Source organism: Pelobates fuscus, chromosome 2, assembly GCF_036172605.1.
Source record: "Pelobates fuscus isolate aPelFus1 chromosome 2, aPelFus1.pri, whole genome shotgun sequence".
NCBI classification, from domain to species: Eukaryota; Metazoa; Chordata; class Amphibia; order Anura; family Pelobatidae; genus Pelobates; species Pelobates fuscus.
In genome coordinates this window covers 251193748-251482105 of record NC_086318.1, presented here as the reverse complement: position 1 = coordinate 251482105, position 288358 = coordinate 251193748, and the positions used below count along the sequence as shown (strand labels likewise).

General features: G+C 43.3%; 1 protein-coding gene across 1 annotated transcript; it reads left to right on the top strand.

Moving 5' to 3' along the window:
• The first annotated feature begins 112589 nt into the window (after window positions 1–112589).
• On the top strand, window positions 112590–286239 carry AGPAT4 (1-acylglycerol-3-phosphate O-acyltransferase 4). Its single transcript, XM_063441221.1, has 9 exons — window positions 112590–112684; window positions 156432–156668; window positions 172649–172818; window positions 198790–198951; window positions 221250–221403; window positions 249058–249160; window positions 265633–265708; window positions 280684–280882; window positions 285815–286239. Exons 2-9 carry the CDS (start codon window positions 156491–156493, stop codon window positions 285904–285906), a joined length of 1134 nt encoding a protein of 377 aa, XP_063297291.1. The 5' UTR covers window positions 112590–112684; window positions 156432–156490; the 3' UTR covers window positions 285907–286239.
• The last annotated feature ends 2119 nt before the right edge of the window (window positions 286240–288358 follow it).

Sequence of the window (288358 nt, the reverse complement as noted above, 5' to 3'; positions counted from 1 at the left end):
CAAGTTCGTTTAAACTTTAAATACATGCAGAATTTTAACTAGCTCACTGCTGTTTCACAGAGTAATTAATTATGATTAATTAATCCATTCAGTAACCAAAATCTTATGCAGGTTTTTAGTTAGAACTATTCTTTATCTGATAAATATTTCCTAGGTCTGTTAACTAAACAGTCATTGGATTAATATTAATCTGAAAACTTGCAATATTCTATCTTTATTTCATGATATCAATTTGTCTCCTAGTCTGCAGTTTGAGATACAAATTGTAATCATGGACTATCACAAAGCCAAGTCTGGATTCTGATCAGCTTTTACCCAGAAAAATAATAATTTTTATATATATTTTTTATAATTGATAATTGACTTATATTTACCAATAGATGTTCTGGATGTCTCTGGAGTAGATTGATTCAGAGTTAGGGAGTTATAGTAATAGTTCTGGAATTTGAAGTATTTCCAAAAGTAGTGTATAGAAAAATTCTAGGGGGCGTGGCTGAACCGTCGATGCTCATAGACGTGTTTCAGTAGGGCTCCGCACTCACAGCGCCCTAAAAGCTTACAAAAGCGACCTACCTGCACAGTATTCTGCCCCACTACGGGTCCCCAATCATGGAGAGGAGGATGCTGAAAAAGCAGGGGAAAAAAACGCAGAGTCCGGGGCCTCCGTCCTCGATCACTTCGCCATGCAATGGCCTGGTCGGGCGGAGAGCCAAGATGGCGACGGAGGATCTCCGCGCACCCCGACCCGGGCCGGTACTGAAGCGTCGGCCGCAGAACAGGACACCGTCCTGGCCAAGCTGGCTGAAGTAAGGGCGTTCCTGGCGGGTGAAATAGCCAGGTCCACGGCCGTGCTCCAGGCGGATATAGGGGCCTTGGGCGAGCGCACTGCAGCCCTGGAGGACCGCGTGGACACCACAGCTCGAGCCCACAACGATGTGGTCGAACGGGTGAACCGGATGGCGGCCCGCATGGTCTAGACTGACCTGGCACTGGAGGATATGGCGAATAGGTCCCGGAGAAACAACCTCCGCCTTAGGGGGCTCCCTGAGGCGCGGGACGAAAACCTGCGGGAGACCTTGCTTTCCCTCTTGCGGCCTCTCCTTCCGGGCCTCCCTGAAGAACAGTGGCACATCGAGCGGGTGCACAGAGCCCTGCGAGCCCAGAGGGCGGACAGCAACACCCCGCGGGACGTCATTGTACGTTTCCTTTATTTCGGCACCAAGGAGGCCCTCATGAGAAAAGGCCGTGATGGGCCCATCCAGCATGAGGGGGCTGCTGTCTCCTTATACCACGACCTGGCGCCTTCGACACTGCAACGCCGGAGGGAGTGGCGGCCGATCACTGAGGCCTTATGAGGAGCAGGCCTGAAGTATGCCTGGGGCTTCCCCTTCAAATTGCTGGTGTTCCGGGGAGATCGGGCACACGTTCTGCTACCTGGCGGTGACCCCCAGCGATTCCTGCAGAGCCTTGGCGTGCAGCCACCCCCAGGGATCCCGGACGTCTCCCTGTACATGGATGACCTTCCTCAGCTGCCGAACGACTGGAGTGCCGCCGGAACCGGGAGCCATCGCTGATGACCGCGGGGTATGGTATGTGCCCTTCTTACACCGTGCCCGACGGGTCCCGGTCTTCCTGGGACCGTCCCCAGTGGGGTGCCCCTATTTTCTTTTGCTTTCCCCCTTGGGGAGGGGGTCTGATGGGGGGTCTGCACGGTTGGGGGTTGCTGTCACCCTCCCGTTTGGGTGGGGGAGCGGGCTGAGGGGCTGGGGCCACTGCAGGGTGTTTTTTAAAGCCATGTCCGGATCCTGCCGGCGGTGCTTCTCTTGCCCCCCTCCTACCTTGTATTTAAGGCTTTCGTTGCGGGTTTCCTCTGCAACAAAACTGTAATGCCCCGGGTTAACGGTTTTCCCTTATTTTGTATTTGCCGCTATTGACACGGATGGAGGGTTTTTTGGCCGCCCGGGTGCCCCTCAATTGGTTTGGGGGGGTTCGGGGCTGGGAGTCTACCAATGTGGGGGCCTTATTGAAAGACTTGGTGTGCTGACCCGAGGACATGGGCATACGGTTATTGCCCTGTTTATGCCTGGGTTATGCTGCACCAGGAAGGATCTGCATCAGCCACTTCTATTGTAACTAGCACATAATTGTATTGATATGCCGTTTATGTTTTTTGAGGTTAGTGTGCCTTTTCCCTTTCCCCTCGATCCCCCCTTCCCCTTCAACCCCCCCCCCTCTCCTCCCCCACCCCCCCTCCCTCCTCCACCCCCCCTCCCTCCTCCACCCCCCCTCCTCTCCCCCCTCCCTCTCCCCCCCCTCCTCCCCCCCCCTCCCTCCTCCTACTTCCCGTAGGAGGCAGCGTATAGACGTCTTAGTACAGGGTTCAGGCACACCGAAATGTTTAAGGCACTGGTACCTAATCACAGAAAGCACTAATCACAACGATTAAAAAAGAAAAAAAAAAAAAACATGGCACAAAACAATTCAGGTGTATATATATATCTCGATTTTTGTTTCTAATGTAAATAACCCCCTCAAAAAAAAAAAAATTAATAAAAAAGGGAAAACACTAAATGTATAAAATGTATAAAAATATATATGTATAAACTGTATAGAAATATATCTGTATATATATGTATAAAATGTTTATAAAAAAAAAAAAAGGATAGGGTAAATACAACATTTGTAGTCGGGGACAAAAGCCGTATACATGATAAGTTAGATATATGAGCAAGTCGGTTGTACTGTGCCGAAACCGACGTATCGGGTAGGCCTGTAATAAAAGAGGGCCCACCTGTAATAGTAATATGTATAAGGGGAGAGGTGGGAGGGATGAACCAGGCAGCATCAGCCCTGTGGTGTAGGGGGCTTGAGTTTAAATAGCCGGGTAACCCCTCCCACAACTTCAGGCTACGCCTTCCAATTTGTAGTCGGGGACAAAAGCCGTATACATGATAAGTTAGATATATGAGCAAGTCGGTTGTACTGTGCCGAAACCGACGTATCGGGTAGGCCTGTAATAAAAGAGGGCAAAAAGTTGAATAAGATACCTTATTACACATCTTTACGTTGCAAGATTCATAACGGCTTGTCCTGCTCAAATCTAGCTCTGGTTGTGGTATGTATCTAGTATTATACTGTGGATTTCCAGCGTCCTAATGTTTATGGTGTGAGCAGGGACATTTTTCTGGAAGCAGCTGATGCTGCCCTGATTCTGGAGGAATGTCCCGAAAAGGCATTGGGGTTGAGTCCCCACCTAGTTAAGAGGGTTCTGAGGTACATTATGAATGTGAGTGGTTTGCCCTGCAGTTAAATAGGGGCATATTGAGATTTGGTCCTGTGAGTGATAACCTGTAAAGGTCTGACATTTAGACCGGCACCTTATTGCCCGTAGGATTGTCCCTACGTATTACATATGGCAAGAGGATGTGAACTGTTTGGTACTAGGATGGGCACTTAAGACATGGTGTAGCCAGCCAGGTAAGTTTTGTAGTGTTAAGAGAGATTTTATAAATTGTGTGGGCAAAAAGGAGAGGAGTGTCGCAATGGTGACTAGTGAACGAATATCGGTTTTATGGTAATCGGTGGTAAACTTGTTGTAAAGGTGAAATCTCTATAGTATGCTTGTGATGTATAATCAGAGAGGGCAGCTCAATCCAGAAATCTGCCAAATGCCATGAGGCGAGTTAGTGCAGTATTAAGCCATGGAATGTGGGTATAGCCAGCTGCTTTATTGTCAGAAAATCACTTGACTTCCCCTATCCGATCATACCTCCCCAGGCCTTGTAGGCGGCCACTATGGGGCAGATTCCAAAGAAATGTTGAAGAGGAATAGAAATTCTTTTTTTTTTTTTTTTTTTTTGAGTCTCAACTGGCCAGGCAACTCAGAACCAAAAGTCACCAAATTGGCTGTGAAATCAGTGTGTGCGGACGCATTGGTCCATGTAACTGGGAAATGATGAGAAATGGCGGGAATAACCTGGCCCCCAATGCAATGTGGTATGAACCTGAGCCATATGTGTAGGTCTGCTTACAACTAGTGCCAGAATGCAACTGTCGGTGGGAAGAAGACTCAGCAGTCGGGAAATAAATGTGCAGAATAATTCTCATGGCAAACCTCAATGTGCCCAGTAGGACTGTAGATCCATTCTCCCCCCACCCTCCCCGCTTGTTCTTCAGAAGGAAAGGTTCCCAGGACTCCGATGCGCTGTACCTTCTCTGTAGGTGGACATGTTCTATAGCTTATTAGTGTCAAGATGAATGCCTAAGAAGGTCAGTTTGTGAAAGTGGAACCCATAGTGAGGAAAAGTGCCATCGTCTTGTGAATACTAACCAGAGCGGAGTGAGGGCGTTCTATCATGAGGAAGTTATCTAAGATAACCGGTGACTGCAGGACATTCGCTAATATTGAGTGTTAGTCAACATAGTGTGTTAGAAAATAAGATAAACAGCTTGGGGTTACTCTTTGCTCTAAAAGTTACACGTGTGGGAAATTCATGACAATCCCTCCATAAAATGCCATGAACATGCCCTTGGGATGGCTGAATAGGTAGAAGCTTGGAGGCATAGGAAATGTCTGTCTTGCCCACCCAAGCTCTGGTCAACCCCTTTGGCATAGTGCTGGGAGAATTCCTTAGAGGAAATCAATGAGTTGAGGCTAGGGGTGGGTAATTAATATGGTTGAATACCTTCTTAAGCAACGTGATTGAGTTGCGGGGTCTATTAATGCAGACAGAAGGTTTTGACACTCGTGAATACCGGACAGGAGTGTGACCAGACCTGTGTGGAACTGGTGTGTGGAAACCTTGATGTAGAAGTCGACTGAGTGACAGAAAGGCTGTGCTTAGAGGTAAAACTCCAGGTTGTCGATGCAAACCTTCTCTATGGTGAGGAGAAGTAGAGCCACTTACATCACAAAAGTCTGAAGGCTAGGATGAATTCTGGGATAGTGAGTTTCTGATTGAGTCTGGGATTCTGGTGTATAGAACGACGTACAGATCATCGTAGTAGTAAGACTTGTACTCTAAGACATCGTGGGAGGCAATCAGTAAGGAGACTAAATTAACCTTTCCAGATGTCTTTGCGTATGGTCAGGGACACAAAGTATGAGGGAGTAATAATGTAAACCGATGTGCTAAGGGAGGGATTTGAAAGGATAACATAACCATGAGAGGGATTTGGGAGTCCTGTGGCTGGGGATGTGCATCAGTGCCTGTGGAGATTCCAGTCTCTGTAGTCCATCGTTGATGTTATGTATGGAGGCAAGTAGAGTGGATATCAACGGTTTGACTTCATGTGATTTGGACTAGTGGGCAGGGGCCACTGAAAGGTGTGGCAAGAACGTTGGCCTCTTGGGGACTGTAAAAAGAGTCAATATAAGAGGCCATGCTGGGTGAGGCCCTAACTCGTAACCTGGAGAGGTTGATGTGAGGCGTTAGCTATGTGTTGGGCCGAGGGGCGTGTACCTCCATATGCGGATGTAGATGGGTGTTGGCCTCACGGAACTGATAATGATGAGGCTAGTTACTGGCATAGCTGGGTACCAGGCCGATAGCTGACATAGTGGATCCGAGAATGGGACGGGTAATGGGTAGTAGCAAGGTGGGTAAACATACCTTGCTTGGGGTAGAATGTGGTTTCCTTGCCAGAGGAATGAGATATTGGAGAACCTAAAGGGAAATGATGGTGGGAGGCAAGTTGGAACTGGAATTGGGCTTGACTTACTGTGAACGAAATACGCCTGTATAAATCGGGGTGGTTGTTCTTGAGGCTGGTCTATGAATAGGTAACCTGAGGACATAGTTGTTAGAATCCTGACCCTACGATGGTGGGTACAAGATTCATAGGACATAAATCAAATATCCCTATAAGTGAGTAGGGTGAGGATCCTAGGCCATTACCAGAGACCATGGGGAGTGTTTAACCAATACTGCGACAATAATGGGGGATAGGCAGAGTCATGAGTGACCGCTAATTGGTCCTGTGACTTCTTAAGCTAAAATACATATAGGGGGATATGGAATACCAAGCTATGATGGCAGTTTTGAGCTATCCCGGTAGGACTTAGAATATTTAATTATGGTCGTGCCAGCATGGGAAGGAGGGTGTATGTGTGGGGAATTAAGGATCCCCGGGCGTGGGCCTGTGTACGGCCTGGCAAAGGAATTGCGTGCCAGCGTTGGCTGATGTAACATAGAACAGTTAGAGTGGAGTTGCTGTAGGTTTAGTGATACAAGGGTCGGTTAGGATGATGAACTTGCTTGAGTAGAATATAGCAGCAATGAGTAAATAACCTTTGCATAATACGTGAATATTTTGACGTAGAGTCAGGGGGAACATATGATGGTATGGTAAAGCCTGGTACACTAGGGTTTGTCCCAGGGAACATGACGATACATATGAACATAGGAGTGTGGCGTGTTACAAAAAAGGTTTAGCGAATAGGTGATCGTCCTCCAAATAAGTAATATACCTATCGTGGGAGCAAGTATACAGATTGGCCATAACACATGGTAACAAATGTTACCAGCGAGAACGAACAGCCAGTTCTGGAGAGGAGGTGAGTAGTCTCTGACTGCGTGTGGCTGGAACAGCGTGATGGGAGTTGTTGGAGCAGGGAAAACTTGGTCCGATCAGCGTGGGAGTCAATGACCGCATGTGGCTGGAACAGCGTGATGGGAGTTGTTGGAGCTGGGAGAACTTGGTCCGATCGGCGTGGGAGTCTGACCGCATGTGGCTGGAACAGCATGATGGGAGTTGTTGGAGCTGGGAGAACTTGGTCCGATCGGCGTGGGAGTCTGACCGCATGTGGCTGGAACAGCGTGATGGGAGTTGTTGGAGCAGGGAGAACTTGTCCAATCGGCTTGGGAGACTTTGACCGCATGTGGCTGGAACAGCGTGATGGGAGTTGTTGGACCAGGGAGAACTTGGTCCAATCATCGTGGGAGTCTCTTACTGCATGTGGCTGGAACAGCATGATGGGAGTTGTTGGAGCAGAGAGAACTTGGTACGATCGTCCTGGGAGTCTCTGACCGCATGCGGCTGGAACAGCGTGATGGGAGTTGTTGGAGCAGGGAGAACTTGGACCAATCAGCGTGGGAGTCTCTGACCGCATGTGGCTGGAACAGCAGGATGGGAGTTGTTGGAGCAGGGAAAAACTTGGTCCGATCGGCATGGGAGCCACAGTAGGCCCAGACCAGCTTGTTTGGAGTTTTAGGCAGTCTGTGTTGATGACCTTTGAACCGGAAGTAGTCATGAACCAGGCAGCATCAGCCCTGTGGTGTAGGGGGCTTGAGTTTAAATAGCCGGGTAACCCCTCCCACAACTTCAGGCTACGCCTTCCAATATACGGTATATATATTTAGACGTCCTATTCACAAAAACGGGGACATCTAGTTCACATGGGACAAGTTGCAGTGCCCTCAAGTTTATAAGCGCCCTTCCGTCACTGTACCCTCCTCTGCCCATTTGTTACTGGCAAAACTAATATTTTGTTATTTAGGGAAAAAACAGAACAGGAAAAATGTAAAAACCGAAGGGAACTGATAAACATAGAACGTTAGCTTTTATAGACGGGCATCAAGTTACCCACTGTTAAATTTCTTGCACATAGTCCCTTGCGTTGTATTTGGTTCCAGGCTCCACCTCATTACAGGGATTGGGGGAGGTCCTAGGACCCCCCTGACTCACGACTTACAACTTATAATTTATTGCTGCATGCCTATATATCGCTTCATGGTGCCGAGTGTTATTTGGCCTGTATCACCCCGGTTGCCGGACATAGTGGAGGAGCAGTTGGCAAGTGGGGGGATGGGTGCCCTGCCACCCCCCCCTGTTTTTTCCTTTTTTCGTTTTCGCTTTATACTCCTCCGCATCGCGGGGCTCCCCTTATGGGGGGCGCGGCGACCCACGGGAAGCGGGTGGCGCCTCATCCATACTCGGGCCCCATACTGTGGCTGACCTTGCAGCTTTATTACTGCACTTACACTTCATGCTTGGTACCCATGACTTGACGTATACGTCTCTCACTGTTTAGCGCTCCGTCCTACTGGGGTTCACATTTGCTTGTATGTATTATTTGTGGTGGGATCCCTGTACATGCAGTTCCACTGTGGACGCTACGGGGTCGCAGACAGGTGGAGGAGCGTGGTGGATCTCCCTAGGGGAGATAATTTTGGCCTTTAGTTTAGGGGCTCACCACTTAAGATCTGACCCGTCCTGACTTACCCTAGGCACCAAACGGACGGAGGGCTGATACCGCTCCGGGGACCTCACTGACGAGACGTAGAACGGTGACCGATCGGAGACACACAGTGGTAGACTTCCCATTTCTCACGGACCTATAACTGGTGGGGGCCCCACTTAGGTCTACTCGGGTCTATGTAGGTCTTAGCGGGCGCGCTAGAGTGGGAGCTCAGGGATCCTCGCCCCCTTATCGCGTTGATCGTGGTGGGAGACGAGGGAACACGCTACCCACAAAACACTGGCTACTGGTGAGTTTAGTGCTTCTTTGCATCCAAATGGGCTTGGATGCCTTGGTTCTCTACTCCCTTTTCTTCTTTCCTTTTTCTTTTACTTTGTTCTTTCCTCGAGAGGTGCGGGGCTGGGGGGCTGGGGGCGCGGGGGGATCTTGGCGGGACTGCGGGATTCGGGGGGGGGCGGGCTTCCGAAGGTCCCAGAGTTCAGCAGCAGGGATGTCTGTGATCCGTTATGACACTTAAAATCACTACTTTGAACGTCAAGGGGCTCAACTCTCCCAGGAAGCGTCGCCTATTGTTTAAGGAACTCAAGCGGCTACATACGGTCGTAGCATTTATTCAGGAAACACACCTCCCCAGGCAGGCCAAGTTCGGACTGAAGGACCATGTCTTCAAAGGTTCCTATGAAGCCAGGTCACTCCGTAAACGTAATGGGGTGGCCATCCTTGTCAGAGCCAGCTGCTCCTTCCGGAAAACGGCCCAAGAATCAGACCCGGAAGGGCGGTATATTATAGTCTCGGGCATTTTGCACTCACATACGATTCACCTCATCAATGTGTATGCCCCAAACCAACCGGACTTGACCTACTGGCAGAACCTCCAGAGGAAAATTGCGGCGTTGCCCCACGGTATGGTTTATGTTGGAGGGGATTTCAATGCCACTCCGAATCCGGCAGTAGACAGGAGCACGAAAGGATGGTACCCCAAGATCCCAGGGCCGAGGGGGTCAAGACCGGTTGCTCAATCGTTTTTTGATGGACTCGGGCCTAGTGGATGTCTGGCGCGCCCATCACCCGGGGGCCAGGGATTACACGTTTTACTCAGCGCCACATGGCACGTATTCACGGATCGATCTTTTCTTAGCCAACGCAGTGGGTATGCCCCGGATAATCGACTCGAAAGTCGGTAGTATCTCCTGGTCGGACCACGCCGACGTGACCATCACTTTGGGCAGCCTCTGCGTGGCCTCTCCGTGGAACTGGAGGTTAAACACGTCCTTGTTACAGGACCCTGCCTTGAAGGAACAGATCCGCCTGGAAATCCTCGAATACTTTGATACGAACGATACCCCAGATGTCACTGCGTGCACAATCTGGGCGGCCCACAAAGCAGTCATCAGGGGATCCCTCATAAAGCTGGCAACCAGGCGAAAGAAACTGAAACACCTTCGATTGGAAAATCTGCTGGAACGGCTGAGGACCCTAGAACTAAAACACCAATCGGCCCCTGATACGGTGACATACGAACGATTGGAGGTGGTTAGGAGAGATATCAGGACTCTGCTGTTAGACGATGCGGCACGCTCCATGGTATGGTCGCGGCGGTCTTTTTACGAAAAGTCCAACAAAATGGACTCGCTCCTTGCCAGGATGCTACGCCCCAGACAGGAACGCTCTCATATAACAGCCATAAGACACCCAGATGGCACGACCAGGACGAGGCCCGATGAGATCGCTCGGGTGTTTGAAAACTTCTATAAGCAATTATATAACCATACGCCGGATCAGCAGACGAATGCAGAGAGTGAGGAAAGGGCCATACTCGAATACCTCGATAAACTCGGAATGACTAAACTCAGGAGGGAGGCGGTGGGCACTTTGGCGGCTGATATCTCCGAGGAGGAAGTTAGTAAAGCCATTTCTACCCTGAAAGGCAAAAAGGCACCGGGACCTGATGGTTTCGATGGCTCTTACTATAAAATATTTAAGGAAGAATTGGTACCTCCACTGACCAGGCTCTTTACAGATCTCAGGCAGGGAGGTAGGCTGGATCCAACCATGGCCCTCGCGACAATAGTACTGATACCTAAACCCGATAAGGACACACTCGCACCGGAAAATTACAGGCCTATCTCGCTGATCAACCACGACCTTAAGATCTTGGCGAAAGTACTAGCAGACTGAATCCATTACTGACCTCCCTGGTACACGCCGACCAAGTGGGCTTCATCCCGGATAGGCAACTGTTCGAGAACACGCGGAGAAATATCGACCTGATCTGGCAGCAAGTGACCTCGAAAACGCCAACGCTGGTGGTCGCTATCGACGCAGAAAAGGCTTTTGATAGGGTGCGATGGCAATTTCTGTTTACGGTGCTGAAACACCTGGGATTCCCGGACGAATTCATACTAACCACGAGGGCCATGTACTACAGCGCTCAGGCACAAGTGCGGATCGCAGGAGCCCCTATGACGCCATTTCGACTGTTTAATGGGACAAGACAGGGTTGCCCACTCTCCCCCCTCCTGTTTGTACTAGCACTCGAACCACTGCTCCAAGCCATAAGGCAACACCCGGATATACAGGGAGTGAGGGTGGGAGACAGCGCATTCACCGTTTCGATGTCCTCCTTACCGTTACCAATCCTCTGGATTCAATGGCCGCTTTACAAGACGTCATTAGAGAGTACAGCGCGACGTCGGGTTACAAGGCCAACATGGGCAAGACCAGTGCGATGCCAATCCATTTGCCAGATGCCACCGTTCGCCGCATTCGAGAGACCTACGGCCTCAAAATAGAAAGAGACGCCCTGAAGTACTTGGGGATACAACTTACGGCCGATCCCTTACGCCTTTACCCAGCTAATTACGACCCCATGATTCGCGTACTGACCGGTGACCTGGAGAAGTGGACAGACAAGCCTATCTCTTGGATTGGACGGATCAACTCGGTTAAAACACCCTCCCTCGCATCCTGTTCCTATTCCAAGCTCTGCCAATCAGAGTAACGAGAACCCAACTGATACCGCTACAGAGATCAATCGGCACTTTTATATGGCAGAATAGGAGACACAGGATATCTCGTCAAGTCCTCTTCAGACGTAAGGATCGAGGGGGATTGGGCCTACCAAACGTCTACTTTTACTACCTGGCAGCCCAGCTGACACAGGTTGCGATGTGGCACTCGTCGACAGGGGAGAGGAGGTGGGTGGAGTTAGAACCCAAGATGACGGGGAGAGACGTCCCCCACCTTACCATGTGGGTCCCGAAGAAATACAGACCCCCGACATGGGCACTTTGCCCGTCCATACAGAATTCGCTCCGCAATTGGGACGAGAATAACTGCAAATACGGGCTGTCATTTTCCCCCTCCCCCTTGACCCCGATTCTCCGGAATAGGGAATTTCCACCGGGAATGGCTCCTCGAGATTTTCGGAACTGGAGGGATTAGGGCTAAGGCGGATTTACCAACTTTACCACAACGGGCAAATAATCCTGTTTGACGACCTTCGACGGGACTCCCATTTGACACCAGCAGACTTCTTTCGCTATCTTCAGATCCGGGACTTCGCCAAAAAACCCCACATAAAGGGAGCTGCGCAAACAGGGATGACTTTCTACGAGAAACTGTGCCGAGAAGGATCCGTCCCTAAGGGGATGATAACACTCTTGTATGCCCACCTTAGCACGGAGAACAAAGAATGGGGCCGTCTGGCCTACGCCGACCAATGGGAGGCAGACCTGGGAGAGGTTCTGGAGGGAGTGGAATGGCAGGACATATGGGAGGCTAACAAGAACTCCTCCGTCTGCGTCACTCTCCAAGAACAAACATGGAAGACTATGTTCCGTTGGTATACCACCCCTGTCAAATTATTTAAGATGCACAAAATGGATACCGATGATTGCTGGAGGGGATGTGGTAACCGAGGTACATGTGGTGGGATTGTCCCAAACTACGTAGCTTCTGGAAGGCAGTAGAAGACCTATTGACGCAGACCTTTAACAAACCCTTACTATTGGATCCATGGGTATACTTACTGAACAGATCCCTTGACGGATGGACCAAACGGGAGCAGACATTGGTACATAAACTAACCCTCGGGGCTAGACGTACTATTGCTACAGCTTGGCTCTCTCCGGAAGGCCCGGAGTTCTCAGGCGTGATATCTCGGATCCGAGACTGCCGATTGATGGATGACCTGACTGCACGGGTGAAGGGTACGACAGAGAAGTTCCTGAAACTTTGGGAGCCCTGGGATAATAGTGTAGCAGGATTGGCGTAAATGGAACGCGTCCACCAGGAAAATGGGGTATTGAGGGCCCATGGGCTTTTCTTTTGTCGATCCCGCGATGTCCCGGGCTGATCGCCCCGCTCTCGCTTCGGCCCGGCTCCAGCGCCTCACCTCTTCTTCTCTTTCCTTTCTCTGCACCTTTTACTCCTTTCTTTTCCACAACTACTCCCTGGTTTCTCGGCAACGGGGCTCAGGGGTAGATCTCTTTTTCTTTTACTCGAAGGTATTATTCTCCTTGGTTCCTCACTTTGCCTGTCTCACCGACATCTCTCCAGGTACGATCAGTGCGATAAGGGTAGACGGAGATATCGTATTCTCCAGATGCCTTTTTCCTGACGGGACCCTTATAGGATAGAGGGTAATTGACCGAGTCCTATACACCACTTTGAACTAGAGTTAGTTGACCGTGTCGACCTGTATAGGGAAGCTCGGGGTGGTTTAGCTATTGCTATTAGGCGACCTCTTTTATCACCACTGTTGGTCACTGCTAACCGGACACGTTACCTTGTGCTCCTGGTCCTCTAATCGAATAGAAATCGGAAGACAATAACCAAATCGTATAGCATATTACCAAATCCCTGAAGGGGATCAGGCGCTACCGAAACTAGGGACAAGCGTGTATGGGGGGCGGTGGTCAATTATGATTGTTTTCCTCAGTTCGACCTCTTCCACTGAGGCTCCTAAACAGGACACACGATAGTACCGCTCCAGTTATGACACCCTCGGGCAAAAGTGAGGAATATTATTACTGTTGCTGTATAAACCATATAAAACCCTCGATGGGGGGCAAGTTGTATAGAATTTCTAAGGTGGCTTGTCCTATATGCTGTTGTTACATTGTTACATTTACAAAACTGTTCGTATGTATTTCGGCTTCTGCGCAAGCCTTCAAGTTATATGATTCTTGCCTTAACCATCGTGTGCAAAAATAAAGAATTTAAAAAAAAAAAAAGAAAAATTCTAAAGAACTTTTCCCTGGTAAAGAGATAGCTGTGGTTAAGTTTAAAGCAACACATAGGAAGATAGGTGTTATTTTCAAGATTGTTTCAAGATGTCTTCAAGATTGTCAGATGTCAAGAGATTGTTGTTTTCTCTTCTTATGTCATGGGGTTATATGTAATTCCTTATCTGTTAACCTTCTGACCTGGTCCAATGGAAATCTTGGGGCAAGTCGTATGTTAATGGCTGTTGACATCATTTTGACATATATATCTATATGTTTCAAATAGCAGGTGGAGCTGTTAACCTACGTCAGGAATATTACCAGCTATTATCATATGTAAGATTAACTCTTGTTCATGACAAACAATTAGGAATGTGTAGTCAGCATTTCAAGACTTTTGCATTTCAAATGTTTTAAGTTGTCTTACTAAAATCTATGTATAGGTAAATACATATCTGTACTATTTTGTATATAACTAAACTTAATTATATACCCGATAGGAATATATATGTGTGTGTGCTGGATACTTTTAATTAACAGATACTGGCCTTGCTCTTATCTTTGTGTGGTGAAACCAACTTCGCCACTGTGAACTGGAGAAGCCTGGTTGCTAGCCTCCTGCCCTGCGATTATGGCCCTGAGAGATTGGGCCCTTTAAGAACAGTGTTCGCCCATGTAATGACTATGGGAGAAGGATTGGCACTTACTAGAGGGCACTTCGGATGCAGCCGAAGTTGCCGAAGTGTCGAAGTTACCGAAGGTGTCGAAGTCGTCGAAGTGACCGGCATCGGACAAAGGACCACGTGGCGGCGGCCATTTTAACTCGAACACCGCCGACCCGTACCATCGTTTTTATGTGGATGTGATGTATGGTTTCAAAGTTATGAAAGTTGTGTAAAAGTATATTTTAAACTGTATGCATAATGGGATTATGTGTCACACTAAGGGGAGGGGATGTGTGGGAGGTAACATCTGTGTCATTGGTTCTTTTATGCCTCCCCCTGGGTGTGGCCTGTATGTGTGAGTTGGAAATAAAAGCCAGGCTGGATGAGCCAGTCTGTTGTTGCTGCTTAACCCTGAAGCTGGAGTGTGTCTCTTTCTTGGGGGGAAAGGGGACTGTATGCCGACTGCCAGGAGTGTAAGCTGTTCGTATTGCTTTTCCTGTTCGGCTGCTTCCAGGGTTCGTGTGCCTGCTGTTCGAGAGTTGGTGAATTCGTGCAGTTTGGGAGTTCGGGAAGTTGGTGCTTATAGTAGCTGCTGGTCTATGGAAAAGGGGATTATCGCCTAAACTGGGTTTTATCCTCTTGTAAGCAAAACGGTCCGTTACAATTGGTGGCAAGCGGCGGGATCGTTCCTACAACCAGAGGGACAGCTACAGACAACACCATTCCTGGATTACAAATTGAGGGCAACGCTAGTACCCGTACAGCGACCCTATCTACAAGGAACCAACTGCAGCAGAGCAAGCATGGCACCCAGCTACACGCAGGAGGAGTTTGACAAAGAGCTGAGATCACGGCTGATTTTCCTCGGACCCAAACCCCCGGAGAAATACGTGCAGCTTGTGAGTAGACAAGTAGAAGAGTACCTGCAGGTCGGAGCAGGGCGGGCACGGAAGTTGGCAGGTTGGGAGAGACCCCAGTGGCCAAGCAAGTTGAAGGGAGAGGAGAGCAGCGTCCTCCCTCCCCAGCGGCAGTGTGTACCCCAGGGAGCTGATGGTGTCGTCCATCCTCCCCAGCGGCAGTGTGTAACCCAGGGAGCCGAAGGTGCCGTCCTTCCTCCCCAGCGGCAGGCTGAGTTACAGGGGGCAGAGGTAGTTGTTCCTGCCCCCCAGCAGCAAAGTGATATGCCAAGAAGGCAGTGTGAAGTGAAGGGAGAGGAGAGCAGCGTCCTCCCTCCCCAGCGGCAGTGTGTACCCCAGGGAGCTGATGGTGTCGTCCATCCTCCCCAGCGGCAGTGTGTGTCCCAGGGAGCCGAAGGTGCAGTCCTTCCTCCCCAGCGGCAGGCTGAGTTACAGGGGCCAGAGGTAGTTGTTCCTGCCCCCCAGCAGCAAAGTGATATGCCAAGAAGGCAGTGTGAAGTGAAGGGAGAGGAGAGCAGCGTCCTCCCTCCCCAGCGGCAGTGTGTACCCCAGGGAGCTGATGGTGTCGTCCATCCTCCCCAGCGGCAGTGTGTAACCCAGGGAGCCGAAGGTGCAGTCCTTCCTCCCCAGCGGCAGGCTGAGTTACAGGGGGCAGATGTAGTTGTTCCTGCCCCCCAGCAGCAAAGTGATATGCCAAGAAGGCAGTGTGAAGTGAAGGGAGAGGAGAGCAGCGTCCTCCCTCCCCAGCGGCAGTGTGTACCCCAGGGAACTGATGGTGTCGTCCATCCTCCCCAGCGGCAGTGTGTCCTGCAGGGAGCAGAGACAGTCAGTCTCGCACCCCAGCAGCCGGACAAGAGAATGAAAGGGGAGACAGCCGGTCCCCCTTTCCACCAGCAGAGAGAGTGGCAGGGAGAGGAGCCTGCTAACCCCTCTCCCCAGCAGCAGTTTACCATCCAGAGAGAGGAGCTTGTGACACCCTCTCTCCAGCGGCAGCCTAACCCACCAAGGGGAGATGTTAAGCCCCACATCTGTGCAGATGGGACCGTAGTCTCTGCACTTACAGCACAAGGGGTAGGGACGGTCGGTCCTGTCCCCCAACCACAGAGCGGTGTATCCAAAGGGGAGACAGTCAGTCTCCAGCAACCAGGCTCCAACCAGACTACTCCCGTGGTAGTGCTGGCACCGGGACAGAATACCGCTGGTCTCTGCCCACTCAGCAACCCACCAAGGCAGCCTACCAGTCCCCCACACAGCCGTGGTGAGGCACCTGAACCGGGACAAGATCCCTCCCCCAGGTGTAGTAAACGTTTATTATGGGTGGGCTGCTCTGTTGTTTCTGTTTTGTGGGTGGGTTGCTGGACTAACCAGGGCACTGACCGGCAGGAGGTCAGGTACCCTGTTAGTCTAATTGGTAAAGGGGAGAATTGTGGCGAACCCAACTTCGCCACTGTGAACTGGAGAAGCCTGGTTGCTAGCCTCCTGCCCTGCGATTATGGCCATGAGAGATTGGGCCCTTTAAGAACAGTGTTCGCCCATGTAATGACTATGGGAGAAGGATTGGCACTTACTAGAGGGCACTTCGGATGCAGCCGAAGTTGCCGAAGTGTCGAAGTTACCGAAGGTGTCGAAGTCGTCGAAGTGACCGGCTTCGGACAAAGGACCACGTGGCGGCGGCCATTTTAACTCGAACACCGCCGACCCGTACCATCGACTGCACTTCGACACCGACTAAAGTCGAAGTACCGAACACACTTCGAACGGGACTTAGTCGTTTTTATACCAGGAAGGGACCGACCGCACAGCCCAAATCCATGGAACTATTTTGGGCAAGAAAAGGTGCTTGCGGTCGGTCATAAAAGGACTTCCGTGTAACTTTTTATTTACTGAAGGGATTGGTATGATTTTTGAGAATGTTTATGTTTAAAGTATGCTGAGTCTGAATATGTGTTTTTTATGTGGATGTGATGTATGGTTTCAAAGTTATGAAAGTTGTGTAAAAGTATATTTTAAACTGTATGCATAATGGGATTATGTGTCACACTAAGGGGAGGGGATGTGTGGGAGGTAACATCTGTGTCATTGGTTCTTTTATGCCTCCCCCTGGGTGTGGCCTGTATGTGTGAGTTGGAAATAAAAGCCAGGCTGGATGAGCCAGTCTGTTGTTGCTGCTTAACCCTGAAGCTGGAGTGTGTCTCTTTCTTGGGGGGAAAGGGGACTGTATGCCGACTGCCAGGAGTGTAAGCTGTTCGTATTGCTTTTCCTGTTCGGCTGCTTCCAGGGTTCGTGTGCCTGCTGTTCGAGAGTTGGTGAATTCGTGCAGTTTGGGAGTTCGGGAAGTTGGTGCTTATAGTAGCTGCTGGTCTATGGAAAAGGGGATTATCGCCTAAACTGGGTTTTATCCTCTTGTAAGCAAAACGGTCCGTTACACTTTGTTTACACAGTTGTATTTACTCACTGTCTGTTTTTTTTTTTTTAAGCCAACCTGCTGACAAGGCAGAACATTGAGAAAAACATCGTTTTTTTTTTCATTTTAGGTACCTCATGGAATATTAGCTAAATTCCGTTTTTACCATTATTCAAGTATTTGTTTTATCCCACAATATATATGTATTTCCTTTCCTACACAATATATCTTACAGACAGGACCGAAAATTGGGATTGTCCTGCCGAAATCGCGACATTGGGAGGTATCTTCTTTAAAGTGCTGTCACTCTGTAGCTGAAACTTTAGACACTAATGCTGTGCATTATAAAAAAAAATGTATACAAGCAAAAGGAAGGCGCTATGTGATTATAGTGATCATAAAATATTTATCTATAACTAGTGAAACAGTATTTAAAACTCAAGAGCTGCACCTTAGAGTGAGACATAGCTCTAAACACCACTAAATATACAATCCAAAAATAAGGTGCGCTATACCTTTAAAACACTTAGTATGTGTAAAACCTAAAATATCATTACATATGATATACCAATATTATAAAGTGCATGTGCAATATCCAACACGTGAAAATATAAGTCCAAAAAGGAGATACACACTTACAGATAGTAGCTGTAAAACGCAACAATGGCGCTGGTTACCCCTCGGGGTGATATACAAAGCAAACACAAGAAAAGAAACATAGGGTAGTATGCAATAAATATATAAAGTAAAATAAGGAAAAATAGCACTCACAATGGTAGAGCAGTGAAAGTCTGCTCTAACTATGCTGGTATAAGTCCTCTTATCTCAGGACTTAGAGACCTTTTAGAATCAGGACAGCAACTGGATCCTTCAGGAATACTTTATTTGTAAGTATACATATAAAAATCACTCAAAGTGATACAGCTCTTGTTGCCCGTGCAGAAGATATCCCCAAAACAAAACGGTCGCCAGAAATACAGCTGAAACTCGCCGGTTTTCAAACTGAGCCACCGCAGCTCGGGTTTCGGAGCGATCACGTGGTGACGTTGTGCGTGATGACGCGTTTCGCCCAATCGGCTTCCTCAGATCACGTACTGGATCCTGCTGTCCTATCGTTTTTATGCCTGCCTCTCTGGGCGTGTTTTATTCAAAGTCAAAGTTCATTGGACATGATTTCAAACCTTCTAATGAATAAATCAGTTCAAAGTCCAATCATTATACAAGGGTATATCACCTAAACATATTTCTCAAATGGAGGGAAAACAATATAAATTACCAGTAATACTATACTATAAACATCATTAAAAACATATTTTTTGCAATTAGACCTTTGTCATATACCAAAATTCCTCAAATAAATTTTTGTAAAAATGTTAATTATTGCACATATTTTATGATCACTATGATCACATAGCGCCTTACTTTTGCTTGTATACATTTTTTTTTATATTGTACTCTTTGTATAGCTCTTGACAAGCAAGGCTGCTCTAAATAATGCAACTTTTTGAATATAGAGACAGAATGAAATGCGGGTTTGATGAGGTTAATAATGCACAATATGACAATATACACATCTCTAATAATGATGATATTGAAATTACTTTCAGTGACTTAGAAAAGATTTTGGCGAAAGAAATTAAATATAAATGGGAGGTAGCCACTATTTACAAGATAAAATTACTCCAAGAGGTTTGAGATTTTCAAAAACTCTGACCTTCGAGAATGGAAAAAATCAGAAATATGTAAAGATGTGGAATGAAGCATTGGAAAGATTGTCTATAGAGATGATGAATATTGTGATACTATGTAGGAGTGAAGCACTGACTTATATAGACAAAGAGGTTAAAGATATACAAAAAATATTGGAACCCACTGTGGAAACTAGGGACTATGAGGAATTAACTAAACAAACCAAAGAAAATTTAAATAGATTAGAAGAACAGGTTAAACAAAGTAAATATAAGAAGTATAGAAGGGATATGGATGACTACAAACATAATAAAGTTAGAAACTTTCAAAGACCAACAGGGGAACATCGATATGTCAAAAAAGACTATCCCAGTTATCGTAGAAACATTTACGAAAGTAAAAGACCTATTATGATAACCATAATCAATTTAACACAGACCTTAACACTCCCAAATGGAAAACACCAGGTAGTAACAAAAGAAAAGAGTGGACAAGAGTTGAACCCTATAACAAACGGGGTTATAGACCCTATAGGAATAGGAACTCTCCTATTATAAATAAAACAGAGAGATAGAGCTACGCAATAGGTATGACCCATTAGCCCAGGCTCAAAGACAGGACAATTTTTTAGAGAAACCGAGAGGGAAAGTTTATTTTTCTCCCCTGAAGAGGAGACGAGACAGAGAGGATGCAGAGGAGGAATTAGACCACAACGACGGAAAAAGTGGAAGGACGTCAAACTGGAGGGAGTAATTAACCTATCGAAATTTGTACCTAATAGAGATGAAATTCAAATTTTAAATAAGGGTTTAAAATTTGCCCCCAGTGAAGATGGACGTGTCCTCCTGAAGCTCCGTTAGGACCACGATGCCATAAGCTTACAATAGCGCTAAAAACACTGACCTGGACGAGAAAATAACCGGGGGAGCCATTATGGACAGGCGGGCACCGAAGAAACAGTCCAAAAAGCCATCGGAACACGGAGCCACGGTGATTGATCTGTTTGCGGCCTCCCGCGCCATGCGATCGCAAGCCCAAGATGGCGGACGGGAAAGCCCGATGGCTCCGAGATCACCCTCTAGCCCGGGAGCGGCGGCGGCCTCGGAAGTGTCGGAAGCTAATACTGCGCAAATCCTAGCAAAACTGGCGGAGGTTCGCGGTTACTTAGCTGCGGAAATCACCAGAAACACACACGAGGTCAAGGCCGAAATTCAGGCCTTGGGAGCGAGGACGGCGGTGCTGGAGCAGCGTGTGGAGTCCACGGTCGTGGCCCACAATGCCGCTACGGCTCAGATTAACCAGCTGTCTTCCAGATTGACCGCGGCGGAATCTGCCCTGGACGACCTGGGGAACAGGTCCAGGCGGAACAACATCAGGCTTCGGGGTCTACCCGAACAGGAAGGTGAGGGCCCGCTGCTGGAAGTGGTCACTAAGATCCTGAAGCCTTTGCTGCCGGACATGCCGGATAATCAGTGGCATATCGAGAGAGCGCACAGAGCTCTCAGGGCAAGAAGAGCGAAAAGAAGCCCTGCTGAAGAGGAGTAGAGAGGGCCCAATCAGGTATGGCGGGGTAGAACTCACCCTGTTTCAAGACCTGACACCGGCCACACTCCAAAAAAGAAGGCTGTGGCGCCCTGTGACGGGGCTCCTACAGAGGCATGGAGTGAAATACGCTTGGGGCTTTCCATTCCGTTTGTTGGCGTTCCGGGATGGTCGCACCAAAACCTTGTACGCGGACGGAGACCCGGCGGCGTTTCTGAGGAGCCTGGATATCCGAGACCAGATCGAGCTGTCGGAGCTTCCTCCTGCCGTAGAGGAGCTGCGTCCCCTCCCCGGTGAGTGGGACACGGCGGGTGAGTGAGTCCCGGTGTGGTAGGCCGACCCGGATCCGGCGGTGGTTGGCGGAGAGGAGATCGGGTTTTTTGTCTCTCCACTCCGGAGGGGGGGCTCTTAAGATGCGGATGGTATGGCGGGTTTTTGGAGCCTAATTTCCATTGGGGCTCACCCAGTGGGGGCATGGTTGGGGAGCTCCCGTGAGGGTCCCTGAGAAGGCCCTCGGGCCCGGGTGGGTTCGTGGAGCACCTATTCCCCTTATTGGGTGGGTTAGGGTTGCTGAGACATGACGCCCCTTCATTGATTATGCGTGCCCCCTATGTTTTTTCTTTATGGGCTGCACGCCGGGGTGGTCAGATTCACCGTTTATTTTTATATTTCTGTTTTCTCATGTTGGGGTGCGGGGTTCGGAGAGGATCGGGACTGGGGGTCATTTGCCTCCTAGCCAGCATCTCAAAGTAGACTACGGAACTATCATGCCTTTAGACGATGTTGTCCCCCCCCCCCCCCCTCCCCTCCCTTTTTCTTTTTTTTTCTCTCTCCCGGGCTACTGTTTTTATATAACCCACGGCCGCAAGGAGGGAGGTGGGGGGATGATGTCTGGCTACTGTTATGTATGTCGCTATGTACTTTTTTGCGCAATTGTATTGCGTTGTATTATGTTTGCACGGGTGGGGGACGGAACCGTGGGGAGCCGGGTAGGCAATAGGGCCCTAGTTTTTTGAGGTGTAATTGCTATGGTTGGCTTAGATGGTTAGGCCCTACAGGGGGCATGGAAGCGTGGGCTCGCTCTCTCGTCCCCGTATGGGTGGGGGAGGGTGGTGTCTGGGCCGGAGCCACGAGATGGCGCCGGGATCCCCCTAGGTAGTATGGGGTAGAGTGACCTTCCCCTCCCTGCTCCTGGCCCCTCCTATCCCTGGCTTGGGAACGTAGTCTCACCTTGGGGGACGCCCCTCCGCACCGGCGGCCATCCGCCCGAGTTTATTCTTGCACTATACCTATGTACTCATTCGTTTATTTCTTTTGCAGCACTCTCTCAGCACCGGGTTATTCGTTTATTCATTGCCTTATATTAGGCTTGCTTTATTGGTGTGTACGACTTCTACTTAGCAAAAAAAAAAAAAAAACTATATATCTTATATTAGAAAAAAAAAAAAACAAGAATAATAGTTAAAAAAAAAAAAAAAAAAGGGGAAAAAAAAAAAAAAAAATACAAAATAAAACAACAAAAAGAAATACATTTGTTCAATTACGATTAATACCTTCTCAACTATGTCTCCTCTGGTTATGCATATTGGAGCATAAGATATTAGATACTCTGGCTCATTTACTCGGTTTTGTTTGCCCTCCCTGCCGTTAAGGGTTATGCAGGGTCTGCAGTGTTTTTTCCTATATTTAACTTCAGTTGGCACTCAAGTAGTGCCATTATTGGCTGGTCCATGTCCCGAGCATCCCAGAACCTTTTCTTAGTTATGGGGATGACGGGACATATACCCCGGATAAGCCTGGCTTTAGGTAAGACCAGGCGACTTTTGTACAATATGTTATGTTGTTCTTCCTTCTTCTTCTCTTTACTTTTTCTATTCCCTCTCCACTCTGCCCTTTCCCATCATATCTCTCCTCTGGGGGGGGAATCGAGGAACGCCCTCAGTATCGTGGCCACAGATGGTAGTGTCGGTAGGCTCCACAATAGCGATATTCCACAAGATGAGTTATGCCTGTGAAACTAATGTCCCTTAATGTTAAGGGTCTAAATGCCCCTAAAAAGCGACGTCTCATGTTTCGGGAACTGAAGCGCATGAACCCGGATATAGCCTTCCTGCAGGAGACGCACCTGCCGAAATCAGCTAAGTTTGCCCTTAAAGATCATACATTTCGAACCTCGTTTGAGGCCAGAGCACTCAATAAGAGGAACGGGGTAGCTATTCTTATACATCATAGATGCCCGCTCAGGGTTAGCAAGGTCAGTACGGATCCGAGCGGACGCTATGTTTTAGTATCAGGGTCCTTACACTCTCACACTATCCATGTTCTCAATCTCTACGCCCCTAACGAGCAGTCCAGGGAATTCTGGACAGAGATGACCCGCGTGGTCAACTCGCTGCCACATGGTATGGTCATCGTAGGGGGGGATTTTAACGCGGCTCCATCCCCAGCAATGGACAGGGGGCCCTGTAGGGGAGCTCCGAGATCGCATAAACGGGGAGGGCAAGATAAATTGTTACACACTTTTATACAACACACTGATTTGCTGGATATATGGAGGGCTCAACATCCAGACGATACTGACTATACGTTCTACTCGCCACCTCACGACACGTATTCAAGGATAGACCTGTTTCTTGTAAACTCACTAACTGTTCCCAGGGTATCAGAGTCCAGGGTGGGGTCCATAACCTGGTCGGATCACGCAGATATCTCCCTAACCCTAGACAGGCTAAGCGCGGCGTCCCCTTGGTCGTGGCGGTTGAATACGTCTCTACTCCAAGATCCAGCTATTGTAGAGATTATTCGTTCGGAACTCAGGGACTACTTTGAAAGGGAAGCGGAGTCAGGAGTTACGAAGGCTACGGTGTGGGCAGCCCATAAGACGGTCATTAGGGGTGTACTGATCAGAGAAGCGACGTTGAGGAAGCGACGTAAATTTCAACGATTGGCCACATTACTGGAAGCATTGAGAACGGCGGAAAACAGACACAAATCGGACCCTACGCCTGCCAATTTGACATCATTGCAGAACATAAGGATCTCGATTAGAGAAACGCTCCTGGATGATACCGCAAGGGCTATGATATGGGCCAAGCGCACCTTCTATGAGAAGGCGAACAAGATGGATACCTTGCTAGCTAGATCCCTTCGACCACGGCAAAGGAGCACACACATTACGAGGATCAAGAATGAAGCGGGTATCTACCAGACAAACCCCACAGACATAGCCACGGTGTTCTCAGATTTTTACGCTAAACTTTATAACCACTCTTCGGAAGGCGCCACGGACACGGGCCGGGAACTAGAAGGGATTCAGAATTTCCTATCTGGATTACGACTCCCTAAACTAGAAGCAGCGGTTTCGAATGTACTGGGAAGCCGTATCACGGGAGAGGAGATAGACGCGGCAATATCCGCCTTGAAAAGCAACAAAGCACCTGGACCTGATGGCTTTTCGGGGAGCTACTATAAAACCTTCCGGGAAGAACTCCTCCCTCACTTGGAACCCTGGTTTAATGAGTTGATGGATGGGGGGACGCCTGATAGAGATATGTCCTTGGCGAATATCGTTCTATTGCCCAAACCTGGAAGGGACGACTCGGTCCCGGAGAACTTTCGCCCTATTTCCTTGATCAACCACGACTCAAAGATCTTGGCAAAGGTGCTTGCGGGCAGATTAGGCCCACTCCTTACGGGTATGATTCACCCGGATCAGGTGGGCTTTATACCTGGGAGACAACTTTTCGAGAACACGAGACGCAATATAGATCTCATAGGGAGGCAGGTCACGAAGGGCACCCCGACACTACTGTTGTCCCTAGATGCCGAAAAGGCATTCGATAGAGTGAAATGGCCTTACTTATTTGAGGTGTTGCGACACTATGGCGTGCCGGCCCCGTTTATTACAACTATTCAAGCTATGTACTCCAACGTTAGGGCACAGATTCCAATTTCGGGAGCGCGAGTCGAACCGTTCCACCTGAGCAATGGTACGAGGCAGGGTTGCCCTCTTTCACCGCTGCTATTCGTGCTCTCGCTGGAGCCCCTCATGCAGGCCATACGAGAAGCTCCTGATGTTAAGGGTATCTTGGTGGGAGACACACAATACGTTGTTTCGGGTTTCGCAGATGACGTCTTGTTGACGTTAACAGAACCGGAGGCCTCCATGGAGGCACTGACTAGGATGCTGGAAGCATACGGGGAGGTGTCGGGATATAAGGTCAACCTGCATAAATCGAGCGCGATCCCCTTAGGTATGACGGACGAAGACGCAGCGTCTATAGGGAGGACCTATCACCTACGGATAGAGAAGGACCAGATTAAATACCTGGGCATTTGGTTGACAGCGGACCCCTCTCAACTCCATAGGCAAAATTATATCCCACTGATTAGACAGTTGATAGCTGACATGGAGACATGGGTAGACAAGCCGATCTCGTGGATCGGAAGATTGCATTCAGTAAAAATGAATGTGCTGCCTAGGATACTTTTTTTGTTCCAGGCTCTGCCAGTCCACTTGAGTAAATCCGCCTTGGGACCGCTTCAACAGGCCATAGGAAGGTTTATCTGGCAGAATAAAAGGCAAAGGGTTTCCCGCAACGTCCTGTATAGGGCAAAAGACAGGGGAGGCCTTGGTCTCCCGAACTTATATTTTTATTATGTGGCGGCTCAATTGACTCAGATTGCACTGTGGCACTCCCCCCCAGGGAAGCGGAGGTGGGTGGATCTGGAATCCACCATGATGGGCCCAGATAGACCACAATTTCTTATGTGGATTCCTAAGGAACATAGACCAGCAGATCGAGTGGATTGCGCAGCGATTCACACTTCCCTTAGGGTCTGGGACGCTGCAGTACTTAAATACAGACTGGCTTCTGTACCATCACCCATGACCCCATTTTTGCGAAATAAAAAGTTTATACCGGGCATGTGCCCTCGAGATTTCAAGGGTATAGAAAACTCAGGATTACAGCGGTTGTGCGACCTCTTTGAAAACGGCACCTTCATCACATTCGATGCACTACAGAGCAGAGCTCCTCTGCGTCCCTTTGATTACTTCCGGTACTTGCAGCTCAGAGATTTTGCCCGGGGTTTCAGGATCAAGGCGGCTGCAACGATGCAATTAACATTCTTTGAAAAAATGTGTAAGAGGGAACAGTTCCCTACGGGCCTGATCTCGTGCTTGTATTCCCACTTGAGCACAAGTACGCTAGAATGGGGTGACATCACATACATACATAGGTGGGAGGCAGATCTTAACGAGGTATTGGAAGGAATAGAATGGCAAGAGATATGGGAGGCCGCGGCAAAATCGTCGGTGTGCGTCTCGCTGCAGGAACAATCCTATAAGACGTTATTCAGGTGGTACACAACCCCAGTAACGCTGCACCGGATGGGCAAAAACCCGACGGACCTCTGTTGGAGAGGTTGCGGTCACAAGGGCACGTATATCCACATGTGGTGGGAGTGCCTGGAGGCGCAAGCCTATTGGAAACGAGTAGCTGCTTTACTGAGGGAAATTTTAGGCAGGGAAGTGAGGCTAGACCCGTGGGTGTTCCTACTGTCTAGATCCATGGATGGTTGGACGAAAATGGAACAGGCCCTTGTCCAAAAGATAAATCTGTCGGCTAGGAGAGCTCTGGCGCAGGTATGGCTACAGGGGGAGACCCCTACGATAGCGACGGTGATACAAAAAATAAAAGACACCTTTCTGATGGACAAGTTGACAGCTCGGGTGAGGGGGACAACGAAGAAATTTGACAAACTTTGGGGCCCCTGGATAGATTGCACTGTCAGCGATTAAGACGGTAGGGACTGATTGGGGCGTCTAGATGTTACTAGGGGACCTCTGTGTTAGGCGGTTTTTTAGGCGGACTAGATACGACCTACAGGGAGAAGAACTAATTAATCCTGTATGAGATAGTGGTGAGCGGGCATCATACCCCTCACGAGGCTTCGTGAGGGGCTTCACTCCTCGGATACCCCCCCCCCCCCCCTCCTCCTTCTCTCTCTCTCCCATTCTCTAAGGCCCCGACCTCTCGGGCTCTACCTTTCATCTTTCTCTTTTCTCCTGTCTCTTAATCTTCTTACGGCTGAGCCGCACGTAGCGGAACTATTTTTGAGTGACGCTAATGCTACAGGAAAGGTAGTACGCTGGGGTGCTAAACTCTATCGAGATGCTTCTTTCCTCAAATTTGCGATGGAGGTGCGGCCGACCTTATTCATCGGTTAACCGATTACTGTTTTATATAATAACAAAAAAGCCAGGCGGAACATCCAAGCTCCTGTGGGGTTTTTGATTTCTGTGGTGAACGGGAGTTGGGCATGCTTATGGGGATACGAGACAGGGTGACCTGGAAATTCATGCTAGTTCACTCCTCTTGTTGGTATTTCATGTAACGGTATCAATATACTTGCTTTATGTTTGGAATTTCTGTATTACTGTGCATGTATTGCTTGTGATGTTTTGCACTGGAATAAATAAAGAATTTAAAAAAAAAAAAAATTTGCCCCCAGTAAGAATTTTAACTCATTTTCTGCATATGTAGACATACTAAAATATTCTAGAACTCTTACCATAAAAAGATTTTTTGAAATTAATAAATTCGCTGATACCAGGAAATGCGATACCCACACCATTTTAAAAAACAAGTCAAATTTTTACCCGAGAAATTATAGAACTAGTACCATTGATATGTTCGAGAAATCTGTAATTGAAGATTTTGAAAAATTAGATAATGACAATCGCAAGAGAAAATTTCAAGGTATCCTAAATCCCAGTGAATATAGGGCCTTACAACAATTGAGAAGTAATAGAGAAATTATTATAAAACCAGCGGATAAAAGTGGTAGCATAGTAATCCAAATTACATCAGATTATTTAAAAGAATGCTACTGCCAATTAGAAGATAAGAAAATATATGTGGAACTAAAGAGAGATCCCACCCCAGATATAAAATTGTCTCTTGATATCTTATTGGTGTAAGGACATGAAGGGGTGCTGCCCTGCAACAGCACTGTCCCTTTAAGTGTGGGAACCAACTTAGCAGAGAAATAATGCTAGGACACGATAAATGGAGTAATAAAGAAAATGTATTAAGGAAAACCAAAAGGAGATATATATATATATATATATATACACACACAAAACAAAATATGACAATGCCACAAATGTATAAATATATACAAAACAAAATATGACTGTAACGGATCGCCTGGCACCCCGACTGGGTACCTCCGTTAATGGATGCTCCTAGCGCTTCCTGAGGCCTCCAAGCACTCTAGCCGACACCACAATCACCGAACCGATTCAGCATATGAATCTTCTCAAGCCTCTGAATGCTGTAGACCATTGAATAGGAACCATACGAATAGGCTTGTACTCCTAGCAGTCAACTGGAACAGCATACAATAAATCCTTCCCCCCAATAATGAGACGACACATCACTTTGAGGGTAAAACAGGAACTCCCGACTGGCTCACCCAGCCTGGCTTTTATTTCCAACTCACACATACAGGCCACACCCAGGGGGAGGCATAAAAGAACCAATGACATAGATGTTACATCCCACACATCCCCTCCCCTTAGTGTGACACATAATCCCATTATGCATACAGTTCAAAATATACTTTTACACAACTTTCATAACTTTAAAACCATACATCACATTCACATAAAAATACATATCCACAATCAATCCATTCAGGGGAACAACATATTAAAAAATGGCATGAATCCGAACAGGGGTTCAAAAGTTACTAAAAGTATCTTTTGTTCCTTTCTGTCTGGCAGAAAAACATCCCCACAATGCACCCTGGTTTCCTCCCTTCTGCCCTGGAGTTAATTGGAGAAGTAATCCAATTATCCAGGACTAGAGGCAGACTCCATTGACCACATGGTTGCAAAACGACATAAAACATTTTAAAATACATAAAGTCACATTTACACATAACACACAGACATTTCACCTATCCCCAGATAGCTGGGATCTGCACGCACAAAACTACCGAATAGCGCGCAGATCCTACTCACACAGTACAATTGCCATGGAGCTAAAGTCTTTCCCATAGTCTTTCATTATATGAATAGGCTCCATGGTATGGCTATCTGGGGTATCACGTTCCCATAAAGTCTGGTCCATAGTCCAAAGGCAAGAGGCGGGCAATCAGCCCCCTCCAAGGACACGTGGCGAGGTCGGTTTCGCCACAATGACAATGCCACAAATATATAAATATATACAAAACAAAATATGACAATGCCACAAATATATAAATATATACAATAGAGCAGGCAGAGTCCACGATAGTCCTAGGCAAAGGTAAAGGCTTAGTCAGGGTAGTGCAGCCAACAAGTACTAAATGAACATCAAGGGGCAAAGCCCTAAGCAGGTCACACAGAAATAATGCAGCAAGGTCAGAATCACTGGAGAAGGAGTCTAGGCAGGAACACTGCAGGCGAACACTGGAACAGGAGGCACAGGACACAGGACCAGGCAGAGACAAGAACACAGGACCATAAGGACATCGGAACACCGGATCAGGAAACACAGGATACTCAGGATACACAGGATACACAGGAAACAAGACACAGGAGCAAGGAGCAAGGAGCCAGAATCACGGGAACCAGGAAACAGCAGGTACAGGGTCAAGGATAGAGGATAATGATCTGACAGGGAGTGAGGGGAGAAACCAGAATATATAGGTGCTAAACAAGGGCCAGGTGTAGTGCCTAACGAAAGGAAATGAGAAACAGTGCCAAACAGAAAGAGTGGTGAGTGCGAGTACTGCACGAGGGCATATTGACTAAGGAGTGTCGTGACAGTACCCCCCCCTTAAGGAGCGACTCCCGACGCTCCAAAACCCAAAGATTCCCCACGGGTGACAGAAGAAAATCAGGGCCACCCAACCAGTAGAGGAAAACAAGGAGGAGGCTTAGGAGGAATGAGAGGTGGACAATCCCATGGGAGAAACCAACGAGGCAGAATAGAAAGATACAAAAGCAAGGACTGTAGAGTAACAGTTAGCAATAGAAGGGCAGACACAGAAACAGAAGGTAAAGGCACATAAGACAAGAAACACTCCTTACCAGTGACCGACAAATGTGCTAATCCACTAGATCTGGGACTATTGCTAGTAACAGGTTCGTCACTCAGAAGTCCTGGGTCTGACTTGGTTTCTGGCTTGTGGGATCCTCGGAACAAAGACTGCGATGCAACTTCAGTCGAAGGAGGAACAGTCTCTGCGAAATCTTGGGTAGGTACCACTGAAACCAAACGAGGAGAATCCCCTAAATTAATAGGTACAGGATCAAGAACATTCTGCGAGCCTTCCTCCACAGACCGCAGATATGCATCAAGGAACGGTTCCCCAAATATCTCCGAGCACGGGGCCAACCGAAGCAGAGACGACTCTCTCTCAAATTGACATTTTTCTGTAGCGGCTAGAGATACCTGGTTACTGAAATCATTCTTTTCTTCCCTTGTGAACTCAGCTTGAGGTAGTTCTTTATTTGTCGTAGAGAGACTTTCAACTGAAGGCAAGTCTTCATTTAATACTTGCTGGAGTTTAGGTGGAGTGACAGACATCATGGTAACTGAAATGTCATAGAAGGAGCTTCCTTCATCATGGGAACAGGTACCTCCTTGTTCGGTTTCACTCCCTTCCTTTGGCGTTTGGTTAAGCGGCTGATTAGAATAATCTTCGGCGCTTGGTTCAGGTACAAGCTTGGTAGTTGGGGTTTCCTCTTGCAGCAGAGAAATTGTTCTACCAGAGCATGTAACTTGAAGAACTGTAGAGTCTTCGTCAGACTGTGGGTTTAGAACAAGCCTGGTCTCATTTAGATTCTTCTCTTGGGCTTGATCCATCACGGGTTTGTCACGTTGCACCCAGTCTGAGTCTTTGTCTTCTATTTGAAGATAACAGTCTTTTTTACTTGGCGACAACTCATTTTCCACAGTTGCGGTTGTGAGAGGGGTGCCAATCTTCAAACCCCCAGAGGTAGAAGGTTTAAAATTGGAATCATCAAGCCTCCCCACATCAAAGTCATGAGCTGCCTTTGGCACAATAGCCTCTTCTTCCACTGGTTGTTCTGAAGTTTTCACCTTTGGTTCTTCAGCCTTCTCAGCCAGTGTCTTGAAAGAAGTAGGTCGTTTACCACGTCTCCTACGTAGTGACTTTTTGACAGGAGGATCACCTTCAACGAGATTGGTCCCCAATTTCAATGGTCCAGCCTTGTCGTCACTTGCATCACCCGGAGCACATTTTATAGGTGACTCTTCTAGTTCGGATGCATTGTCCTTTGTGGGACAGGCCTTCAGATCAGATCCCGTTACCTGGTTAAGGTCAATTGGCACGGTGAGGTAGGAATTCGTATCTCTGGTTGCAGACTCAGGGGAGTCTGTTTCTGCTTCGTGGTTGGGCAGACTTTGCTTGAGACTGACCAGACTTGTACCCTCTTGAACGGCGTTGAGATCGTTCATCTTGGTAGCCGGTAGCTTCACCTTGGGAATAGGCGAGTGGATCTTGCAGAAAAGAGACGGTGATATAAGGGTACTATGGGTCTCTGGTACTGAGACAACATTAGGAAACTGCGTACTGGTACTACCTTCCCATTCAGACTGCTCGTCCTCTAAAGCTGCTATGCAACGAGCACCCAGTTCATCAAAGACTTGGTCCATGAGGGGATCGCCAGTGCTGTATAACCCCTCAACATCTTCGTCTTTTGTTTGGGCAGGAAGGCATTCAGCTTTAATTTCCAGAGGGACTTCGGTTTTGCAGTCGGGAGGACCAACAAGCCATTTTCCCAAGTCAGAGTCAGGAGGATTTGTTATGCTATGTACATCAGAAAAGGGAATACCATCATTATTATCAGGCATAAAGACAGTCATTCTTTCTTGTACAAGATCAATAATAAATTGCACTTCAGGTAACAAGGCAACAAAATTATTGTGCATTACTCTTACTTGTCTCTGCAAATATGATAAAGATTTTTTATGTGATATCTCTTTAAGAGACATACGGATAAGTGTATACACCCTACTTATCACAGGAGGCTCTCTCAACCATATATCGCAATTAGGTAACTGAGAAAGCAATGAGTCACATATGTTTTTGTGAAAAGTTTGAAGTTCATAGATAAATCCACATAATACTGATTTCTGGATTTGACAGGAGACATCTATAGTAGATAAGCATAAATTAGAGGCCTTTCCAATCTGCCTCTGAATTTGTCTTAACTGATTACAACAAGTCTCAATGAGAGCACACACTTGCTGTGAATCAGCGTGAATACCAACAAGGTTATCCATCGTGATCCTAGACATTATACTCTGCCGGTTCCAAGTGGTCAGATCATTCTGTAAGGACATGAAGGGGTGCTGCCCTGCAACAGCACTGTCCCTTTAAGTGTGGGAACCAACTTAGCAGAGAAATAATGCTAGGACACGATAAATGGAGTAATAAAGAAAATGTATTAAGGAAAACCAAAAGGATAGATATATATATATATATATATATATATATATATATATATATATATATACACACAAAACAAAATATGACAATGCCACAAATATATAAATATATACAAAACAAAATATGACAATGCCACAAATATATAAATATATACAAAACAAAATATGACAATGCCACAAATATATAAATATATACAATAACCCAATATATACAATAGAGCAGGCAGAGTCCACGATAGTCCTAGGCAAAGGTAAAGGCTTAGTCAGGGTAGTGCAGCCACCAAGTACTAAATGAACATCAAGGGGCAAAGCCCTAAGCAGGTCACACAGAAATAATGCAGCAAGGTCAGAATCACTGGAGAAGGAGTCTAGGCAGGAACACTGCAGGCGAACACTGGAACAGGAGGCACAGGACACAGGACCAGGCAGAGACAAGAACACAGGACCATAAGGACATCGGAACACCGGATCAGGAAACACAGGATACTCAGGATACACAGGATACACAGGATACACAGGATACACAGGATACACAGGAAACAAGACACAGGAGCAAGGAGCAAGGAGCCAGAATCACGGGAACCAGGAAACAGCAGGTACAGGGTCAAGGATAGAGGATAATGATCTGACAGGGAGTGAGGGGAGAAACCAGAATATATAGGTGCTAAACAAGGGCCAGGTGTAGTGCCTAACGAAAGGAAATGAGAAACAGTGCCAAACAGAAAGAGTGGTGAGTGCGAGTACTGCACGAGGGCATATTGACTAAGGAGTGTAGTGACAATTGGATAGAGGTAAGGAAGAGGGTATTTTAAATGAAAAAGAATATACATTTCTTAAAATAGAGTCTCATAGAACACCTGTTTTTTATATATTGCCGAAAGTGCATAAAAATCTGAGCCATCCCCCTGGAAGACCTATTGTGTCTGGGATAGGCTCGATCTCATGTAATCTTTCTAAATATGTAGATGTATAGTGTAACGGACCGTTTCACTTACAAGAGGATAAAAACCGTTTAGGCGATAATCTCCTTTTCCATAAACCAGCAGCTACTGCAAGCACCAATCTCCCGAACTGGAATAGCTGAACAGGAAAAGCATACAATTCGCTTACACTCCTGGCAGTCAGCATACAATCCAATTCCCCCAAGAACGAGACGACACTTCGTTTTGAGGGTCAAGCAGAATCTGAGGTGCTGGCACACCCAGCCTGGTTTTTATTACAGTTGTTGCAAATACAGGTCCGCCCACAGGGAGGTATAAAACAACCAATCACATCACAGTTACATCCCACATATTCCCTCCCCTTATCCTGAGAGGAAACTCAATTACACATACAGTTAAAACATACTTTCTACCCAACTTTCATAACTCTAAAACCATACATCACATTCACATAAAAATGCATATCCACAATCAATCCATTCAGGGGAACAACATATTAAAAAATGGCATGAATCAGACCAGGGGTTCAAAAGTTAGTAAAGTATCTTTTAAAAACCCCTGCCAGCATGGCTTTCCGTCTCAGACCGGTTTTACGGAGCCCTCTCTCCTGGAGACAATGGAGAAGTAATCCAATTACCTCCCAGGACACAGACAAGACTCCATTATGCACATGGGGACACAAAGACAGTAAAACACTTTAAAATACATAAAGTCACATTTTACACATAACACACAGACATTTCACATATCCCCAGATAGCTGGGATCTGAGCGCACAAAACTACCGAATAGCGCTCAGATCCTATTCACACAGTTCAATTGCCATGGAGCTAAAGTCTTTCCCATAGTCTTTCATTATATGAATAGTCTCCATGGCATAGCTATCTGGGGTATCACCGCTCACACAGAGCCGAAGTAGTACCGAATGACCCCACTGTATTTAAAGGGCCAGAATGAGTGACATGCTGTTAGGGCCGAATACGTTTTTTAAAGGGCCCAATCTCCCAGGGCTATAGTCCAAAGGCAGCAGGCGGGCAACCTGGCTTCTCCAGTTCATAGTGGCGAGGTTGGTTTCGCCACATATGGCTACAGAACATAGTGAAAAATATGCCTTCATATCTAAAAGACACCACAGATATGATAAAGGCTCTTAAAAATGTACATTGGACAGATGGGTATTTCTTGGTTACCTCAGATGTATCTGCTCTCTATACATCTATCCCTCATATATTAGGTTGCAATACAGTACCTAAATGCTTACTAAAATCTGAAACATTGACAAGTAAACATATCGATTTTATTATAGACAGTATTAAATGGATTTTATAGAATAATTATTTCATGTTCAATTCCAAATTTTATTTACAAAAACAAGGTACAGCTATGGGGACCAGGTTCGCCCCTAGCTATGCAAATTTGTTTATGTCCGGTTGGGAAGAAGAAGTTATTTATGGTCATAGAGCGTGGGGGACGAACCTGGTCTCCTATAGAAGGTACATCGACAATTTGTTTTTTAAATGGAGAGGCTCCCAAAAAGATTTGGAAACCTTTTTAAAATATATAAATCATAATACCTGGGGAATACAGCTAACTAGTAATTTCAGTATGTCTAATATTAATTTTTTAGATTTGGAAATTTATGTTGAGGATGGTTTTTTAAAAACAATTTTTTTTTTTTTTTTTAAAGTAGATGAAAATAGTTACGTACTGTATAATAGTGGACACTACATCCCGTGGCTTAATAATATTCCCAAAGGACAATTACAACGGATAAGAAGGAATTGTACAGATAGGGATAAATTTGAGGAGCAAGCAAAAATTGTAATGGAAAAATTCTCTCAAAAAGAATACCCCAGTGAATTGCTACAAAAAGCTTATGAGGAAGTAAATAAATTAGACCAAGAAACTTTACTCCTTAAAAATAGCAATGCAAAAGATAGTGACAATACACTTCAACCTTTGGTTTTAGATTTTAATAGGGACTCACAGAAAATCAAATCCATTATAAATAAGCATTGGCACCTTTTAAAAAAAGATACAGAATTGAATAATATTATTCCACAAAAACCGTATACTACATTCAGAGGTGCTACTAACTTAAAACAAATCCTTACGTTTAATCATCCCAAAAGGGAAATACCAGATACGTTTTTAAATATCAATAAAAAAGGTTTTTATTCATGCGGGACATGTGTAGGATGTAAATGTAGTAAAAACAGGACCCTTAAAGGTATCGATAAATTTAAAAGCAAACATTCCGACTATGAATTAAGTGTTAAGGATTTTATTACTTGTTTCAGCAAGAATATTATCTACTTGCTAATCTGTCCATGCGGACTTCAGTATGTAGGAAGAACGATTCGTCCGCTACATAAAAGGATCTATGAGCATGTCAACAATATACGAAAAGGATTTGAGTTACATAGTGTTTCTGCTCATTTTAAAAAGTATCACCATAAAGATCCGAGTGGACTAACCTTTGTAGGGATACAAGAGGTTAAAAAATCCTGGCGAGGTGGAGACCATATACAGCATATAGGTAGAGAAGAGATGAAATGGGTCCATAAGCTGGGAACTCTGGAACCAAAGGGTATATTGAATTTGATCTTTTTAATTTTATGTAAATAATTGTACGAATTTTTATGTATTTTTCATATATCATTATTATGCACTAACTGTTATGTTTTATTTTATTAAGTAGGATGTGGGTTTTTCATATTGCTGACATTATAGATGGTAAGAGGATGTTTAGTAAAATAATCTTTATTTGAGAAGATATGTGCAATAATTAACATTTTTACAAAAATGTATTTGAGGAATTTTGGTATATGATAAAGGTCTAATTGCAAAAAAATATGTTTTAATAATGTTTATAGTATAGTATTACTGGTAATTTATATTGTTTTCCCTCCATTTGAGAAATATGTTTAGGTGATATACCCTTGTATAATGATCGGACTTTGAACTGATTTATTCATTAGAAGGTTTGAAATCATGTCCAATGAACTCATGTCATCATCACGCACGACATCACCACGTGATTGCTCCGAAACCCGAAAGTGTTTGGCTGCGGTGGCTCAGTTTGAAAACCGGCGAGTTTCAGCTGTATTTCTGGCGACCGTTTTGTGTTGGGGATATCTCCTGCACGGGCAACAAGAGCTGTATCACTTTGAGTGATTTTTATATGTATACTTACAAATAAAGTATTCCTGAAGGATCCAGTTGCTGTCCTGATTCTAAAAGGTCTCTAAGTCTTGAGATAAGAGGACTTGTGCCAGCATAGTTAGAGCAGACTTTCACTGCTGTACCATTGTGAGTGCTATTTTTCCTTATTTTACTTTATATATTTATTGCATACAACCCTGTTTCTTTTCTTGTGTTTGCTTTGTATATCACCCCGAGGGGTAACCAGCGCTATTGTTGCGTTCTACAGCTACTATCTGTAAGTGTGTATCTCCTTTTTGGACTTATATTTTCACGTGTTGGATATTGCACATGCACTTTATAATATTGGTATATCATATGTAATGATATTTTAGGTTTTACACATACTAAGTGTTTTAAAGGTATAGCGCACCTTAATAATGCTGTGCATAATTAAACAGATCCACATTACAGGACATGGGCTGTGACTTTGAGGACTGAGCTGATTTTGAATTTTAAATCTGTAATAATTGGTGCTTCTGTTAACCATGTCAGCAATTTATTGGCTCCTGCTTATCATGCAGATTAGTCATATTTCCAGCTCTAAAGGCAATAAAGAGTATATCAGAATCCTGCTATTTTAACCCTGTGTAAACTGTGTGCTGAGAGCTAATAGTGAGTCAGGAGTAGCTGACATGTTTCATAACAGCAGCAACATTTACTAGAAAGCCTACCTAGGTTAATACTACTTAAGATGTGATCAGGAACGGTAATGGGAGATGAGATCATGAAAGTGAGAGCTAAGAGAGGACTAGAAAGATAGATGTTAGACAAAGTGAAAGAGCCGGATCATTATGCAGAGACATTGTAATGTGTGGGTTAATCTGTATTGATGTGTAGACCATCACAATGATCCTAGCCAGAGGTGTAACTAGGAACCACAAGGCCCCAGTGCAAAAGTTGCCCTGGGTCCCCCATGTGTCTCATCCCCCACCCAGTCCCTCCATGTGCTCATTATTATCCACAGTTGGTCCATGTATCTCATTCTACCTGCAGACCCTTCATGTGTCTCAATCTCCCTCCCCAGGCCCTCCATGTGTCTCATTCTCCCCAGCCCCTTCATGTATCTTATTCTCCCCTAGCCCCTCCATGTGTCTCAACCCACTCCATGCGTCTCATTTCCCCCAGCTACTCCATTTGTCTCATCCCCCTCAATGTGTCTTATTCTCCCCCCAGCTCCTCTGCGTGTCTCATTTCCTCCCCGGCTCCTCATCATGCTCCATGTGTCTCATTCTCTCACCCAGCTCCTCCATGTGTCTCATCCCCCTCAGCCTCTCCAAGAGTCTCTTTTCCCCCAGACCCCACCAAGTGTCTCATTCCCACCAGCCCCTTCATGTGTCTCATTCCCTCCACCCTGCCCTTTCATGTGTCTCATCCCCCTCCATGTGTCTCATTCCCTCCTCTCTAGTCCCTCCATGTGTCTGATTTCCCCTCCCACTACTTGTGCCTCTCCTCCTCCCCTCCTGTATCTGCTCACCTCCAAGTGGACCACTGTATCCATTCTGACAGGAAGCGCTCTCTCAGTGAGCACTTCCTGTCAGGCCACAGTCCGTTCGGCCATGTTACCTGCAGTGACTGGGAGGAGTGGAGCGCTGTGAGGGGCCCCTACATGTGTCTCATCCAACTTCATGCGTCTCATTATATATAATGTACCCTTGAGTGACTACTTGTTTAAATGGTTGGCTTTTATAGGGTAATTTAAACTGTTTAAATAGCAAAAATATCCTGAAGTGAGACATAAACCCATTAAATCCATCTATGCAAATTCACACTTAAAAGATTAAATGGTCCTATCTATCTTATGGGATTAAAACTTCACAAAATAGTGTCTAGGTCATGGTAGGCACTCCAGATGTTGTGAACTGTGCTTTTCCAGAACTTTGGCTGTAAGAGCATTATTAAAGATGTAGTCCACAATGTAAAGGAATACCCCATCACTTTCGGCTCCTTTCGTACATACCAATTCGTATTTAATTTTACTTTGTTTGTTTTGTTTGGCCACCCCAGAGACCCATTAGAACGTGGAACTTTGAGTATCCTGTACGAAAACTGCAAAGGAAATAATTAATAGAATGCTCCACTGGGTGGCCGTCATTTTGTGCATGCAAATGCACGTGGTTAGGACAATGGATGGTGGCCATCTTGTCTCCCAAACACTGGCAGCGAGACTTGGCCATCGAGTGAATGGAACTCATTTCAGCCAGGCACTCCCACGAACACCGGTCACCATTGACTTACTGCCCGTTCTCGTTCCAGTTCACCTATACGAATGGCGTTCGGGAGTTACAGATTACCGAACATGGGGAGCATTCTACACGAATCAGCTAAAATCTGCCTTGTATGGTTTTCATACAAAACCCCACGAATGGAGACCGGCTCTTGCCACAATTTCCATGGAACTATTTTGGGCTTCAACCTCTTGGCAGACCGGTCAGAACTTCCCCGCGATGGCAATCCAAAACTTCCAAACGGACCTTGGTGATTTTTGGATATATTGTTCGCTCAGATCGAGGCTATCCATGGCTTCTGTGGGGTTTCAATGCATTTTGGGGGTACTTTTGGGGTGGTTAAGAAATGTATGATTTTTCTGTCCCTGAGAGATAATATAATTAGCAACGTGTATTCTGATAATTATCTCTCAGGTACAGAGGATCATGGGAGGGATTTCCCTGTTTTTCTGTATTAGAAACCCAGTGTTGGGGCTTTTGCAGACAAATTCATGTGGCTCCAAATAAACCAGTGTTCTCCCAGCATTAAGCCTTGGCTCATGTGTGGGGGGCTATGGAACAGCTGTGGTATTTTTGCCTTTGGGATTATTCATGTTTGTGTATTGGGAAAAGGGCTTCTGTTGCAGTGATATTTTGACAGACCACCACACACAACATCTGGAGTGCTGAAGGTTGCCTACCTCTAGTCTAGAGCTTAGATTGGGAGTAAAATTCATCATAGTGACACAGATCAGATTTACAAAGTATTCAACAAAAAATGCAATATGCATGTGAAAAATACAAAACAAATTACCAAAAATCTTGACATAAACTGGTGGAAAAATGGCAATGTGATAAGGCGCAATATACACTGTGTCTACCTTCACATATGGCAGACCATGGGGAAATCTGAACAGCCAAACTGCTACAATGCTGCTAAATGAGACATAGTCCCGTCAAATCCATCTTTAAATTTTTTTAAATACTGAAATAGTCATGTCTCTGATACAGTACTTTAAAGAGAGATTCTTGTTTTATTCACTATTTCACTAGAACATTTTTGCAGATTTGCAGTTAGATGGCTAATCAAACGGTGGTCATATAGGTTTTCTTTGATGGCTATTAAACTTAAACAAACCAAATTCTAAAATTGTTCCACATTGAATTTGTATTATTTTGTATTTTTTATTATAAATGAGAATATATGTATGTATATGTCACATAAAGTTAAAACACCTTCATTCCTTTTAAACATAAAATGTAATATGTGTTGGTGCAAAAAGTTAGAAAGAAATTGAAAGTTCAACACATGCATTGCAAAACTGCAACAAATTGTCCTTAACCCCTTAAGGACCAAACTTCTGGAATAAAAGGGAATCATGACATTTCACACATGTCATGTGTCCTTAAGGGGTTAAAGGGACACTATAGTCACCAGAACAATTACAGCTTAATGCAGTTGTTCTAGTGAGTATAAACAGCTGATGCAGGCATTTTTATGTAAACACTGCCTTTTCAGATGGCTACTAGAAGGTTTTTTCCTGGTGCAATGCTACACAGTGTGCAGCACTGCTGTTCAGCGTCTCCACGCTCTGCATAGTGACTCTGAACTTTCCTGATAGAGATACATTGATTCAATGCATCTCTATGAGGAGGTGCTGATGGGCGAAGCTGGCGTGTGGCCCCATCCTCGTCCCTCCTCCTCGCCATTTCAGCCAATCCCATGCTTTCCTCTCTAGCATGCTTGCTGTAAGTGAATTACAGGCATCACAGTTAATAGAAGTTATTCAAACTTTTGCTAGCAAACTCTGACAATCAAATGAAGTTCTTTAATGTAAGAAAATTATGCAATTTGGGAAGTTATATTAAATTATCCCTGCTTGAAATGCTATAACAGAAATACATACACTTATAATGTAAATGTTTAAGACTTTTAAAAAAGTATTAACTGGTGTAAAAACGCACACACACTGATCCAGACACACACACACTGACTCAAGCAGACACACACTGACCCAAGCACACACAAACATACTAACTGAAACAGGCTGACACACACACACACACACACCACGAATTCCCCCACTTGCCTTCCTTTCATGTTTGCTCTTCGTGGATCCCAGTCCAGGTCTGGCTGCCTTCACGCTCTCTTAGCTCTGGCCCCCGCGATCCTCCCGCCCACTTGACCCCCAGTGCGCTGTCGGCATGGGAGGTGTGTAAAGGAGGAGCGGCTCTCCGTGCTCTTTGCGTGCTGAGGTTGATGGCACCGGGTGCTAGTATGCTCCCTAGTGCCTGGTGCCATGACCTCAACGCAATACAGAATGTGTCCCACATAGAGGGGAATGTCCCAAGTCAGCAGCAAAGCTGCTGCCGGCCCTGCTTCTGGTTGCCACAGGCATTGTAATATTGATCTTGAGATTGTGTGATTTAAGACTGAAGTTAAGTCAGTTTAATGGTGCCATTACCAGTAGAAAACATTTAAGGCAATTTTGGATTGTGGCCATGTTTAAAACAAATGTGAAATACCATCTTAATTGATTTAAAGCAAAAACAAGAAAGAGGTTGTGGTCGATGTCTTTTGTCCAAAGTGATATTTCTGCTCCTTCAATTGAGTGTAAAAGCTCTGATTGGATGATTTCTTCAGCCTGAAATTGCAGTATTGTGAAATACAAAAAGAACAGAGATCCAGCTTGTATCACTAAAACACAAACATAAAATACAACATGATATTGTTATATCATAATTATTAATTGCCCAATGCTTCAAGGTTACACTCACAGATTGGTTGTGTAAGGTAAGCCTTCAGGGTGCCTCCCCTATGATTAGGGGGGTATGTCTGCTGTTGGTAGTAACGCCAATCTGGAAACCAGGAAGTTCACACTCTCCAAATGGTTGGATGTAGAAAAAGATCAATTTCTTGGCATGTAGTAAAATTAATAATATAAAAAAACGGTCCTACGCGTTTCGTTCCCTTTAGGAAACTTCCTCAGGAACCAGAATTAAAATACATACAATAAAATACACTGCAAAATACTAACAAGTTTATCAATAAGCCTTCTTCTTCCCTCACTTCCCTCCCCTTAAATATGGTGGATACTGGAAGTCCATTAGTGGTGTGGTGGGCATTCTCTCATGTTCCTCTCCAATTGGACTCCTTGTCCGTCTGTGATTTACCTCAATATGTTGTCCCAGCTGTTCCAATTTGCCAATCTGTTTTTTGCGGCAAAGCGCAAATGTCCCTCTTTGGTGACTCACTTCCAGTGTGGGTGGACGTCCCCTTTCTATGACGCACTTCCGTGCGTTCCACCAGTTCTTTGGATTAAATATGGCCATGCGTTCCATTTTACACCATTGGCAATGTTCTTTTTGTTGCCATCTGGTGGTCACCGATACTGCAATAGTTTTTAGCACTTAGTGCAATTTAATCAATGGTTTCAATTCATGTAGGGAAATAGAAAACACACAATAGTTGGTTCAGCAATTTTATAATGAGACTATATATTCAAATTTCATTCCCATTATATTCACCAACATGCAATTATCCATTTTGGCTCTCATATAGCCATTTTAATATTTTAGATGACCTTATATTTTATTCAGTTTTTTTTAATTTTTTTAATTATATATATATTTTTTTATGTTTTTTGGGGTATCTTTTTTGTATATATTTAGTGTTGTCGCGAACCCGGAATTTTCGGTTCGCGAACGGCGAACGTGAACTTCCGCAAATGTTCGCGAACCGGCGAACCGCGCGAACCGCCATTGACTTCAATGGGCAGGCGAATTTTAAAAACAACAGGGACTCTTTCTGGCCACAATAGTGATGGAAAAGTTGTTTCAAGGGGACTAACACCTGGACTGTGGCATGCCAGAGGGGGATCCATGGCAAAACTCCCATGGAAAATTGCACAGTTGATGCAGAGTCTGCTTTTAATCCATAAAGGGCAGAAATCACCTAACATTGACACCTGTCCTCAAAGCCCAGCCCTGATACACACTGACACAGAGCAGAATAGAGACTGTTCCCCCTACATAGGGTCACTTGGCAGATATGGATTGACACCTGTCCTCAAAACCCCTGATACACACTGACACAGAGCAGAATAGGGACTGTTCCCCCTACATAGGGTCACTTGGCAGATATGGATTGACACCTGTCCTCAAAACCCCTGATACACACTGACACAGAGCAGAATAGAGACTGTTCCCTGTCCACAGAGACCATGATACACACTGACACAGAGCAGAATAGGGACTGTTCCCCCTACATAGGGTCACTTGGCAGATATGGATTGACACCTGTCCTCAAAACCCCTGATACACACTGACACAGAGCAGAATAGGGACTGTTCCCCCTACATAGGGTCACTTGGCAGATATGGATTGACACCTGTCCTCAAAACCCCTGATACACGCTGACACAGAGCAGAATAGAGACTGTTCCCTGTCCACAGAGACCATGATACACACTGACACAGAGCAGAATAGGGACTGTTCCCCCTACATAGGGTCACTTGGCAGATATGGATTGACACCTGTCCTCAAAACCCCTGATACACACTGACACAGAGCAGAATAGAGACTGTTCCCTGTCCACAGAGACCATGATACACACTGACACAGAGCAGAATAGGGACACGTCCCCCTACATAGGGTCACTTGGCAGATATGGATTGACACCTGTCCTCAAAACCCCTGATACACACTGACACAGAGCAGAATAGAGACTGTTCCCTGTCCACAGAGACCATGATACACACTGACACAGAGTGTCCGCGTGAAATAGAGCCGTGAGTAATGACGTCACGGGTAGCCTGCCCATAGTATCGCATAGGGTGGAAGAGCTGATAGGACATCTGAAACGTATTGGGATGGAGATGCTTAATTGTTCTCCAAAATGCTTGACACCACCCCATAGTGAATCTCTGCAAACTTTAATACCATCAGAGGAGGAAGAATGTGGCAGCCCACTGGGATTATTCGAAAAATTTCAAATTGATGATTTTCCAGACCCTGGGGTTGACATTAGTCCAGATTTACATCTTGTGACCCATGAGGATGTTCCAGGCACTACTTGTGAAATAAAGACAGATAATAAAGTGAATGATCCTTCTCCTTGGGACTTGCACCCTGTCGTTGAAGGTGGAGTAGGCAATGGCAAGAGCATGCTGTGGGTAGTCAGTGCAAACACTCTCTTCCCGGTGAATAATGAGGAGACTAACTATGATGACGTTATTTGCGTTGAAAGTAATGATGCCAGAGATCTTTTGAAACCACATGGAAGGAACGAATTGGTTAAAAGAAAGGCAAGAGACCACCTGCATGGGGGGCGTGGCCTGGGCTCGGAACGAGATGGCAGCACAGTGAGTGAGCTCCGACCCGCCGGCGTAAAACACAGCCTTTAATCCGACCCCATCAGCATACATGGGACGCCACCGACGAACCGACACCCCCCAGACCCTGAGGGGCTCCCAATCCGGGCACACTCACGGCCCGATGGATGGATTTCTCCAAAGCTCGGCCGACATGTGCGAGGAGGCGAGCGGATCCAAGATGGCGCCGACGGAGCCGTCCTCCAGGGAACCTTGTGGCACTACACTGGAGCAGATCGGAGAGGAAATCAGATCTATGGCTGCTGCTATGGTCACGAAAGCTGACCTCCTAGTGCACACCACGTCCATCCAAGATGCACTACGGGCTGAAATAGCAGGTGTCCGGGCAGAGGTAAATGCACACACGGGCCAAATACAAAACCTAGAGCACTCCCAAGACACACAAGCCACGAGGCTGCAGGCGACTGATATGGCCCTAGCACGCCAAGGGGAGCTACTATTACACATGAGGAGGACAATGGAAGACCTAGACAATAGAGGGAGGAGATGTAACATCAGGGTCCGCGGGGTCCCTGAACCTGAGGGTGAGGAAAACCCTGAAACTACCCTTAATGACCTCTTCCATATGATTCTGGGAGAGGGCGCTCCGCTCACATTCAGATACGAACGAGCACACAGAGCACTACGCCCCAAGTTAGCGGCCGGCACCCCTAGAGACATTATATGCTGCCTCAGCTCCTTCCGGGACAAGGATACCATCATGCAGGCGGCCAGATCCCGCCGTGCCTGGGACTATAGGGGCGCGCAAGTTTCCCTCTTTAATGACCTCTCGCCCATCACGCTAGAGGCCAGGCGAGCACTGAAGCCTATAACAGCAGCCCTGCAGGAACGCAACATCCAATATAAGTGGGGCTACCCCTTTGCCTTACTGGCCCGTCACCAGAATGGCTGGGCCTCAGTCCGTTGGCCCGAGGAGATCCCGAGATTCCTGGAAGAAATGAACTTGCCGCATATCCCGACTCCTGACTGGGTCCTGGGCCCACTAGGAGGGAGACCTCAACAACACAGGGCACATAGGAGGCGAGACAGAGAACCACCGCAAGGCCCAGCACAACGCAGGCGCAACAACCCGGAGGCGCTGGAGTAAGGGGTATACCCACTACCCCTGGATGTGTCCCCCTGACTCTCACTCCTGCCTGGGGACCCTCCGCGCTCCTTATCCTTCACGACACCTACTTAGACCACTTGCACCTTCCTACTGCTGAACCTGGGGAATTATCCGGCCTGGCAACGAGGAGGTACCTATTGGGTTATTTCTTCTATTGTGATCCGGGACCTGAACACCCGTTTACCAAACGTTAAGTATATGTAAAGAATTTGGGAGGGGGGATAACGGGGGGCACACACTCTATGACACGGACAACATCCTGCGGGTTAATTTGTTCACTGCGATACAGCGAGATACTTGAATAGGTTTAATGGGGAAAATACTTACCCTGGGGTATGTAACTGCCCGCACGCTGCAACCCCCTTTTTGTTTGGGACACATACGCTCTCCCTGATTGCAGCCCTGGACTCCCCACTCCACACCATCACCTATTCAGATGCTCAACGTGGACATACGGTACGGGGCAATGCCCCTCCATACAGGACATTGGATATACTCGGTCCCGTTTGCATACTTATTTGATACTCCACCTATATGGCCACAGGGCCCGCATGACACTCAGGGACCAGATTACACCCGTAGCTCTACACATTGCCCCTCCATATGTTCCAACAGGCACTCACCGGATAGGTCACAATACCCCACCACACGTTACTCTCGCTCTACCACATGGGAACGGGGGGGGGATGGTACACATCATACCCCACGCTGGCTAGTGGACAACCAATCTACCACACACAGGGATGGGAGGGTCACGCTCTACCACTTCCACTGACATAGGTATGAGTGCGTGTCCTGGATAACCATGCAGGTGAATGAGGCCGAGACGTAGAAAAGACACACTCAAGACATACTTCGGGGACACATGCTACCTCCCAGTAACCTAGAGAGGGTTAGTTGGGAAACATATTGATATTGTTATATGTGTTATCGCTACATCTATGTGTACACCATTGCAATAATCACATTACCCCCTGCATATATGTATACTAAGTGTGTTGCAAATGCTTAACCATTATTTTCTTTTGCTTAGCTGCCGTGGGGGCTATCCCCGGGTTGGGGGAGGCGAGGGGCTGGGCCCCATCTGGGGCAAGTTGGATGGGCTCTGACCATGGTTCCTTGGGTTATCTTGTTACCCTATTTATACGCAGTTATATTTCCATGTATGGCATTTCATGTATAGTTTACGGATCACGCTCTACCACTTCCACTGACGTGGACAGGAATGCATGACCTAGATATTTGTGTAGGTTCATATGGCCGAGACGTAGAGGAGACACGCCCTAGCCATGCTTTAGAGACTCATGTCACCCCCCAGTAACCTAGAGAGGGTTAGCTAGGAATTATGTTGATGTCGATCTATGTGCTATCGCCACAGCTATGTGTATTCCATTGTACCAATCACATTATCCCCTGCATATATGTATGATATGTGTGCTGCAAATGCCTAACCATTATTTCCTTTTGCTTAGCTGCCGTGAGGGCTCTTCCCGGGTTGGGGGAGGCGGGGGGACGGGACTCCTTCTGGAGAAGGTCGGATGGGCTCTGACTAATGTTTCTTGGGTTATTCTGTTACCCTATTTATATGTATTTATGTTTCCATGTTTGGCATTCCATGTATAGATTAAGGCACCAGGCTGTGGGGCCGGCGGAGAGGAGTTATCTGACCTTACACAGACACTACACTATTGCTTCTGGTCCATTACGGGCCGAGGTAGGGCCACTGACCCCCATTACGGGCCGTGCATAGGTCTGGACGAGGGAGCTCCCCGTTGGCTCACCTCCTTGTTCTGGTTACCTGGGTGATCTTCTCGTCGCACGGCTACTCCCTCCTCTTCTCGGAGGAGGACTGAGGTGAACACCTCTCTTACCCCACCTCTCGGGGTCACCTCTACTTGGGGACTCATTTAACCCCCCACTTTTTTAATCTATTCACCCTCTGCTCTCTATACTCTGTACCTTTACCTCGGCGTCCCTGTGTCGCCCTCTCCTTGGCTCTAGGGGTGCACCCCTCGCGCTGAGAAGCTCGCCATATTCGCTATCTTACCCACCCTGACCTCACTAGACACCGACGACGTACATTGCCCCACGTCCCTACACGCCTACCGACTCCACGCAACATTCCCCCTGCATAACCGAGACTTACACACCGTTTAGCCTACTGCCCCCTTAATTACACAATAGCCTGACCACCAGGGACCAGCTAGATAGTGTACGGAGACCTCTGGATGACTGGTATGGGAACTAGGGCAGAAACCTCCACGTGCCTTGGCCCAAAAACCGACAGGACACGGGCGTACCTCAGTGCTCCGCTCCGTGTGGTGACCCTCAACTGTCGAGGCCTTAACGTACCTGAACGCCGCACTCACCTGCTTCGGGAATTGAGGAAACAACGGATCTCCATAGCAATGCTCCAGGAAACCCACTTCCTCGAAGGATCTGCACCTAAACTCCGAAACCGGCAATACCCCGACAACTTCTTCAACTACCACCCCACGGCCCGCAAAGCAGGAGTTGCCATTATCCTTGCAGCCAACCTGGACTTCCAAGAACTAGACAAAGTAACCGACAAACTGGGGAGGTTTCTCTTCCTAAAAGGCACGATAGCAACAAGAATCAGGCGCGTTTTATGCGCAGAACAATGAGCAAACTGAGCGAATTCTCGGAAGGCACGCTGGTTGTGGGGGGTGATCTTAACACTCCACTGGACCCTCAGATGGTCACGTCGACGGGACATAGTTCCTTACCGATATCTAGCATTCGTGCGATACGTAAGTCGATGAGGGATTTGGGACTGGTGGACTGTTGGAGAGCACTCAACCCAGATGTCAAGGACTACACCCACTACTCTGCGCTCCACAGTCGCTATGCGCGGATCGATTACATCCTGCTTCAACAGGAAGGATTGCCACGACTGAGGTCGGCCGAGATCGGCCCCGCCACATGGTCAGACCACGGCCCGGTTACGGTGGAGCTGGACTCCCCGCTGTTCAAACCGGCACAGTGGACCTGGCGTCTGAATGAAACCTTACTCCAGGACCCTGCGGTGGAAACTGAGATCAAACAGGCCCTTGACCTTTACTTCCAGGAAAACGACGTGACGGATACCTCTCCAATCACACTTTGGGAGGCACACAAGAGTACCATACGTGGCATCCTTATAAAAATAGCCTCCCGCCGACGCAAGGCGACCATGCAGGAAATGACGGATGTATATAAAACCATCTCGAGGCTAGAACTTCAACATAAACAAACTCCACTAGCCTCGATTCGACAGGACCTGACGGAAGCCCGACGCCGCCTGGAGGAACTCCTTACGAAACGATACCACCGCTCGCTACAACATTCCAAGAATTTCTTCTATATCCACGCCAACAAAGGCGGCAAATATCTCGCCCGCATCCTGAAAGGAGACACCCCTCGCACACGGATACATAAAATCCGTTTACAGTCCGGAAAACTGTCCCAATTCCCCGAGGACATAGCCAACGAATTCCGACGTTACTATGGCGCCCTCTACAACATCCCGGGCCCTGACAACACAACATTGGGACGCCAACCCACCGCGCTCATTCAAGACTACCTAAACGACAACGTAGACATACGAGTGACTCCAGAAGCGGCGAATATGCTGGACGAACCAATTAGCACCGAAGAAATGGCCGCAGCCCTGAAGTCCACCAAAACAGGCAAAGCACCGGGCCCTGACGGATTTTCTGTAGGGTATTACAAGCTCTTCTCCTCAATCCTCCTGCCTCGGCTGACTACTGCTGTTAACACCGTCACGGATGGGAGACGCTTTGGAGCGGAATCTCTGGCTGCTACTATCACGGTCCTCCTCAAACCGGGAAAAGACCCAGAGCAATGTGGCAGCTATCGACCCATATCCCTGCTGAATGTGGATACAAAACTGCTTACAAAGATCCTGGCCACTAGATTGCAACGGGTACTGCCGAGCCTGATCCACGCAGACCAGACGGGATTTATCCCGGGGAGGGAGGCACGAGATAGTACGCTGCGCCTATTCTCCGTCCAGCACAGGGCACGGGAGACACAGGATAAAATCCTACTTCTTTCCACGGACGCCGAAAAGGCTTTCGACCGTGTCAACTGGTCGTACATGATGGAAACCCTACGGGTCATGGGATTGGGACACAATATGATGGCGTGGATCACAGCCATATACGATAAACCGCATGCTGCCGTCCGAGTGAACGGGGCCCTAACTTCCAGCTTCGAAATTCGGAACGGGACTAGACAGGGATGCCCCCTGTCGCCGCTTCTATTTGCAATGACCCTGGAACCACTGCTGCACGCGATCCGCCACCACCCGGACATCTCGGGATATACCTGGATGGGGACAGAACATAAGGTGGCCGCATATGCGGATGACCTTCTTTTTTTTGTCTCTCGTCCACGAGTCACGTTGCCCTGCTTACTCCTAGAATTCGAAAAATTTGGGAAGATCTCGGGTTTCAAACTTAACCTTTCCAAATGTGAAGTGCTTAATCTGACTTTTCGACCGGAAGAATACGAGGAACTGGGAACTATCTTCCCATTTCGTTGGTGCACGGAGAGGATGAAATATCTTGGCATATGGATCACCACGAACCCCCAGGAGCTTTATCGCCATAATTTTGCCACTATCCTGCGAAGGGTTATCTCAGGTTTGGATAAATGGGCGTACCCACACGTCACCTGGCACGAAAGAGTCGCAGTGCTAAAGATGAATGTGCTCCCGAGACTTCTCTACCTGTTCCAGACAATACCCCTGACGCCACCGAATAATTTCTTTTCCACCTTAAAATCCACAGTTATCCGGTACGTCTGGAGAGGGGAGAGATCTAGAATACGCTACGACACTCTCTGCCTACCTAGACTTAGTGGTGGCCTGGCACTCCCGGACTTCAAACGCTATCATCAAGCCGCCACTCTGCAACGAATTCTAGAGTGGCATGTAGCTGACTCTCCGAAGCAATGGGTTACTCTGAACAATGGGGAATCACCTGCCACACTTAAAGCGGCAGTATGGCAAGGAGGAACAGGTAGTCGCACTGGAGAAGGAATAGAGACTCCGACGACACAGACTTTGAAGGCGTGGGACTCGCTGCGCAAAACTACGCACGTGTCCCCGATCCCTAGTCCCCTTCTCCCAATAGTTCCCAACTCAAACCTAGCTGGTGGCATCCCAGCCAAGGCCTGGATATTCCTGGAAGAACAAGACTACGTTCCGATTAGAACGGTCCTCCATGGGGGCACTGTTCGGCCCCTCTGCGCATTACTGGCCGATAGACCTAATTCGCCTATGGCATCTTTTCGCTATTTACAATTGACACACTATTACGGGTCTCTCCTGCATAAGGAACGCCTTCACAGGGATCTTACGTGGTTTGAAGACCTATGTCACCGGGGAGACACGCTTGGCAAGGCAGTATCACTACTCTATCAACACCTGCTGGCAGGAAGCATCACGTCAAATAACACGTTCAGGAGACTATGGGAACAACAACTGGAGAGCCCGATCTCGCAACCACAGTGGGACACGGCACTCCTCTGGCAATACAAGAGCTCCTCCAGCTCCCATTATCAGGAAGTCAACTATAAGTTAATATCCATGTGGTATAGAACACCAGTAGCATTACACAGGATATTCCCGACGACACCCCCTACATGCTGGAGATGTCAAGAGGAGAGGGGCACGATCGTGCACATCTGGTGGGACTGTCGACTCATCACCCCATATTGGACCAGTATCAAGTCTGAAATCAAAACGATGCTGGGAGACGACACGGAATGGTCCAGGGAACTGGCCCTCTTACATATCACCACTCGGTCTATCTCTGGCTATAAGAAGTCCATCCTACGTCACCTACTGAACGCAGCTAAAGCCCTCATACCTGCGTACTGGAAGCGGACTGAGGTCCCCACGGTTGAGGAATGGCTACACAGGATCGGAGACATACAACTGGCGGAAGCACTACAGGCGTCCCTAGCGGGTAGGGGAACCAGGCACGCGGAAAGGTGGCAGCCGTGGTTCGCATACCAAGCTACTGGGCGATAGACCTCCTGTAAGAGGGGGAAGACTGTGACCCAAATGACAATTAACACTCCACACCTCTGACTATATGGGTGACAGGACATCCACAGCAATAGGGGCACCGCCCAGGACTGGCAGACTCAACATTGTCCCGACGACCTGATACACACGCACACACCCCATGGGGCTTAGAACACAATACCCATTCAAAGGTCCCTCACTTTCACCGAGTCCATGGCGCCGACATGGGCGCGGGGTGCGCTCCGGGGAACTGGGGGGAGGGCCCACTACGATGACCACCCTAACTCACCCTATCTCTACCTTTCTACTTTCCTATCTCACAATACATAATTGTACTGAAATAATCGACAACAAAGTAATGTAACGGGAACACAGGATAGCAACATCACTTCGGACACCTTGAGCCGAGAGACATGGGTACTCGCTCAAGGGATAACCGGCTATATTGTCCCGACCGAGAACGTGGGCATGCACACTCACCTACCCACTTAATACTCCCTCTGGCACATATGCAACGCCTCATCATTATACCCAAACTGCCGCCCAGCCTGGTACTGGCACTATGTACAGTGTTGTTTTGTAATCACCAAGGAATATGTAGGTCCAGGTGCTTGACACCCCTCGATCAGCATATTCAGAAACCTATTTAAATCTTACTATGCTTCTGCCTAAAGTTATATGTAAACATGAAAAGTTGTACTGTTATTCAACTCTAATAGATGCAATGTTACTCTTGATACAACTAATCTTGAACCACACCTCCTCAGCACCATAGTGGTGTAATTGTACTCTTCGATGGCCTGCGAGCCGATCCTTTCTGTAATCTCTCTCTTTCCCTATCTTAAATAAACAGATTTTCAAAAAAAAGAGACCACCTGCATATAGACAAGAATACGCATAAGAGAAAGAAGAGAACAGGTGAAAAAGAGAAGCTGCAGACTGCCTATCTGCAAATAGTTGAGTTATGTCCTGAAGATGTCCGTGTTACCACAGTGCAGACTCTGTTTGATACACTACTGAGGAGAGTCAGAGAAACCCCAGATCTTCACGTATTGGATGAGTAGGTGCGTGGAGTTGCAGAGAACGTAGAACAAGAAATATTTAAACTTTTCCTGTGTACTGACAGCAGATATAAGAATAAATACCGGATCCTCCTTTTCAATTTGAAGGACCCTAAAAATCAGATCCTGTTCCGTCGTGTGGTCCTTAGTGAAATCACCCCACAGTGTTTGGTTTTAATGAGTGCAACGTAAATTGGCAATGTGCACTGGAACAGTTCTGCAGAGCACACGCTGAAGGAAGGACTGACAGAGCCGCTTGAAGACAAGTAACTGCTATTCAATCTATAACAGTGAAAAACAAATTTTGGTTTTAAAAGCACGCTATAGAGACACCAGATATGATTGGCAATGTGCACTGGAACAGTTCTGCAGAGCACACACTGTAGGCCTGAGACACCCGCTTGAAGACAAGTAACTGCTATTCAATCTATAACAGTGAAAAACTAATTTTGGTTTTAAAAGCACGCTATAGAGACACCAGATATGATTGGCAATGTGCACTGGAACAGTTCTGCAGAGCACACACTGTAGGCCTGAGACACCCGCTTGAAGACAAGTAACTGCTATTCAATCTATAACAGTGAAAAACAAATTTTGGTTTTAAAAGCACGCTATAGAGACACCAGATATGATTGGCAACTGTCAAAGCACGCTGGAACAGGTCTACAGAGCACTCGCTGAAGTAGGCCTGACACCCAGACGCTTGCAGACAACTAACTGATCTTCTATTACAGTGAAAAAAAAATGATTTCTTTAAAATCTAAAGCTTAAGCTATTGTTAAAACAGATATGAGTGGTGGCACTGACTGTGCAAATGGGCAAGGTATCCAACCTGACACAGAAGCTGGCAGGCAGGCAACTGCTCTTCTATTACAGTGAAAACAAATTATTTATTTTAAATGTAAAGCTTAACCAATTGTTAAAACAGATATGAGTGGGGGCACTGGGCAAGTAGGCACAGTATCCAATGTGAACCTCACACAGAAGCTGGCAGGCAGGCAACTGCTCTTCTATTACAGTGAAAAGAATTATTTATTTAAAATCTAAAGCTTAACCAATTGTTAAAACAGATATGAGTGGTGGCACTGAGCAAGTAGGCACAGTATCCAATGTGAACCTCACACAGAAGCTGGCAGGCAGGCAACTGCTCTTCTATTACAGTGGAAACAAAATTTTGGTTGTAAAAGCACGCTATAGAGACACCAGATATGAGTGGCAACTGTCAAAGCACGCTGGCACAGGTCTGCAGAGCACACGCTGAAGTAGGCCTGACACCCAGACGCTTGCAGACAACTAACTGCTCTTCTATTACAGTGAAAAAAAATATTTATTTTAAATGTAAAGCTTAACCAATTGTTAAAACAGATATGAGTGGTGGCACTGGGCAAGTAGGCACAGTATCCAATGTGAACCTCACACAGAAGCTGGCAGGCAGGCAACTGCTCTTCTATTACAGTGGAAACAAAATTTTGGTTGTAAAAGCACGCTATAGAGACACAAGATATGAGTGGCAACTGTCAAAGCACGCTGGCACAGGTCTGCAGAGCACACGCTGAAGTAGGCCTGACACCCAGACGCTTGCAGACAACTAACTGCTCTTCTATTACAGTGCAAAAAAAATATTTATTTTAAATGTAAAGCTTAACCAATTGTTAAAACAGATATGAGTGGTGGCACTGGGCAAGTAGGCACAGTATCCAATGTGAACCTCACACAGAAGCTGGCAGGCAGGCAACTGCTCTTCTATTACAGTGGAAACAAAATTTTGGTTGTAAAAGCACGCTATAGAGACACAAGATATGAGTGGCAACTGTCAAAGCACGCTGGCACAGGTCTGCAGAGCAAACGCTGAAGTAGGCCTGACACCCAGATGCTTGCAGACAACTAACTGATCTTCTATTACAGTGAAAAAAAATGATTTCTTTAAAATCTAAAGCTTAAGCTATTGTTAAAACAGATATGAGTGGTGGCACTGACTGTGCAAATGGGCAAGGCATCCAACCGGACACAGAAGCTGGCAGGCAGGCAACTGCTCTTCTATTACAGTGAAAAAAAATTATTTATTTTAAATGTAAAGCTTAACCAATTGTTAAAACAGATATGAGTGGTGGCACTGGGCAAGTAGGCACAGTATCCAATGTGAACCTCACACAGAAGCTGGCAGGCAGGCAACTGCTCTTCTATTACAGTGGAAACAAAATTTTGGTTGTAAAAGCACGCTATAGAGACACAAGATATGAGTGGCAACTGTCAAAGCACGCTGGCACAGGTCTGCAGAGCAAACGCTGAAGTAGGCCTGACACCCAGATGCTTGCAGACAACTAACTGATCTTCTATTACAGTGAAAAAAAATGATTTCTTTAAAATCTAAAGCTTAAGCTATTGTTAAAACAGATATGAGTGGTGGCACTGACTGTGCAAATGGGCAAGGAATCCAACCGGACACAGAAGCTGGCAGGCAGGCAACTGCTCTTCTATTACAGTGAAAAAAAATTATTTATTTTAAATCTAAAGCTTAACCAATTGTTAAAACAGATATGAGTGGTGGCACTGGGCAAGTGGGCACAGTATCCAATGTGAACCTCACACAGAAGCTGGCAGGCAGGCAACTGCTCTTCTATTACAGTGAAAAAAATTATTTATTTGAAATCTAAAGCTTAACCAATTGTTAAAACAGATATGAGTGGTGGCACTGACTGTGCAAATGGGCAAGGCATCCAACCTGACACAGAAGCTGGCAGGCAGGCAACTGCTCTTCTATTACAGTGAAAAAAAATTATTTATTTTAAATCTAAAGCTTAACCAATTGTTAAAACAGATATGAGTGGGGGCACTGGGCAAGTAGGCACAGTATCCAATGTGAACCTCACACAGAAGCTGGCAGGCAGGCAACTGCTCTTCTATTACAGTGAAAAAAATTATTTATTTAAAATCTAAAGCTTAACCAATTGTTAAAACAGATATGAGTGGTGGCACTGGGCAAGTAGGCACAGTATCCAATGTGAACCTCACACAGAAGCTGGCAGGCAGGCAACTGCTCTTCTATTACAGTGGAAACAAAATTTTGGTTGTAAAAGCACGCTATAGAGACACCAGATATGAGTGGCAACTGTCAAAGCACGCTGGCACAGGTCTGCAGAGCACACGCTGAAGTAGGCCTGACACCCAGACGCTTGCAGACAACTAACTGCTCTTCTATTACAGTGAAAAAAAATATTTATTTTAAATGTAAAGCTTAACCAATTGTTAAAACAGATATGAGTGGTGGCACTGGGCAAGTAGGCACAGTATCCAATGTGAACCTCACACAGAAGCTGGCAGGCAGGCAACTGCTCTTCTATTACAGTGGAAACAAAATTTTGGTTGTAAAAGCACGCTATAGAGACACAAGATATGAGTGGCAACTGTCAAAGCACGCTGGCACAGGTCTGCAGAGCACACGCTGAAGTAGGCCTGACACCCAGACGCTTGCAGACAACTAACTGCTCTTCTATTACAGTGCAAAAAAAATATTTATTTTAAATGTAAAGCTTAACCAATTGTTAAAACAGATATGAGTGGTGGCACTGGGCAAGTAGGCACAGTATCCAATGTGAACCTCACACAGAAGCTGGCAGGCAGGCAACTGCTCTTCTATTACAGTGGAAACAAAATTTTGGTTGTAAAAGCACGCTATAGAGACACAAGATATGAGTGGCAACTGTCAAAGCACGCTGGCACAGGTCTGCAGAGCAAACGCTGAAGTAGGCCTGACACCCAGATGCTTGCAGACAACTAACTGATCTTCTATTACAGTGAAAAAAAATGATTTCTTTAAAATCTAAAGCTTAAGCTATTGTTAAAACAGATATGAGTGGTGGCACTGACTGTGCAAATGGGCAAGGCATCCAACCGGACACAGAAGCTGGCAGGCAGGCAACTGCTCTTCTATTACAGTGAAAAAAAAATATTTAGTTTAAATCTAAAGCTTAACCAATTGTTAAAACAGATATGAGTGCTGGCACTGGGCAAGTGGGCACAGTATCCAATGTGAACCTCACACAGAAGCTGGCAGGCAGGCAACTGCTCTTCTATTACAGTGAAAAAAATATTTATTTAAAATCTAAAGCTTAACCAATTATTAAAACAGATATGAGTGGTGGCACTGACTGTGCAAATGGGCAAGGCATCCAACCTGACACAGAAGCTGGCAGGCAGGCAACTGCTCTTCTATTACAGTGAAAAAAAAATATTTATTTTAAATCTAAAGCTTAACCAATTGTTAAAACAGATATGAGTGGTGGCACTGGGCAAGTGGGCACAGTATCCAATGTGAACCTCACACAGAAGCTGGCAGGCAGGCAACTGCTCTTCTATTACAGTGAAAAAAAAATATTTATTTTAAATGTAAAGCTTAACCTATTGTTAAAACAGATATGAGTGGTGGCACTGGGCAAGTAGGCACAGTATCCAATGTGAACCTCACACAGAAGCTGGCGGGCAGGCACCTGCAATTACATTACACAGGGAAAAAAAAAAAAAAGCAGCCTGATGTTATAGCCCTAAAAAGGGCTTTTTGGGGTGCTGTCCTTACAGCAGAGATCAGATGAGTCCTTCAGGATTGTAGTGGACACTGAATACCCTAGCCTAGCTATCAATTTCCATATCTAATCAGCAGCAGCTAAACTTTCCCTCCTCTCACTAAGCATGCATCTTCCGAATGAATCGAAAATGGATGCTGGGAGGGAGGTTGGAGGGTGTGGAAGGGAGGGAGTGCTGCTGATTGGCTGGAATGTGTCTGCTGACCGAGAGGCACAGGGTCAAAGTTTGCCCAATGATGACGAATAGGGGGCGGATCGAACTGCGCATGTGTCCGCCCGCCGCGGTGGCACTGGGCAAGTAGGCACAGTATCCAATGTGAACCTCACACAGAAGCTGGCAGGCAGGCAACTGCTCTTCTATTACAGTGGAAACAAAATTTTGGTTGTAAAAGCACGCTATAGAGACACAAGATATGAGTGGCAACTGTCAAAGCACGCTGGCACAGGTCTGCAGAGCACACGCTGAAGTAGGCCTGACACCCAGACGCTTGCAGACAACTAACTGCTCTTCTATTACAGTGCAAAAAAAATATTTATTTTAAATGTAAAGCTTAACCAATTGTTAAAACAGATATGAGTGGTGGCACTGGGCAAGTAGGCACAGTATCCAATGTGAACCTCACACAGAAGCTGGCAGGCAGGCAACTGCTCTTCTATTACAGTGGAAACAAAATTTTGGTTGTAAAAGCACGCTATAGAGACACAAGATATGAGTGGCAACTGTCAAAGCACGCTGGCACAGGTCTGCAGAGCAAACGCTGAAGTAGGCCTGACACCCAGATGCTTGCAGACAACTAACTGATCTTCTATTACAGTGAAAAAAAATGATTTCTTTAAAATCTAAAGCTTAAGCTATTGTTAAAACAGATATGAGTGGTGGCACTGACTGTGCAAATGGGCAAGGCATCCAACCGGACACAGAAGCTGGCAGGCAGGCAACTGCTCTTCTATTACAGTGAAAAAAAAATATTTAGTTTAAATCTAAAGCTTAACCAATTGTTAAAACAGATATGAGTGCTGGCACTGGGCAAGTGGGCACAGTATCCAATGTGAACCTCACACAGAAGCTGGCAGGCAGGCAACTGCTCTTCTATTACAGTGAAAAAATTATTTATTTAAAATCTAAAGCTTAACCAATTATTAAAACAGATATGAGTGGTGGCACTGACTGTGCAAATGGGCAAGGCATCCAACCTGACACAGAAGCTGGCAGGCAGGCAACTGCTCTTCTATTACAGTGAAAAAAAAATATTTATTTTAAATCTAAAGCTTAACCAATTGTTAAAACAGATATGAGTGGTGGCACTGGGCAAGTGGGCACAGTATCCAATGTGAACCTCACACAGAAGCTGGCAGGCAGGCAACTGCTCTTCTATTACAGTGAAAAAAAAATATTTATTTTAAATGTAAAGCTTAACCTATTGTTAAAACAGATATGAGTGGTGGCACTGGGCAAGTAGGCACAGTATCCAATGTGAACCTCACACAGAAGCTGGCGGGCAGGCACCTGCAATTACATTACACAGGAAAAAAAAAAAAGCAGCCTGATGTTATAGCCCTAAAAAGGGCTTTTTGGGGTGCTGTCCTTACAGCAGAGATCAGATGAGTCCTTCAGGATTGTAGTGGACACTGAATACCCTAGCCTAGCTATCAATTTCCATATCTAATCAGCAGCAGCTAAACTTTCCCTCCTCTCACTAAGCATGCATCTTCCGAATGAATCGAAAATGGATGCTGGGAGGGAGGTTGGAGGGTGTGGAAGGGAGGGAGTGCTGCTGATTGGCTGGAATGTGTCTGCTGACCGAGAGGCACAGGGTCAAAGTTTGCCCAATGATGACGAATAGGGGGCGGATCGAACTGCGCATGTGTCCGCCCGCCGCGGCGAACGCGAACACGCTAATTTCGCCGGGAACTGTTCGCCGGCGGACAGTTCGGTACATCACTATATATATTATATGGACATTGGATGTTGATGTATATTTTAGGGCATCACATTAGACATATATTACCTTGGCTTTATAAATAAGGCTAAACTCATTTTATTCTAATTATTTGAAAAAGAGGGGGGATTTTTTCTTCTATAAATTCTTTCCTAGTGTTTTTAGTTTCTCATTTAAATAAATGTGCTACATATTTTCTTTAATATTTTATTTAGTTGTATGTGAAGACAAAACATTTTAAATCTTATCACCCTAATTATGTTTTTATTTTTACCTCCATTTCATCAAAATTGAAAGCATAAATAAAAAATCAAACAATTGGTTAAGACTTTATAGTGCGGCCAAATGAAGCTGATGGAATATGGCAGAAATGGTTGATTGATGAATAATGCTATATTTTTATATTGGACATTGCATACAGTTCTAGGAATTTTTTATTTCTTTAAACTCTCACTCTGCCTATCTCATTCAACGCCATGGCCACATGTACTCTTTTTTTCCCCAAGAGAGCTCATCCCATTGGTAGTTTTAAATCGTTTTTGTTTGTCATCTTACTGTCTACCCTATGTCCATCTTGGGTTGTATTAGAGAAACCTGAATTGCAGCAAATTTAAGCCCAAATTGCAAAATGTTTGCAAAACTTGCAGATCTGTAAATAATATCCAATTTAGCTATCATTATCTCTTGGCTATTTTGCCTACATTTTGCAATGCAGATTTCTAATTTATATTCTGATTAAAGTGAGTAAACTACATTTGTATTTGTTTCTCATAGGCATATGCTTTGATCTTGTTGCTATCTTAAACCACGCTTACTATGATCACAGAAGTAGATCCATCACAGACCAATAAGTATAACTAAAGTTTGACAATTGTTTGACAATTGTATTAATAGTTTAATGTAAATGTTGATGCATGCTGTGAGCCACCAGATGGCAGTGAAGTATCATACTAATGCTTGTCTAGATAAAAAACAATGTATATGAATGGATACTCGAACTAAAAAACATTTTTTCATTAAATACTTTGATTGTAGTAACCCTTGCTCTGTTGGTTTGCCTATCAAGCTAAAGAGAAAACCGTTAAAACTCACCTTATCATTTCACTTTCCAATGCTCACGCCAAGATCTCTCTTAGCCTACTGTTTCTCTTTTAACATCACACTCTGCACAAGTGGGGAAGGATGGCCAGTGAGGGTGGGCTGTGCTGCCATTGGGTGTCTGGAATCAACATGTAGTTGGAATCAGATGCCAAATCAGATGTCAAATGTATCCTCAATTCACTTGAATTATTCCTTATTTGTGTCAAATAGCTAAAGAGGTTCACAATAGTGATGTACCGAACTGTTCGCCAGCGAATAGTTCCTGGCGAACATAGCATGTTCGCGTTCGCCGCGGCGGGCGAACACATGCGCGGTTCGATCCGCCCCCTATTCGTCCTCATTGAGCAAACTTTGACCCTGTGCCTCACGGTCAGCAGACACATTCCAGCAAATTAGCAGCAGACCCTCCCTTCCAGACCCTCCCACCTCCTGTACAGCATCCATTTTAGATTCATTCTGAAGCTGCATTCTTAGATAGAGGAGGGAAAGTGTAGCTGCTGCTCATTAGATAGGGAAAATGATAGCTAGGCTAGGGTATTCAGTGTCCACTACAGTCCTGAAGGACTCATCTGATCTCTGCTGTAAGAACAGCACCCCAAAAAGCCATTTTTAGGGCTAGAACATCAGTCTGCTTTTTTTTTTTTTTTTGTGTAATGTAATTGCAGTTACCTGCCTGCCAGCTTCTGTGTCAGGCTCACAGTGGATACTGTGCCCACTTGCCCAGTGCCACCACTCATATCTGGTGTCACAATAGCTTAAGCTTGACATTTAAAAACAAAAAAAATGTTTTCACTGTAATAGATTGAATAGCAGTTAGTTGTCTGCCAGCTTCTGTGTCAGGCTCACAGTGGATACTGTGCCCACTTGCCCAGTGCCACCACTCATATCTGGTGTCACAATAGCTTAAAGGGACACTCCAGGCACCCAGACCACTTCTGCTCATTGGAGTGGTCTGGGTGCCAACTCCCACTACCCTTAACCCTGCAAGTGTAATTATTGCAGTTTTTCATAAACTGCAATAATTACATTGCAGGGTTAACTCCACCTCTAGTGGCTGTCTACTAGACAGCCACTAGAGGTCACTCCATGTTTCTAGCACAGGTTTCCTGTGCTAGAGCGTTACTGGACGTCCTCACGCTGTGTGAGGACCTCCAGCGTCGCTCAAAACCCCATAGGAAAGCATTGAAATGATTTTTCAATGCTTTCCTATGGGGAGACGTAATGCGCATGCGCGGCATTTCCGCGCATGCGCATTAGGTCTCCTCGGCCGGTGGGCAAGATTAGTCTCGCCCACCGGCCGACGTAATCACAAGGAGAAGCGTCGCGGAGGCGGAGACAGCGGCGAGGGACATCGCCGCTGTCCCAGGTAAGTTACTGAAGGGGTTTTCACCCCTTCAGTAACCGGGGATTGGGGGGGTGGGAGGGAGAGGGACCCTCCAGTGCCAGAAAAACTGATCATTTTTCTGGCACTGGAGTTTCCCTTTAAGCTTGACATTTAAAAACAAAAAATGTTTTCACTGTTATAGATTGAATAGCAGTTAGTTGTCTTCAAGCAGGTGTCAGGCCTTCAGCGTGTACTCAGCCAACCTTAGCAAGTGCACTTTGCCACTCATATCTGGTGTGACTATAGCGTGCCTTTAAAAAGAAAAACGTTTTTCACTGTAAGCTAATAGCAGTTAGTTGTCTGCAAGCGTCTGGGTGTCAGGCCTTCAGCGTGTACTCTGCCAACCTCAGCATGTGCACTTTGCCACTCATATCTGGTGTGACTATAGCGTGCCTTTAAAAACAAAAAAGTTTTTCACTGTAAGCTAATAGCAGTTAGTTGTCTGCCAGCATCTGGGTGTCAGGCCTTCAGCGTGTACTCTGCCAACCTCAGCAAGTGCACTTTGCCACTCATATCTGGTGTGACTATAGCGTGCCTTTAAAAAGAAAAAAAGTTTTTCACTGTAAGCTAATAGCAGTTAGTTGTCTGCAAGCGTCTGGGTGTCAGGCCTTCAGCGTGTACTCTGCCAACCTCAGCAAGTGCACTTTGCCACTCATATCTGGTGTGACTATAGCATGCCTTTAAAAAGAAAAAAAGATTTTCCCTGTAAGCTAATAGCAGTTAGTTGTCTGCAAGCGTCTGGGTGTCAGGCCTTCAGCGTGTACTCTGCCAACCTCAGCAAGTGCACTTTGCCACTCATATCTGGTGTGACTATAGCGTGCCTTTAAAAACAAAAAAACTTTTTTCACTGTTATAGATTGAATAGCAGTTAGTTGTCTGCCAGCTTCTGTGTCAGGCTCAAGGTGGATACTGTGCCCACTTTCCCAGTGCCACCACTCATATCTGGTGTCACAATAGCTTAAGCTTGACATTTAAAAACAAAAAACTTTTTTCACTGTTTTAGATTGAATAGCAGTTAGTTGTCTGCAAGCGTCTGGGTGTCAGGCCTTCAGCGTGTACTCTGCCAACCTCAGCAAGTGCACTTTGCCACTCATATCTGGTGTGACTATAGCGTGCCTTTAAAAACAAAAAAACTTTTTTCACTGTTATAGATTGAATAGCAGTTAGTTGTCTGCCAGCTTCTGTGTCAGGCTCACAGTGGATACTGTGCCCACTTTCCCAGTGCCACCACTCATATCTGGTGTCACAATAGCTTAAGCTTGACATTTAAAAACAAAAAACTTTTTTCACTGTTTTAGATTGAATAGCAGTTAGTTGTCTGCAAGCGTCTGGGTGTCAGACCTTCAGCGTGTACTCTGCCAACCTCAGCAAGTGCACTTTGCCACTCATATCTTGTGTGACTATAGCGTGCCTTTAAAAACAAAACAAGTTTTTCAATGTCAGCTAATAGCAGTTAGTTGTCTACAAGCGTCTGGGTGTCAGGCCTTAAGCGTGTACTCTGCCAACCTCAGCAAGTGCACTTTGCCACTCATATTTGGTGTGACTATAGCGTGCCTTTAAAAAGAAAAAAGTTTTTCACTGTAAGCTAATAGCAGTTAGTTGTCTGCAAGCGTCTGGGTGTCAGGCCTTCAGCGTGTACTCTGCCAACCTCAGCAAGTGCACTTTGCCACTCATATCTGGTTTGACTATAGCGTTCCTTTAAAAACAAAAAAAGTTTTTCACTGTAAGCTAATAGCAGTCAGGCCTTCAGCATGTACTCTGCCAACCTCTGCCAGTCCACTTTGCTACTCATATCTGGTGTGACAATAGCGTGCCTTTAAAAACAAAAAACTTTTTTCACTGTTATAGATTGAATAGCAGTTAGTTGTCCTCAAGCGTGTGTCAGGCCTTCAGCGTGTACTCTGCCAGTGCACATTGTCACTCATATCTGGTGTCACAATAGCGTGCATTTAAAAACAAAAAACTGTTTTCACTGTTATAGATTGAATAGCAGTTAGTTGTCTTCAAGCGGGTGTGTCAGGCCAACAGCGTGTACTCTGCCAACCTCTGCCAGTGCACATTGCTACTCATATCTGGTGTCACAATAGCGTGCATTTAAAAACAAAAATAAATTTTCACTGTTATAGATTGAATAGCAGTTAGTTGTCTTCAAGCGAGTGTCAGGCCTTCAGCGTATACTCTGCCAACCTCTGCCACTGCACAGTGCCACTCATTTCTGGTCTCACAGTAGCTTGCACGCATAGTACCACTAATCCAAAAAAAAATGACAGGCAGAGGCAGGCCACCCCGCAGGGGCCATCGTGGTCGTGGTGCTGTGATTCTCTTTGGCCCTAGAATAATGCCCAGTTTTCAGAGGCCACGTACCCTGAACTTAAAAAGTTCTGAGGACATAGTTTACTGGCTAACACAGGACACCCAATCTTCTACAGCTTCCGCTCGGAACCTTGACGCACCATCCTCCTCCAGCTTAGCTTCAGGCACCTCTCAAGATACCACTCACCCGCCTGCCGCCACCACCAACACTAGCACCACAGCCGCTTCACTTGGTATGTCAGAGGAGTTATTCACACATCCGTTTGAAGAAATGAGTGATGCGCAACCATTATTGCCAGAGGATGTAGATAACAGGGATATGTCTCAGGCAGGCAGCATTACACACATGGACGTACGGTGTGATGATGATGATGTTGTTGTACCCGCTGCTGCTTCCTTTGCTGAGTTGTCAGATACAAGTGAAGCGGTTGATGATGACGATGCGTCCATGGATGTCACGTGGGTGCCCGCTCGGCAAGAAGAAGCACAGGATGAAAGTTCAGATGGGAAGACAGAGAGGAGGAGGAGGAGACGAGTTGGAAGCAGGGGGAGGTTGTCGCAAGGAGCTAGTGGCACAGTCAGACAGCATGCATCGGCACCCGGGGTCAGCCTGACAGCACGCCAATCAACGCATGCTGTGTCCACCACCAGAATGCCGTCATTCCAGAGCTCAGCAGTGTGGCATTTTTTGTGTGTGTCTGCCTCTGACAACAGTGATGCCATTTGCAACCTGTGCCAAAAGAAACTGAATCGTGGGAAGTCCAACACCCACCTAGGTACAACTGCTTTGCGTAGGCACATGATCGCACATCACAAACGCTTATGGGATCAACACATGAGTACAAGCAGCATGGAAACTCAAAGCCGCCATCCTCCTCCTGGTCCAGCATCTTCAGCCACGTCAACCACTGCTGTCCTCCTTGCCCCCTCTCAACCATCCGCCACTCCGTCTCCCGCCTTGAGCAGTTCCCGCTCATCTGCCCACAGTCAGGTGTCTGTCAAAGACATGTTTGAGCGTAAGAAGCCAATGTCAGAAAGTCACCTCCTTGCCCAGCGTCTGACAGCTGGCTTGTCCGAAACTATTAGCCCGCCAGCTTTTACCATACAAGCTGGTGGAGTCTGAGGCGTTCAAAAATTTTTTAGCTATTGGGACATCGCAGTGGAAGGTACCCAGCCGAAATTTCTTTTCACAAAAGGCAATCCCCAACCTGTACACGATTGTGCAAAAGGAAGTAATGGCATGTCTGGCACACAGTGTTGGGGCAAGGGTCCATCTGACCACTGATACCTGGTCTGCAAAGCATGGTCAGGGCAGGTATATCACCTACACTGCGCATTGGGTAAACCTGCTGACGGCTGCCAAGCATGGAATGCGTGGCTCTGCAGAGGAGTTGGTGACACCGCCACGAATTGCAGGCAGGCCTGCTGCCACCTCCTCTACTCCTCCTACTCCATCCTCTTCCATAACCTCCTCAGCTGAGTCCTCTTCTACTGCTGCGTCTTGCTCCACATCAACGGCACCCCCCCAGCTCCCCAGGTGCTATTCCACATCCCTATTCTGCTGTGTGTCAGTGTGTATCATGGGCTCTGAGGACAGGTGTGAATCCATATCTGCCAAGTGACCCTATGTAGGGGTAACAGTCTCTATTCTGCTCTGTGTCAGTGTGTATCATGGTCTCTGAGGACGGGGAACAGTCTCTATTCTGCTCTTTGTCAGTGTGTATCAGGGGCTTTGAGGACAGATGTCAATCCATATCTGCCAAGTGACCCTATGTAGGGGGAACAGTCTCTATTCTGCTCTGTGTCAGTGTGTATCATGGGCTCTGAGGACGGGGAACAGTCTCTATTCTGCTCTGTGTCAGTGTGTATCAGGGGCTTTGAGGACAGGTGTCAACCCATACCTGCCAAGTGACCCTATGTAGGGGGAACAGTCTCTATTCTGCTCTGTGTCAGTGTGTATCATGGTCTCTGAGGACGGGGAACAGTCTCTATTCTGCTCTGTGTAAATGTGTATCAGGGGCTTTGAGGACAGGTATCAATCCATATCTGCCAAGTGACCCTATGTAGGGGGAACAGTCTCTATTCTGCTCTGTGTCAGTGTGTATCATGGGCTCTGAGGATGGGGAACAGTCTCTATTCTGCTCTGTGTCAGTGTGTATCATGGGCTTTGAGGACAGGGGTCAATCCATACCTGCCAAGTGACCCTATGTAGGGGGAACAGTCTCTATTCTGTTCTGTGTCAGTGTGTATCATGGTCTCTGAGGACGGGGAACAGTCTTTATTCTGCTCTGTGTCAGTGTGTATCATGGGCTTTGAGGACAGGTGTCAATCCATACCTGCCAAGTGGCCCTATGTAAGGGGAACAGTCTATATTCTGCTCTGTGTCAGTGTGTATCATGGGCTTTGAGGACAGGTGTCAATCCATATCTGCCAAGTGGCCCTATGTAAGGGGAACAGTCTATATTCTGCTCTGTGTCAGTGTGTATCATGGGCTCTGTGGATGGGGAACAGTCTCTATTCTGCTCTGTGTCAGTGTGTATCATGGGCTTTGAGGACAGGTGTCAATCCATATCTGCCAAGTGACCACATGTAGGGGGAACAGTCTCTATTCTGCTCTGTGTCAGTGTGTATCATGGGCTCTGAGGACAGGTGTCAATCCATACCTGCCAAGTGACCCTATGTAGGGGGAACAATCTCTATTCTGCTCTGTGTCAGTGTGTATCATGGGCTCTGAGGACGGGGAACAGTCTCTATTCTGCTCTGTGTCAGTGTGTATCATGGGCTTTGAGGAAAGGTGTCAATCCATATCTGCCAAGTGACCCTATGTAGGGGGAACAGTCTCTATTCTGCTCTGTGTCAGTGTGTATCATGGTCTCTGAGGACGGGGAACAGTCTCTATTCTGCTCTGTGTCAGTGTGCATCAGGGGCTTTGAGGACAGGTGTCAATCCATATCTGCCAAGTGACCCTATGTAGGGGGAACAGTCTCTATTCTGCTCTGTGTCAGTGTGTATCATGGGCTCTGAGGACGGGGAACAGTCTCTATTCTGCTCTGTCAGTGTGCATCATGGACTTTGAGGACAGGTGTCAATCCATACCTGCCAAGTGACCCTATGTAGGGGGAACAGTCTCTATTCTGCTCTTTGTCAGTGTGTATCAGGGGCTTTGAGGACAGGTGTCAATCCATACCTGCCAAGTGACCCTATGTAGGGGGAACAGTCTCTATTCTGCTCTTTGTCAGTGTGTATCAGGGGCTTTGAGGACAGGTGTCAATCCATACCTGCCAAGTGACCCTATGTAGGGGGAACAGTCTCTATTCTGCTCTGTGTCCGTGTGTATCATGGTCTCTGAGGACGGGGAACAGTCTCTATTCTGCTCTGTGTCAGTGTGTATCAGGGGCTTTGAGGACAGGTGTTAATCCATACCTGCCAAGTGACCCTATGTAGGGGGAACAGTCTCTATTCTGCTCTTTGTCAGTGTGTATCAGGGGCTTTGAGGACAGGTGTCAATCCATACCTGCCAAGTGACCCTATGTAGGGGGAACAGTCTCTATTCTGCTCTGTGTCCGTGTGTATCATGGTCTCTGAGGACGGGGAACAGTCTCTATTCTGCTCTGTGTCAGTGTGTATCAGGGGCTTTGAGGACAGGTGTTAATCCATACCTGCCAAGTGACCCTATGTAGGGGGAACAGTCTCTATTCTGCTCTTTGTCAGTGTGTATCAGGGGCTTTGAGGACAGGTGTCAATCCATACCTGCCAAGTGGCCCTATGTAAGGAGAACAGTCTATATTCTGCTCTGTGTCAGTGTGTATCATGGGCTCTGTGGATGGGGAACAGTCTCTATTCTGCTCTGTGTCAGTGTGTATCATGGGCTTTGAGGACAGGTGTCAATCCATATCTGCCAAGTGACCCGATGTAGGGGGAACAGTCTCTATTCTGCTCTGTGTCAGTGTGTATCATGGGCTCTGAGGACAGGTGTCAATCCATACCTGCCAAGTGACCCTATGTAGGGGGAACAATCTCTATTCTGCTCTGTGTCAGTGTGTATCATGGGCTCTGAGGACGGGGAACAGTCTCTATTCTGCTCTGTGTCAGTGTGTATCATGGGCTTTGAGGACAGGTGTCAATCCATATCTGCCAAGTGACCCTATGTAGGGGGAACAGTCTCTATTCTGCTCTGTGTCAGTGTGTATCATGGTCTCTGAGGACGGGGAACAGTCTCTATTCTGCTCTGTGTCAGTGTGTATCAGGGGCTTTGAGGACAGGTGTCAATCCATATCTGCCAAGTGACCCTATGTAGGGGGAACAGTCTCTATTCTGCTCTGTGTCAGTGTGTATCATGGGCTCTGTGGACGGGGAACAGTCTCTATTCTGCTCTGTGTCAGTGTGTATCATGGGCTTTGAGGACAGGTGTCAATCCATATCTGCCAAGTGACCCAATGTAGGGGGAACAGTCTCTATTCTGCTCTGTGTCAGTGTGCATCATGGGCTTTGAGGACAGGTGTCAATCCATACCTGCCAAGTGACCCTATGTAGGGGGAACAATCTCTATTCTGCTCTGTGTCAGTGTGTATCATGGGCTCTGAGGACGGGGAACAGTCTCTATTCTGCTCTGTGTCAGTGTGCATCATGGACTTTGAGGACAGGTGTCAATCCATACCTGCCAAGTGACCCTATGTAGGGGGAACAGTCTCTATTCTGCTCTGTGTCCGTGTGTATCATGGTCTCTGAGGACGGGGAACAGTCTCTATTCTGCTCTGTGTCAGTGTGTATCAGGGGCTTTGAGGACAGGTGTTAATCCATACCTGCCAAGTGACCCTATGTAGGGGGAACAGTCTCTATTCTGCTCTTTGTCAGTGTGTATCAGGGGCTTTGAGGACAGGTGTCAATCCATATCTGCCAAGTGATCCTATGTAGAGGGAACAGTCCCTATTCTGCTCTGTGTGAGGAGGAGGAACGGGAAATGAGTAGCTCGGCATCCAACCTTGTGCAAATGGGGTCTTTCATGCTGTCGTGCCTGTTGAGGGACCCTCGTATAAAAAGGCTGAAGGAGAACGACTTGTGCTGGGTGTCCACTCTTCTAGACCCCCGGTATAAGCAGACAGTGGTGGAAATGTTACTGAATTACAAGTCGGAAAGGATGCAGCATTTGCAAAATAAATTAAAAAGTATGCTTTACACAGCGTATAAGAGTGATGTCACAGCACAACAGGAATCTAACAGGGGAAGAGATGAAAGTCATCCTCCTCCTCCCACGACCACGCCATATCTGCAAAGTGACCCTATGTAGGGGTAACAGTCTCTATTCTGCTCTGTATCAGTGTGTATCATGGTCTCTGAGGACGGGGAACAGTCTCTATTCTGCTCTGTGTCAGTGTGTATCAGGGGATTTGAGGACAGGTGTCAATCCATATCTGCCAAGTGACCCTATGTAGGGGGAACAGTCTCTTTTCTGCTCTGTGTCAGTGTGTATCATGGGCTCTGAGGACGGGGAACAGTCTCTATTCTGCTCTGTGTCAGTGTGCATCATGGGCTTTGAGGACAGGTGTTAATCCATACCTGCCAAGTGACCCTATGTAGGGGGAACAGTCTCTATTCTGCTCTGTGTCAGTGTGTATCATGGGCTCTGAGGACGGGGAACAGTCTCTATTCTGCTCTGTGTCAGTGTGTATCATGGGCTTTGAGGACAGGTGTCAATCCATACCTGCAAAGTGACCCTATGTAGGGGGAATAGTCTCTATTCTGCTCTGTGTCAGTGTGTATCATGGTCTCTGAGGACGGGGAACAGTCTCTATTCTGCTCTGTGTCAGTGTGTATCAGGGGCTTTGAGGACAGGTGTTAATCCATACCTGCCAAGTGACCCTATGTAACAGTCCCTATTCTGCTCTGTGTCAGTGTGTATCAGGGTCTCTGAGGACAGGTGTCAATCCATATGTCAAGGTGTCAATCCATATGTCAAGGTGTCAATATGTCATATGTCAGGTGTCAATCCATATCCATTGCGATTTAGGAATGTTAGGTGATTTCTGCCCTTTATAGATTAAAACCAGACTCTGCATCAACTGTGTAATTTTCCATGGGAGTTTTGCCATGGATCCCCCTCTGGCATGCCACAATCAAGGTGTTAGTCCCCTTGAAACAACTTTTCCATCACTTTTGTGGCCAGAAAGAGACCCTGTGGGTTTTAAAATTTGCCTGTCCATTGAAGTCAATGGCGGTTCGCCCGGTTTGCGGAAGTTCCCGTTCGCCGTTCGCGAACCGAAAATTTCGTGTTCGCGACATCACTACTGATAACAGCCAGGCTACCAACATGCTTACTAATGTAGAAAGGTACTGCTGGGAGATATCTCACCTCTATTAACGTGCTTACCAGGTGGTTTTATAGCTCACCGGTTTAACATTGTAGTCTAACCTGCTTTCAATGTTGTAAATTCTCTGATATATAGCTGATAACAATCTAACCTGGATAACCTAGTTTAACGCTGTTATTAATAATATTATTGGATATAACTCTTTGTCACGCGATAATAATCCATAAAACTGTGCTATGTTTTTACATATGCCTAACCAATGTAAATCTATGTATGACGCTCTGCATGCTCTAGCTGTTGGGGCATTGTGTGCTTTATGTGATTTTTCATGCACAAATAAAATAAAGAATTTAAAAAAAAAATAAATAAATTGGGTGTCTCACTGAGGCATAATCGTATTCCCTCTTGGTTAAAATTCTTAAAATCCTTCCTTTTTCTAGGAGCATATGTAATTCGTTCATATGTAACTCTTTTGTGGGATCTTTTTTTTAAAATTTCGTAAGTGGTTGTGTCTTTTAAAATTCTATTGCATTCATCTTCATAGTAGATGATGTCCATGATTACGATCCCACCCCCTTTGTCTGCAGGTTTAACTATAATATTTTTATTCTCATTTAATTCTTTCAATGCCTTTTTTTCAGCAATCATTAGATTCTGTACATGGTTTGGTATTTTTGTAGGAATTTTCTCAAGTTCATTAATTACTGCCATACAGAAAGCATGTTCTCCAATGTCCTATATCCACATTTCCTGTCAACATATAACTCGTTGACAAAGGGACAGAAACTTACCTCCCAGGCGCTAGAGGCAAACATAGCCCTGATACCTAAAGAGGGCAAGGACGCAAAGCACTGTGCCAACTACCGACCTATCTCCCTATTGTACTGCGATATAAAGCTCTTCGCTTAAATTCTGGCATCCAGGCTGTCACCTCACCTGCTGTCCCTGGTGAAACTTGACCATGTGGGGTTCATACCGTACCAGGAGGCAAGGGACAACACCTCCAGGACCATCTCCTTAATCCACTACTATCAACCGACGCAGAGACGGCCTTTGACAGGGTAAGCTGTTACTTCCTGTTTAGCACGCTCACGGCCCTGGGGATGACACTGAACATGTACAACTGGAATTACGGCACTGTATGCTGACCCATTGGCAAAGATATGCATTAATGGAGCTTACACAGACACATTCCACATACGCAACAGAACCAGGCAAGGCTGCCCACTCTCGCCTTTGCTGTTTGTCTTGGCCCTGAAACCATTCTTACAGGCAATTTGGAGTAATCCGGATATAAAAGGAATGAAGACGGGACCCTCAACACATAAGGTGGCTGCGTACGCAGACGATCTTATCTTCTTCATCGCCTTACCCGAGACGACCCTGCCCAACATTATGCGAGAATTTGAACTCTACGGAAGGATCTCTAACTTCAAGATTAACCTAACAATTTCCAACCTAGATAGGGCCGATGCACTATGCCAGAGTTTCCTCTTTCACTGGTGTGATAGGATGATCAAATGCCTGGGGACATGGATACCCAAGACCTCACTCAACTGTACAGTCTTAACTTCACCCCGATGCTAACAAACTTTGAAGAATGGAATTTGCCTCATCTGTCATGGCTTGGCCACATAGCAATGATAAAAACAAATCTATTGCCCTGCATCTTGTACCTGCTGCAAACTCTTCCCATACTGATCCCAACAGTGTACTTAAGTCTCTGAGGTCTCTGATGATTAAATATATCTGGGACCAGGGCACGCTGTGATTGAAATACCAAACACTTACACGCCCGAAACTCGAAGGTGGTCTGGTAGTCCCTGACTTCCAACTTAACTATCAGGCTTCCCACCTGCAGCGTGTCCTGGAATGAGTCAAGGACGGCGTAGTCAAGCCCTGACACACATTCAAGCTAGACACATGATGAAAGACAGCAAAATCAAACCCCTCAGTGACTTCCTTGACAGCCCACACCCTCCCTTCCTACATAGACTTATATACAAACAGATCCGACAGTTCCTGATAAATTTACCATGGCACCCTGACCTTAACAGGACTTTGACCCTGCTTGATAACATGGGATTTGACCCGGACCTGCACAATAGGAATCTCCCACCACTTTCTTACATGGGTAGATGGGAAACGATGACGGGTGACATTTTCACAGAACATCAATGGACCAAAATATGTGACCTTACGCACCACTGGGCACTGGCAAGCAAATCCCAAGAGATGGCATACAAAGTTTTGACCTTATGGTAGAGAACACCGCAAACCCTGCAGAAAATTATTCCTCCTACACCACACTACAACCCCGACAGCCAAATATAAGAAATCCCTGACAAAAGGATACTGAACACAGCGAAACATGTCTTGCCCCTGTATTGGAAGACCCAACCCCCTCATTAACGACCTGGTTTGAGAAAATGGAGGAACTGCGAGGACTTGAAGATTTGACGTTTACAGCTCAGGGCCCCTCACAAACGTACCTAGACATATGGACACATTGGATAGTAACAGCATACCGCCCAGATTTCTGAAGCATGCTGACATATAGCCAGTAGGGGGATGACATGGGGAATAGGGAAGAAGACACCCAGGCATTGACCCAGACGTAGACAGGGATCTCGGGTCACTGGCCCACCCGGGATGATGAATGACGCTTCTACATCCTGGCCCGCTGCCAATGCCTAAACCATCACAAACCAGGGGCGAGGGGAGAGGCGGGAGCGGGAACACACATGAGAACTAAAACTAGATGGGCAGGTAGTCTACAGTGCTAGGGGGCACAACTGTGATAGGGAAGCTGGACATGGGAGCTACATCACTAATTCAAGATAAATCGAACACTACTAATGGTATGCTAATACAAGATACCAGTGACTACACCATGACATTACCAATAACACCTAAACATAATTTGCTACCCCTTAATTCAACATATTTGTGAGTTTGTAACCTTCCTGATAATTATGATGCACAGTAGAGAATGTTTACCCTTAACTGTTTGACTTGCCTCTCGAAAGCCCTGTGTGGCTAACTGGTTGAAGTCTATTTGCATGCCAAGGACCTGCAAGTCCTACCTCTTTATTGAAACTTAAAAAGTATTGAGAAGTTCAATGAAAATGTTAATAAAAATGTAATTTACAAAAAAAAACACATGATTGTAAGACCTATATATTAGCACAGATCAATAAAGCAATTGAACAAGACAATGTCTACTGTGTAAATGTATCATACATATACCATAGGTAGAGTGGAAAAGGATAATTTGTAGTGAAAGATACAAAATCTTAGCCTCTCAATGATACAGCATAATAATGTGGTATAAGTACTTTGCAAGCTACTTGCTCAATACATGCACAAAATAGATACAAACATATCTTAGTAGAGTTAATTATTGCTACAAATAGCATTTGATGTTATCGATGTATAATGTCTGTCTCAGTATACAAGGATAATACAATACTATAGATACTAAGACGTTAATATAATCAGTTCACAGATTCTACATAGATTCTAGATGTGAGCTGATTACCTGTAGGTAGTGAGTCAATCCACTACGCTTTCCATAGATTGCGGAATAGGAGCCAGTTTTGACTAGAGTGTTGCTCAATTGATCACGTCTGTATAGATACTTGTGGATAATCAGTCACAAAAGAAATTTTCAACTCAAAGATTTGAATGCCCATTCAGCGTTCACTCTATGTACTCATACACTCATAATATCGCTGCAATCTGTTAGCAAACTTGTACACTCTCCCTATAGCACCCTTGTGGGTGCTGATTTAATAAAATGTCCCTGTAGGTATCCCTCAATGAGAGTTCTTCTGATAGTAGGAAAAAAAATCCCACAATCTCCAAATAAATCCCCTCCTCCTCATAGAGAGGAAAAAAATCAAATAATAGAGTGGAGAAATAAATTAGTGCATAGTGAAGTGATAAAAATAAAATAATCCCGATGCGCGTTTCGGTGCTCTGCGAGGGACCTACATCAGGGGAGAAAACTTCCACAATGAAAATTTCCGGTATATAAAGTTGATTAGTCCCACCCTTGATCAGCTGCAGCCTCTCAGGTATCTGAGCGATCTTGATATCCGCCTTATGGGCGGGTACTGTCAGATTTACCTGTTAACATCATCACTTATGCAAATATGCATTCAGATAACATTATCCCACTTTAGGGAGAAATAGTGAAATACTTATTTCAACAGATGTAAGATGAACTGTTGGGATCTAGACATTGTGAAAATAAAAATGACATTGTTTCCTGTAATTCCAATCTCTTTCCATGAACTAATGTACACACTGATAGAGCGTTTATGTACAGTGATTTTTATGTTTCGAGCAAGCTTATTTCTTATTATACTGTATTCTGTCATTCATACGTTATTGTTATCTCATTTGTGCCATTAGAATTAAAGAATATCTGCAATCTTGCCCGGTATAACCTGTGATAAATTTTTTAGATGCTTAGATTTAAAGAGATAACTCAGTACTGAATAAAGCAAATATATATACAGATTGTTCAATATATCATACAAAGAAACAGCTAGGGGGATGGAAAATATGCATGCTAAAAATTTATCTTTTAGTTCAATTGATGATCCAAGCCTGATCATACGTTTTGTCACAAAAGTATTACATGTTGGTCACCTTAGATTAGTTATCCAAAGATCTCAATTTAATAGTCACCACTAGGATGAATTTTAGGGGTAAGTATATACTGTTTATATTTAGTGTTTGGTGCTACAGTAGGTCTGCTAGCTGGTCATTTTCTCTAAAAAGAGGGGAACATTTGTTAATAGATTCATATATTTATATTCAACCTCATTTTATATTTGTTAGAGATCGTTAATAAAGGCAGAATAGGTAAATCCCTCATTCAAACTATGGTTAGAGAGTGTTCCCAGATGATATATATATATATATATATATATATATATATATATACAGAAACACTCTCTCCTTACGCCTATCAAAATTGTCTTTTCTCTGATCAGGTGTTACTAGTTCTATGCCTTGGAACCTGAGTACGTTTGGGATACCCTGATGGGTAAGTTTTACATGTTTTGATATTGGGGTTTCTATATTCCTAAGTGTTTTAACCGAATTGACATTGTTACGGTTACCCTTAGTCTTGCTGAGAGTTGGACCGCTTAGTAGTCTGGATTCCTATTGCTGAAGAAGGGAGAAGCTGCTTTCCATAGTATTCCATACGAGTCCTGTAAATATAGAATAATCCCACTAGCTATAGCACAGCTAGGATACCCTTCTGCCCACAAAACGAGTCAAAGCTGCGATTTGAAGGTCAAACAAGAACTGAGGACTGGGATGCCCAGCCTGCTTTTTATTGTGGTCACATACAAAAAGGCCACTCCCAGGGGGAGGCATAAAATCACCAATCACATATTGGGTGCAACCCACATGTCCCCTCCCCTCAGATAAACAATTAGAACAATTATATTATACACATCTGCACCCAAGTTCTGGATGTACCCCAAAACCAGGGGGTACGCCTTTAAATCCTGCACTGCTGGATAGACCTCGTTCCGGGGAGCAACATATCCGAAAACTGGCTCGTTCGGATGAACGGTTCGGGAGTTATGGTGTTCCAAAGTTTTGACCGACCGCACAGACTTTATAGCCGAAAATAGTTCCACACGTTTAGGCCTTGCGGTCGGTCTCTGTTCGTACTGTAAAACTCCACGAACCCCTTGCCATCCATAGTTACCCCGGGGGTCGCTGTACTCCCCATGTGAGGAGTAATCGTCTTTACCGACGGTGGGCCGTTCGGTAGGTCCAGCACGTAGTTATGATATCCTGGAGGTCTCAGCGGTGTTCGCCTGTTCGCGTCTCCGTTTTCAGTTCCATACGATTGCTGGCAAACACTGCTGATCGTACATAAGATGGCCGCGAACACGTGCAAAGTCCCGAAATGGCGGCCATCTATACGTTTACACAAAGGATTCGTGCTGAACCATACGAACGGCTGCAATGAAGAGAAAAAGGTGCAAATAGCACTTAAAGGCACACAGTGAAATAAGGTTTTTGTAACAGACATGTTCTAAAATGCGCCTCCTAACGGGCGGAAAGTTTTCCCTACGTACATTAGACCGCATTGACAGGTCAGGAGGTAGATAAGGCACCTAGAGCTGCAGTTGAAGAATGACTTGGTCATAAACTTTTCACTGTGATTACTGTTTTCAAATTGTTTAGAGTCCTTGAGAATGAAATTGCAAGCTTTGCAGCGCCCGCATTTGTAAGTTCCCTTCAGTTTATTTGATAACCAATGAGGTGGAGGACTCTCTCTTTGGAAGTGGCTGTGCACTAGGAGGTCTTTTATATTTTTCCCTCTACTTGCAGTGACGGAGGCATGGGGGGAGATTACGCTCTTAAGGTGTACGTCCTGTTTAAGGATGGGCCAAAATCTGTCCATGATGGTCTTTACTCTGTCCCAACCTGCATCATAGGTTGCTATACACCTTATTTGTGGTAATTCTCAATTTTTTTTGTTGTTTTGTCAAAATTGACCCTTCTCCTATAAGGCTATTCCTCTCTGTTAGTAGGGCCCTCAAATATGCTTTTTTAAGGCACTTGTTTAGGTATCCTCTTTGTCTGAACATTCACCTAAGTTTTCTTGCTCTTTTCTTAAAGTCCTCTATATTTGAACAGTTACGTCTGAAGCGTAAATACTGGCCTATAGGGATACCCCGTTTTTGTGGAATGGGGTGATAACTTTGCCAATTTAGAAAACTGTTCGTAGCCGTACTTTTCCTAATAAGGCCTGTCTTGATGATGCCTGTGGTTTCTGGGGTTAATGTTACATCCAGGAAATTCAGGGAGGGGCTTCCAACCTCCGCTGTGAATTTCAAGTTAAATTGGTTGTTATTTAAAAGTTGGACGAACGTGAAGAATTCATCTCCAGTCCCTAACCAGACAACCAGGACATCATCAATATACCTCTTCCAAGTGTGTATAAGTTGCACAAAATGGCTAAGTTCGCCAAGTTCTTCCCACCAACCCAGGTGCAGGTTGGCATAGGAGGGCGCACAGGCCAGCCCCATAGCTGTCCACATAGCTGTCTCCTGCACCTGGTGGTAGAATTTGCCATCAAATCTGAAATAATTGTGCCTAAGTACAAATTGTAATAGTTCAATAACAAAGCGATTGTTTGTCTAGAATAGATGAACCCCTCTCTTTGAAAAGAAGTATTCTACATGTTTCATTCCAAGATTGTGGGGGATCAAGCTATACAAGACCTCTACATCCAGAATACATAGTAGAGACCCCTGAGGTATCTTTTTAGAGGACAATACTGATAAGGTCTATTTGGTGTCTCTTAGATATGATGGCAATCTTAGGATGTGATCAACATACTTGCTTACATCTTGGGTCAGGTTGCCAACCCCAGGCACTATTGGTCTTCCAGATAGGATAGGCTGTTTTTTATGTATATTAGGCGGACTGTAAAAGGTGGCTCTGCGTGGACATTGGTTCAGCATGAAGTCATATTCTCCTTTTGAGACCAATTTATCATCAAGACCGTTTAGTAAAATTGCTTTTAATCTGCCCAAGAAATATATTGTTGGATCAGATTCAAGTATTTTGTAGGTGGTAGTATCAGATAAGATTCTATTAGTCATGTGTAGATACTGGTCAATATTGCCACCTTTATCGGATGGCTTTATGGTGATATCTTTTTTTTCTTTTGTAACTCTTTCAAAACCTTGGTTTCGAGTTGTGATAGATTGGAGTTGGGTTTTGGAGATAACTCCGTGTAGGAGATGTGTGATAACTCCGTGTGAATCCATCTCCCTGCAGTCCAGTTCTAGGAAGGACTCTGAAATCCTTTAAGCGCAGCCCATATTCACTTCTCCTTTTCAAATCCGTGAAAGGACCCTCTCCTTCTCTTAGTCCTTCACTTTCTTCTAATAAATTTGCATGGGTTAGGGTTAGTTGATAATCCTTCCTATCTAGGATTTTTTCTAGCTGTTTTCTCCTCATCCATTATGTTAATTTTGTACAGTGACAGTTTTCGAGCGAAGAGTTGTAGATCTTTGACCCAGGTAAACTAATCAAATTGTGGGGTTGGAATAAATGAAAGTCCTTTTGTCAGAACTGTGTATTCCAACTGGATCAGCAGGTTGTTTGATAAGTTAATAACCTGGTTGTTTGTTAATATTGATTCCTTGGATCGTGTTGTCTCCTCGGTCTCGGTCTGAGGTACATGGAGTCCTCCATCTGGAGTTTCTCTAAAAAATTTACCGCCTTTTTTCAGTTTGTTCATTTCTAGTTGATGAAGTTTGTAACTCTGCCTCAGAGCCGCTATACTCGTATTCAGACTTGACTGATCTCTCTCCACGGTTTTGAAATCATTACTATCTCTTAGGAATTTTTGATGTTACCTTTGTTTAACCCCTCTTTGATACTTCTCCAAATTATTTTTAAGTTTGGTTTCATTCAGTGTAAATGTTGGGTCAGATTGAAATTGTTTTACTTTATCTACTTCTTTTTCCACCTTATTGTCTATCTCCTTCAGTTTCTTACTTTCATATTTACAGATAATCTGCATAACGCATGCAAAACATTGTCCAGCAGCTTCCTCCCATTCCTTTGTAAATTCTTCATCTTCAATTTGTTCTGTTGGTATAAGTGGTACTCTAAGACCTTAGGGTTTAAGTTTTTCTTCAAATAGTTTTCCAAGGATGCTATCTCCAAACTGACCCTTATTTGTTGTTTGTATAGTCTGGATGGGGGTATAGTCTATAGGGTGTTAAATCCTGTGGTAAGGCTATAGCTATTGCTGTTGATATTCATTTGAGATTCTGAGAAGGCAGTGTCTGCAGCATCCAGACACCATTTGGAGGCATCTTGTTTGTTCGAGAGAAATCCCACCATATTTAAATTAGTAAGAGATCTCTATTACTAACCTTTGTTGGGTCTTAAACCCTATTTCAAATAGTCTGTGTAAAAGTATCAAAAGAAACCCCCTATATGGAGAATATCCAAACGGAGTGGTCAGTACGAGTGGTTACTATCCACTCTGGGCATGCACCCTAATACTAATGTAAAAAACAAAAAATAGGAAAATCTCAAATGAGAAATCCCTCTAAAGTATAAAGAAAATAATTGGTTGAAAAATTAGACATACAACATTTAACCATAGACGAGGAGGAGGAGGATAACTATATAGACCCTAAAAGTTAGCAATAGGTATGTTTGTGAAGGGTAAACCGACCGGCTTTATTGAGCTAACTACCAGGCATTTTTGGTGGCTTGACTTAGTCCATACTGTTTCATCCTATGTGTCCTCATGCCTCTCTATCTCCTGTGGTTGATGTACTCTCGCTTCTTACTACTTGGTTGCCGTTTTACTGCAGAACTCATTTTAATTTCTGTATACTGAACCTCTGGCTTTGTTCCTGGCCAGTGGCGTACATACCAGGGTCGCAGCGGTCGCCCCTGCGACCCGGTATGTACGCACTGTGGCCAGCCTCTTCTCCTGGAGGGCCCAGGAGCCGGCCACCTCCGGGCCCCCTGAGGCCGGCCCTGCTGTCACCCCACGGCCGGTCCTGCGGGCGCGCGAGGGAGCACTCTCCCCTGAGTGCTTCCTCTTCAGCTCCCTCACGCACCGCACTGATACCGGAGCATCCCTACCCGGCGCACTAGGGAGCTGAAGAGGAAGCCCTCAGGGGAGAGTGCTCCCTCGCGCGCCGGCCAGGCTTTTTGATCTCAAAAGGAGAATATGACTTCATGCTGAACCAATGTCGCAGCCCTGCAACCCCTGCGACCAGGTGCCCGCCGCCATGGCAATTTTCGCACCGGGGCCCCATGGGTCATGTGTACGCCACTGTTCCTGGCTATGCTCCATTCTACTGTGCCACTCAAGAAACAGACTTAACAGCAGATTCCTGCATCTCTTCAGTTACTTCAAGGAACCATAAATCAATCTACTCTGGAAGGACTTCAACTCCCATCATTCATTAAGGAAAGATAAGTTCTCCTATGATTGTATTTACTAATTGGTTCTAGGCACAAGTTTCTGTGAAGGATAAGGGTTCTCCAAAGTCTGTCTCTGAGATTCTACTTCCTATATCTATTTGAAATATAATTTGCCAATTCCTCAATATTACTTATTGCTATTGGAGCCTACTAACTACAACCACTTCACATACCAGGATCAGGGCCGCCATCAGGGCATGACAACCATAACGTTTGTCATGGGCCCGGCAGTCCTGGGGGGCCCGGACTACTCTGGCAGTCCGAGCCCCAAATTCCTTATGTGCACATATATGTAGCGATTTTCGCTATATATATGTGGACTGCGGGCCCCCTGCTACCTGTACATTGCAGAGGGGGGCCCAGCAGCACACTATGTCCTCCTTTCCAGCTGCTCTCTGTAACTTTCCGGCGCCCTGCGGCCGCCAGAGCATTTTGGCACGGGTTACCATGGCAACGCTACACACAGCATGCAGGCCGGTTTCGCGAGAGTTCGTCAGAGAGGAGCTGGAAAGGAAGACAGGCTCCCTCCACCATGCCACTGGACCACCAGGGAATGCAATCTCCCCCCTCCCCGGCAAGGTAAGAAGCAGGGAGGGGGGAATAAAATTTAAATATACAAATAAATAATAAAATAAAAAAACTCCCCTCCCCCTATTTTACACACACACCCTGCATCCTTACAAGCACACACTCTGCACTACACACACACACTACATTCACTAAAAACACTCTGCACTCACTACAAACACACTACATACACTAAACACACTCTGCACTACACACACACACACTACATTCACTAAACACACTTTGGCCTACACACACACACACACTACATTCACTATACACGCGTTGCACTCACTACAAACACTGCATTCACTATAGACACACTCTGCATTCACCACAATCACACTACATTCACTATACACATTTTGCATTCACTACAATCACACTACACGAACTATACACACTTTGCTCTAACTACAGTCACTATACATACTTTGCTCTCGCTGCAAACACACTACATTCACTATACACATTTTGCATTCACCACAATCACACTACATGCACTATACACACTTTGCACTCACTACAAACAAACTACATTCACTACAAATACACTACATGCACTATGCACACTACATCCACTACAAAAACACACGCTCTGCATTCACTGTACACACACTACATCCAATACAAAAACACACACTCTGCATTCACTGTACACACACTACATTCACTACACACACACTCTGCATCTAATGCATGCATACAAACATTACATACATTACACAAAATGTACACACTGCATCCATAACACAAATACCACATCCACTACACACATTCTACATCCACTATACGCACACACTTCATCCTTGTGGGTGGACTCGGGGCTGGCCCCAGGGGCCCAGATCTTGAGCTGTGTCAGGGGCCCGAAAATTTCTGATGGCAGCCCTGACCAGGATAATTAATTGGAAATGCATACAATTGGTGGAACACACGTCTGATGATTCTAGGAAATAAAACAGAATGGCATAGTATAATACTGTTTAGTAGAGATATTTATGAAAAAAATAGAGCAATATTACTCACAAGCCCAGAGCCAAATCAGCATATGGCTCTCATGGGAAGCGTGATGGGACGCTTAATAGGATGTCCCCATCCTTCTTCTTGTTGTTCCTTAAGTGATAGTTGGTGAAGGATGAGATATTCAGATGTCTTTCAAATTGCAGGTATAGCTTTATTTGATGAGTAAAAATTGTACAATGGTATAGGATAAAAATTCCAATCCAAAATATAAAAGTAATAATAGATAAAAGTCCTGTATATACAGTCTGATCCAAAACGCGTTTCGCCCTGTGGTGGGGGCTTCCTCAGTTGGTGTCAGTCGGTATCTTCTGGGTAGGCTTCCTCGGCGTTCTTTTATGGCACTTCTGCATTCTACTCCGCATTTGGAACGCATACTGCGTTCCACCGCCGACTACATGCGTTCCACTTCCGGGTCGCGTACTGTGTGTCAATCGGGCGCACAATAGACATCACTGGAACGCATGGTAGTTGGTTTATGCGTTCCACTTCGGAATATTTTAGAATTAAAGTCATTGCAGAGTGTATATTCTCAAAATTTGATGATCACTGTCTAATATATCAATTTGTATATTCCAAATGCAATTTTATATACATATGTAAAACTTGTGTGATAACTAATAACTAAGAATAAATAAAAATACAAAGCAATCTTTAAAAAATAATAAAGTAAGGCATAAGTTAATACTTGGCATTAAAATACATGATATACATATTGATATTGTATTTTCATATATCTGCTATTAATAAAAATTAGTTCTAAAAGGGATGTGTATAATAATCTATACATATAAGGCTTATATGGTATATAGTAATATTGTGTATAATTATAGCTAAAATCTATTATGATAAATATTGCTAAAAATGAGGAAAAATTCATACTTTTAAAAGGAATAAATAAGAAAAATGATATATTAAATACATGATATATTAAATAAAGTGGCAAATCTCGAAATCCGAATTCAGACCATAAGGGATGAGGGTATTAAAATTAAAAATGAATTTCATCTCTTCTGAACCTATCTTTTTGGTATAATCTCCCCCTCTCCAGTCTTTCTTAACTATTTTGAGGGGGCAGAAAAAAAGGTGATCCGGGTTAAGGTTATGGTGTATTTTAAAATGGTTTGATACGCTATGGGTTTCCAAACCTTTTTTAATGTTCCTAACGTGTTCGGATATTCGTACATGTAAACACCTAATTGTCCTGCCGATATATATTAAATTACACGGACATTTTAATAGATAAATGACTCCTTTTGAGAAACATGTTAATTGTTCTTTAATAACAAAATCGATATTGGTGTGTTCTTTAAGGTCTGTTATATGTCTTTTTGGATTTTTGGTTGACCTACATGCTAAACATGTTCCGCACCCATAAAAACCTTTGCTTTGGTTTAGAAAGTGCCTAATGCTTTTTGGTGGCCCTTCGCTGCTGTGGACTAATGCTCTCTTTAAATTCGCTGCACCTCTATAGACGATTTGAGGTCTGGATGGTATTAAATTTTTTACAAATGGATCTCTTTGGAGGATATGCCAGTGTTTTTTAATAGTCCTATTTATTTTGTTATTGTTTCCGTTGTAATTGCATATAAAATGTGCCTCATTTGTGTTTAAAATTTTAGGGTTTTTCTGTTGTTTGTAAGTTAATAGTTGCTCTCTAGGAGTATTTCGAATTTCTTCCATAGCTTTAGTTAGTTTTATCTCTTCGTAACCTCTTTCTAGAAATTGTTGTTTTATTATGCCTGCTTGACCCATGTAGTCCTGTTCAGTCGTACAATTGCGTCTTATTCTTAAGAGCTGGCTCTTGGGAGCGTTGTCCAGCCAAGGTTTGTGGTGGCAGCTCTTTTTTTCTATAAATCCATTAGCGTCCACTGGCTTAAAAAAGTTTTTAGTTTTAATCTGTTGAGCTTCGATAAAAATATGAAGGTCCAAAAAGTTAATTTCTGTAGTGCTATGTATGGTAGTGAGTATGATTCCCCATTCGTTAGATGTAGGGAATGCTAAAAACATATTTAAAAGATCATGAGAACCATTCCAAATTAAAAAAAGGATAATTAATTACCAAGTTATTTCCTATACTAAGAGACTGTTACTTTGTACTACAAGATTCACCTGCTCTGGCAACATTATTTAAGTAATATGGACTATACTAATTACTGCTAATTAAGCATTCCTCATTGAAGTCACTTGGACTATATTGTTGCTGCTGATTAAAGGACCACTATAGGCACCCAGACCACTTCAGCTTAATGAAGTGGTCTGGGTGCCAGGTCCAGCTAGGGTTAACCCTTTTTTTTATAAACATAGCAGTTTCAGAGAAACTGCTATGTTTATACTGAGGGTTAATCCAGCCTCCAGAGCCTCTAGTGGTTGTCTTATTGACAGCCGCTAGAGGCACTTGCGTGCTTCTCACTGTGAAAATCACAGTGAGAAGACGCCAGCGTCCATAGTTAAGCATTGTAAATGCTTTCCTATGAGACCGGCTGAATGCGCGCGCGGCTCCTGCCGCGCATGCGCATTCAGCCGATGATGTCGCGAGGAAGGAGGAGAGGAGGAGGAAAGCTTCCCGCCCGGCGCTGGAGAAAGGTAAGATTTTAACCCCTTCCTCTCTCCAGAGCCCGGTGGGAGGGGGTCCCTGAGGGTTGGGGCACCCTCAGGGCACTATAGTGCCAGGAAAACGAGTATGTTTTCCTGGCACTATAGTGGTCCTTTAAGCATTTGCTTATTTTCGTATTGCTATATTCTTGTGATTCTTGGAATTCTAAAACAAGATTATAACCATTCATGCATTATTTCAAGACCTTATTGCTGTAAAAGACTGCCAACGTTTATTTCCTTTATTTAAATAAATTATATTTTCTTAAAGGGACGGTATCAAATGTATTATTTAATCTGCAAATAAATTTTCTCCCGAGAGTATTACACCCTCGTCCCTTTGATGGGGTGCAGTTGTCCTGTCCTCTTAGCAGAAAAACACCCCCAAAGCATAATGTTTCCACCTTCATGTTTGACGATGGAGATGGTGTTCTTCGGGTCATAGGCAGCATTCGTCCTTCTCCAAACAAGGTGAGTTGGTGCCAAAGAGCTCAATTCTGGTCTCATCTGACCACAACACTTTCACCCAGTTCTCCTCAGAATTATTCAGATGTTCATTGGCAAACTTCAGACCGGCCTCTACATGTGCTTTCTTGAGCATGGGGGGGACCTTGCGGGCGTTGCAGGATTTCAGTCCTTCACAGCGTAGTGTGTTACGAATTGTTTTCTTGGTGACTATAGTCCCAGCTGCCTTGAAATCATTAACAAGATCCTCTCGTGTAGTTCTGGGCTGATTCCTCACTGTTCTCATGATCATAGAAACTCCACGAGGTGAGATCTTGCAGGGCCGATGCAAGGATTTTTACCTCCCTAGGCAAAACAAATTTGGCCGCCCCCCCATATGTCCTGCCCACCATGTGACATCACAATGCCCCGCCCATATGCTCTGCCATATGGGCCAACGCTAGTCTGCACAAAGTGTCTTTTATCTGAAAAGTCAGTGTGTATACATTAAAAAGCCTACAGGCACATTAAGCTGTAGTGCTTCTGGTGACTACAGTATCCATTTAATGTAAGGTAAATTAGAGATTAATGCCACCAGATGAGGACAAGAGGCTGATGATGGGCTCAGTCTGACGCCACAGGTCTGGTGTAGAAGAGGCTCTCTGGAGACTGTAACAGTGCTCACAACAATTAAAGGACCACTCTAGGCACCCAGACCACTTCAGCTTAATGAAGTGGTCTGGGTGCCAGGTCCAGCTAGGTTTAACCCTTTTTTATATAAACATAGCAGTTTCAGAGAAACTGCTATGTTTATATAAGGGTTAAGCCAGCCTCTAAATCCTCTGGTGGCTGTCTCACTGACAGCCCTAGAGGTGCTTGCGTGATTCTCACTGTGAAAATCACAGTGAGAGCACGCAAGCGTCCATAGGAAAGCATTGTAAATGCTTTCCTATGCGACCTGCTGAATGCGCGCGCAGCTCTTGCCGCGCATGCGCATTCAGCCGAAAGGGAAGCTCGGAGGCAGAGAGGAGGAGGAGAGCTCCCCGCCCGGCGCTGGAATAAAGGTAAGTTTTAACCCTTTCCTCTCCCCAGAGCCGGACGGGAGGGGGTCCCTGAGGGTGGGGGCACCCTCAGGGCACTATAGTGCCAGGAAAACGAGTATGTTTTCCTGGCACTATAGTGGTCCTTTAACGAACAGGAAGCAGCTCCATTTTTTGGGGCCCCTTACACAGCTCAAGTTCTGGGCCCCCAGGGCTTGACCGTGAGTATGCCTACAATGCCCACACATAAATCCACCTACATGGCCCACCCATGAGTTCTCTCACAGGTAGTGGATTGTATGTGTGTAGGGGATGTTTTATGTGTTATTGTAGAGGAATGTGTGTGTGTGTTGTTATAGAATGTAGTGTATAGGGATACCAATTTGTGTAAGGGATGTAGTGTGTGTATAGGGGATGCAGTGTGTGATTGCGTGTAAGGAATGCATTGTATGTTTCTGGGTGTGTGTCTGTGTAAGGGATGCAAGGTGTGTTTCTGTGTATGTAACTGAATGCAGTGTGTGTCTGTAAGGGGTGCATTGAGTGTGTAAGAGATGCATTTTGTTTTGAATATGTTTATTAGAGTCGCAATAAAGCGTAGGCAGACATTTTACGGATCGGTGATAACTACATATGGTTGCCTGCGCAGAGGCATATAAGTCAGAATAGGCAAGCAAGAAAATAGATTGGATGTACATTGACTTTGCGACTAGTGGTACATCAAGGGTATTTGACAGGTATATTAACGCATTATTAGTCATAGCTTTTTATAAACATGCTATTAATTAAAGTAAGTATTCATAAACTTTGCGAGATTTTTTTATTTTTTTTTGCGCTTTAGAGAAAACCTAAAAATCTACTAAACTGCGGGTAATTAACCAAGAAAATGTGTCAGTACTGTGCCGGGTTGCATTGCGCCTAGTTTTAAAGCCCTTTGTATATCTAGCTGACGTGGAGAGAGCATGTTAGCGTGAGCGTGGCTTAATCACTCGTCCTAGGGTGTCAAACGTTTAACATAAGGGGCATATTCGTTTCTTCGCTATGGCGTATTATTATTTGATATAGCGATCTGGTTATCTAGTATGCGGCAACTCCACAGCCCATAATACAGCAATCAGTTACCGTGTATGTAGCTTTACGCAGCATTACTTTCAGTGCTTAGACCGCGTATTTGATATGATATATTATCTAATGATGACATGTCTAAAAATTTTATAGCATAAGCAAATTATAGAATCTTTTTAGTCCTCAAAAACCGCTGAACTTGGGACAGAAGCTTAACGTACATAAGGCATGATGCTGCAGATTGTATCGCTTCCCATAGTGCTTTTCAGGTAAGTAGTAATGTCTCTCACTGGTTTCAGGGCATTTCTCAATGGCTGTCCGATGAGGGCCTCCCCTGGTTCGGTCGCGGTGCGTCTCCCGTGCTTCCAGGGCTCCATCTGTCGTCCCGGTCGGTCCCAACACAGCACCTGAGTCCTCCGCAGCGCTGTGGGCACTCGGGGGTTGAAGCAGATCACTTGACTCCCCACACCTAGAGTCCGTGGGCCACTCACTCCCTGCACCTCCCCAGCGCAACATCAGACCCAGTAAAGCTTGTGTCCCGGTGTCTCTCCTGTGCCGGCCACACACTTAGGGCCGGTGCGCGCCGCTCCCGGCCACCGGTCCCTGGAAGGGCCGCGCTGTCCCGCCCCACCGGGCTCGCGGCAGCAGGGACATGACTATCTTCATATGGCCCCTTGCTCTGACCTTGCAAAGACGTCTCGGTCCCTGTCGTGGCGCCCCCTCATATGTGGGCTTCTTTTCCCCAGTTTCATTGTTCTTGTCAGCTGGCTGACCTGCCAGTACTCGACCATTGCCAGTCTAGGCGGTCTGCACAGAGCCCGTGCGGGGGGCCCGTGTCGCCGCCATGAGGCCGGGATAACCCCCGCCGGCCATGAGGGGGGGAGCAGGGCCGCGCCCCCGGCCGAGGGCCCCCCACGCCTGATGTGCTTTGCTCGTGGTGGGGTGATGATGCACCTTTCCGCGGTGCCATGCTGCTGGCAACGGACGCCTATGTTCAGGAGCTGCGTGTAGGCTGGGCTCGGCTCTCCCCGCCTGCTCTCAAGCAGTAAGGTACGCGCGGGTAGCTGGCGTGTACCGGAGCCTCTCCTACGTCGGAGGGCGATGCGGGTTTCGTTTTTTAAGCAGTCCAGGGCCATATATAGGCTGTTTCTTGAGGTTTAATGCAGGAGCTCATGTAGATGGCGGCCAGTGAGCCCGGCGGCCCGGTCCCGCCCCCAAGAGATGCATTTTGTTTCTGTGTGTAAGAGAATGAGTGTTTGTGTGATCGTAAGGGATGCATTGTGTGTTCCGGGTGTGTCTGTGTGTGAGTAGGGATGCATTGTATGTTTATGTGTGTGTGTGTGTGTTTTTAGGGGGATGCATTGTGTATGTCTGTAGTGTAAAAGAGACGGTTTGTGGGGTAGGATATTTTAAAATTTTCATAGTGCTCTCCCCTCCTGTCAATTAGGGATTTCCCCTTCCCTCCTGTCCCTCAGTGTTCTCCCCCCTGTCCCTCTGCAGTCTCCCCTTGGTGGTCTTCTCACTCCCCCTCTCCCCCTTAGTGGTCCTCCCTCCCTCCCCCTAGTGGTCCTCCCTCTCCCAAACCCCTTAGTGGTTCTCCCTCTCCCAACCCCCTTACTGGTCCTTGCCCTCCCCCCCCCCCTTAGTGGTCCTTCCTCTTTCCCCCCTCTCAGTGGTCTTTACCTTCTTTCCCCCCTCAGTGTTCCTTACCCTCTCCCCCCCACTTAGTTGTTCTTACCCTCCTCCCCTCTACATAGTGGTCCTCCCTCCTTAGTGGTCCTTCCCCTCCTCCCCCCCCATTTGGTGGTCCTTCCTCCTCCCCCCCTTAGTGGTCCTTACCCTCCCCCCCCCCCTTAGTGGTCCTTACCTTCTTAGTGGTCCTTACCCTCCTGCCTTCTCCTTAGTGGTCCTTCCCTTCCTTTGGTGGTCCTTCCCCTCTTCCCCCTTTAGAGGTCCTCCCTCTCCCACACCCCTTAGTAGACCTTCCCCTCCTACCCCCACCCCCTTAGTGGTAATCTCCCTCCCCTCAGTGGTCATTATCCTCTTCCCCCCCTTAGTGGTCCTTACCCTCCTCCCCTCTCATTAGTGGTCCTCCCTCCTTACCCCCCTTTGGTGGTCCTTCCCCCCTTTAGTGGTCCTCCCTCTTCCATACCCCTTAGTGGTCCTTACCCCCCCTCCCTCTGTGGTCCTTACTCCCCCTCTCCATCAGTGGTCCTTACTCCCCCCCTTCCTCTGCGGTCCTTACTCCCCCCCAGTGGTCCTGACTCCCCCCCAGTGGTCCTTATTCCCCCCCCTCCTACCCCAGTGGTCCTTACTCCCCTCTCCAGTGATCCTTACCCACCACTCCCCTCCCCCAGTGGTCCTTACCCTCCTCTTCCTTCCTGCCTATGTAGCGTGGCTCAGTGAGCACTTCCTGTCAGTCCGCCGGCGGCCGGGTACAGGAAACAGAGGTTGACTTCCCTGATTTCTGGTATCCTTGACTTTTGGCTTTACCTCATCGTTGTGTCTCATTCTGATTCCCGGACCTCGGCAAGTATTTTGACTATCCTTGAGTACGTTAAGGTCCGGTGAAACGTTACCCTTAGTCCTAGTCCCATACTATTTATGCGTGCTGGATCAACTAGTAATCCTGACACAGACATACAGTCATATAGAGACATAAAAACAGTCATGCAGACATACAAATATACAGACACAGACAGTCACACGTGCAATCACAATTACACCCAAAACACTTCAAAACACTTTATAGGTTGTAAAGAACTGAAAATTGTAATTTGTAGTGTTTGCAGCATATTTACTGAAATCAAAAGTTATTTCAATCAAACTTATAACTAGAGATGAGCGGACACCTGGTTGTTCGGGTTCGCTGGGTACGGCCGAACTTCGGCAAAAAGTTTGAGTTCGGACTCGAACTTGACCCAAACTTGACCCCGAACCCGAACCCCATTGAAGTCAATGGGGACTCGAACTTTTGGGCACTAAAATAGCTCTAAAAAAGTCCTGGAAAGGGCTATAGGGCTGCAGAAGGAAGTAAAATGGGGGTAAGAGTAGGACAAGTGCCCTGCAAACAAATGTGGATAGGGAAATAACATAAAATACATAAAAATTAAAAATAATAATCTTGAACTAGTAGGAGGAGGTGGATGTGGAGTAGGAGGTTGAAGAGGCGGTGACCGTGGCGGTGTAGGTGGAAGCGGTGGTTGAGGCGGAGGAAGTAGCAAACACTGTTTTTTATTTGTTTGTTTTGTTTTTGTTTTTATTTAATTGGGTTAGCCCCCAAAATATTGGGACATATAAAAAACAAAAAACTAAGAATAAGTGCACTTGAGTATAACAATGGCTGAGTGAGGCCGGTATAAATGTCTATTCTGCACAAGGTACAGACAAGTCTGGTGGGATCCATGCCTGGTTCATTTTAATAAACGTGAGCTTGTCCACGCTGGCTGTGGACAGGTGGCTGCGCTTGTCTGTGATAATGCCCCCTGCCATGCTAAAAACTTGTTCAGACAATACACTGGCTGCAGGGCAGGCCAGCACCTCCAAGGCATAAAGGGCAAGCTCAGGCCATGTGCCCAATTTATAGACCCAGAAGTTGAATGGGGCAGACCCATCAGTCAGTACGTCGTGTTTTTAAAACTGTCCGTCTCCACCAGACTGAATGACAGCATTTCAAAGACCAAGAATTTTGAAATGCTGGCATTCAGGGCCAGGGATCGCCGGTGGGTAGGAGGGGTACTTCCTCTTTCTCTCCAGTGTTTGGGAGATGGACAGCTGAACCCTTCCATGGGACAGTGTCGAGATGCTTGGGGACAGTGGCGAACGTGGTGGCGTTGCTGCCACATCCTCTGTTTGCTGGGTGGCAGGTGCCACTGTCACTCCAGAGGTGGAGGAAGAGGCCGAGACAGCAGCAGTAGAGGAAGCAGGAAGAACCTGAGACCTTTCTTGGTTTTTGAGGTGCTTACTCCACTGCAGCTCATGCTTTGCATGTAGATGCCTGGTCATGCAGTTTGTGCTCAGGTTTATAACGTTTATGCCTCGCTTTAGGCTCTGATTGCACAGCGTGCAAACCACTCGTGTCTTGTCGTAAGCACATTGTCTGAAGAACTGCCACGCCAGGGAACTCCTTGAAGCTGGCTTTGGTGTGCTCAGTCCCTGGGTGCGGTGGGCAGTAGCAGGCATACTGTCTAGGGGATGGCCGCTCCGCTTTTGCACCCTGCTCCCTCTTATGCTGTGCTGGTGCCTCTGTGTGACCACCACCTCTTCCTCCAAACTGGACACGTCACTCGCATGACCTTGATTCCATGTGGGGTCTAGAACCTCATCATCCTCCACATCATCTTCCACCCACTCCTCAACCCTGCCCTCCTTGCCCGCCTGCACACTGCAGAAAGCTACAGCAGTTGGCACCTGTGTTTTGTCATCATCAGAGACGTGCTGCGGTGGTCCTTGCATGTCCACATCCTGACACATAAGTGGTTATGCATCAGTGCACTCAATCTCTTCCACTTCTGGGGCAGGGCTAGGTGGATGGCCCACGGAAACCCCGCCAGCAGAGTCATCAAAAAGCATAAGAGACTGCTGCATGACTTGTGGCTCAGACTGCTTGACTGATTTGCTAGGGGCTAAGGTGAAAGACAGATGGCCATGGGCAGCAGGTGCCAACTCTGAGCATTCAGCAGGGCACTGGGTGGGAGACAATGTGAAGGAACTGGAGTCACTGTCAGCCATCCAATCTACTATCGCCTGGACTTGTTCTGGCCTCACCAGTAGAGCGGCATTCGGCTGAAGGTTCTGTCGCCTACTCGCACCTGAGGAAGGTGTTTCACTTGTGCATGTAGCTGGCACAGATCGACCACATCCTCTCCACCAACACCAGCAGCACCACGACCAGGGCCATGTCCCTTATTTGACGCTCTCCTCATTCTTCTCAAACTAACAGATGGTTTACGTCAGGCGACAATGTAACCGCCAATAGTCAACAATTAAGTTCACTGACAGTAAGGCAGTGCCAGTGTCTTAAAGAGAAAAAATTTCTAGAGGTCACACAATAGTGTGACAGACGTAATTTTTACAGTTACTTCACTGTCTCAAAAAATGCGAATTTGTCAACCAACAACGTAACAGTAGTATTTAACGGTTTTATTGGACTGCAAGAAATGCACCGCAGGCCGCAAATGTACTATTTAGCACCAAAAAAATTTGAATTTTTCAAAGTGCGATGTAACCACAGTATTTGAAGGTTCTATTTAGGGTACGTGTTTGGCATAATCAACTTTTACACATCCATCGCGTTTGTCTTGCCACACTAGCGGTGGGCAACCGAGGAGCATCTATATGCAACTTGGCATTGGGAATACTGTGCATTTTCGGCGACATTCCGATATTTGGAAAGCCGTGTGTTGTCTCAACCTAGATTAATATGCAGTCTTTGCGTTGCATGCATGAGGGTTCTCAGTGAGGGTGTGTGTTGGACATAGCTAAGTTGAACATTGTTAAAGAAGTGGGAATATTGGTCGAAGATAAATTAGCCACAGTCTGTCAAGCGGTTCGCATGAGGTCCAAAGAATCGTGAGAGTAGACTGTCACCTAAATTACCTATGGGCCGTGTAAGTGCTGTATGTGCCTGCGTCCAGCTATGTATGAGGAAGTGGTGGCTTGGTCTTAGATTCAGTCGATACGCGGCACAAATGTACTTTTTAGCACCCAAAAAATTTGAATTTTTCAAAGTGCGATGTAACCACAGTATTTGACGGTTCTATTTGACTCTCAGATATGAAGTGCACACCCCAATTTACTTTTTAGCACCCAAAAAAATGTAATTGTTCAAACTATGATGTAACCACACTATTTGACGGTTCTATTTGACTCTCAGATATAAATGTGCCCGCCACAAATTTACTTTTTAGCACCAAAAAAATTACATTTTTCAAACTGCGATGTAACCACAGTTTTTGACAGTTCTATTTGACTCTCAGATATGAAGTGCACGCCTCAAATTTACTTTTTAGCACCAAAATAAATTGAATTTTTCAAAGTGCGATGTAACCACAGAAATTTGATGGTTCTATTTGACTCTCAGATATGAAGTGCAGGCCACAAATGTAATTTTTAGAACCAAAAAAAATTTTATTTGTCAAACTGCAATGTCACAGCAGTATTTAAAAATGCCTAGATGTTGCCCACTGAGCTACCAGAACAGGATTAAAGTAATGTGCCTGGCACACATGCAGTTGCAAGTGCCCACCTAACAAACAGACTGATTGCTTATTTCTCTGTGGCACTGGGCTCAGGGCAGGGTACAAAAAATGTAGTATAGCACCCACAAAAATAATCGCTGTAGTTTGCAGATTCAACACCAGAATTCTTTCCTAATCTGTCCCTCACAGCTGCAGCTGTCCCTCACACTAATAAGAGCTCAGGTGACGTGCAGCGCTACGTGACTTCAGCTTATATAGAGGCTGGGTCACATGCTGCACTGGCCAACCACAGCCATGCCATTAGTAGGCTTGGCTGTGTTGGCTTCTAAGGGCACACAAGTCAAACGATTGTTGATTGGCTGCCCTGCAGCTTTTCAAAACCCGTCATTAAATCGCCAAACACTGAACCCGAACTGTTACTGAAATGTCCGGGTTCGGGTTCGGGTTCGGGTTCGGGGTAAAAAAAATCGTAATGTTCAGTACAAACCCTTTACAGTTCGGGTTCGCTCATCTCTACTTATAACAACATTTGAACGTTTTAAACATTTTAACAGGTCACGTTACATTTTAACATAGGACCCTTTATTTGAGAGCAGCTTCACAAGTCTTGCATCCATTGAACTTGTGAGATTTTGGACAGTTTCTGCTTGAATTTGTTTGCAAGATGTCAGAATAGCCTCCCAGAGCTGCTGTTTGGATGTAAACTGCCTCCCACCCTCATAGATCTTTTGCTTGAGGATGCTCCAAAGGTTCTCAATAGGATTGAGGTCAGGGGAGGATGGAGGCAACACCATGACTTTCTCTCCTTTTATCCCCATAGCAGCCATTGATGCAGAGGTATTCTTTGCAGCATGAGATGCTGATTGTCATGCACGAAGATGATTTTATTACAGAAAGCATAGTTCTTCCTTCTGTACCAGGGAAGAAAGTGGTCAGTCAGAAACTCCACATACTTTGCAGAGGTCATCTTTACACCTTCGGGGACCCTAAAGGGGCTGACCAGATCTCTCTTCTCATGATTCCGGCCCAAAACATGACTCCACCACCGCCTTGCTGACGTCGCAGCCTTGTTGGAACATGGTGGCCGTCCACCAACCATCCACTACTCCATCCATCTGGACCATCCAGGGTTGCACGGCACTCATCAATGAACAGGACTGTTTGAAAATTAGTCTTCATGTATTTTTCTGCCCAATGCAGCCGTTTCTGTTTGTGAGCATTGGTTAGTGGTGGCCGAATAGAAGGTTTATGCACAGTTGCAAGACTCTGGAGGACTCTACACCTTGATGTCCGTGGGACTCCAGAGGCACCCGTAGCTTCAAATATCTGTTTGCTGCTATGTAATGGTATTTTAGCAGCTGCTCTCTTGATCCGATGCATGGATCTGGCAGAAATCTTCCTCAATGTGCCTTTATCTGCACAAACCCGTCTGTGCTCTGAATCAGCCACAAATCTCTTAATAGTGCGATGATCACGCTTAAGTTTTTGTGAAATATCTAATGTTTTCATACCTCATCCAAGGCATTGAACTATTTCACTCTTTTCGGCAGCAGAGAGATCCCTTTTCTTCCCCATATTGCATGAAAATGGTGCTCTGCTTAATAATGTGGAACACACTCCTTTAGTAGTTTTTCCTGAAATTGGGCTCACCTGGCAATCTAATTATCACAGGTGTTCGAGATTCTTTTCAGTGATCAAAAGAGCCCTGAGACACAATGCCATCCATGAGTTAACCCCTTAAGGACGGAGGACGGTTCAGGACCGTCATCGGCATTTTTGCGTTGCCGACCGGTGAACCGTCCTAAACCGTCCTGAACCGTCCAATGTACTTACCCGATCGCCGTCGCTCCCCCGGCGGCGATCGGCGGTGCTCCCGTTGTGGTGAGACTGCCTGCAGCCCAGACAGTCTCCCCATGGCGGATTAGGACCCCTGGGGCCATGTGATCGCCCAACAGGGCGACCACATGGTCACAATAGGTTTCCATGTTTCTGCCTGCAGGGGGACTGTCTGTGCTGACAGGCAGTCTCCCTGCCAGTGTAAAATCATAAAAAAAATTAAAGTTAAAGTTAATAAAAAAATTATTATTATATATGTGTATATATATATGATATATAGACATATATTATACCTATATAATATACGTCTATATATCATATATATATAATGTCATACTAAGTGTATTTTTATATTAATATGTAAATATATTAATATAAAAATACACTTATAATTAAATTACACACGTATATATATAATATATATAATAACTATATATATTGTATATATATATATATAGTATTATAAAATACAAATAATAAGTAATTTAAATTAAATTAAACATGTAAAAATAATAATACAAATTTAAAAAAAAATTATATATCTATACGAAATTTTATTCTAACTGTATTTTGATATTAATATATATATATTTATATCAAAATACACTTAGAATGAAATTGTATATATATCTATGTATATATAAATAAATAAAAAGAATACGAACTATACATATGTCCATATACAAAATTACATAAATAATTATATAAATATACACGTAGACTTCAAATATATAAATATGCATATATATTTAAATTCTACGTGCGTATTTATGTAATATTTTTACATAATGAAGTTATTTTATTGATTGCAATTTAAGGGACCTGCCTGCCAACCCAGCTCGAAAGTCCAGAGAATTTAATTTGCTATCACTGTAACGTTCTACGACACCCTAAAACCTGTACATGGGGGGTACTGTTTTACTCGGGAGACTTCGCTGAACACAAATATTAGTGATTCAAAACAGTAAAACATATCACAGCGATGATATTGTCAGTGAAAGTGACTTTTTTTGCATTTTTCACACACAAACAGCACTTTTACTGATGATATAATTGTTGTGATACATTTTCCATTTTTGAAACACTAATATTTGTGTTCAGCAAAGTCTCCTGAGTATAACAGTACCCCCCATGTACAGGTTTTATAGCGTTTTTGAAAGTTACAGGGTCAAATATATGGGTCAAATATTTTTACATTGAAAATGGCCAGATTGGTTACGTTGCCTTTGAGAGCGTATGGTAGCCCAGGAATGAGAATTACCCCCATGATGGCATACCATTTGCAAAAGAAGACAACCCAAGGTATTGCAAATGGGGTATGTCCAGTCTTTTTTAGTAACCACTTAGTCACAAACACTGGCGTTTTGCGATTTATGACAGATAATAGTGTTACAATGTCACTATTGATACATTTTAAAAATGTATGTTTTGAAACCGCAATATCCTACTTGTACTTATAGCCCTATAACATGCAAAAAAATTGCAAAAAGCATGTAAACACTGGGTATTTTTAAACTCAGGACAAAATTTTTAATCTATTTAGCAGTTTTTTTCATTCGCTTTTGTAGATGAGTAAAAGATTTTTCACATAAAAGTAAAAAAACGTATTTTTTTTCAATTTTTCATCATATTTTTTCATTTTTTTAAAATTAAATTACATGAGATTATATAAATAATGGTATGTAAAGAAAGCCCCTTTTGTCCTGAAAAAAACAATATATAATTTGTATGGGAACAGTAAAGGAGAGAGCGGACAATTACAGCTAAACACAAACACCACAAAAGTGTAAAAAGATGCCTGGTCGCAAATGTACAACATCGCAAAAACAGTCCGGTCCTTAAGGGGTTAAACTGAAAAATAAAATATTTAATCTTTGTGACACTTAAATAGAATTTGCATAATAATTTGGAACAGGGTGTACATACTTATATCCTAGCCCTGAGCAATCAGGTCCCTATGAAGCATGCTGTCTGGCTCTGATCTGTGGATCCAATGCAGGAGCCCGGCTCCAACACTGTTTATTATTTAAGCAACAGTGCATGCAGGGGATAAGGGCTACATTGTGTTAGGGGTTATAATTAATATGGGGAAATAAGGGCTGCGATAAGGGGTAGAGGCAGTGATGGAAGGATAGGGGCTGTAATGGGCAGTAGTGGGAGATTGGAACTGTAGAGGGGCTTTACAGGAGGAATAGCGGCTATGATAAAGGGTTTGGGCATAATGTGGGGGTTAAAGGCTATAATGTGGAAATGGTGTATTAGTGTGGGGATATAGGTGATGTTAGGGGATATGTGCTGTGATCGGAAGATAGGTCTGTGGTGTAGCTCATAGGAGATATAGGGACTATGATGGGGGAGAAAGGGACTGTGATGGGTGAAGGTGTGGTGATGAGGGAGGTAGGGGCTGTGATGGGGGTTTTGGTGGAGATAGTGGCTGTGATGGGGAGGTAGGGGTTGAGATGGGAGAGGTAGGGGATCATCTGTCCAAAGGACATTGCTCCAGTATTCTTGTGGTTTGTTCAGATGTAATTAGCAAACCTAATCCATGCTGCCATGTTCTTTTTCTCCTGGCAACCATTTCAAACAACCCATATTTGTTTGGTCTTTTTATAATTGTACTTTCATGAACTTTTTGAATGCTGAGGCCTGTAGAGTCTGAAATGTAACTCTTGAGTTTTTTGCAATTTCTCTGAGCACTACACAGTCTGACCTTGGGATGAATGTGCTGTGATGTCCACCCCTGGGAAGATTGGCAACTGACTGTGTTTTCCACTTTTGAATAACCTTTTTCACTGTAGAATAATGTATTTTAATTGTTTGGAAATTGTGTGGAAATTGCCTTAAAACCTTTATAGCTTTTTGGCTTTATTTTTTTTAAAGAGACACTATAGTCTACAACTTTAGCTTAATGAAGCAGTTTTGCAGAATAAATCATGCCCTTGCAGTCTCACTATTCAATTACCTGCCATTTAGGAGTTAAATAACTTTGTTTATGCAGTCCTAGACACACCTCCATGCATGTGACTTACACAGCCTTCCTAAACACCTCCTGTAAAGTAAGATCTAATGTAAGATCTAATGTTTAAACTTCCTTTATTGCAAATTCTGTTTAATTTAACATTTCTTATCTCTTGCTCTGTTAATCGCTCTACCTTGAGGGTCCTCCTGTATGCAATTAAAGTTCAATTGTCTGAGCAGGAGATAAACACTTTTAAAATAAGTTACATCTGATTAAAAATTAAACCCTTAATTTTTCATACAGGCTGTGTCAGTCACAGCCAGGGGAGGTGTGGCTAGGGCTGCATAAACAGACACTAAAGTGATTTACATCCTAAATGGCACAGAAGTGAGTAGTGAAACTTCAGAGATATGATCTATACACAAAAACTGCTTCATTGGGGGGGCAGAGCCTGGTCAGTGACCCACAGTCATCTCCATTGGGTGCAACCTGCACAGGAGATGCTCTGCTGCACACAGGGAATCTGCACTTGTAAGGCTGGCAGTCGGGAACAGGAGGAGTTTACTCACGGCCAACACACATCTGAGCTGGGGTAAGGCGGACACTCTCCCTACTCTAACTCTTGTGATCTTACCTCATTAATACGTCCTCTCCCTAACTGGTGTGGGTCATCCTGATCCCTGCTGGATCTAGCCACCTCGACCATCTGACCCACGAAGGTTCCCTCTTGAAAATAGCCAGCTGGCGAGGAGTGTCAGGGCCCAAGATGGCGGATGCACTTGCTCCTGTAATTCATTGCACGAAGTGGCACCAAGCAGACCTGCAGGGCCTGCACAACCAAATTGTGGCTAATCTTGATCGCTTTTGGGCAACCCTACAGGAACGCTCAAAGCTGCTGGACACAGGATGTTCTACTGGGAAGTGGGAGCGGAGGCATCACAAAGATCGCCCTGTGAAACACCTCATGTGCGATACATCACCCAAAGCTGCACCCATATTTACCTTTGTCCTTCCTGTGCTCAGAGCCACTCTGGGTATGACCCCAATGCAACAGACCACATAAGTGGAGGGCTACAAGACGCAAGCGACAACATACTTCTAAGCATAATGCCTGACACATACTACCAGATTGGAAAAATTTGGCCTCCAAGAGATACCAAGTTTGTGTCAAAGAGGTGCAGGCTCGTCAACCAACCCGGAGCCGGAGAGGTGGCCCATCTCAGTACCGCTGTGCAAACAATTTGCATAGACTGCATACACTCCTGCAACTTTTTACCATGTTTGGTGTTGGTTAACTACCATTTAACTCTTCTGCCAGTATAGGCCAGCTCTCCGGACCTTTTTGGACCCAACACACAGACCTCCTCATCTGCTGCCTACCATTGAGGGCTTCAGACAGCATTTAAGCTAGCTTACAATTGTTTTGATCTATCCTCTTTTTTTTCTCTCATTTTCTATCTAATGATGGTCAGCTTGTTACAAACCTACAAAATGTTTTGTATTCGCATATATATCTATTGCAATTGTTTCCATGTCATTTAGTCTATGTATTTGATAATGCATCGCTTGTGACTTTAAATAACACGGCAATAAAAAAATATTGACTAAAAAAAATACTGCTTTGATAAGCTAAAGTTGTTTTGGTGACCATGTTGTCCCTTTAACCCCTTAGTGACCAGACCGCTTTTCAATTTTCTTACTGTTAAGGACCAGGGCTGTTTTTACATTTCTGCTGTGTTTGTGTTTAGCTGTAATTTTCCTTTTACTCATTTACTGTACTCACACATATTCTATTATTTCTCACCATTAAATTGTCTTTCTAAAGATACCATTATTTTCATCATATCATATAATTTACTATAAAAAAATTATAAAATAAGATGAAACAATTTTAAAAAACACACTTTTCTAACTTTGAAAATCGGTTACGTATCTACAACTGCCAAAAAACACCCATTCTAAATAGTTTCAAAATTTTGTCCTGAGTTTGTATAAACCATTGTTAACATGTTATTTGCTTTTTTTGTGTGTGCAAGTTTTAGGGCTATCAGTACAAGTAGGACATTGCTGTTTAAAAATACATATTTTTTAAATTTATCAATAGTGACATTGTAACACTGTTATCTGTCATATATATCTGAATCACACCTCACATGTACATAAGTAGACAACCCAGAGTATTCATATGGGGTGTGTCCAGTCTTTTTTAGTAGCCACTTAGTCACAAACACTGGCCAAATTTAGCATTTATATTTGTTTGTCTGTTAAAAATGCAAAAACTTATTATCAACGCTAACTTTGCCCATTGTTTGCGACTAAGTGACTAAGTGGCTACTAAAAGACTGAACATACCCCATTTGCAATACCTTGGGTTGTCTTCTCTTGCAAATGGTATGCCATCATGGGGGTAATTCTCATTCCTGGGCTACCATATGCATATGATATTTTAAGTAAAATTGACGTTGTTTGCATTTTTTACAAACGAACAGCACTTTTATGGACTATATTATTGTTGAAATATGTTTTACTGTTTTAAAACACTAATATTTGTGTTTAGTGAAGTCTCCCGAGAATAACAGTACCCCCCATGTACAGATTTTATGGTGTTTTGGAAAGTTAGAGAGTCACATATAAGGCTTGCATTTCATTTTTTTGACATTGAAATTTACCAGATGTTGCCTTTGAGAGCGCATGGCAGCCCAGGAATGAGAATAACCCCCATGATGGCATACCATTTGCAAAAGTAGACAACCCGAGGTATTGCAAGTGGGGTATGTTCAGTCTTTTAGTAGCCACTTAGTCACAAACACTGGCCAAATATTAGTTTTTTGCTTTTTTCACACAAAACAAATATGAACGCTAACTTTGGCCAGTCTTTGTGACTAAGTGGCTACTAAAAAACACTAAACATACCCCGCTTTCAATACTTTGGCTTGTGTATGTTTTGAAATGGTATGCCATTATGGGGGTAATTCTCATTCCTGGGCTACCACACCGTCTTAAAGGTAACATTACTAATCTGGCAAATTTCAATTTGAAAATGGAACATTCTATATTTGACCCTGTAACTTTCCAAAACACCATAAAACCTGTTAATAGGGGATACTTTTGTACTCGTGAGACATCACGGATTACAAATATGTACATTTTTTTGCAGTAAAACAGTATTATGACATTTACAGCTAAAATGTGAGGCGGAACTACAATTTTTTTTTAAAAAATTACAATTTCTCACAGTTTTTTTTATTTTATTCATAATAAATTATGTTTCATATATAAATATTTGATATGAAATGAAAGCCCTGTTTCTCCTGAACAAAATTATATATAATAAGTGTGGGTGCATTTAATATGAAAGAGGTGAATTACGGTTGAACAGACATATAGCGAAAATTCCAGTTTTTGTTTACGTTTTGTTTTGATCAGAACGTGTACTATTGATTCCGTCCTGAAGGGGTTAAGCTGAAGTGGTTCTGGGGACTATAGTGTCCCTTTAATGTGAGGTAAATTAAAGATTAGTGTCACTAATAATATACTAGATTGCCTACTTACAACCAGATGAGGATAGTGATGGGCTCTGGCTGCAGTTTGGCTCCACTGGTCTGGTGTAGAACAGGATTTATGGAGGCTGTTTGTAACTGTGGTCACAACATTCAATGTTCTGGGAGAACAGGAAGCAGCTCCATTTTGTGGGGCCCCTTACACAGCTCAAGATCTGGGCCCCAGGGCCTGACGGTGAGTATGCCCATAATGCCCATCCATAAGTCCACCTATATATTCCACCCATGAGTTCGCTCACAGGGAGTGGAGCATGTAGGGGATGTGTTATGTGTTATTGTAGAGGATCTAATGTGTGTGCTTATGGAATGTAGTGTATAGGGATACCAGTTTGTGTAGGTGATGCAGTGTGTTTGTGTGTAGTGGAAGCAGTGTGTGTTCCATGAGTTCCTATATGGCGCCCTAGACGGCTGACTAGTTTGCCTTATAGGAAGCGCCGGCCCTGCATTAAAGGGACACTATAGTCCCCAGAACCACTACAGTTTAATGAAGTGGTTCTGGTGCCTATAGCCTGTCCCTGCAGGCTTTTTAATGTAAACACTCACTGTGTGCAGCACTGGCGTTAGTTCATATGGCAGATCATATGGGTGGGGCATTGTGATGTCATATGGTGTTTTCGTAAGTTATGGGGTTAAATATAGCGCTTGCCAATTAGATTTTCTAGACTGTCTGCCTGGGTTGTCAGGCAGGTCCCTTAAATTATAATTAATAATATATATTTGTAGTCGGGGATATTAAGCCGTATCTGGAGTAGTAGTTGATGATTGCTAGTCGGTTGTGGTGTGCCTGAACCGACGACCGGGTAGGCCTGAAATAATGAGGGCCCACCTAAATAGTATTTGCTAAGGGGTGTTGGTGGGTGGGGAGTCTGGGACAATCTCGGCCCTGATTAGGGGTAGGTCTGTGTATAAATAGGCTGGTTAACCCCTCCCACAACTACAGGCTCCGCCTTAACATTTGTAGTCTGGGATATTAAGCCGTATCTGGAGTAGTAGTTGATGATTGCTAGTCGGTTGTGGTGTGCCTGAACCGACGACCGGGTAGGCCTGAAATAATGAGGGCAAAAAGGTTTTAAACAGAACACTTTGCTTTATACATTCACATGAGCAATTCCTTAAACGCTTTCCTAAGTTCTTTCTCTGGTTGTGGAATGTATTCACCGTAAGCTGCTGATTTCCACCTACCTAGTTTTTTAATGATGTGTACGGGTACGTTATTGCTGGAAGCGGCTGAAGCGGCGCCGATCCTAAATGAGTGTCCTGAGATGGACACGTGATCATGACCTAGTCTGACCGATAAGGCCCTTACGTAATATATGAATTTTGCAGTCGTTAGGGGTTTATCGGAAATTGTGAGTAGGGGTGAGTAGCTTTGTTTGTCTCTGAGGGAAAGGCAGAAAGTATCCAGGAGTGTCACTGGACACCACTTATTATGGGTCGGGAAGTACTGGATCTCTGTAGGAGGTCCCAACTGATTTGTTTTGGAGTGTCTTAGAAGCAGTATGTAGTGGTCACCCACTTTTTTCGCAGATCCCTTATTCTGATGTAACTCGTGTTTACAGACAGACTATGTACTGTGAACTCATTGGGCCTTAAGAAGCCGTAGAATGCTATGTACATTGCCGTTTTGAGTACGCAGTTAGTACTAGGTTCAAATGGGCTGGAATCTAACAGATCTGATAGACCCTTGAATTTGTTCCCGTCGATTGGTTGCCTTTTGGCTGTAGGAGGGCCGTCTGTGCGAAGTATACCTTTCAGGACGTTTTTCAGGAGATAGGATGACATGAAAGGTTTGTGGCAGGGAAATAAGGTGAGTAAGTGGTGCTGTAGGCCTGTGAGGTAAAGTTTGATGTTGTTGTGTGCCAGCTTCAGGTGTAGGTGGCAGTGAGCGGTGAAAGCAACTATCGTGTCTATAGAACAGGTGTTTGTGATGTGGTGTTCGGAGGTAAACCTGGAGAAAATAGTGAGTACTCTATCGTAGGACTTTTTGGTGTTGTCTGACAGAGCAGATTTTGCCAACGTTAGTGCGTGTTGTTTCAGCCGTGTCAGTCCATTATCAGGTCCTGAAATGTGGAGGTCGGCTCGGGTTTGATGGCCGCCGTGGGGTGTTGTTCGAAGAAGGCCTGAAAGTTGGAGCGAGAGAGAGCGTCAGCAGCAATGTTTTCCCGACCTGGTATGTGCATGCAAACCAAGTGGAAGTTGTGAGTTGCTGCCAGCCACGTGAGTCTCCTCATGAGTCTCATGATGACTAGGGATGCGGATCTGCCTTTATTTATGATCTCGCATGTAGCTTCGTTGTCGGATAGGCCTTTAACTGCTTTGCCCTCCCACAACGAACCCAAAGTGTGTGCGGCTGCCACTGTAGGGTAAAGTTCGAAAAGCGAGGATGTGGTGTTAAATGCCTGTAATGTTGAGGTTTCGGAAGGCCATGAGTCACGGAACCACTGGTTGTTGTATATGGCCGCGAACCCTGTGTGGGCTGCTGCGTCGGTCCATTTGACTGGGGAATCTACATCGAGTGGGGGTATGAACATAGATCTCCCATTCCAGGAAGCAAGAAATCTGCCCCACATGAGTAAGTCTGCTTTGGCGTTATCATCGATGTGAATGTGAGTATTGTCGTGGGGGACTCCGTTAGGAGGTGTAGCAAGCATGAAATGAATGCCCTACCCTGTGGTATAATTCGGATAGCGAAGTTTAGTGAGCCCAGGAACTTGTTTTTCCTCATGAAGCATGTGATCTCGTTAGATATGCGGTTAACCTTCTCATCTGGTAGACTCGCCACCATAGATGTGGAATCGAGATGAATCCCTAAGAAGGTTAGGGCTGTAGCGGGACCTATCGTCTTTTCCCTTGATAGAGGGACTCCTAGTGTGGAGAAAAGTGCAGCGGTTTTATCTATACTGTGGGGAGTACAGTTAGGTTCCTCTACCGTGAGGAAGTCATCCAGGTAGTGAATTGCTACTGGGCAAGCACACACGTTTAGGAGTAGCCAGCACAGTGTTTCAGCGAACGTGTCGAACAGTTTGGGACTGCTTTTGGCCCCAAACGTCAAACGCATGGCGGAGTAGTACTGGCCCTTCCATTTGACTCCGTGTAAATGCCACAGGGACGGATGTATGGGTAGCAACTTGAAAGCGTTAGTGATATCGGTTTTTCCTAACCAGGCGCCTTTACCTGCTTTCAAGATTGCCCCCATTGCGTTGTCCACTGTGGCATACTGTAGTGAAAATTCACTGGATGGTATTAACGAGTTAATGCTAGGAACCACAGATGAATGAGGCGCTGATAGGTCAATGATCATATGTTTTTTATTGTTAAATTTCCCAGTTGCAATGCCAATTGGGTTAGTTCTGAAACTAGCGTATGGGGGTTGTGTAAATGGGCCTATCATGAACCGATTGTTGATTTCCGCTGTGAGCAGAGCGTCGGTGGTGACAGGGTCTAGTATGACTGATTGCAGGTTCCTGCATTCTAGGGTGCCCCCTGGGGTTGCACTAGCCCTGTGTGGAATCCTACCGTGAACCCTGTGGTGAGGAACTCGACCAAGTGAGGGGAGGGGTGGTTGGAGAGATAATAGGTGAGGTTGCTAACATTAATTTCCGTGAGTCATTGTCTAGGGAAAAGCCTATTAGGCCACATGGTCTTTGCGTGTGCCCTAAAGCAAAGGGAACAGACGTGCAACAAACGACAAGCGCTGAAGCTACAGCCTCCCGCATTGAGTTATTGCATATCTGTGCTTTGCCGAGGAAGACAATGGGTCTGCCTAATTTGTCCTTGATCACCCTGTCTGACTTGGGGGTGGGCTCTGCATGGCTGGTGGAGGGTTGGTTCTGTTCGGAGGGGCACAGATTGGTGGAGTGTGCAGTTGATGTGCAAATGGCACAACGCGGAGGCTTGAGGCTGGCGAAGTGACGGCAGAACAGTTCCGTATCTAGTTGGCTCCAGTCTGAGCAAATGTTAAACTGAATCAGCGCTGCCGCCGCCTTCGCCGAGAATGACCTATGATAATCATAGAAAGAGTAGCCTCCGTACTTGTTGCCTAGGTCCACCAATTTGTGGAGGTAAAGATCCAGCTCCTCTCTGCGTTGAGGGAAGACTGAACAGATGACATCCCTGTATAAGCCAAATGCTATCACAAAATCAAGGATGGCCAGTTTTTTGTTAAGCCTGGGGTCCCTAGCTTTGAGTACAACCGATACCTCCCCATAGCAATAAGCCTTGTTTTCTACCAAGTCTTGGGATGCTATGAGGAGTGATACCAGGTTGACATCTTTACCTTCTAAGATGTCTTTCTTAATAGCCTGGGGCACTAAGTGGGCAGGCGTGATGATGCGTGTAGGTGTAGGTGCTGGGTTGGAATTTGTGCTGTTACCCGGGTTAGGCAAAGCCTGTGGTAGCGTGGAGGGGATAGCAGCTGGGGAGGGGATAGCAGCTTCAAGTTTCTCCAGTCTCTCATTGATGAGGTTAACTGAAGAGAGAAGAGCGGACATTGTGGCCTGAAGTCCAGGTGTGCTTCCGTCGACTGCCTGTGTGCTGGTACCCCGTCGCGGGGTGTCAGGGTTAGCGTTCAGGAGGCGGTATAGTTCTGCTTTGCGGGCCGTGGCCGGGTAGGGTATGCCTCGTCTCCTGAGTTCCTCTGCGATCTTGGGTATGGTCCAGGAGCGAAGGGACGCTGGACTAGCCGTCTCTACATTATCCACTGGGGTACTTGGTCTAGTTGGGCTGGAGATTCTGGCTGGGGTGCTGGGTAGTGAGATATCCTCGGCTATGTCTGAAGCGTGTGACATTCTATAACACGAGTAAGTACATGTGTTAGGGGACATTGATTTGCTTGGGGGATGAATATTATTAGGAAAGTTGAAATACTTTTTTGGGGGGGAGTGAATTTCCTTGAGATGAAGGAGTGATTGGGGCGTTCGTATGTGTCTATGGTGAGTTTGCCCGTGATGCCGTTGGGCGAAGCGATCTTTGTTTATGAGGTCGGATAAGCGTGATGACGTGCGACGTGGGGTGAACTATGGAACGATGTGGAGGTGTCGTGCCTCGGTGGCGAGTGATGGATTTATCCACTGAATGTGGATGTGATTAGGGAACGTGATTGAATGGGCCGTTGTGTTGGCCTTTTTTAACCTGTTGGTCTGTCAGGTGCGTGTCTGACAGGGTGATTACTTAATGGGGGGAATAGATGGGAAAAGAAACAGGATACTTACCTATGGTTTAGCGAGTTTGCGCAATTGCCTTGAATTACGGGACAGAATAAATGTTTCCAGACTGTTATGTCACTTGGGTTGCCTGAGATGGCTTAGAGACCTATTAAGAGGGACAGTTAAAATCTATATAATAAATTTTGCTGTTTTTTTTGTTTGTTTGACGTACGTAAGAGTGCCGTGTGGGAATGTATTACCTGCACGAAACTTGTCCGGTGGGTACGAGTTGCAGTTCGCGGACTATGCGTTGTTCCGGAGAGCCTCATTAATGATTAGAGTGAGTATGCGAGCGTGATATTGATCTTGCATTGACAAGATTCTTCTTTTACTTACCTATGTATTTGTGGTAGTGCGGTACGCAATGATTTGGTATCCTTATGTTAGGGTTTGCCTAAAATACAAGTATTGGGAACTGGTTAAACTTTTTTATTCGTGTCCCTTTAAATACCATTTTATCTCCCTCCCCGGCTCCCTCCCTCCCTCTCCTCCTTCATACTTTGAGTATATGTTTTGTGGGTGAATATAAATATTAATTTTATTTATTTATTTATTTATTGTTCTGGGTTTAGCTGTTGCTGATGGGAGTGATGGTTGGTTTATTATAGCGGAAGAAACTGGGGGGGGGGAGGGTTCGGCGTTCGGCACTTGTGAGTGTGTGCTTGCCGGCCCCTCCACTCCCCAGACTAGTGGATTGTGCAGAAGAAACTGGGGGTGGGGGAGGGGGGACTGGCTTTTGGCGTTTGAGTGTGCTTGCCAGCCCCTCCGTCCCCTTGACAGGTGGATTGTGCAGAAGAACCGGGGGGGGAGGGGGGCTGGCTTTTGGGCTTTTGGTGATTGAGTGGTTTTGCCAGCCCCTCCGCTCCCCCTAACTGTGTGTCCGGCGTTTACGGAGCGACCCGGAAGTAGGCGTGTGCTGGGTACTCACGTGACCCGAAGTAATAGCGGCGTAGAAATGACGGTGGCAACGAGCTGGCGGAAGCCCAGCAACTGCCCGGGTTTACGCTTGGTCCTAGTACGAGACCTGCCTGCGGCTGGCTGACTGCCGGCGGGAAGGGGGACCCTCCGTTCGTCGGGATGGTGCTGCTGCGTGCAATAGGAGTTTCCTTGCTGCTGGACCGGATGCTGCTGGACCGGAACCGGAAGTGGACGCAGTGGAGTCTGGGTCAATCTCGGCCCTGATTAGGGGTAGGTCTGGGTATAAATAGGCCGGTTAACCCCTCCCACAACTACAGGCTCCGCTTTAACATATATACCGTATATACTCGAGTATAAGCCGAGTTTTTCAGCACATTTTTTGTGCTGAAAAACCCCAACTCGGCTTATACTCGAGTCAATAGTCTGTATTATGGCAATTTGCATTGCCATAATACAGACTGGGGGGAGAGGGGGGCTGGCAGAGCTGTAACTTACCTGTCCTGCAGCTCCTGTCAGCTCTCTCCTCCTCCGCGCCGTCCGTTCAGCACCTCGGTCAGCTCCCAGTGTAAGTCTCGCGAGAGCCGCGGCTCTCGCGAGACTTACAGTGTGAGCTGATAGAGGAGCTGCATGGACGGCGCGGAGGAGGAGAGAGCTGACAGGAGCTGCAGGACAGGTAAGTTACAGCTCTGGCAGCCCCCTTTCCCCCCCCTACTGAACTACCAATGCCACTGGACCACCAGGGAAGGAGAGCCCCCCTCCCTGGCCAGCTAGCAAGCAGGGAGGGGGGACGAAAAAAAAAATTATATATATTAATAATAATAAAATAATACAAATAAATAAATAATAATATTACAAATAATAATAAAAATAAATATTAAAATAATTAAAAAAATAATTAAATAAAATAAAATGATAAAAATATTAAAATCGGGGGGCGGGGCCGGGCTGCCAAGCAGAGCGGTCGCAGGACAGCTCAGCTCCTGCAAATGAGGACACTAAAAAGCCCAAAAAATAGAATTGCAGCGCTCACCTCACCCATGACTGCGACCCTCGATGGAAGAGGGCTACTGGAACCGGGGAGAGGCTTACTCCATGAGTTCTAGTCCCCCGGAGGGGAGAACTCTGCAGCAACAAGCGGGAACTTCCCTGGCGGTGAGTGGAGTGGACGGCCGCCGCTCCACTATCCTGCCTGACCGGAGCCCAACAGCATATGCGGACCCGGCCCCGGTCCCCCCCCCTCTGGGCCGGGGGGGTGATCCCGGTCCACGCCTGGACACCGGCACTCTGAGTAGTGGCAGGGCGAACCCAGAAAGGCCGCTTCCAAAATGGCGACGACCGCATGTCCAACGAACCGTTTATGATGACTGCCGGGCGCACCCACCTCTCCTGACTCCTGGAAAATAACTTTTGAAATACTATAGCTTGAGTGCAGGGACATCTTCTATATTGTATATATATATATATATATATATATATATATATATATATATATATATATATATATATATATATGTTGTACCTTGCACACAAGCTAACCTTTCTTAATCAGTCAAAACCGGGTGCATTACCAGGGCCAAATGTCCATAAATCCAAAATAGATGGCTGCACTCACGGAATATTCGTTTAAAATATAGCTTTTATTCCATATCCATAAAATCGACGTTTCAGTCCCTCTTGTGGACTTTCATCATCCTGATGAAAGTCCACAAGAGGGACTGAAACGTCGATTTTATGGATATGGAATAAAAGCTATATTTTAAACGAATATTCCGTGAGTGCAGCCATCTATTTTGGATTTATATATATATATATATATATATATATAATAAACAATACACAAGATCCAGCGCACTCTCCTATCTACTAAACAGCAACTTCAATGTTGACAGATTTTATTCGTTTTTAAAAGGTTTTTTTTAAAAACACCTTATCTAGGCAAAAAATAATGGGGATTTAGTTACATTATATGATCATACATTGCATAAGCCTGCCACAACGTCAATGTACCCCATCTTTGGCAGGTCCTACTCTCACAGTCTAATGTCTGCTCTTATGAGATTAACCCACTTACTTGGGAAAAAAATTCCATCTGAGGCTCTCTGCAGTACAAGGCTAAATAGGGACCTGAGATGAGGCACCTGTGACAGGGAGGGGTGCAAAACCAAGGAGTTGGCTAGACTCCCAAATATATAGATATGGAACATGGGGGGGTGGCTGCACTCACCTGAACATGCTTAAATGGGGTGCTGCTGGGGGCCATATTATACAATAAACAATACACAAGATCCAGCGCACTCTCCTATCTACTAAACAGCAACTTCAATGTTGACAGATTTTATTCGTTTTTAAAATGTATGATCATATAATGTAACTAAATCCCCATTATTTTTTGCCTAGATAAGGTGTTTTTAAAAAAAACCTTTTAAAAACGAATAAAATCTGTCAACATTGAAGTTGCTGTTTAGTAGATAGGAGAGTGCGCTGGATCTTGTGTATTGTTTATTGTATAATATGGCCCCCAGCAGCACCCCATTTAAGCATGTTCAGGTGAGTGCAGCCACCCCCCCATGTTCCATATGTATATATTTGGGAGTCTAGCCAACTCCTTGGTTTTGCACCCCTCCCTGTCACAGGTGCCTCATCTCAGGTCCCTATTTAGCCTTGTACTGCAGAGAGCCTCAGATGGAATTTTTTTCCCAAGTAAGTGGGTTAATCTCATAAGAGCAGACATTAGACTGTGAGAGTAGGACCTGCCAAAGATGGGGTACATTGACGTTGTGGCAGGCTTATGCAATGTATGATCATATAATGTAACTAAATCCCCATTATTTTTTGCCTAGATAAGGTGTTTTTAAAAAAAACCTTTTAAAAACGAATAAAATCTGTCAACATTGAAGTTGCTGTTTAGTAGATAGGAGAGTGCGCTGGATCTTGTGTATTGTTTATTGTATAATATGGCCCCCAGCAGCACCCCATTTAAGCATGTTCAGGTGAGTGCAGCCACCCCCCCATGTTCCATATGTATATATTTGGGAGTCTAGCCAACTCCTTGGTTTTGCACCCCTCCCTGTCACAGGTGCCTCATCTCAGGTCCCTATTTAGCCTTGTACTGCAGAGAGCCTCAGATGGAATTTTTTTCCCAAGTAAGTGGGTTAATCTCATAAGAGCAGACATTAGACTGTGAGAGTAGGACCTGCCAAAGATGGGGTACATTGACGTTGTGGCAGGCTTATGCAATGTATGATCATATAATGTAACTAAATCCCCATTATTTTTTGCCTAGATAAGGTGTTTTTAAAAAAAACCTTTTAAAAACGAATAAAATCTGTCAACATTGAAGTTGCTGTTTAGTAGATAGGAGAGTGCGCTGGATCTTGTGTATTGTTTATTGTATAATATGGCCCCCAGCAGCACCCCATTTAAGCATGTTCAGGTGAGTGCAGCCACCCCCCCATGTTCCATATGTATATATTTGGGAGTCTAGCCAACTCCTTGGTTTTGCACCCCTCCCTGTCACAGGTGCCTCATCTCAGGTCCCTATTTAGCCTTGTACTGCAGAGAGCCTCAGATGGAATTTTTTTCCCAAGTAAGTGGGTTAATCTCATAAGAGCAGACATTAGACTGTGAGAGTAGGACCTGCCAAAGATGGGGTACATTGACGTTGTGGCAGGCTTATGCAATGTATGATCATATAATGTAACTAAATCCCCATTATTTTTTGCCTAGATAAGGTGTTTTTAAAAAAAACCTTTTAAAAACGAATAAAATCTGTCAACATTGAAGTTGCTGTTTAGTAGATAGGAGAGTGCGCTGGATCTTGTGTATTGTTTATTGTATAATATGGCCCCCAGCAGCACCCCATTTAAGCATGTTCAGGTGAGTGCAGCCACCCCCCCATGTTCCATATATATATATATATATATATGTTTTTTTATTTACATTATATTTATATATAATACGTGTGTGTGTGTATGTGTATATATATATATACACACACTTTTATTTCCTATATATGTTTAAAGCATTTTATAATATATTATACATATATAATGCATATATATGATTACATTATAAGTGTATTTTGAGATATATGTGGATATATCTCAAAGTACACTTATAATGAAATAATATATGTATAATATATTATAAAATGCTTATATTATTTTATAATATATTATACATATATAATATATGTATAATATATTTATTTAACATGTTTTTATTTTATTTACTTTTTTAGGAGTCAGGGGGACTGCCTGACAGTTTAGACAGTACTTTCTTTTCGAGAGAGAGAGAGAGAGAGAGAGAGAGAGACCAGTAGAGAGCACTCAGGAGTCTTTCAAGGTAAATTTCATCTGTTGCTTTATTGAGCAATTACAAATTCACACAACGTTACAGTTCTGACTGGAACGTTGTGCGAATTTGTAATTGCTCAATAAAGCAACAGATGAAATTTACCTTGAAAGACTCCTGAGTGCTCTCTACTGGTATCGTATACAATTTGGTTGGAGACAGCACCGGAGCATTAAAAGACCGGGAGCATTGAGTGCTGGGACCTGGGACGTATATAAATAAGGCTACAATACCTTGCACTCAAGCTGCAAAAAATATTCTTAGTCGGGTGCACTACCAGGGCTCCAAAATAGATAGCAGAAAGTAGATGGCTGCACTCACGGTCTTCCAAATAAAAATTAACTTTTATTATAACTTTTTAAAATAAGGATCAACATTTCGGTCCTCTCCAAGGACTTTCATCAGGATCCTGATGAAAGTCCTTGGAGAGGACTGAAACGTTGATCCTGATTTTAAAATGTTATAATAAAAGTAAATTTTTATTTGGAAGACCGTGAGTGCAGCCATCTACTTTCTTATATATATATATATATATATATATATATATATATATATATATATATATATATATATATATATATATATATATATATATATATATATATATATATATATTTTGCCTTCCCAAAAGACATTCTACATTGGCAAAAAAAAAAGCAACAAATAGATAAACGGTTATTAATATGCTTGTATAAAAGCAAAAGAGACCGTTTCTTTAAATATTATCATAAATTGTTTTGGTGCTGTATATATTTTATTGCATTTACTAGAAATAGCTGTAATCAGGAAAAATGTATATTAAATGATTTTTAAAAAAAATCTGTGTAAAATGTAATCACAGTGCAAAGCATTACCTCTCCAGGCACACAAAGGAAATTAAATAAAACTAAATTAAGAACAAGCAGAACAAAACATTGCATTGAAGGTTGAAATGGTTATTGGTGTAGAATTACATATGTTTACTCTACTGAGTCATGAAGCCACTGAAATATTCAGCTTAAACTATGAAATGTAGCTTTAAAAGGAAGTGACATGAGGTGCTGAGAGTCGTCAGATGAGGACCATTCTTGCTTTTTTAATACCACCCCATGGGCGGGTCTGCCTTTCTCCCTAGCTTGGTTTAGACCGCAAACTAGTGAATATATTACGGTCTCTTTCTGTCTCTGCTTCCTTAAGTGCACATGTCCAGCTCTGGTTGACACGAGGTATGTTGTGCTGTTGATGCTCCTTTTAAAACCGATCAAAGCCAAATAGTGTTACCTTTATATGTTCTTACAGCTGCCCCCCATCTGTTGAGTTATCAGTTGATGATCGTGTATTGAGGAAGGAGGGTGTGTAAATCGTGTTTAGACTCTGTAGTGCATTGAGCTTTGATTCATTACGTGCAACAGTGTACATGATCTGTGCGCCTTTTTACACAACTAATTGGAGGGAATATGTGACATTACTGTAAAAAACAAACAAACTATTTTGTGGTCATCCCTTGAACACCTCATTGTTTATTTTTATTGAAGAACCTTTTTTAGTATTATAAAGGAGAACTTGCAATAAACTGCAAGTTGCACAAACTACTATTTTTCTACTTTGTCTTTTTTATTGTCTTTTTCCACTGATCTCTATTGCCTTGTGGGTGTTAGGGGTGTTGTAGACAAGCCATGGGTAGTATTTATTTTGTGGAATACGCTCTTACTTATTTACCAATAACAAGAATTATTTGTGGTCTTCATTCTCTAATGTTTTGATACAAGGCAGCAGGCGAGGCCCTCTTTCTACCTTCAGCATCATGCTTTCTTTCACATCGTTACCATAGTAACAAAAAATAGAATTGGTATCAAGCTCTAGACATTAAGGACAATAAGAGAGAGTGTATATATGATGCTTGGTATATCTGTCCGAGCCAGGTGTGATGATACCATCATGGTATTGGCATATATACACTGATTTCTTTCTGACAGGTTATCCTGGGAATGCCCTCTTTTATTTGCCATTGCCTCATACACAGAGGGGTCATGCTGTGTAATAACTCAGTGCCTTGGCAGGAATCATGCTAAAAGCTCTCACCGTGACATGGATTATGAATGAGCTGCAAAGTGATACAAAGCGTGGGAATATGTGTGGGGCGCTACACGTCAAGCACAATGCCAGGAAACTTAGTCTGCCCCTATTCGTTATGTTACAACATTCCTTCTCAATGATAAACAGAGCCCAGAGATGCCGCTCAGAGACTTCAGGGAGCGTCAGGGGCCGAGCAGAGGGTGGGACTGCCTTCCAGACACTTGTGGCGCCGTGAACGCGTCCGGAGACTTTTGGTGTTGTGGGCGTGCCTGAGTTATATCACTATATGTTTTTTTCCCCCTCATGGGGAAATATATCGGGTACGATAGTAGAACAAGAGGCAACCGTTCCAACCCTTCATCTTATTAGTAAGGAAATACTACAATGCATACAACTGTTATTATTTGCATTGTTATTTATACAGTGTAAGATGCAGTAGTTTGTGAAATATAAACCACTTTAATTTCCCATGCTTTGGAGGTATTTGAAAAGTGTTTGTGTATATGTGTATGTATAATATATATATATATATAATTATTTTTTTTCATTCATTCTTTTTTTTTTTTTTTTTTTAAGGGGTACAAATCAAGTATCAGTAAATATTTGTCTCTGGAATCTGTAAACAGTTTAACCCCTTAAGGACAGAGCTTCGGAAGCTTGTCTTTCACTTTATGACAACGGCATTTTTTGCTGTTTGCATTCAACTGCAATTTGCATTTGACTAATTTATTGCACCGACGCATATAATATACCGTTTTTTAAAGGACAGAAAGGGCTTTAATTTGATGTAACATATATATATATACATGCTTATTTATTATAAAAAAAATACAGAAAAATGCAAAAAAAAATGAAAAAGTTAGTGTTTTTTTTTACAGTTTTTGCAATAATAATGTGTGCACAATTAGTGCAGGTTAAGGAAAGTAATTAAAAATAAATTCATTTAGTTGTTCTGATTTACAGAATATATAATGTGTCTGGGATTTTACGTTTTTTTTGGTAGTTACAGGTCACAAAGCACAAGGAGTAAAATAAACTTGTGGAGCGATTTTAGAATTTGGTATGTTTGTCTTGTAAGCTTAATAGCCATAAAAGAAAACAAAATTGCCACACAAAAGTATATATTTATATAAAGTAGACACCACAGGCTATTTACCTAAGGTTGTTTTGACACTTTCTACGTAGCCATTTTACCGCCGACCTCTGCTAAATATTGGAGTAAAATTGTGTTTTTTGGGGGTTTTCGCACACAAACTTATAACAAAGAACTTCTAATGTGTATTTTGTAAAGTTGGTGTGTGCTATTCCTGTACAAAGTTTTATTATGTGTTCAGTTACTTCTGCTGAGTACAACGGTACCCCCATTGTATGTCTTTGGCACTATTTCGTGAAGCTACAGTGCCATATAGGAGACCTGTCCGTTTCAACATTTACAGTAGAATTTTGAGAGACGGATTTAATAAGCCTATGCTTCCATTTGGGGTATTATAACAGTTTGACTGTTCAAAAAACCCCCACAAAGGCCTACCATTTGTAAAAGTAGACACTCCAGGGTATCTCATAAGGTGCATATTGTGCCTTAACATGCCCCCATTTTTTTACCATTACATGCCAAAGTATGTGGTAAAAAATAATTTTATGCATTTTTTACATACGGATCGCATTTTTGCTGGGCATTTTGTATATTCCATATGTGCCACTAAGTTCAAACCCCCCACATTATGCTCAGCTAAGCCTTCTGAGTAAAATGACACCCCCATTGTATGTCTATGGCACTATTTCGTGAAGCTACACTGCCATACAGGAGACCTGTCCTTTTCAGTATTCACAGTAGAATTTTGAGAGACGGATTTAATGAGCCTATGCTTCCATTTGGGGTATTATAACAGTTTGACTGTTCAAAAAAACCCCACAAAGGCCTACCATTTGTAAAAGTAGACACTCCAGGGTATATCATAAGGTGCATATTGTGCCTTAGCATGCCCCCATTTTTTCACCAATATATGCCAAAGTATGTGGTAAAAAATAATTTGGGGCATTTATTTTACATACGGATTGCATTTTTGCTGGGCATTTTGTATATTTCATATGTGCCACTAAGTTCAAAACCCCCGAATTATGCTCCGCTAAGTCTTCTGAGTAAAAAGACATCCCCAATGAATGTCTTTGGCACTATTTTGTAAAGCTACAGTACCATATAGGAGACCAAGCTATATCAGTTTTTACAGAACTTTGAATTTTGACGCTGGGCCTATGTGCAATTTCCAAGCATCTTCGCAGGTTTTAAATTCGAACTACCCCACAAAGGCCTACCATTTCTTAAAGTAGACACCCCAGGGTATTTCAAAAGGCATATTTTGAACCTTAGCGTGGGATAATTTTTCGCTAGCTTCTACCAGGTGTAGTGGTAATAAGCGTTTTTTCTGCCTTTTTGACACACAAAGTGTGCTACGACTGTATAATACTTATACGTTATAACATATGTTGCTCAGCTATGTGGTCTGAGTACAGCAATACCCCCATATGTACCTTTGCCAGGTATATGTGGATGTTGAAGGGGCACATTTGAGACGCAGCCATTCAGTTTTTTTCTAACTTTGAAGTTTTACGCTGTGTCCATGTTCCAATTTGGAGTAGTTTAGATGGTTGGTTATTGAAACTTCCCCACAAACACATACTATTTATTAAAGAATACACCCTGGGGCAATTCAAAAGGCATATTTTGAACCTTAGCGTGGGATCATTTTTTCTCTAGTTTGTTCTAGGTGTAGTGGTAATGAGCGTTTTTAAATGTATTTTTTTAACTTTTTAACTTTTTAAAACTATTTTTTAAACTTTTGTTTTGCTTATTAATTTTTTTAAACTTTCTTAAAACTTTTTTTTACAGATTTAACATTTTTCTAAGCTTTTTTTTTTTTACCGTTAACCCCTTACTAGCAGTAAGCAGCACTAACCGTAAATTCCCCATTTTCCCATAACTCCCACCCACCCCACCTAGAAAAAAATATTTAATTATACACTATTTAAATTAGTTAATTAATTAATTAAATAAATTGAACCCATGAGGATTAAAAAATAAATAAAAGTTACTCGTCAGGGGTTAAAAAAAAATTAGATCACAGTATAATACTGTGATCTGTGTTTTGGTCACTGTAGGCAGTGATCGACTGGCAGGGAAGGGGTTCATTTTTATTTGGACTGGGTAAAGGGGGGAAGGGGGGTGGTTGTTTTTTTTTTTTTTTTTTTTTTTACTTAAACGTTATTAAAACTTTTTTTAACTTAATTTTTAACTTTTTAAAGCTTATTTTAAAACTTTTTTTAACGTTAACCCCTAGTTAGCCTAACACCAAATCCCCCAATTCCCCACTAACTTCCACCCTCCCCAGCTAGCTAAATATATAATTTTAAAATACTTAAATTAATTAATAAAATAAATTTAAACCCTGAGGGTTAAAAAAAAAAAAAAAAAGAATTAACCCTCAGGGGTTAAAAAAAAAATCAGATCATAGTACAATGTAATCCCTGCCAATTGATCACTGTAGTCAGTGATCAATTGGCAGGGAAGGGGTTAATTTTTTTATTAAAATGGTAAAGGGGGGTGGGATTTTAAATAAACTTTATTTTTTTTACACCAGGGGGCAGGATCAGCACTGATCCGTCTCCCTGCACTTCACACTGAACCCGGAACTGCAGGGAGGCGGAGGTGAGTATACTGAGCACATGTGCTCGCTCTGACATGCTGTCAGAGCGGGCACATGTACTGGGACAGCCTGATCCGGTGCTCCCGGTCTGCCTCTAATACAGAGGCAGACCGGAGCACCATTAACCCCGCGATTGCCGCGATCTGGGATTAATTTTACCGCGTGACGGACGAGGTCCGTCACTCAGCGTTAAGGCAATCTCCTTAAGGGGTTAATTAGTCAAAGACATTCAGCAAGCAAAACAAAAATAAGCGATCGGAATGAACCACAATTGTACCTCATTTGAAATCTAGTAATTGTACTAGATAGATAGCAATATGTAGGCCAAAAGGATGTTATATCTAGCACTGAAGGGGTATTTTACCAAACCCAGGATTGTTGAGAATTACAATTGCAGTTAATTCTAAGCCTGATTATGAACATTGGGCTAAAATATCTGTTGTGACCAGGGCCGCCATCAGGGGGTGACAACCATGACGGTTGTCACGGGCCCGGCGGCCCTGGGGGGCCCGGACTGCTCTGGCAGTCCTGGGCCCCACTTTCCCTCCCTGCACACATAGATAGCGAATATTGCTATCTATGTGTGCAGCCGCGGGCCCCCCAGCTCCCTGTTACCGCAGAGGGGGCCCAGGCAGCACACAGCTTCTTCTCTCTTGTAATAACTCTCGCGAGACCCGGTTGCCATGGCAACGCTCCGCGGGTCTCGCGAGAGTTATTGGAACAGAGGAGAGAAGAGAAGCTGTGTGCTGCCTGGGCCCCCTCTGCAGTAAAGGGGAGCCGGGGGCCCCCCCACCGGACCACCAGGGATCATGGAATCTCCCCCTCCCTGGACAAGGTAAGCAGGGAGGGGGGAGAAACGTAATTAGATTTCAAAAAAAAAAAAATATGTAAAAATGTTTCCCCCGTCCTCTGAGTCCCACCGGGTGGCCCATGCACTTAGGGCCACCCGGAGGGCTTGTATCAGCAGGGGCCCGGTCGGGCGCTCTTTCCCCCCATGACCGGGCCCCTTGCTTTCCGGCAGCCGGCTGGGAGGGAGTGAGGATGGGGGATCCTCACTCCCATCATCCTCAGGCACCACACTGGACCCCAGGGAATCCACCCTCCAGCAAAAGGTAGGAAACTGGAGGGTGGGTTTAAAAATGTACATTTTACATGTGTGTCAGTATGTCTGTGTGTCAGTATGTCTGTGTGTCAGTATGTCTTTTTGTCTGTGTGTCAATATATCTGTGTGTGTCAGTAGGTCTGTCTGTGTGTCAAAATATTTGTGTGTGTGTCAGTATGTCTATGTGTGTGTGTCAGTATGTCTGTCAGTGCATGTGCATGCATGTGTCAGTCTCTGTATGTGTCTGTGTGTGTCAGTATATGTGCCTGGATGTGTGTCAGTATTTCTCAGTGTATATGGGTGTCAGTGTGTCTGTCAGTGTGTGTGTGTGTGTGTCTGTGTGTGTCAGTATCTCGGTCAGTGTATGTGCCTGTGTGTGGGTGTCAGTATTTCTGTCAGTGTATGTGTGTCAGTATGTTGATCAGTGTGTGTGTCAGTATGTCTGTATATAAGCCTGTGTGTGTTTGTCAGTACGTCTACCAGTGTATGTGTCTGTGTGTGTCAATATATGTACCTGTGTGTCAGTATGTCTGTCAGTGTATGTGCCTGCTTATCTGTATGTAGTCAGTGTATGTATCTGTGTATCTGCTTGTGTGTCAGAGTATGTACCTGTGCATCTGAGCCGCAGCTTTATATACAAATACACCCCTCCATTCAAACTTCAACACTACATACAAGCACACTCCTACATTCAAAAACAAACACTACACATAAATGCACACTTGCATTCAAACTCCAGTACCACATACAAACACATTAACACAAACATACTTCATACAAACACATGCTTACATTCAAACACACAAAACAGTGCTAAATACAACCCTGCAAGCATGGGAAATTGGTAGAGCCCCACCTGTCAAAGCATTGTTAGAGTTGCACGACAGATGGGGTTCTACCTTTAGTCCAATCTTGCAATTGGGTGTCCCAAAAAAATTCATTCTATTTAATGCCGCCACTGCATTGGGATGGATGCCGTGATTGCATACCAGGGAGTGAGGGGCGACGGCGGCAGGGCCCAGGGGGCCCAAGGGTCCAGTCGTTATTAAAGACGGCCCTGCACACACACACACTGCATACACTGACACAACACACACACTGCATACACTGACACAACACACACTCTGCATACACTAACACAACACACACTGCATACACTAATACAACACACTCTGCATACACTGACACAACACACTCTGCATACACTGACACAACACACTCTGCATACACTGACACAACACACACTCTGCAAACACTGACACAACACACACTCTGCAAACACTGACACAACACACACTCTGCAAACACTGACACAACACACACTGCATACACGAATACAACACACACACTGCATACACTAACACGCACACACTGCATACACTAATACAATACACACACTGCATTCACTAATACAACATGCACTCTGCATACACTACACACTAACACACTCACTGCATCCACTATACTGACACACACTCTGCATTCACTACACTAACACACACTCTGCATCCGCTACACACTAACACACTCTCTGCATTCACTACACATTAACACACACTACATTCATTACACTGACACACTCTGCATTCACTACACCCTAACACACACTCTGCATTTATTACACCCTAACACACACTCTGCATTTATTACACCCTAACACACACTCTGCATTTATTACACCCTAACACACACTCTGCATTTATTACACACTAACACACACTCTGCATTCACTAAACTATGCACACACTCTGGATTCACTATACTGACACACACTCTGCATTCACTACACTAACATACACTCTGCATTAACTGTACACACAGCATCCACTACACAAACATCCTGTATTCACAGTACACACACTACATCCACCATAAATTGAAACACTCTGCATTCACTATACACAGACACTGCGTCTAATACACACACTACATCCACTACAGACACTGCATCCACTAAACACATTTCATATAGTACATACAAACACTACATCCACTACACAAACACTCACTACATCCACTACTCAAACACACTCTATGTTCACTATAGACACTGCATCCGCTACACAAACACACACTCTGCATTCACTGCACAAACAGTATCTAATACACACAAACACTACATCCATTACACACATTCTAATTTACTTCCACCATACACACCACATTCAGTCCTGCATCATTGTCAGCGGACTAGGTAGGGCATGGGCGGGCCCGGGAGGGAGGTGGGGGGGGCCCAGACCTTGTGCTTTGTCAGGGGCCCCAAAATTTCTGATGGCAGCCCTGGTTGTGACTATAGCTGAGTTGGGGAATTATTTTTCAGATCAACAAGTTCAGCCTATATGTTTCTATTGTTTCCCCTCCATTCACTGCAGTTCAGTGTTTAGTAAATAAACCCTTAATTGTTATTTACGGTATCTTGATGCAGTGTAACTTAGCGATTCGTTTTTAAAGGAACAGTTCAGGCACCATGTTTGCTAGCAGGAAAAATGTGTACAGTCATGTTTTTAAAAGTAAATTAAACAGTGCATTCATTTCCCTGGCTCAGGTTGATTCCAAGGACTGAAGACTGTTTATGGCTGTCTACTTATTTAACCAACCAGAGCAGCTGGCGCAGTCCACTGTCATTGACCTTCAATTATTTGAATGTTGTTAAGATTCTTGCAAGAATCTTTCTCGTTTTCTTTTTGTCTTATAAATAAATACAATACATACATTCCACACTGGAATACAATTTTAACTCTTTTATGACCAAATATTTACGGGTTTAACTAAAATGTGAATTGGCACAAAAGTAAAGTGAATTGCAAATTTTAGGCCACAATAGCTAAACTGAATGGAGACAGATCTAACGATATTTTAACAAATGCAAATATGTGGTGATCTTAAACAAAACAGATTTAAAAATGAGGATTGTAGGTCACCTTATCAAAAAATGTACTAAAATTAACAGATTCAACCTCATTAGGCATTTCACAGCTACAGGCATGCTTGGTTCCACCAGATGACTTTAAAGGACCACCATAGGCACACAGACCACTTCAGCTCAATGAAGTGGTCTAGGTGCCAGGTACCCCTGGTTTTAACCCTGCAGCTGAAAACATAGCAGTTTCAGTGAAACTGCTATGTTTACACTGCAGGGTTAATCCAGCTTCTAGTGGCTGTCTCCCTGACAGCCACTAGAGGCGTTTCCGCGATCTACACTGAGTAAATGTCACTTATTTGACGCTGGACATCCTCACAGACCTCCAGCGTCAGATAAGATCCCCATAGGAAAGCATTGAGTAATGCTTTCCGATGGGTGGGCTTAAATGCGCGTGCACCTCTGGCCGCGCATGTGCATTCGGCTCCACTCGGTAGCTGACGTCAGGGGGGGGGGGGGGGTCACCAGCGCTGAAGGATTAAGGTAAGTAGCTGAAGGGGTTTTAACTCCTTTAGCACCAAGGGAGGAGGGCACTCCAAGAGCCTATATTGCCAGGAAAACGGGTTTGTTTTCCTGGCACTACAGGATCCTTTTAAACTAAACTGATTTCCAAATGAGAATTATATTTACACACAAAAAAAAAAACAACCCCAAAATAAAACATACAGAGCCAAATAAAAGAAACTTAGAGTGTACCTGTCATTTCATCTCTAACTTATGCTCTGTTTAAAGATCACATTTTAGCTATACATTGTGCTGTAGATTTGCTAGAAAATTTATAAATTGTGAGGAAAAAAATATTTAAAAATAGGTCTTCCTACCATCTGTCAGCGAGTTATTAGGCATAGAATATATGGTGAAGAATTAACTGACTAGGGAAAGCAGAAGAGGCCTCTCCATGGATGTGGAATTTATATCGCCCGTTACCAGGGACATGCATTTCTGAGTACCAGACAAGCAGTTTTTCTATTCATTTAGCACTACTGTGGGCAAGTGGTAAGGCTGCCGTGGAAGGGAGATTGGTGTGATGAAAGGACCGGCTGCTATCTCCTAAAGCCTACTAGGTTCCGTAGTAGACCACCAGAGATGGGGACGTGCTAGGAGCAGCAGCCACTCCTCGCGATGCACTGAGCTAATGGTTGCCGGATTAGTGGATACATTTACTAAGGCTGTGCTTCGCATTAACTTATACATAGAGCATATAGTAAATACATATACTGAGGCTGTGTCCTCACAGTAACTCATACATAGAGTATATTGTGGACACATATACTGAGGCTGTGTCCTCATGCTAACTCATACATAGAGAATATAATTGACAAATACTGAGTCTCTCTCTTCATAGCAACATACATAGAGCATATACTGGACACACATACTGACATTGTGTTTTCAGACCAACTCATACACAGAGCATATATTGAGGCAGTGTCCTCATATCAACCCATACATTGAGTGTATAGTATGGCAGAATCCTCATAGTAACAGAGTATATAGTGGGCACACACTAATGTGATTTATAGTGGCTCAATATACATAGATTATATGTCACATATACTGAGCCTGTGACCTTATAGAAACTCAGAGAAAGAGCAAATAGTGAACACACACATGTGTTCAGTCACATATACTGAGGCTGTGTCTTCACATCAGTACATACAGAGAGGCTATATCAGGCTCATGTGCTGATTTAGATAAGCAAGAAGATCCACTCTCTGACAAAACAAACCTGCTTATGCGCTAAAATACACAAATAGCAACAATCATTGCCACATGCCTAGTGAGGAAGTGTCTTTGTGGACTTTGAGTAATATATAGAGTTTCAGAGGGTTGTCTGGATCAGCAGAAGTTACTTCCCATGGAGCAGAGGCAGGCTTCATTCTGGAGTGGTGGATCCATGAGGCAATGTCAGTAACTTTCACAGCCATAGGGATGGATAAAAGAACAGTGTAAGGCTAGTGTGGTAATATTGTACTCTTTTACTCACAGTCCCCTGGAGAGTAGGGGTGTACATGTGTGGACAGGTTGAGAGGCAGCTTCTCATGTATCCATTGGCCTATTTCCCCCATTGTTTTGCCCAACTGGATTACTTGTTGATGCATAATCTCGCCTCCTATATGGTGGAGGTTCCCTCTGAGGCCCAATATGATAGGTGGTGGGTGCCCATAAATGATTTCGAAAGGGGAGAGACCAGTGAGCTTTGTTGGGGTGCTTCTGTTCGGTTCATTCGCTCAACTGTCCCTGAACTTTGTGCAGTTTCCACTTAAGACTGAGGCTAGTGGCTACCTCTTGCAGGCACTTATTCACAAAGGCCTGGCCGTTGTCAGATCCCACTGATGTGGGTATCCCGCACCTTGGGAGGATTTCAGAGAGCAGGAGTTGGACCACCTTTTTGGTGTTTCCTGTTCTGGTTGGCCCGGGCTTCTACCCAGACAGAGTATGAGCATACAATAACAAGGACGTAGTGAAATTCACCAGATTTTGGCATAACATTAAAGTCGATGAGCAAATCAGACATAGGTAATGCTCCAACAGTTTGAATCCTCGGTGGTTGGCTTGGTCCTTGTCGGGCGGGTTATTTTTGGCAAATTCCATGCATCCTCTGGCCACTGCTTGTGTTACTGTAGACAGGCCTGGAGCAGCGCTGCGACACCACCTATATAATTGGCCCATGTGCTGGCTCAGGGGGACGACGCATGATCCATGTGAACATGCTGAAGCCCTACCGGGAGCGCTCCGACGAGGTGACAGCCATCTGTTTACCCCTCTCTGAAGAGTTTGACAACCTTCCCCTTCCAGACCTGCTAGAAGACGGGAAATCGGGTAGTGACATAGCCGAGGTTAAGCTGGGGGAGCGGCTGAGTCCACAGGAGCGTAGTGAGGTACAACAGTTGTTGAGGGAAAAACAAGAATCCTTCTCTAATGTGCCCGGTTACACGCCCTTGGCGACTTGGGCCCTGAAGAAACTACAGCCATACTTGTATCGACAGCCATTTTCGTTGCTCCCGGATCACAACCCGTTAGTATGGTTGAACCGGGTAGCAGGGGACAATGCCAGGCTGCTGCGCTGGAGTTTGGTGCTGCAGCCCTTTGACTTTAATATACAATGCCGCCCGGGAAACCAGAATGGGAACGCCGACGGGTTGTCGAGACAAACTGGATTGGAAAAATGATCCATGAGCATCCCCCAAACTCCCCAAGTCGATCCGTGCTGGATCTGACTGTGTATGCCGGCTTGTGGGCAAGGGGGAGCAGTGTAGCAGAACCCCTTTTTGGCTCTCCCATCTATTGCTTTTATTGTTGGCACTGCAGAGGTTTTCCTGTGCCTGGAGTACACAGAATTACATGTAACCATATTTGGCCATACTTTGTTCGGTACACTGATATACCAGCTTGCAGGTGAACCACTAAATTCACCATACGAACAAAGTACCGAACAACCGGACCACCCTGATGTGCGGTATACATGTAATTTACCTCCCTGATTGCTTCTCATATTCCCTTTCACATACGAACACGCTGATACATTTCCTGGGTGGCCGCCATTTCGGCAGCCGAACACGTGGTGGTGGCCATCTTAAACCCGCGAACAGGGAGGCGTGGCCTGACAAGCGAAGGAGACAGTCGCATGGCCTCCGAGCTCCAAATAATAAGGTGGACCCATACCGCACAAACGACCAAGGAGACCCCAATTGCCACCCAATGGGCAGGAAAACAAAAAAAACAAAACCTGACAGACCCAGGCAGGGTATGGACATCGGAGACCTCTGGCGCCAGGCCTACAGCACACACGAGGCTAAGATGGCGTCCCTCCATGGCGGTTGCTCCGACTTCTCCGACGGAGCATCGGAGGAGGAGGACACCGACCACACACCGCAGAAAGCACCGCCGACGACCCGCACAGCACCCGCTTGCCCTGCTCCCGACACAACCCCGGCAACGCTACCCGCAATCAGAGAACTGATCACAAACCTCCAAATGAAAATATTGGCGGTTGTGGCCTTGTTAAGAGAAGACCTGCGGGGCCTGACAGGACGCATTGGCGCTGTGGAGAACACCTCGAGAGAGCAAGGCAGGAAGCTGACGGTGCGGAGACAGGAGGTGGATGAACTCAGACAACTGACCAGAGCACAAGAAAGCAAATTGGATGCCCTGGAAGATAAACGGAGGCAGAAGAACTTGAAAATTCGAGGGGTGTCGGAGAACATACCGACAGAAGAACTCCCCCACTTTATCAGGCGCCTCCTAACAGCCATCCTGACCCCAAAACAGGCGAAGACTGGATGGGATATTTAGAATCCCGAAATCGGCCAAAGCACCTCCCACAGCCCCGGGAGACCTGGTGGTACAATTCCAATGTCACAAAGACAAAGCAGCGTTGCTGGCCGCCATCAGGGGGCACACACCCTACAACTTCGAGGTAATGGCACTCGGTTTCTTTGCAGACCTCTCTGGGGGTACGCTCGCCTGGAGAAGAACACTCCGTCTACTCACCTTCCTCCTGCGCATGAAGAACACCAGCTACCGCTGGGGCCAGGCCCACACGCTGTTAATCCCAAGGGAAGACACCACCATCACCGTCCGTGACCAGCAAGACGCGGCAAAGTGCCTACAGGCTATGGGCCTCCCTCCGGACTCACTAAGCCAGGCGACACAGACAGCGGGAGGCCCGAATCCGCATGGCTGGGACCCCGCAGCCACCCGTGTCTTTATTCCCAGAGTACCAGCCTCAACTTCTGGGACCAAGGCTACGACTTGAGAACGACCTGGCCTCACCCCACTGATGACCAGCTGAAAAGCCGCCGCCTCAGTTTCAAAGGGACGCTATCCTGCCTACTATACCCTGATATATATTGTTCTGTTTTCTTTTTCGTTAAATGCATAATTTAAGAGAGACACCCTTGGTCCCGTGCGGACACTGAACCGTGATGTGCTGGATTCAATAATCCAACTGTTCAATATACTTACCTGTTATGTAGCCACGATACGGCTATTAAGCTACTAAAATTAATTACTAGTTGGTCACACTCCCTTAGCAGAAAGGTCTATCGACCGTGTTGCTCTCCCCCCCCCCCCCCCCCCCCCCCGCCCAACACTAGTCTAGCATACCTTTCGAGCTTAACCCTGCCTTAGCCGGGTGTAATAATTATCACCAGATATAGACATAACTCGCCCTCCTAGTAAACCACTTGTGACACTACAATGACGATTAAACGCCAGTAACGCTCACTACAACAGCCACCCCGACCAGGATGAAACACTCAATTGTGTGATTATTCCTAGTAGGGCCTCTGCATTCCGTTATTTTCTGTTACCTTAGTTTATTCTATTGTTAGCTCACAGGCATGGCGCTCTCCATTGATGTCTTATTGTATTTTACCCTTTCCCAGACCTCTCATACTGCTTACCATACCAAACCTACACAAATTGCCGCTTTATTGAGGGAGGACAACATGGGGGGTTTGTTATACCAGTCATTTAGTTTTCCCAACTAATCACCTGTCTGCCTAACAGACGCATTTAATACTTCATAGGCCTGCTATACCCCGTGACTGCTCAGCCAGTCCTGTTTTTCGCCCAGTCTAATATACCCAAGCCTCTAATACACAGCGGTAGTACGCAACTGTACACAGACGCACAAACTCAATTCATCCACTCACACACTGCACGGCAGTACCTGTTAATTAATGTTTAATTTAGGTTATGAACGCTGGAACCGCCATATGCACACTGTTTTTAACAAGGAGACCACACAATGACCCATTACTGCAATCATACTAAGCTAGCCTGTAATAAGCGTTTCCAATGTTTTCGACCAATTCGCCACGCACGCCTTATGTTATACAAAAATGTGCATTGTTTTTTATCTATGCCCTACAAGTGTTAAAACGATGTATATAGATACGTCTTGGACCTGATGATGGGGCAGCGCAGACCTGTTTATTATCTCCTACTTCTTTTTGTTTAACATGAGACCTGCCTAATTAGCTAGACGTGCCTATATAACTGATCTAACTTTTTAAAAAAATGTGCAAGTTTTCAGAGCCACTGCTCTATATATCTATGTTTTCCATATTACTCTACGCTGTTGTGGCGCATGACTATGTTTTGTACTCACCTGCACAACAAAAATAAAGAATTAAAAAAAAAACGCGAACAGCGGGGTTTGGACGTCGAGTGTCTGGAACTCAAAACGGACACTCGACTAGCCGAACACCGCTAGGACCTCCTGGGCATGAGAAAACATCGATAGAAACACACGAACGGCCCGTCGTTCGGTAGGATGAATCCCACGAACTAGGGGATTCATCCGGTTACCGACTGCATTATGGATGGCACAGCCTTTCGGGACTTTTGGGCCACAAATTGAGACCGACCGCAGGGCCAGATCTCATGGAACTATTTTCGGCTACCTTACCCATGCGGTCGGTCTAAACTTTACCTTCCCATAACTCCCGAACCCCTTATCTGATATGGGTGATTTTTGGATATGTTCCTCACCCAGATCAGGGCTACCAGGGGGTACCATATTTAAAGATATGTCACCCATATTTGGGGTACATCTAAAAAGTGGGGAAAAAGTATGTGCATTATAATTGTGTTAACTGTTAAGCTAAGGGGAGGAGATGTGTGGGAGGTAACGTCTATGTGATTGGGGTAATATATAATTGATGTGAATCCCTCCCTTGCATGGGAGAATCTCATAAAAGCAGGAATGTTGCCATTAAACTTCAGTTCTACTCCTGATACTGGGTGTCGTCCAGTGATTGGGAAAGGTGATGGGATACTATTGGATTTTATTGCTGATTGTGCTGGATATTCTCGTGGATTTATTACTTGTTCCTGCATCCTATTAATCTATTGGTGGAGTTAAGCTGTGGGAAATCAGCTCTCCGCTACAATATGATGCTTGAGAGTTGTTTTACACTGGGAGACAATCTAATAAAGCTCATTGTACATATATTTACAACTCCTCGTGGATAAGCGATTTTTAGTGGATATATAACTTTGTTGCATAGGATCATACGTTATTAGGTGACTACTATTATTCATATATATAATTTATTTTCTCCATTATTATTATTTTTACCAGCTCTCATTTATATTAATCCATATACTTAGCTGCAGGTTTTGCTACAATGTGTAGACCACTACAACCAACTACTTGCATTCCCGGTGATACAGTGATCCCTTTACACTTTTAGTCTGGAGTCTCGATCTGGTGCTTAGGATAGTTGACCCTACCTGGACACTGCCTTTTTGGTATAGCGTTGCAGGTGGTACCATACTGTCCTTTCCTGTTTTTTTGATCCCTATTATTTACACAATATTATTCAAACAAATTAGTTAGGCTGTACACTACATGCCAGTCTACTTATGTGATGCCACCACTATAATCAAACATTGTTGGCTTCAAACAGAGAGGTCTCAATTTGGATTAGTTCTAATTAGTTCTTTAATTTTATATTTATTTTGTGCATGGGGGTACTGAAAACTGGTGACATGTCTCTTTGTACTGTTAGTATTTTTGCATTCCAAGCAAACCCCACAGCCAAAAAAACTGTTTTTTTGAAACTTTCTTTATTTGATTATGAAATATTTTTTTCTTTAAGTTTGGTTCTTCTCTATAAACTATTTGTGGTTTCTCTGGTAAAATTTGGTTTAAAAGATTATCACTTCTTAAAATAGGCCAAAATTTGTTAAAAAATATTTTTATTTTGTGACTGTTCTTATTATAATCACATATAAAAGGAATTTTTGGTCTTTCTTTAGGAGTTTTTTGTTTATATTCTAACAAGGATTTTCTATCCTTTCCTTTAACTTCCTTTACATTTGCCTCCAGGTCCTTTTGATTGTACCCTTTTTCTAAAAAGTAATTTTTCATCGTATTGGCTTGAGTTGATATGTTTCACTTTTTGTGCAGTTCTTCTCACCCTAAGGAACTGAGATCTGGGTAAGTTTTTGAGCCATGGATCATGGTGACCGCTGTAGAGTTGTATACAATTGTTCACATCCACTGTTTGGAAGTGAGTTTTTGTTTTAATCTTTCCTTCCTCAATGAATATACTTAGATTCAAATACTGGACCGACGATTTACTAAAGTGCAAAGTCAATTTGATACCCCAATTGTTAGAATTGAGGTGGTTTAAAAATAAATTAAGATCCTCTACTTCTTCCTTCAGATAAAGAATAAATCATCAATGTATCTGCGATAGGTCACCAGCAATGTAAATGTTTCTCTGAAGTGCAGTGATGTGCAAACAGCAATGTGGGGGTTAAGCAATTTGTATGCTCTACCGGTATTCCCAGCACGACATGTAAATTAAAATATATTCAAAATATATATATTTTTTTTTATTTCATATTAATGGATTTGTGTCTAGTGTTATTTTGCATTTGTTCTAACTCTGTAGGAGAAAAATCACTGAAAATTATTTCAGTGACTATGTTTAAACTTTTTGAGTGCACTTTACATGGTTTAATAGCTGGCTGTCATTGCACAATAGCCCTTTGTCCAGTCATGCCTTGGAAATGAAAGCTCCTAATTTTGTCAGGAATGCTTCTAAATAAATATGAAATCCGATTTGGTACAATATACCAAATCAAACTATTGTCCTATTGTTAGGACATTATTGTTATATAACATTTCCAGCACCACAACTGGGGCAGCATTGACCTAGATTAACCAAACAAAACTGATTAGTTTAAATCATGAGATTTATTACAGTACCAATGCTATTCTGAATTGGATAAAATAAAAGAAGCTAATTTGAGTATTAGACTATGTAAACAGAGCAGGGGTGATATATGGTTACAAGCACTGTTTTGTTGTTGAAGGGACATACAGCACTGGACAATTATTTTTTATGAAAAATAAAGCAAGAAAAATGTTGCAAGGGATGTAATACATTTTTTATAAACTTGGTTAGTTAGCATTGTTGGACACGCCTCTCAGCTCCTGGCGTTTCTTCAGCCTCCTCCCTTCCTCTTACCACCCCATCATAGTTTCACACAAGCCTACTAATGACAGAAACAGGGCATTATTCTGAAGATTTGCATGATTCAAATTGATCAGACTCTCTCTCTTCTCCCACTGTCAGGATGTTGCAAGGTGAAGAGACATTCCAGCTACACATGTGTACATCTGTCAGTGATGCCCAGTGCACTTTTCCAGTATTCCTAGGGATAGGACACTAACAGTTGAATGAGACAGTTGTCTCAAAGTGATGCATGTTTCTTTAGTGAACTGTGACTTTGCATGTATTTAATAAATACTTTATGACTTATACGGCAAAATTATCTGTTATTTGTCAATCTTAATTATATAAAGAGTGAAGATTAGGGCATATGTGAACAAAATTAATTTTCCTGCATTTATTATTCTATTCTATTTTTGTCCAACATATGTAAAAGTGAAATGAATGGAGGGACCTAATGAACAAAGTAGACAGAATGATACATGTGGATATTTTGAGGATTCACTTATGGTAAAGCTGAATCTTATATGGATGTTGTCCCAGGGAGATCTGTATGCTAAGCTGTGACCATAGGGAAAGTGTGGACATGAAAAGGTTATTAGCACCCAGCCTCTGACTATCTTATCCCTCTATTTCGACAAGGACCTAAAGTGACACCAAATTAACCCCTTAATCCTACTTGCATCACACCATATTAAAACTGTTGCTACCACCCTAGAACATTTGATAAGGGTGGCCTGGGATACCAAAATAATGTTCCAGTTCTACTTAAAACTATTTTGTAAACAATGGAGCATTTCAGTTATGAAGAAATGTTAAATTGAAATCTCTTTATTTTGGAAGCCTCAGAGAGAATATAACATTATACAAATATACTTGGGACCAGTGCAAACCATTGTCTTAAAATCTATTCATAAACAGGACCATATATAGGACACAAGGTCACACATTTAGGCTGATAGAAAGGAGATTTAGTCGAAGACAAAGAAAAGGTTTTTTTACAGTAAGAACTATAAGGATGTGTAATTCTATGCCTGAAGAGGTGGTTTTATGAGAGTCAATACAGACGTTTAAACAGCAATTGGATAAATACCTGCAAAAACACAATATACAGGGGTATTGTTTCTAATTAGTGGGGTAACCGCTTCTTGATCCAATGAGATATCTGACTGCCATTTTGGGGTCAAGAAGGATTTTTTCCTAGTTTGTTGCAAAATTGTAAGTGCTTCAGACTGGGATTTTTTGCCTTCTTTTGGATCAAAAGCAGAAACATATGTGAGAAAGGCTGTACTTGATGGATTCAAGTCTCTTTTCAGCTATCTAAGATAAAATCTTTATGAAATACTCACATTGTATGTATATGTTGGAATTTCATTGAATTTTATTCACTACTTTTGTCTTATGTATTTTCCTATGCTTGACAAAAAGGCAGAGCTGCCACTGTCAAGCTTTGTCAAGCCACCGGCCCTCACTAGTGACTGCTGTGGGGAGTAAGTCATTGCCTATGTCACTTTCTGTCACTTAAGAAAGCCTGTTAGGTGAAACACATCGTGATTTAAGATTGTAAAGTATTTTACCACTTATTTATTTTTTTGTCTGGTAACTTTCAATTAAATTTGTGAGTGTATTTTAACTTTCCTTATAAATATCCTTTGGATGTTTCCATTGGATTACACGATTGGATTCCTTTTTACTTTTATATATTCCAGGTGAGATGCACATATCTTGAAAGTGTCCTAGAACTTATCTGTGTCCCTGTCAAGGTCCTGATTGATTATCTACCACATTTCCTGTGACAAGGATATATTGTCAGATGCTGATACATGAGAGCTAAGATAGCTCCTTATTTGTGAGAGCATTTTCTATCTATCTATGTTAGGGTATCTAAGTTTTAGTGTTTGCTGCCTTTAAGAGTATCAACCTCTTTCTAAACTTGTTTGTGGAGAACAGGATGAAGCATTACAACTTAGACTCCTTGCAAAAGAGAGCCTAACTTTTAGTATTGAGCAAGAAGAAGCACTCCCATATGAGGCTGCATATTTACATTCAAAAGAGATACATTCCTTTCCCAGCAATCATAACTTACGTGAAATAAATCTGTGATGGATTTTAAATGAAATAAACCTTCACCACACACAGGTGCGACAATTCCAATTAATGGAACTTGCTATAGTTGAGGTGGGAACTGTAGGTTGTTGGGGATAAAATCAGCTATACACGAAACCCTCTTTGTTAGATGGATGTTTTGTCGGAGCCATACCCTCTTTGTTAAACAGGATTTTGGGAATCAGTCAAGAAGACAAGAGATGTGTTCTATAACCAATTCAAATTTTATTTATACGTCAGTTATATTTATATCCCATTTTCATGTCGGCAGGGGCCATGAGCATTAATGACATAGATTGTTTTTCACATGTTATGAACAGCTGTTTTTAGTTATATCCTACGTTATATAACACACGTATATTTGATTAAAAAAATGATATTTCCAAATACCAAAATCTTGGACAATTAACAAGAACATTTAGAAATCAGTACTTTTCCTGTAACTAGGATTTTAGATAAATATTATTTCCGAGAATCGGAGATACAATTCCAAATGTATTCTTGGTTCAAATTAACCCTTATATGAACAGCTAGGATAAATAGCAAAATGGATATTCGTATCCTACAATTCCCTTTTAGATCATATCATGATCTACCTTACGGAAAATATCCATGGGAGGCCTGCAGCAGAGAAACAAAAGGAGGTATATTCAGACGTGCTAATCACGTCTGCGGGACTTTCATTATTTCTTCACCTCGATTTCCTCCATTTGCTCTGTGCCTTAGGTTTACCCTTTAAGAGTTTCAGCTTCTGTAATCATCTGTTGTACACGTTTCTTAAGTGTGCAAGTTAGATAACAATTAAACAATATCATTAATGCAAGTATTATCACAATGATGACAATATGGTAGAAAAAGGACCTTACAACTTGTGCGCCAGTAGGGGACCAACCTGTGAGGGCATCATACCAATGATGGGCAAAATTTTCCTGGATTTTAGAACTAACTTTAATTAATTCCATTTCAACTATGTGGGTGGATATTTCAGTATGTACTAAGGCATCTTTATGTGCTTTCAAATGTTTAAACATGTCTCCTCTTCCTTTTAATAAATTGATTATTATTCCTATGGGAAGTTGATAATCAACGATAGGTAATGCAGGTGGAATATATATTATGGACCTGTATATACTAGGATAGAATAAGTGATAGGATATTTTAGGGATTCTGCTGGTGTACCTAGAATAGAGGATAAAACAGTGCAAATATTGTTTGATACTCAAAGATAATGTACTGATATATATGCACTCACAAATTCCAAAATGGTTTAGCGTTTTAAGGGTGCCTCCCCACGATATAGATGAGGGGTATCAATCAGTGTCCCTCCTCGAGTGGTAGCCAATGGGGTATCAGGGTCAGCAAGATGATCCAAAAAGACTCCGACCAAATGAATCCTTCCAAGGCAATTTATTCACTCATAAAATCAGGAGGTGTACAAAATAAATAAAAACAAATATAAAAAAGAACAGGTCACCGGTCCTACGTGTTTCGTCCTTGTGCAAAAGGACTTCCTCAGGGACCTTTTTAGTAAAACCAGCAGTAACATGTACAATGGCTGACAATGGCATCCTAAAAAACGCTAACACATAAAATCTTATATAGGGCTAATCCCTCCAAGTCATTGGTGGAATAGTGGGTGTCTTCTTTCTTCTAAATTTCATTCGTTGCCCGGCATCTTTCTTCAGGTGTAGCTTCTTACCGAAGATTTCAGCTCCCTCTCGTGTAATTTTCTATCATTTCCGCATAGGTCACGCGTTGCGTTCTAGTCACGTGACCCGTATGCGTTCCACACTCGAAAAAAATAACATGGCCGTGCGTTCCACCATAAAAAGGAATGAGTCCGCTTTTTACTTGTACATATTGATGGTGCTTGAGAATCTAAACGAGAGGGCTGTTAAATATTGCACACAAAATACCCATAATAATGGTAAAATCCTTAATATATCCTCTATATCTCATAACATAAATTGGAAACAAAATTAAAATTGAATGCAACAACTTCCTATCCAAGTGTGCATTCAAATATAATTCTAAAGCTATATATCACAAATTCCTATATCACATGCCATTAGTAATTTTCCAAATAATTTTTGTGAATTCTTATAATACCTTAAACCAATAATTAATGAATTTGAATATATAACAATAATTTTAATTTTAAAGTGACATATCCTTAATTACACATGCATATTGTGTCCAACATAATCTATTGCTCTTGCCTAGTCTAATGACTAGTATACTCAAATCTCAAAAGTGACTTATCCATATAAAAAGAGAGAATATATATATTTCTCTCTTTAACTTAATTAATCCAAAAAACAAATGATGTCCATATCTACATTCAGTCCCCTTGGTGTGAGGGTACCCAATCTGTGGATCCAGTATGACTCTCTTTGAGCCAAACGCTTTTCCCTATTTCCCCCTCTCCAATGTGGTCGAATTTGTTCCATCCCCATGCAACGTAAACCTTTTAAAAAAAATTGTGGACAACTGTTACAATGGAGAGGAACAGAGTGGGTTTCAAGTTTTTTCTTGATGTTGTTAATGTGTTCAAGGAGCCTCACTTTTAAACACCTCTTTGTGCGTCCAACATACTGACTGCCACACGGACACTGAAGCAAATACACCACAAAGTCCGAGCGGCAGCCAATCCCCGACTTAATATGGAACTCCTTACCAGTGGTGGAGCTAGTATACGACATAACTTTATCTGTGTTGACCTGTGAGCAAGCTTTGCAATTTTTACATCCCTTGAAACCTTTATCACTCTTTTTGTTTTTAAGGCATAGCTTGGTGCCAATAGATTTTTCAGATTTTGTTTCTTCCTATATATAATTTTTGGTTTCTTGGGCAAATGTTCTCCCAAAATAGGGTCCTCCAACAGTATTGGCCAATATTTACACAAACTCCTCCCTATTTTAGGATGATCAATGTTATACTGAGTAAAGAAAGATTGTCTGAAATTTTCTTTCTGTCTACCAATAGGGTTATCTATTAAGAAATAATTTCTATCTTTTTTAGACATCATGTGGATTTCTCTATCAATCCTCTTCTTATTGTAACCTTTTTGGACAAGTTTATCAGCCACATGTTTGGCCTGTGTATGGAAATCTTTGATATGGGAACAATTCCTCCTAACCCTGGTGAGTTGTCCTTTTGTAATCCCCTTCAGCCAAGGTTGGTGGTGACAGCTATGTTTATGAACATAGCTGTTTCCATCGGTTGGTTTAAAAAAACATTTTGTCTTGATCTCATTTCCTTCACAAAACAAGGTTAGATCCAAGAAATTAATTTCCCTACGGTCCCATATTGGAGAGAGTTTTAAGTTATATTCATTAGAGTTCAAGTAATTCACAAAGGTCATAAACTCCATGTCCAACCCCTTCCAGATTATGATGACATCGTCTATATAACGCCGCCATAGGACCAGGTTCTCCACCCAGTCATGCCCCAACCTCACGCAGAGGTCCTCCCACCTGCGCGTATATGTTGGCATAACTGGGGGCGAACCTGGTGCCCATGGCAGTCCCCACCAATTGTAGAAAAAACGACTGATCAAAGAAAAAGTAATTATGTTCCAGTATGAACTGGATACCAAAAAGAACACAAGTTTTGAGCCCTGGAGAAATATCTTCATCCCTGTCCAAATAATGGGCAACTGTATATACTAGGAATAGGTTGCAGGAAATCAGTCTGACCATTCCACTTTATCCAGGTGGCATTTGATATACATCCCACAAAGGGTAAATGTTCATCAACTTCAGGAATATTGACAGGTTGGTTGGTAGCTAGGCACACTATTTGTGGTTCTATTTCCAACATAACTGAATAATCCAATGGATATACATGCCAAGTACAACTACTTATTTGATTAGCTAATAAGCATGGTTCATAGATGGGTGAGGAATGTCTGCATGTGTAACCTGTATCTGCCTTGTCACAGTGTTCTAATGAATATGTTTTATTATCCTTGTGGAATATATATTCTCCTGTATAAGTTGGATTCCACCAAGTAAGATTATTAGTAAGTACATTAAACATAGGTGTAGGTAAAGTGAAGAACTTACATGCTAGTTTTATATGGGTTGGAGCAACTTCATATAACGTAAATCCAACCCTACATGAATAACTCGATATCTCGTCTTCTACCCATTCTTCACAATATACATCATTTGACCTTAAACTAATCCAGTAGTTGTCAGTCAATTCCATCATTTCTCTAGTCTTAACCTCTGTTGATGCATCCATAAAACTCTAGTGGCACATAAGGTCCAATCAGTGCTTCCGTTAGTTAGGTAAGTAATAGCATATGTTAGATTATCTAGATAGGTGTACATAGACTGTAGCGGAGGGCAGTATTATAATCCACAATCTCCGCTGGTATTACAGGTAAATCCACAGTCAGCGCTGAAAAGTAAGGCAATATCCCAATCCTCCCAGTAACCGGACAAAACACAGTATGGGAGTCAACTGAAGTCTTTATTCACAGCTTCCAGTATTTATGCAAGTCCCCATGCAAGGGGTTTCCTTACTGACCTGGCAGGGGTAACACAGTAAGGGACTACATGGGGGACTTAACATTTGGAGCTTTTCTCCCATCAGGCACTGCTGCACGAGAGGGATACTCCCACTGAAATATACCGTTAAGTGGATTATCCCTCCGTGCAGCAGAACCGGCAATTTACATTTAAATTCACAACTTTCCCAATATTCGGGCTATTCAAACGAACGGACGTTCGGTAGATAGCTGGGGTCTGAGTGCACCTTTCGTGTGAATGCCGCTCAGATCCCAGCTGAAACAACCGAATGCCGTGCAAAATACATTTATTATTTCAATTCGTTTCAATACTGATACTGATGGGGAAACATAATAGGAGAATAACGGAGGTCCCGAACGGCCTGGAAGTACAGCGGTGTTCGTGTCGTCGAGTAGCCGTTTTTAGTTCCACGCGCTCTACGACAAAACACCGCTGGGGAGACAAAGGATCCAAGATGGCCGACCGCCGCGTGGTCGGTAGTCGAACAACGGCCACCTAGGAATACACTTAATTACCGATTGCAACATTGTTGCAATTGGTTAACGAGCGCCACACGTCTCTTAATGTGTGGTCTATCAGGGGGGCCCATATTCGTTTCACGAACAGCCCGGATAGTCGCTGTTCGTGAAACAAAGTAACTGAATGCTAGTGGTTTACGGCTGCTAGCATACGAATTACAATGGCCACATAAGACACAGCAGAATACATACATTACATAGCATAAAATACAGACAACCTTTATGACAAGTACAGTCCAGTGTTCCAGAAGTGGCTAGGTTCGCCACATAGACTATTCTAGTTGTAATTCCTGCCATTGTGATTGTACCACGGTAGGGGCCCATTTAGCCATTACATGTAATCCTATCCCTAATTCTTTCCCTGCCGTGGATAACTTATTCTTTAGTATTTCCATGTCTACACCATTTAATATTCCCATAGCTGTTCCCGTACCTCCTAATATCGTATCATACCATTCTCTCTTCTCTCTATTAGGTAGTGGGTTACATAATCGGACATCAGGTGTAGATATATTTAGTGTTATGTGTACAGCCTTCTGAATTATAGTAGTGTTTACACATGATGAGGGTATTGGAATATGGGAATAATTATGAACATTAGGTGTAGTATGTGGGCTACAATATAATAAAACAGCAAACCAACCTCTGTTCTCTATTCTAGTACGATTAGTTATGATACGGACGTATCCTCTTGGCCATGTGTCATTATATATGCCTTGAACATTATCACCAAGTGTGATAGATGTAAGGGGAACCGGATTGTCTTGATTTTGCAAATAATAAAATATTGAACCAACCTTTTTGGTTGTGAAAGGATAAGGCTCTGCAAATAACCAAACAAGAGTATAAAAACCAGTAGTGTTAGTAATTGTTACGGAATCATCATGCAATGGTTTGACCACTACTTGTGCAGTCTTTGCAGCAATACATATATGACCAGGATGGCTCCGACAAAACATCCATCTAACAAAGAGGGTTTCGTGTGTAGCTGATTTTATCCCCAACAAATTGGTGTCAGAAGTTTTGGGTTGCAATTGGACGGAACGGAAAAGATAAGGTAAGAGGATTGGGTGTCTGTTTGACCTTTATTCTTTTCCTTTTCTTTTCCCATCCTCCATACATTGCATATCTATGTTTTTATTTAAAGGGGAATTTCACTTTTGAGGTTTTTATATAGTTTCACTCCTTGGGTAGGATGAGAGCCTTTGTACATAATTGTCTATGGGAGACGTCCCTAGATCCCTCTTTGGAAGAGATTGCCTTTGGCAGGTTGTAAAACAGATTTTCAGTCTTTGGCAGACTGTGTTATAATGTAATGTACATGTAAATTTTGCAGGCTAAAATGGTTTAGAAAGAAAAATAAATAAAAAATAAGACGGAATTGATTTAACGCTGTACTTGATGGGTATTTTGGCTGTCCTGCAACCTCTGTTTTGCTTGCGATACATCTGCTGGCTTTTGTGCTTTTCTTTTATATAGCTTTGCAAGGGATTGGAATTTCTGATTTTTTTTTTTGAATTTGACAATTTTTACTTTCACAAGATAAAGTTGAGCGGGGGTGGGATACAGAAAGGAAGGTGCCGTAGAAAGAGTCATACGTTTATTGGCGCAATAGATGGTTTGCCATTGTTCTGCGGTCAATTGACGGCCTATGTCCTGTTCCCATGCTTTTATGAAGGAGGGTGGTTTAGTCAGTGCATGTGTATGGTCTGAGGCGTATATTGTGGAGATGAGTTTCGTTGCAGGTTTCGCCTTCATGCAGATGTTGATATTCGCTGTCCAGTGTGCGTTTGTTGGGTGTGATAACTGTGGTGTTGGTTGGGCAAGTATCCATGATCTCAGCTGTCTGTAGGAGAAGGTTGCTGTGCCTGACAATAGGAATTCAGTCTGGAGGTCTGGCACTGATTTAAGTTTATCTCGCATGATTTGGGAGATGGTGTATACACTGTGTCTTTTCCAAAGGGAGTGGTTGAAGTCTGGTATTAGTATTTGAAATGCGTCTAATGGTAGTGCCGGGGTAAGTGTTGTTACCGTCCCCATTTGTTTCCTGTGCCCGTCCCAAATTGAAAGGGTCAGTGCAGTCGTGGGCAGTAGTTCAGAGATTTTTGGCCTGTAGGTCTTTGGCAGCCATGCTAGAGTCGGGAGTGATAGCCCTTGGGCATGATTTTTCTCTATCTCAGCCCAGGGCGTTGGTTTCTGTCGGTGGGAGATTGTCACCAGGGGAGCTATATGTGCAGCCCTGTAATATCCTCCGATATCGGGAAGATATGTGTTGGTCTATGAGGGTAAAGAAGGTGGTGTTGCACTTCAGAGCATATTTAAAGCATGGTTTTGAGTACAGTTATGCGTGTATTCCTAGGGGGTATATTAACCTGCTAAATTAGGCATTCTCGATGGCGTATATACATGAACAGTTCAGGTGAAAACTAGGGGACACTGGAGGGGGAAACTAAGGAGGACTTTAGTGAGTTCCCTTTTGTGAGCTTTCCTGCTATCTTATAGGGGTGTCTCAGAGTTGTCATGCTCATCGAGAAATGCTGTCCCCTCCTGGGGGCGAATGGTGCTATCGTTAGCGCGGCCAGGTAGGTCATAGCTAGCCCTGAACTTTTTATGACCCAGCGGCTGTAAATGCATGGATACCAAACAGGTCACCTTAGAGAGACGCACCTATGTAAATAACAAATCTGTAACATGACTTATAACATAAAGTGAAAACATATAAGAAAGTCAACAAAACAAATAAATCTACACTTAGAGCGTTTGGTGGTGTTGCACTACTCAACTGGAGCCAGTTCATTGCGGTGGAAGGAGGATGTTCCATGGGTGTTGTGGATAGTCCACGACCTCCTCCGTTTCTCATGTTGGGTCTTGTGTGGTGGTTGGCCGTTGGGATTGGCGTGGGAAGAATTCCGCTATCCTCGCGGTGTTCAGGTGGGAAAGTCCTGTGGTTTTGGTTCCAGCTTGGTCGACGATGCCCAATTTGAGCAGGAGGGCTTCCAATTCCGAGTAGCTGTGCGCTCTGCATGCAGTCCCTTGGTGAGTGAACATGAACGGTGTGCCCCAGCGGTTTTGCCTGTTTAGGCGGCAGGAGGACTGCGATCTGGTGTCTGCCATAGTGTGGCAGGTCGGTGAGGGTGACTGACTCTGGGATGCCACGGATTTTTAAATTGTATTTTCTCTGTTGGTCTTCCATGTTGTCTACCCGGTCGGTTGTGGCAAGTTGTTGCCTTTGTAGGTCTTCTACCCGCTGTTCGACAGCGGTGAGTCTGGAATTGTGGGTGCTTGTTGAGGCTTCTAGGAGGGTGATCTTGGCCGTTGCACCTTCAATTGCATTCTTAAAATATGCCATGTCTGCGGCGATGTCTTTGCGCAGGTCTGCCAACATAATTCTGAGCAGATCCGCTGTCACAGGTGCCCCAGCTGGTGTTTGTGCGAGTGAGCGTTCAGGTGGCAGGCTCAGTGCTGGGCCCCTGTATAGTCCCTCTCCGATATCCGAGGGGGTGCCGTCTGAGGAGTAGAGAGAGCTTTCTTCCTCCAGCGCCATCTTTTGCCATGCGGCCTGCTGTGCGGTCTGCTGTGTGTTGCGCAGCATTTCTCCGATATCTCGGACATTAGGGCTTTTCCCGGGTTTGGTTTTTTTATGTTTTCTGCCCATAGTGCTCACCTACAAGGGGTGTAAGGAGTTGGTCGGCTGTAAGTACAATTTCCACCAAAAAACAGCGATTTTTGTTCTGGTCAGTGCAGAGGTCCATAAAGTGCGACCGCTAACTCCGCCCCCCAGGAATTTTTTAAATTGGAATAAAATTAGACATTTTAGTGAAACGATCCACAACCACAAGTATAGTGGTTTGCTTTTGAGATATTGGCAGGTCAACAATAAAAAACATAGACATTTAATTTAATGTACGATCAGGAAAAGGCAAATTCATCAATAATCCATAAGGATGTTGGAGGACAGGTTTAGATCTTTGACAGACATGGCATGAGGGCACATAGAACGAAACTGTATTAATTAAATCAGGTCACCAAAAATGTCTGTTAGATCTACAGTTTTCTTTATTCCCAAGCGTCCAGCAAGCGGAAGATCATGGACCATTTCTAATACTTCAGTTCTCAGAGAAGAGACACCTTCTTGTTCAGTTAGACTGGTATTAATAGCAATTTGAAGTTCTTCTTTTGCAATTTGTTTTATTTTGTTTATAAATTGAAAAGTTATTCCAGTATACTTAGAAGGTGATATGATTGAATTAGGTTAATTTGAGTTATCATCCTGATGATGCATACATGATAGAGAATCAGCCTTTTATTCTTTAAACCAGGTCTATACACTATGTGAAAATGTAATCTTTATAAAAACCGAGTTGTCGTGCTGATAATGTTTTAATAGTCTGTTTTTTTGGTCAGTGTAGACGAGTATAGGTTTTTCACTTCCCTCAAGTAAATGATGCCAGTTTTCAAAAGAAGCTTTTATTCCTAATAATTCTTTTTCTCCAATTGCATAATTTTTTTCTGCTGGAGACAGAGTACAAAAAAAATAATTCAACAGGATGTAAAGGATCTTGAGGGTTAAATTGCTGGAAGAGAACAGCTTCTATGGTGTTATCTGATGCATCTACTTCCATTGACGGATGCTTCCTAGTTGACGCTGAGGACTATAAGCACCGCACCGGACACCACAACCACCGCAGACTCCACAACCGCCATAGCTTAACTGGAATTTAGCCATCATCCTTCCATCCTGGATCAACCTCTGACATCCAGAACCGTGTGTGAGAGACCTCTCCTCCAGGAGAGCGTAGCAGGAACAGCTCTTAAAGAGCTAAGTGATTAGAGCCCAGGCGAGTATACAAAGTATAGCAATCCCCGGTGTGATTATAGCAGTTCCCCTTCCAATCACGAGACAAGACTACGTGTTGAGGGTCAAACAGGAACAGCAGATCTGAGGGTTTTCCCACAAGGTTACCACCCATATGGACCTTGTGGGGGACCGAAAAATAAATTTCACAGCCAATAGTGTAGTCACAAAGTAAAACACTCCCATTCATTTACAGTAAATTCCTCCCCTCTGCTTGGGAGATAGTTGAGTTAATTAACTAAAACAATGGACTAATTCAATTAAATCTAAGTAGAAAAAAACATTCATTTTTACTAACCCCAAAAAGTGCCCTAAAACAACATATCCCCACTAAAGTCACATCCCCTGATAGCCCCGATCTGGGTGAACAACATACCCAGATCGGTTCAGGGGTTCAAGAATTTACTGGAAGTCTTATTTTTGCCCCACTGTGCACATGGTCCCATGCCCAAAACAGTTCCATACACTCAACGACAAAACACTGCTGGACAATTTAAGATGGCCGCCGCCACATGTTTGAATCTGTTCCAGTTAAAAGTCCAAGGGGCAGAAACAGTACTTTTGAACATGGGTTATCACAGGACCCATAGTCCCAGGGTAGGAGGCTGGCAAACAGGCCCCTCCAAAAACCAGTGGCGAAGTTGCTTTCGTCACAGATACACTCTATTTTGTGATCATCCATCTTTATACCTTGGGGTGTAATAACATATCCAAGAAATTAGATTTTGGATAATTCAAAAATAAATTCTTCTGGTTTAGAATATAAACTATATGACGGATTATCGATCTGGACGATATTATCGGATGATATTCGGTATTTTCGGCAATGTTGGTATCGGCCTATAGAGATACTGATATTGCCGATAATACATACCAGGACCACCGGTCCCATGACAAGCCCGGCAGTCCTGGGGGGCCCAGCACACTCTTACCTTCCCAGCAGCTCCCTTCAGCTCCACTGTGTAATCTTGCGAGTCCTGCGGCCGTCAGAGCATTGCCACGGGTTACCATGGCAACGCTCCGCGCGGCACACTGGCAGCGAGATTTAGACAGGGAGCTGAAGGGAGCTGCTGGGAAGGTAAGTAAGAGTGCGCTGGACCCCCCCACTGCACAGTCCTTGCCACCGGACCACCACGGAATGCCATATCCCCCCTCCCTGGCCATGTAAGAAGCAGGGAGGAGGGACAAAAAAAAAAGGCCACTAGGTAACAGTCAATCTCTCTCTCTGATTCACTAAAAGCTCTTAATGCACTGAGAGGTACCTTTCTTGTCTCCGGTGCAAAGCTGGAGCTGTTTGTGGGGGTGCTGCTGTTTGCTCCCTGGCTTTCGTGTCAGCATCCAAAATAATCCGTAAGATGATCTCTGGGGGAGGGTTTGAACCGAACAGCGCCAGCCATTCCCTGATCTCTCGCATCTGTTCGGTTTCCTCTGCACGAACCACGGGCTTGCCGCGGCTAAGTTCTCCCGATCCATCTCCATTAACATACTGATCAGAGTCCTTTTTGCAATGCCCCCTCGAGCTTCCAATAGCTCTTTCAATGAAGTATGCTTAAGATGAGCATACCCGATCTCCATCCGGTGTACTCCTGGTGAGTGTAAGCCTCAGATTATAGCTCCAGGAAAAGTGACCATCCCACCTCTGCCACCAAATGTGGCGGACCGCCAAGGTATCTCTGCCACAGATTCCATTTTCCCAAAATAAAAGCAGCACCAATAATCCTGAGTGAAATATTGCCAGTATCGCATATCCCCCGACACATGAGCCAAGGCTTAATGCTGGGAGTAAAACTGTTTAATGGGAGTACAGTCATCAAATTTATACAGTCAGTAAACTTCTCCCCGGTGCGTGAGAGATAATTGAGACAGGAACTGTACAAACTCAATTATCTCCAGGCACAGAAAAGTATAACAATTTTGGAACCTCACAAAATACATGGAAACCCCACAAAAGATATATCTCTGGATAGTCCTGATCTGATCGACCATTATATCTAAAACTCACTCAGATCGGTTCTGCAGTTTTTAATCACCTTCACGGGAGGTTTTGTCTGGATTGTCACGAGGCCGAAACCCCAAATAGTTCCAGGGAAAGTGTGGCAGTGACCGGTCTCCATTTGCGAGATTTTGTACGAAAACCACATAAGTTATACAAAATCTTTTACTTGTAGTTTATATCTCCCGAAAGCCATTCGTGTAGATGGTCGAAAATTTGAACGAGCAGCGGGTCCATCTTCACTGGCGTTTGCAGGAATGCCTGGTTTAAATCAGTTCCAGGCCCTCAAAGACCAAGTCCCGCTGCCTGCGTTCGGGAGACAAGACGGACACCATCCATTGTCTCGACCACATGCGTTCGGCTGCACCCAGTGGAACATTCTATTCATTATTTCCTCTGTGGTTTTCATACTGGATACTTAACATTTTAAGTTCTAATGAGGTTATGGGGTGGTCCTCGTTCAGGAACCGAACCAGGTGGGAACTGACAAAATAAAACTAATATAAATCCATTGAAACAAGTGATGGGGCTATTCCTTCACAACAACTTCCGTAGGTAGAGAATTCTACTTTATTGTTCTTGCCATAAAGGACCCTTACCCTGTGAACAAAAATGTCTTTCAGTCTAAATTGGTAAACTCTTATCTTTTGTGCATTCATGCTAATGAACAGGCTAGCACATAGTGGTTTGTACTGACTCTATATATCTTTGTATAATGCCGTACTCTTGAAGATGCCTTTTTTCACAAGAAAATAAATACAGATTTTCTAACCTTCATAACAAACGTTTTCCACCCCCCTTATTAATCTTGTAGATCACCTCTGTACTTTTTCTAGTTCTGCAATATCCTTTTTTTAAAACTGATGTTCAAAATGATTACAACTGATTTGTAGAGAAGCACAATAATATTTTGATCACTTGAATAAAAACCCTTTTTTATACATGACAGCACATTACTAGTCTATGCAATGGCAGATCGGCATTGCATACTGTAGCCTAGTTTGTTTTGTACACTGAACAAAATTATAAACGCAACACTTTTGTTTTTGCCCCCATTTTTCATGAGCTGAACTCAAAGATCTAAGACTTTTTATATGTACACAAAAGGCTTATTTCTCTCAAATATTGTTCACACATCTGTCTAAATCTGTGTCAGTGAGCACTTCTCTCACTCACTTGCGAGATAATCCATTCACCTCACAGGTGTGGCAAATCAAGATGCTAGAAAAATACATAAAAGGGGGGTGCTATATAGACATAAAATACTTATATCTGTACATCGAAGGTCTCTCAGCAGATAACCAAATCAATCTAGAAAAACAAACAGAATGCACATAGCATAATACTGTATGAGGAAAATAGAATGGATAATGATGGTATTGGGTCACTCACGATAAACAGAGCCTATTATAGCAGGCTCTGACTGTATGGGCTCTTCAGAATCTCTGTATGCTGTATATTCCAACAGGATCAGCTCCAGAATCAGCTCCAGCCTCCTCTTAGTATTCTTCCAATCACACCAGAAAAACCAAATGGTAAGGTGTAAAAGAATTTATTAAGAATACTTTTAAAACAAATGTATAAAAAAGTAATGAAGCACTACGCGTTTCGACTTTCCGTCTTCTTCAAAGGTGCATAACATACAAGTCCATCTAATCTCTTTAAATACATCCGGAGCTATCAATTTTCGCGGGTAAACGTTCACATTACTTCCGTGTTGTGATGTCACTTCCGGATCCGTCGGCTTGATTTGCGTCAAATGACGTCATCACGGTTCCACCCGTCTAGTGTCCTTCAACCCGGATGTTAATGCATTCGGACACCATCTTTATGCCTGGCATTATACTCATAAACTATACTTTAATGAGGGAAAATAGATCAGGTAGAACTACAACATTCATTTTGTAGAAATCCGCTTATAGAGCTGATAATATATATTATTTTCTACAATATTAGGAGAAATATTAGGAGAAAAAAGAAAATTTGAAAATTTTCAAAGTTCCTATTAAAACCAAAATCTGGCTTATCAATAAAGAAAGAAGGGGGGAGGTTTAAAGAATGTAACCCCCTCTCAAGGAAAACAAAATTTAATTGGGAGAAAAAACATCTCTTAATGGAAAAAATATCCATAAGCATGAGTAAAAAATATATGTAAAAATATATATAATAAAAAATATAATATAAAATATATAATCAGGGCCAGATCTTCTAAATAAGGGCTGCCATCTCAAAGTCCACATTGAGCCCGCCCGGAGTCAGTGTTCCTAGATCAAAGATCCACCTCATCTCACAGCGGCTCAATGTGGACTCGAGATGACCTCCCCTCCAGTGGGGTTTAATGGCCTGAATCCCAAAAAAATTGAGCCCTGCAGGGTCTCCGCCATGAGCATTTAAAAAAATGTGTAGAAACACTATGCTTTAAAAAACCTCTCCTTATATTGTAGATATGCTCACGTATCCTTGTTTTTAAATTTCTTGAAGTTTTCCCCACATATTGGAGTCCACAAGGACACGTGAGCAAATACACCACATTCTTAGTGTGACAGGTAATAAATGAATTGATTTTAAAATTAACAGAGCCAATCTTAGAGTGGAAAGCTTCTATTTTCTTCGGTTTATTCTGGTAGTTCCTACAGCCCATACAATCCCCACAATAATGGAAACCTTTCTGTAGGGATTTATTAATGGTTAGAAAATTTTCTTTCAATTTAGGAGCTTCTAAATAACTCGAGGTTAATTTCTGTCTTAGATTTTGCGCCCCTCTAAAAATTATTTTGGGTTTGTCATAAAGGTATGGTAGGATTTCTTCATCCTGTTGGAGGATATACCAATGTTTGTTAAAGATTTTTTTAAGCTCTCTATGGTCTTGACTATAGTTACAGATGATAGGTATTTTATCCTGTTTTTCCTCTAATGTAGTTTTTGATTTATACTCTAATAGAGTGTTCCTTTCCATATTTCTAACTGATTTTATCTCCTGATCCAAGAGTTCGTTACAGTATCCTTTCATTACAAATTGCTCTTTTAAAATTCGGGTTTGGGAATCGAAAGTTTCTATTTTTGTACAATTCCGTCTCATGCGTAGGAATTGACCCTTCGGTATGTTCTCCAACCATGGACGGAAATGACAACTTTCTTTGTGGATATATCCGTTTACATCAACCGGCTTAAAAAAAGTGCATGTATCAATACTATTCCCTGTAGCCGAGATTTCTAGATCCAAGAAATGGATTTTATGCTGGCTGTATTCCTGAGTGAGCTTGACATTCCACTCATTAGAATTCAAAAAATTGAAAAATTCCAAAAAGGTGGAATGATCTCCCCTCCAAATAATAAAAATGTCGTCTATATACCTTCTATAGAGGACCAGATTCGCACTCCAGTCATGCTGGGAATAGACAAAAGAATTTTCCCAAAAAGCCATAAATAAATTAGCATAACTGGGTGCGAATCTGGTCCCCATAGCGGTCCCCCGACGTTGCAGATAGTACTCCCCCTCGAACCAAAAGAAATTATTTCGAAGGATTAAAGAAATCCCCTCCATCACAAAATCTATTTGCTCCTTGGGGTACAACCCTGATGCTTCCAGAAAGGAATGATTGGCTCGACATCCAACATCGTGCTCTATACAAGTATATAAGCTAGTGACATTGCACGTAATAAATGCGAAGTCACTTTGCCATCTAAAATTCTTTAATATTTGTAATAGGCTCATAGAATCCTCTAGGTATGAGGGGTTCTCCTTCACTAGAGGTTGGAGAAGGGTATCTATGTATTTGGACAGATTCGAAAGGAGTGAGCCCACTCCGGAGACAATGGGTCTCCCCGGGGGGTTACTCACATCCTTATGAAGTTTTGCTAATATGTAAATTAATGGAATTTTTGGAGACTTCATATTTAGATAATCATACTCTTTTTTAGTTAAAATCTCTTTTAGAAGACCTTTGTCCAGATATTCTACAAAATTTTTTTGGATATCTTGTTGGGGATTTTTGTTTAATTTGCCATAGGTATCTTTATCCTCCAATTGCTGATTGATTTCCATAATATATTTGGCCCTGTCCATAACTACCACCCCCCCCCCCCCCTTATCCGCAGGTTTAATTACAATCTCAGAATCTTTTCTTAAATCTTAAGATGCTGATTAGACAGCATGATAATTGCAATAACAGGTGTGCCTTAGGCTGGCCACTCTAAAATGAGCAGTTGTACTGTTTTAGGGTGATCCGGGGGAGTACGAAAACGGGTTAATATCTGGTGTGACCACCATTTGCCTCACGCAGTGCAACACATCTCCTTCCCATAGAGTTGATCAGGTTATTGATTGTGGCCTGTGGAATGTTGATCCACTTCTCTACAATGCCTGTGCAAAGTTGCTGGATATTGGCAGGACATGGAATACGCTGTCATATACACCGATCCAGAGCATCCCAAACATGCTCAATGGGTGACATGTCTGGTGAGTATGCTGGCCATGCAAGAACTGGGATGTTTTCAGCTTCCAGGAATTGTGTACAGATCCTTACAACATGGGGCCGTGCATTATCATGCTGTAACATGAGGTAATGGTTGTGGATGAATGGCACAACAATGTGCTTCAGGATCTCATCATGGTATCTCTGTGCGTTCAAATGCCATCAATAAAATGCACCTGTGTTCGTTGTCCAAAACATATTCCTGCCCATACCAAAACCCTACCGCTAGCATTGGCCACTCCATCCATAACATTGACATCAGCAAACCGCTCACCCACACAACACCATACATCTGCCCTGTACAGTGAAAACCATAATTCATCTGTGAAGAGAACACCTCTCCAAAGTGCCAGATGCCCTTGAATGTGAGCATTTGCCGACTCAAGACGGTTAGGATGACGAACTGCAGTCAGGTCAAGACCCCTATGAAGACAACGAGCATGCAGATGAGCTTCCCTGATTCGGTTTCTGACAGTTTGTGCAGAAATTGTTTGGTTATGCAAACCGATTGTTGCAGCAGCTGTCCGGGTGGCAGGTCTTAGACTATCTTGGAGGTGACGATGCTGGATGTGGAGGTCCTGGGCTGGTGTGGTTACACGTAGTCTGCGGTTGTGAGGCCGGTTGGATGTGCTGCCAAATTCTCTGAAATGCATTTGGAGACGGCATATGGTAGAGAAATGAACATTAATTTCACGGGCAACAACTCTGGTGGACATTCCTGCAGTCAGCATGTCAATTGCACGCTCCCTCAAAACTTGCAACATCTGTGGCATTGTGCTGTGTGATAAAACTGCACATTTTAGAGTGGCCTTTTATTGTGGCCAGCCTAAGGTACACCTGTGCAATAATCATGCTGTCTAATCAGCATCTTGATATGCCACACCTGCAAGGTGGACGGATTATCTCGGCAAAGGAGAGATTGATACAGATTTGTGAACAATATTTGAGAGAAAAAGGCCTTTTGTGTACATAGAAAAAGTCTTAGATCTTTGAGTTCAGCTCATGAAAAATGGGGGCAAAAACAAAAGTGTCTTGTTAATAATTTTATTCAGTGTATAATTGTTTCCAAGTCTTTTTCATTTGATGTTATCCTTCATTCAATCCCATTTAACATATAAGTAGTTTACAGGTTCGTTATTCCAATAAGTATGACTGCACTTATCTGTATTGAGCCTCAACTGACACTTGCTTGCCCAGTCCTCCAAATTATCCATATCCCCCTGTAGAGAAGTTGTAATATGTTCAGACTGTATTGTCTGTCTTACTTTTGTGTCATCTGCAAACACAGATGCATGGCTTTTAATGCCCACTTTAAGATCATTAATAAACAGATTAAAAAGAAGTGGACACAAAACAAAATCCCAAGGCACTCCACTTACCATTTTTGTAGAGTTTGAAAATGTTCTGCTTATAATTACTCTCTGCACTGTATCTTTAAGTTCATTTTCTATCTAATACTCGGTTTTTCATGTAATCTAACTTATTTCAGTATGCAGTAATAGTAACCTTTTGTGAAAAAAAATTGTATGCCTTAGCTATTCAATAATAATACTGGACTATGGTCATTGAGAAGAAAGTAGCTTCTGCCCTTTTTTTTTTTTGCCTGCCTACTTGCTAATGCCCTTATATTTCTAACCCTTTGCCATCAAGTTTTTTCATCCTTAGCAATTCTACACTCGCATACAATTTTCTATTCATTTAGCACTAGTTTGGCTTTATAGTACTGCTAGTCTAAAGGATCAGATTGTGATGACATGGATTGTGAAAGTGGTCGTGTCATTCACATAATACATGTCAGGGTACCTGAAGTCTCTACCTCGGAGGAGGTTAGACTTTCAAACGGCCGTCCTCTCAGGGGGGCTGATTCACCCAATCCTCACAGCTCTCATAGCCGTTTACACGCTGGCCGCGATAGCCCCGCTTCCTTTTATGACGCGGCGCTCAGGAGCCGACGTCATGACGGCAATCACGTCCCGACCTGTCAATCTAGTTCTGAACAACGAATCAGGGCTCGGCAAGGGCGGAGTCATCAATTAAAGAGCCAAGGTATAAAATAGGGATGTGTGTAATGGTTCATTGCCCTGTCGTGGTTCTAGCTTGTCTGGTCACTCAGTGCTCTTATTACTGTTTGTCTTTTTGGTTCTGACTCGGCTTGTATTTTCGTTCCTGCTTAACTCTCGTGTCCTTTGACCTCGGCTCGTCTCTCGCTTACCTGTTCTCTCGTTCCCTCGACCTCGGCTTGTCTCTGACCATTCTTTGCTTTCTCCTTACGTTAGTCCGGCCATTCTAAGGTCCGGTATACGTACCTAGCTCCTGTTTGTATTCTGCGTGTTGGATCCCTGTCCCGATCCTGACAATACATGGATTACAAGGTCACTTTCGAGTAGATATACTTTTAATTTATAAAGATTACAGGTAAGTATAAATATTTGGTTGAAGATTGCGTTCTTCTCGATTACTGTTTCTGCAAAAGGGTCAGAGGAGAGTAAATCCCAATCACCCTTTAAAGGGTTACTCCGAGCACCATAACTACTTCAGTTTTTAGAAGTAGTCATTGTAAAGATCAAAGGTGATATATTAAATATGGTGGTCTTGACGGGTGCGGAGCTAGCACGGCACTGGAGTGGTTGCATTTTTCTGAGCTCCGGCTCTTACTTACCCAAACTCAACGTTATATGGTGGAATTCGAGCCTAAAAGAACCCACAACCCCTCCTACCGTTGGCGGGAAGACCATGGGCCGTAAAACAAAAAAAGTAAAAGTCAACAAGGGCTCCGGCAGCAGGGAACACGCAGCAGGCCGGACGGTCCAAAATGGTGCTTGCTGACGACTTCTCCTCATATTCCTCAGAGGAGTTTGACAATGACCTCACAGAGGGTGCATCCTTCTGGCCCATGCCAGACCGCAGAAACGTACCACAGAAAATGTGGTGGTCTTTTGTTACCTTGCTTGTTACATATTGCGTGAAATTTTTTAAAAATATAAGAACTATTATTTTACATATGACACTGTTGTAAAAATATTTGTATATGAAATAATGCTAAAACCATGACCAACCCTACAAACTAGGCACCATGTGTTTCATCTGTCAAGGTGGCCCATCGGCTTGCAGGCTAGCCACCTTTGGGCCCCCCCAGAAGGTGGCAGCTTTTTATTAAGGCAAAATAGGCACCTGTTTACATGAAGGACAGACTCTTCCTCTGCCAAAATACAGTGTATCTAGAGGAGGGTTGAGCGTAGGAGGCAAGACGCGTTGATGCTCCTGCTCTTTCTTACTGCTCCCTTGCACTAGAGCAGGGAATCCATCTAATCTATCTTCAGGGAACGTTCCCCAAACATATATTTGAGGGATTCCCTGCTTTGCTGCGCTTGTCTATGTTACACTGGCACTGGTGCACATGCTCTGTAGCGCATTCTCACTTGCCGACCAATTAGTTTTACGACCGGGTCATAAGAACGGAACCTGGTTGGTAAGTGAAAATTAGCTGTATTTACAATCATAGGATAGGGATAATATTTTTGGAAATTGCTGTATTATTGAAAAGTATTAAAAGGGAATGAGACCGAACCTATGCAAAGAGCCTTGATCATATATTTGGCATATGCCTTTTTTTTATGTTTCTCCCATGTAATTTAATGGTTCTTCCATGTAGACTAGAGTGGGTTTTGTAGAGTGCAGGCCAGTATGTGAAGATCTACTAAATTTGGAAACTGGATTTGAAATATTAGGCCTAACTATCCTTTATTTTGTCCCAGAATTTGACATTCACATTTCTCAATTTTATAAATAACCTTGAGTTTCATTGTTGATCTAGGGCAGGGGTTCCCAGCCCAATCCTCAAGTACCCCCTACCAGTCCAGGATTTAGGATTACCCTACTGTATCTAAAGTGTGTTTTTCTTTTTTTGTATTCCTTTATAAAACCAATTTACACACAACTGGGTAATCCCTAAATACTGAACTGTTAGGGGGTACTTGAGGACTGGGTTGGGAACCACTGATCTAGGGCCACAGGTATTTTAATCTACTATTAGGTAGCATTGAAATCTGCAATATATGCCACTTGAACAAGAAAATAAAGTATTTTGTTAGCTATAGTCTGTATTCCTTCATAGAAAGCATTCTTTTGTTTTTGGATTTAACAAATAATCAATCACACAAAAATAAATTCAGTGTGCAAGCAAAGTGATAATAGTCCAATAGTCCAATAGTCCTTGACAAGGTATATGTGGAGAGAACCAGAGAAGAAATAATAGTGTAGTATTTAAAACTGTAGCGGTGATAGGTAAAATAAAAGATGTGCACTCACACTTTCCTAGAGCTTCAATACAGCTCCAGTGTATGCGCCAGGGCGGAATAATCCCCACCTATGGACCAAGTGCAGAGGTAATTGTTCGAATTATAGGTGTGGTAGGGGGTATCCTCCTAAAAAAATAATCCCCACCAGGGATATAGCTGTCCCATAGTGTTCTCCCCCCTCCCCTTTTCCATAGTATTCTTTTCTCCCCCTCCTCGTCCCATAGTGCTCTTTTCTCCCCCCCCCCACCCTGTCCCACAGTGTTCTTTTATCTCCTGTTCCATAGTGTTCTTTTCTCTCCCCCCCCCCCCCCCTGTCCCATACTGGTCTTTCCCCCCTCCCCTGGCCCATAGTGTTCTTTCCCCCCTTCCCTGTCCCATAGTGTTCTTTCACCCCCTCCCCTGTCCCATAGTGTTCTCCCCCCATCCCAAGTGCAGTATTCTTGAATTTTCATGTTATCATTACTCTTTCATTGTGATATATAATCATCTGAATTGTTAATGCAAGCATATCTGCAAATTTGACTTGTTTTCGGCCGAAACGGGATAGGCCCATTTTCGGCCGAAAATTTTGGTGCATCCCTACCTTTCACCATTGGGACAACTACTGCCTTCACTTTCCACATTCTTTCTAATTCCTCTTTCAGCCCTTGGTATTTATCCACCTTCTAACCTCCCTTTTTCTTGATGTTATGGTCAATCGTTATTGCCTCAACCACCATCTCTGCAGTTTTCCATTCCATGTATACCACCACAGTGTTGGATCGGTTGGTTAGCACTTGTTTATCTGGATCTGGAAATCCAACAGGATCTTTCCCCTCTCACTCTGAAATAACTTTCATGGCCCCTCTCATCCTCCCTTAAGCAGGTCTAGCCCATATTCAGTGCAGATGTTTTGGCACACAATCCCAGCAACTTGGTTATGCCTCTCAGTGAATGCTGTCCCTGTTAACATATTGCTCTGAGTAACTATATGCTGGATTGTCTCAGTGGCCTTTTTGCACAATCTGCCTTGGGTCCTGTCTAGTGCAGTAGACTCCCACTTCGGAAATGGTGCTGAGTGCCTGTCCCTGTCATTAGTCCAGCATTTTCCAGCCACTGGTAGGAATTTATAACTTGAGCCACATCATGTAGCGGTTTGTCTTGGTATGCACCCCAAATTATTTTGACTTGTGTTTGCATTGAACCTACCTATCGGCATGTTAGTACATGCCTTCAGTCCTCAAGTACATGCAGAGTCAATTGACCCAGTGGGAACTGGGATAAACCCAGTCAGTCCAAAGGGGGGTTAAAAGGGCTGTTGCTGGTTATTGTCAAGAGTTGTGCCTTATATCGGAAGATAGGACGCTTCCCCCTACCTTCCGCACCCCTGTCTTGGTAGGCTTTGGATTCGGATGTGGGAGATTATTTGCAGATCATCCTAAACCAGGATCACGTAAATGCGCTGTCGCAGCTCAGGCATGTTGTGTGCAGAGATCTGTGTTTAAAAGATCATTTTTAACTCGACCCCTGAAGAGCTAGAGGGAAACACATCCAGCCATGGTGGTTAACCGGGCACACCTAGTTATTTTTAATGCTAGTCAAATGTCCCTGTGATGTCTTTCTGGCAATTAAATTATGTAATCTAACACTACAGAATATGTCGGCATTTAGACATATAAAAATACAGTTACTATTCATAGTATTCTTCGTTTTTAGACATCCCAGTCTTTACCCCACCTTCCTTCCAACAATTTGTATAGTGAAACATTCAGGAAAGGATGTATTGTCCAATAACACATTGCTGATTGTGAGAAAGGAAAAAATGTCCCATCTGGGTTTTTTTTGTGTCCATGCATTGAATTGGCATTTACATCACGACATAATGTAACTGTATGTTGCAGTAAGAGATAACATTCTTTTCTCTGGATAATTGTAATTTAGAGGCATACATTTTTTTTGTGGACAGATTAATAGACGATAATGCCATTGTGCTATCATCCCTACAAGCATTTATTCATTTAATTAAACCGTTCAACCATTGGAATATAGTGTGAGAAGAGCAACCTTCAAATATTTTTTCTTTTAGAGGCATCTAATGTTAAACAGTTTTCTGCTACAAAAAAGACTCATCTGAACAGTGGTGTTTTGCCATACCTAATAAAAGTACAAGACAAACATAAAGCAGATGCCGAACTTTGTATATATGTTGACCGTATGGGAAATCTTAGGAAAAAGCTCCAACTTATATATCCATTAATATTCAGCTAGTCCTTGCTCTCCTACAGGTTTCTTTCACTGAGCATATTTTATTAACCTCTGCTCAGCTGGGGATTATTGAATTTGCAGTTCAGCTGTCTACTGTCTATAAAAAGAATTACAATCTTATACAAAAACAAGTGAAGCCATTAATGGACTGTTCAATGTTTTGATATCCAAAGAAATCTGACTAGTGAACGAGAACTCCCAAATTTCTGGTATCTAGACAGATAATATATTTAAGTGTGGTGAAATGACTTACAGTATACTATTGAAGAAAAAGGGACACACTGTGGGGTGGAAACAGAAGCTTGCTGTTAGCAGACGAGGCAGGTGGGGCTCCATTTAGAATTGGCAGCCTCAGTATAAACACTAGTAAACTAACAAATCTTCATCCTGATGCTATGTAGATGGGCTTGTATAGGGAAATGTTTCTGAAAGTAGACTGTGATTTCAAAGCATGACACGAACCATATTTATTAGGCATGCACCGAAAACCGAAAGCGAAAATGACTTTTTTTCCCCAAATGATTTTTTTCTATAATTTTATTAATATTATACTTTTTAATTGTTAGCAACTTACAGTGAATTTCATATTTTAGGCTATAATAACAAAACTAGAAAAAAAAAATTTTTTTCAGTTTGGCTAATTTGGCGTAAAAAAAGAAAATCTGTTTAATTTCACTTTCACTTCCTCACAGTTGACAACTAAGTAATAACCCTAAATTTATTACTAGGTCAAAGAGGTAGCTGTTGTCAAACGGCAACTCCCATGATGCTCTGTGAGCCTAAAGGGTGAGAAAGCATTAGTTCTCCAGCACATATCACTGCAGGTTCTACATGTGCTATCCAGGTTTGGCCCTCTCACCCCCACTGCTGGTGCTCTCCTCCCCCAGGCCAACAGGGGGCAGGCTGCCATCTCCCCCATAGACAGGTGTTTTCTCCCCCCAGTGGAGGTTGCAGCTGCTGAGGATGTCCGGTGGGGTGGTCAGCCAGTGCTGGGACAGGTCCCCCGAGGAGCTGAATTACCTTGCCTGGAAGCCGAGCTAGCAGTCCTCCCCTCAAGTTTCGGCAGACAAAATTTTGGTGCATCCCTATTAGCTATCCTGTATCTCATTTACTCTGATTTTTATCCCAATATAACATTTTGTTTTTGTTTGCTTGTTTTTTTAATATAGGTTTTCTCCTAATTATCTGGATGGTTTTTGGAACATCAGTCATCAACGTGTAGTGAACAATGAACACCGTTGGCTTTTTGAAGTCTCAGTTTCTTTGCCATTTGTTCATCAGCTATGTGTTTATTGGGACTGGACTAATAGTGAACTTTATTCAACTTTTTACACTTCTTATCTGGCCTTTTAACAAGCAGCTCTACCGGAAGATCAACTGCAGACTGTCATACTGCATTTCAAGTCGTAAGATTCAATCTCTCTTATACTTTAATAATAATAATCATGATGTTCATTTTCTATATCAGGCTGTTGTAAAGTTCAACAAAACTAATTTAACTTGTGTGCCTTTTTGTAAGAGAAGTACATTTTACAACTTGCCCATAAGATGTACCGTATTTTTCGCTCCATAAGACGCACTTTTTTTCCCCTCAAAAGTGAGGGGAAATGTCTGTGCGTCTTATGGAGCGAATATGAAGCTTCACTTACCTGTCTTGCAGCGTTGGCCGGCAGCACAGGGCGCACCGCGGTAGTGGAACTTGAATTTCATGTTCCGGTTTCCGGCGGGACTGAAAGGAAGTGTGCACAAGCTGAGTGCGCACTTCCTTTCAGTCCCGCCGGAAACCGGAACATGAAATTCAAGTTCCACTACCGCGGTGCGCCCTGTGCTGCCGGCCAACGCTGCAAGACAGGTAAGTAATTATGGGACAAGGGGAGGGGGACAGTATGGGAGATAAGTCTATGGGGAGGGGGTGGAGGAGATGAAGTCTATGGGGAGGGGGGGAGGAGATGAAGTCTATGGGGAGGGGGGGGAGGAGATGAAGTCTATGGGGAGGGGGGGGAGGAGATGAAGTCTATGGGGAGGGGGGGGAGGAGATGAAGTCTATGGGGAGGGGGGGAGGAGATGAAGTCTATGGGGAGGGGGGGAGTTGATGAAGTCTATGGGGAGGGGGGGGAGGAGATGAAGTCTATGGGGAGGGGGGGAGGAGATGAAGTCTATGGGGAGGGGGGGAGGAGATGAAGTCTATGGGGAGGGGGGGAGGAGATGAAGTCTATGGGGAGGGGGGGAGGAGATGAAGTCTATGGGGAGGGGGGGAGGAGATGAAGTCTATGGGGAGGGGGGGAGATGAAGTCTATGGGGAGGGGGGGAGATGAAGTCTATGGGGAGGGGGGGGAGATGAAGTCTATGGGGAGGGGGGGGAGATGAAGTCTATGGGGAGGGGGAGATGAAGTCTATGGGGAGGGGGGGAGATGAAGTCTATGGGGAGGGGGGAGATGAAGTCTATGGGGAGGGGGGGGGATGAAGTTTATAGGGAGGGGGGGAGATGAAGTTTATAGGGAGGGGGGGAGATGAAGTCTATGGGGAGGGGGGGAGATGAAGTCTATGGGGAGGGGGTGGATGAAGTCTATGGGGAGGGGGTGGATGAAGACAATGGGAGAGAGGAGAGGAGAGGGAGGGGGGGACATTATGGGACAGGGGAGAAAAAAAATATTCTGTACAAACTGTCCCATAGTAAGAAACACTATGGGACAGTTTGTTCAGAATATTTTTTTTCTGGGTTTCTTCCTCTAAAAACTAGGTGCGTCTTATGGTGAGGTGCGTCTTATGGAGCGAAAAATACGGTATTTGTCTGTGTATAGGTCTGAAACAGATCTCAGTGCTTCTGTTAATTAGGGACGCAAATGTTTAAAGGGACACTATAGTCACCCAGACCACTTCAGCTCAATGAAGTGGTCTGGGTGCCAGGTCCCCCAGGTTTTAACCCTTCACATGTAAACACAACAGTTTCAGAGAAGTTAGACAGGGGAGCTGAAAGGAGCTGCTGGGAAGGTAAGTAAGAGTGTTGCTGGGCCCCCTGCACAGTCCATGCCACCGAATCACCAGGGAATGGCCAGGTAAGAAGCAGGGAGGGGGGACAAAAAAAATAATAATATTTATATATATAAAAATAAAAAAAAAGACGTATCACTATGAGAGAATAGTAAATAAAATAGAAGGAAGAGAAGGTGGCCATGAAAAAGCATGGCAAGATTGGTTAGCATATAGGTGTAAGGTATAAATTGAGGTTATAGCAAAAGGAGGAATAGACTAAAACAGATAAGAGGTTAAAGTGTGTACATTATTGCATATTAATGAATAATTGATAGGGTATGACTGCAAAGCTGAAAGATTTAAGTAAAAAATTGTTAAAACTGTTGAAACAGGACGAAGCTGGGCATTCCGCTTGTGAGAAGGAACTAGTTGTCAATGTCAATTATTTTTACGTTGCACACTTGTATGAGTTGAATATAAGGATTACAAATGAAATTAAGGCAATAGCAAAGAAAAGCAAAATGTAATTTTAAATGTAATGTAATTTTTTTTATTTATGTATTTTTATTTTATCTAATTTCATGTTATTGTGTTTTATTATTGTTTATAATTTATGTTGTTTTTTCTGTGCATGTAAGAAATGAAAATAAAAAAATTAACAATGGGAAAAAAAATGACACCCCATTTTACACACAGCATACCTACACCTGCACAAACACACACACTCTGCATTCATTATTCACACACTGCACAAACACACATTCATGCATTCATTATATACACACTACACAAATACACACTGCATTCACTATACACACACTACAAAAACACACACTCTGCATTCATTATATACACACTACACAAACACACACTGCATTCACTATGCATACACTACACAAACACACACTCTACATCTTCTACACAAACAGACACACTGCATTCACTAACCAAATATTCTCACTGCATCCACTATACACACATATATTCTTGAAAACATAAAAAAACTCTGTCTGGCATGTATATTTTGTGCCTTTACCTTGATAAAAAAAGATTTGCAAATAAATAAACATGTTCAGTTAACAGTAGATTTGTGTAGAAATAGTTTGTTTTTGTTTTTTTAATGGTAAATGTACAGAGTATTGGGTAAGTTATCAGCTATCGGCCTGAAAGTTCACAGAGTATCGGTATCTGCTCTAAAAAATCAATATCGGTAAATCCCTACTCTGAGTAGCACTGGGGCCAAGCAGGATTAGTCTGTGCCTATCCATTGTTTCAGTGTCCTCAAATTGTATGAGAAATGCATACTTCCACCACAAAAATATTATTAGACAAATCATGAGGAAGCACTACTTCCTCATCATGATCCCCAAGCAAAGGGGGGCATTTTTTGGGTGCTGGAGGTCCTCTGGGTTTCTTGTGATTTTTTTGTTTCTTGTTTTCAATTTTTTCCCCAAGCTTAAAAATGCTTTGATAAAAACTGGAGTATCTGTATCCATAGCCTCCTTTCACCTTAACCTTGATAATAAGCTATAATGATTATGGTGGTTGGAATACCCCCTTAGTAAATGCAAATATGGCAGATTTTTTTTTCAAACTAAAACCTTTCATTCCCATTATTAAATCTGCAGCTTGCCTCCGCAATTTTTCTAGTTTCATAATATCCTTGTTGGATACGGATCAGAATTGCTAGACATTGCTTAATAAAGATAAATCAGTTTACCTTTCTTCCCACATGTCCCTATTTAGATGGGACAGTCCATATTTTGAGCTCAAATCCCTCTAACCCCTTAAAGGGACACTATAGTCACCTGAACAACGTTAGCTTAATGAAGCAGTTTTGGTGTATAGAACATGCCCCTGCAGCCTCACTGCTCAATCCTCTGCCATTTTTTTTTTTTTTTTTTTAATTCTTTATTTTGGTTGTGCATTGTTGAGTACTTGTGAAACATAAACATGTCAAATAAGAGCTTTACAACTTGTATCAGGCAATAACATTATACATGTTGAGAGTGCTGCGCATTTTTTTTTTTTAAGAAGAGAAAAAAAACGTTAAGGAATAGTGGCGTTCAGTGTGTTGGGTGTAGATGAGTGAAGAGTGTACTCTCATAGGCTTCGCACTGACTATGATTATGAGGTACATAGATGTAAAGGTAAGGTGATGAGTCTATTACAGCTTGCTGGTGAGTAGGAGATCAGACCTTTAGATAAACATGCGTGCATCCTGTAGATGCGCGCTATTAAAGGCAAGTATAGAAGCTGGGAGCTGTAATTGAGTATATCGAGCAGTGCGGAGAACCACGCTGTAGGGGATATTAAGAGGTGTTATCACCGTAATGAGACCTGACTTTACTTAAATGTAAACTCGGGGCTGGGTATAGGTCCAAAGTTGCATGTAACGGTTTCCGCGTTAGGGTATTCGTAGTGTGGGTGGTGCCCTCGTCTTTTCAGGGAGGGGGTGCTGCGTGCCTTCGTGTAAGGCCGACCTCTCAGTGGAGGTATTGCCCCTAACCAAGGGGGTAGCGGGGGGGGGTATGAATGATTCAGTGGTTGCGCATGTGTGGCTAAAAAGAACCGGACTAGGTTTATAGGAGGCATCTCTTTATGGGTGCCTGGTGATGTGGTAGAATGCCTAATCTCCCTACTCCTGGATGGTACAAGTCGAGGATCTTGTCCCCGTGTTGGAGATTTTGCAGTGGTAAACAAAAGAAAGAAAAACATATGTATAACAACATTTAGTGAAAATAAGCATATAACGTCACAGCGATAAAATTTTTGCAACTTCGCAACTGTGCGACTTAGAGCTGCTGGTTGAGTAAGACCCCTCAGTGGGTTTAGGTCGGTCTAGGAATGTCTCTGCCAGTCAGGTGTCCAGCTGGCTATCGCTTGTAGATCTTGGCACAAATGGTGTCACATTGGATGGGTCCCATCCGTGGGTGCGATTTAGGCCCGTCGGGGCTGCCGTCTCCTCCTGGATATCCAGAGCTGCAAGGAACGCAGGAATATCGGTCCCTGTGGTTATTTTACGGATAGTCCCTTTATGTGTGATAAGAAGTGATCGTGGGTGTCCCCACCTGTAGGGCACTCCTGCCGCCCTTAGTTGGGCCGTGACGTGGGTTAGGGATTTTCGCCACTGCAGGGTGGCTTTGGATAAGTCCTGGTAAAAGGACAATTGTGAGTCCTCAAATGTAATCGGGGTCTTGTTTCTTACCGCTGTCATTATTTGCCCCTTGTCGTGAGGTAGTGCGCAGCGGAGAATGACATCGCCCGGTGTTGTAGTGTTGGTAGCGTTGGACGTCGGTAGGCGATACATCCCAGCAATGTTTACTTTTTTGGCGGTGGCGGGTGGCAGCACTGTGGCTAGTAACCGTCTTACATAATGCGGTAGTTCCTCCTGAGGTATGGTGGCTGGTATGCCCCTGATTTTAATATGGTTACGGCGGTACCTGTCCTCCTGTGTTGCCACTTGTATTGATAGAGCCTGTTGAGCTGCCTGTAGTTGCCTGTAGTTGGGCTATAGAGGTCTGTATATTGGAGGTGTCTTGACGGAGCTCTTTAACCTCTGCTTCTGTAGCAGCCAGTCTGCTGCATGGAAGATTTCAGGATGGGCAGGTCGGCAGCAAGTAGGCCCTGTATGTCCTGTAGCATAGTAGACAGGATTTGGAGGTCCTGTTTAGTTGCAGGCTCAGTGTTGCTAACAGGGGCTGTGTACTGTGGCTGTGCGTCTACTTTTGGGCTTTGCAGCTGGGGTGCTGCAGGGGCAATTGTGTGGGGAGGCCCTGGTGAGGGTGGGTGGTCGGAGGCCGCCATATTGGCTGATGTGTGTCGTTGGAGCATGACACCTATGTCCCTCTGTTCGGGTACGTTACCAGGGGTGGATTTCTGAGTTCTGCGCCCCATGGGTGTAGTGGCAGGCGTTGTTTGGGGTGACCACAGCTCCGCTGCGTTTTCGTCAGGATCCCCGCCCCAGAGATACTCGAGGTCGCGGTATGAGGGCTTGTGGTAGGCCCCGGTTTTGCGTTTTGCCTTCAGATGTTTCGGGGAGTACTGGAAGGGCATCTGTGGATTCAGCAGGGTGTCCCCGGGCTGTTTATGGCGTTTGCAGTGTCGGATGGCTGCTTGTTTCCGAGATATTGTCGGGATTGTGAATTAGATTTGCGGAGCTGGGAGAAATGGCGTCCGGTCCGGTTCAGTGCCAGGCTCCGCCCAATCCTCTGCCATTTAGGAGTTAAACCCGTTTGTTTATGAACCCTAGTCACACCTCCCTGCATGTGACTTGCACAGCCTTCCATAAACACTTCCTGTAAAGAGAGCCCTATTTAGGCTTTCTTTGTTGCAAGTTCTGTTTAATTAAGATTTTCTTATCCCCTGCTATGTTAATAGCTTGCTAGGCCCTGCAAGAGCCTCCTGTATGTGATTTAAGTTCAATTTAGAGATTGAGATACAATTATTTAAGGTCAATTACATCTGTTTGAAAGTGAAACCAGTTGTTTTTTTTCATGCAGGCTCTGTCAGTCATAGCCAGGGGAAGTGTGGCTAGGGCTGCATAAACCGAAACAAAGTGATTTAACTCCTAAATGACAGTGAATTGAGCAGTGAAATTGCAGGTGAATGAGCTATACACTAAAACTGCTTTATTTAGCTAAAGTAATTTAGGTGACTATAGTGTTCCTTTAAGGACCAAACTTCTGGAATAAAAGAGAATCATGACATGTCACACATGTCATGTGTACTTAAGGGATTAATATCCTAATGCTCTCTTTTTTATTAGCTCAATTTTGTTGGTGTATCTGAGTGTATAACCATCCACAACCAGCCATGGTCATTTTATTTAATAGTTTTTATGAGTGTGATGGTACACAATCAATAAGTCTAGATAAAAGGAAAGCACAGGGGTTCAAGTTATATAGTCTGTTAAAAACCGTGGACGTTTTCCCAAAATGAATCTACTCTGGAACTTCCCATCATATGTGTACATACATGCCCATAAGCCAGCATTACCTACAGCAAAGATATGAAGTGGTGTTTACCGTTCTGTGGTGTCTTATATGGGTACTATACCACCTCATCATAATTTGCTCCCGATGTCCTCACATGTGGTGACTTCATGAGCAGCCTCCCAAATGTCCTCCCCCACACCATGGAACTGGCATAAATAGCATTATATGCCCAGGCTGTAGCAGAGATACAAACTTTATGTCAGGAAAGGAGACCAGAGAAAAGTTATGGGCAAGTGTTTCAGACCAGCACAATCCATACCTAGAGGGAGTTCATATCATTTTAAGTATTACTTGTGTAGTTATAGTGCATCTCTAGTATAGTTTTTCTATACAACTTGTGAGTTCTGAAAATATGTCTAGCACATTGTCTGTTGCTGTTGGGCAGGGAAAAAAAGTGTAAATAAAAACAATTTGTTTCAATATTTACTTTTCTTAGTTTTCATCAGACAAAATACTGGCAAACTTCTGAAAAACATGCACATATTTATCTGTAGTCTGGACTTGTGCTAAAATCTGTTTTGTCCCATTTGTCCGAATTAAATTCTCTTAAATCCATAACCAAACTAATTATTCCTTCCAGGTTTTACCTGTGGAGTTTTAATGAAGTGGCCAAAAAGAAAAATATTTTATCTTCTTTCTTTCTTTTTATTATTATTTTTTAATAAATATCACAAGACTAATATACTTTATAATAAGCCACCCACTTCCACACAGGGTGCCTCGTTTTAATTAATGGTACTTGGTTTTCAATTAATCCTTGTGTGTGGTCTGAGTCTAGTTGACCATTATCAATGTATCTTGGCAGATGCGCACTCCTCCTCCACCACCATGCTTTTAGTATATTAGAAGCTAGTATATCCTTAATAACTATTAGAAATTTGTCCGTCTTATCATGTACTTATAAAAATGTTTTATACTGGTAGAGACCTCTTTATTAAATCTGAATGTCTTTAGCAGTGTTTGCATAAACTCTTCAGCAAACTTTGAAAACTCCCATAAAACATAACATTAAATATGAGATCAAATTACTATAGTCACACAAATGTGAACCCCATAGAAAAAATACTTTTTTTTTTTTTTTTTTTTTTTAGTATATGTGCTTGTTTTTGTCAATCTTTATTTTATTGAGGCAAGTGGTTATGGTGGTACAGAATGAAGAAAGGGCGATTTGCAGGGATTATACAGTTTAGAAGCGTCATGAAAAATTACAAAATCTCCTAGAAGAATCAGCCTCATTTTATATTATATGAACATGCATAACGACAATAAGTTGTTAGAACAGGTGAACAGTAATAGACGTCGTGTTATCAAGCTTTAATACATGCTAGGAAGCATAAAGTCAGATCGGTTACATGCTAGAGTGTTATGGCCTGCTATTCGGTGGAGTATGGGTAGACATTATGACGGTCCAGCTAGTCATGTTTGTTTTCGACTGGGGCTCGAGGTAAGAGCAGAGTATGCTCACCAGCGGTACAGGTATGCGTATAACTGCCAATCATGTGTAAATTCTTTTCGCTTATGGCGATTTGCGTAGGACTCGTGTCACGCTTAACAGGAGAGAGTGTCATGAAGATATCAGGCTGATCGGTGTCGCTGTGTGGTGCAACGTGTTAATGCTGCGTTTGTCTGAGTCAGTTCCCTGCCCGTCTGTAGTCATGTAACCATGGGCTCCATCTAGTACGGTCAAAGGCCTAGGATTTGCTCAACACAAGTAAACAGAGTTTAGAGATAGGGTCTCTTCGCAACTAGCTAGTAGTTAACTTAAACTGAGTACCACTGTACAGTATGGATTTAGGAGAGCACAGATGCTTGTGCCCTTATAGAAAGCATGCATAGAGACATTATTTATAGCAGATCTGGTGAGTACATAGCCAGAGTATATCCCGATTGGAAATAAGCATGTATAACAATATGTGATAAGTGTCACGCAGGACAAGGCAATACAGTAGGCAGGTCTGACAGCTAAAGTAGACACACTTTGCCTGGAGCTTCGTCATGTGTAAACTATATAAGCTGCCTTTGCACCCAGTTGCATACCATACATTTAAGCTAACTTGTCAGGTTACTCTAGGCTATATTAATGTCAGGTACAAAATATATCTTCGGTGTTTCAGCTGGTACAAAGTCAATCAAATAACCTGTAGAAATGATATAGAACGTAAGAGGTAAGGTAGTGTCCACTTTTTCGTGTTTGTTTTGCCAATTCCTCCAGATAGGGTTGGTGGCCGAAAAGTCTTCGTGTTGAGGGGAGCTTACCCGATTCCTCTCCGCGGGCATACAGAGTCCCATAGCCCGGCTGGGCATCGTAGGTTGACCTGATGTGCTGAGGTTCTGCAGGTACGAGCTGTTACTGTGTGGGGTCCCCTTGAAGCTGTCTGTGAAGTACGCTTTCCGGTCGGGGCTTGCCGCTGTCGTGGCTGTCTCGGAGCCGGGCTCTCTTGCCCTGCCCTGCGTGACTGAGTTCGTCTGTGTCCGCTGCCGGTGTGGGACTGTGGTCTCAGCATAGGTCTAGGTGGTTTAGGAGTACTTAGAGTGCGGGAGAGGAGTAAGGGCGGCTGGGTCTCCCTTTTGTCCCGGGCTCCGTGCGGGGCCAGTATCATGGCGCCACAAACTTGGGTGCTGCTAGAGGCCAAGTTTTTCCCTGCAGGGGCGCTTCGGGTAGCCCTGGTGTTCCGTCGCCGCCAGCGGCGGTTAGGCTTCCGGCGATGTGTGCAGACGCTGAGGGATTAGTCTCCCAATGACCCTCGGCCCGGGTGGGAGTCGGTTTTTGACGTTGGTGATGAAGAGCATGTAGGGCCCTTAGAAGACCCGTTCCGCTTCTGTCCCCTCGGCCCATCTGATGTACCCCCGTTTTGTATATGGGGTGTTGCGAAGAGTCGATCCAGTTTGTCCATAAATTGTTGGAATATTAATTCCAGGCTTGAGGGTTGCACGGTTACAGATTCCATAAGGCTCGGGGCCTCCGCCATACTGCTGGGCCCGGAGTGTCCGGGACCCAAGCCCGAGTGGGTTGGTGCGGTCCGAGTAGCCATATGTGTCGCTTCAAAGGGGACCGGGATAACCCCCACCGGTCCATAGGGGGGGGGGAACGGGGATTCGAGCTTCGCCTTGCCGTGTGTTTCAGCAGTGGGAGAGCGGCCGTCTCCCCCACCGCCGCCATGCATGTGGGCCGCAGACCCGCGTGGGTCGATTCCGGCACATAGAACCACTTCTTGTGTGGTGTCCACTTGTCGGCTCCGATGTCCCCCAAGATATTGGTCCGCAGCCTCCGTGAGTTGATAATCGGCTTTTGGTGATTCGATAAGCGGGAGCAGCAGCGACATGCGACTGCTCCCTTCTGTAGTCAGGCCCCGCCCCCCAGAAAAAAATACTTGACTTCTGAAAGTAATTGTCTACAGAGCTGAGTTTTACATTGCCTCATCAATGCTTTTTTGTATCTCTCATCTTGGCACCCATCAGCAGCATTTAACTTGATCACTTCCTTTTTCTTGCACAAGTTGTTCATGATCCCGCATATGTTTGGTCAGATCAAAAAGCCTTATTGAGGATAGCAAATTTGTTTGTTTTGTTTTTCTTCTCACTGGTCTGGGAATATTAAAGAGATAATAGGTTAAGTTGTACCTCAGTCCATGTGAAGCAGTGTCATGTATATCAGGATGTCCATTGCCCCTTGTGGCAAAAGTGACCTCGCCACTGGTTTTTGGAGGGGCCCGTTTGCCAGCCTCTTGCCCCAGGACTATGGCCTCTGGGGGTATTGCCCTTTGGAAACATTATTTGGGCATATTGGATTGTAACACACTTTTTCTGCCCCTTTAATTCCATGAGAAAATGTGCCTCTTCCCCTCCCCCTTTTTCCTGTCTATTGTTTCTCCAGCAGGGCGCTGTCCCAGGGACATTGCCAGACCAGTTTAAACTGGCTGCTTTGTCCCTCTTCAATCTCTCATCAGCCCTTGCTAAACTTTAACCCCATGGGTTTATTCTGTTCGTGGGATCTGAGCACTGTTCGGATATATTGAGCGCTCAGATCCAAGCTAGCTGGGGATAGGTCTGGGTTCTGTTCAGTATAATAGGAATTATGTATTTTTATGTATTGTTACTGTTGCTGTAAATTGAGATATTCCCTGTACCTGGAGATAATTAAGTTAGAAAAAACCCACTTATCTCCAGGATAGAGGAGAAGATAGGCCGACTGCACAGCCTAAATCTGTGGAACTGTTTTGGGCAGGAGAGCCATGCTTGTAGTTGGTCAAATAGGACTTCCATTTATCTTTTGAACCACTGGATCAAATTGTATGAGTTTTGAATATGTTTGTATACTGATTATGCTGGTTCAGAATATGTCTTTTATGGAAATTGCATGTATGGTTTGGAAGTTCTGAATATTGTGTAAAACTGTACATTTTCCTGCCTGTGATAATTATGTTAGCCCATTGTGTTGAGATAATTGTATCACAGGCAGAGGGGAGGGTTTGTGTGTATTAGCTGGGAGTGTCTGACTGTACTGTACGTTGTTGATTGGCTGTTCCACAAGGCCTACGTGGGTGGTAACCTTGTGGAGAAATGTGTATAAAAGAAGCAATAAAGCCCCAGCTCAGTCTGTTCCTGCTTACACTCCAAAACTGTGTGTCGTCCTGTTATTGGAGGGAAAGAAGATCTGCTCCTGTGTCTGGTGTTCTAGCTTGCAGGGAGAAAGCTTGCTCTTGTGTCTGCTGTTCCAGCTTGCAGGAGATTCAACGGGGAAAGTCTTTGTAAGGACTAGAGCTAATTCCCCATTCAGTTCCAGAGTTCCTAGGACTGAGTGTTGTCCAGTGCCTGGAGGTGTCAAGGGGAATGCTCGGTGTAGTGCTGATGGTCCTTGGTAAGCTCTAGGAGCATCCATCAACTGAGGTACCCAGTCGGGGTGCCAGGTGATCCGTTACACCCCCCTTCAAGTAAATGAAAAATAAAAATAATCTTTCTGCACTGCCTTTGTCCCAATGTTCTTGTTAGCAATATCGTGAATGTGTTCAAGGGCCAACTATCAATCTTTGAGGAACTGTGGAAATGTTTTTCTATGGCTACAGGCTCCACTCATCCTATGGCAATAGGTGAAGGCTATACCTGCTGGCTCAGGTTCAAATAAACTGGGTGAAATTGCGGACATTTTCATCAGTGGATCTCCATTAAAACACAGACACATAGTCCAGATTCCATTCTCAGTTGGAATATAGATAGTTTCATGGACACCTATTAAGATTCCCATATCCCTACCTCCCCATTTACCTCTTTTTAATAGCTACCTTTACCCTGTGGGTGTGGGAGTTTGTAAGTTTTTGTGGGTTTGTGATACATTGGAGTGTAGTGTGGAGGCTTTGTTTATTTTGGACAACTTGTCCCCATCTAGCCAACCGGCACCCAATATCGGTAATGTATACCTCAGCACTACCCCCTCCTTTTTTCCCATAGTCCTGGTTACTGTTGTAATGTCTGTCGCTAGAACTAATAAAGGTATCTGTATTGACAGAGCTTCAATTCAGGACTGCTTCAAGGACCACTCTAGTGCCAGAAAACATACTCGTTTTCCTGGCACTAGAGTGCCCTGAGGGTGCCCCCACCCTCAGGGACCCCCTCCCGCCCGGCTCTGGAAAGGGGAAAGTGTTTAAAACGTACCTTTTTCCAGCGGTGGGCGGAGAGGTCTCCTCCTCCGATCCTCCTCTTCTCCTCCCCGTCGGCTGAATGCGCACGCGCGGCAAGAGCTGCGCGCGCATTCAGCCGGTCACATAGGAAAGCATTCATAATGCTTTCCTATGGACGCTTGCGTGCTCTCACTGTGATTTTCACAGTGAGAATCACGCAAGCGCCTCTAGCGGCTGTCAATGAGACAGCCACTAGAGGAAATAGGGGAAGGCTTAACCCATTCACAAACATAGCAGTTTCTCTGAAACTGCTATGTTTATGAAAAAATGGGTTAACCCTAGAAGGACCTGGCACCCAGACCACTTCATTAAGCTGAAGTGGTCTGGGTGCCTAGAGTGGTCCTTTAAATTAAAGAGATTACTTATTTTTATATTTGTACTTATATTAAGGGTTATTCCCTTCTTTGAAGCTCGGCTGTAGGCCATTTAAAGTCAAGCCACAAGCCCTTGATGTTTATTTGGACTCCTGACTTGTATTTTTCACAGATTTTTTTGACTTTTTATAGTTCAGATTCCTTGCCTGACTCCAAGGCAAGCATGCAGTTTCATAATTTTCAGAGAAAGACCAAAGCTTTTACATTTTCTGAGCCTTGAAAAAGTTGGGTCTGAAGAATTAGACCCATCCTGAAAGAAGTGGTCTCCAGAAGAGTATGGAGATTGTTTTCACTTAATAGCTCAAATTCCATCCTATAAGATTTCCCAAGAGCTAGCTTTGCCACTATTCCATTAGATAATGCCATCCATGGTTCGGAAGGCAGAAGGTGCATCCCGTTGGATATTTTTAAGCCAGACATGGTAGCAGCAGCATAAATATAAGTTTCTCCATTGAATATAGACCTTGCTATCGTGAATTCAAGAGAAGAAATTCTACATCACCTATTTGTGGTGCAGTAATCGGTTGACATTGTGGAGTCCATATGCAGGCCTTAAATTCTACATTTTGGGGGGATTCCCGGGAACCCTTTGTTTATTTATTTATTTTTGTAGAGCAATTAGATCAGCTTTCATGTTTTATACTGAACATGTAAGTACATGTTCAGCATACACTTGTATACTGATATTCTTATAGTGCAACATGTAGCAATGCAACTGTCACAGGTTTTTCTGAAGAACTCCCAGAACTGTAGCTTCACACTTATGAGCCCCTGGGAAAAATATTTGTTGGGTTCCCCCAGGATTTACATCTCTCACCACAGCTACATCATTTTTACAACAGCTAACACAATCAGCAACGCATATAGACACATACATAGATGCGTACATAGACACCCATACAGAGACAACAGTAATAACTTAAATAGACACTTGACTGTCCCCCAACCCCCTAAAAAATATATATATTTAGTAGATATATCCTAATTAAAACCTGCATTCATTTAAAAGAAAAATGTAATGCACACACCTGTATTTCTGAACCTATAGTGTTCTTGTAGGTTACCAGTACAAACCTAAAGCTGTAGTGTTTTTGGCTACTGCTTCCTGACTGAGATCATCAAAGTTGATGCAATGATGCACTTTTAGTAAAATTCCAAAAAAGAGGATATACTATTCACCCATAAAGCATATCATCAAGCCAAAGTACTTTAGGGGTCTAGAATGTCCCTTAAAGTTAAAGAAGAGATACACTCCTTAGGAACTCCTTAGGACGAAGAGCTGCTTTACTACCTATTTGACAGAAGCCACTGCCTCTTGTCTACAGATAATAGTTCAGATGACATTGCCTGAGTTATTCTCCCTGTGTGTACAAGATGCAGAGAAGAATTCCTGCATAAGCAAAGGGAACCCTTCCTACTCTGGGTCCCACAGTAGGCAGCACTGCCCCAGGAAGCACTGCTAGTAGCCATCTGAGGAGTGGCAAGTGGAGGTATTACTAGGCTGTAATGTAAACTTTTCTCTGGAAAAACAGTGTTTACTGCAAAAAGCCTGAAGGAACAGATTATACTCACCAGACAAAATACAATAAGCTGTAGTTGTTCTGGTGACTATAATGTCCCTTTAAGTAGAATGTCTACATTGAGATAAAAATGGTTTACATAGTAGTTTGATTTTTGTTATTTCTCATATATATATATATATATATATATTTTATTTTCATGAAAATATCAAATAACACAATATTTATCACAAGTTTGTGTGTATGTATATATATATATATATATATATATATATATATATATATATATATACAGAGAGAGAGAGAGATACAGAGATCATAACAATCTTGAATATTGAAAATTATTTAGTAAATTCTCAAATTCTCAGGAAATCTTGTACTAAATGCCTTGCATCTTAATTAGAAAGGTATATTTGTCAAGTTTGTACATATATATATATTTTCATATGATTTTAAAAAAGAGCCAGACTAACACCAACATCAGGGAAATACCCAAGAAACACACATACAGGCAACTCTGCGACTCCCAGGGCGGTGGAAGCATGCTCCAAGATCAAGACGAGCCAAACAAATGGTGGAGATGTCTTGTCTGTCGCACCACAACAGCAGCAGGGTGCAAATACCCAACAGCTCAGCTCAAATCCTGAGCGACTGGCTTACATGGGAGGCTACTGAGGCCCCAGTTGGTTGCACCTTCACACCCCACTACAGAGCCACCGCAGTTTAAATATAGGCCCTTGTGCCTGCTGACTGTCCTGCTGCATTGACACACTGTTATACCCCAAAGTGGCATTGGATGACCAGAGACTGGACTATTTCTGGTTGGCACTAATCTCCTCCTACAACCACCAAAAGGCTTGATTTTTGTTTATCCTCCCCCAGTTTCCCACTTAATGTTGCATAGATATTGCCTAATGTTTATTTTGCTTCCCTAGCTTACTACCAGTAGATAGCAAGGTTGTGCCTGTTGAGCATGTGACCTGATAACCTTAACTGGGGCCGCTTGCGTGTTCCCATATCTGCATTCTCTGTATCACAGACATACTTTTTGAGCACTAGCATAATTGTGTATCATGCTTTGACCCTTTACCACTAACTGCTCTAATATTATTGTTACTAAAAATGTGCAGCACATTGTAATGCACACTGAAGTATTATAATGTCTAATGTTAATAAGCTTGCTCCTGCTGTTGTGGCTATACAAGCTTGTTTGTGCACAACAACAAAAAAGAAAAAAAGAGCCAGACTTTATTTTTTCCCTTTAATACATTTTTATAAAACAAACAGACTTACTATAGAGGCAATATATTAATTAGAACGCCTGAATGCTTATGTTTTTAAAGAAGTGAGGCACTTGAACTACTGTCTAATATTCCCCATATGGTGCTTGATCAAATCATGTAATGACTGTGAGACAACTATTCGGTCATCTTGTTTGAAATTGCAAGCTCTATTTAGTAGTGTGATTTTGTTTTCAATTACCGGTAATCTGAGTTTGACTGAATGATTGTCTCTCATTTCCTCCCCCCACAAGCCTTCACCATTGTTTGAACACACTTTTCTTATTTTTCAGTTTAAAAATAGACAAATATCAAGTTTTGTATATTTACCTTGTTGATTGTGTGATTTGCAGATTACTTGCTGTTAATTTTCAAGTATATTTAATGAGCTTCTGTTTTTTTTTTTTTTTTTGTGCTTTTAAAAAAATTATTAGACAAATATTGAGTGACAGACAGAGACAAACTATGTTTCTTATTTGAAATACAGATCAAATGGCATTTATGATACCATACAGGATATAGTTGTCGAGTGTTCTAACATATTTTGGTTTCCTTCTTCTATTCTAGAATTGGTTATGTTATTGGAGTGGTGGTCAGACACAGATTGCACACTCTATTCAGATCCGCAAAGCTACACCAAATATGGCAAAGAGAACGCTATTGTAATTCTAAATCACAACTTTGAAATTGACTTTCTCTGTGGGTGGAACTTTTGTGAGAGATTTGGTGTCTTAGGGGTGAGTACATTTGCTCTTTTGAACTTATGGTTAAAATATGGTTCGTAAAAGAACATCACATTTCAAAGTTTTGCTCTGGAAATGGTTATTAAATGAAAACCGAAAACTGTATTTGGTGTGCAAGCCAATTTAATTTTCCAGGTGTGATTAAACTGGTCCAAAGTATACATTTTACAACTTATTGATACATGATCACTACAACTTATTGATATTGAGAAATATATTTGTCAACGTTGGTTAATTTATCCTTTATTTAAAACATTAATCTTACATTTCAATATTCTCCTCAATACTATATTTGACATGCTTACTTACCATATTGGCCACATAAGCCATTGTTGTTATTTAAGAACACCTAGATATTCTGCTGTACTAAGATTGGCAATGATCTAACAACCACCCATTAATTGACAAGCGTAATCTACTGGTTTCCATGATAACCCTATTTTTTCCATTGTGCCTCCACAGACATCTATACACCATCTCTGATTACTTGCTCATTAGTTCAGGTATTAAAGGCAGAAAAGGCAGTGTTTACATTGCTCCCCGAGAGCACTTCTCAGATGGCCACTAGATGTGCTTCCTGGGGCAGTGCTGCACAGTAGACCCTGAATTTTCCCATAGAGATGCATTGATTCACTGCTTCTCTCTGAGGAAGTGCTGATTGGCCAACTGACCCCTCCCCCATGCCGCCTCTTTGCCGATTTCAGCAAATACCTGTGCGGCGCTGGAAATAAGGCATCTACTAGCCCGTTCTAAAATAGGTATTAGGGGGAGGGGCAAGTCACATAAATTGGGGTTTTAACACTATAGAGTTTCTATTATATACCACTAACAATTCCCGTTTAGTGTGTGGCAAATGTCTAATTTTCTTGGCCTGTGCCCAAACACACGTTGTTTATTCCTATTTAGCTTGTATTATACCAGATGTTGATTATCATGTGTTTTTTTTTTTGTGATACTTAGTGAGGGACACATGCATCTGGGAGGGATGTGAAAAAGAACAGGCTCTCAAGATCTTAGGAACTTTTTTTAATTTTTTTTATTGTTATCTTGTTTTCTATCTCCTTTCCATAAGTGGATTCTAAAGTTGTATTGTCATTTCAGCCTCTGTTCCTTATGTTCTTGGTAAGTGTAAAGATGTCAGATATGCTGCAATGCATGCAGCTCCTGCCTGTTTCCATACTGTGCATGGAATGGTCTAACATTTACAGGTCCTTTATAACCAGTTATTTAAAGTTGGTTGATGCATGCATCTGTTACTCACAAAATAATAATACAGTGGTGTTTGAGAAAGATGTTGGTAGCAGAAAATGTTTTTTAAGTTATAAATACACTGATTGATGTAGCCTCAAATCACAAAAATGTATTAAGCATATTATTAATGCCATGCTCTCTAGTGCACCAAAGCAAATGTTGAGAGAATTAAGTTGAAAAGCAGGCTCTCATGTGCACCAAAATATTTGGGTAGAAACTAATGAACTGTAAACCTCATAAACCTCAGGTGCATATTCTGCTACATTTTGGATGTTGGTACTATTAGATACTACTGGCCTTGAACACTTCCTTCCAAAGTAACGCCCTTGACCTTGATTATAATGGAATTGTAATATGCTATGCTGTATTTTATACAGTATGTGCATATTTATTTCCAAGAACATTTGCATGTATCCTTATGCTATACTATATTTTATACAAATTTAACTTGCTAGTAGTCATAAGTCACATTTCATGTTCATTCTTATCTGCTTTTGCAAAGAAATAATGTATATATTTATTGAATTTTTATAAAGTACTTCTTCTCCAAGTAGTGTTTTGTTTGTTAAACAATTACTCTAATATGCAGCTACCAAATAAGCCCTTTTGTTTTAAAAATAAACAAGAACATGCAAGATTTAGTAGCAATCAGCTTGTTGACACCGGAGAGGTGGATTTTTTTTCAGTTTGCTTTATACATATTCACAGTTTTTTGTCCTTTAGTATAATAAAGGATGTGAGGAAACTGCTTTCCTAATCCCTTTTATCTAAACTCCCTTCTCCAAATTCCTTGTTCCTGCTACTTATTGTACTATTTACTTAACCCCTTAAGGACCAAACTTCTGGAATAAAAGCGAATCATGACATGTCACACATGTCATGTGTCCTTAAGGGGTTAAACGCACAAAGAAGATTAAGGGTATGTATTAGGTATGTATGATTTTTTTTTCTGTTTCTGTTAAAACGTGCTATGGACAAACTAATTTGATCTTGTATGCCTATGCTTGAAATGAAACTATATTTTAACAAAGCGGTATCATCCCCTTCATTTTTCTTTGTCAGCTTTTTTTCCCCACTTACATTTCATTCTCCTTCATTTGTCCCCTATTTAGGACTGCTAGTATAACACAGATGACAATCTTTGTTAAGAGGTTGTGTCCACACTGTCATTCTCTGAAGTTCTTACTGTACATAACATTCAGAATGACAGGCGGGTGTGTATTAGGTACTTTAACTTGTGGCTTAGTGAATGGTGTCGGAAGGCTTTGTTTCACATAGAAATTAACTGTACAAAAAAGATGGTTTGCATCTTTCTCAAAAGGGAACAAATGTTCTCAGTGAGCAGTTCAGAGGTTTTTGAAGGAAGTATTTACTAGGAAGTATTTAAACTAGGAGGGGGGAACAAAAGGGTGATAAAACATCAATCCAATTGTCCCCCTAAACAAGGACAGAAAGTAACCGTGGCGAGTGTGTTAAAAAAACAAAGGTTTTAGATTTTAGAAAAGCTGATTTTTCTAAAATTAGAATATGCGTAAAGGAGTCCTTATCAGGCTGTAGCAGTTTAAATGGAGTCCAGAAGAAATGGGATTATTTAAAAGTTGCACTACTGAAAGCAACAGCAAATTCCATTAGGTGGCCAAAATAGTAAAAAAAACTAAAAGTTAGCCTTTAGTAATTATAAAAAAATAAAATAAAAAAACCAGCGTGAAGAAGACAGACAGATCTATAAGATTAGGGAGAAAGAGGCAAAGCAAGTTAAAGAGCCTCCAAAGCACACGCAGAAGAGAGAATAGCACAGTCAGTAAAAAGGAGGATAAAACATTTTTTTAGGTACATAAATGAGAAGAGAAAAGTAAAACAAGGATTAGTTAGATTAAAAACAAAAGAAGGAAGGTATGTAGAAGAGAATAAAGGTGCAAACAGCTTAACACAACTTATAACTTACCTAGCATCAAGCAGGAACATGGGGATACTTGTGTGGACCCGAGAAACGAAGCGCCCACGTCGTCCGAATCTGAGGCCAACCATGAATAGCAGTCCAGGGCCTGGGCGAGGCAGCCGATCTCCCGGTACGAGACATGTTCTCTGTTTCTCCATGCTGTCTGCAATGCAGAGAACTCTGTATCTCTATTCACTATAAGTACCCGGTGGCAGTACAAAATCTCCGCTATTAGGAGCATGTTATTCCTTTACTAATTACACTCTGACATACCTATATGTTATATATCCTGTTTACTTATGCCTTATACAAGATAGGTGGATTAGGGATTCTGCTAGTGTGCCTAAAATAAAGGACAGTAATATTGTCTGGAACTGTTATAAGATATAATACTGCATTTCACTCACAAATTCCAGATGATAAGAGCGTATTATAGGTGCCTCCCCACGATGTGGATGGGAGGTTAGAAATCCTCCTTCAATGATGACCGTACTACCAGGATGATCCAACAATCCAGCCAAGCGCAGCTCCCAAAAAAACTGTTTTATTCATACAAACACAGTATGGATGAAAAATAAATGCATAAAACAAATAAATAAAAAAAACAGTATAAAAAAGTCCACAGATCCTACGCGTTTCGTTCTTTACCAAGAACTTCCTCAGGGACCACTTTTATGTAAAACGGCAATCAATATGCAATAAACCAAAAGGCAATCTAACATACCACTCTCCCCAGTCCTCTATAAATAGCGCTAATCCCTTGGAGTTCATTGGTGGGATAGTGGGTGTTTTCTTTTTTCTATCTTCTCATTTGCTCGTGGATTTCCACTCCATGTGTAACTCCTTAACCGGCAACGAGCAGCTTCTCCGTATTACGACCATGCACTTCCGTGTTTGAAGCTGCTCGTTGCCGGTTAAGGAGTTACATCCACGATCAAATGAGAAGATTGAAAAAAGAAGACACCAACTATCCCACCAATGAACTCCAAGGGATTAGCCCTATTTATAGAGGACTGGGGAGAGTGGTATAGAGGACTGGGGAGAGTGTAAAACAGCAATCAATATGCAATTGGTGTAATGTGTTTGCATCGGAGCTCCGCATCTCGACGCACCCAAAACTGCTCCCAAACCAGCAATCTGTTTCGACCCGAAAACAGGTGCTATGATGGGCAATAAAGGGAAGAAATCCCAGATCAAACTACAGTCCTACCTGCTTCATTAGGCAGTAATCCCTCCTCCACACCGTATGGAGATGAAGACCACAAGGAAGGCCCACTGCTCACAGCTGCGGCTCTCCTAGAATCGAAGACATTCACAAAGAAAAAGAAAAATATCCTGCAGGACTTAAGGAAAGACATACAGGCGGACTTCCTGCGGATTACAGACGACCTACAAAAATCAGTCACCGACCTTGGAGACCGCACTGATAAATTGGAGTCCAAAATGGATGAAAACATCGAGGCCCACAATTACCTGGCAGACCAGCACTCTACAGTGCGAGTTGAGGTGACAAGTCTACAGCTCAAGCTGGCGGATGCCGAGGATCGCTCCCACCGCAATAATATACGCATAAGGGGCATCCCTGATACTATACAGGCAGCAGAATTGGAGGACTATTTTAGGCCTACCTCTCTTGCATACTGCCAGACCTTCCCGCCTCCGAAATAATCATTGACCGCATCCACAGACTCCCTGAAGGCCGGAATGCACTGCCAAGCGCATCGAAAGACGCAATTGCAAGAATTCACCTTTTCCACCACAAAAGTCAAATAATGTCGGCCTGCAGATCATCCAGAAGATTACCAGACAAATAAACCAGCATACATCTATATCCCGACATCTCTGCTTACACCATGAGCAGGAGGCGAGAATTTCAGCCTATAACACAGGCTTTACGGCAACACAACATCCCCTATCGCTGGGGCTTCCCAGTTAAGCTTATCACAAGTAACGGCAATACAAAGGTGATATCTACACCCACGGAGGGATGCAAGCTGCTTTGAACCTGGGACCCTCACCTTGGCTTCTCCTCCACCCACTGCGGACCACCATCGTACAGGCTCTACCAGAGTGATCAACCCAAAATCACCTCCTAAAGGCTAAGACAACTTAACGATTCAAGTCGAGACAAGATGCAGACCTCGGGACTTTGCTGGACTGTGCTCTGCCCCTGTGAACTCAACCTCTATGGATGAACTGTGACCTCAATAACGATGAGTATCCCCACTATTGCACTCATGGGTCTTTTGTGTTGCTAGCGCCTGGGCCGGGTTGCCCTCTCTCCTCTGGGGTGGTCATCCCAGCTCATGCTGCGATCCCTGACGGGCTCATCATACAACCACACACCTTTTTCCACACACAGTCACTACACCTTCAACCAATAAGGTGCGTCTCATGTGACTCTCCCCACCACCCCAAGAAGGCACATGGCAGCCCTGGTGTCTCCGTCCAGTGGGCATCCCCAGCCTAATGTTGATGGGCTTAAAATGGTACCCACTGGTGCATTTGCTGCATCCTTGTACATAGTTTACAGTTTTTGTTATTCCCCTCACCCCCTCTCTTTCTCCTCATGTCTACTTACTCTCTGGAAGCCTGTTATGGGCGACTCGTCCCACGATTGGGCACCCGCGCCTTCCATAGGCCGATGGCTAGCGCCTCCAGCCACACCTCACAGACCTACTAACTCCCCATCCGTGGGACCTGATTTTCAATTATCCCATCTGCCTCACACCAAGTGGCGTCAACGCACAACCCTATCCCAACCCTAATGGTACTTAAAATCTTATCACTAATCACCAAAGGGCTTAACTCGCCCAACTAACGAAGGCTAGCTCTCCAGGCGACTAAGCGGAAAGGGGCACATGTAGCGTTCTTTCAGGAAATGCACTTTAAAAGAAACGCTAGACCCTGGTTTAATTCATCCTGGTACCCTATTGATTACCATGCTTGCTACTCTACTAAAAAGAGAGGAGTATCTATACTAGTAGGAAAAAAGGTTTAATTCTCTTATACGCAAAATTAGAAATAAAAGCTGAAGATATCTCCTCATACAATGTCTAATCAATAATAATGTATATGGGCCGAATTATACGTTGCTTAATGTATATGGGCCGAATGGCAACCAACATGAATTAATGCTGAATATTTTTGCCTTGCTTAATTTGTACAGCTATGGGGAGGTCATCATTGGAGGCGACATTTTTTTATTAGACAGCTCCCTAGATTCCTCCACAGAAAATAACTGTTACTACGCGCACTTCCAAACATAGATCCACTCTCTCCTCACACATATGCCACTCCATCACATCCAATAACTTTGTTGACCCATAGTGCTTACAGCACTACTAAAAAGGACTACATATGTCACACCCCCGCGCACAACAGCTATTCTAGATTAGACAGTGTGGCGGACTGACTGTGTGCCTCCGCCAATCACTGCTTCCTAGTATCCCCAAGCTCTCCACCAGACACCATAACCATGTAGTTCCCACAACCAGCGTTACAGCTTGGTTGGGGTCTCGCTGTCCTCCACCCACCCTGGATCCAAGACCAGGATCTAGCTTCCAGTGCTCCAGAGAGTATAGCAGGATAGCTCTTACAAAAGCTAGTGAGTATAATCCAAGGAAGTATTAGGAGTATAGCAATCCCCAGATTGAGTATAGCTGCCTCCTTCACACATGAGACGAGGCTCTATGTTAAGGGTGAAGAGGAACTGTTTAATGACAGCCACAACTGGCCTTAAAATGCAAGTCCCCATGCAAGGGATTTTCCCTAACATATTCCAGGGGCATTTCCCACAGGACTTGAGAGGGGACTGTGACAAAGTACACACTGTAATCACATTGGCTCTCAGGTCCAGGACATTGCCACACAAAACAGGATAATCCCTCCCCCGTGAGAGATAATTGTGTCAGGAACTGTACTAAACTCCATTATCTCCAGGCACAGAAAACATATATTTCACAATAACCAAAAGTATCCCCAAAACACATGGAAACCCCACATCCACTGATAGCCCCGATCTGGGGTACCAGCATATCCAAAAATCACCCAGATCTGTTCAGGGGTTCGGGATTTCCATGGAAGTCATAATTTTTACCTACCGTGCACATGGTGCTATGCCAAAAACAGCCTCCAAACTGCTCGATTTTCAGGCACAACTCAAAAACTGGGAATTATCAGAGACTGCCTTCCTACTTCGCAGGGCCAACCACAATTTTTTTTGAAGCAGGCAACAGGGCTGGGGCCAAGTTGGCCTCTCAACTAAAGCAGCGAATTGTTGCCTCTAGGATTACCTCCCTTGAGCTAGAGGGGGACACACAAAATGTTACACCCACAAGCAATCGTTAACACCGTTGCTCAGCATTATGGTAAACTATATAATCTTTGTAGTGACCCAACCACATCAAATTTGCTACGTAGCTCTGCACAGGGTATTGTGTTTGGCGTGCTCTTTTCATTTCTCTATTTAGCTGTTTGCTATATATTGTGAACTGTAGCCCCCTAAATACATGAATAAAGTGGCCTGATAAATCAGTATATATATATATATATATATATATATATATATATATATAGTTATTTCACAATATATGTCATAACATATGTAAATGTAATATACTTACCCATATTTGCTATTTACTTAAGAGCAGTCAACATTGGTGACAAGCCTGTAATACATGGGCGATATCGCCAACCGCATCGGGCCATCAGACCCTGTACCTCACTACCACATCCTTTTTACACAAAGTGGGTGGGAGACAACCCTTCTGGTACTCCAGGCGATCAGACGGAGGACACACAACTCACAGATGCGCTAGAGTCCGTTTTTTTCTCAGGTAAGCGTCTCTATGGTATTATAGAATGTGCATCCTACATTGCCCACATGAGATACCATCACTTCAAGGTCGAAGGCATTCAAACTTAATAAGGGACCTTTTTCACGTAGGAGACTGGTTTGCAAAACTGGACATGAAGACACGTGCTGTCGATCCCTTTCCACCCCTCTTGCTGACGATATCTATCTTCCATGTGACGCGGTCATCCTTGGCACTTCACCTGCCTCTACAGATCAGCTGCTTCACGACACTACTAATACCAATAATAGCTCACATATGGACCAGGGGGTTGAGTTGCATTATTTACTTGGACAATATTCTTATGTTTGGTTCCGAGGGGTCTAGAATATGTCAACATTCGCGATTCTTTGTGGTCCGGCTGGAATTGCTGGGTTTTGTAGTGAATCTACAGGAGTCTGCAATGGCCCTTCCTGGATGGTCCTGTGGGGCTGCGGAAACAACCTGCGAGAGTGTACCCACGGAAAGGCATGTGCACAACTCAGGAATTCTCCTTTCACATTGACTGCCTGGAACTCTTAACAGGATCATTCACTATCCGCAGCCTGGTGAAGGAGTAATCCGTTTGTTGCATTCTACTCTGGCTGAACAGAGCGTCGGCAGTCCCGTATATTACCTGGATCCCCTTGAGAACTAACTAACACCTGGAGGTGACACATCTCACCACAGATTGCTTCTGTCACCTTTAGAGGGATCACCAGACTTCAGCTTTCTTCAATTAGCTGCTGGATCCGGAATGCACGATGGGTCTCCCCTGGGGGCGTATGCTTTTTCCTTTTTCACAATGATTATGAGAGTTCTCTATCACCTCTGTGTTCAGCGAGTAACACTGACCTCTGTCACCACGCTGTGACAGAGCCAATATTGGTTCCCTGACCTGGGACTGTCCTGTGAGGATCTCTTCCTCCTGCCTTCGTGCCCAACGCTTCTTACGGATCTGGGGTTCTTAGCAGATTGGCGGATTATCGCAGGCTGATAGGGACCTCCTATGGGATTCTTGAGCCCCAGGGATGCGACGATGCTACCTCTCCATCTGGGCATTCCCGGTCTGGTTGGTGTTTGGAATGGAACCTTGATACATTAATGTAGTAAGTTCGGCCAGTTCGACCTCCAGCTTATGAGAGATGGAGATCGTTCTCAGTTTTCTACAGGACTGGGCATCTATGACGGACTTTCTCTCTGTCTTTTATCGGCCAAGTTTACGTTATGCTTGGTCTAGTGTCCTTCCATCATGTATCGCATGTTCGTGCGTTTGACGTTTACGTTTTTTCCGCACTGTTCGGATTCTTTCTTGGTTTTCTATTCCTTTCTCAGCGTTAAAATGGCTAAATATGAAGCCTACTGTCATGTTGTAAAATTGTTGTAAAATTAAATATTATACTAGCTTTATTGTACTAATAATCTTAATTTTAGGAATGACAGAAGGCAACATATTTGCTATCCCACCCTTTCTGTTCACTTTCTTTATATGTCTCACGGGTCTGAGGAAGATTGGGCTCTTAATGTTTTGTGTTTACATTGATGATTTTATTTCCATTGGCTTGGAATTGTCATTGTACAGCGCTATGGAATTTTGCTGGCGCTATATAAGTAATAAAATAATAATATGATTGTTTGTACTTTACAAATTACTACTATGAAATGATGTGTGTCTAAACCTGTCACACATTCTCTTTTCAGTTTGATTCACCCCTGAAGACGTTTTGGTTGTTCTTTTGGAATTCTCTGGAAGTTTGCTTCTTCAGATATTGGATTTAGGAGTTCTTATTATTGCATGTTATATGTTTGCTTCTGCTTGATGTCACCGTCTGAAAGTGCTTAGGTCACTATACCTCATGTACATCCTACTCACTTGTGATTGGTTCTTTTTTTCTATGTGTTTCTTTGCTGCTGTGGAGCTAGTAAAGAGAGATGCAACATACTAATCTCCTGTCATTACTAAATTTAATATTATTAGTACACTAAAGCACTAACCTATGCCTAATTTAAAGGACCACTATAGGCACCCAGACCACTTCAGCTCAATGAAGTGGACTGGGTGCCAGGTCCCTCTAGTTTAAACCCTGCAGCTGAAAACATAGCAGTTTCAAAGAAACTGCTATGTTTCACTGAGGGTTAATCCATCCTCTAGAGGCTGTCTCCCTGACAACCACTAGAGGCCGCTTCCGCGATTCTCACTGTGAAAATCACAGTGAGAAGACGCTGACGTCCATAGGAAAGCATTGAGGAATGCTTTCCTATGGGTGGTTTGAATGCCGCGAATGCACATTCGGCGCTGACGTCGATAGGAGGAGAAGAGTTCCCCAGCGCCGAGGGAGCCCGGTGCTGGAGAAAGGTAAGTGGCTGAAAGGGTTTTAACCCCTTCAGCACAGCGGGAGGGTGGGGGGGACCTAAGGACTACATAGTGCCAGGAAAACGAGTTTGTTTTCCTGGCACTATAGTGGTCCTTTAACATTGTGCTTTCTTCTTTCTCTGGATATTGATACTTTGTAAAGTCTAAAACTGAAACTGCTGCTATACAGTTTTTGACAGCAGGTAAAAGATAATTGAGCCATACAGTCTGCCTAAAAGCAACAGTGTGATTCTTGATTTTATGCTCAGGACAGAAATATATAATTATACTCAGAACAGTGATATGTCTCTAAGCATCACTGAAATCTTTCATTGCAAAGGTCTGTTATAAAACCGCTTCATAGGCCTATAGCCGTTTCTGTAAAATATGACTTGATGTCTCATAAATTGTCTTCCAAGCAACTTATAGAGGTTATGTCCTCGTGTTGTCTCTAATGTATTATTACAGAAAATTGCACCCTCCTGTACTGTTATATCCCTTGAGATGTGTGTAAGGTTTTATTATATGTTCCCTGTTGCCTTTTTTCTTCGAGCTAAGCACAGTAGGTTTGGTTTCTATTGCTGCATATTATGATCATATTGCACAATTCTAGTAGGCCTTCTTTAAGCTTTCTGTAGTGAATATTTGTATCTTCAGACATTAAAGATTAGATTATGGTGATATGAAAAGGTAAATGCAAGTTTATGGAATTTTAAGACAAAATAGTCAAAACTCTACTGTTTTGATCTTATTCACTAAAGTGGGACTTGTCTGGGATTGGAAGTGAGTTTAACATTTTTGGTCAAAGCAACTCAATGGAAAACATATATAATTTTCTAATTCAGCTGTTGTGGTCTAAAATTTGAAATTTACTTTGAAATCCCTTTCAGTTTCCAACAATTCACACTCTGGTGAATAAGCACTTGACTCTTTAGTCAATAAATCCCATAGTATTAAGCTTAACATATGTCAAAGCAATCAAATACAATGCAGTTTTTTGTATAGCACTTATGTAACAACCTATCTTAAAGAATGCTTAGCCTCAATTGTTTAGCCTGTTCTGCTATAACTGTAAAAGATGTACAAGATGTACAATAATGGGTATTTGTTTTTAAAGCATGTTATGCAAGTTAAGCTCAGCATGATTACATTTCTCTCTAAAACCTGTTTATATTGTTGAATAACATATTTTAACTTAAAGCGTTGTTGCTGTTGAGCACACATCGCGTCTTCCTTGCAAGCTTCAAGACACACTCTTGTTCAAGGAGACTTTTTAATTCACAACAGCTCATGCATTATTAGCTTGTTGTGGTTCTCAAATAGTACAGTATTTTAATTTTATATTGTTTTTTGTGAGATGCAAATAATTCATTCCTCACTGCCCTCCTTTCTTGTAATTCTAGATGTAATTCTAGGATGCCCACTCTCTGAGTGATGAAATCTTCTATCTAGCTCACCACTGCTTTTTGGTACAGAGTCCTGATCTACGTGGCACGATTCTGCCCTACAGCTGGTCTGATGTGTTTGATATGTGGAAGAGAACCCGGCTCTTACTTACATTTGTGGTGATATTGCCCCATGATCATAATTTCTGGAATATGATGAATTTTACAGTTAATGGATATGTCCTCAAATTTTAGACTGAACCTTTTCTTCAATATATCTGTAGGCTCCTGCTTGGATTGGATTGAGAGGGTTAAGGAGCAGTGTACTTTGGAGAAGTTAATTTCCACATCCTCTGAATGCCTAGACAAATACATGGTGACCTGGGACATTTAGGTTTATATTTACAGCCTCAGAGGACTGTCCATCTCAGATCACTGGTTAAAATATAACAATGTAGATCAGGGCAGACCTGTTGGTTTCTAGAGTAGGCAGCTTTATTATAAAGTGCAGAACAAAAACAAAGTTTTTGCTCGTTGGAGCCTTTGTTGAGGACATCTCCATTAACTGCTTAAATTTCAGGACATCTCCATTAGCTGCCTACAAAAACAACGTTTCGGCTCCTTGGAGCCTTTGTCAAGTCAAGACTTGAAAAAGGCTCCAAGGAGCTGAAACTTTGTTTTTGTTCTGCACTTTGAAATAAAGCTGCCTACTGAAGAAAACACCAGATGTGCACTCATCTACATTGTTCTATTGAATCCTTCCTGGGTTTGTGGCCCTGCCTGTCTGGAGAATGCTGATGGGAGTACTTGTGTGCACAGTGTGTGCATATCCTCTATACCTTTGCAATATGACTGGTTAAAATGTCTTTCTTACTCCTGTTCCTCTTTTCTCATATCCTGCCATGATATTTTTAGCTTTCTTTCATTGGTCTGTGGTATGACATTTTTATAGCTACAAGTTTGTAGAGGATATTATCTCTTTTATGTTTTTCTCTGTAATTTTCGATGATCCAAGGAGGCAGATAAGTAAGTGGGGTTGTAAGGTGTTTTTCTGAAATCTCCTTTTTTAGTTTTGTTTTGTTTTTTACTAACATTTAGGTAAAATCTTATAAGTGAGAAAAAAAAATGGGGGTTTGAAATAATTACTCACGACTGTCTACACTTTTTGCTGTTATGCTATTGTATTTATAGTTATCGATCAATAAACTCATATGTTGCAATATTCCCGCATTGTAATACAAGAGGGGGTATTTACAATTATGATATTTGCATCTACCAATCACTTACTTAAATTTAATTGTCCTTTAATAGTATCGCAAATTTTATGTGGTCAATTCTGTACAACTCTGTATTCTTTTTGTTCTACATAAGGCTTGTTGATTTATAAGCTAGACGACATATTCAGTTCCTTGACTAGATAATACCGTAAGGGGCACACTCCTTTCTCTATGATAGACATTTACAGGTTATGTGTGTATATATAAGCCTATTTTTAATAAATGATTTCCATGCTACTAACTGACGACATGGGAAAATTTTGAACTATCATTGGAAGGAGCCTTGGTCTCTAAAACAGATTTACATGCTTAGGCCCTCTCTACTGCTACTGTAGAATGTAGTTTCTCACTAATTAGGTTTCTTTACATATTTCAATTTGTAAAGAAATACGATCCATAGAATTAATCTTTGGAAGTTTTATCTGAGGTAGGCTTTACATTGGTTTAGCAAGTAGGTTACTGTACATGTCATGTTATAACGTTAATAAAGGTACTATCAGACTCTCCAGCTACGCCTTCAATGCCCAGTACATCCAAGACAGGGGCTTGTTTGGGCTTTTACCAATCACAAATATGCAAATAGCCAATCTTGCTTGATTGATAAATCTGTACCAACTCTCTTGATGCTCATCCACAATCTATGTAAAACAAATTAAGTTTGTGACTAGCATGAGTTGATTTTGTATACCCTATCTGAACTTTTGTGTAATTACCCTTTTTAATATATTGCAGCTTTCTTGATAAAGGGATTGTAAGAAGGTTTTCGTACAGGGTTGATTACTGTCCATTCAGGGACTCTTGAATGTCCTGTTATGTGCCCTTAGGGACCTGGATACAATAGACATGCTAATTCAGAAAGACGTTTGAGAAAGATTTTGTGATAAAACCTCAATTTCCTCATGGAGTGTTAACTCCATTGGTGTAGAGTATGGAAAGTTTTTATTAAAACCTCATCTAATTTATGACTTGTCAGTGCCTCATAATTCTTCAAACCCTAGCCCCGATTTACTTATTCTTCTAAAGACTTTTCTCTCAAATATGTTACCATGCTTGCAGCCATCCAGCAAATTGTCTTGGCCACTAAATGAGCTTTCCTATTTAAAGCTGACATTAGTGTCTTAAGTGGAAGGACAGATACATCTAACAGTCTGCTCTAAGAGCAGTCCTCAACTTATCTGACTTATTGGCAGATGCTCTTATCTGGATCTTGCTGAATTACGCCAAGTGCTATGTAGTTTTGTGGCTCTTTATCCCTCTGCTTCAGTACCTAAGGGTTTGTCATAATTCTCTCTTTTAACACACTAAATATTCTGTTGACACCTCATAAGATGGAAAGGACTGAACTTCACTATGTTTAATGAACATTAATCTTGACACTTTAACCATGTAGGCCAGTCTTCCACAAGAAAACCTTGACAGAATTAAAGGACCACTATAGTGCCAGGAAAACATACTCGTTTTCCTGGCACTATAGTGCCCTGAGGGTGCCCCCACCCTCAGGGACCCCCTCCCGCCGGGCTGGATGGTGAGGAAGGGGTTAAAACTTACATTTAGTCCAGCGCCGGGCGGGGAGCTCTCCTCCTCCTCTCCGCCTCCGATCCTCCCTTTCGGCTGAATGCGCATGCGCGGCAAGAGCTGCGCGCGCATTCAGCCGGTCTCCTATGGATGCTTGCGTGATCTCACTGTGATTTTCACAGTGAGAATCACGCAAGCGCCTCTAGCGGCTGTCAGTGAGACAACCACTAGAGGATTTGGAGGCTGGATTAACCCTAATATAAACATAGCAGTTTCTCTGAAACTGCTGTTTATAAAAAAAAAGGGTTAATCCTAAAGGGACCTGGCACCCAGACCACTTTATTAAGCTGAAGTGGTCTGGGTGCCTAGAGTGGTCCTTTAAGCAGGTTATTCTCAAATTCTCTTAAAGCAATACATCATCTCACAAAATAGATCTTTCATCTCACATCCCCTGCTATTGCTCTCCTCAGGCTCTGACTCTGACAGTATTATCATTCAGTATGCTGCATAGGAAGACTTACAAATGTGGCAGGATTCCTAAGCCTTCTAAATTATCTACTTTTGCAGCCACATTCGTATGTTAAGCCCTATTTTGGCCATTGTTGGTTTGCACATTTTTTTTTATGTTTAGGAGATCTTCGTTCTACCTTAATTTTGGGAAACGTTAGTTTTATATTAAATGTATCTTACGGTGGCAGCAGCAATGCTGTGGGATCGTCTCTGGTCCGGTCAATCAGTTATATTTATTTCAGATGGCTACGGTTGACATTGTAAATAAGGGGAGATACGCTCTCTCACAGTTATGAAATCCATGCACAAATTGACTGTTATCACAGATATATAATTTTGTTTTTGCTTTTCACAACATTCCAGGAGACAGCCGGTGTTTTTATCTTGAGCATAACAACATAGTGTTTTCATATTCACAGGACTGTAGACAAGTAACCAACACCCAGCCCAAGTTTCAAGGAACTTGTTTTGGGTTATTAATGTTATACTTGCAGATAAAAAAAAATATGATTAATAAGTCCTTGTAAATAGTACTTCTTGTCTTGTGGTAAATTTCGAGGTTAAGCACATGTTGATATTCGGTTTCTTTAAAGGACCACTCTAGGCACCCAGACCACTTCAGCTTAATGAAGTTGTCTGGGTGCCAGGTCCAGCTAGGGTTAACCCATTTTTTTTATAAACATAGCAGTTTCAGAGAAACTGCTATGTTTATAAATTGGTTAAGCCTTTCCCCTCATCCTCTAGTGGCTGTCTCATTGACAGCCGCTAGAGGCGCTTGCGTGATTCTCACTGTGAAAATCACAGTGAGAGCACGCAAGCGTCCATAGGAAAGCATTGTAAATGCTTTCCTATGCGACCGGCTGAATGCGCGCGCAGCTCTTGCCGCGCGTGCGCATTCAGCCAACAGGGCGGAGAGGAGGAGGAGAGCTCCCCGCCCAGCGCTGGAAAAAGGTAAGTTTTACCCCTTTTCCCCTTTCCAGAGCCGGACGGGAGGGGGACCCTGAGGGTGGGGGCACCCTCAGGGCACTCTAGTGCCAGGAAAACGAGTATGTTTTCCTGGCACTAGAGTGGTCCTTTAACTACTTAAATATTACGCCATCACATAGAATAATTTAGTTGTATTTTACAGGTATTCAGCTCTACTTAGCTTTAGTGAAACATAAAATTTCCCAGTAAAAGCTCCACTCAAAGGTATTCAGAAGGTAGGCTCCAATTTAAAACAAAAAATACATCATATCAAAGAAAGTGATATTATCAGTGTTCTACAGACATGCACTTTTGACCCGAACATGAGCCTGGTTATGCAGGCTGATATGTTTATAGCTACGGCGGTAGGTACATTTACAAAGTCCACTGATGGAAATCAGCACAGAATGTGCACCAACCTTGCTGCAGAAAAAAAGGCTCACCAAGCAGTGACCTCGTTATTGTCCGGACAAAATGTCTTATATGGGCACAATATCACCCAAACGGTGTAGACACTGATCAGAAGCAGTGAAGTCTGAGATCCAATCAAATAGGGGTGAGAGTGGGAACCCACAGTAGTGACCAATCCGTATAAATGGCGGCTTACCCCAGTCAGGCACCTTAGCGTGCAGGTGCACCCATAATATTTCAATGGGTGCTCACCCCATTTGCCACAGAGGCCTCACCCCTAAAATCAGGCAAAGTAATGTGCATAAATAGGGGTGGCTCACCTCAACAGCCCCCAGCACTGTATGGATAGCCATGGCACCACCAGAAGGGGGAATGGTAACAAGACAGGTCATGTGCTAAAAAGGGGAGCATCAAATAGGCAAAAGGGAATGATAGGGGACAGAAGGGTACAGGGCACACAAAGATTAGAAAACCGGGGGGCGGAGCCAACCGCGAGCCGAGCTGGACGTGCTGTAGCTGAGCTCTGACAGGGACCGCGGGTAATCCACCAACATCAGGCGAACAACGCAATATGGGACACCCCAGAAAAGGTACCAACCCTGCTCAAACCTCTCAGAAGCAGTCCATAGCAAAAACGGGCGCTCTCACCAAATTTTTTAAAGATAATCCGGCGAAAAACGCAGACGAAGTAGGCCCCAAAATGGCGGCGGAAGTTTTAAACGAGCACTCTCCATCCTCACCCCCACTAAGCCCAGCCAGCTCGGACACAGCTTCCACACACATAGATGCAGATCTGAGAGCTATACTAAACAATCTGCCAACAAAACAGGATATCCATGCTCTGATCCAGAAAATGGAATCCTTGTTCCAAAATAAACTAGACAATATGGCGGCAGAGGTTAAAGGGGTAGAGGAAAGATTAGAATCGCTTGAAGACAACCAAGACCACACACTCACCCAAGTTCAGCAGGTTCAACAGGCCCTAGAAGCTCAAAATACACAGATGGCCATGATGTACAGAGCTATTGATGATATTGATAACAGGGGAAGGCGCAACAACTTGCGGCTAAAAGGCATACCAGAAGTTGAAGGGGAAAACCTGCCTAAATTACTACAAGAGCTATTCAATTACTTACTCCACAAAGATCCAGCGGAGCACATCCTGTTTGATAGAGCTCATAGAGCGCTGAGACCGCGAGGCCCAGCCTCAGACGCCCCAAGAGACATAATTTGCCGTTTACATTATTTTGGAACAAAAGAAGAAATACTTCGAGAACTAAGAAAAACGTCCCAACCGCTGCTATTTCTCGGGGCCCAAATACAAATCTACCCTGACCTTTCATGGATGACACTACAAGCGAGACGGCTTCTTAGACCCCTGACAGATTTACTACGTGCCAGAAACATCAAGTACAGATAGGGATTCCCCCTCTCGTTAACTGCCACGCACAACGGAACCACCGCTACAGTGACTACTGCAGAGGATATCGCCATATTCACGTCTACTTTAAACTTACCCGACGTGCAGATTCCCGATTGGTACGGCCCGATCCAAGCACCTCATAACTACCCCCGCCCTCAGAGATCGAGATGGCAAACACCGCCAAAGAGGCGTCATAATGATAACCAACTTCCTCAGCGAAACTCACAAAGGCAACAAGCAGAACCGCACCGAATCTGACACCCAAGACAAGATTACACCAGAGATGATCAGAAAATCACGTCAACGACCAATGAGAAGTAACTTCTTTTTTGTTTACAGACCACCATTCTGTTTATGACCGTTCCAGACAACCAGCAAAAATGACTCAAACTTTGATTACGCACTAGATGAGGCCCCTCATGCCTCTCCCCATCAGTAACAAGGACTCCAACACAAAGGTTTCTCAAGAGACTCACAAGAGGACTTAACCACTGGGGAGGGCATCCCTCCCTTACCAAGGAGACGACAGATGAAAAGGTAGAGGCATTTCAACCACAACTTCGAAAGACGAGACTGTGCAACATCAAAATGACCTACCGAACCAAACCAGTGACTCTCACCACTAGAATGGGATAGGTAACACACAACTTGTATTTGGGAGTGCCTCCTCCTCCTCAGCACATGCCAGAGCGGGGAGCTGAGGATGCCTATTTACCTAAAGGTCTCCCGATTGTGTTTTATCACTTTAACAGGTTTTATCACTTTAACAGGTTTTTGATCAAATCTGCCTCTATATTCACTCTCCTACCCTCCCTCCCTTTGGCTAACCTACCGCCCCCCTCTGAACCGCTTCCCCCCGCGTGCTATGACCCTTAGGGGCGACGGGGGGCTGGAGGGACCCACGGGGGCGACCCCGGGTCCTCTCCCCCCACGACATGCTCTTTTTCCATCCCCACCCCTCTATTGTTGTATTATAACCTGTATTGGAGGGATATCGGAGGGTTGTGGGTAAATGGGGGCGATGTGGGGACCGAGGGATACTACGACCAAGAGAGAGCGAGAGAGAGTGCTAACCTAGTGTAAAATCATAAACAACCCTGTATAGATAAGCTGCTCTAAAATACCCTACGGGCCCAGAGGCCCACTCGCAGCGCATAAAATGGTCCCAATTCCTTACAGCAATACAACGCCCGACACACAGATCCATTCTTAACTAAACAGGTGGATTACCCGCCACCACCCCTACTTCGCACACACCACACTAGACTTCCCCCACCACAGATAGACTGTGGAATCCTCTGTAGCAGCAATACAAGCCCAAGCGGTGCCTTACCTGTCTCCCCGTGTTTACCCAACACGCAAGGGGAAAGCCACCGGCTAAAAGGGCTTACCCATTCATAAGACTAAAGCACTCTCATTCGCTAGCTCCAGAGTTTATCCAAAGTCTTTGTATATAGTTGGATTTAATCCGGTTTATTCTTTTTTTTTATTATTATTATTATTGTTACGTTGATAATTGCACCCACTTTAATTTTCTTGGAGTCACCTCTTCTCACATACTAATAACTGGGCATCCACTACTTACACAATCCTAATACTCCACACTCATTGAAGCAGTGAAATTCGTCCCCCTCTCTGACCAATCCACCATGGCTACAATTCGTATAACGACCCTAAATGTGAGAGGACTTAACTCCCCTCTCAAAAGATCTCTAGCTCTCAGGGAACTTCACGATCTTAGAACAGATATAGCGTTTCTACAAGAAACACATTTCAAAGCAGACTCAGCCCCAACCCTACGCAATAAACATTACCCGATAGGTTACTTTAGCAACTATGAAGATTCCAAATCAAAAGGGGTGGCCATTCTCATAAATGCACATATACCCTTCACGCACCTGTCACACCAATCAATCGCAGATGGCAGGCTCCTGATAGTCAAAGGAAAGATAGGAAACTCAGTAGTGACTCTCGCCAACCTATACCTCCCCAACAACAAACAATGCACACACACCCGCAAATACCTTACTGCAGTGGACAAAGTCACAGAAGGGATCCTTATTTTAGGGGGAGACTTCAACATAGACATAGACTCTGACTTAGACACAACCTCCAAATACACCAAGTACAATGCAACCTCCAGGTCCAGAATTGTCCAGCTCCTAGACGAGCATCATCTCTTCGACTGCTGGCGAGTGACACACCCCACCTCTCGAGACTATTCCTTTTTCTCAGCGGTAAAACATACCTATTCCAGATTAGACATGCTTTTCCTCCAACATAGGCACCTACACCTCATACAATCCTGTGAGTATGGCCCTATAACCTGGTCTGACCATGGCCCCCTCTCCATGACAATTCAGATACCAAACTTGATCCCATCAAGATCACAATGGAAGCTTAATGATACACTACTCAACGACCCGGCCCATGTAGCCTCATTACGTGAGACACTTACCAAGTATTTTGAAGAAAACTGCACCCCGGCAGTATCGCCCACGGTTATCTGGGAGGCCCACAAAGCTGTAATACGGGGACACATAATTGCCCTAGCTTCCAGACAAAAGAAGGCGAGGGAGGCTCAGATTACATCCCTCACGACAGACATCAGACGCCTAGAACGCACCCACAAACACCACTTACACCTAGATACCTACAAAGAACTAGTGGACAAGCGCTCCTCTCTCCAAACACTACTGAACGCAAAAATCCAGAAGTCACTCTTTTACTCCAAACATAAATATTACACCCAGAGCGGAAAATGTGGCCGCATGTTGGTCAGGGCGATACAAAAAGAGAGGCAACAAACATACATAACCCACATCAAAAACTCCGTTGGGACTGTGACTCACCTATTGCCAGACATAATGAAAGAATTCCACTCCTACTATACAAACCTATATAATCTCAGGCCCCAACCACCAGACCCAGAGGACATCCAAAACTTTCTCACTCAGAGATTAGCACAGACGATACCACCCAATGCCAGACAAATACTAGACTCCCCAATTACACCCGAGGAATTCTCGCTAATCACACGACAGTTGCCGTTGGGAAAAAGTCCAGGGCCTGATGGCTTCTCGGCCAAATACTTTAAAACATTTTCCGCAACCCTGAACAAACCGTTCTTACAGGCTTTTAACTCCTTAAACCAAGGTCACACCCTGCCACGAGAAACACTTGAAGCTCATATTACACTCATTCCCAAACCAGGCAAAGATCCAACGGAATGTGGCAGCTATAGGCCCATCTCCCTAATAAACGTCGACTTAAAAATCTTTACAAAGATACTGGCGGTCCGTCTCAAGCCCTACCTGCAGGGACTAGTCCACCCAGACCAATCAGGGTTCGTGCCTGGCCGAGAAGCCAAGACTAATACCACCAAAGTATTGAATCTCATATACCATGCACAGATGGAAAGGGACCCGAGCCTTATCCTCACGATTGACGCCGAAAAGGCGTTCGACAGGGTGGACTGGGCCCTGTTAAAAGCTACAATGCAGGCCATGGGCTTTGGGCCCAACTGGCTAACTTGGCTCTCAGCCATTTATTCCAGACCGGGGGCTAAAATAAGGGTTAATGGCCAACTCACGGACACAGTTCGCATCTCCAATGGGACGAGACAAGGGTGTCCCCTTTCCCCCCTTCTGTTCATCCTGACACTAGAACCCTTGATCCAGGGAATCAGAGACAACCCGAATATTCAGGGTATACAAATAGCGGACAGGGAGTATAAGGTCTCTGCTTTTGCAGACGACCTTCTATACACAATACGGAACCCCGAAACCTCACTACCTCACTTGCTTCGGGAAATTGAACAGTTTAACTTGGTGTCCAATTATAAAATGAACAGTAGCAAAAGTGAGATCCTGCCCTTAACCATCCCAGATGAGCTAGGGTCCCGACTTAAACAGACGTACCCCTTCCACTGGCCACAGACCTCAGTAAGGTATCTAGGAATACAACTCACAAATACACTTAACAAAACATATGAACTCAACTTCCCCCCACTATTGGCCAACATAGATAGGGACTTAAAAAATTGGAACAAACCCCAGTTCAGCTGGCTATGCAGAGTACACATACTAAAAATGGCCATCTTGCCAAAATCCCTATATGCACTACAAACACTGCCTATAAAAATACCAGCCGCTTTCTTTAAGACGGTAAAACACATCCTCTCCACTTTCTTATGGGCCGGTAAACGCCCAAGAACCCAATATACACAACTGACGAGACATAAGTCCCACGGAGGCCTAGGAGTACCAGACATAGAGACATACCACAAGGCGGTGGTCCTCTCCAGAATTTATGATTGGACTAATGCCTATAACCAGAAACAATGGGTACAAATAGAAGCGACAAGCCTAAAAGTTCACATCAGCACAATACCCTGGCATGAAACGGGCCTGACATTGATTAGACAAAACCACTCAGACCACCCAACAGTAATCCCTACTCTGAGATATTGGAACACTATCAAAAAACTTGAAAACATTGCCCCCTACCCCTCCCCACTATACCCGATAACTAATAACCCATATTTTAAACCGGGCCTTTCACAACACGCCTACCGAAACTTTGGGAACCAGCAAGAACAACTACGTCTAAAAGATGTAATCAATAGAGAGGGAATAGTCCCACTATCAAATCTACTCCAAACGCCCACGCACACACCTATGCAATGCTACAATTATGCACAACTCTCGCATTTCATACAAGCGCACCAGTCGCTATCACAAGGTAACAGACCACTGTCCACATTCGAGCACAGGGCCCTCTTAGGGACGATGAAAAAGAAACACATCACCGTGTTCTATAAAATACTTCAGATGGACCTACATGCCCAACTCCCAGATTTCACAAAGTCCTGGGAAAAAGACCTAAAGATTACATTAACATCTGACGAATGGGAAACGATATTTAAAAACACCTTTAAGTCCACTACTAACACCATTGCCCAAGAGAGCAATTATAAGCGCATTTCTAGATGGCATTTTACTCCAACCAGATTACGCAATTTCTTCCCGAACACATCCAACCTCTGTTGGAGATGCAAAATGGATGTAGGGACTCCGGGCCATATTTGGTGGTTCTGCCCCATAATTCAAACATACTGGAGCAAACTAACCACCATAATGACACTTATAACGAAGTATGCGGTTCCGCAATCTCCCGAGGTCCTCCTTCTCATGTTATATCCCACCCCTCTACCAAAATCTACACGCCTTCTGCTCCACCACCTGCTTACAGCAGCTAATGCCCTAATTCCTCTCAAATGGAAGCAAACCACACCTCCATCCATTAGGGAATGGATCACCAAGGTAGACTCCATCAGGCAGATGGTGGAACTCTCACATTCTATAGCGGGCACGTATGATGTATTTACGTACACCTGGGCACCCTGGGATAAATATATCAAAGACTCGGCACTATCCCCTCTCCACGATACCTAGACCACAGTGATAACTATGGGCGAGTTCGATGAAGCTCCCTCCGGGCTGAAGTCAACCCTTAGAGTAACGCTATTAGTACCTCACTGAATGTACACTTATCGTTATCAATATTGTAATAGTGATGTTTAAAAGGTTCGACATTCTTTAATTATACAGCTATATATAACTGTTATTTCACCCCAGAATACTGTAATATGGAACTTGTTCTGAAATGTATTGACTCATTTGTTCACTTATTGTAAAGTGCAAAATTGAATAATAAAAATTTTAAAATTAAAAAAAAAAAAAAATTGAAAAAAAAAAAAGATTAGAAAACCGCACAACATGATTAAATCAAACAATCAATCGATCAAACAATGAAATATCAAATAATGATCATGTAAGTAAGGCCATTGAAGAGAAAACTGTGATCTGCGTTGATGCAGGAGCAGTAAAGAAGGTGGAGGTGCTTCTGTGTACAAGGGCTTATATTACCTCCTACTTGTTTTCAATTTGTTTATGGTATTATTTATGATTTCTGCTGCTGTTGGAATGTAGTAAAGACAGTTAAGCAAAATGTTCACCTCCTTTCATTACTAAAATTAAGATTATAGGTACACTAAAGCTAGCATAATCTATTATTAATTAACAAACATGATGTTTCATATATAACAATATTAAGTAAGTGAAATAGCCTTGTGTCTGCAAAACATGGTTTGGGAATCCACAAAGAAGGTTCTGCATGTTTATTATTATTATTACTAACGTTGGCATTTATATAGCTCCAACTTAAATCCACAGCACTTTACAAAAATATAGAGGGGGGATTTAACAACAAATTAGACCACTATTATACATTTTGACTATAACAGATTGATGAAGAACTTGCTCCAACAATTATCTTTGCTACAAAACCAAATCTATACCATATTAGGATATAATATACCGTATATACTCGAGTATAAGCCGACCCGAATATAAGCCGAGGCCCCTAATTTTACCCCCAAAAACTGGGAAAACTTATTGACTCGAGTATAAGACTAGGGCGGGAAATGCAGCAGCTACTGGTAAATTTCTAAATAAAATTAGATCCTAAAAAAATTATATTAATTGAATATGTATTTACAGTGTGTGTGTATGAATGCAGTGTGTGTGTATGAGTGCAGTGTGTGTGCAGTGTGTGTACGAGTGCAGTGTGTGTACGAATGCAGTGTGTGTATGAGTGCAGTGTGTGTATGAGTGCAGTGTGTATGAGTGCAGTGTGTATGAGTGCAGTGTGCGTTCGAATGCAGTGTGTGTGCAGTGTGTGTATGAGTGCAGTGTGTGTATGAGTGCAGTGTGTGTATGAGTGCAGTGTGTGTATGAGTGCAGTGTGTGTATGAGTGCAGTGTGTGTATGAGTGCAGTGTGTGTATGAGTGCAGTGTGTGTATGAGTGCAGTGTGTGTGAATGCAGTGTGTGTATGAATGCAGTGTGTGTATGAGTGCAGTGTGTGTATGAGTGCAGTGTGTGTGTGAGTGCAGTGTGTGTGTGAGTGCAGTGTGTGTATATGAATGCAGTGTGAGTGTGTGTGATGCAGAGTGTGTTTGTGTATGTGTTGGTGGGGGGTGGGCATTTTGATTGTTATTTTATTATTATTTTGATCATGTTTTGTTATAATATTATTTATTGTATAGTAATTATTATTTTCATTTTTTTTTTATCATTATTTTTAATATTGTATTATTATTATTAATTTTTTTTTTTTCGTCCCCCCCCTCCCTGCTTGATCCATGGCAGGGAGGGGGGCTCTCCTTCCCTAGTGGTCCAGCATTGGTAGTTCAGTGGGGGCAGAGGGGGGCTGGCAGAGCTGTAACTTACCTGTCCTGCAGCTCCTGTCAGCTCTCTCCTCCTCCGCGCCGTCCGGTCAGCTCTTCTGTCAGCTCCCAGTGTAAGTCGGCTCTTGCGAGACTTACACTGGGAGCTGACCGAGGTGCTGAACGGACCGGCGCGGAGGAGAAGGGAGCTGACAGGAGCTGCAGGAGAGGTAAGTAACGCTCTCTCACAGCCCCCACAGCCCCCACAGCCCCAGTCTGTATTATGGCAATGCAAATTGCCATAATACAGACTATTGACTTGAGTATAAGCCGAGTTGGGGTTTTTCAGCACAAAAAATGTGCTGAAAAACTCGGCTTATACTCGAGTATATACGGTAGATGTTTCAAGGGTGAGAGTCTGTATTTACGTCTAGACACAGTATGAGACTGTTATCAACCTTGTGCCTGTGTCCTCTGCCTTCTAATCTCTGTGTAAAAAATCCCATGTGTCTAAGAGAACTGAAGTATTGTTTGTTCTGCAGCATTAGACAAACACTATAACCTCTCCCTCTTAGACACGCAGTCTTTGATGATCACTGGAATTCCACAAGTCGCCCTGTGCACTCACTTGTTGAAATGACATTGAAATTCAGTACAGGGAGAGATATGTATTCAATGTTACCATTGTGCTATAGGAATTTCCGAATTAATGTAATACTTTATAAATCATAATTCATAACCTTTACAGTTGTTCTTCATATTCTAGTTGTAAATTATGTATAACAATTTAAAAAAAAATCAAAAGTACCCTTTTCATTTAATTTTTTTTTTTTATATATTACATTTATTTTTCTCATTTATTCTTCCTAGAGTTCCAAAGTTTTAGCAAAGAAGGAACTGTCCTTTGTTCCTGTGATTGGCTGGATGTGGTACTTTCTAGAGATTGTATTCTGCAAACGAAAATGGGAAGAAGATAGAAAAACTGTTATGCAAGGTTTACGTAATCTTAGGGATTACCCTGAACATTTTTGGGTGAGTAAAACAATAAAAAATAAATTAATTCACCTTAACTCCTGGTCAATTTGACCTTTGTTTCCATCTTCCAACTGTTCTGTAATGGGACTTACATTTGACTGTCAAAACATGCTTACTTTAAAAGGATGCTTTATTCTCCTAAAGCATTTCGGCTTGCTCATTTTATAAACAATGCCAATTTCTTTTGATCACCCACACTTTTCAAAAACCCCAATTCTGCCTCTATCCTTACCCCATAGCAAATAGCCCTAACTGAGAACTCAGAGCTCCAAACAGGGTGCTCCTTCACAATGGTGCTGATGCCCTGTTGTCATTGCCAATGCATCAGAAATGAGTGACATCTGTCTCTGCATTCACATATAATTTTTATAAGTGCAAGACATTCACACAGAGTGTTTGTGTAAGAGTCTCTTGATCCCAGTGGAAGAGAAAATATGTTATTGAAAGACAGGGCCAGGATGTAAAATCATATCACAGCCTATCCTATTGTGCCAACAAGTTGAGAAGGAGAAGGTCGTGCTGGTCAGTGTACAGCATCCCGCTTCCCCAACATGGGACACAAGGTAGAACATGCTGTGTGGAGTGTTTGTTTATGAGTGTTATGAGTGTCATTGTATATCTTATTATTATGTGTTCTTGTCTATATATGTCTATGTATGTTTATCAGACAACACCTGGACAGCTTGCAAGATGTTTATGACTGCTGATCAGGATAAGCAGCAGTTCAAATGACTTTGGAAGTTTCCAAATTGGCTGGGTGGTTGGAAGAAGGCAGCCGTGTTAAAACTTGGTGGGAGATCATGCCAACTGTGCTTGTGTAAGAATTGTCTTCTTTGGGTATGCATGTCTCCCAGACAGTTAGGAATAATATTTTAGAAGGGGAGTGTGTAGATGTTTTTAATCGTTCTTGTCCTCTGATACAGAAACAGTTGACAAACTGCGTTGGAGTGATGCCACTGGGGACTTGGATAAGTTTAACAACATTCCTTTGACTATTTGGAATTAGTTGCTAGGGTTTTCTTTGCTGCTATTTTCTGTGAGCGTTTTCTGAAGTGTAGTGTAGTACTGATTACGTATGTGGATTTGATATGAGGAGGGCTTACAAAGTTAATGGTGAGCAGCGTTGGTTTAAATGTGAAAAAAATTGGAACCTGGGCATCAAAACTCCAAAATGCGAGAAGCATATGTCTCTGAGCATAAATAAAAGCATAAAGATAAAGTTCCCACTTACCCTAGTGCAGGGGTAGGCAACCTTCGGCTCTACAGATGTTGTGGACTACATCTCCCTTGATGCTTTGCCAGCAATATGGCTGTAAAAGCATTATGGGAGATGTAGTCCAAAACATCTGTAGAGCCGAAGGTTGCCTACCCCTGCCCTAGTGGAAGACAGGTTGCCAAAATCTAGTAAAAAAACAAAAAATAGAAATAATGCCACTGCAAGTGCTCATGGTCCACAGGAGCTTTAATCGGTACAAAACAAAAAGTAACAAACTGAGAAAGGTCACACCTATTTGTTACTTTTTGTTTTCTGTTGATTAAACCTCCTGTTGACTTTAAGCACTTGCGGTGGCGTTAATTCTATTTTTTCTTTTTTTCTTTAACCCCTTAACCCCTTAAGGACACATGACATGTGTGACATGTCATGATTCCCTTTTATTCCAGAAGTTTGGTACTTAAGCGGTTAAATATGACCAAGAGTTCCCATAGAAGATGGTGGTGAGGCCGGGGCTAAGGTTTTATGTGCAGGATACCAGTTTGTGGCTCCTGCTCACTTCGCCAAATCACCCAGTCCCTGGTTCCTTACATCGAAGCCTCTGGCACATCAGTGGAAGGTCTATAATGAGTCCCAGTGTAGATGGGGTTGCTCATGTCTCATACTCAAGTGCTGTTCTGACACAAGTGCTCTTACTGAAGTAGAGGGCATCCTATTCTTAGGTAAATGGAAGGTGTTTTGGGTAAAGCAGCTGGTAGAGAAGTGCCAGGTAGAGGGGAAAGTCACGATAAGTGTCCGAAGGATGCTTACGTGATTTGAGCAGTACCCCAATAAAAGGGCTGCTACGTTTTCTTAAAGTTTCTCGAACCCTTTTGTTTCCTGTTTTCTCTGAAAATCTTCATTCGGTTAAGAATAACAAGACGTTTTTGCAAGCAAATTGGCTACGGAAGTGTCCTTCTAATTGTTGATTTACAGGTTTCCACACTCAGTCTTGTAACTAAGAAAGTAACAAAAATTGGACAGTGCAGAGTGCTCATTCCTAAAGTGCTAAGGGAAATTTCATCACCTTTCTTATCAGTGAATGATGGTAGTTGACCAGAAGATTTTTGGTTTAGGTGTACATCCTTTGATGAAGCGCGTGTCCTTGTGAGGAATGCGGGCCTGGGTTGCTTTCTGTCAAAATCCAACAGTGAGTCCACTTTTTAGCTTCTTCCCATTCTACTTAATGCAGTTTTGGAGTCAATAATAAGAATATGATTGATGCCTACCTTTGGGATGTTCTATATCACGTAAGTATTTATAGATGTTTTTGTGTCTCATCTTTCAAGATCCAGCTGTCTAGTGCATTATTTGAATGACTTCCTTTCCATCCTACTCAGTTTGCAGGAACTTGCTTAACGTTTTCTATTCAATCTGCTGTGATTTTGGTGTTTCCTTAGCTGAGGACAAGACCGTAGGTCCGACTAGGATATTGTCAGGCATTCCTAGAGATTTAGATTGACACTGTTTAGCTGGTTTTATGGTTGCTTTCTGAAAAGCTGCAGGCTTTGGTTTGGTGGACAAGGTTCTTGGTTCACCTAAGGTCAATTTACAGGATTTATAATCTCTTTTGGGCCATATGTCATTTAATCCTTCAAGCAGTGGGTGGGTAGATTTGCCCTTTGCTACTATGGTATGAAACCTTGGGTTCCAACTTTCTTTTGGTTTATGCATCGGGTTTATGCCTCTGACTTGTTTTCAGTTTCCCTCAGTGCTTCACATGGATCTCTTTTTGGTAGGTGTAGAACCAGCATGATTTTTGCACTCATTTTGCATTCATACTGCCACTGAGGCATTTATAGTGGCTGTGTTGGGGAACATAGTTCAGCACCTGAGCTGGTGGAAATAAAGTAATTATCGTTATTTTGTTCATCCTTATTTTCTTTAATTTCTTTCAGTTACTCACACTCAGGCCTAAATTTTCAGTAACTTGTATATCCATTGGACAGCTCAGAGGGCAAAAAAGAGGCCCTGCAGAAGTAATTTGGGTATTCCACTTGAAGAGGCTGGGATTTGGGGACTGGGTATTTCATTCTTGTTATCCATGGGGAGGGGAATGAATTGTGGTAGAGTCCTGTTCAATTACTTGAATCATGTAATTTAGAAGGATTTGGTGCACTGTTTCACTTTGTTCTCTGGTGGGATGCTGGTCTGGTTGGAAATGGTCTCTCGTCCGGCGTGGAGCAAGTTTACAGCACCTTTTTGATTTCTCATTTTTTTCAGTTAAGGGAAGGTGAAACTAGATTATTTGGCACCCAGGGCAGATCCTGTGTATTGCACCTCCACCCTTTAAAATGTAGAAAAACACCCACATTTTTTTCATGTTTCCAAGAATTCTATATATATATAATATTGTATTTCATCCTAAGTGTATTTTAATATTAATATATATTTATATCAAATTACATTAAGAATAAAAATATAAATAAGCATAATTATTGATTTAGTTCAAATTGAGACTGATACCTCCCTAGGCACATTTACAGTCTGTCAGCCCCCACTTCTAAAAAACTCCCTGCCCTGTCCCCCTTCTTCAAAAAACCATGCCCCTCTACATACTTCTGTCCCCCTTCTACAAACCCCTGCTCCCCTCACAAGTTCGTGCCCCCCTCTTTACAAACGTCTGCCCTCTTCTCTACAAGCCTCTGTTTCCCCCCAAAAACACTGCACCCCTCTACAAACCCCCAGTCCAACCCCTTACAGTTACCGGTATATCCATAAAAAAAAGAGAAAGCAGTTGATGACAGGCATGATAAATTGCCTGCTCCCTGCTGCTGAGGCACTGCCGCCGTGGCATCACCCGCACCCAGTGTCTGAGGCTCAGACCTGATGGAATACGTCGGCATGGTGCAGCATTGCACGCCTGCGTGCTCTTCCACCTCCACATGAGTAAGTTATGCTGCTCAGCAGTGGCTGGATGGCATCTCGTAGCAAATGGCACCCAGGGCAGACCCCCACCCCACACCCGGTTAGTACGCCACTGGTTAAGGGTGTTGATTGTAAAATACTCAGTTATAGGGGGACAATGCAGATATTGTCACCTGGGATGGGTTTCACCTTACAGCAAAGATTATTGGTTTAATGTTATTGTAAGTAGAGCTCAATAGAGTTGTGCCAATGCCATTAACTATTAACCCCTTAAGGACTGTGGGCGTTCTATGCCGTCCTTGGGGACCCGGCTCGAAAAACGCTGGCGGGCGGCAAAGAACGCCCAAGCCGTCCTATGTACTTACCCTGTCGCCGTCGATCGCGGTGTGGGGACTCACGTGGCAGCCCAGGGAGTTCCTTTCCGGCCCCCCTGGGCCACGTGATCGCCGCATAACCGTCTATTGCATTGCCAGCAGGGGGAGTGCCTGTAATGACAGGTACTCCCCCTGCTGCTTGTAAATAGTAAAATAAATGTTAAAGTTACAGTTGAAAATAAAATATATACTTAGATCATATATATATATATATATATATATATATATATATTTATTTATTATATATATGATCTAAGTATATATATACACACATATACATACATACACATACACTGTCTAAGTGTATTTTAATATTAATATTTATATAGTTATATGTATATTAATATCAAAATACACGTAGAAATATATGAATTAAATATATATATAATATAAAATAAATAAATATGTAAATACGTTAAAAAATAAAATTAAAAAATACATGTGTAAATTCGTTCTAACTGTATTTTAAAAATAATATATATTGATATCAAAATACATGTAGAACGAAATAATATATATATATATATATATATATATATCTATATGCATAAGTATATACCACTTTATATATATGTATTTTTTTTCAATTCTTTATTTTGGTTGTGTGGGTGGTACAGGATATCAACAGACGCCACAACAGCGCATTTCCAATTTGACAGTGGTTTAGCAGTGGCATAAAAAAAATTGCACATTTTTATATTTTTTTTTTTTTTTTTTTTTTGTAATTCTTTATTTTTACGAATGGTACAGTCAATGAATACAAGAGTTTGTAATATAGACATTTTGCAGGCTCATACAAGAGCCGTGTCTCAAGTGTTATAACAGTAGAGTATACACAATAGCTGAGTTTTAACAATGTCTAGTTCCAGGCACAGGTCGTGTTACCATTCTATTCAGTTTTTATATAACTATATAACTTTGTAGGTTAATCCAACAGGGTAGATTAAAACTTTGGGTGTTGTAGAAGAACGATATCAAGGTCTGGGGTTTGCGTAACCTGTCCCCTTCCGTGTTCGTGGAGCTGAGGTGCTTAGTAGGGGAGGTCCATTTGTCATGGCTTACAGTGGGTGGGTCATAGTCCCATCAGTCCTAGGTGCTAACGGGTATAGTCTTAGGATGGGGAGCGGGTCAGGGTAAGTAGGGATGTCTCTACGGTTTATCAGTCCAAGTAGTTTGCTTTTGGGGGGGGGGTTCCTGGGATCAGGATGGTTAGACAGGGGGAACAGGGGGGTGGGGGTGTCCGGCCTTTGACCCCTCGGCCCGCGCGCCCATGCCAACAGCGCCCTTCAACAGCAGTCTACTCGTAGGCCGTTGGTGGCCACGTCTCGGGTGTCTCACCCTTGTGTGACCTCGAATGGCGGCTTATGCCGTCCTATTTGACAGATATGATTTCCATGGGAACCACCTAAGAGCACACTTGTCGGAGCGCCCCTGCAGGGAGGCGGTCATGATCTCCATGTCATAGATGGTTTCGACTCTATCCACCCATTGTTGGAATGTGGGGACCGTTGTGCTTTTCCAGTGTAGTGGTATAAGGGCTTTCGCTGCTGTAAGTAAGTGAATGGTGAGGGAGTTTTTGTATGTGCGTATTGGTATGGGTGTGTGGTGTAGGAGCATCTGTAGGGGTTGTAGGGGGATGTCTGAGCCTGTAATCTCCCTGATCTTTGAGTGGATCATCTGCCAGTACGGTTTGATGTGCCGGCACGTCCACCATATGTGTATGTGGGTACCCCGTTCGGTCCCACATCTCCAGCATTCCCCTGTGTCTGTGACTCGCATGCGTCTGAGGTCTTCCGGTGTTTGGTACCATCGGGTCAATACCTTGTAGTTTGTTTCCTGGAACTTCGAACTTATGGAGCATTTGTGTGTGAGTTGGTATATTTTCACCCACTCCTGCTCCGTAAGTTGGGTTTCGGTCTCTTCTTCCCACTTGTTAACATAGGCTGGCCTGCCCTTGTCCTCCGACTCCTGAAGTATACTGTACATCCGGGAGATCCCGTGTTCGATGTGTGTCCTGTCTGTGCACATTCGTTCGAATTCAGTGAGTTGCCTGTGGAGTTGGGTTTTACCGGGCATTAATGTATAGTATCTCTTCACCTGGTGGTAGTGAAACGCGTCCAGTAGTGTGGGGGGTCGTCCTTCCATCAGGTCCATCAGTGGCCGGAGTGCATTTCCCGTGCACCATTGCCTCGTGTAGATCCAGTTTGACCTTTGGATGTTTTTAAAGGTTGCGGGGGGGGAGGCCCCCTGCCAGGTCGGGGTTATAGGTGATTGGGGTGAGGGGGTTTGGGGTGGTCGTCAATTGACGGGTGTATCTAAGTGAGCACCAAGTTTTGAGTGTGGCATCAATGATGGGGTTGCCCGTCTGTAATTCGGTGTAGGTTAGTCTCCCCAGCCAGAGTCTGGACGGGATGGTACCTGGGTACTGTGTCGTCTCCATCTGTACCCATCGTCTGGGGCTAGGATGGGCGTGCCAGTCTACTATTCTATGTAGGTGGGTTGCTTGATGGTAGGCGAGGAGGGAGGGCAACCCCACCCCCCCGGCAGCTTTGGGGCGTTCTAGTGTGGTCTTGCGGAGTCGGGTCGGTCTCTGATTCCATACGAATCTTCGGATGGCCGTCTCCGCCGACCGGAAAAAGGCTCCAGGGATCCTTGTTGGCAGGGTTGCGAATAAATAGAGCAGCCGAGGCAGGATATTCATCTTAACCGCATTAATGCGGCCGAACCACGATATGTAGTGACCCGTCCAGCGCGCCAGGTCTTGTTGTATGGATGCCAGGATGGGGAGGAAGTTCAGTGGGTATAGTTGTGATAGGTCTTTCGGCAGCCAGGTGCCCAGGTAGCGAAGTTTGGATGTGCACCAAGAGAACGTGAATTGGGAGCTGAGTCGGGTTTCGAGGCCCTCATCTCTCGATATTGTCATGGCTTCGGATTTGTCGATGTTTAGCTTCAGATCGGAGAGTCGTCCGTAGGTCTCAAATGCCCGCAGTAGATTGGGGACAGATATTAGTGGCTGTTCTAGAAAGAAGAGCATATCGTCGGCGTATGCCGCCACCCGATGTTCTTCTCCGCCCACCTGGACCCCCGCTATTCCCCCGTCCCGTCTGACCGCCTCCAGGAACGGTTCCAGGGTGAGGGCAAACAGGAGAGGGGACAGGGGGCATCCCTGTCGTGTGCCGTTACTGATGGGGAATGCCTTTGTCAAGGCTCCATTGATTCTGATCCTCGCAGTCGGGGTGGTATAAAGCGCGGAGACCCAAGAGCGCATGTGTGGTCCAAGGCCCATATGTCGTAACGTTTCGGCCATAAACCTCCAGTTCACCCTATCGAATGCCTTTTCGGCGTCTGTTGATATGAGTACCGTCGCTCTGTTGGATTTCCTGGCGACATGAATGACATTAAGGGCTCGTATGGTGTCATCCCTGGCTTCTCTTCCCGGGATAAAGCCCACCTGGTCCGGGTGGACCAGGTCAGGCATTATTCGTGCCAGCCTCAGGGAAAGGGCCTTGGTGAATAATTTCAGGTCGGCATTCAATAACGAGATAGGCCTGTAGTTAGCACAGATGGTGGGGTCCTTGCCCTCCTTGGGAATGACCGTGACTGTCGCCGCCAGGGAGTCCGTGGGAAAGCTCCCACCATCTCTTATGGAGTTAAGGCCCGCGAGGAGTCTTGGTAGGAGGATGTCCTGGAATGAACGCAAGTATGTGAGCGGGAGACCGTCTGGGCCCGGAGCCCGGTGCGTTTTTGAGCGTTTTAGTGCCAGGGTCAATTCCTCCAGTGTCAGGGGGCTGTCCAGGTCTTCTGCGATTTCGGGAGTTATCTTGCGGGTGAATTTTTTATATTTTTTAACATGTTTGACTATATAGTTATCTTATCAGAATAAGAGTGACTAAAATACAATAAGATAGAATAATTGATGGCTAACGATGGGTATATTGGCATGTGTGGTATGCAGACTAAGAAAAAAAAAGAAATTCAGCTTAGCCTACGCAACTGTGCAGTCGCTGGGTCACATAAGGTAAATTCCGGTGTTGGTCAGAGAAGACCCATATGTGCAGGAGCTTAGTTAAGGTATACACCTGTGCAGGGTTATTAAAAACTAAGTAATGCGGAGTGCTGCCGGGCAGTGCATTGGTGCCCGTTATGGTATTATGAGTCGGGGTGGGGAGTATGCACGGACGGCAGGCAGATGGCCTGTGAGATATGTGCGGGGGGGTAGCAAACAGGTGTGGTTAGGTACTCGGTGAGATTGCAGTAAAGGGGGATGATCATCCCTGGGTGTGTGTTTACAGATTGGGATTAAGGTGCTGCTCAGGAATGGCCCTGTACCCGATGTTGGGTCAAGCACCAGTGGCTGGAGCCAGTGTCGCTATGTGTGTGGGATGTAGATGTGGCTCTGCCGCTTAGGTGGCCTGGGTGGTCCCGGTAGCAGGGGGGGGAATTATGTGTGGTTAGACGTTAGCTAATTTCCACTGTGTGACCCAGAACGTGTGAGTGTCTCCGCGACAAGGGAGCAGACCAATTGTGTTATCAAAACATATATTCAAACCATATCAACAAACTTATAACGGCAGTAAAGCAGAGTTATGATTAGTAGGTGCTCCCGTTAGGGGCACTCAGGTAGGGACCACTGTCTGTGCAGCGCGGGCCGAGCCTCTTGGGACAAAAGTCTCGGTGGTAGCCGGGTTCCACTCGTGGGGCTTGGAGGGTATGTGGGGTTGTTGCAATGAGTCTGGTGGGAGGCCCAAGGTGACGAGGTGTGTCTTCGCCTCCTGCAGGTTCGCTATATGGCAGGTATTTTCACCTTGGAGCACCTGAAGCTTGTGTGGGGAGCCCCATTGGGATTTAATATTATGTGCGCAGAGTAGGGTGGTGAAAGGCCTCAGGGTTGCACGCCAGGCCTTAGTCCCTCTGGAGAGATCCGCGAAAAGCGAAAGGGCCATGTCCTCAAAGGGGTAAGGTGTGTTACCTCTGATGGCGATCATAACTGCTACTTTGTCCTGTTGCTTTGGAAATTTGACGATTTAGTCCCTGGGTGCTGTTAAAGGAGCCGTGGGTGGTTTCGGGATTCTGAACATGCCATCCAGCCCTACTTCCTTGGCCTGTTTCGGCGGGAGTAGTTTGCTCATTAGGTGCCGTATGAGGTGAGGAAGTTCAGATTCTGGGACTGTCTCCGTGATACCTCTAATCTTTATGTTTTGGGCGCAACGTGAGTCTTCCAGTGCCGCCATTTTCTGTTCCACCCTCAGATGCTGTTGTTGCAGCGTTTTCACCTCCTGTTGGAGTGTGGTCACTTGCCTCGAGTGGTTGCGGTAGTCTTGCTCCATGGTGCTCATGCGGTTTGTTAGGCCCTGGATGTTTTTTCTCATGTCAGCCACATCCGCCTGAATGTTCCGGCGGAGCTCCGCCAGCAGCTCCCTCATTTCAGCCTTCGTGACCAGGGCAGTGTCCGGCTGCGATTGAGGCTGTACCGGCATCCGTACTGCGGGTGAGCATGTCTCTTCAGGCTCTGAGAGTCTCTCGTCGGAGTTGTCGAAGTCGTCCATGTAGGCGTCTATGTCGGGCTCCGGAGCGCCACGTGCTTGCCGCTATAGATCCCCTATGCTGGTGCATCGTCTGCAACAGCAGGTCAACTTTGGTAGCTTTTTGGGGGGTGAAATAGTCGTATTTTGTGCTGCTTGTGCCGATAAATCTCGGAGCTCTCATGAGATGCAACCAGTCAGTTCGGCTGTTGGCTCCGCCCCCTCACCACTATATATATATATATATATATATATGTAAAATAATTCTACGTATAAATTTATGTAATAATTTTACATAATTAGGTAATTTTATTAATTACAATTTGCGGGATCTGCCTGACAACCCAGGCCAAAAGTCCAGGGAATTTAATTTGCTAGCACTATATTTAACCCTGTAACTTTCCAAGACACCATAAAACCTGTTCATGGGAGGTACTGTTTTACTCTGAAGATTTCGCTGAACACAAATATTACTGTTTCAAAACAGTAAAATGTATTACAACGATTATATTGTCAGTGAAAGTGACAGTTTTTGCATTTTTCACACACAAATGGCAATTACACAGACGATATAATTGTTGTGATACGTTTTACTGTTTTGAAACACTAATATTAGTGTTCAGCGAAGTCTTCCAAGTATAGCAGTACCACTCAGGTTTTATGTTTTTTTTTAAAGTTACAGAGTCAACTATAAGGCTTGCGTTTCAGTTTTTTCACATTGAAATTCACCAGGTTGGTTACTTTGCCTTTGAGACCATATGGTAGCCCAGGAATGAAAATCACCCCCATGATCACCCCCATGAAAATCACCCCACACTGGCCAAAATTGGCGTTAATATTTGTTTGTGTGTAAAAAATGCAAAAATTGAATTTGAACACTAACTTTGGCCAGTGTTTGTGACCAAGTGGCTATTAAAAAGACTGGACATACCCCATTTGCAATACCTTGGGTTGTCTACTTTTGCAAATGCTGTGCCATCATGGGGGTAATTCTCATTCCTGAACTACCATACGGTCTCAAAGGCAATGTAACCAATCTGGCGAATTTCAATGTGAAAAAACAGAAAAATGTAAAATGCTATATTTGACCCTGTAACTTCCCAAAACACCATAAAAACCATACATAGGGGTACTGTTTTACACGTGAGACATCGCTGAATACAAATATGTGTATTTTATTGCAGTAAACGTAAACTGTATTATGACATTCACAGTTAAAATGTCACGTAGAATGGGGGCGTGGCCGACCAAGAAACTAACAGGACGCATATCGGTGGAGCTCCACAAAGGCCCCACCAAAATAGGCAAAATTGAGCCAAAAAAATCAAACTTACAAGCAGCTACTCAAACCCCCCAAAAAGAGAAAGCCATGGGGTGAAAAAAATAAGAAAAACCAGAAGCCTGAGGCGCCTGGGCAGCCCGATATCAGGCAATCCTTCGAGAGACCCGCGCCGCCGTCCAAACCCAAGATTGCGCCCGAGCCTCGTTACAGCCCGGAGATCTCGGAAGACTCCGAAGCAGAGAGGGAATCCCCTGCCTCACTGGACCCGGACGAAGTAACGTCAGCCTCAGAGTTAGAAGATGATTTTTCTCCCTCCACAAAAGGAGATATAAAACGGCTACTCACGGCCATGCGGAAGATCTGGAAGGCTGACATACAGCAGACTCAGACCGAAGTCGGCGACATCCGCAAGAAAGTACAGGAGGTGGAGGAGAGAGAGGCCTCATGAGACCTGCAACACAGCCTAACTAAAAACCAGCTGGAAGGACTCACAAAGCAGGTCCACTCGCTACAGAAAACAGTACTCCGCTTGGAATCCAGACACCACCGGCGAAATGTTCGCCTAAGAGGAGTGCCAGAAGGGGTAGGTGACGAAGCCCTGCTCCCAACTGTGAGGAAGATGATAGCCTCTATTGACATCACAGACAGCCCAGAAACCCCCCATATAAAAGCAACCTTCCGAGTACAGAAGTCAGCAACAGCCCCGGAAACAGCGCCTAGGGATGTCATTGCCGTGACCAGAGACATAACCACACAAAACTCTCCAGAGAAATGGGCACAGTACGGCTTGAGGGACACTCAGTCTCGATCTACAGCGACCTACCCTTTCAGGTCCATGCGGAAAAGAGGAAACTGGCTCCGGTGGCCAAACGGCTACGAGGCAACACCATCAAATACCGCTGGGACATGGGAGGCTCATTGGTGGTACCCTGGCGGAGGGATACTTTAACCCTATCCTCAACCGAGGACCCACAGACACTTTTCCAAACCCTCAAGTTGCCAGATAACCAACAGGAAGAAACAGAAACCACAGTACCAAAGCCAACAGCACACCAGAGCCCGGAGAGGCACCCACAACCCAGCAGTACATGAAAAAGATCCGCAGGTTATCTGATAGAACGTAAACACATTAAAGACTGCGACCCTTCTACTGTTGCCCCCCTGGCGCTTATACGAAACCCAGCCACACGACATAAAGTCTTCGGTGACATAACGTGTTCTAAGAGATTACATCCCAGATGTATCTTATGATACAATATTTCTAAGACATACTTATTATTTTTTTCCCCATTTTTTTATATTTTATTCATATTAAATTATGTTTCATACCTAAATATTTAATGTTAAATGAAAGCCCTGTTTCCCCTGAATAAAATTATATATAATAAGTGTGGGTGCACATAATATGAAAGAGGCGAATTACGCCTGAACAGACATAAAGCGCAAATTCAAGTTTTTGTTTACGTTTTGTTTTGATCACAACGTGTACATTTGGCTTAGTCCTTAAGGGGTTAAAGAGAGTATGTGTCATTGTTGGTTTTTTTGGGGGCATTGGGTAATTATGTGGGGTCAGCATTCTTGTATATCTTTAAAAGCAAACTATAGGTGGCGCTTAAGAATAAAAAGTGCGGTGCAGCTAGTTCACCCAAGTATATTGTCACTAAATATACTTAATAATACAGAACAGTGTAAACCCAAACAAGTAGATAAGCACACACAGTAAAAAGGTATGTTACGTCTTACACAAAGGTCTTCCTAACTTATAATTACATATGTTAGTCCTATACAGAAATAAAGATAAGACACAACATAGTGTAATCGTTAAATATAGTTGTGAGCAGGTGTTAGAATTCAGAACACTCACAATTTTTTGATTCCATTAGAGTTGACTCTGGACTTATAGAGTATATATGTATCCTTGTAGACAGAAATGGATGTCTTCTAGTGGTTAGATGCAAAACTGCTGAAATCAGGAACTCCAAAAAGAGGTAAGTATATAAAAACGATTTATTACTTATATGTATATAAACATAAAAAAGGTGCACAAAATGTTTCCTCAGGTGATTATAAAAGTCTTGCCAGTGTGAGCATTTAAATATATACAGATATTGCAAACAATTATACACACATGTGAAAAAAAACACACCCATTGCCAAATATGGTTCCGAACCGGATACGTATTGTGCCTCCTCCAAGATGGCGATGTTTCCTTTTCGGACACATATTTCCTTTTTTTTTTTATTCTTTATTTTAGTGGTGCTTTAAGGGAATAACATGCAAGTATCGACATTTTGACATTTCCAAGAGTAGCATGCGAGATAAACAATATATATTGAGGGGGGGGCGGAGCCAGCACTCAACCCGAGAGGTTGCATGCCCGCAACGCTCCGGCAATCGGCGGCATTAAAACAGCGACTACCGCTCGAAACCGGCTGCCCACAGCCTCCAACCATCACCAGAGCACCCCAACAACAATGGGGGAAAAAAAACCAAAAAACTGGGCCCGGATCGGCCGAGGCAATCAGCCGATATCGGCGACCTACGGAGAAGAACGCATGGCGCAACAGGGCCGAAGATGGCGGCCGACTCAGAGGAATTCTCGGACAGCTCAGACGACTTCCACCAACACTGCCTGGAGACTCTTAGTTCTCAAGCGCCGGCAAGGCAAGTACAGCCGACAGGGGGCCAACCGGTGACCACAGAGATACTCACCAACCTCCTAACAGGCCTGCGCCAGTCACTCTCAACGGAGATCTCCCAAGTGAGGGAAGATGTTAGGGAGTTTACCGCCCGCTTAACCACCGTGGAGCAGTTCACTCAAACACAGGCAACCCAGGTGACAGCCCTCCAGACACAGGTGAGGGAACTCACTACAGCCCACACTGCACTGTCCCACCAACTGGCTGCCATGGAAGATAAGCGCAGATGGAAGCACATAAAAATCCGGGGTATCCCCAACACGGTGACCCCTGCAGAGCTACCCCATCTCCTCCGCAGGCTTTTTGCAACCTTGCTACCACTTAGACAAGCAAAAGGGGTACAGCTAGACGGTATGTTTCGCCTACCCAAACCACCGCAGCTCACTGGCACCACTACCGGGGACCTCCTGGTCAAGCTTCAAAATGGGCAGGACAAAGCGGCGCTCATGAGTGCTATCAAAGGGAAGAACCCCTACAGATTTGAGGACATGGACATATCATTTTATTCGGACCTGTCCCGCACTACCCTACAATGGCGGAAATCCCTTCGTCCACTGACGACTCTACTGGCGGCCAGAGGGGTGACGTACCGCTGGGGACCGGCTCACGTGCTCACGATACAACACCAGGACACTGAACACAGAGTGTCCGATATCACAGAGATGGACACTGTACTGGCTAAACTGGGCCTCACTAACCCCCCTCCGACTACAACTACTTGGGACCCAGCTAATGTCGTTCCGTTTATCCCGGACCAGGGGGCGCTTCGGAGAAGACAACCTCATAAACCACCACCTCCAGTTTAACATGGACAATACGTTACATGTCTTTATTTTCTCACACGTTTCAATTTTCTGTTCGTAGGGCCCGCGGGCTTCTACTATAGACACCGGGTTAGACCCGGGACGCTGGCTCCAGTATACCACCCAACCCCCCCAACTCCAATTGGCTCTCAGCCTATCTTAGTTTAACGACCAGGAGTTGTATCACACGCCATTTCAATGCTATGCAACTCTACATAATTTACTTACTGACCCCTCTGACGGTCAACCCAAGTTGTGTCCCCAACTCCCCAACGACATACGCACACCTACCCTACTCCTATGTAGGGGACCTTGTTAACACAGTAAAGAATAGCGTAGTAGTGGCATGCGCCAGGCATCCGCCTAGGTACCTACAGCACCCTCAGTGCCACTACTCTCGTTAACGCCACCGACCAAGTGGAAACTAATCTCTTTTTTTTACATATTCACATGCTACTGCATTACCCTAGATTTAGCTAACTTCACTTAGCAAAATGCAACATCTATAACTGCCATACCGACGCTTTACTAACACATGTTACACTTGTTTTAGCTGCCGAGGTTTCGTATAATTGCAAGCAGTGGTTATCTTCTATGCTTCACTATTACCAAAAAAATGTGCAGTAAATACAATTGCCATACTGTTGTTATATATGTTATGCATGCGCTTGACCTAGCTGTTGTGGCTAACCAAGCAAGATGTACAACTCGCACAACAAAAATAAAGAATTTAAAAAAATATATATATATATATATATATATATTGAGTTGTCAGCACCTTTTTTGTTAATATAGTAGAGAAATAAAAGCAAAGTTAAACAAGATTTACAAGAAATAGTAACCACTGGTCCGCGCAGTAGAATCTGAGAACATCAGATCATACAAGAAGAGAAAAGGGAATAGTCTCCACTGCGCAGTGCTTCATAGAATATTATTGCCAACCTATTAGGTAAATAAAGCACACCTTGTTGTAAGAGAACCGTGGGTTATTCCCAAGATTGCTTAGGCAATATGAGCAACGTTAATGTGCATGGGAATTTCTATGTTTGAGGACTGTGACTGCACGGCACATATTAAATGCTTACAAAGTAAAAGAAAATAAAAAACACAAGCTAAGATGAAACACATGTTAATAAGGCATATCAATCTGGAGCTGTACGCTGGCTATTAAACACCTTCGCAGGGTAGGAGAGTCCATCGGCAGGTTGTTGGTCGGGGATGCTAGGGGTGGTAGTCCTAGAAAGTGCTGTCCGAGTGAGGGATGGGAAAAAAAGGCAAGTTACTCAGCCGATGCCCCCTCTCAAGGCCCATTCCTTCCATGTGCTAGGAGGTGCTGTTGGGGATGGCCCTAGCGTGTCCCGGGGTGTCAGCATGCCAGAGCTCCGTATAGGTGGCAGCGTGTTGAAATAAACTTGCCCCTGGACAGGTCCTTTCATGGTTGGGGAAGCTGAGCGAGGTGAGAGATGGCTCCAGTGTTTCGCACCGCTCGGGCGCTTCACTTGTTTCTTCCATCGGATCACTGAGTATCGGGCGGATATGGCGTTTCTACCGTTAGCAGAGCGAGGTAAGGTAGCCCTCCAGCTCCCGGTGTGTACTATGGGCTGCCCCTGGGTGCCATTAGCCATGGTGCTTTGGGATTTCCTATTTGGAGGGTAGTGGAGCGGCTTGCCTGACTGCCGTTGCAGGTGGCAGCGTGGTCTCCGTCTACGCGGGCAATGCTTCAGAGCTGGGACCCTGACAATCTTCTTAATTCACACACTTGGCACTGTTGGTGTGGGAGCCGCTGGTGTCGGAAGTCGTGCAGGTCGGCTAGCTATTCTGTTCCAGAATTGTTCACATATGGCATCAAATTTTGCCCTGAAGAGGGTGCTCCATTCCTGGCTCTCCAGATCTGCTTGTGAGTGTGGAGGCACTGCTGCAGCAGCCATTTTGGGCACGTCACTTGGTTTCATGCTTGCCACTGAAGACATGCTGTGGAGACAGGCTTACCCAGTGGGGACCGGGATAACCCCCACCGTTCCAGAGGGGGGGGGAGAGTAATGCAGGGCCCCGCCGTAAGTTGCAGAGCAAGAAGATCGTCCGCCTCTCCCCAGCTCCACTCCCAGTAGGCCCGTCTGGGCATTCAGCTACAAAAGTTGTCGAGTGAGGTATCGATCTGCTTGCCCAGGGGACCCTGACCCAGATAAAGCTTGTTGGCTAGCGTTTGAGTGCAATAGCTGGGAGTTATGCCCCAAAATCTGCCGAAGTCGGAGGAGCTCAGACTCTGCATGTCTTGCCAGCTTGATGGTCAGGCTCCGCCCCCCCACATAGTTCCTTTTTATCAGTCATATTGTTCAAATTCTAAGAGCATGTAAAAATAGGACTATAAATAAAAGGAGATTTTTTTTACTTTAATATTTTAATTTTGTAAATTTTTTTATTTTAATATTATTATTTTTTTATTAGTTATTTTTTTCCCCCTCCTTCCTGCTTGATACATGGCCAGGGAGGGTGGCTATATTATTCCCTGGTGGTCCAGTGGATGGGCTGTGCAGTGGGGTGGGCTGGCAGGAAGCGTTTACTTACCTTTCCTGCAGCTCCTGTCAGCTCCCTTCTCCTCCGTTCCGGTCAGCTCCACTGTAAATCTCGTGGTCTGCGTGCCGCGTGGAGCGCTGCCACGGTAACCTGTGGCAACGCTCTGATGGCCGCGCCTCTCGCGAGATTTACAGTGGAGCTGACCGGAACGGAGGAGAAGGGAGCTGACAGAAGCTGCAGGAAAGGTAAGTAAACGCTTCCTGCCAGCCCCCAACAGGACCACCGGGCTTGTAATGAGCCTGGCGGTCATGGTCTGTATTATGGCAATGTAAGTTGCCATAATACAGACAGCGACTCGAGTAAAATGGGCTGAAAAACTCAACTTCTACTCTAGTATATACGGTAAGCTTTTTGTTTAAATTTGAGATTTCTTGCAACTCTAAAAATAAATTTTGTTTTTTGGCCTATATGTTCTTTTATATTATCCTCTTGATGAAGGATGTACCGATTTCTGTTAATTATGTTAACAGTGCCCATATTACTAGAGAAATTAAAAATAAAAGGAATTTGGTCATTATTTGTCTTTGTTTCCTTATTTCTGTATTTGAGCAGTGGGATCTGTTTAAATGTGCTACTGTTTCTATTTTATTCTGTAAATCATGGCTGTTGTACCCTTTCTGTTCAAATTGTCTCTTTAGAACAGCAGATTGTGCATTATAATCTTCCTGACTGGAGCTTTTTATGCGGATTCTCGGGAACTGCCCCTTAGGAATGTTGGTTAGCCAGGGACGGTGATGGCAACTATCTAATTCAATATAATTGTTGGCATCAACTTGTTTGAAAAAAGTGCGTGTCATAAGTGCATTGTTAGAAACATAAATCTTTAAATCTAAAAAAACAATGCCTCTAAAATTAATGCCTTTTGTTTATCTTTGTAGTTATTCGATAAATCCAGGTAACATTCTCCAGCCTCAAAGACTTTTTCAGGGGATTTATAATGATTTTAAACCAGATACCACTTCAATAAGGACTCAACAATGATATGGTGGATATATTTATATATAAAAAAAAGAATGAACATTCTGCCACTGTAATTCATTTTATTGTGTTCCTATTTTTACATGCTCTTAGAATTTACCAATATGGCTGCTAAAAAGGAAATATGTGTCCGAAACGGAAACATTGCTGTAACGGAGCTTTCTGTACCCCTGGCTGGGTACCACCGCCAAGGACCGTTTCCTAGCTGGAACAGGGGACAAACCGCAGCACTTCTACCCACAGTCGCCGTGGCTTGACTGGGACCCTGGAACCACTCCTGGAGCCGAATGGGGAACTCGCTCTAGACACCCCCAGGCACTGGACGACACTCTGTCCTGGGAGCTCTAGTGTTCACAAGGATATTCCCTGTTGAATCCCCTTCAAGCTGGAACAGCAGATACAGAAGTTAAATCTTCCTTCCCTCCAATAACAGGACGACACACAGTTTTGGAGTGCAAGCTGGAATAATTTAATGGCAGCCACAACTGGGCTTATATGCATGTCCCCATGCATGGAGCACTCCCCCCTGGACCTGAGAGTAAACCACAGTAAAAACAAATACACAATTACATTGATGCACAGGTCCAGGACACTCGCATACAAAATCAGATAATCCCTTCTCTGTGCCTGGGAGATAATTGGATCAGGAACTGTACTAATCTAATCAAAGCACAGAAAAAATGCACCTTTTCCCAAACACCCCAAAAGTATCTTAAAAATATATAAAACCCCACAAAAGTTACATCACCTGATAGCCCTGATCTGGGTGACCAACATATCCAGAAATCACCCAAACTAGTTCAGGAATTTCCTGGAAGTCATTTGTTTGACCGACCGCATGCATGGTCCCATGGGCAAAACAGTTCCAAAGAATCAGGGCTTGTGGTCGGTCTAGTTTGATAGATTGAAAACGAACAAATTACCGAACAGAGTCAATAGTCTTACCATGGAGCTTGATCCCCTCATCCAGACGAACGATTTCACCGAACAGTGCCCTTCTAAGTTGTATAGAACCGAACGCAGGCGATGATTGAAGTCCAGCGGTGTTCAGGAGTTTCTGTGTCCGATTTGAGTTCCATGAGATTCATGCCCAAACACCGCTGCCTGCATTCATGCGAACAAGATGGCCGTCACGTCGTGGTTGTCCATAGGAATTGCGGCCACCCAGACGAACAATTAGAACACTGCAGTGAGAACCATTCCAAGTTGTTAATAGGTGTTAACAAGCTCCAGGGTGGTTTCCGGTTCGTGCGGTTGTTCAGTAACCGAACCATATAATCCCAATTGCACGAACGGAGACGTTTATATCACCTAATACAAGGTCTGTAGTCTGTGGGCAGGAGGCTGGCAAGCAGGCTCCTCCAGGAACTCATGCCAAACTCACTTGGAAAGGGGAGTTTGTCACAGTCGCCATCTTGGAGGTGGCACAATACGTATCAGGTTCGGAACATATTTGGCAGTGGGTGTGTTTTTTCATATTGTTTAATTGTTTGTAATATCTATATATGTAATATCTATATTTTTAAATGCTCATACTGGCAAGACTTTTATCATCACCTGAGGAAGACCCATTTTTGGGGTTGAAACGAGTTGTGCACCTTTTTTATGTTTGTTTTTATACATATAAGTAATAAATAGTTTTTACATACTTACCTCTTTTTAGAGTTCCTGATTCCAGCAATTTTGCATCTTTTGGGATCCAAACCACTAGAGGACATCCATTTGTGTCTACAATGATACATATATGCTTTATAAGTCCAGAGCCAACTTTAATGGGCTCAGAAAATTGTGAGTGTCCTGAATTCTAACACCTACTCACCGACTATATCTACCGATTACACTATGTCATGTTTAATCTTTATTTCTGTATAGGACTAATATATGTAATTATAAGTTAAGAAGACCTTTGTATAAGAGGTAACATATCTTTTTACTGTATGCACTTATCACCTTATTCTTGAATATCTGTGTATGCATGTTTGCGTGTGTCTACGTATGCATGCTTCTGGATCTGTGTTTGGGCATGTTACTAATGACATTGGGATTATGTGGGTGAAGAACATGGTTATCAGCAAAAATCAGCACGGTTTTATGAAGCACAGGTCATGTCAAACTAACTTGGTTGCGTTCTACGAAGAAGTAAGCAGAAGTATAGATCAGGGTGTTGCAGTGGATGTGATCTATTTGGATTTTGCCAAGGCATTTGATACAGTTCCACACAATAGATTAGTGTTCAAACTCAAGAAAATCGGTCTAGATGAAAATGCTTGTTCTTGGGTAGAACATTGGCTTAAAAACAGAGTACAAATAGTTGTCGTTAATGGTACATTTTCAAGCTGGACAGAGGTGGCAAGTGGTGTCCCTCAGGGGTCTGTTCTGGGACCCCTTCTATTTAACATGTTTAAATGATCTTGAAGACAGCAGTCATGTTTCAGTGTTTGCAGATGACACAAAACTTTGTAAAATAATACAATGTGAGCAAGATATTACTTTGTTGCAGAGGGATTTAGATAGACTGGAGGACTGGGCACTCAAATGGCAGATGAAATGTAATGTTGAAAAATGCAAAGTTATGCACTTCGGTGTAAAGAATACACAAGCAACGTATACCCTTAATGGAAGCGAATTAGGGATAACAACACACAAAAAGGACTTGGGAATTGTTATAGACAACAAACTATGCAACAAAGTGCAATGTCAATCAGCAGTGGCCAAGGCCAGTAAGGTATTGTCATGCATTAAAAAGGGCATTCATTCTCGGGACGAGAATATCATTTTGCCTCTTTATAAATCACTGGTAAGACCACATATTGAATATGCTGTGCAATTTTGGGCACCTGTTCTAAAGAAGGATATTATGGCACTAGAAAAAGTGCAGAGGCGGGCTACAAAATTAATAAAAGGAATGGAACATAAAAGCTATGAAGAAAGGTTAACAAATGTAAACCTATTTAGTTTAGAAAAACGTCGCCTGAGAGGGGGTATGATAACATTATACAAATATATTCGGGGCCAATACAAACCATTGTGTGGAAATCTATTCACATAGGGACACGAGGCCATACGTTTAGACTGGAAGAAATAAGTTTTCCTCTAAGGAAAAGGAAAGTTTTTTTTACTGTAAGAACAATCAGGATGTGGAACTATCTGCCTGAAGAAGTGGTTTTATCAGAGTCCATACATATGTTCAAACAGCTACTAGATGCATACTTGCAAAAACAGAATATTCAAGGATATAATCTTTCAATGTAGGGTAATAACTGCTTGATCCAAGGATAAATCTGACTTCCATTCTGGGGTCAAGAAGGATTTTTTTTTCCTAGCTTGTTGCAAAATTGTGCTTGAAACTGTTTTTTTTTTTTTTTGCCTTTTTTTGGATCAACAGCAAAAAAACAAATGTGAGGAAGGCTGAACATGATGGGCGCAAGTCACTTTTAAGCTATGTAACTATGTTATTTATGTGTGTAAGTGTATGTAAGTGCATTTGGCAATTTACATATATACCAATAGACAACGTTGAATGTATGACAAAGTAAATGTTTTATAAGTGGTTAGCTTTTTATATGTTTTTGTAAACAGTGAGCCATGCCAATCTTTCTTGCCCAGGGCACTGCAAAAATGAACAATAGCCTTGATTTTGAAAAAGCAGTAAGCACAACTTTTAAGGGCTTAATCACATTAGATAAGCACCACCATATGGCATAATTTTCAGTTTATGTTTTCAAACACTGTGTTGCAACATGCATAAATGTGAATTAAATTTACAATTAAGTTATTTGGTTATAGGTGGTTTTATGGCTGATTATTTATAAAGTATTGATGTTTCTACTCAAATGACGTGAACAAGAGAACATGTTTTACAATTTGTTTGCAGGCATTACAAATAAAAAGCAATTCAGTTCTACATTTTATTAAAGGGGTTTGTTTTCATTTCACATTTTAGTTTCTTATTCATTGTGAGGGAACACGCTTCACAGAGAAAAAACATGTAATCAGCATGCAAGTAGCAGAAACAAAAGGCCTTCCAAAGTTAAAGCACCATCTACTTCCCAGGACTAAAGGATTTGCCATCACTGTTCAAAGTTTGAGAAATGTAGGTAAGGAAGGCAACTTGAAATGTTTGATATGATATATATAAATTCTGTATTTTACATTGGATTTAGAATAATGAAATGTATGTTCTCATGTAATTCACAATATCCCCATAAATTACATTAATCTGATACATAAAGACTGTTTTGTATTAGTTACTGCATAGTTTTTTTAATGTAGATTTTTCTTTACTCTGGGCATTGTTCCCTTTAGCAAGTACAGGGTAGAACTAGTATGAGACTAGATTATGTGTGCAGGGATAAGATTGAGAAACCAGTGATGAACACTGGCAAGCCTTGGGGATTTAAATTACACAACTCCCGAAAATGACAGATGACTCAAAGAAAACGCTCTTGCTAGAAGGAAATGTTTCTGTATTTGTAAACCGAGATTATGTCTCCTTGTGAGATAAATGAGGAAATAGCTTAGGTCTTCAGTTATTCATTGAGATAACTTTTCCTTTTTAGCACCATGGGGTAGCTAGGTATTTATATATAGATTTTGTTTATAAGTAATGTTGGATACACTTAATTAATTAGCATTGTCATGATTCATAAATAATTGCCCTTTGTTTTCAAGCTTTTATAGATTTGCTTTTTAATGGTGCTATTTTATCTGTTAGCATGTGCATATGGCTGTTACCGTGTTTCTCCGAAAATAAGACCGGGTCTTATATTAATTTTAGTCACACAAAACACACTAGGGCTTATTTTCAGGGTAGGGCTTATTTATTTACGGTACCGGTATGTACATTGAACCCCCCCTTTAATTAATCCACCCCCCCTTTAATTAATCCACCCTCTCTAATTAATCCACCCCCCCTTTAATTAATCCACCCCCCCTCTTTAATAAATCCACCCCCTCTAATTAATCCACCCCCTCTAATTAATCCACCCCCTTTAATTAATCCACCCCCTCTCTAATTAATCCACCACCCCTCTAATTAATCCACCCCCTCTAATTAATCCACCACCCCTCTAATTAATCCACCACCCCTTTCATTAATCCACCACCCCTTTCATTAATCCACCCTCCCTTTAATAAATCCACCCCCTCTAATTAATAAATCCACCCCCTCTAATTAATCCACCCCCTCTAATTAATCCACCCACCCTCTAATTAATCCACACCCCCTCTAATTAATGCACACCCCCTCTAATTAATCCACCACCCCTTTAATTAATTCACCCCCCTTTAATTAATTCACTCCCCCTTTAATTAATTCACCCCACCTTTAATTAATTCACCCCCCCTTTAATTAATTCACCCCCCCTTTAATTAATTAAGTCCCAGACATAAAATACCGGTATCTACTCACAGTTCAAAGAGTCCGACCACTGGGTGCCTCACCGCCCGGAATGGATCCTTCCGCTGAAGATCCGTGAAGGCAGACTGACGGCGCTGCGCACGTCGTCATCACGCTGCGCACATCATCATCACGCTGCGCGATGCCGCGGCCCGCAACGCTCCTCCTCCTCATAGAAGAAGGAAGTCCCGCCGGGCCGCAAAGGTAAAATGCCTAGGTCTTATTTTCGGGGTAGGGCTTATATTGCAGCCCACCCCGAAAATTCGGCTAGGGCTTATTTTCGGGGTAGGTCCTATTTTCGGGGAAACACGGTATCTTGTGATATAGACTGAAAGCTCATCTGAGCAGGGTCCTCTTCAACCTATTATTCCTGTAAGTTTTTGTAATTGTCTTATTTATTGTTAAATCTCCCCCTCGTATAATATTGTAGAGCGCTATGGAATATGTTGGCGCTGTATAAATGCCAATAATAATAAAAATAGTAATGTACAGAGGGTGACTGTAGGTGATAGGATTTGGTGTTCTTGTGTGGCCTCACTGCTTAATGGTACATTTTTGTCATGGTAGTTGGAGTAACCCTTTAAGTGTCAAAGACAAGTCTATTACTATGAATCCCATGCAAGGTGAGAGCTAACACCCCACACAATATAACTGATATTACTAGTTGGTTATGACCTCTAAATCTTTTCATGTTTAAGATTGCTCCAGAAATTCAGCCAATCTCTAGCCAGTCCCAACAATATATTAAAAAACTGCACAGATAAAAATGAGTTAATGGCAGCTCTAAAATCTAGTGAAAATGTGCAATGTTCAAACAGTACAGTGAACCTTCTCTTAATGTTATCTTTTATATATCACATGATTTTTATTGTCTACTTTAAGAGATCATTCCTCTTTGCATTTAAGTAAGACAGGTTCGGTGTAAAGGGTTACATTTATAGCTGAAATAATGTTACCAGATGTGACAGAATGGGAGCACTCATGAGACTTCATATGTAATCTGAGTTTGCCATTTATTTATGAAAGTCTCTAACTGGAAACTGTATGTGACACAACTACAGTATCCTGTAATCGTTGTATAGAAAATATCACATTTACTAGGTAATTTGATTTATACAGTATAAAAGGAAGTACAAAGTGTCATTATTTTTGTAGTACAAAATACATGCAAATTATAATTTATCCACACCCAATTTAATCCTATAATACAACATTTTTTTCCATCTGTTTTAGTTATAATAAGAGGTTTTCCGTTTATATAACCCAATATAGAAATATTTTGAGGTAACAGTTAAAGAAAGTACTAATATTTCAATTATATATTTTTTTATTTGTTATAAGGGCAAGCAGCTGAGTCAACGACTTATTGAACACTTTGCATTAAGCTTCACAGGGATCATTGTCACGCACGGTGCTTGATTTTATCTGAGCATTGCAAAGGTTAAACAGCCTGCCTGTTTGTTAACACAAGCGGGCGGGTTTTAAAAGAAAAAACATAGTGACAAAGTGGCTTTCCAGGAATTAGGGAGAAGCCACTTTCTGGGATATTCATAAACCATTTGAATAAATTCGCCCAGAAGTTAACATATTACCTATTACAAATGTTGTTGCAATCTCCTATATAATGACTGAAAACAAGTCAGGTTATAGTTGAGCCATTTGGAAAGACAGGAAGTTATCAGCTGCCTTAAAGATATATTTTGCCTGCTGGCCTAACCAAAGTGAACCTGAATAATCTAAACATTTTCTTTAAACTGGATTTCAAATAATATTGCTGGACTCAAAGGATTACTCAAAAACCCTAAAGCGTTTAAGCTTGCTGACATGTTTTAGGGGTTAAGAGTGCCCCTTACATTATAAAATTTATGATTTCAAGAGAAATCAGACATTTTATAAAGCTTCTAGTTTGCACCCATAAGTTTAAATTTAAGAGTAAGGGTTAAATGTTTTGAGCTCTCTTGGGTAAAAGTGCTGTATAAAAATAGATTGCTATTATGTTCTTTTGATTTTCTGTTTTGACAAATGTCCAAGGTTGCCAAGAGTTAGTATTTTATACACCAATCATAAAAGGTAGCCTAGGTTAAAATAACAAACACTGTTAAATATATAGTTCGAAAAACATTTTTATCTGAAGTTTACTTTTTTTAACTGTGTTGTGTACATTTAATACTCGCACAGTATCTGGAAAATAATTCAATACAAATTCATCTAATGCATTAAAAGTAGTAAAATGATATAGGATTTGTAATCGTTGTGTTCACACAATCCCGAATCTTTAGATCTCTGATGTCTGAAATGTATTTATTCATTTTATAATAATTTGAATTCAGTGCCAAACACTTTAAGCGGGGTGGCGTGGTTTGAGCCTTGACTGTGATGGCTGCCTGATTGCTGAGCTCCGTGCCACCAACCTTAAAGGACCACTCTAGGCACCCAGACCACTTCAGCTTAATGAAGTGGTCTGGGTGCCTGGTCCCTCTAGGATTAACCCTTTTTTTTTTTTTATAAACATAGCCGTTTCAGAGAAACGGCTATGTTTATACTGAGGGTTAATCCAGCCTCCAGAGTCTCTAGTGGCTGTCTCTTAGGCGCTTGCGTGCTTCTCACTGTGTAAATGCTTTCCTATGCGACTGGCTAAATGCGCGCGCGGCTCCTGCCGCGCATGCGCCTTCAGCCGATGACGTCGCGGGAGAGGAGGAGGAAAGCTCCCCGCCCGTCGCTGGAGAAAGGTAAGTGTTTAACCCCTTCCTCTCTCCAGAGCCCGGCGAGTATGTTTTCCTGGCACTATAGTGGTCCTTTAATCAGCACATTACCGCAGCACAGAATTCTCCCCATGGGCCACACATAACGCCCCGATATGCCCCAAACCCCAAGGGTTACAAAGCTACCGGCCCAATGGACGGATACATCCAGACTCCGGCTAGTCCCGCACAGGCAGCACATGGCACCAAAATGGCGCCTTTCCCACCGGCTTCTTCCCCGGCCTTCGACACGAGGAGCCCCACGCTGTCCGACATAGGAGCAGAACTCAGGAAACTCACCGAAAGGATGGTAACAAGACAAGACCTCCAAACTCTCTGTGCAACGCTGCTGGAGTCCCTCACCACAGCGGTAACCACGCTGCACACCAAAATAACGGCCCATGATACCCGCATACAGGCTCTGGAGACCCAAGCACAAGACTCAATACCCCACATCAGAGCCTCAGACACAGCAATTGCCAGGCAAGGCTCCATGCTGCTCACACTCAGGCGACACACAGAAGACTTAGACAACTGGAGCAGGCGCTCTAACAGCAGAGTACTGGGGGAGGATGCTGGGGGTACTACTGACCACGCTCTTCCACCAGATACTCTGAGCAGAAAGCCCCGATCAAATACTACTTGACAGGGCACACCGGGCACTACGACCACGCATACTGGAGGGACCCCGCCCGGGATCTGATCTTTTGTCTCCACTCCTACCGGCTCAAAGAGACAATCAGGCGGAAGGCGAGATCACACCTGTCTTTACGCTTCCAGGACTCTGAAGTCACCCACTATAATGACTCACCCTGGAGGCTTGCAGGGCGTTGCGCTCAGTTACACATGCCCTGCGGGACAAGAATATTCAAGCAAATCACCACAATGAATACACACACTAACCACCGTGCCGGGATATAATGCATGCTTATTAGATTTTTTTTTTTTTCCCCAACACAAAACCCTTTTAACATTCACCCTCAGCACCCTCACCCACATGACACTCAGCACCCTCACACACATCACTCTCAGCACACTCACCCACATCACACTCGGCACCCTCACACACATCACTCGCAGCACTATCACACTCAGTACTCTCACACACAGCACTCTCACACACATCACACTCAGCACCGTCACACAAATCACACACAGCACCCACACACACCTCACACACAGCACACTCTCACACAGCACCCACACACACCCCACACACACAAATCACACACAGCACCCCCACAAATCACACAGCACCCTCACAAATCACACACAGGACCCTCACACACACAGCACCCTTAAACACAACACCTTCACACACAGCACCCTTAAACACATCACACACAGCACCCCCACACACATACAGATACACGGCACCCTCACACACATACACAGCATCATCACACACAGCACCCCTAATACACAGCACCCACAAACACAGCATCCATCACAAACACATACTGCACCCTTCACGTACGCACCACACCCCTCACAGACACTCACTGCACCCCTCACACATACACACAGAACCCCAACACACTGCACCAAACACACACACAATATTTTCAAACATATTTATATATATATATATATATATATATATATACACACACACACCACAGCACCCCTCTCACACACTGAACCCCTCACACACATATTGCACCCCTAAACACATTCTGGGTCCTTCAAACACACACTAGACTCCTGTATACACACAAACACACACTGCACCACCTACACACATACTACATTCCTAACATACACACTCTGGATCCCTTATACACACACTAGATTCCTTGTAAACAAACACATGCTACACCCTTGAACACACACTCTCTACAACCACTACATCATCTATATACACACACACACACACACACTATAGCCTGTATGCACACACTTACTACATCCCCTATACACACATTCTCTACAGCCCCTAGCCACATATGCATTACATTACACCACAAACACAACACGACTAAAACCGACCTTATTACACAATACCACACCACAATCAGCTCACTCTACACACACACAATCATACAAGCAGGCTCCAAAAACATGCACAATACTCTTTCCTGGCCCTTTTATCTCCTGGTATCCATTTATAGAGACACCAGAGACAAGTTGCAAGGAAACACAGTGCAAGCATGTTATTAAATTTGCTTGCACTGTGCAGAACAAATACAGGTTTGTTTGTTTTCTCGTGCTAGAGCTCTTTAGCAGAGCTCTGCCCTGGAAGATGATTGACCCAATGCTCACTTTGAGAGGGGGCGTGTTTGTCATTGGTGATGACGAAACACACCCTCTCTGCCCCACCCCCTTCTTAGTGGGCCACTGTGCTAAAAAAATGCCCGGGCCTAATTTTTCTCCCAGTCCGGCCCTGCATGTAACGTTTATTATAATTGCACCTGACAGCGACTGGAGAGGCAATCCAATACAGCAATTCTCAGTTGAATGTGTTGAGTAAACCCTTGTTGTTGTAGCTTTTGAGATTTACAAAAAAAAAAACATGCACAATTTAAAAAAATGTATAACCGAGCAAACACTATAGACATATAAACAGAGGAAAAACACTGTATAACTTGATTGTACTGATACCAATCTTCGGACCTGCGTGTCAAGATTGCTTGGCACATCTTTATCACTTGTACTATCTCATGTATGCAATGCTCAATAAAAAGCTTTTGAATACCAAACACTTTAAGCTTTAAGCTTTATTTACTAATCTGGGTTTGTAATAGCCCAGCATGTAAAGCGATCGTGTCAGGAGAGAGTTAACAAAGTGGTTATCATTGTGGTGTACTGCTCTCTTTCGTGGAGCTTAATGTGAAAATATATAAAAATATATTTTTGCTGGGATCTGAGACCACATCATGTAAAAAGAGAGACAATCAGCTCTGTTATACAGTAATATTAAAGGGACACTATAGTCACCTGAACAACTTTAGCTTAATGAAGCAGTTTTGGTATATAGAACATGCCCCTGCAGCCTCACTGCTCAATCCTCTGCCATTTAGGAGTTAAATCACTTTGCTTATGAACCCTAGTCACACCTCCCTGCATGTGACTTGCACAGCCTTCCATAAACACTTCCTGTAAAGAGAGCCCTATTTAGTCTTTCTTTATTGCAAGTTCTGTTTAATTAAGATTTTCTTATCCCCTGCTATGTTAATAGCTTGCTAGACCCTGCAATAGCCTCCTGTATGTGATTAAAGTTCAATTTAGAGATTGAGATACAATTATTTAAGGTAAATTACATCTGTTTGAAAGTGAAACCAGTTTTTTTTTCATGCAGGCTCTGTCAATCATAGCCAGGGGAGGTGTGGCTAGGGCTGCATAAACAGAAACAAAGTGATTTAACTCCTAAATGACAGTGAATTGAGCAGTGAAATTGCAGGGGAATGATCTATACACTAAAACTGCTTTATTTAGCTAAAGTAATTTAGGTTACTATAGTGTTCCTTTAAACAATATGATATAGAGTCCACAGGTCCCTAAAATTAAGGGGGAGTCTGATCGTGGTGCTGTGGGACAAGTGTCTTATTATAATAATAGACTCAGAGGACATTGTCATCTGTGGCACAGAAATGGTTTGTTTAGTGGAGCTACCTGACTAGGATGTTCCTATGTCTGGTCTGACAAGGCTTTTCTTTCCTCCCTTGAAACTTCATTGCCATTAAGTATATAGCAATTAGCACGGCCATTTCCAAGATGTTTATGGATCAATTTTGCTCTGACCAAAAGCCTTTTATTAATTTGGCATTGCTGCTCAGTTATGACCATTACTAAAGTAGCATTTTTAATGTGACATATCCACAAAACAAATATCTTGCATTGGACTCCAGTAAATACAGCTGTATGTGTATGTAGTTTCCATTGTAAAACATCATTTTAATTACAAATTGAGAAAATCTTCCCAAACTGTTATGTCTACCATACAAATACCAACACAAATGCAAGCCATAATCGAAATGGAGTGAAATATAATTCCTAGATTTTACTAGTAACATGACGTAAAGTCATGATTTTATTAAAGACACGGAGGCGAGTATTATGCATATCTCTTTCTTTATTTCCTCAGCAGCAAAGATAGAGGAATATAAATATTATCAAAAATGAAAGAAAAAACTGTACAGGCATAACGAGTAGCCAATCACATAACAGAGGAAGTAGCTATATAAGTCCTGTGTCTCCCACAATCCCCCTCTTTCTTGCGCAACCGAAGACCAGGTAAGATAAACGATGTCCCACTTGATCCAAACAGGAAACGGGAAACAAAACGAGAACTTCAAGCTAAAAAAGATAGAAAAATATGGTAATTTCCAAACTCAAACTGTAGACTTACCAAACATAAACGTGAGGGATCTACATGAAACATGATGCTGAAATAGAATATATATACATGATTAGAAATCAATATAAAACTGTCAAATCATCTAAGCATGATAAAAAACTACACAGTACAAAAAACATGAACTCAATACAGACCCAATTGCCCACGTACTCGTATTGCATCGAAGCATCTCCAATCCCAAATCCACACCGGGAGGGTGGGAGGGAATAATACTCGCCTCCGTGTCTTTAATAAAATCATGACTTTACGTCATGTTACTAGTAAAATCTAGGAATTTTATTAAAGACACGGAGGCTCCTATTATGCAAGTTTAAAGCTGTGCTATCACCTGAGATGCGACGTGTTCAATTGGTCTGAAATAGAAGTCTCTGAAGGTCGACTCTCGGGACCAGTCCGCTGCGCGCATGATGTCCTCTAGGCGGCAACCAACTGTGGATGCCTTCGAGGCCATAGCACCCCTTACAGAATGAGGCGTAAAGACAGATGTGTCTATACCCGCTAGGGATAAAAGCCAACGAATCCAACGCGCCAGCGTCGGAGTCGATACTGGGCGATGAGGAGCCTTAAACGAAATGAATAGGGGATGGCGTTCAGATGAGCGCACCGCACGTGTAGCCTCTAGATAGGCCTTCAAACAATCCACCGGGCAGAGCGCCGGACACAACGGGAATCTAGGATATACGAAGGATTTGGACGCCGACTTAGTTCTCCTAGATATGGTGAAAGTAACGCCATCCGGCGTAAACACAAAGGCACCCCAGTCAAGAGCCCTAACATCGGAGACTCTCTTACAAGAGACCAGGCAAAACAGCATAACCATCTTGGAGGATAGTTGTTTAAGAGTCAAGTCCTGGTTAGGGTACCAATCCGACAGAAAACGCAACACAATGTTGACGTCCCAAAATGTCGAAAACCGCGACCTAGGCGGACGGACGAAGCGAATACCCTTGAGAAGACGGCATACAAAAGGATGTTTGCCGATGGGTACACCTTCCAACCCACCATGACCGGCCGATATGGCCGATCGAAAAACATTGATAGTCCTGTACGCCTTGCCTGAGTCGAACAGGGCTGTAAGAAACCCCAGTATCAAATGGAGAGGGGCAGATATGGGATCCACTGCCCGTTCCATGCACCAATCAGACCAAGACTTCCATGCAGCTCGGTAAGCTGGAGCACCAATTCGTGCGAGTTCCCATCCGGATCCAGAAGGAGGTCCTGGAAGTTCGGCAACAGACGAGGGAAGTCTATGGACAACTCCATCAGACGAGGGAACCACGGCCGTGATCTCCACAGAGGGGTGATCAGGGTCAGACAACAGTCGTGACGAACCAGCTTCGAGATCGTACGAGCGATCATGTTGAATGGGGGAAAGGCATACAGGTGGCCTGGAGGCCATTCTTGAAGAAAGGCATCCGTCGCCACTGCCGCCGGGTCCGGTCTCCAACTGAAGAACCTCGGTAACTGAGTGTTCAGTCGAGATGCGAACAGGTCCATCTCGAACCGACCCCACAGCCTGTTTAGGCTTTGGAAGACCGAGGCGTGCAAATGCCAGTCTCCCGAGTCTCTCAAATGTCTGGAGTTCCAATCCGCACCTGAATTGTCCAGACCCGGAATATGTTCCGCCGTCACCGAGACGTTGTTTAGGAGGCAGAACTGCCAAAAGTCCTTCGCCAGCAGAGCCAACATTTTGGACTTGGTTCCGCCCAAGTGATTTATGTATCGGACTGCCGATACGTTGTCCAATTTGAGGAGAACACAACAGTTCGCCTTTCCAGGGGTAAGGCTGCGAATCGCAAAGGCCCCCGCCAGGAGTTCCAGGCAGTTGATGTGTAACGACTTCTCTGCGTCGGACCATCTGCCCCCCGTGGAGATGTCGCCACAACGAGCCCCCCAGCCGTGCAAGCTGGCATCTGATTCTATGACCACGTCCGGAACGGAACCGAAAATTGCTTTTCCGTTCCAGGCTTCCATGTGTGCCAACCACCATACCAGCTCGTCTCTGGACTCCTCGTCCAGACAAAGTCGGGATTCGTATGATCGACCCGAACGTAGGTGTGACCCCTTGAGCCGTTGGAGAGCCCGGTAATGTAAGGGGCCTGGGAATATCGCCTGAATGGAGGAGGCCAGTAGGCCGATGATCCTCGCCAACTGCCGGACTGACAAGTCCGAAGCGCGAAGAGCTCGACGGAGCTCCTTCTGGATGGCTTTTATCTTGGATTCTGGCAAGTACAGGAACTGCCGCACGGAATCCCCCTGGAATCCCAGGAACTCCATAGACTGGGCGGGTGTCAGGACCGACTTGTCCCAGTTTACCAGAAAACCTAGGTTCTGTAAGAGGTTGATCGTCCAGTCTAAATGCAACTTCAGGCATTCCAACGACTGTGACATGATCAGGATGTCGTCCAGGTAAATAATTAGTCGAACCCCTCGGGTACGGAGGAACGACACCACCGGCTTCATAACCTTGGTGAAACACCAAGGAGCCGAGGAGAGGCCGAACGGAAGGCATGTAAAACGCCAACGCCGTCCGTGCCAGGTGAAGTGCAAGTAGTCCCTGGATTCTATCGCTATTGGAACCGTGAAGTATGCATCCTTCAGGTCCAATTTGGCCATCCAATCCGACTGTCTCAGGAGGTCTCTGAGACAATGGATGCCTTCCATCTGGAAATGTTGGTAGCGTAGGAAGGCGTTGAGAGGGCGAAGGTTTATCACTGGGCGGACACCGCCCCCTTTCTTGGGTACAAGGAAGAGATTGCTCGTAAAGCCTGGAGTGGCGAACGGCAATTCTTCGATGGCGCCCTTTGAGAACATCTCCGCGACTTCCGCGGAGATCATCGCGTCCTGCTCCCGTGGGAGGGACAACTCCCTGGGGGTATACGTTTGGACAGGCAGGGAAACAAAATCTAGTTGGTAACCCTTTACGCATTGCAGAACCCAAGCATCTGAGGTAATAACTGCCCACCTTGGGTAAAATAAGGCTAGCCTCCCCGCCACCCGAACCTGATCGAGAAGGGAAGAAGGGGTACTCACCATAAGGGCGTCTGCCCGACGACCCACCACGGGGGTATCTAGAGCCCCACGATCTCCCTCTGGCCGGGAAGAAAGGAGGCGTTTTCGGGTCCTGGAGCCCACGAGAGGGGAAAAAGGAACCTCTGTTGGCCCTGAATGAGCCACGGAAACCACGGCCGGGAGGACGGTTCCTGCTACGCCCGGCCCCACCGAAAACCTTGGGCGCGAAGACGCGCTTCATATTAGCTTGCGCCTTGTCAATAGCCGTAAAGGTTTTTACATAGGACCCCATGTCCTTCACAAAGGATGTGCCGAACAACATCCCCTCATCGGCTGAGTCAGGTTCAGCTACGGTCATAGCAGCCAGTTTAGGGTCTATTTTCAAGAGAATAGCCTTGCGTCTCTCGGAAGACATAGCCGTGTTGGCATTCCCCACAAGGCATATAGCTCGCTGGACCCACCCGATGGCCACGTCCATATCTAGAACTGAGTCGCCATTACGGGCTGCCTCGAGGAGCTCGTACAGTTTAGACAGGGGGCCCAGCGTATCCAGAATTTTATCCTGGCACCCTTTTAGTGAGTGATCAAGACCCTTTTTAGGCTTCCACCCAGATTTATTAAGAAATTGGGCAATTTGAGGGTCCACTTCAGGGGTCTTACAGGCAGCGCCAGGGAGGGAGGGTCGTGGGCATTCGGCACGCAATTTATTGCGGCCTTCCTTTGACAGAGGTGTGCGAATCCTCTTAGCCACATACTGGGCGATATGGTCCGGAGGGACCCATTCGGCAGACCGCGGGTGACGCAGGTCGTCCGGGTCAAACAGGGGGTTCCCCTGTGGGTCTAAAAGCCCTTTATCATTATCCCCAGCGGGGTCAGGCACTTTTCTACGGGGGACGGCAGAGGACCCCGAAGGGGTGACACCCGTAAGGGGTTGATCCTCGCCAGACTCGTCCTCCCCATAGGAGTCATATTCCATAACATCGGAATCATTGTCCACACTCCGGTCGGTATCCGACCCATCATCCAGGGCTCTAGCCCGTTTCCACAATCTAGCCTTTTTAGCCCGGCCAGGGGCTCTTGTGCGCGTGGGATGCGCGCTATCTGCGACCGCCAAAGGCGTGTCAGTCATGACAGGCAAAGCCTGCATCGAGGAGTGGGACCCGAGATGTCTAGCCTTTGCCTTCGCCTTACGGGCACCCGGCACAGTCAGGGCAGGGGAAGGGGACCCCGCACCCAGGGGGTTAGGGGCAGCCATAGAAGGCAAGAGCACAGACTGAAGTGACTGGGCAAAGGAGGATGAGACAGTCCCCATAGCGGAGGCAATAGCCTTTTCAAGGGAAGAAGCCATAGTAGCTTCCAACAAGGCCTGGAGTTCCTGAGAGGCCATAGCGCCCTCGGGATTATCTATCGTAAAATCCCCAGAAGGGACAGTAGGCCCATCTTTGCAATCCTGCATAGTGAGGTACAACAGAAGCAAAATTGAATACTAGAAAAAAATGGGTTGATTAACCCAGTAGAACAGAAAAAAATGGCTAAACCTGATCGTTGGTGTAGCAAGGGGACCCGTAGGAAGGGACCGACCGCCCGGCACAGCAGGGTGAAACGAATGATCGCCCAAAATGGCCGCCGCACGTGTCAGGGTGTGCCCGTGGACCGGCTCCAGGCGGGGGAAGGGGCGCGTGCACCCACCCGCGTGGGCAGCCCGCGAGAGTGGAAAACGAGCACACTCAGTCGCGTCCACAGAGAAAGGGGGCACGCGGCTGAGATAGCGCCGAGAAGCGGCAACAGGGGCGGTATGAGGGAAAACAGCCCGCGGCGGCGGGCAAAGCCCCTAGGGGAAACCCCCAATACACCAACGATGTAGGTACTAGATAGTAATCAACAATAAATAAAAACGACAATAATGAAACAAGCATAAGCAAAACATGAATCACAAGTAAACAAAATGCAATGAGTAGGAGAGCTCAAGTAAAATACTTAGCTGTCTGAGGAAGCAGCAAAGAAAGAGGGGGATTGTGGGAGACACAGGACTTATATAGCTACTTCCTCTGTTATGTGATTGGCTACTCGTTATGCCTGTACAGTTTTTTCTTTCATTTTTGATAATATTTATATTCCTCTATCTTTGCTGCTGAGGAAATAAAGAAAGAGATATGCATAATAGGAGCCTCCGTGTCTTTAATAAAATCATTGATGCAACTGATTCTGTGAAAACAATAAATATTTAAACTCCTTGGTGATCCGATTAGAATCAGAGATTAATCTTGTTAGGATTATCTCAGCATGATTATTATCTGAAATACAAGTAAGCATGTAGTGCAATCATGCTTTTAACTAGTGTGCTATAAGTCAAACCGCAAGTACAACAATTAAATTGGGTTTTCAGAAGAAAAAGCCTGTAGATTATGTACTTTTCATTATAGATTCATGTTATTCTAAAAAGAAAATACGTAGGTATGTATATTATTTTGATGATGATGAGCACTCAAAATCTGTGTTTACATTTACTTTTCATAAGTATATACAGTATCATGTCATAGCTAGATTGACTCAAGCACAGGAAATGGTGAAACTATACTATGGGCCTCTGAGTTGACAGTAATAAAAACAGTATGCTTATCTTCTGTCTGTACTTTGCAACCTATGTATAATAAAAAAAACTTCAATCTAAAATGGCACACAATTGAATTTAATATTCCCTACCAACCCCTCCCTCAACAAACTCCTACATATATAATGGGTTTAAGAAAAAGTAATAGTATTCAGTAATGTAAAATTATACATCAAGGATGGGGAATTCCTAATGCTACATCCCTGGGATGTGCAGTTACAAATGCCAGGCAGACAGTTTTTAAAGGATTTTAGCCCTGCTGCTCCTGAGGCTTGAGGGGAGGACGAAGCCTGAGCAGGGATCTCACAGAGTCCTTGCATGTCTCTTCTCAGTTGGAACAGGAAGTGGTTGCAAATTCGACAGGGGCATGCTGGAACAAAGGCTGGATTGGAAGTTAGAGGAGAGGCTCGAGGGAGAAAGGAGCAAGGCTGGAACTAAAGAAGAATGGAGCAGAGTTTAGAGGGAAGCTAGAGCAGGGGCTTCATGTCACAAAGTGTTTATTCAATGGTGTAAATTACAGAGACACACGACTATTCCCCTTGAAGGGAAAATAAGTGCTATTGTGTGTCAAAGTGCTAAAGATGGCATATTTACCATGGAATCCAATAGAATGTCTATTTTAGCCATTTGCACACAAAATAGCATGTTTTACCATAATAAATCTCCAACTAAACCTTGGAGCATGGCAGAAATTTATTGTTCACCAATACTACTGCTTCAGTTTAACAAACATGGCCTTATCAATTAACCAGGTGAGTTGACTACAAGCTAATAATAAATGTCAAAGTAAATGTCTAAATTATTTTTGGTTTTATTCAGTTTGGGGGGTGGGGGCTTTATTTAGGCAGAACCAACAAACTCACCGTTTGAGAAAAAGCTCTTTCTGAATTTAGTTTTGCAAATTTTTTTGAAATTGAATAAAACATTTACATTCTATATAAAACTAGATTCTAATGTCTTCCTACTAATTCTGTGCTTCTCTGTATAGACAAGCAACATGGACAATTATTAATCCATACATTATAAGTAACTAGAATTATGGTCAATTCTCCCGCTGTATGCTGAAGTGGCTGTTGTAACCTTCTTATTGTCATTCCTCTCAACTTTCTTCCCCCTTCTAATATTAAATCACTGCCCAAATCCTTTATCTTTCTAGCCACTCACTATACTTCACTTTAAATGCTAGCCTGACATAAGGAAAAGCAAGGCAGGCACTTTAAAGTTCCAACTACAAAGAAAATGACTAACAAAAAATGTTATATGGTACAATCTAGCCACTATTACCATGTCATACCAATGTAGTGGCTATGGAGTCATTAGGCTCTGTCCAGTGTCCACCAATAATTGTTCATGGCATTTTTTTTAAAATAGTTTGAACAAGAAACCTTCACAGCAAAGCCCTCAGCTCACCAAATTGTGAATGCTGACCAGCTCAACCAATTAGTGAAATTAAAATCTGGTTGAAATTAATTTTGCTAACACAGAAGTGGAACTTCCATGTTGGCAATTACATTTTGGTCAAAGTGCTCAAATGTTTTTGACTTAGAATTATGGGATCGTGCTTGCACCCTAATGGCACCATTACCAATATGTTTGATGTATTTTTTGATTCTTTAAAGACTTTTTAGTGTGTGAGTTAGGTAGGAAGTTAATATAGAAAGATATGTTTGTTTTTTACTAAGCAAAATGTGGTGGTGTTTTGTTTTTTTGCTTCATGACAAGTGATATGGGGTGCATGCCACATACATCCAGTCTTATAGATTTACTGAATTTAAATTTGTCAGGATTTCAAAGTGAATTTAAAAGTTAGGGTCAAAATAGCCAGACTGGAAACATTTTAAAATTTGTCCATGCTTACACTTTCTATTTTGGCCTTAAATTTAAAATTCACTTATAATTCCCATCTTGAGTAAATAACCCTGTTAGTGTGACACAGATAAGTATATGGGCACAGTGATACATCATAAGATACGGTCAATGGAAATGGAATGTAAGCTGGGAGACATATCTTAATATGGGCAATTCTAATTTTAAAATATAACTTAATAAACAAGAACTTGGGAACATGCATTGCTTAGAAGTGATGTTGCTTAAAAATACGTTCCATGAAGAAAAATCGCACATTTTAAATTTCAGATGCCTGAAATCTTTCTCAAATGAAAAATATGGAGATTTGGTCAAGTCATGTGGTCAGTCACATTACTATAGTTCATTATAAGTGCCATATTATTGGAATATTTTTTAGATATTCATAGATAAATATGCTAATCAGATTTTGTAGGACATTATTATCTGGGCTTCAGAGTTTGAGATCTGTAACCTAGAGCATTTAATTAGAGAAGGAATGTTTTGGTATATACGTTTACAATCAAACTTGAGTATGGAGGTTTTTTTAATTTATTTATATTTTTTAAACATCTGGCTATACCCTTCCAGATTTAACCACTGATGTTTGTCCTCTATATTATGTAGAGATAGTGTAACGCCTAGTGATTATTATGATCATTATTTCTTTAGAGTTAGAGTGCCACCTAGCTGTGCAATTGTTGCTGACTATGGCCTTGATTTAATTATATATAAAAATTATAATTATTGACTGTTTTGGGTTGGCTTTGTTTTCTTGTTTTGTTTAATTCCTATTTTTAATTTTATTGAAATTAATTTGATTTAATTCCAGTTGGCATTTTAGCTGCGGAATCTGATGAATGTGTTAGCTGTTTGAACTAAACTGACAATACATGTTCTTTGTATGCACATTTTTCCGATTATTTTTTTTAATGACTATCCCTGTTAGTTGTTAATTAGGGAAATGCTAAAAATTAGCACCAACCACAACACAAAGGTGAAAAAGTGATTTATTTGTAAGCACATTATAGGAACAAAAAGAAAATTAATGAAAGAATCCTTACATGTTTCAGACCAAATGGTCATTAATCATAGGACTATATCCAGACTAAACAATCAAATAACCTGCTAACCACACACCTACAGGTGAGAACAGGTAAGAAACATCCCACCAAGGAAAAAAATTAAAGGGACAAAGACATACCATATAGATATAACAAAAAAATAAGTAAATAGATACTACAATGTCAGACATTAGAAAATGAAAAACATATATTTAAAACTAAACTGAAGCAACAATGTGATAATTAACCATGGGGAACATCTCATAGATTAGCACAAAGGTGCAACAAGCAAGTTACATACAAAAGCACCATATTACTGGAAGATATATGAACAAATGAAAGACCAGTCTTGGGGTTTTTAAGGGAAATAACCTACAATAATGCAATAAAAATAAAAAGATAAAAACATACTAAATAATAAAACTAATGAGGAGTAATGGAACTAATATCCTGTTCTGCGACATTATAAATATTACCATCCCATAGGACATTGCTGTATACTTTGCAAGGAAAAGAATGAGATATTACCTCCATAATTAGTTTCAAAATATCTACTGACAGGAGAGCTGACATTTTTGTTTGAAATATGCAAGATATGTTCTCTAATGTGCTCCCTCAATCTAAATTGTACATCTTATGCATTTAATCAAGTACAGTGGGACCTTGGTTTACAAACGCCTCGGTTAACATAATTTTCGGTTAACAAATGAAAATCCATTGAAAATAATGCCTCAGTTGACAATTTTTTTTCAAAGCGAGTTTCCCCAGGATGCATTGCACCTCCTCCTGCATGCTGGAACCTGTGGGTACCACGTGGTGTCGCGTGTGGAGGTGTTGGAGCGGCTTTTGCATCGAGTTTTGGAGCCATTCTGGAAATTGTTTTCAGTTGTTTTGGGACTTTTGGGGGCATTTCTCAAGGTGGGAAGGTAGGGAGCTGAGCTTTGTCTTTTGCATGTCTTTTATTGTGTGTTCTGCATTGTGGGTTGGTTTGCATGCCAGCTCATTTTGACTTTTTTCTGACCTCCAGAACGGATTAATTGGTTTTCAATGCATTCCTATGGGAAACCGCGTTTTGGTTTACAAATGTTTCGCAATAAGAAACGTCCCAGAGAACGCATTGATTTTGTAAACCGAGGTCCCACTGTATATTACAAATATGGTTTTGCAATTTATAAAATGGGAAATATTATACACCTTATTGTCCAACCTAAGAACAAAAAGTGGATCATGTTCTGACAAAACGACAACATTTACACCTGCCTCCACATTTTAAATATACCTTTACAATGTAACTGATCAGCCACAACATGAAAACCACGTGTCTAATATCATGTATGTCCACCTTGTGCTGCCAAAACAGCTCTGATGCGTCAAGGCATGGACTCTACAAGACCTCTGAACATGTCATGTGGTATCTGGCACCAACACCAAGGCATTGGCAACATATTCTTTTAGTTCTTCAAGCTAGTAGGTGGGGTCCCCATGGATCGGATTTGTTCCAGCACATCCTACAGATCAGACTGAGATCTGGGCAATTTGGAGACCAAGGCAATACATTGAACTCTTTGTCATGTTCCTCAAATAATTCCTGAACATTTTTGCAGAGTGGCAGAGTGCATTATCCTGTTGAAAGAGCCCACTGCCATCCAGGATCATGAAGTGGTATATGTGGTCTGCATCAATCTCTAGGTAGGTCTTATGTGTCAAAGTAACATCCACATCAATGTCAGGACCCAAGGTTTCCCATCGGAACATTGATCAGAGCATAACACTGCTGCTGGTCTGCCTTGTTCCCATAGTGTATCCTGCTGCCATCTCTTACCCAAGGTAAACGATGCACGGCCATCCACCTGATCTAAATTATTATTACCATCAGACCAGGCAACCTTCTTCCATTGCAAAAAAAAAATCTTCATCTAACCTTCTTCCATTGCTCCATGGTCCTGTTTGATATTCATGTCTATGTTGAAGGTGATTTTGGTGATGGATAGTGGTCATCATTGGCACTCTGACCAGTCTGTGGCTACGCAGCCCCATACACAACAGTGATGCACTATGTGTTTTGACACCATTTCATCATGGCCAGTAGATTGTCTGGGTGATCAGATTAGATGGCAAGCCTTTGCTATGCTGTTCACTGGTTGTCCTTCCTTGCACCATTTTTGGTAGGTACTAACCACTGCATACCAAGATCACCCCACAATACTTGTCATTTTGGAGATACTCTGACCCAGTCATCTATTTGGCCCTTGTGAAAGTTATTCAGATCTTTTCGTATGCCCATTTTTACTGCTTCCAACACATGAAATTCAAGAACTGTCTGTTCACTTGATGCCTGATGTATTCCAACGTTTAACAGGTACTATTGTAGCAATATAATCAATGTTATTCACTTTACCTGTCAGTGGTATTAATATTGTGACTGATCAGTGTAAATCAATGGTAAGATCACACCTTGAATATGCTGTGCAATTTTGAGCACCTGTTTTAAAGAAGGATATTGTGGCATTAGAAAGTGCAGAGACGGGCTATTATATACACCCTGTTAAACAAAGGGAAGATTTTAATTATGAAGACAGGAGCAGCTGCCACCACCTCATAAAGTGGTGGCATACGAGGGCACAAAATGCACCCCCACTGGAATTAAATCAAGGCTTATGAGTTTGAGTTTATCTCCTTGTTTGGTTGTTAAGAACTTTTCTTTTTTAGTATTTGAGGTCAAAAGCTTAACCAGCTAATGAGACCTAATCAAATATGGTTTTGGGATGTATGTACCTACTTTTGGTCTGCTCTGTTTGTCCTTGTTGCATGCAAGTGTTGTATTAAACTCTGAATTTTTTATAGGTATATGCTTAGGAATTTAAAAACCGGAGCTCAACATACTTGTCTCCCAATGCTTCTCAGTGGTAGGAACAGGGGGTAAGAGTCAGTGCTAAATAACAGGATTACAAGCAGCAACCCAAAAAGGGAATCCCTCAAGACCCTTAATAAGACAAGCTAAAAGTAGTGAAGGAGGTTAGGGCTGTGCTTAGAGCAAAAAACAGCAGTCTATAACAATAAAAACTAGACCAAATGGTCTAAATGGATAGACAACAACAAGTAGGCCTATATAGATGATAAAAAGTCTCACTCAAGATTGAAGCCAGGCACCGCAAGAGAAATGTTCGGATCCGCGGCGCACTGGAAACAATGGGCCCAGAAGCCTTGCTAGAGTTTACCAACAAAATGGCGACCGCGATGGGAGCAAAGAAAAACTGCGAAACATGGGCAATTACAGCGGCATTCAGGATCCGGAAGGCTGTGGCCGCCCCCGCGGACGCCCCCAGGGACATTATCGCACTTACCCGAGACATAGCGGTAAAAGCGGCAATTATGGCCCAAGCAAGGAAGACGCCCACCACCACAGTGCATAACCTTCACATCAAGGTATTTGATGACTTACCTTTTGCAACGCTGCTAGAAAGGAGAAGATTCATGCCAATCACACGGCAGCTGAGAGACCGCGGCATTAGATACAGATGGGGGACGTCTGGCACGCTGGTGGTGCCACACGAGGACAGAGTTTTTTCGCTGTCAGCAGAGGAAGACCCCACAAACATCCTACAGGAGCTCCAACTCCCTCAGCCCGGACTCCCTGGACAGGAGAGAAGCAAGACCCCCAGCACCACCAGTGACAAAGCAGCACAGGAGAGAGGCTCAGAGGGGACAGGGGCACAGAGAAGGCCACGTCCACAGAACCCTCCATAGGACTGTTAGAACGCTAGAGAACTGAACATACGCCTGCCTACCGGGCAGGTTGGAGACACTTGGGTGAACTAAGCTCTTTCCAGGCCCCCAGGTGTCTATCTTGACATTTACCCCAGTTGTTTATCATACACCCCCCCCCCCTTTTTGTTTGTTTCTTCCCTCTCAATTTAAAATGTTTTATTCAGAGGCGCATCAATTGATATCGCAAGGGTAGCCACACTGTACCGGACACCTCAGACCCAACACTTTTACCACAAGGCCCCTGCCGGAGACGTGGGGAAAGACGGGGACAGGCAAGTGCACCAGTGACCGGGGAAATGAGAGGGACACGGCACGGGGGGAGTGAGCAGACTCCATACCAATAGGGTACACTGCGCAGCAGACCCGGTCACACGACAGCCCCTAAGTAGCTAAAGATGCACTCTAGACCCACAAAGATAGCCTATTCCACTGTGATCCATGATTGCCCTTCTGAGAAACACTAGAGCAGGGAACAAAATATCCCCCTTAGACTACACTGGGCAGTGGGCTCACAGCACAGCAAATCACACACAAGCGACCAAATGAAGGAAAAGGAATAGGGCACGTGAACGTGAGTGGGCATAACACCACCTCAAAGACAGGGAGAGGGCTAGTGACAAATGGGGACAGGGCATAAAGGAGTGAGAGTGACCACTGCACTGGGTGATGGGATACGAGAATGTGGATGAAGTAGAGTAGACAATAAGGGATACAAAGTGAGACATACAACACGAACGGACATGATATAACTGCTGACGGGCGTGCTGTGCCTGGGCGTGCAGCAGCAGCGTTAAGCTAAGTGACATGTCACATAATAATCCTGAGCAGTGACTGCTTGAAAGGCAGTAACAGTTGCCATCCCTCGGCAGCCACACCAAGGCTAAAGAAAAGCATGACAGTATTCCCGCTCACCCCCCCAGACATATGCCAACTCTCATGCCGACCTTAAGTCGCCCACACCCAAGGAATATCTATAATTATATTCACCATCTTCACACTTTTAATATATTACTTAAATACTATGATCTATTAACTTAAAACATTGCAGCCTGAATAACGAAGACTACTGTTAACGATACATGTGTAGCTGTTTCCCACTACTAACCATTATCTGTACTATAATATGTTTTGAATTGACCAGTTAAACTATCAAAATGTGCATCTCAATCTTATATTACAACATTGAATGCATTGAATAGCCAGCAGTTGCTGTTGTGGCACTGCGGGCCCATGTGTTAATCTCGTTGCACAATCAAAATAAAGAATATCTAAAGAAAATTAAAAAAAAGTCTCACTCAAAACAACAGAATGAAAATAAATTAGTCCGTCCAGATAATAAATTATATTGAATATGGAAGATAATAAAAAGTCATATAAAAGTCTCACTGATATATCTGGATAGTGGATAGTGTGGGGGTACAGTCCTCGGGAGTTGATCCATCCAGATTGTTAAAATATCCGTATATGTGAAGACAAAAGGAGAACACGACAGGCAGCAGATAGTGTAATATGGTTAAAACCCAATGATAAAATAGATAAAAGGGAGATAATACACTTGCATTTGTGAGAGCTCTGGGATGGAGGGCGTGTAGCGGTATAATCCCCGCTAAAGGATGTACTGGAAAGGTGCGTCCGTCAGTCCGGCCTGGTTTATTCAGTGCTCCAAGGTATATAAAAAACAGCAATAGTGCTCTCAGTATATAAGAGATGAGTAATAAAAAATAAATAAAATATACTCACAAGTATAGAGCAGGAGGTCTATGAATACAGCGTTAATGGAATGATCACCACCTAGTGGTGAGCAGCACTTGCAGGGGGAGGGACTATAAGGGAAGCAGCAAGCGCATAGAGCATGCCGCTTGGGGATAGAAATGACTGACGGCGGCACGTGATATTCGTGCCGTCGGAGTCAATAATAAAGACATGTAGGGGGAGGAATAAGGGTTCTGAATACTGCCCAAAAAGGGGTGGAGGAGGAATAATCTATGAATGGGGCAGAGGGATGTATATTGGCCACATATTACAACATATTTAAAGACCATTCCCATAAATAAAAACACATACATTCCATAAATGCAGGAAGGGGCATAATATCACAAAATGATAAAAACCCTATCCTTAAAGTAAACGTGTATAAGTTTGAGGCATTGGCTTGCTGTTAACAATAAATACACATAAAATTACACATATTAAAATATAATAAAAAGGGTTACATGAAATCAATATAACAATTAATATTGGTTATTATATACACCCTGTTCCAAATTATTATGCAAATTCTATTTAAGTGTCACAAAGATTAAATATTTTGTTTTTTAGTTTAACTCATGGATGGCATTGCGTCTCAGGGCTCATTTGATCACTGAAAACAATCTTGGATACCTGTGATAATTAGATTGCCAGGTGAGCCCAATTTAAGGAAAAACTACTAAAGGAGGGTGTTCCACATTATTAAGCAGAGCACTATTTTCATGCAATATGGGGAAGAAAAAGGATATCTCTGCTACCGAAAAGAGTGAAATAGTTCAATGCCTCGGACGAGGTATGAAAACATTAGATATTTCTTAAGCGTGATCATCGCACTATTAAGAGATTTGTGGCTGATTCAGAGCACAGGCGGGTTCGTGCAGATAAAGGCACATTGAGGAAGATTTCTGCCAGATCCATGCATCGGATCAAGAGAGCAGCTGCTAAAATACCATTACATAAAAAAACCTTTCCTTTGCCTTAGACGAAATCTTCTTTCTTCCAGTCTAAACGCATGGCCTCGTGACTTTACATAGGACACGAGGCCATGCGTTTAGACTGGAAGAAAGAAGATTTCGTCTAAGGCAAAGGAAAGGTTTTTTTACTGTAAGAACAATCAGGATGTGGAATTCTCTGCCTGAAGAAGTGGTTTTATCAGAGTCCATACAGATGTTCAAACAGCTACTAGATGCATACTTGCAAAGACAGAATATTCAAGGATATAATCTTTCAATGTAGGGTAATAACTGCTTGATTCAAGGATAAATCTGACTGCCATTCTGGGGTCAATAAGGAATTTTTTGTCCTAGCTTGTTGCAAAATTGTGCTTCAAGCTGGGGTTTTTTTTTTTTTTTTTTTTCTTCTCTTTTGGATCAACAGCAAAAAACAGGTGTGAGGAAGGCTGAACTTGATGGACGCAAGTCTCTTTTCAGCTATCTAACTATGTAACTATGTAACTATGTAACTATAGCAGCAAACAGATATTTGAAGCTGCTGGTGCCTCTGGAGTCCCTCGGACATCAAGGTGTAGAGTCCTCCAGAGTCTTGCAACTGTGCATAAACCTTTAAACCTTCTATTCGGCCACCACTAACCAATGCTCTCAAGCAGAAACGGCTGCATTGGGCAGAAAAATACATGAAGACTAATTTTCAAACAGTCCTGTTCACTGATGAGTGCCGTGCAACTGGATGGTCCAGATGGATGGAGTAGTGGATGGTTGGTGGACGGCCACCCTGTTCCAACAAGGCTGCGACGTCAGCAAGGCGGTGGTGGAGTCATGTTTTTGGCCGGAATTATGGGAAGAGAGCTGGTCGGCCCCTTTAGGGTCAGTAAAATTGTCATGCATGAAGAGGATTTTATTACGGAAAGCATAGTTCTTCCTTCTGTCATGCATGACAATGCACCATCTCATGCTGCAAAGAATACCTCTGCATCAATGGCTGCTATGGGGATAAAAGGAGAGAAAGTCATGGTGTGGCCTCCATCCTCCTCTGACCTCAATCCTAATGAGAACCTTTGGAGCATCCTCAAGCAAAAGATCTATGAGGGTGGGAGGCAGTTTAAATCCAAACAGCAGCTCTGGGAGGCTATTCTGACATCTTGCAAACAAATTCAAGCAGAAACTGTCCAAAAACTCGCAAATTCAATGGATGCAAGACTTGTGAAGCTGCTATCAAATAAGGGGTCCTATGTTAAAATGTAACGTGACCTGTTAAAATGTTTAAAAAGTTAAAATGTTGTTATAAGTTTGATTGAAATAGCTTTTGATTTCAGTAAATATTCTGTAAACACAACAAATGACAATTTTCAGTTCTTTACAACCTATAAAGTGTTTTGAAACTTACTGTGCGTAATAATTTGGAACAGTGCATTCAAAGTTTTTTATGTTTAAAAAAAATACTGTTATCATTAGGAGGTTTGTTCAATAAAATTTGAATTGTACTCTTAATAGTTGATAACATGAGAATTATGCTGACTGTTATTTACATCAATTATTTAGGTAAATGAGAAAAATATAATTTGCATAATAATTTGGAACAGGGTGTACATACGATCGAAGTCTGCATTTAAACTTTGGGGTGTGAGGGTCTGTAACTTGTAGACCCTCAGTGGTAGGGTATTTTGGTTTATTATGGATATCATTTCCTTACTAAACATATTATTTACATTTAAACAACTCCACTACGACCAGGGTTGCTACTTTTGTTTACTATTAAAGGAAAAAAAAAATTTTTTTTATTTTTTTTAAATAAAATCTTCCCTTGAGCGTTCTGTTGCAGTATGATAGATACTGACATAAACCAATAATAACAATGCAACAATTTGCATGTTGTCTATAGTCTAGAAATGATATTGAATTAGTAAAAAAAATGTTCGGAGTAATAATGCTGTCCCAACACCTCTGTATCAATCAAAAATAAATACATTCGCAGCACAGCACCTATATCAGGCAGGTACATTTTATCACTTTTTGGTGAGTTGGGTATCAGTGGTGACACTGTCATTGCTTCAGTCAGAGAGCTGTAAACATAGATTAGTTCACAAAAATAATTATATTGGGGAGTGAATATATAAATAAATTTAAAAAAGCTTAAAATAGGAAATGAAAGATATAGAAGGAGAATTTACAGAATTGAATTAATGAGAAAAATTGAAGCCCCTTTTCATGCCCCCGATTCAACATGTTGAATGTCTCAGATTGAGGCTTCAGTCACCACTCCACTTCTTCTGATCCTTCTAGTTCCTAGAGTCTGTGATAATACGTTTATTATACAAACAGCAGCACTATACAGGGAGCACTGACTGTCCCAGAATATTATACACACACAGACCTGTATTATACAGAGTGCAGCACTATACAGGGAGCACTAACTGTCCTGGGATATTTTACAGAAACAGACCTGTATTATACAGAGAACAGCACTATACCGGGAGCACTGACTGTCCAGGGTTATTATACACACAGACCTGTATTATACAGAGAGCAGCAATATAGTATTTTACAGATAGCTGATCATAATACGCTATGTTTCCATCTCTAAACTATTAGTTAACAGCAGCTCCTAGACGTGTGTAACAGAGCTGGGCAGCTCACGCAGGTGATTCGGCGGTAAAGCGCACCAGCACTATAAGTCAAATACATATACATATAAATATATAATATACAGTAAGCACACAAGCTCACTGATACACAGGCTCAAAGACAGACAAGTTCACTGACACACACAATAAGGCTCACTGACAGACAAAACTCTGACACACACAAGCTTACTACAGACAAACTAATTTGTATAGGCAGCACTACAGCATATAGAAGGTGAATTTATTCGTGGGTTCACCACCTCACCAAAATAAGTTTTGCCTCCTGCATGTATGATTAAGGCTCTCAAGAGCCGAAACATTGCACTTATTTTGGTGAGGTGGTGAACCCACGAATAAATTCACCTTCTATATGCATGATTAAGGCTCTCAGGAGCCAAAACGTCGCACTTATTTTGGTGAGGTAGTGAACCCACGAATATATTCACCTTGTATATGCTGGAGTGCTGCCTGTGTTTTTCTTCTTTGATACTACATTGGTGGATACAGCGGTGTCCATCCTATACACAGAGCACCCCCTTGGTGGAAGATCGGAGCATATGTGCAGGACCTGAGTGCAGGGTATTCTGTTTTTGTTAAACTCATTTGTATAGACACACAAGGCTCACTACAGACAAGCTCAGTGACACACACAAGCTTATTACAGGAAAACTCACTGACACACACACATGCTCATTTAATACAAGTTCACTGACACACACAAGTTCACTAAATACAGGCTCATTGACACACACAAGCTCACTGACACACACAAGCTCACTACATACAAGCTCACTGGCACACTAGCTCACTATAGGCAAGCTCACTGACACTAGCTCGCTACAGACAAGTTCACTGACACACTAGCTCACTACAAACAAGCTCACTAACACACACACAAGCTCACTACAGACACGCTCACTGACATACACAAGCAGTGCCATCTTAACAGCGTTATGGCCCCCGGGCAAAGCAGTGCAGTGGGGCCTTTGCTACACAACAACTGTATCAATTATCGATAAAATTAAGCTTATATTTATTGGTAACTCCAACAAATGCAATACATACATACACACAGACTGAATAAAGTCAAACAGAATGTTCAAGATTTGTACCTTTGCAGGGCAGGTAATTCCACTCTAGTATATCCCAGAGGAAACAGAAGTGATTACAACTGTATGAATATCATTAGTAATAATTTGTAACCAAAGAATGCTAGAGTGGCTGTGCTACTCACATTTGTAGAAACACTTCACATTGGTCCCACAGTATTGTTTCTGAATGAGGTAAATATGTAAAGCATGTTTTTGGTCCCTTTAAAATTGCATCCTTAATTATAGAAAGTAGGAGTCCTTCAGCTCACGTTTTTAACACACAGCTCATCAGGATAACCTTTTATATACACTCATATAGTCCTAAAGAGGTTTTGAATTGTACCCAGCTGAAAAATGTCTGTGTAACTATGAAGACACTTTCCACAATGCTAATCTTCCACACTCCCTGCGAACGTCTTAAAGCAAGGTTTGTCAACCCATCATTGTTCTATGTTTCAGATAAATGTTAGAATATATATTTAGTTATCTGTATCTAGACATCCTCCCAGAAATTATCTCATTTATGTTTTTGCAGTTACTGCTGTGTATGACTCAACCTTAAATTTCCGAGATAATGAAAATCCAACCTTACTTGGAGTTTTAAATGGGAAGAAGTACCATGCAGATCTATTTGTAAGGTAAGCAGTTTAAGATATGTTAATGACCCAATTAAATATGTATAATTGACCACAGAAAGTGTTTGTCTGCAGTTATAATTATGCTATTAAATGCACCTTTAACAAATGTAATATTTTGTAATTATAATCCAATTAATGAATACATAAGATATGTTATTATTAAATATCAATTATACTTCAACTCAATCAGCAGTTCCTAATTCCAGTTAGCTATTGTCATGTATAAAAAGGGGCATTCATTCTCAGGATAAAAATATAATTTTCCCTTTTTTTTTTTTTTTTTTTTTTTTTAAATGAATAGTAAGACCACACCTTGACTATGCTGTCCAATTCTGGGCACCTGTTCTAAAGAAAGATATTATGGCACTAGAAAAAGTGCAGAGGCACGCTACAAAATTAAAGGGACACTATAGTCACCTGAACAACTTTAGCTTAATGAATCAGTTTTGGTGTATAGAACATGCCCCTGCAGCCTCACTGCTCAATCCTCTGCTATTTAGGAGTTAAATCCCGTTGTTTATGAACCCTAGTCACACCTCCCTGCATGTGACTTGCACAGCCTTCCATAAATACTTCCTGTAAAGAGAGCCCTATTTAGGCTTTCTTTATTGCAAGTTCTGTTTAATTAAGATTTTCTTATCCCCTGCTATGTTAATAGCTTGCTAGACCCTGCAAGAGCCTCCTGTATGTGATTAAAGATCAATTTAAAGATTGAGATACAATTATTTAAGGTAAATTACATCTGTTTGAAAGTGAAACTAGTTGTTTTTTTTTTTCATGCAGGCTCTGTCAATCATAGCCAGGGGAGGTGTGGCTAGGGCTGCATAAACAGAAACAACGTGATTTAACTCCTAAATAACAGTGAATTGAGCAGTGAAATTGCAGGGTAATGATCTATACACTAAAACTGCTTTATTTAGCTAAAGTAATTTAGGTGACTAAAGAGTCCCTTTAATAAAAAGGGAAGGAACATTTTAGTTATGAAGAACGGTTAACAAATTTAAATCTGTTTAGTTTATAAAAATGGTGCCTCAGAGGGGATATGATAGAATTATACAAATATATTCGGGCCAAAACAAACAATTGTCTGGAAATCTACATAGATAGCACACATTTAGACTAGAAGAAAGGAGATTTAGTGTAAGGCTAACAAAAGTTGTTGTTTTTTTTATTGTAAGAATAAGGATCTCAAATTGTCTACTTGAAGAGATGGTTTTATCAAAGTCTAGGTGTTTAAACAGTAACTTGTACTTGCAAAAATATCATATGCTGGGATCTAATTTTTAATATGTGGAATAACAGCTTCTTGTTCCAAGGAGAGATTTGACTGCCATTCTGGGGTCAGGAAGGAATTTTATGACATGACAGGAGGCTTTGTATTTGCTTAAGTCTCTCTTTACTAGAACTCCACAGCAGCACAGAAAAAACAACCAATCAGAAAAAAGTTAGGTACTATAAAACTCCCCTCCCCATGCATCATTTCCTCTTTCTTTGCTGCTCCGCATCAGTACAGGTCAGAGTACCACTGCCTCCTGCTTATAGTGGGTGGCTTTGGGTTGTATTATGATTTATTAGGATTTATATTTGATATCTTAGTATATTTCCTTATTTGTTATCTGTACCTTTTATTTAGTACCATGTGTTCTGTACTTCTATATATTATATGTTATTTTTTTGTGTTATTGTCTGCTTATATATATTTACTTCTTGCCTTGCATTTGCTTCCCCTGTCTTCTTAGGGATTCCTTCCCTTTCATGTGGTAGTTTTAGGGGAGTTCTTGGGGGTTTTTCTTTTTTGCCATGCCTTCCCACCCCCCTTCCTCCCCTCGCTGCCCACTCTCTTTGCCCCGCCATTTTCCGCGGGCTGCCTGCGCGGTATAGGGGTTTCAGGAGACTAGCCTCTGGCTGCCTCCTGATTTCCCCGTTCCCCTAGTTCCATTCCGGCAACCGAGGTACTCGAGGTCGGACGCGAGTACCCGGCGGCCGCTCCGCTCACCCACGTGGCCACCCCGTCCGCCACGTGGCCGACCGCCGCGCTCAACTTCTTCACAGAGCCGCAGGCGGCCGACCGGGTGGAGGAGAGTGCACCTACTCGCGGCCCCTCCTCCGCCCACGGTGGTCGGATCGCGGCTATTGTTGCCCTGCTTTTTCCCCGGCGGACTGCCTTTAGTTTTTGCTAAGAACGGAAGGCAATGTACTGTATCCTATATCCTATGTACTATCTCCTATGTACTATATATTTACAGTGTGTATCTCACATATTCTGTGTGTCTTAGGGCATTTTTCACATCAGATATATAGTAAACTGTGAGTTTTTTAGTGGAATATATATCCTATCTGCTGTGAGTTTTTATTGGCAAATATTCTGTTTTGCTGTGGTTTTCACTGACAGTGTATCTCACATATTAGTTTTACTGACAGTGTATATCACATATTAGTTTTACTGACAGTGTATATCACGTAATTAGTTTTCCTGACAGTGTATATCACATATTAGTTTTACTGACAGTGTATATCACATATTAGTTTTCTGACCGTGTATATCACATATTAGTTTTACTGACAGTGTATATCACATATTAGTTTTGCTGACAGTGTATATCACATATTAGTTTTACTGACAGTGGATATCACAGATTCTGTGAGTTTTACCGACAGTGTGTATCACGGTTTACTGTGGGTTTGTTGTCGGTGTATATCGCGGATTGCTGCGTGTTTCTGTTGACTGTGTATATCGCAGATTGATGTGAGTTTTGCTGACAGTGTATGTCACGGATCGCTGTGAGTTTTACTGTCAGTGTATATCAACAGGTTTCTGTGAGTGCCTGATGGGATATATCACAGGTTATTGTGAGTTACAGGTATATATGAACTCAGTTACACAGACTCTGTACAGGGTGTTTACAGTGCCAGTTAGCTCTAGGATTCATCTCCTTCTCAGTATATATTTTTTCTGTCCAGCTGGAGGTCTCTAATGAGACTACTCTGGTATGATTTCTCTGTCCATGGCATATATTTCTCGCTTACAGACCTGGCTCTGACTCAAACTGGTAAGGGAGACCAGTCTACGCTGATACCATACTTTTTTTATCAGATTCCCGGGGGAATTCATTGAGTTGGCTATCGTTAGGCCTACTCCTGGAAGTGCCCATGGTTACAATACCCTTCAGGTGGTATGCTGATGGTAATGTATAATATGATAAGAAATTTACAATAGATCTGTGTGAACATGGGCATACCAATTCCCAGTTTAAGGAGAGTATTGCTCAGTGTATCTTACATTCATGGACATGATAGCCTCTGGAACAACTTCCGCTTATACCCAATACGGATGGAATACCACTATTTGCCTGCTGGGCATTTAGGGACCGCCAGTCCCGGTTACGCTGCCTAATGGGTTGGCGTCTAGAGGTCCTATGTCACAGGATGCTCTGAGGATCTACTATTCTTAGGGACCTCTACTGAAACTCGGAGGCCCCCATTACTCATTCCATACCCATTGTAACGCGCTACGGAATCGGAGGGCGCTATTTTGAATAACATGTTATCATAATATCATAATATAACAATAATACACAACCCAGGATTGGCCTGCTATGTCTGTGCCCCATTGATTGGCCTGCTATGTCTGTGCCCATAAGAACGGCCTGCTATGTCTGGGCCCATAAGAACGGCCTGCTATGTCTGTGCCCATAAGAACGGCCTGCTATGTCTGTGCCCATAAGAACGGCCTGCTATGTCTGTGCTCATAAGAACGGCCTGCTATGTCTGTGTCCATAAGAACGGCCTGCTATGTCTGTGCCCATAAGAACGGCCTGCTATGTCTGTGTCCATAAGAACGGCCTGCTATGTCTGTGCCCATAAGAACGGCCTGCTATGTCTGTGCCCATAAGAACGGCCTGCTATGTCTGTGCCTATTAAGACGGCCTGCTATGTCTGTGCCGATTAAGACGGCCTGCTATGTCTGTGCCTATTAAGACGGCCTGCTATGTCTGTGCCCATCTGTATGGCCTGCTATGTCCGTGCCTAGTTGCTTGGCCGACTATCCTGTGCCCATTCGTTTGGCCTGCTGGGCCTGTGCCCTTCTGACGGGCCTGCTCTATTGGTGCCGAACCCCTTCTAGGCCACAGGCCTGGGGGAATATCACTGAGGAAATGCCGGTGCCCGCCAGTGACATGGAAATAGGCAGGTGTCCAGACAGGCACCATTGCCATACTATCCAAGAGGACACCAGTATACGGCCATCTGAATATGGTGGGTAGGGTGAAGGCCCTAAACCTCATGCCTGAAGGGCAGGGTTTTTTATAAGGACCCCGGTCATACATCTCCAAGGAAAACTTCGCACAGGCAAGGATCGGTGCTTAGACACCTAAGGAGAACGCGGTGTTTTTCCTTGTCTTTTACATCTACCTCTGTATCTGCTTACCGGTATCCTTAGAGGTATCGGTAGTTATTTCCCACGTTAGGTTAGCTCCTGGCTCTGTTCAGTGGGGCTTACCTGTCTTACCTTCCGGCCTGCTATTTGCCTTCTATCTGATCTAGAATTTATGTATCTTTCTCTTGTTTCCTTTCGCTCGGGTCGTCGAGAGGCCTGACTTGACCTCCCCCGACCTCCCGGGCGCTTGTGGATTGCGGAGAACGTCTCCAGCTTTCCTCAGGCTACCAACGGTAGTCCTGGACCCCGCGCGTGCGCGCACGGGATCCGGGCGGTCAGTTGGTAGTTTTCTTTTTCATTGTTGTTTTTTTCCGTAGATTGCCATCAGCCTTATACTGATATTGGTATTCGGTGTACTCTACAATTGGTCACCCTGAGTCTCTAGGGACTCTAGTTTGGAACACAGGAGGGTGCGACCCTCCATCATCTCGGCTCTCTCATACACTCGACACTGTACGGGGCCGGCCATTTGCTCATCAAACAGGCTTGTACCTGTGCGAGACATCGATGACTACATAGAGGGGCGCCCCTCCTGCATTCAATTGGATCTGACGTCCGTACTACTGATTTCGTTATAGAGGACTGCCTAGTCATACAAGATATACATTTTAGACTGGATCCCTCTATTCTATTTCCTGTTATGGATCTACTGGATCCAGACCGCTCTAACCCACGCGAGACATTCTCACTGAGGTATAACGGGGGGAGTCTCCCACTTATTTACACACACTCCTGGTGATGATATAGCTAACGGATGGTCCTCAGGTATTACGGGAGTGCAGATTTTGGTATATTCTGCACCATACAAACAGAGGATTGCTTTCTGTTTTTGGATATCCAGACCATTGTGGAAAACTGCGCAGACAGTTTCTCCCATATTTAGGTCACAGGATATACGGAGACCTTCATAGAGCGAACGGGCACTGCCCTGCTCGAGTAACAAGATTAAGGAAGGCGTTTTACCTGGTCTGAAGGTAAATCGTTCGCATGGATCACATGTCAGGACCGGTTACCCCGGTTGTATTGAGTACTCCGGCCATTACGATCTTGGGATGAGATGACAGGATTACCCCATCTCCTCGGAAGGCATACCTGGTGATCAGGGTTCGGAGATGGGGGTCCTCCGTCTATACTCTATTTATCCCTCACGGGAGCCATTCGGTTCTGGATTTGCACTAACCTACTTTTCAATTACCGTCATGGAGACCTACAAGACTTTATGGGGGTACCTGGTGTTCCCCGACTCCTACTCAGACACCTTTCACTCTTAGACAAGGACATATCTGGTTAGAAATCTGCACTCCGGTTTGGCACTGCCCATCACTTTGATTATTCCTGGGATTCGCTACTCCCAGAATAGTCGACCACCGTTCCTCCACACAAGTTCAGTTCGGATCCCTGAATGGACGTCCCGTTTGGAGTCTTGCAGCTACCGCGTCCGAAGATTCCAATATTCCAAGTGACCTGTGTAATCACTTGGGATACGGCTAGTTTGATCACACTCTTGCCTACATTATAATTTATTATCGGAGGAGACATCTCACCGAGTAGGCCAGGAGGGAATGACAGGTCCTACTCGGTTCTATTGCGATTGGGTGGTGGTCTTAGACGCATTACTTGAGATTGAAGATCTGCCTGCAAGGCCACATTGCCAGGTGACCCTGGCACGATCGGTGGAGCAACCTTATACATCAAGAGTTGAGACATGGTGGCAGTGTCTTATCGCGGCTCTAAGTCCGCAAATGACCTTCGAAATTTTATGACTGCAAGGAAATGGCTAAAAGGTCAGTTTGCCAGCTCAGTGGACCAGCTGGTAGGTAACAGGTCGCGACCCCACGTACATTGGATCTATCAGCAGAGGATGTTTTTCAGTTTTTTGGGATACTTAATCAACTGGCATTCCCATCGGTCGCTGCATTGTCATCTATCGCAGTTGGAAAGTCCATTTGGGATTGCTCGGGTAACCCCGAGTATAGGTACCAGCGAAACAAACAGCGTTGGATTTGTTGACTGAGCGTTAAAACAGCAAATACGAAGCCTCCTGTCATGTTATAAAATTGTAGATAATGCTAGCTTTAGTGTACCTATAATCTTAATTTTATTAATGACAGGAGGCGAGTATTTCCCACCCATTCTTTTCCCACCCTTGTTTTATGTTAAAAAAATTGGATTAATCAGGTACGTATGCAACTTTGTTTGTTGTCTCTGCTACCTGTCGTCTGTTCGTATATCTATGTTTATTTTCATACGTAGAGTTGGGATATCTACATATTAAGGTTAATTTTGGTTGCTACATTGGGTACATTCAGAGTACATTTCATTGGATAATCAACCTGTTTGATTCTGTTTTTCTCTCGTTTCAGTTTACAGTCCATCAGCACTATCTAGTTTGACGGTTACTCTCGGATGGTGGACGTCGTTATATTCATCGTATCTAGGACTTCGTTTCTTCCCCATGATGTTCTCTGCCTTTTATTCTGTTTTTGTCGCAGCTTGAAAGAGGAAATGATGCATGGGGAGTTTTATGGTACCTAACTTTTTTCTGATTGGTTGTTTTTTCTGTGCTGCTGTGGAATTCTAGTAAAGAGAGACTTAAGCAAATACTCGCCTCCTGTCATTAATAAAATTAAGATTATAGGTACACTAAAGCTAACATAATCTACAATTTTTCCCTACTTTGTTGCAAAATTGGAAAGCATGTATTTTTGCCTTCTTTTGGATCAGCAGCAAAAATAGTGGTGAGGTAGGCTGAACATGGATGCATGTTTCTTTGCAGCCCTTGTAGCTATGTAACTTGCTCTCCGGGAAGGGCTTTTATGACGGACGCTTGAAAAACAAACAAAAAAAATAAATTGTTGCTGTAACTGAATACCCAGCCCATTTCCACTTACTGCATTGCTCTACTTTCAAATGACAAATGTAGAACTTGAAGGATGGCATCAACCATAGCCATGAGTGTTCCCACAAAGTGGAAATAGCCACCCACTCAGGGAATAGTTGGCAACTAAATCATAGATCTCCATGTGAATGATCCTACTCTCATTATGCATACAATATATGGTTTTGATAGACAGAGGTAGCTGGAGTTTGAAAGTGTGAGATCATATGTCCCTGCGTCCTCCATCAGTATGACTTGTGTAAAATGAGTGATTATGCACAGAAATATGTGCATGTTTGACTTACTTGTTCTCTTTCCCATGACTCTATTGAAAACAATGCCTTATCTCAGCACAGAGCAACTTGCAATCACCTCCACATCATTATACATACTCATCATACTCAAATATGGCAGCCTGGTCAGCTCCAGATACTGGAGAGAATTGTGGTTGTGAGCCATCTGCCCAAGCAGAATCAACCCCTTTCAAAGAAGAACTGTCACTGTCTGGGGACTTTAGAAACTATGCATAGACTCCTCTCCCCCATCTGTCCGACAGCTAAAGATTGGCTAAATTGGGTCATGCAACAGAACAATGATCCCAAACACACCAGTAAATATACAACAGAATGGAGGATCAATGTATTGCAATTGTCCAGTCAAAGCCCAGACCTCAACCTGATTGAAATGCTGTGGCTGCACCTCAATGAACTGAAGCAATGTTGTAAAGAAGAGTAATACAAAATTCCTCCACAATGATGTGGTAGACTGATGGTCATACAGAAAATTATTACTTATAGTTGTTGCTACTAGAGTTGGTTCTACAAGCTATTAAATCATAAGCACTTCACACATGGCTTCCCAGTTTGGCTTTATTTTGTTAACCCCTTAAGGACGCATGACGGAAATTTTCCGTCATGCTGGTCCTACCCTTAAGGACGCATGACGGAACATTTCCGTCATGCAGTATTTTTCCAGCAGGGTCTATTACCTTGCTGGCAGCTATGAGCCCTAGGTATCATTTGATTCCTGGGGCTCCCCTCTCTCACCTCGGGCCAGAATTAGTGTCCCCAGACTGACTGATGCTCTGTTTGCAGAGCTCAAAGTGAGCGCTGCAAACAAGCATTTAAATGGGGATTTAAATCCCCACTATTACAATTTGGTGTGATCAGGGTTAAATCCCTGCTAACACAAGGGAGTTCCAGGTATCAATGGAAACCTGGGGCTCCCCTCTATCAGCTGGGGAAATTTTTAGTGACCCCAGCCTTTTTGATGAGTTACATGCAGTGCTGGAAGTCAGCGCGGCATGTATCTGCTTAAATAGGCATTTGAATGCCTATATCTAGATTGTGGTGTAAGCAGGGTTAAATCCCTGCTCACACCAGGAAACCCAGGTATCATTAGAAACCTGGGTCTCCCCTCTGTCAGTTGGGGTCATTTTTAATGTCCACAGACTGACAGCTGAGCTGCAGGCAGAGCTCAAAGTGAGATCGGCATGCAGCTGTTTAAATGGGGATTTAAATCCCCATAGAGAACAATGCAGTGTGAGCAGGGTTAAATCCCTGCTCACACTAGGAAACCCAGGTATCATTAGAAACCTGGGGGTCCCCTCTGTCAGTTGGGACCATTTTTAGTGGCCCCAGGTTTTTTGATGAGCTGCATGCAGAGCTCAAAGTGAGATCGGCATGCAGCTGTTTAAATGGGGATTTAAATCCCCATAGAGCACAATGCAGTGTGAGCAGGGTTAAATCCCTGCTCACACTAGGAAACCCAGGTATCATTAGAAACCTGGGTGTCCCCTCTGTCAGCTGGGCCCATTTTTAGTGGCCCCAGGTTTTTTGATGAGCTGCATGCAGACAGGGCCGGATTAACATAGGGGCTGATGGAGCTGCAGCTCCAGGCCCAGGCCCATGGAATAGGCCCATTGAAAAAAAAAAAAAAAAAAAAATTTTTTTACATTTTTTTTTTTTTTTTACACACACACTACTCTTAGGTTTGCCACCTGCCTGGTATTTTACTGGCACAGACGGTATTTGAGACTGCCTGGCCGTGCCGGTATTGCAGTAATACTGGCAATACAAATGCAGGTATTTTTCTCAGAATAAGTAGAGATTACTCTGCAATACCAGCACCGGCCAGTAGAGGTCACTGTGTGTGGAGGGAGGCAGGGATAGGAAGTTACAGCATATCCCCATAGACATATAATACCTAGACGCCGCATTGACCTCGGGGGGCCATGAAATGCGGGCGCCATTTTGGGCCGGTCACCCGGTGTGGTATTATATGTCTATATATTAGGACTTCTGTCCCTAATTTTTTTTAATTTACTTTGCCTTAGTGACAAATCTCACTTTAGTAAATAGTGATGTGATTGTTTGTTCTGCTATTCTCTTTATGCTATCTCCATGCGGACTTCAAAGGGCAAAAGACAGAGCTGACAATAATAAAGAGTTGTAAATATCTACATTTCATTTTGCACAGTTCCAAAATCCATATTAGTTAAAAATAGGTGAAAAGTAAATACATTACAAATCAGACAAAGATCCAGTCCCAGTTTAAAACATGTATATTAAGATGATAGATTGTGGGATTAGTTCACTAAACGTATAATTTTAGCAAACCTAAATCCGAATGCAACGCATAGTTTCAATCAGGAAATTCAAATAATTTCAATGTATTGAGTAAACTTAGTCGATAACGTAAATAACCACAGAGGTCTTAAAGCAGCAAATGTCAGTTAATTTTATTTAATATCCCAGGATTAAACATCATGCTACTGGATCTATACACCCTCCAGGTGGATTTTAAGACTAACCATGTTTACTTTGAGGACCTTGCTCTGCAGATCATAGACATGTCTATGCTGCAGATCACACTGTGACCGATCCAAGTCAATGCGGCGTCTAGTATTTTATGTCTATGCATATCCCTGCTTCTCTGTACTACTCACTGACCCGTGGGGACCAGCAACACAGCACAGAGTCCAGACATCAGCTCGACAGCTCAGATAAGTGAGGGATGGGGGGGAAAGGCAGCAGGGACACATGGGGACACTAGGGGACACATGTGGACACTGAGACACTAGGGGACACATGTGGACACTGAGACACTAGGGGACACATGTGGACACTGAGACACTAGGGAACATATGGGGACACTGAGACACATGGGGGCACAGACACTAGGACACATGGGGACACAGACACTGAGACACTTGGGGACACTGAGACACATGGGGATGCTGAGACACATGGGGACGCTGTTTCTCCCAGTGTCCCCCATCCAGTGTCGCTAGTGTCTGTGTCCCCAAGTCTCCCAGTGTCTGTGTCCCATGTCTCTGTGTGCCTTGTGTCACCATGTCTATGTCCACAACTGTCCCCATGTCTCCCAGTGTCCCCAAGTGTCTGTCTCCCAGCCAGTGTCCCCTAGTCTCCCAGTGTCCCCTAGTCTCCCAGTGTCCCATAGTCTCCCAGTGTCTGTGTTCCCATGTCTCTGTGTCCCTAGTGTCTTAGTGTCCCCAAATGTTTCAATGTCCCCATGTCTCCCAGTGTCTGTGTCCCTAGTGTCTGTGTCCCCATTTCTCCCAGTTTCCCTAAATGTCTGTGTCCCCATGTCTCCCAGTGTCCCCGGGTCTCTGTGCCCCCAGGTCTCAGTGTCCCCATGTCACTCAGTGTCCTAGTGACATGGGGACACACTGAGACACTGGGAGAAATGGGGACACTGAGACACTGGGAGACTACGGGACTGGGCAACATGGGGACACTGACACTGTGATACATAGCGACACTGAGACACTGGGTGACTTGCGAGACTGAGACACTGGGAGCAATCCATCTATACAGCAGAATCAAACTGTGAGTAGTTTGTTGGTGATTTTACAGATGTCACTCTGATGTCACTCCTTGTGATTATACAAAGGATTAAGGCTAGTATTTTGTTCCAAGAAAGGTGGCAACCTTAACTATTCTTCACATACTCTTGCTTAAAGTAGCACTATAGGGTCAGGAACACAATCATGTATTTCTGACCCTATTATGTTAAAACCACCACCCTGCCCCCTTCTTGCCTCCCTAAGTATAGTAAAATATAACTTGTATTCAAGTCTGCAGCTGCTGGCTCTGCCTCTGAACTGACTGTCTGCTGACATCATCAGAAGTGGTGGTCTGAGCAAATTACAATACTTCCCCATAGGATTGTCTGAGACTGTCAACTAGGCAGATCGGGGCAGAGCCAGCAAAAGTCATAGCCCTGGCCAATCAGCATCTCCACATAAAGATAAATTGAATCAATGCATCTCTATGAGGAAAGTTCAGTGTCTGCATGCCGAGGGTGGAGACACTGAATAGCAGTGCTGCACACTAGGCAGTACTGCCCCAGGAAGCACCTCTAGCAGCCATCTAAGGAGTGGCCAGTGGAGTTATTTTCTCTGAAAAGACAGTGTTTACTGCAAAAGGCCTGAATGGAATGATTCTACTAACCAGAACAAATACAATAAGCTGTAGTTGTTCTGCTGACTATAGTGTCCCTTTAAGTTTGGAAGCTTAAGAGGGATGTATGGGAACAAAACTTGTGTGGACTGGCTGACAATAAAATTAGTTTAGGTAATGCAGACGTTGGTCTCTCTAACACTGTGGCATGTCCCCATTCATCTACACTCACTACATACACCCTTTATCTGTCTCAGACTATATACCAGGAACTTCTGCCTGCTAGTAAGAAGGTAAGGAGACAAGTGGACCAGTGAGTGCTAGGAGACAGTCCTTAGAAAGCATTGAGTGAGTGCATCATTAGACGCATTTATGTCAAGCTCATGGTGCTGCATAGTATGCCCTTAGTTGGACAGCCTGCATGATTGGCGGGCAGCCTGACATGCATTCATGCCAGGCTGTCCTTCAAATTCTTTGGACAGACATGCCCCCTTTTTGGGCATGTTCTCCCCTTTTGGCAGGTCTGGTCACGTGATTCGCACCGGTGGCCACCCTTTTATCCCGCCCATTGACTGCCTGCTTCACTGGACACTGCTGTTAAGGGTTATGGATTTAATTGAAAGATATAAATTAGAGCGATATTAGCATAGAGTATGTGTTTTCTTATAGCTGCATCCTATGAGTTTCCCTCCAGCACCATCTCCATCAGATACATGACGCTTGGGAGGTATGATTGTTTTAATGTTTTTGGTCGATAAGATTCCGTAATTAGGCCCATCATAATTGTCAGCACCAGGCCCAGTGTGCGCTTAATCCGGCCCTGCATGCAGAGCTCAAAGTGAGGTCGGCAAGCAGCTCTTTTAACGGGGATTTAAATCCCCATAGACAGCAATGTAGTGTGAGCAGGGCTAAATCCCTGCTCACACTAGGAAACCCAGGTATCATTAGAAACCTGGGTGTCCCCTCTGTCAGTTGGGGCCATTTTTAGTAGCCCCAGACTTTTTGATGAGCTGCATGCAGTGCTGAAAGTTAGCACTGTATGTAGCCATTTAAATCCACAAAGAACACTGCAGCTGAGCGATCAAGCTCAGCTACAGTCATTCTCTCAAGTGATCTGGTGCTTGGGAGACCCCCAGGGTCTGAACAAACCCTGGAGGATCACCCTCTATGCCCAAATGCCATTCTGATCAGTGCTGGGCATTTTTAGTTGCCCAGCACAGATCGCATTGCATTGGGAATAATGTCTTCAATGTAACAGATGGGAGACTGCAATACTGAAAATAGCCAGTAGATGGCAGCAACATACCACTGTGTTTTAGTTTAAAATCCCTTTACTAATATCAGCACTGATATTAGTAGAGGGAAACCTTTGGGATTAAGATTAAATTAAATTATGGATTACAATTAAGGATTATTATTCGGTTTAGCATAATACTAGATTTATTATCAGGTTTATTACTGGGTTTATTATTAAGTTTATGTTTGAGATTAGGTTTATAATTAATTGTAGTATTGGGATTATGTTTCAGATTAGTATTCAGATTATGGTTCAGATTAGGATTAGGGTCAGCACGGGCATCCCTTGCTGAATATAGCAAGGGAATTCCTCGGCTGACACCAGCAGGGGGAAACATTTTAACACTATTGCTAAAGGTAGGATTGAGATTTGGATTAAGGTTATAATTAGGGTTACACATTGGATTACGTTATGGGTTAGGATTGTGGTAATGGTTTATTATTAGATTGAGGGTTAGATTTAGGATTAGGATTTGGTTTAGAATTAGGGCTTGGTTTGGGATTAGAGATTTAGATTAATATTAAGATCGCTACTTTCCGAAGCGTATATTTGTACTGAGAAGATGTTGCTGAGTACAGCTAAGATAATTTTATGACAGTGGGAAACAGGATATTTAAAAAATAATCATCAGAAATACTATGTGTATGTAAAAAAAATTAAAATAAAAATGAATACCACAAACTTTGAAACAAAATGGTAACAAAATGTCACTTCAATAAAGCTTATAATATTTTATATGAGGGTCCCCATGTTGTCCACTTTTGTAAATGGTATGCATTGGTGGCGTTATTTAAATATATGAGCGACTAAAATGCCCCAAAATGAAACAATGACCATTCGTCAATTTGCCATTTAAAAAAACCTGTAATGGGCCGGGTATGATTTTAGCCCTGTATTTTTTCACAAAAACCTGGCTAAGGTGTACAAAGGGGGTAATTTTGGACTCAGGAAATATAGCTGAGAATAATTTTGTGATTTAATTTACAGTAACATATATCAAGTTTCCAAAATTAACTACTAAAATACAACATGTGTGTATAAAAATGCAAAAATAAAACAATATGATAAAATTTGAAAGTAATTGGTGCTAACGTAACTGTATAATAAAGCTCAAAATATACCATATGACATAGCCCGTGGTGTCTACTTTCACAAATGGTATGCATTTATGGAGTAATTTTAACGGTCAAACTGCTACAATGCCCTAAAATGTGATATAGACACACCAAATCCATTTATCTAAATTCTAATTGTAAAAACTGTAATGGTCAGGACTCGTTTAAGGCACTGTAGCTTCCTAGGATAGTGTCAAAGACATACATTGGGGGTATTGTTTTATTCAGAAGAGTTTGCTGAGCATAATTATGGGGTTTTGATCACAGTGGCACATACGAGACTTGAAAAATGACCCCCAAAAATGTAATGTGTATGTAAAAAATGCAAAAAAAATTATTTTACCACAAAGTTTGACATAAACTGGTGAAAAAATGGCATCACGCTAAGGCACAATATATACCATATGAGATACACTGTAGTGTCTACTTTTACCAATGGTAGGTCATTGAGGGATAAATTCAACAGTTAAACTGCTACAATGCCACAAAATGAGACTTGCTCCATCAAATTCATCTATCAAAATTATCACTGTGAAAACTGAAATGGTCAGGTCTCTTTTATGGCACTACAACTTCACAGGATAGTGGCAAGGACATAGATTGGGGGTATCATTTTACTCTGTTAATATGGCTGAAAACAATATGGGGTTTTCTACAGCAGTAGTATATATCAACTTTATGAAATACACATAAAAAATCCTTGTTTTATGTGTGTATGTTCGAAATCTGAAAAAAAACACAATTTTACTACACGATTTAGCAGAGATTGGCGGCGAAATGGCTACGTAAAAAGTGTCAGAATACCCTTTGGTAAATAGCCTGTGATGTGTGCTTTATATAAATATATACTTTTGTGCAGCAATTTTGCTTTCTGTGATGGCAAGACAAACATGCCAAATTCTAAAATTGCTCCACATTAAAAAAAGTTTTTACTCCTTGTATTTTGTGACCTGTAACTTTCAAAATAAGCTGAAATCCTAGACATATTATGTACTCTGAAAATCAGAACAACTAATTGAATATTTTTTAAATTACTTTCCTTAAGCTGCACTTATTATACACACGTTATTATTGCCTAAACTGTGAAAAAAAAAATTAATTTCATTTTTTTTTTATTTTTTTGGATTTTTTTAATAATAAATAAGAATTTATATATGTATATGTCACATAAGATTAAAGCCCTTTTTGTCCTTTAAAAAACGATATATAACATGTGTTGGTGTAATAAATAAGAAAAATGCAAACAGAGGTTGAACACAAACAGCAAAAAATGCAAAAAATGCTTGTGTCCTTAAGGGTAAGTCCAGTTTTTGAAGCTGCGTCCTTAAGGGGTTAAATACCTCATGACACGTTATGTCATGTGTTGTACATATGAGGTTGTATTTACCTAATGTTAAGACCTGCTAAGGAGAATTCAAAGAGGGTGTACTTTCTTTTTCTCATGACTATATATATATATATATGAATATCAATAACAAATGCTACTTGTTGTATTAAAAGACCACTCATCTCAATAAAGTTGTCTGAGTGCAGTGGTCTTTTATTTATAACCCTGGGTGTAAAACATTGCAGTTTTTTTTTTCCTTTAGAAACTGCAACGTTTACATAGCAGGGTTAAATCAACTTTTAGTGGCTGAGATAGTGGCACTTCCACTGCATTGACAGAGTAAAACTCTGTAATGTGATGTGGAAGCTCATAGAAAAGCATTGAATTCAAAGTTCTTGCTGCACATACGCATCAATTTCCTGGACAACGAGAAACTGCCGGATAAGCGACTGCCGAGAAAGCAGGATGATGTCACAGGAGGCGGATCACCTGGCGTAAATGTAAGTAAAAACCTGTTTTTTTGTTGGGTGTCAAGAGAACCTAAAACAAACCTGAAAATAGAGCACTATAGTATTATGAATACAGGTTTGTATTCCTAAAGCTATGGTGTTCCTTTAACTGTAGCTACATCTTTCTTGTCCATTGACTTCTTTCTTGTCTATCTTCAGAATACCCTTGTTCCCTCAAGACTTTCCATCTTTTAGCCTTTACCTTTCCAAACTTCAGTAATGGTCTAGAAGAAAATGTTTTAATATAAATAAGATTTCTATATAACTACTGCCATGCAGTACTACAGTAGGCTTTACAGAAAGCACCAGTATATGATTATAAAATCCAGCTCTTTGCAAACCGCTGTTATGATCCCATATCTATTTATTGCTTCCCACAAGTAATAATCATTGTTAAAAGCCTGTTCTAATATTAAATAATTATTTACTATCTATTATCCTAATTATTTATTGCACATCTTTTACTTGCTTCTTTGACATGCTCCAGGCGAATTCCATTAGAAGAAATCCCAGAAGATGAGCAAGAATGTGCCTCTTGGCTACACAAACTCTATCAGGAAAAAGTTAGTATAAATTATTGTAGAACAGAAGTTGTATATGAAAATTTAATATTCTCTGCAGTTTGACTTGTGTGCCTGTAAATATAATAATTTTGAAGGACAATTTAGTAAACAGAAATAGAGATGGCTAATAAGATCTCTAAAATGAATAATATATTGTGTGTTTTTACTGCTTTAAAAAAAAGTAACATTTCTGTGTTCCCTTATTCAATTTGTTATAATGATCTGTTTTTAGTGAAAAATGTAAGCTCAATGTAGTCAACCTGGTTCCTACCGCCCACTAGTGGATGATTCCAGCTTTCATGGGTGGCGTTGGTGGGTTTTATGTGCGTCCCTCGGTTTTCCCGCACAACCACAGGCGTGCAATATGAAAGCAGGGACAGGAAAAAGCGTGGCGTTTAGAGTGGCTGGTATTGAACTTTGGCAAGCTAAGTTCTGTTATTTTCTATTTACTGTTTGATGGAAAAGAAAAAGAAATAAAGGAAGGAGGAGAGATCCCGTATATATAGATATATTTCCTTTTTCTGTTTTATTTTTTTGTTGTTGTCTAATAATAAAGTTAGCTACTTAGTTCAGCCTTCCTGTTGGTGATTGCAATAAAATAGTTGGCAACATTTGAAAAAAATTTCCATGGACACTTTGCAGCACAGCTATCAATTGAAGATTATGCTAGCTTTAGTGTACAGATAATCTTAATTTTAATAATGACAGGAGGCGAGTATTTTGCATAATCTTTCTTTACTAACTCCATAGCAGCAAAGAAAAGAGTGACATAACTTTTAACCAATCATAATATAGCATAGGGCAGGGGTAGGCAACCTTTTAGCAGCACTGTGCCGATATAGGATTGTGATGTCCCGTAGAGTGCCGATCCTATTTTTTTTAAATTGAGGTGTGTATGCTGCCATATTCTGCTTGTGTTATTTTGACTGTAATTGCTTTGTATCGTTGTATTTGTGCGTATATGAGCTATTATATTGTATATGTTCGTTTGTAGTTTATGGTATCGTGTATGATACCTATGAATGTGGGCTGTGTATGAGGGCTGCTTGTGGAATTGTGTGTGGATGGATATGTCACATTGTGTGTTTGGTAGTGTGTGGGGGCTGTTTGGGGTATTGTATGTGAGAGGCTGCATGTGGGGTTGTGTGCATGTATGTGGATTGTTAGTGGTGTTGCGTTTGTGGGCATTGTGTGTTGTGTGTGTGGGCTTTTCATATTATTTGTATGAGGGGAGGGTTATTCTGCATTTCTGTGTGGGTGGGTTCCCTGGGTTCCAGTGGGGACCAGGCTGGCCAGGTACAGGTTAAGGAGAGGAGCTGGGATAGCTGTCGAAGGCTGCTCTACTACAGTGTGGATTCCCATTCACAAGTGCTGGGAGGAAGTGATCTGAGATCACTTCCTCTATGTGCTGCAATGCATAAATTGAGGATTGTCCTTCACCACCTCTTCGTATTAGCAGATATCTGAAGTTTTACTGGGACTCCTAATAGCCCAGAGTGCGTTTGGCTCTAGCAGCCTTGAGTGCCGTGCAAAGACACCTCGAGTGCCGTGCATGGCACTAGTGCCGTAGGTTGCCTACCCCTGGCATAGGGTATAAGAGGTGTGACCTATGACATAATTTCCTCTTTAAACTTGCGACATCACAAGGTAATAATGTAGAAATAACAATTATTAAGAAATAACTTATTTTTTAGAAAAGTCCATAAAATAAGAAACTGGAAACTCAATCAGAATAAATTGAACCGGAACAGGTAGAATGCAGATGAAGGCATCCCATTTTCAAACGATGGTCTCCCTAGACCTGATGATAAATCTCCTGATGCGATGATGAAGACATCTTGTATGGAGACTTTGATGATTCCGTGTAACCTCTGTTTAAGCTGAAACGAGAGTATAAGGTGCGTTAGAGTCCAGAAATGATTGTCTACAAACAATGAGTGTCTGTCCCTTAATTCAACTCAATATTGACTAATAAAATGTGAATAAACTAAACTAAACGTCCTCCCCTAATGGTGTTAAATAAGTATCCCACCCGAAACAGTATATATATATAACCATAAGTGAATGAAAATAAGACATTGAAACAAGTGTTACCGAGTCAGGCATTATACCCCCATATGAGAGAGTCAAGTGTCATAAGTAGAGGTGAAGATGAAAGGGAGGGAAGAACGAAAGAGAACAGGGAGGGAAAATACTCGCCTCCTGTCATTATTAAAATTAAGATTATCTGTACACTAAAGCTAGCATAATCTTCAATTTTATCACATGACAGGAGGCTTCGTATTTTGCAATTTCAACGCTGTGAAAGAAAAGAAAAAGCTGGGTTATCCAGAAGACGAAAGTAGAATGTCCTAAAGGTAGATTCTCTGGTCCAGTCCGCTGCTCGCAAGATGTCCGAAAGGGACGCGCCTGCCGCATAAGCGGAAGAGGCCGCTGCCCCACGCACGGAGTGTGCTCCGAAAGCTTGGTCAATACCGGCAAGGGATAATAGCCATCTAACCCATCTGGCCAGTGTAGTGACCGAAACCAGACCATAAGGGCGGACGTAAGAGATGAGAAGCTGATGAGTGGAAGGCTGCCGCAACGTCACGGTGGCTTCCATGTATTGACGGAGGGTTGAGACCACGCAGAGTTGAGGGTCAGAAGGGAAGAAAGGGTAGAAAACCGAGTGAGAGTTGGACTTAGTGCGACGTGAGATCCGAAAGGTGACACCCGCCGGACAGAAGGTAAACGCGTTGGCGTCAAATGCGCGTACGTCCGATACCCGTCGGAAAGAAACGAGACAGAGCAGGAGGGTGAATTTTGCGGTAAGCTGGCGGAGTGACAGTTCTTCGTTGGGAGGCCAATTTCGTAAGAATTGGAGGACCACACCAACGTCCCAAAGTCTAGAGTATTTGGGTTCCGGGGGGCGCCATAGGCGCATGCCATGGAGCAGTCTGCAGATGAGTGGGTCCTTACCAACAGGAGTCCCCTGAGTCGGAGTATGAGCCGCTGAGATAGCCGACCGTACCACATTGATGGAACGGTATGATTTTCCGGCAGTGAAGAGTGAGGTCAGGAAATTCATGATGGAGTGAGTAGGTGCAGTAAAGGGATTGAGGTCCCGTCCCACACACCAACTTGTCCAGGAATGCCATGCTGATAAGTAGCACCTCCTTGTTCCTGGTGCCCATTATCCCATAGCAGGTCCTTAGTTTCCTGCGATAATTCCTCGGTTCTCCAGGAGCCCCGGAAAGAGTCCAGGCCACAAGGGGCAAGCGTTCCTGCAGGACTAGTGGGTGAGGTAGGCCCAATGGGCTCCTGAGGATGGTTGGGGCATCTGGAAGGAGGAGGGGATCTTCGATTGAAAGTTCCAGAAGGTCCGGGTACCATGGCTGGCTCTGCCAGAGCGGCGTGATGAGAATTATTCTCACTCCCTGTAGACGGATCCGGTGAAGGACCCTCGTTATCATTGCGAAAGGAGGGAATGCGTAGGCACCGTCCCTTGGCCACTGTTGGAGAAACGCGTCCGTTGCGAGGCTCTCTGGGTCTGGGAGCCAGCTGAAGAAAACCTCTGTTTGTCGATTGTTGCGGGACGCAAATAGGTCTATGGAGAGAGGGCCCCTCTGTGCATCCAGTAGCGTGAAAATATGAGGGTCTAGCTGCCAATCGCTGGCGTCCCGCCAGTGGCATGAGTACCAATCCGCCGTCGTATTGGAGTCTCCTGGTAAGTGCTCTGCCAGCAAGGTGATGTTGCGTGGAAGGCAGTAATCGAAGATCTCTTTCGTGAGATCCGCCAGTGCTCGAGAACGAGTGCCTCCAAGGCGGTTGATGTATCTGACCGCTGAGACGTTGTCCATGCGGAGTAGGATGCAGCAGTTGGATCGATTCTTTGCCAGGCTGCGAATGGCGAAGGACCCGGCCAAGAGTTCCAGGCAATTTATGTGCATCGAGAGCTCTTCTGGAGTCCAGACTCCTCCTGTGGAGGTGGTTCCGTCTGTTGCTCCCCAGCCTGAACGACTGGCATCCGATTCCAGCACGAAGTCTGGCTGGTTCCCGAATATGGCCCTGCCATTCCAAGCCTGCATGCAGTTCAGCCACCAGTGTAGTTCTTCCCGAACCTCGGCCGACATTGGAACCGGTTGGTCGTATGTTGGTTGCCTGCGAAGGAAACTTGCCTTGAGGCGCTGCATGGCCCTGTAGTGCAGGGGTCCGGGAAAAATGGCCTGGATGGATGCGGAGAGAAGGCCCACAATCCGTGCCAGTAATCGTAGAGGTATGGTAGTCCGACGAAGAACTTTTCGGATCTCCCTGCGGATTGCTGTAATTTTGGTAGTCGGGAGATGGAGAGTGCATGATGTGGAGTCTATTACGAATCCGAGGAATTGGACTGATTGAACCGGGGTCAATGCGGACTTGGGACGGTTGACGACAAAGCCCAGAGAGTCCAAAAGGTGTAGTGTGTTTTCCGTGTGTCTCCGAAGAGTCTCTGCATCCTCGTCGAAGATCAGGATGTCGTCGAGATAGATGATGCATCTTATGCCTTGGGATCTGAGCTTCGCCACTACTGGCTTCATAATCTTGGTAAAGCACCACGGGGCCGAACTGAGGCCAAACGGGAGACAGGTGAACTTCCAGGGAATCCCGTGCCAGAAAAAACGGAGGTAGGGACGGCTGCTTCGGTGTACCGGAATGGTAAGGTACGCGTCTTTGAGGTCCAGACGAGTGAACCAGTCGTCGCGTCGAAGCAAGTCCCGGAGAAGATGTATACCTTCCATTTTGAAATGACGGTATACCACGTGAGAATTGAGCTCCCTGAGATTGAGATTGACCAGGAAGATATTGCTGTAGAAACCGGTGGCATCCGGAGCCGGTTGGATGGCACCCTTGGAGCAGAGTTCTCGGAGTTCCGCGTCTATGAGGCGGGCATCTGCCCGTGTAGTCTGAATCGGACGTGGAGGGGCCCGCTGGAGCGGGGTCGAGTCGAACTCTATTCGATAGCCCTGCACCGTCCGGAGTATCCACGCGTCTGAAGATAGTTCTTTCCAGTTCTGGAAAAAAAGAGAAACGTGACCTGCGATATGACAGGAGGTTAGAGACAGAGTAAGATTCCGACTTACCGTTGGAGAATCTTGCCCGTGAGCGTCCTCGGCTGCCTCAGCCACGATCAAATCCCCTGAATTGGTGGAATCTATGTCGGGTAGATGAATCCGGGTAGTACATTTGCTGAGTCCTTGTTGTACGGGGGCCAGATGGCCAAAAACGGCTGGCGGCACGGCCCCTCTGCCATCCAGCCCTTCCAAAAACCCCATGGGTATGAGAGCCGCGGAAGACTTTCCGCATCGAAGATTGTGCCTTGTTAAGGGACGTGAATATGTTGACCCTTTTATTTAATTCCTTAAGGAAGGTCTCTCCAAATAATTTACTCTGTGCTAAGGGTCCTAATTCCTTGTCCCCCAGTTCGACCAGTTTTTCGTCGATACGTTAAAGTGCTGTTCGGCGCCTCTCCGAAGAGAGCGCTACGTTGGTGTTCCCTAGGAAACAGAAACACCTTTGTGCCCATTCTCGGGTATCTCGTGCCCATTCACGCACCGTATCTGGGGTAAAAGTATCAGCCCTCTCGTAGGCTTCATCCGCCATATCCATTATTCTGGCTAGTGGCCCAATGGCATCTAGCAGTTTGTCTTGCGCTCCTTTGAAACCGCGCTCTATGCCCTTGCGCGGATCCCGACCCCCTCGGGACATGAACGTAGTCATGAGCGGGTCAAATTCGGGGGTGTGCGTTATTTTGTCTGGGAGACTAGGCCGAGGGCATTCGGATCTCATCCGGTTTCTAACTTCCTTGTCCAACGATTTTCTGAGCCAGAAGTGCATAAACCTTGCCAGATGCTCAGGTGGTGACCATTCTTCCAAACGGGGGTGCCGGATGTTTCGTGGGTCAAACATTTGGAATCCCGAATTATCGAGGAAAATCTCCATGCCCTCCTGTGAGTTATCCATGGGTGTTGCCATGGAGTCCTGGGGCTCACCCAGACCTTGTTCCCTTATACTGTAAGCGTCAGAGTTGGCCGTGGAATCCCTGTCTGAGTCCCCTTGGTCGGAGGCTGCCGTCTGCCATTCATCCAGCACAGCTAGTGCCTGAGTGGGTTCTACATCTTCCTCACCTGAGGAAAGTTGTGTGAGCTCGTGGGTTGCACGAACCGTGGCTTTCCTGCGATCAGCAGGGGCTTTCCCTTTAGCCTTGCGTGGGGTTACATTGCCCTTCCAATGGCGCTTTCGCCGTTGTGAACGCTCCCTGGAGGAGTCGGAGTCCGCTTTATAATGAACACGTTTAGAGATGGGCTTGGGGACTTCAGAGTCTGTCTGGAGCGACTTGGAAGCGGCTTGTTCCATAGCTGCAGCCACGGCTGCTGTTATCATGGCCTGGAGGTCTGAGGTTTGTGATTCCTCCATTATAAGGAATGAGAATTCGGGGCTCACCCGATAAATTGCGTGAGGGCACTTAGGCACAATAGGTGGAGAGGCCTGGGGACCGGGGTGGTATAGTATCAGGACTAAATAACCTGAGTTTAGAGACCGGTAGGTCGTAAAGAAGAGAGGGCTGTTTACTGGGGCTCACCCAGGTAATAGGAATCCTGCCTAAACAGGTCCGTTTAGCAGCATAAAATGGGGGCTCACCCCGGCCAGAATAAGGTGTAGACCAACTGGCTAAACCAACCCCTAAAGTAAGGCACTAACCTGGTCCCACTGAATGAAAAAGAAATTCAATTGCTTGCAGGATTGCTGGAGCAGAAAATCAGGCACAGTTTATCCCTTTAAGATGGCCACCGGACTGACAGCCTTAGTGTGGGGAGGATAGTACCTCCCCTAGTTTGGGCGGCAAAACTGAAAGTTTACCGTTCGTATAGTTAAACTGACGAACGTGCGAACTGTAAAAATGATGTGAATGCCTTAAATAGGCGAACGCTTCAAACTACCGAACGAAGCGTTCGGTAGAAAGAAACGAAAGTCAATGAGCGATCGCATAGAAGAACCGCGGCATTCGCATAAAACAGGCGAATGCGCAAAAAACTACCGAACAACGCGTTCGGTAGAAAACTACCGAAAATGATGTGCGCGAGCGCACAGAAAAGCCGTTGGCAGAAATAGAGACATGGAGGGAAATATAGACGGCAGTGAAGCCGTGAAAGACACCTAGGGAGCCAGTCAGGGTCCCATGGTATACAGATAGGGTATGAGAAGTAACAGTGTAAATATTAAAAGGTACAGTAATAGTACAAATGCATGAATAAAATATGTCAAGCATAGAGACACAAAATATAGTACTTAGCTTGTGATGGAGCAGCAAAGAAAGAGGAAATGATGTCATAGGTCACACCTCTTATACCCTATGCTATATTATGATTGGTTAAAAGTTATGTCACTCTTTTCTTTGCTGCTATGGAGTTAGTAAAGAAAGATTATGCAAAATACAAAGCCTCCTGTCATGTGATAAAATTATAGCTCCGCCCACTATGTTCAACCCACATTAATTATCTCTGCCTACTTATAGTGCATATTACAGGGTCTACTCAATAAAGACAGAATTACAGGGAATTGAGATGGTAATTTTAAACTTAAGGCCAAAGTAGCCGAGTTGGAAAAATTCTCCCATTCAGCTGCACTATTTCGACCTAAAGTTTGAAATTTCCATCTCAATTCCCTGCAATTCTCTCTTTATTGAGTAAACCTTTATAACACCAAGTTCCCACCAACAGTACCATGCATCCTTGGTATATGATAAATACATTCGCAACACAGCATCACAATCAGGCAGGTACATTTTATCACTTTTTGGTGAGTTGGGTATCGGTGTTGACACTGTCAGTTCTTCAGTCAGAGAGTTGTATCTATACCATAGAACATACATTAGTTCACAAAAATAATAATTATATTGGGGAGTGAATATATATATATATATAAAAACAAAAAAGCTTGAAATAGGAAATGAAAGATATAGAGGCAGAATTTACAGAATGGAATTAGAGAAATTGGAGCAAAAGGAAAACATATGCACATATTCCATTAGCCCCATTTCATGCCCCCAATTCAACATGTTGAATGTCTCGGATTGAGGCTGCAGTCACCACTCCACTGCTTCTGATTCCTCTAGTTCCTGGAGTCTGTGGGTATAATACGTGTATTATACAAACAGCAGCACTATACAGGGAGCGTGAAAAAAAAAACAATTATTTCCTGGAGACCCAGAAAATATAGGTGGGTGGATTGGCGCTACTACTGAAAGATGCAACAACTCCCAAGTGCTATGTAATCACCAAAAAAGCACAACAAGCATACATAGAAAAATAGCAAATTGGATTTAGGGAGGTGCAGTCAAAGATGGATAATAAACAGATTATACTTATACTTATGTTAGGTATGTCTTGATTTCAACCTAAAATAAAAAGAAATCCATAGCATAATACTGTAACATTTAAAAGTAAATAAAATCGGAGGTAATGGGTCACTCACGATCTGCAGAGCCTTGGAAAGCAGGCTCTAGCTATAAAAGCATGTGAATAATAAGCTTATTCCAGCTATCTCCACCGGTTCCTGGTGATAGGGCACTTTTCCACACCAAAAGACACCACAGCGGAATATATTAAAGTAGAAAAATTTTTACTTAATAAAAAGTGATATAAACAAGAGCACAACGCGTTTCGACCGTAACAGGTCTTCCTCAGGTGCATAAGCAATATACTGCATTGGATTCTAATTTATACATACATGTTAATTAAACAATCACAAACATATGTTGATTGGAGGACCATATAAGGTCCTTCCGATCAGCCTCCGCCATATTGGGAAGGTCAAAATTTACAAAGCTTAGAAAACTTATACAATCTCCTACAAAACATTTCAAAATAACGTTATAAAACCCATTCCACATCATGTACCACATGGACATTAACACTAAACAGAGTTCATGTACTTAGCAGGGCTCCAAAACTCCTCGAATTTTTCGTCTGTATCTTCCATCCGGGATTCCAAGATGGCGGACGGATGTCTTCCGGTCTTTCTGACGTCATGACGTCAGCGTGATTGGTCCCGCGTGTCATGTGATCGAGAGTTTCCTCTTTTCACATTGTAGTGTGGGCAAAAAGTCCTCTTTGCAGAAAAATTGCCATAATAGAAGCTGGCATAAAGTCCACTTGACAAATATATTTGAAGAAAGCATACTATTAGATAAAATAAATATAATGAAGGTCACAGTGTTATTAATCATCTCCCAACATACATATTAAAAAGCCTATTACAAAGAGAGGTTAAAAATAAAAATAGAATTGGTTGTTAATGTATTTGAATTAATATAAATATCTTTGATTTTAGGGGGAAAATGATTTTAAGTACCTTTGATGGAATGAAACTAAATTAAAGCTGCCATTTCAAAATCCAAGTTGAGCCCACCCGGAGATAGGGTCTCCAAATTGAAGATCCATCTCATTTCACTACGATTAAAGGTGGAATCCACTTGGCCCCCTCTCCAATGGCAATTAATTTGTTGGATGGCAAAAAAGATGAGCCTGGAGGGGTCTCCGCCATGTACCTCAAGAAAGTGGGAGGACACATTATGTTTTAGAAAACCTCTCTTTATATTGTATATGTGCTCACGTATCCTTGTCTTAAGACTTCTAGAAGTCCTCCCTACATACTGCAACCCACAAGGACACGTGAGCACATACACCACATTTTTGGTATGACAAGTAATGAACGACTTAATTCCAAAATTCTTGACACCCCTTTTTGACTTAAATTCCTTTACTTGTTTGGGTTTGTTTTTAAAGTTTTTACAACCCATTCAGGCTCCACAATAGTAGAATCCCTTCTTCGATGTTTTAAAATTACTCAAAAAATTGTCTTTTTGTTTGGGCACATCTAAATAGCTAGAAGTTAGTTTTTGCTTTAAGTTTTTCGCTCCCCTAAAAATTAATTTTGGTCTTTCTTCCAAATAGGGTAGGATTTCTCCATCTTGCTGGAGAATGTGCCAGTTTTTTGTTAGGACTCTTTTTAATGATTTGTGTTCCTGATTATAGTTGAAAATGAAAGGTATTTTGTCCTTATTTTCTGTGGGATTTTTTTGTTGGTATTCCAATAGGGGATCTCTATCCATTGACCTAACCTTTTGAATTTCTTGATCTAAATCTTCAGTACGATAGCCTCGATTGACAAATTGACCTTTAAGGAATTCCGCCTGAGAATCAAAAGTCTCCAATTCAGTGCAGTTCCGTCTCATACGGAGAAACTGCCCTCTAGGTACATTGTTGAGCCAGGGATGAAAATGGCAACTCTCTTTATGAATGTAACCATTTACATCCACTGGCTTAAAGTAAGTCTGGGTAACAATATTAGAGTTTTTGATAGAGATTTCCAAATCGAGGAAATGAATACTCTTTTGGCTAAACTCTTGAGTCAAATGGACATTCCACTGATTGGAATTTAAGAAATTAAAAAACTCTAAAAAGGAATTAGAGTCTCCTCTCCAAATAATAAAAATGTCATCAATGTAGCGTCTGTATAGGGCCAGGTTCGCGCTCCAGCTATGTTGGGAATAAACGTATTCTTTTTCCCAATATGCCATAAACAAATTGGCATAGCTGGGCGCGAACCTGGTCCCCATAGCAGTCCCCCTACATTGCAAAAAGAAATCCCCCTCAAACCCAAAAAAATTGTTACGAAGGATAAACGAAATACCCTCCATCACAAATTCTACCTGGTCCATAGGATATAACATGGAATTTTCCAGAAAAAACGGGTGGCTACACATCCGATATTGTGCTCTATACATGTGTAAAGGCTTGTGACGTCACACGTAACAAAGAGGAGGTCACTTTCCCATTTAAAGTCTTTTAACACATGGAGCAGACTCATAGAGTCTTTAAGATATGAAGGGCTATCCTTTACTAAGGGTTGGAGGAGAGTATCAATATACTTTGATAAGTTGGACAAAAGAGATCCCACCCCAGAGACTATAGGTCTCCCTGGGGGATTGAGGATATCCTTGTGCAACTTAGGAAGTATATAAACAACAGGTATTTTGGGGGATTGGATATTTAAAAAGTCGTACTCTTTTTTATTTAGAATACCTTTTGTGAAGCCTTTGTCCAGAAAATCAATGAAGTTTTCTGGATATCGGCTTGAGGGTTTTTATTGAGTCTTTGATAGGTTTCCCTATCTTCCAATTGTCGATAAATTTCCTGTGTGTATTTTTCCCTGTCCATAACGACCACTCCTCCCCCCTTATCGGCGGGTTTTATGACTATTTGGGAGTCTTCTTTGAGGCTTTTTACTGCCAATATTTCTGCTTTTGTTAAGTTTCCCTTTTTGTTCAACTTGATCTTTCTAATGTCATTAATACACGCTCGTTCAAAGACTTTCATGGAGTTGGACTTTAGATAAATAGGAAAAAAAGAGGTTTTAGATCTGTGTGAATAAAATCCCCTACATCTTGTCTGGGTGGATCTTCTGTAATTGGTTTTTTATCAAAATTTGATATGATATGTTTGTGATTGTTTAATTAACATGTATGTATAAATTAGAATCCAATGCAGTATATTGCTTATGCACCTGAGGAAGACCTGTTACGGTCGAAACGCGTTGTGCTCTTGTTTATATCACTTTTTATTAAGTAAAAAATTTTCTACTTTAATATATTCCGCTGTGGTGTCTTTTGGTGTGGAAAAGTGCCCTATCACCAGGAACCGGTGGAGATAGCTGGAATAAGCTTATTATTCACATGCTTTTATAGCTAGAGCCTGCTTTCCAAGGCTCTGCAGATCGTGAGTGACCCATTACCTCCGATTTTATTTACTTTTAAATGTTACAGTATTATGCTATGGATTTCTTTTTATTTTAGGTTGAAATCAAGACATACCTAACATAAGTATAAGTATAATCTGTTTATTATCCATCTTTGACTGCACCTCCCTAAATCCAATTTGCTATTTTACTATACAGGGAGCACTGACTGTCCCAGGATATTATACACACAGACCTGTATTATACAGAGCACCGCACTATAGTATTATACAGATAGCTGAGCATAATACGCTATGTTTCAATTTCTAGACTACTAGTACCTGTTAACAGCAGCTCCCAGACGCGTGTAACAATGCTGGGCAGCTCACGCAGGTGATTCAGCGGTAAAGCGCACCAGCCCTATAAGTCAAATATATATATAATATACAGTAAGCACACACGCTCACTGATACACAGGCTCAAAGACAGACAAGTTCACTGACACACACAATTAGACAAAACTTTCTCACTCACTCACACAGAAGCTTACTACAGACAAGCTCATTTGTATAGACACACAAGGCTCACTACAGACAAGCTCAGTGACACACACAAGCTTACTACAGGCAAACTCACTGACACACACACATGCTCATTAAATACAAGTTCACTGACACACACAAGCTCACTAAATACAGGCTCACTGACACACAAGCTCACTACATACAAGTTTACTGGCACACAAGCTCACTATAGACAAGTTCACTGACACACTAGCTCACTACAGACAAGTTCACTGACACACTAGCTCACTACATACAAGCTCCCTAACACACACACACATGCTCACTAAATACAAGCTCATTGACATACACAAGCTCACTACAGACAAGCTCACTGACACATACAAGCAGTGCCATCTTAACAGCGTTATGCCCCCCCCCCCCAGGCAAAGCAGTGCACTAGGGCCCTTCCTACACAACAACATTATCAGTCCCCAGCACCTCTCTACAGCCTCCATCATCTCTCTCCTGAATTCCCTGTTACAGTCCAAGGGAAAATAGTAAAAGCACATGGCCAGCAAGTTGCCGGGACTGTCCCGGGAGAGTGAATTGCCCGGGACAGACTCCAGCTTGCCGGGACTGTGCCGGCAAAAACAGTACAGTTGGCAAGTATGCAATAAGGGAGGAGAAAAGAGAAGAAGAAAGGAAAAGGAAGAAAAAAAATTAAAAAAGGAAAGACAGAAAATGAAAAAAGGCATAAAAAGAAAAAATAGAAAAAGGGAAAAACAAAAATAGAAAAGGAGAACTTCTTTTTATGGTGACACATAATAAAAATGGACACCTAATACAGCATTGTTGTTAGTGTGTGTAATAAAAGGGAAAATAAAAAAGAAAGAAAGTGCTGTGTGGAGTGGAGTGGTAAAGAGTAAAAGCAGTTGTCAAATTGTGCGACAAATTTAGAACCCATGTCTCAACAAAATAAATAAAAGGATAAATATAAGTACCGTATATACTCGAGTATAAGCCGACCCGAATATAAGCCGAGGCCCCTAATTTTACCCCAAAAAACTGGGAAAACTTATTGACTCGAGTATAAGACTAGGGCGGGAAATGCAGCAGCTACTGGTAAATTTCTAAATAAAATTAGATCCTAAAAAATATATATTAATTGAATATTGATTGCAGTGTGTGTGTATGAATGCAGCGTGTGTGTATGAGTGCAGCGTGTGTGTATGAGTGCAGTGTGTGTATGAATGCAGTGTGTGTATGAGTGCAGTGTGTGTATGAATGCAGTGTGTGTATGAGTGCAGTGTGTGTATGAGTGCAGTGTGTGTATGAGTGCAGCGTGTGTATGAGTGCAGCGTGTGTATGAGTGCAGCGTGTGTGTATGAGTGCAGTGTGTGTGTATGAATGCAGTGTGTGTATGTATGAGTGCAGTGTGTGTGTGTATGAGTGCAGTGTGTGTATGAATGCAGTGTGTGTGTATGAATGCAGTGTGTGTGTATGAGTGCAGTGTGTGTGTATGAGTGCAGTGTCTGTATGAGTGCAGTGTGTGTGTATGGGTGCAGTGTGTGTGTTGCAGAGCCGTGGGGGATGGGCAATTTTATTTTAATTTTTAATTATTTTAATATATTTTTTTATTATTATTTCTTATTATTAAATTGAATTATTATTATTTTTTATTATTATTATTATTATATTTTTTTTCGTCCCCCTCCCTGCTTGATACATGGCAGGGAGGGGGGCTCTCCTTCCCTGGTGGTCTAGTGGCATTGGCAGTTCAGTGGGGGGGAGGGGGGCTGTCAGAGCTGTAACTTACCTGTCCTGCAGCTCCTGTCAGCTCCCTCCTCCTCCGCGCCGTCCGGTCAGCTTTACACTGGGAGCTGACCGAGGTGCTGAACGGACGGCGCAGAGGAGGAGGGAGCTGACAGGAGCTGCAGGAGAGGTAAGTTACAGCTCTGCAGCCCCAGTCTGTATTATGGCAATGCAAATTGCCATAATACAGACTATTGACTCGAGTATAAGCCGAGTTGGGGTTTTTCAGCACAAAAAATTTGCTGAAAAACTCGGCTTATACTCGAGTATATACGGTAAATAAAAAAAACCAAACAAACCCTTGTTTCTAAAAATATGTTTGCACTTGCGCTAAATGTTAGGTTAATGAGGTAAGTCATTTTAGCGTCACAAAAGATACATGGGTGGGTGGTAAGAATTAAAAGGTTGACTACCCCTGCACTATAGCGAGATTTATACACTAATGGATAGTTCAGTATACACATTTTTTTTATTGATGTATAACACCACTGATGAATTTAAAAAGTAAATAGGTAATGGAAAACGTGCATCCCTGTTATGTAATCTTTGAGAGGATTTGATGTATGGTTCTGCTTTATTTAACTATTTTTTTATTTAAACACTAAATTCACAGATTATGGTGTTTTTGCTACTAGACTGTGATATGACAAATTAAAAGGTGCTCAGGAATCCCAAATAAGTTGTCAAAGCAACAAACCATGGGACAGTGCGAGTGTACTCCTGGCATCAGAATCACTGTAGCTGGCAGTAGTGGTTATTGTGCTTGGAGTGTTCCTTTAATTGATAATTCACAAATGTAACCACCCTAAGATAGGTCAGATGAAATCATATGCTGCAATAAAAGGTCATTTATAATACTGATGTTTCCAGTACTTTTGATAATATTTTGTCTTAATTTTTTAGGATGCTTTTCAGGAAGAGTATTACAAAACAGGAGTCTATCCTGGCACAGCTATTGTTCCGCCACGTAGACCATGGACTCTCCTAAACTGGCTATTTTGGGCATCAATATTGTCATTTCCCTTATTCAAATATGTAGCAAGCCTGATCAGCAGTGGGTCATACCTAACATTGGCTATCTTTGCACTACTGATGATAATTGGTAAGTAAATTCTATATCTATATTATTGATAGATATATATATATGTATTTATATATATATATAAATATATTTTGGCCTGGAGATGTGGGAAGAGCTATCCAAACATAACACAACTCTAGGCTATCTGCATTTCATCTTTGCCCCACCTTCTTCTCCATGTCCAAATAGTATACAGTCCTACCTGAACTTCGTTTTCGGCACACCTCAACCAACTAATAGCCCTCTCAAAATTTGGCTTTTGTTCGGATCACAAATAAAAAAATTAAATAAAAAAATGTGTATATATGTATATAATTTTTAATTTTGTGACTTTTATACTTCAGAGTAATAGTCATACAGTCCTCCTTAAACATGCAATATTCGCATGATGTCATATTTATCTTAAAAGTATTCTTTACTTCCTCTAATCAGGCTTGTTTTTCAATATGGGATTAACTTAAATACACATGGCATTTGAAATTTAAATCAATATAAATTACCTTTTCAAGGCAGGGTGCTTAGGTTGATTTTGTTCACTTATTTATATGTAAATATTCTGCAACATTTAGAATTTTGTCGGTAGCCATGTTCCTTTTTTATTTTATATTTTTTATTTCATTAGTGAAGTCTGGATTTATACTGTCTGCCAAACTTAAGTAACTTTTAGGCATTACTGAAATCATAAAACCATTATATTGAACCATTACATTGCACTTGTTTCAGCCAAGTGAGATGGATTTAAAATACAATCTATTAAGGTATCATTTGCATTTCAAGGCAATTTCAGAAACACGCATTTCGTATGCATTAAATATTTATATATTTTGTATCACAGTGACTTGTTTTCAACAACAAGAAAAAACAGGTTAGGTACTTTTGGCCATTTCCCTTTGTATAGCTATATGTAATGTCACATTCCACAAAGCAAGAATTTCCCATGTTGTATCAACATTGTAAAACTAAGAAAATATATTGAAATAAATATTTAGAAAACAATTTAGTTGGTTTAAATACAAACTTGGTGCTGTTTATTAACCCCTTAAGGACTGAGTCAAATGTACACGTTGTGAACAAAACAAAACGTAAACAAAACCTGGAATTTGCGCTATATGTCTGTCCAACCGTAATTCACTTCTTTCATATTAAATGCACCCACACTTATTAGATATCATTTTTATTCAGGGGAAACCGGGCTTTCATTTAAATCAAATATTTAGCTATGAAACATAATTTAATATGAAAAAATGGGAGAAAACAAGAAATGTTGTTATTTTTTTTAGTTCTACATTACATTTTACCTGTCAATGTCATAATACTGTTTGCTTTTACTGCAATAAAATACACATATTTTATTACCCCTACATAGTACCCCTATGTACAGGTTTTATGGTGTTTTGGGAAGTTACGAGGTCAAATATAGCGTGTTACATTTGAAATTGAAATTCGCCAGATTGGTTACGTTGCCTTTGGGACTGTATAGTAGCCCAGGAATGAAATTTACACCCATAATGGCATACCATTTGCAATAGTAGACAACCAAAGGTATTGCAAATGGGGTATGTCCAGTCTTTTTTAGTAGCCATTTGGTCACAAACACTATATACGTATATATTTATGTATATAGAAATATATATTATTTAGTTCTACGTGTATATTGATATAAAAAAAAAAAAATATATATATATATATATATTAATATCACAATACAGTTAGAACGAAATAACACACATCTATCTATATATTTTCTAATTTTTTTTATTTATTTTTTTGTAAATATGTTTTTATTGAACATTTCGTTTTTGTTGGTTTTTTTTTTTTTTTGGTTGTTTTCAACATGGAAAAGAAAAACATGGACTCGCAGGTCCCTTTGGTCATTTGTATAAGCTTATACATCGTAAGGCATGGTATGTCAGACGTGTCTTGGCAACTCGCAGGTTGCTTCCTTGAGTAAATGGCATGTGTATTGTGGACTCGCAGGTCCGGTAGTACATAGTTATGAATAGTACTCTGTTATATTTGATGTGTACCATTTCTACGTTGGGTAGTTTTGTATGCCCCACAGGTTTTTGTCTATTCCCCCGTGCCTACCCTGTAGCCACTAGGCAGTAGTGAGACATGTGGGCCACCCAATGTGTAGGGTCCCATCAGGACACGCAGCCCCCTAGTGACCTTGTGTCTAGGGTCCTGAATGGCGGTATAGTGGGGTGTTGAGCCCTTCCTTGGTATGATTCAGCTCTGCCCAGTGTTATATATGGTGTTGATGGGAATAACCTAAGGGGTATCCTGTGTTTCCTTCTAAACTAATAAACTTTGTAGCTCACAAAACTGGCGCACTTCCACCCCCTGCACCCTCGAGGCCGCAGGCCGTTTTGGGTACTGCAAGTGGTCGCACCCTGACAGGTGTCATTGCCCCCCCAGCACGCCCCCGCGGGGTCGGCCCCCGCACTGCTCCCCGGGTCCCCCGAATCCGCGCTCCACCCAGACCTGACTGGGGGGTGGGGTAGGGTATGGGAGTGAGGTACTGTGTTTTGAGCCAGGTGTGGATCGTCCCGTTAGTCTCCTAGTCTTTCCTCCTGGGGATTGTCAGTTCCTCCCCCCATGGTCAAATGCACAGTCCGAAATGCCTCCGAACCTACCCGTGCCAGCCAGGGTGTCCATGTGTCTAAGTATGTCTGTGTTCGGTCTTGGGCTGAATACCAGATTTCCTCTGTAACTCGTAACTCCTCCATTCTAGTAAACCACAGGGAAAGCGTTGGGGTTTTGTCTTTTTTCCAGTACAAAGGTATTAGGTGTTTTGCGACATTAAGAATTCGGATGGTCAGGAAGCGTTTGTATCGTGATGTGGGGGTTGTCATGTGGTGCAGGAGGTACGGGGCGGGCTGGAAGGGTGGGACATTGTCCGTGAACAGGGCCACTATGGCAGCTATTTTCTCCCAGAACGGTACTATGAGTGGGCATTCCCACCATATGTGGAGGAAGGATCCTACCCCTCTCTTGCACCTCCAGCAGAGGCCGTCCGTGTCTAAGTGCATTCCTGGTCCTAGCACAACTGCTCGAATGGCGTAAGGTCCCTATATACGTCGGGGTGTTGTGGTATGGCGGTAATGTAGTTCTTAATTTGGGTGTATCTAAATGTCGTCATGAAGGGGTGGGTGGGTGTGCTCGTGAGCGTCTGTAGGGGCAAGATTTTCCCATTGGCAGTCATGTCTCGGAGTCTGGGTATGTTTTGTGGGAGGACGCAGCGGAGGTTAATTATTTATTTTTAATTATTCTTTTAATTTTTTTTATATATTATATATAAATATATATATATATATAACAGTATTATATATATATATTTAATCAGTATCAGTTTATGTGTAATTTGATATTAATATATATATATTAATATATATATGTATATTAATAGTAAAATACACCTAGACAGTGAATGTGTATATATATATACTTAGATCAAATATATATAATATATATAAATGATCTAAGTATATTATTATTATTATTTTTTTACACTTATTTTAATGTTATTTTATTTCCAGCCAGCAGGGGGACTAACTGTCATTACAGGCAGTCCCCCTGCTGGCAATGCAGCAGCCAGCTAACCCGGCCATGTGATTGTGAGGTCCTCGCAAGGACCTCACTCTCACATGGCGGGGGGAGCCGGAGGAGGAAGTATCCTTCGCGGGGGACTCCTTGGGATCCCAGGTGAGTCTCCCCAACCGCGATCGCCGGCGACTGGGTAAGTAACAAAAAAACGGAGGGCGTACTATTATGCCCTGCGGCGTTTAGAGCCGCTTAGAATAGGGCGTAATAGTACGCCCTCCGGTTTTAAGGGGTTAAACAGTCATTTTAATTTTGAAAATGTAATCATAATAGTCAAAATAGTGAAGTTGCAGTTATGCGTTTGATAACTTTTCACCAACTTCTAGTCCACTTCAAAATGCCTCACGGCTATGAATACTAAGTTCTTAACTATTTCTGCACCCACAAATCTTTCTGGAGCAAGTATTTTTTATCTGCCATATATTTATTATATTTGTGTAGTTATACAGGTAGTATACAGCCTGTTTGGCAAACAAAATTTCCTGACGTAATATTGTGAGCTAAAATGCTTTTTTTCTGAGTTTTAGGAGTCTGATTTCTACATAGGACTAGGATTGTATTGGGCTAAGAGGGTTTTGTTTACATATATTACTATCTACCTTGAAATTATAACAAATTAATTTAAAATATTTTCAGTGTATTTGCGACCTGTTTAAGAATGCAGCTAACTTTTAGACTCTTGGTAAATGTCATAACACTTTATAAGCCAGAAATGTTACTTTTATACAGAACTGCCATTTCTCTGGGGTATAAATTGAATTCCATTTATTATAACCTTAGACAAGGCAACATTTTGGCCAGGTGTTAGGGCTTGATAAATACCATAAACTAGAACCCCAAAATTCTGTGTGTAAGAACACCATGAAGGAACTTTTAATTCATATAAAAAGGACTATTTCTTCAATTTATGGGGTTAATGGTGCTGGCTTCTGGAACAGAATCAGAAGTCAATTTGCACCTTTGGGGAAATTTATTAAGGGTGATGCTGATTTATTTTGTTACATGCAAGACTTCTCTAGAAGTGACCTTCCTCATTTACACATTTTAATAAATGCTGGGGTGAACAGTAAAATAGAGACAACAATAAAACACACTTATGTCTGGAGAACTTTCATTTAATGGAGGATGTAATTGAGCATACCTTCTATAACGCTGTGCATTTATGTGTGCGTGCATCTTTTGCATGTGTGGTACTGTAGAGAATAAATCAAAATTAGCACAGCCTGAATTTCTGCTTTAATTGAACAGCTATGCAGACAAATAGATACTTCCTCCAAAACATCAAATCATACGTTCGGAATACATTTTATTTTTTGCTTATTTGTAATTGCATTAACTTTTTTTTTGCAGTGTCCATGGTGGTACGGAAGATGATAGGAGTAACTGAAATAGACAGAGGTTCAACTTATGGCAATCCCGAAAACCGGAGGAAACAGACCTAGGCGTTATAGACAACAAAGGGAAGCTTTTTTGGACATTACTCTGTTTCAACTGACGAGACAGTACTCTACAATGCCAAGGAACTCTGATAATTGAAAGTCACACGTATGAACCAGGAATGGTCAGGGCAACTGATCTGTTTTAACAAGAAATTGTAAACTTTGGCAATTTCCATGCAGTGGATTCTGTTTATAATATGGGAAGAAAAGAAAAAAAGTCACACTGCTTCAGTGCTTGACACTCTTCTAGACAAATAAATAAATCTTTACTCAACGTTGTAGCTTGATTACTGCTACTTTCATTTCACATATACACATATATTTTAGCAATGGTTTAATGAACTAAAGTTTAAGAGAGGCATATTAGACTGGAAATGACCTCATTGGGTTTTGATTTAATTTAGTTTTTGCATCATAAACTTTATTTTAAGTTTTAAATGGGTTTAAACATACCATACATATCCTTTACTGCCTTTAATTAAAAAAAAAAAAATCTTTCTATATCTAGATAACTATAACTCCACAACAAAGGAGAGCCCTCATTGAATTTGATTTCATGAAATAGGATGTGTGATCATATTTGCTATGCTACAAAGCAGACTTTCACTATGGTGAGTAAACCATGAGTGGACATTATAAACAGTCATGGGGAAAAGAAAGTACACCCTTTTTTGAATTACATATCAGGGTATAATAACAATAATCAGGGACTTTAACTTGTAGCTTGGTAAATGGTGTCAGGAGCAAGGATTTGGCTTCATTTCTCATGGTAGCTCTATTTGGAATTATTTGGAATGGAAATGAACTGTACAAAAAAGATGGTTTGCATCTTTCTCAAAAGGGAACAGATGTTCTCAGTGAGCAGTTCAGATGATTTAGTAGGACATATTTAAACTAGGAGGCGGGGGAGAAGGGGTCAAAAGGGTGATAAAACATTGCCCCCCAAAACAAGGACAAAGTGCCTGTGGCAAGTGTGTTCAAAAATGATATGCTTAGAGCCATGTCTACAAATGGTCATAGTTCAGGGAATAAGATCCATGAACTTGTGGCAATAATGGCAACTGATAATGTAGAATTAGTCGCTGTTACTGAGACATGGTATAATGAGAAAAATGACTGGGAAATAGCAATACCAGGGTACTCTTTATATAGAAAAGACAGAGAAGGCAAGAGAGGGGAGGGGTGGCCCTATATGTGAAGGATAGCATAAAATCTAGCCTAATAAATGTTAGTGATGCGATTTGGTAATCACACAGTAACCCGTGTATGTGTGATTTTAAGACCCCCAGGACATATAGACGTGTTAGACAATCTACTAGTTGAGGAAATAACCAAAATAGCTGCTTTTACCAGGAGCACACATATTCTAAACTCCCTACTGGGACTATCTCTAAAATATGTAATTGAGGAGACAACTCGTAAGGAGGCCATACAAGATTTAGTGTTAACAAATGGCGATTTGGTATCCGATATTACTGTAGGTGAACGTTTAGGTTCCCGTGAACACCAGTCAGTGTGGTTTAATATATGAACAGTGACTGAGTCACACCACACAAAAACAAGTTTTAACAAGTTTTAGACTTTAGAAAAACAGACTTTTCTAAAATTCGGATGTGTGTAAAGGAGTCATTGTCAGAATGGAGCAATTTAAATGGAGTCCAAGAGAAATGGGATTATTTAAAAGTTGCACTACTGAAGACAACAGAAAACTGCATTAGGCTTGTCCATAAGAGAAAAAAAATTAAAGAAACCACTGTGGTTCTCTGCAGAAGTTACCAAAATAGTAAAAAAAAACGTTAACATTTAGTAATTATAAAAAAAGACCTGAGTGAGGAAGATAGACAGATCTATAAGATTAGGCAGAATCACACACAGAAAAGAAAATAGCCCAATCAGTTACATAGGGGGACAAAACATTTTTTAGATACATACATGAGAAAAGTAAAACAAGGATTAGGTAGATTAAAAACAAAAGAAGGTAGGTATGTAGAAGAGGATAACGATCTAGCTGACTGTCTCAATTAATATTTTTGTTCAGTATTTACAGATGAAAATTAAGGAAAGGGACCTCAGTTAGGAAAAAGGTGAGTTTACAGAGGAAGAGGTTCTATTTCAACTGTCAAAAGTAAAGACAAATAAGTTGATGAAGCCTGATGGAATACACCGAAAGTTATTAAAAGAGCTAAGTGGTGTACTAGCAAAACCGGATTTATTTAACCAATCATTAACAGGAGTAGTCCCAGAAGATTGGAAATTAGCGAATGTTGTGCCTATTCACAAGAAAGGTAGTAGGGAGGAGTCAAGCAATTATAGGCCAGTAAGCATTACTTCAGTAGTGGGGAAAGTAATGGAAACCATGTTAAAGTATAGGATTACTGCACATCTAAAATCACATGGATTTCAAGTTTAGAGACAACATGGGTTTACCTCAGGGAGGTCATGCCAAACTAATCTT

Bases quoted from the DNA above. Each gene is read 5' to 3' on its own strand.
- AGPAT4 (XM_063441221.1), top strand. From the start codon at position 156,491: ATGAACACCGTTGGCTTTTTGAAGTCTCAGTTTCTTTGCCATTTGTTC. The intron at 156,669-172,648 runs GTAAGATTCAAT...CTTCTATTCTAG, and splicing joins GTCATACTGCATTTCAAGTC to AATTGGTTATGTTATTGGAG. The intron at 280,883-285,814 runs GTAAGTAAATTC...TTTTTTTTGCAG, and splicing joins TGCACTACTGATGATAATTG to TGTCCATGGTGGTACGGAAG.